The sequence below is a fragment of the Gavia stellata genome, chromosome 5 (genome assembly GCF_030936135.1).
Source record: "Gavia stellata isolate bGavSte3 chromosome 5, bGavSte3.hap2, whole genome shotgun sequence".
In the NCBI taxonomy this organism is placed as follows: domain Eukaryota; kingdom Metazoa; phylum Chordata; class Aves; order Gaviiformes; family Gaviidae; genus Gavia; species Gavia stellata.
In genome coordinates, this window is record NC_082598.1 from 13594957 (window position 1) to 13883314 (window position 288358).

The following is a 288358-nucleotide window of genomic DNA, read 5'->3' on the forward strand; positions in this document are numbered from 1 at the left end:
AGTTCAGGGACACCCAAAGCTGGGGAAAAGAAGGGAGGAGAGCGACTGTTCATCCTCTGGTAGCTTGTCTGACATCCCCAGGTGTCCTCAATGCTGGGGATGGGGACGGGTGGTCTGAAAGCCCTGAATCATCCCTGCCACCTATGATGGCCAGAGCTGTCTTATAGGACACAACTGTGCTGACACTTACCTGTACAGACAAGCTGTACGACAACTCAGCTGCAGAGTGGAGGTTGGGACAAATTTACCACCTTCACAAATTGTGTGTGGTGTTGAAGTGTCTAAGGGGGAATCTGATTGTTAAATGTAATGTAGAATTCCATTTCTTTTGGTCTCTTTTTATTCCTTTTGTTACTATTTCAAATACTGCAACCATATGTTTACCTGCTCTTTTATTCTTGAACTTTGCCTGTAACAAGGTGATCTTAAAGAATCACAGAATGGTTGAGGTTGGAAGGGACCTCTGGAGGTCATCTGCTCACCCCTGCTCAAGCAGGGCTACCTAGCACTGGTTACCCAGGATTGTGTCCAGATGGTTTTTGAATATCTCCAAGGACGGAGACTCCACAACCTCCCTGGGCAACGTAGGCCAGTGCTTGGTCACTCTCACAGTAAAAAAGGGTTTCCTCAAGCTCAGAGGGAACCTCCTGTGTTCCAGTTTGTGCCCATTGCCTCTGGTCCTGTCACTGGGCACCACTGGAAAGAGCCTGGCTCCATCCTCTTTGCACCCCCCCTTCAGGTACTGATGTACCTTGATAAGACCCCCCTGAGCCTTTTCTTTGCCAGGCTGAACAGCGCCAGCTCTCTCAGCGTTTCCTCATAGGAGAGATGCTCCAGTCCCTTCATCATCTTTGTGGTCCTTTGTTGGACTCTCTCCAGTCTGTCCATGTCTCTTGTACCGGGGAGCCCAGAACTGGACACAGCACTCCAGGTGTGGCCTCACCAGTGCTGAGTAGAGGGGAAGGATCACCTCCCTCCACCTGCTGGCAATGCTTTGTCTAATGCAGCCCAGGATAACATTAGTCTTCTTTGCAACAAGGGCAAATTGCTGGCTCATGTTCGCCCTGGTGTCCACTAGGACCCCCAGGTCATTTCCTGCCAAGCTACTCTCCAGCTGGGGGGCCCCCAGCACATATCAGTGCCTGGGGTTGTTCCTCCCCAGGTGCAGGACTTTGCACTTCCCTTTGTTGAACTGCATGATCTTAGAGTTATTGGCCAAATTCCAGCTATTTCAGTGATTAACTGGGAGCTTTCCAGTTCACCCTCTTTAATTTGGCAAAAACACAGTTTTTGTTAAAGAGCAGGGCCACGTACCCTCTCCCAGCACTGTGAAGTGCTGGCTTTGGGGACTGGTGATGTAGACATGTAAGGTGAGTTTCTAAGAGTAGAAGGAGTCATAGATCATCCCATAACTTGAAAATATAAAATTTTCCCAGGTGTGCTCTCCATTGTGTTTCAAGGACAAACACTGGTTCTTAAAACTTTTCCTGTTGGGTGTTATATAGTCTTTCCTTCATTTGGTTTTCATTACAACTGAATGCCATCATTATTTCCTGAGTTCACACATCATTTGAATGATGTCGTCATAAGGTCTGAATGACCTTATGGACTTACAGTAATTCAAGCAGTAGCAATTGCTGGTGTGGTCAGATCTCAAAAATAAAACTGTCAAATGTAAATATGAAATCTTAATGAGTTATCCATAAAATGTAAGGTATGGTGTATATACTAGTTCTGATTGCATTTTCCCCAACAATTGGCTAGAAGTCTGGCAGTGCTACAGAAATATCATGCTGTTAAATAACACTATTGAAGTTTTTCTTACCTTCAAATAAGAAATCTTCCATTAGCCACATTGTTTCTACAGTCCTATGTCTGTATTGGGTTTTTTTGATATATTTACAATGGTGATAACAGCAGTTATTTCCAAGGGCTGGGATGATTTTGCCTCTTGAAGCAGCTGCGTTGCTCCCAAACTGTACTTTCCGGTTGTATGTGATTCCTCATTCCTGGTGATGGAAGCTGTGAATGGCTTATCCACAGTTTTGTTTGCCAGCAACAGGTACGGGACTCTTCGCTGGCTACTTCCTCTTTCTGATGACTGTCACTTCAAAGGTGGAAGGATTGATACTCAGTGGCCATCTTAAATTAATTTCCATACTCTCTGAAGCACCATTAACATTTTCACCACCATTAAACCTGTCTTTCCATTTCATTCTTGTTTATTTCCATTTTTGGAAAATTTGCATAACATGGAAAAATAAGGAAATCAAACATTACTACTTCTGTGCTTCAGTCTGAACACTGATCCATGTTTCAGCAAAATGCTGAATTTCAAAATGGTGAAATGCAAATATTTTTTTACTCAGAATACAGAATCATTGTAGTGAACATTGTTTCATGCAAAAAGTCTATTCTTGGAAGAAAAAATTGGTAGTCTTTCAGAAGTTTGAGACTTAGGAGACCTGGCTATAGGAAATCACTTGCAGTAAAGTGAAATCTTAGTAAATCCTTGTTATGGTGAGTGCCCTGTGGTCAAGGGTCATGCTGCCAAAGTGAGGGTGGAGGAGTTGAGCTCAGATGACACTCAGTAAATAGAAATGATAGATTTAGGATTAGACCTTTTATCAAATTATTTTGGTGTAGTGTTGCAAGAAGAAAAAAATTGCTTTCTGGGGAAGCCTTGATTAGAACAGAAAAAACTGAAAATGGTTTTATTATCAAAACTCTCTACAGTTAAAAATAGTTGTTTTAGTGAAATACAGAGGCTGAACATGGCTGCTATGCAAAATTGGGGGGATGGAGTGGCAAAAATCTGGTGCGTCTGCTTCCAGGCCCCCAGTTCTGGGGGCTGTAGCTCTTGCTAAGAAATGAGAGGCTCTGCCTCCTTGGGATTGCAAGAGCCCTTCTCCCCACAGCCTTCAAGCTCAAACCCCACTTCAGCCTAGCTAAAAGAGACCAACAAGACTGCAGTTCTTAAGTGTTATTTTATAAATATGAAGTACAGATCAAACCTCCGTGTTCTCAGCCTCTCCATCACTGTAAGCAAGTAGCTAGTGAATGGCATGCCTTTAGAAAGGGATTTGGTTAGCCACAGTGTTATTAAAGAACTTTAATTAAGCTTTCAGGTTAAATGGCTTTTGTGTTTTCCATTTTACTTACCAATACTGATAGATAGATAATTTACTGTGCTTTCTGTAAAATGATATTGTATTAAATTACTGGTTTATTCATGTGTTTTCTGGTGAACTTGAAATGCTCACATCTATCAGTGACGTTGGTGCAAATGAGAGAAATCTTCCTGGTTTATTATAGATAAATGGAATAATTAAAACACTGTTCTTAATTACTGTCCAAGGAGTCATAGAAGTCACAGTTCTAAATGTGTTACCAAGTAAGTCTTTGGATTAAATTTCTTTAAATAGGACTATGCAAAATGCATACTGCCAGAGGTTTCTGCCACATCTTATTTGAAATAATCTTTTATAACCTAATTGCATCTGGTTAAAATTTTTAAAAGTGCTTAACTGATGTGAGGATGAGATTTACGGTTAGATCCCAAACAGGGCTTAGGTATATGCTTAAATACAAATATGATAAATACAAATATATGTAATCAAGCTCATCGGCTGCCTATTTGTGGGAATGGCTAAACTTACTAGCTTGTTCCCATTGCTCCACTGAGTTTCTGAAACTAAGTAGGGAATTATCCTGGAAGCTCAAGCCAGGCTTAGAGTATTTCTTGCATGCGTACATTTAGCTTAACAGAAAATGCAACTGTATTTCCTTTTTGTTATGTTTTTGACACTGTGTTAACATGGGTTAGCTTCTATGGAGGGGGTATGCAACAGTATTATCTGGCAAGGAAGACAACCAGTTATAGCAGGAGGTAGATAGGATTTTTAACGGCTTATATAGGTTGGCAGTATTTATGGACAAAGCAGAGCAATGACAGCTAATAGTCAGTGGTACTTAGCTATGGGATAATCAGAACAAGTAAGGATCGCAGGTGATCTGAGCAATCAGACCATGAGGTAGGTAGGTGGGTGGGTGTGTTGACAGAGGAATTCTATAACTAAAGAGATTACATAAATGACAGTGGATATGAGGAACAGTGTACAGTCATTAGCATATGTAATTTTGTGGTTATGGTAGACACTTTTACTCCCAGATGCTGATGCTGAAGCTCTCTGAACCCCTAAGGTACATAAGACCCCTCTCTTGGCCCTTGCAGCCCACATTGACGGCATGAGAGATCGAAGGACATCCCTCCTGGTGCATCAAGGTTGTTCAGAGAAGCACTCGCCTCTACAATAGTCAGTTTTCTGGTGCTGGGGTCTGCAGTGTTGGTCCTCTTCTGCTGCACCCACCTTGTTGACTGTTGAATTTTCCTTTATCCCCTCACAGAATCACAGAATCGCTAAGGTTGGAAAAGACCTGTAAGATCATCAAGTCCAACCATTAAAAAAAAAACCAAAAACAAACAAACAAAAAAAACCCCTGCCGTGTCCCACAGCTTTTTCCCTGATTTCCCAGACTGCTCACTTCTTGTTTTACTGCTTCCGTTCCAGTCCTTAGATCACTGGTCACTGTGCCCGTTGGCATGGTGTCTCGTAGATGGTCTTCCTCGCTCCTCCCTGGGGAGTTGTTCCTTGAAGCATAGAGACATCGTTCTCTTTCCTTTGATTTATAATTGTCTTAAGCATACTATTACTGCATTACTTTTCCCATGCTCTGGTCTTTTCATTGTGCTGGCTCAGCAGTTCATTAGTTGGAATTAGTTCATTCTGTTACAGACTATAGATATTTTAAGGCCTAGCATTTATGCTTGCCCAGCAACTGTGTTAGTCCCTGTCTAGCTATAAGTAAGGTTAAATATAGTTTTGCAGAGGTTAGCAAAAATTGTACCTTTAAGTGGCCACCCTTCCCCTTCTTTTTTAAGTGGTTAGTTACGTGCTAGGGCTTGGTTTTGCTTAGCAGACCTTTCTTTTCGAACGGCATGTTATGCTGGGGCCTTTTGGCCTATGCTGGGTGAGGGCTCCTTTGCCAAGTTGAATTTCCTCTTAGGCACAGTTGCATATACCTGTGGTTCCTGATTCTATTTGGATGACTGTTTCTCTTACGTGTGTACAGTAATTGCAAGGGCAAAAAATTGAACTGACCTCAAGTTGGGCTCAAAAAGCCCAAAATTTCCTTGCTATGGTGAGCGCCTCCATCACTAAGACACAGGTTTGTGTTCTTTTTAGTTGGGATCATTTCTGGTTCCACAAATGCTGCATTTTTTGTTGACACCTGGTGCAGCTTCAGCAGGAGGTGTGGTAAATGTCCATACCCAGAATTTTTTTCTCTTGAACTAAAATGAAATTATATTGGATTTCCCATATGAGTTATCAGCATACTATTATATAAGGCAAGACTGTCTCCCAGTTTTTTCAGGGAATATTTAGTGGCACCGACTATTAGGACTATGTTCATATTCAGGCTCTAGATCTTACATCAGCAAGCATGTCTCCTTTGTGAGCTTATTTGAGACCTCTAAACTCTAGAAAGGAACATATGTGCCTTTGTGTTTAGTGTTTCAGGGTGCTGATTCTAGGGAGCTCCCCCTTGGGCTGGCAGTTTCCACACTGGGCAGTCTGAGCACTTCACCCCGCATTTCCAGATTCTCCTTGGGGCCAGGCGCCTCTGTTTTCATTGCAACACTTAATTTGTATGTGCTTAGTCCTTTATTAGCTTGCAAAATCAATTAGTAACTTCAGACTTACACTCTCCCTGTAAGTATAGTTCAAAATAAGCAATGTGTTTTCCTTTATTAATTTGTACTTACTGTGTCTTGAGCCCCAATAAAAATAATTCCTTTTGATGTTTGTGCTTCCATTCCTTTCAATTTATTCCTATGAGGAGTCTTCTCAGTCATTGTTTACCTTGTAAATCTCTGTTTCCAATGCCAAATCATCTCTGTGATTTGTTCTTTTTTTCTGAATTTTGATTCTTGCTGTTGGTATGAGAGTGGCCAGGAGTGAAACACATCAATTAGGTGCATTTGCTGTTTACTGCAATGTAGTATGGGGTTTCATACTCCTCAAAATTTGGATTTTAGCATGTCTTGCAAACTTTTATTATCATTCAGTGCTAGCTTGCTTTCTGCATTTCTGATTATAAATTACTTTTTTTCTCACACCACTGAATGCTTATGAGTTTGTTTTCTGTTAGGGTTTTTTTTTTCTTTTTCTCTTTTAATAGCTTGTATTTATTTTTATCTTTGGCTTACCAAGTGAGTATTATTTCAGAGACTGCAGCTCTTACAGCAGGTGCAGCATTTTTTACTGTACTTCAGATGCTACAGTAATTTAAATATTTGGATGATCTGGAGGAAAGGCTAACAGCAAAATCATTGTTTATATTGATGCAGTTTGGTTTTTGAGAGATTTCCTCTCTCGTGAGGCTGTACCAACAATATTGCAGTAAATTTTATGTACAAGAAAAAATTTAGCACTCTATCATTTTCTAGAACAGCTTTTTTGTTCTGCAGCAGTTCCTTCTCACTGGCCCAGGATGGCTGGCATCCGCAGGCGCTCCTGGATTCGCATGTCTCCTTAGTTATTGTAAAACAGAGAAATATGTAACTACTCTTCATGGTGTAAGGTGACACTGGAGAAAAAGACATTTGCACAATGCCTATCTGAATTAATTAAACACATTGGTGGAAGGAAGGAGTCAGGATGAATGTCCTGTCATATGTCATGTCATTTCTCTGCAGTCTTGTTGAAAAGCGTAGTCTTTTGGGCTAAGTTCCCTTCAAAGCTGTCATCTTTGTATGAATATGTGTAGACTGCAAAGATGGTAATAAATGATCCTGTATGTTGATTTTGTTTAATAGACTTGCCATGTGCCAGAAGTGTTCTTGAATTATTATTTCCTGAAATATTTTGAATTCTGAATTAGCAAAATGTTAGGAAGAGTGGCTGTGGTTTGCTTTTTAATGTGAAAGCAAATACAATCTGCTAATTTGATTTGATTTTTAATTATTTGCTTAAGTCTCAAAAATGTTTTAGAGGTGTTACAAATTCTCAGGCAGCTTCTGATATTTTATGACAGGTCATAGCATTTAAAAGAATTTCCTCTGTTTCCTCTCTTGATCTTGTGCAGAAAGTTTGTCTCTTTGTACGTGCTTTGATGTCTTTCTCTCTTTTTTTCCTTTTTTTTTTCCTGTTGAAATTATTCGAGCTCCGTCTCTCCAGGATTTCTGTATCTTACCAGTTTAATCCTTTCAGAATGCTGATTTTTGGAAGCTGTTTTAGAAACTGCTTTCCTTTCCCAGTGTTTTGACTGTGTAGTAGCCTCACCACACAGGTGCCACATCAGGGTACTGCTTCAGTGTGTGTTTCAGTCCATTGCTATTCAGGAAGGATGTATGTGACTCTTAGCATGGGTTTGAATACTGTTCTCACTTGATTCCCTCCCTCTCTTCCCAATTCCGTTCTTGCACAAATATGCACACAAACGTGTCTTCAAAGTCTAAGGGAGTTCTGTCAGTGCTTATATCCCCACTCTAAATTGCTTTTTCAGGCCACTTTCTGATCTATGTTTTATAGCATCATTTCTTTGGATTGTCCAGTACCTCTAAGTGACAATTTTGTACTTATTTCACACCATGTGCATATTTGCAAGTTCTCTGTTAGTCTCTTTTCAGGCTTTCCTGTCTCAGCTAGCTTCACGTCCCACTCCAGAGCCTGACATCTACAAAGTTATTTGGGATGTGGGTCATCTTGTCTTAGGGTATGAAGTTAGTTTTGTAATTGCTGCCTTGCCTGGCTATGGAATGATAGGTCTTGTTTGGAAACCATTTCTGACTGTGCTGGGTGAAGTGCCGGCGAGGCAGCACGCAGTTCAGCTCCTGAGGCTCCGCTGTCATGACAGTGCCCATCAGCAGCCTCCAGTGCTGCGTGCTCTGGTGCCTGTGATCATCATGAACAGCCACTGAAACATCTTCCCTTCATGACTTTCAGCCCTTTCCAGCAGGTTTTTAGCTGTCCTTCTTAGGACCTATTGCTGTTTTGCAGGTTCATAATTTTTTAGTAGCATGGAAAAAATTCCTGGTTTTTGTGTGCATAAAAGGATGTAATAACAATGTTAGTTTGAATAAACTGCATCCATCACAATTTTATAGGCTTGCATGCGGAGGCATACATTTCAAAAGTTTTTCTCCCCAGCACAACAGCAGAACATGGTAGTGAGTTGCTGATGTTGTAGGGTGATACAGAGAGAGGATGCTATTACAGGTGTCACTTTAGAGAGAAAGTGTCCCATACAGCAGCAGGCAGTGCTAACAAGGTACATGCTGCCTCATATACTAGGTATGAGGCAGCATGCAAGTGATGCTATAAGCATTTAAGTTAATTAACATCTGTATAAAGTATTTATGAAACTAACCTAAATTTGCAAAATGAATAGTATGTTCTCTCCAGCATATAATGCAATGATACCAACCCCAACATATTATTTCTCGTTTGCAATATATATACATATATATATTTATATTTGTATTTCAATTTGAGAAACTGTTGGAAGCAGAGTAACCTTTGTTTTAAGTAAAGGCTAAGCTGGAAGCATTTGTTTCAACACTTATCCCCAACCCTGCTGTCCTTCTCAGGCTCTAGTTTTGTTTGTCCATCAGTGTGCCTGGCTTGCTTGGCAGTGGCAGGCCCTGTCAGTGATAGGTTTTCCATTTGGGACTCATCTCGAACCCTTCTTCTAGGAGGCTGTAGCTTCTACATCGTCTTTTTCTGTGATGCTGTTTGCTGTGGAGTAAATAATCTGCCTTGTGTTTTAGAGGACACGGAAGCTTGTTTTAGGAACAGATGAGCTTTATTAGCTTGGGAACAGTGTCTCGTAAGTATCAGCATTGCTCAGGGGTCTTGCATCAGTCTCCATTTGATGACTGTAGTAGAGAAGATTGTGTTTATGCCTGTGTAATTTTTGGTTTAAATAGGCAAGAAAGTGGAAGAGTGAAAAAGAGGCACAAGGAAGGAAAATGCCTCACAGCCAGAATTGGTGCTTGGTCTTTGATTCCCCATCCTGTGCTCTTTCCCTTGGACCACTCTTTCCATTCCTGATGCAGTCACTGAATAGGCTTAATCTCCAAATCTGTAAGTTCTGGGAAAACTTCCAGCTTCTCCTTTTGGCATTTTGCCTGTTCTTTCTGCTTTTCCTTCGCGTATCATTTTGCAACCTTGCTTTCCATCTTTCTAGCTAAATCTAGATCCTGCTGGAATCTGTTACAGTATTCGGAGATTTGCCAAATGAAAACTTGCCCCTAGAGTGTGCAGAACTCACTCTGTTCATGTTGACTGGAATTTCTTCATGCTCTTCTTAACTGGTTCCTTGCACTCATTAGCTGATAGAACCCCGGCATCAGGGGGACTTCTTGCAGGAACCATTGTGCCCAAATAGCCTGGCTGCATGCTCTCAGTTGTGGAAAAGATCATTAAATTGGGCCCAGAGCTCTCTGTATTGGTTAGCTCCACCACTATCACCAGCATGCCACAAAAAAGAAGAGCAAAATTGCTGGTTTCGGTGTGAAAAAATATGAGCACGGTGTGGATTCAGTTCACCCCGTGCTCTGGCGTTCTGCAAATCTTAAAGTGGCACTGACTCTGCTAAGGATCCTTATGCAGAACAGATTCTTCACCAGAACAGATAGGGTGAAAGATGTTGAAGGAAGCTGGCTTCTGTAATTTAAATTACTTGATGATAATTTTTAATTCCCTGCTTTCTAAAACTCCCAGGTGCTGGGAGGCATTATTTTTATTCTGTGTCTAGAGTATTCAGGCTATAAATAAATAATTTCTTCTGGGGAAGTGTTATTTTTAGGTTTAACACAGCAAAAGGTAGTGTGTCAAAGAAACTTCCCCTTTGTGAATAATAGAATATTTTCCAATTGTGATAGCAGCCATTAGGTTTTTCAGAATTTTTTGGCTACATAATAATTTTTAATATTAAATATTCCATTTAATATACAGTAACTGAAGAGTGTGTATTGAAATATAAATTAAATGCTATAAATGTAAAGATTCTACAAAATTACTGTTGAGGTGTTAAAATAAAACAAAATTACTTACTTTTTACTTGAGAGTTATGATTGATATAATTTCTCTTTTATAACTTTTTATGTTAACTTTCAGCAGTATCTGTGTCTAGCTGTCAAAGAATCAAAAATGGAATTGCATGGTAGTGCTGTGTATTATGTTATATTTGGCTATTAGTTAAATACAAATGGGACTATTCAGAAATGTGAGAATTTTATTTTTAAGGCAAACTCTTACCAGAGTCATTTGTGATACACTCATTACTATCACAAAGCTATTAGATTACTTCCTTTGCAGTAGGTGTCAAGTAATGAGATGTGCTTGAATGTCTTCAAAATAAACAATGGTGGAAAGATGTTTGTACCATTGCTACTTTAATCACATGTGGAGTAACGTCCCTCCAAGGCTTTCAGCTCATGCTGAGGTCTCTGCCATCAGGGCTGGACTGTTTCTAAGATCTAACTTATTTAAAGTTAGCTTGGGTATTTCTGCTGCAATTTGCATTGTAGATGTAGTCTCAAATGTAGGGGAGGGTATGATCCAGACTGAATGTTCATTCTGGATAGCAGTACTAAGAGAGGACTAGCAGAGAAAACCACTATTTTCAAATATGCATTCTTAAATAGAAGTAAAACTATTCAAAACCAAGGGAGAGGATTTGCTGTCTTATCCCTGGCTCAGAGCTCTGAGTCCCCATGCTGAATAGGGTTGGAGGAGGACTAGGGGAACAGCTTTTTATCACATTATAATTCCTTATTGCTTTATCCTTTTAAATGAAAGGCAGCCAATGAGCTCCGGTATTTCTGAACAGGAGTATGACTGTACTATATAATCTTATTTTCCTGGACATCATGAATAAATAAATAAACAGCAAAGCTAATTTGCTGATGGCCTAACTGGAGAAATCAGTAGCTAAGCTTTTTACATCTCTGTACATAAACTAGATATGCATAAAGGGAGAGAGCATCTGGCTCATAAATATTCTCTTTTGGTGAGCAAATTCAATTGCAGTGAAATATAACCATAAAGGGTTATCTAAATATTTTGTTGTATTTTTCTGTAGCTGACTAATTGTATGTGGTATCTTATTCCATTTGAAGATGAGAAGAGAAAGTTCACCCTGTTTCAAATAGTGTGCAGATGTTAGGATATGGTTCAGCAAATTCTGTCAAAGCACTAAAAAACCTCCAATGACTACACAAACATTAAATTAAGGTAATATTTTAAGATAGTCTACTTTTGGTGCAATTTGTGTACCTTCTAAGGGTTTTTACCATCACAGTGCTTTAAATCTCTTGTTCTTCAAAAATAATTAATTCAAAGTTCTGTGCCAATTCAAAATTCAGTTCCATTTCATTTAAAGCCATTGTGTTTTGCTAAATGAAGTACAGAATGATCTGTATATGAAAAGTTTTGTTAGACAAAGAAAATATTTAAGTATTCAACCACTATTTCTTTCAATTGCAGTTCAAGCTTAATTGTTCTAATTCAGACTGAGTGATGAATTTGGGATTAGTAAAATGGAGACTTGGAGTACCTGACAATGTTCTGTTTCAGATATTGAGAGTTTAAATTATTAAAGGCTGTGCTCTGATGTAAATGTCTAACAAATCTAAATAGAAGCTCTTTGTGAAAACGTGTTTAAGAGAAGAACAAAAACGTTCTGCAGGAGCAAACCAGGACAGTCATGTGTTCAACAGGTGTTTATAAACAGGATCACGCAGGAACCCTGAAGACCAATTGCATTCTAATGCCTCATTCTTCCCTCTCCCATGCCGCAGAGCTTCCTGATGGAAATGCAATGAGCAAACATGATCAACAGTCCTTCAGCCAAAGATTTGTTCTCATCTTCTTCAATTTCTTACCACTGTTGCCAAATCTTACAATCTCAAACCCATATGTATCTTTGCTAGTTTTGATTCTTTCCTCAGGGTACTGGCTGCCTTCTGCTTCAATTTCTGGCTCCTTCCTTTTTTTCTTTCTCTACCTTCCCCTTTCTCCAGTCCTTCTCCTCAAAACTCTGACAAAGTAAAATACAGGTTTCTTCCTCTTCTCAAATTATTTTCTCTCCCTATCCTATCAGGTTTTTCTCCTCCTGGCAGAGACCCAGTTGTTGTTTGCTGTGCTCCTTTTAACTCTTCTATTTTCTTACTGACACCTGCAGTCTGTATTGGCATCTGTGTCATGCCTGCCCCTGTCTTTTACTTTCCTTCTTATCTCTCGCTCTCCACTGACACTTTCACTGAACATCTTACTCTTTAGAACGCATCTTAATATGCTTAGTCTCTTCCATCTTTGCAGAGGAGAAAAAAAAAAAAAAGAAAAAGCTCTTGACCTGCTAGCCAGTCTTCCTCCTTTTACCTCTAAACTCTCTCTGTTCTTGTTATGCAGTTATCTTTCAACCTCTTGAATCTAGTTTTTGTTTATTGCTGCTCTCCACCGAGTCTCTAATGACCTTCTTTTGAAGAAAACTCAAAACCAGGACTCCATCCTCATTACTGACTCACTGTTTACTTAAATGTCTCTGCTGATCTGTACGTAGCTCTTCCATTTTATAGTTTGCTTGTAAATTCTTTAGGATAGGGCACTCTTTTTTTTTTTCTTCAGTGTTTGTACAGTATTCAGCTCAATTAGTGGGTTGTTTTATGAGTAGAACTGTGAACTACCATGAAAGTACAAATAACTAATACGGTTTTGATCAAAGGTTCCTTTCCCCACACCCTCTCCCTGGATATTTGACCAGAGCAAATTATGTAGGTTATCAGTGGGATTGATAAGTAGCATTTTAAAATGGTACAGCTAGTTATCCGCAAACATTGTCTCACAAATTTGCATTGCACTACAAGTTTAGAGCAGAATTTTGCTAATCTTTCTCGTGTGAACTGACCTACTTAAGTCAGTGAACTACTAATATTTGCCACACAGTAAGGATTTGGCTCATAATCTTGGGGAAAGCATTTGCATGCACACAGGGAATATTGTTTAGTGTTTTTGCTAAAGGCTTCCTTCTCATTCCATTTTTTAACTTAAAAGTGGGAAGAACAAGGTAAGCATGATCTGACCCAGATGTGATGCCCAAGGAAGTTGGCTATGAACCTCTCTAATCCAAATGGTGAGATGAGAAAATTATCTCTGGATGGGAGTTATTATTTTGACTTTTAAAAAAAAAAAAGTCCACTTGGGTCCTAGAAAAAATGAAAACACTCTTTAACTGCTTAAATTACACCTAACAAATAAGGGGAGGATGGTAGACCATAGAAATCATATAAGTTTCAACTGATTGAGGACAAATAAGGGGCAATGATTGCTGAGCTTATGTGGAAAGGCAGGAACGTTCTCTCAGGCACTGTAGAAATTGGAGACACCGTGGGCACAGAAATTTAGAGGTGTTCACGAAGAAAATGATTTGCAGTGTTTTTTCACAGACTGTCAGTGTGGCTTTTTGAGACTTTAAACATCATTCACATAATTTTATTATCTATTTATTTTCAATAATAAAGTTGCTATATAATTCTTTTTCATGGAAAGGAGAGAACACATGTTCATTTTCCATATGTTTGTAGATATAAATTATTCCCATGCATTTTTACTCAAATCTGTTGCTTGATTTTGGGGATTAAATGCCCTACAAGGTGATATTTCTTCCAGTTTCAGCAGTCATCATAGCAATGGGAGGAAGCTGCTCAGTGTTACCTCCACAGAGGCATCCACACTCTCTAATGCTGGGTATCTAACTTGGGTAGATACTGAGAAACTTAAGCATTCAATATACAAAATGGACTGAGAAACTTAAGCATTCAATATACAAAATGGAGAAAGAAAAGTTTCTGATTCAGATGTTCTTAATTGCCCTCCAAAAGCTACACTGAGTATATAGGGAGCTTAGATTCCTAACACAAGCATCTAGATTATTCTTTTAAGACCAGACAGTTTGACTATCTCCTGCACAGATGCTGAAGGGAAGTGCCGCCTTGACCCAGATTGGTCTAACCATGGTGTTAAGTAGTTGAGTGTAAACTTGCCGTTTGTTGTACTCTTTGCCACTGACTTCAGCGGAGTTGGGATTTCATGTGCCGTGTGTATTGCTCACAGACCCTTTTGTCTTTGGAAGAACAAATCTAAGATGACAAAATAATGTGTCAGGGAAGGGCAAAATAAACCAGCTCCATCACATAGATTAAGGTCATTTTATACAAAATAAATATCAGTATTTGCAAGGCCTCCTTCCTCATTTCAATCAAATTCTAGGTATATTTTCTCATTCATTGTATTTACAGGTTCTCACAGTTACTTTCTGAACTGTAGCTAGCATTGTCATCAAGTATTTATGCTGTACTTGCTTCCAATAAACAGGTGGAAAATTCAGAACAATAGAATTCACTATTGTCCACCCAAAGCTACTGGCAGGACTGGATCCTTGTTTTGGGATACCACTTTCTACCTAAGGCTTCAGCTATGTACCAGGCCATGCATATCCATAAGGAAAATGTTGCCGATTTGTGAGTCAGCAGGTTCTGGTTTGTTTGGTGTTGCTGCTGGCATGCTTACCTGCTAAACTGAGAAAGAGAATTGGTTTTGTGCACAGCCTTGAAAAGTGGACAGTACTAGTGTGTAAGCAGACAGGATATCCTGAAGTTGAAAGGATTTGGTACATGAACAGGCATGGGCAAAGGTAGCAAATGACTGAAGAGGATAGGGCAGGCATTTGGGAGCTGCTGGTACCACCACAGTATTGACTGATGCTCTCAATGCAGAAATAGTATTTCTAGTATTGTCACCTACAAAAGCTGCATATAAATAAAACGTGTTCTATACAGGTGCGAGTATTGAATAACTTCTTTTACTGTCCCACCTTCTCAAATGTGAAGATTTTATAATATTTACTTGTCAGGTTGAAGCTGGTTCTGTTTTATTTTGCTTCATCAATGAGAAAGGGAAGAAGGTCATTCTGTTGCTATTCTTATTTCTCTCCCACCTTTTTCCCAATTTCTTCATCCTGAAATTAGATGTTTATCCCTGGGCAGGTTTTTACATAGTTCTCTACTTTTTCTCAAGTCACATGCCCATTTTATAATAATAGCAGAGTACTTAAATTTACCTTCAAGAACCGTATGTCCTAGCTTCATTAAAAAGAAACAAAAACAAAACCAAAAAACTGTGCAAGATTCTTGCAGGATTACACAAAATGCTGTAGTAATGCTGACAACTGAATTGTAGTTTTTGTGTTCAATTCCAGGGCCTAAACCACAGGACCTGTCCTCTAAATTTGTTTTGTGATTGCATACTCCCTTTTCGTACTGTAGTGGTGGCTTTGGTACACAGCCATTTGTTTTCTATTCAAATTCCTAAACTTCAGTGGTGCTTACACCTTTCCGGAATACATGCCTTCTGCAGCAAACAGTTCATGGTTTCATGAACAGACACTGAAAGATTAAGCAAGCTTGTCTGTTCCACTGAAAGAATTTTGCTGTAATATATAAGCCATGAAACACTTGTATTATAAAATACAGCTTGTTCTTCAGTCCAAGTGAGTAATTTTACTCTTCTACTTCTTTTCCTATTTCTGAGTATACAGATTTCAACATTGCTTTTTCAAGGTGATGCAGTGAATGAAGGTAGCAGGTCTAAGAAAACCCAATGACCTGCAAACATTCCCTTTGTCCTCCTTCCTTTCCTGTACAGGGAAGCCACAGAGATTGTTTTCTGGCCCTCATTTTTTAAATACTTTGTAATTTGTCTTTTCTCTACAAAACTGGCAAAAAATAAAAGATAAATAACGATTCTTTTATCTTACTTTCGCTGAATGGTTGCCTTGCCACTAACGATTCCATTTGCATAGGCAGGTATTTGGCAATTTCAGTAATACTTATACAGGTTGACATTGAACGACTGTTGCTTTTGCTGCATATGACAGTATCGACTAGCACAAAATTGCGGTCGCCTGTGTCAATGCAAACCAATTTAAGCAGCTTGAAGTTTTTTCTCCCACATCCCCTCCCTTAATTTTTTCATTGCCCATCTTACCAGCAGAAGAGCTAAAATAATTGCCTGCAGTCTCATTTTTCACTTTACTACATGCAGATCTTGTGCGGTTGGGCGGCAAGCGGCTGACTGGGAGGGGCCTGCTCTGATGCAGCACAGGCATATGACAGCAGTAGCAGCAACAGCAATCAGAGCCCTTCGCCGGGCGGGTTTTGCTGCAGTACGCTGATTGCCACTTTACAGCATCCAGCAAGATCCCCAGCAGCAGGCACTTGGAGGAGACTCTGCATGGGCACTTGTTTAAGGAGTACCTGACTAAACAATTGGGTTATTCTTTAACTGCGGGAGAAGTGCCTGTATTCCCTTCACGCGAGCTCCCTACTGGCTTTCTGCATTCATAATTTATCGGAGTCGTTTTTCCCTCCGTCTTTCTCCAGTTACTTCTTTTTCTTTCTTTTTCTTTCTTTTTCCCCCCGATCGTTATTCCCCCCGCCCCCCCCCCCCCCAAATCTGTGCAGCATCACCAGCTCTCATTATGCTGTGCTCAGTAGCCCAGTGTGTTCTCCGCCTCTGCTAGGCAGTGGCAGCATGGATGGTGCTCTTGTGACGACCTCTGCTGATGCTATCAGTCCACTGCGGATAGGCATGCTGAGTAATCCTGCTGTAAATGGGCGAGGACACGGACACACGAAAAATTAACCACAGCTTTCTTCGAGACCACAACTATGTGACTGAAGGTAACATAAATACTGTCGTTATTCTCTTCTTGCATTGCCTATTCTATGCCAGGAATGCACTGTCATGTTTGGAGATGTAGGCTGTTCTTTTTTTTTTTTTAAAACAGGGAGACTTTCAAGGCATTTTTCTGTGTGATGTAGCACCAGAAGCTGTTTGAATTTGCTAGATCCCAAAGGCATTCTGTCATGCTATGGTAGTATATGAAACTATATGGGCTAAAGAAGGTCTTGCATTGTGCTGAGTTTGTGCTAGTGAGGTGTGCAGCACCTGGTATTGAATGCACAGTAGCTGCAGTGTGGAAAATTAGAAGCAGCTGATTACTTTAAAAAAGGTGAAAGATTTGAGAGCACTAAAGTAAGAGAAATAATTTGTAAAGTTAACTGTTTGCTGGTGTAATAAAGGTTACGCATCTCATTTTAGTAATTATAGCCTGAGCATCACAGACATTGCCGAGTTGATTGTTCCCTAGAGAACAGTATACATTTAGAAGGGGTATGTAAGAATAATCTTCTGAAATACTGCTGCCTTCTTTCCACCCTCTGTGTACGTGCAAGGTACATGAGAAAAGAGAAGGTACCTTCATTTTTAAATCATTGAATGGCTGGTAGCTTATTACATAAAAAGGAATTTTCCTGCAGGTGACACACATTAAAAGCTGAGAGAATTTACCTTGAGACCAGTGAAATGGTGGGTCAGGTACTGATCCATATTTCTTTGCCAGAAAGTGGGTTTAAGAGCAGGCCATTTTAAGATTGCTTGATTGATTGAACAGGAGAAATGTATTTGTAGGTGCTTGACTTTGCAAATATATTTGTGGATGCAGAGTTTTAACAGCACTCTCCAGCAGCAGAAACAGTACTTCAGTGTAGGCTTATATAATGTGAACATACTTAACATCAGGGTCAACCAATACTACTTGAGACTCAGTCTCCAGATTCTGTCGTCATTTGATCAATGCTCGGTCACTTAATACTCCCATGCTGCCTCCTGAAATGTGATCAGCTGATGCTCTCTTGATTATTGATGATTTGCATTTTTTTAGAATGTAGAAAACAGCAGGATGATTTTGCCATACTAGGAACACACAGCTGATTTTTCAGAAGAAAAATTTAAAAAGCTGTGTACTGTAACTGTTACCACTGGTCGGTGTAATTGTTTGCTAATCTTGCCTCTAGGACATTCTTTGCATTCTGGTTCATGTTTCGGTGCATTTTTAAATTTGTTTTGAATTTTTGGTTAATGCTTTTTGTCTGAATGTTGACTTATGTTTTGAGTTGTAGTCATCTGTAATAACATTTGAAGAAACTTTGTCTTAGATTTATAAACGTATGCCTTAGATTCTGCAAAATGCACGGTATAGTTACCGCAGTGTACTTGCTACATGTTGAGATTCAGATGTATATTTAATGGGCATGTGCAGCTACATTAAAATTTGGACTTTCAAGTCTGTCAGTTTTGTAATCTGAGGAAAATAATCCCTTGTGGATTTTGCAAACCAATATTCCCCTCTTCCATGTGTTATGGGTGTTTTGAAAATTAAATGGAGATTTTTAGTTTTTTTGGGGACACTGCTGACGCAAGTTTTAGGTTTTCTCACGTTTTATCTTCACTTGATTATCTGGATGAGAAGGACTGGATGTTCTGTCATTGCACATGGGCTGGCTTGTCTGAAGTGGGTCAAAATACACCTTGAATATCAATGTTGGCCTGTGTTATATTTTCCCTGTGATCAGAAGTCATCATGAAATATATTGGCATCTGATTTTGAGGTAGATGAAGTATGGGAAACCTTCAGTAGCAAAGTGTTAGTTCTTCAGCTCTGTGTAATTTTTTTTGGGAACGCTCAGTTGGTCAGCTGTAATAAAATTCTTCACATCTGTTATATCTGACATTGCCACACTTTTTAAAAGATCATGAAAATCATGAGGGAATGGATTTATCTGTGAAATTTTTCCAGTGACACCTTCAGCTCAAAGAGGACCATCACAAATTTTAATTTCTCATTGATAAACTTTGTTTAAAATGCATAATGAATATGTAAGTTAAACTGGTGCTTAAAATGGGCTTGGTTGGTTCTGCTTTGTTTGGTTTGCTTTTTTTTGTTTTTTTAATTTTGTTTAAAGATCTGGCTCCATGAAACAACCTTTAACACTTCTTATCTGTAAAGGCCTGAAGTCCTTTCACAGTCCTTGCATTTGATCCTACGATATGTTAGTGCTGCATGTATGATAGAACACACATACAGAAACACCCATATAGAAATGCAGTTGCAGGCAGTAATGCGTTGCTTTGTTATATTGGAAAATAATTTTACTGGGGCCAAACCCTATTCTTTCTTTGGGGGTCTTTGGTTTTTGTAATCCGCTATTTAAAACAAAGAAATACTTTATATTGTATCCAGTGTATTAGAGAAGTTCTGGTTTCATTGTTGTCTGTGAATAACTACAATTTCCTCTTCTGTTGTCAGGGTTTTAAAATCTTGGTAAGGGGTGTCCTCTGTCCTTGCTGCTCCATGCAGCAGACTAAATTCATTTACAAAAGGAGGTATTTCTGACCTTTTATGTACACTTTCTTCCTCTCTATTCCCTGAGGAAAGTAAAGCCAAGAATAATCAAGAAGATGTGGGCTGACTATGGTATTGCTTTAGTTCTCTTCCTCTTTTATTTCCTCAGTGATTTTAAAAAGGATGAGGTTGGGTGACATGTGAATTCACAGGTTATAGGAAAACTGTGAGCCAAATCTGATTTGCTCTGCTCTCATTAGTGGACCTAGCCTGTTCCTAACGCAACTGCTTGCTTGAGCGAAGTCAAATTTCATTTCTTTGATAGGTCATTATTTTGTAACATTGGGGTTATCTGTATCAAATGTGGCTATACCTTGACTATGGAAAATTGAATTGCTTTTTAAATCTCAAAAATTCCTTGATTTGATGATTCATGTTTTACTGTTGATGATACTGTTTCTGGTAATAGGCATTATAGACACACATATGACAACAGTGACTACCTGGACTCGTTTCTCGTGTTACATGTGCATATCTGCAGTAAAACCAATGGAGTTGCAAGAAGAAGGACTTGAATAATTTTGTCATTATAAGTCTTAAAAGTATGTTACAGTTGCACAATGGAAAAAGATAATTTAATTAGAGCAGCAATATACAGTAAGTTTTTCAATAATCATTTTCAGAAGTGGTTTTTGAAGGAAACTGCTTTAATTGGAGTTGTTTGTGCAGGGAAAAAAGAAAAGCCCTGATGAACCGTGTAAAGAGAGGAGAAAGACCTGAGGCCTAGAAAATGTGACCTGTGAGGAAAGATTGAACTTCTTTATGCGAAGGTGGTGAAACACTGGGATGTATTGCCTAGGGAGCTTGTGTAGGGTCTTTTTAAAAGCAGGTGACATAGATGTCTGTAAGAAATGACATGGGGATGGTTGAGCCTCCCTTGGGGCAGAGGGATGGACTAGATGACCTCTGAGATCTGTTCAGGCTTGTGAGTCATTGCTGAGCTGTGTTTTATCTTTATTGCCTTTTGCCCCCCAGCTGTGGGAACCAGCTGCCCAGGAGGTGTTGTGTCAGTAAAATGTATTGTTTCCACAACACCTTGAGAACAGAAGAGTGGAGAGGCACAGTGTAATATGGGGAAGAAGATGGGCTGGACGAGAGAAACATGAGCCTTCGTTACTTATAGGCAAATCTGTTAGGGGAGATGGCAAGAAAATTGTGGACAGTGAGTTGGGGGAAGGGATAACAGAGGGAAAAGGCTGGCTGCTTTTGGGGGCAGAGAATGTCCATCAGTCTGAGAGTTCCCTTGACATTACCTGTGCTTAAGATTAACAGCAGAACTGACAGAACTGCTGATGTGCATTACTCTCTCAGGACCTTGGGATCAGCCACGCAGGATCTGATTGAGAACAGCAAATTGTGTGGTATGGTCACTGTATTCCTGGCAGGGGCAAAAAGTTGTGGGAAACGACGGTGTTGCTCCTTTGAGCAACTGCACTGTTAATTCAGCTACTCTGTATTTTAGAGTTAATGATTGACAGAGAAATAATGAACAAAATTCACTATTCTTACCAAACTGTGTTAAAGGATGTGATTCATATCCATGAACCCAAATTTATCTGCAGAAATGCTTCTCTGGTGGCAAAGGCTTTTTGCGGGTTGTATGCAGACATGTCTAGCGTATCGATTCTTCCCTGCCTTTTTATGGATTATCCCTGTTTTTAGGAAGACATAAAAAGTTGCTTATACTCTCGGTTGCTAGAGAGACAAGTTCCTCCCTTGGTCCAGGCCTGCAGATTTCAAGGGAAGCCAGTGAAGGCACACAGGTGCAGTGGGGCAGAAGCTGACCTTCACTATCGAGTCGTTTATATGGCCGAATGGTGCAGATTGGTTCCATATGGCTTAACTTCTATTAAAAAGTTAATCATGTTAATGGTGTATTAACCTCCTCAGATGTGATGTTTGAAGAATAATGAGAATTACCAGTGTAGTGTAAAACATATTGAATCATAACCATGTGAAACGTTTATTATAGAGGATGAAAAAAAGACATTTTTTCCCCTAATGATTTTAAAGGAAAATCCTCTGCAGATAATGCAAACACATTTTAGGGACTTTTTTCATCTTGACTAAAGAAACTAGTATCTTTATTCTTGATTAATCAAAGTTGAGGAAAATTATGCATTTTCATCTGCCAAGAAGAAATTTATTTATGAACTTGTCTTTCATAAACATCTCAAATATAATTTGAATAAGAGCTGACTACTTCAGAGTATTGGATGAATATAGCGCACAGGTACTGCTCTGCTGGCTCAGGCTCACCATTAATCTAGTCTGTTCACTTATTTCTGAGAATGGCTGGTAACAAGCTTATTAAGAAAAGTGCAACTCTTGGACAGGCTGGATCGATGGGCCGAGGCCAATTGTATGAGGTACAACAAGGCCAAGTGCCAGGTCCTGCACTTGGGTCACAACAACCCCATGCAATGCTACAGGCTTGGAGACGAGTGGCTGGAAAGCTGCCCTGCAGAAAAGGACCTGGGGGTGTTGATTGACAGCCGGCTGAAGATGAGCCAGCAGTGTGCCCAGGTGGCCAAGAAGGCCAACAGCATCCTGGCCTGTATCAGAAACAGTGTGGCCAGCAGGAGCAGGGAGGTGATCGTGCACCTGTACTCAGCGCTGGTGAGGCCGCACCTCGAATGCTGTGTTCAGTTTTGGGCCCCTCACTACAAGAAAGACATTGAGGTGCTGGAGCGTGTCCAGAGAAGGGCGACGAAGCTGTTGAGGGGTCTGGAGCACAAGTCTTATGAGGAGCGGCTGAGGGAGCTGGGGTTGTTTAGTCTGGAGAAGAGGAGGCTGAGGGGAGACCTCATCGCTCTCTACAACTACCTGAAAGGGGGTTGCAGAGAGGTGGGTGTTGGTCTCTTCTCCCAAGTGACAAGTGACAGGACAAGAGGAAATGGCCTCAAGTTGCACCAGGGGAGATTCAGACTGGATATTAGGAAAAATTTCTTTACTGAGAGAGTGGCCAAAAACATTGGAACAGGCTGCCCAGGGAGGTGGTGGAGTCACCCTCCCTGGAGGTGTTCAAGGAACGTGTGGACGAGGCACTGTGGGACATGGTTTAATGGCCATGGTGGTGTTGGATTGATGGTTGGACTTGATGATCTTACAGGTCCTTTCCAACCTTAGTGATTGTGTGATTCTGTGATTCTTCCTCTCTTATCTCCAGAAATTCAGGATTTATGTTGCGAATATTGATGTTTTTATCTTTTTACAAAACTCATTTAGAAACAGTTTTATAATGACCCTAGAAATTATTGCTCATTCTTATTCTAGTCACTTGTGTTACTTACTTTTTTTCTGCAAGTCAAATATGAGCAAAGGTAAACCTTATTAAAGCATATCTTTGCCCCTTGTTGAACAGGATAAACGGGATATAGTTATGTCTTTTTGTGCATGGATTTGGTTCTTCTTTCATTCACAGTGCTATTCAGATGAATGTTGTGGGTAGCCTTGAAGATTTGGATTACTAAGGTTTATTCCATCCAATTGACGTTGCTGACTTTGTAATCTTTATTCGTGCAGCTCAGTTGGGGGAAGCCATGGAGGCAGGGCTAGAGTACCGCTGTTGCACTGGCTTGCGCTGAAGCCCGAACTGTTTGCCCAGGCGCTCAAGCCTGTGGCTGGATGTGTGGTTCAGCATGCAGGAAAATCAAACATTGGTACTACCCAAAGCTTGGATTTGCATAGCAGAGACATTTAAGGCAACATCCAGCATGGGCAACGTGTGGCAGCAATTTGTTCAGGCAAGCCTGGAAAAAGCAACATAGATTTAGCCAAAGTGAATTACATTGTCAGCAACGCTTGTCACTATACAATACCAGGTACACATTTAAAGTACTCCATAGATACAATTTTCATACTACATCTCTTAGGCATTCAGAATATCATCATCTCTATTTTACTTGCCAAATCTGCTTTCTGAAGAGATCATAATCAGGAGTAGGATTAGGACAGTTGACCCTAGACTGGGACTTTGGAGTTTCTTAATTCGCTGTTCCCAGCATTCCCAGAAAGCAGGGACATGTTAGTGTTAACTTGTTACTGCCTCCTCAAAAGACTTGCCTCTTCAAGGAAGGGGTTAATTTAACAACTGGCTGTTAGATCCTCCTAAGAGAGCACTTCAAGCCACTCTGAGATGCAGGACATGCTTAAAAGGCATGGAGTTAACTTGGTTTGGATCTCCGTTTAATGTCATGCCTCCACGTGACAATTACTCACCAGTGTCACATGTACCCTGAAAAAGGTGTGACCAAACTGAGTTGCAATCTTCCCCATTTACAAAGGCATAAATCTGTAGTGCTGGAGCGCTGGTTTTGGTGGGTTGCCCTCGGGGACCGATGCCAACCTTGGCTTTCTTTGCATGCATATATGATCAACAGATGATCTCCTGCTCAGTAACTAAATAATAACTATATATAGTTGCTGTGTAGTGTTAGAGATCCTGGAGAAGTGAATAAGATGTATTAACAAAAGAAAAGAACTGTCTAGAATGTTAGCTACATGATAAACGAGCCAAGCTGCTTCCATGACAGTGAGCACACAGAGCTGCAGAAGAACCTTGTTGTACCAATCTGGGGCTTTTTTCAGGTTCCAGCAGTGTCTGAGTGGCACAAAAAGACCAGTTAGTTGCAGCAATTTAGCCTATATGCATTTTATTTATACGTACATTACGATATATAGACAAATATGGACTAGAAATGTTATAAATAGAAATGTTGGTGGTATGTTTAACTATATAACTACTATATGTAATAGATTTAGCTAAATATAAACCTTAAAAATGGAAGTTCAAGAGGTCAACAGTACAGTGTATGTGTAAGATAAATGCAGGCATAAAATGTGATCTATGCAAGCTCTCTCTCTGTGCCAGATTTCTTTCTAATTGAAACTGACAATTCAAAAGCATTGAATAATGTAAAACTAAACAACAATGTGCAGGTAGAGTCAGTGTCATCGTTCACTGCAGGAGCAGTTTATTTAAAGAAAGAAAACTGTACTTTGCAATATTTTTTTTTTCTATGTAGACCTCAGACATTTCAGCAATGTATTATATATTTAAATGGTAAGTTTAGAGAATAATAGCTGTGGTTCTTACATCAGTTTAAAATGTGAAACACAATACAATAACACTGAATATTTTATAATAGAAAAAGAACTTAGTATCTTTTATTACAGCCATAAAAAGCTAATCAATCATTACTGCTTACGTTGTGTTACTACATCATTATTAGTTTCTGGATCTTTGAGACTTTCCTTCCACAGTTTATTTCATCCACTGTAGTAAAGCTTTGTATAGAGGAGTGTATGCTATGAGAAGGCAAGGTATTTGCTGGCTGGTATCAATGTAGTTGTTTTGGCCAGGGAAGGGATGGTAGACTAAGTAATTATCTCAGAAAAATAGAGGAAATTATTACGGGGATTTTTGTTTTTTAAACAAGAAAGGGTTTTAGATGCACTTTAGCCATATTGAGGCACTTTCTTCATCAACTGTTTCTGTAGTTCTTAGGTTAACGCTAAGCTTGCCTTTAGTAATGAATGTGGTCTATATTGCTGGTTCCTGGTGAAAGTTCCCCAGATCTTTACCAAGAACAAAACCTCCACTTAGCAAAGCAGTCTTATATGGTAAGAGAATTCCTTTTCTCAGGAACGTTTCCTTGCTGAAAAACTATTGTACCTGTTATTTTTATTGCTTAAATGCAAATGAGAACAGACTGTATTTTTCCAGTGCACATACAAGTAATAAAAATGTACATTAAGAGACTCAATTCCTAATAAAATCTTTCGGCACAACACATCATGCAGTTCAGTGACTTTTGTGAATTATCAATATGACAGAGGTTTGGGATCTGTATTGTTAAATATAGCTGTGCTTTTCCTTTCATATTTACTGATCCATCTGTTTAAAAAGAAAAAAAAAAAAGATGGAAACACCTGTGGTAATATGACATTTGTGTGTGTTTTACTTATGACAGAGTACAGAAGAAAGTAAAGGGCTGAGAGTTGGTTGATTATCCTCTAGTTCAAGTTCAACTCAAGTCTGAATAGAACGTAATTAATTGTCACCCTAATTCTTCCCATTTGTAGTGCTTTTGTTGTTCACGTGACCCAGGTGTTGCAAGCAGTTGATGACTGTGCAAAATAACACCATTTTCATAAATTCTGAGGTTAATGCTGCCCTGTGATAGTACTGATTGCATAAAAGACAGCCATAGAATGCTCTGCCTGTTGGGCCAGTTTCTAGTAAAAAATAATCATCACTGTTCAATCAAAAATAAATGATTGCTTATTTCCTTCTCTGTTTTTGATGGATCCATATTATTTCCTCTTAATCTAAGATGTTAAATGAGTAATTCAAATAGAATAAAAATAGTTCTCAAACAGTGAACTGGTCACCAATTTTCAGTAATTCATTTCTAAACTTTTCTCCAGTCAATGCAGCCTCACATTCTATTAACTTTGAGAGGTTTCAATTTATGATAGAACTAGGCACAAGGTCTTTATAAATCTTTCCAGGGTTTTCAAATGTATAGTTGTAAATCAGGCTCTGTCTGTCATTATTTCATAAATAATTTCTGATAGAATGTCTTTATTTCTACATTGTGATTTGATAAAAAGAAAAATTCGACTAATAAATTCAGTAATAATAATTAGTTAGTAAAATTCAACGAATAGGCACAGTGGACTGGGAAATGCAGGGCAAAATTGGCTGCCAGGGTAGCACACAAGACTCTTGTCATGCTACGTGTTAATTTGTTGCCCTGCTTGATTTGATATCTTTCATTTCTGCATGCAGATCTGTGATAGGGGAATAACCAGTACAAGATGAAGTCAGATGTGTATTCTGTAGTCTTCTTTTGAATGGAAGATTTAGGTCAAGTATATTCTCTTTAATCAGCAGCGAAGCTCAAAGCAGAATGCACATCTGCAGTGTCTTTGAAATAGGTAGCTGTGAATTATTGCATGTCTTACAGAACTTCCTAGAACACCTGATGCTAAGAGTCAAGCAATGGTCATATGGATGGTGGTGCTTCTCATTGCTTGCGTGCAATGTGAATATGGTTTTGTGCGTGTTGTGTGCCGTCGTGCTTTTGTATATATGTTACACTCTCAGAAGTCTTGTGGATGACTGCTAGTATATGTTTTCTGGTATGTCTGCATTCCTTCCAGTTGCTATGCTTGAAATGTGAACATAGAAGTGTTAGTATGGCTATGTAGAAGTTCCAGCATTGGGAGATGGGACAGTAAGAGCTTGTATGGAGGGCACTGTAAGTCTTTCAAATCCCACATGATTCACAGACTATTTTGGTCTATATATGTCAGTGTTTGCTGAACAGGGAAGTGAGACTTGGTCTGTGACTGGAGAGAAGCTTTCCTTATCCCGTGGTGTGAGAAGCAGCATCCTTGCATTTCTGATTTTCCCCTGTGGTGGTGATGAGCTGCAGTTTCTCTGAAAAATGGATTACTTGGACATGGATTTTATTTTCCAGGGTTAGGTATGTACTTAATTGCTGGATGCAACATTTCTGTCCTTCTGCTTGCAGTTCAGGAAGATGGGTCATATAGACTAGAGGCCTTTTATGATACTATGTAAATGTTACAAAGTTGCTAGATTAAAAACAGATAATGAATTCCATCTGTTAGTAGTAAGGATATTGCAAATCTACCAATTGTATTAAACCTCTAAGACTGACTACCTACAAGAATTTACACTATGTCGAAGTAAAGATTTTTAGTTACTTAAACTTTGAACTGCCCTGCAGAAATTAATGTGGAATACGATTTGTATGGAGTATAAACACAGTTCTTTGTTGCGTTGATCTTTCCCAGTCTTTTGGTTAGCTTGAAATACTGAGAATGTTTCTTTTACTTTTTCATACCTTCAAATTAATTTCAGGGTATTTTAAATTTGGGGTTTGGTTTGAAACTGCTTGTGGATGCAGTTATTGGCAGCAAATAGTCTGTTCTCCAGAGGAAGCTGTAACCCAGGCTGCCCACCCTTCCTTCTCTGCTGCTGTTGGAGCCTGTGCCAGCGCAGGGGGAGTATCAGCAGAGAGGAGAGCAGAGTGAAAGAGGCACTGGTTAGCCCACCAACCTAAGAGTCCAGCTTCTTCAGAAAATGCTAGCAAGCTTGGCCTGTTTTTAAATTTGTCCCTTGCTAGCAGAGAGGGAAACACCACTCCTGCCTGCTCCCGAGAGCACAGGTGGCTGTGAGCAGTGCTGACTTCTGCAGGTGCAAAGTCGCTGTCTGTTGCTGCTCCATGCAAACTGTAACATGTGCACCAGAAGAAGCATTAATGTTTCGGTCAGTGTTGTAAAAACTTACACAGCAGCGATGCTTACTGTAATGCTTCTTCAGAACAACCTTTTTATAAGGCTTGTGTAATAGTTTTGCACAGTAGAAGGAAAGGGGGAAATACAAGCTATAAGTATATTGGAAATTTTTTTGACAGTTATCCTGAATATACGTGCGAAATGATAGTAATAGTAGTAATGTTAAATCTAAAAGCAGGGAGATTTGATGCTTCTGCAACATAAATAGTTACCAACAAAGATGATTGCCAATGTGGAGAATTGTTTGCAGAGGGATTAATATTTGATTGTTAAGTATAAGTATATTTAGACAGAAAACCATTTTTGTTCCTGAAAGCCAAGAAGTTGGTGTAAATTGGAGGAATTAGTGATTCGGACTCCACAGAGCAAACATCAGCCTGGTTATTACAGATGAGGCTTGATAAATGTAGTTATACTCAGATTAGCACAGGAAGCTATTCCTTTATTTTACATTTTAATGACTGAATTCAGTTGTTATGGCTGGCATATTATTGTTAGCAATTGAATTTACACAGTTTTCTTTAAAAGATATCCAGTTTGATAGAGTTTCCTTTCCTGAAATGTTGCAAATATTTCTAAGCTCTTAATGTCCCTCTTGCTATGTCACCTCTGATCTGGAAATCTCCATTCATAAATTTGTTTGTGCATATGAGTATACACATTCATGGATCTTCATTGTCCAAGACAGTAATGCACCCCATAACTCCAAACACTTTTGAAATTTTAAGACTAAATAGAAAACCTTATCTGATTTTTGCCAAGGTTTAAAATATAAATTTCTATCTTAAAAATGCTTTTAACTTTAGAGCTACCACTAACCATTTTGGCTGGCTTTAAATCTGATTTTTCAAATGTATTCATCCGTCGGCTACCATTTCTAAAATGTTGTTTCATTCTGCAGCTTGACAGATTTAGAATAACTTACAAGAGCGTACTAGTTCTGCAGTTTTACATTCTTTGAAAGATCTGTATCATAGGTTAATGGGGTCAGTATTTGAATTAACAAGTTGTTAACTGAGGATGCCTAAAATATATGGTCTATCACAATAATAGAATCCAAATAACTGAGCTTGAGGAGAAATAAAGGAACTTATCAGTCTGCTTTCAAAACTGAACAATGGAAGTGCTCCTGTTCTTTGCCTTTTGCAGTTTTGCAATGCAGTCCAGAAATTGTGACTCCAAAATTTGAGGTTTTATTGTATAAGTGAAACCCTGTAGGAGTTTGCAAAGCAAGATACATTAGTTCAATAGTGCTAATATCTGCATCCAAAATAAATAAAAGGTAGCTAGATAGGATTTGACTACATGTGACAGCAAGAGATACCTAAACATTTTAATAAGGACCTGCCATCAAGGGTGGAACCTGCCACTAGAAGAGGTGCAACACAGTTCTAACAAACTTGAGCCCAGTTGTTTCACCTAAAAGTAGTAACTCCACCAGTTTGCTCATCCAGGACAAGGAATGTGGGGAAGTCTTGTGCTTTAGCTTGTAAGTGGTGGTTCTCATGCATTTATGTAAAGAGTCATTGTGTTTTCTGTTCCTTGTTCTGTGAGAAACCTTCTGCTGGAGCACAGCAGGATTTTTCTGTGTTTTCATTTTATTTTTCAAAGACCGCTTTTACTGATGTAAGGATGAACATGGTTTATTGACAGAGTGCAATAGTAGCACGTGGTGCAGAAATAGAGATGAGGCAAAGCACCTGTTCACCCTAGTAACTCTTAAAAGCAATAACCTAACAGTTCCCTGAAGCTTTTATCTAATTCGGAATCCCTAGAGCTCCTCTTTTCAACTCTGGGGCTACCCAGTTCATATCCATGGATGGTCCATTTCTTCTTTTGAAGCTAGACACTTGAAAAATGGCCCACTTTCGATGTCGTGTTTCTGTAAAATAACGGATTGTTCTGAGGCCAGCTTCTTCCTGCAATTCTGTGAGAGTCTTAGTGAAGACATGTTCTGGCCTCCCTCTCTGTATAAAAAGAGGAGAAGAAAATGATTTTTAAAGTTTTATTAGCTTATGTTTCAGAGAGGAGGGACTTTCTGTGTTGCAGACAAAATAAACGCAGAAGTTAATTTTAAAAGAGAAATGCCTTGGAAGTTCAGTAAATATGTGGATAAGCATGCAGATTCTGTCTGTCCTCCATTTGCTGCTCCTTTTCCTGCTTGCAGTGTATCACGGTGGTGGTGAGTACACCAGCCTCTCGATGCACCCCTGAATTGCTGCTGCTACCAGCCCTTTGTGTGACAACACTGGAAACATAACAATCACATGTTTTACCCTTAATACTACTTCTAAAGATTAAGTCTTCAATGAAGTTACAAAAAAGCAGGGTTAAATAAAAAGCTCTGTGTTGCCATGCTTGGTGTATTAGCAACAACCAAGCCTACTAAGGTCTTCAGCTATTTTAAAGCTATCTAGGTCTGCTTCTTCCCTGTATAATCTTCCCAAATTTCTTTCTTCTGTCACTGTTTCTAGTTGAGGTGAATTTCATCATACCAGTGTTTTTGGAAAGTCTCAGTTTACCCTCATAAATATTCATGCCTGTATCATACATTTACCAGAATAAATGTGATATAAGGCATGAGCTGAGGTTTCTCTGTGTTTAATATGTTTTAACTCGCAGATAGCTGGCGTTCTCCAGAACCTGAATCTCAGATCCAGCAACATAACTTGCAGAAGAGGAAGAAGGATATGCTGATCAGTTCTTATAGTTCAAAATTTGGGCTGAATCTAAAATACGTCTGTTCTTCTAGATGTCTGACATGTGGTCAAGACTGGAAATTATACAAGAGAGTATGGATATTTTGGGACTAAGTATTTCACAAGAATAATTTACATTTTCCCCTGGTTCACACAGCCTTCTACTCAGACAACAGGTACGTTCTTAAACCTAATGGTCTGCCTTGAAGTCCCCTTTCATGTGCTTCTGGTATGTGTCTTCATGCTGCTACAGTTCCTTTGATCTCCTTTTGGCCACTTTCCAGACCATCTTTTGATTCCTTTTGTGAAATTTCCATACCAGCTTTAATTCCTGCCAGAAGGCAACTGTTCCATCTCTGTTCAAGCAGGGCCCCAAAGCTTTACATTCTCAACATGTCTCTCTCTGGAAGTAGTACTCCCAGCTCAGACTTTGGAGAAGTCAGGAATATGTAGACCCAAGCAGTCCTGGGGAGACAAATAAGGAGATGGAAATACAGTCATTCCTTCCTTGACTACAATTTTTCTCTTTCCATTTGCTGCTTGACTTGATTGTAGTGATACTTGGCTTTTATTTGCAGTACTTGCTACTCTTCAAGCCACAGAAATCTTCATCAAAAAAAATGGAAATCCAGTCAAAACCATAACTCATTTGGCACTCTTTGTCAAGTTCTTTCTAGTCTCTGTACTTATATCCGTTGAATATTGTGAGTGCAAGACCTGGGATAGCCACTCAGTACCATTCTTTTACTGTCATTAAAGGACGCAGATGTGACTCAAAATCATCTTGGACTTGGAGTGATTGATTAATCTGTATATGACCCTCAGGTGCAGGGGAGGGTCATTTTGAAATTTCAAGAGTCCCTATTTCCACATCGTTGTACTGAAAAGGAATTTCTGACTTTGGAAGGAGGCCTGGCAGGCTTCCTGGGTAAGGTCCTAGTTAAAATAGGTTAGTATCAACAGACTTGTCTGAAGAATAGGGTCAGGATTTTACCTTAGTATCATAAGGGAAAAGCTAGTCGTGTTTCCTTTTTTAAGTTTACAACTCTACTACAGAAATGGAAGTGACTAGGAATAATGGAAGTTGCATGAAGTGTTTTTTTTTTTTTTAATTCAGTTTTATTTTTTCTGCTCTGGTAGGTTTTTGAAAAACTGAAATGCACTACGTATTTTTGTTAGGACACCAAGATTTGTGTTTCCATCAAACAACAACAATTTCTTTTTTAACATCCTGACAGGTTGCTATAGCCTTTATGTAATTGTGGTTTAGCATCCAATGAAGGCTATTAAGAACCTGCCACTGGCTTCAGTGGGATTGGATCAGGGTGCATGGCTTTGCATAGCTGTATTCTGTGTACATATTGTAAGTCCATAAAAATACATGTCTGTATATAGAAACCACTTATTTTGTTTGTGCTTTGAAAGTCCTGATTTTAATCTCTACACCTATTTTTCCAATTACTTTGTACAGTAACCTTAGTTACTTCTGTCTTCAGTACTACATTATATACGTTGTGAAGATGTAGTATATAACCCCGACACTGCAAGAGTTTTTCTGAAGAGTTTATCTGACTCAGTGCAAAAATGGATAAAGTTTACCTTTTGGTAAGGTTTACCCTACTAAAAACCTTTCTGGGAATCTCAGTGTGCTGAATCTTCAGAAATTCAATGCCATTACTAGTTTTGTTCTTTAGGACAAAAATAGGTAAAGGTGGAAATTTGGCCTAACTTTACTGTATTCAGAAATCTTAGATTCTACAAAGCTTAGTTTTTTCTACATGCTGTCAGGAAACAAGTACATTCTGCAGTTTCACAAGAAAAAAAACCTGGGAGCTGAAATTATGTGGATTTGTTAAAGGTGTTAATTAATTTTCTTAGGGTTTACTGCCTTCCTGTTCACCAGCAAACTGTATGTACAGCTTATCAAGAATTTATTCTTTAGCCAAAAGAACAGATTTCCCACAGTTACTATAACCATTTAGAATTATTGTTTTGTTTCTTTGCATAATGGGTTAGGAAATCTACTTGGAAATTCTCATGCATAATATAATTTGTTAAATTTAGGGTACTGATAAAATTATCCTGTTGAATACTGTGACCTTAATACTGTCTTTGCAAGTTTTCTAGGGGGTTAATGTATTCAGATTCATAATAACAAATGGGTACAAACCCATTTCTTTGACCTTTTTGCTTGCTCTTTCTACATGATTTGCTGTTGCTGCATATTGTTTTCTTTTAAATACTGTTATGTCTTTGCTTGAAGCAAAGCCACTGTCCAGATTTTCTCTTTGAGGTAATGTTGCTTCAGGCTACTTTTTAACTTTCTGAAATGCAAAGTAATTGTAGTTCAGTTTTTAATTGTGTGTCTTTGTCTTCTTTTCAAGAATATACTGCCTGGACACTTTATCAGTTTGTTATTTAAAGGGCTGATAAATGTGTCTAAGTTGTATTAATTTATGTTGCAATAGAATTCAAATTAATGCCAACCAGAAGATCTTTCAATGGATGAGTAGCACGAAAGGTATAATTAAATCTCTCTGAAAAAAGTTAGAGGATATTTCATGAATGTCAGTAACAGAGTTTCAGCCCTTAAATAAATTTCTTTGTTACAGGTATTTTTCAGGGTTATATCTACCAGAACTATAAAAAATGTACATGTCTTAACAAAACAGTAATTATTCCCCTTGATCTGCCCATTCAGATACTTTTGGGTTTGTGCTTAATTGTTAGGTTCATGTTGTCCCCCTAAATTATGCTTTTACGGCTTCCAAAAAGTTCATATTGTGGTAGTATCATAATGACAGTGGTTGTTTTGAGCTATGTGCAGAACATGTAGGTGAATACTTAATCTTAAACCAATGAGGATTCTCCCTGTAGTCGGTGATTACTGTTAAGAGCATTCCAGAGTGCTTTGGTTGAGGCATTACCTCAAAGATTAACCCACTGTCAAGGAATATGGCTGAACAGCCAGCACAGTTGCATTGTTGGGACAAAAATTTGTGTGCCAAATGCAGAATTAGTCACTTAGAATCATGGAATCATTTAGGTTGGAAAAGACGTTTAAGGTCATTGAGTCCAACTGTAAACCTAACCTTGCTAAGTCCACCACTAAACCATGTCCCTAAGTGCCACATCTACACGTCTTTTAAATGCCTCCAGGGATGATGACTCCACCACTTCCCTGGGCAGCCTGTTCCAATGCTTGACAACCCTTTCAGTGAAGAAATTTTTCCTAATATCCAATCTAAACCTCCCCTGGCGCAACTTGAGGCCATTTCCTTTCGTCCTATCACTTGTCACTTGGGAGAAGAGACCAACACCCACCTTGTTACAACCTCCTTTCAGGTAGTTGTAGAGAGCGATAAGGTCTCCCCTCAGCCTCCTCTTCTCCAGACTGAACAACCCCAGTTCCCTCAGCCGCTCCTCATAAGACTTGCGCTCCAGACCCCTCACCAGCTTCATTGCTCTTCTTCAATTAATCAGTCTTAAAAATTGTGGTTAACTTTATCATAACCCGGTTCAGTCACTTGTGGGAGTGTATCAACCTCTTGTGGTCAAATCCAGTAAGCTGTAGTGAAGAGATGAGTCACCTTTTCTAGCTCTGGGACTCTGAAGCACACTTCTTGGTGGAAATGTTGTATTTTTGTACTTTGTTTGGGTTGTTAGTGGCAAAGAATGGGGCACAGTGATCTAGCCCTTTGGAACATGCATTTGTTTGCTTAACTGTGTTGCTGTAGAATTTCACATTGCGTTGGACACTCCAAGCTTGTTAGTTCATCTCTCTGAAAATATCATGGCAGACAAGCAAGGAGCGGAGGCTTAGCAAAGGGATTTTGGTTTACAGAACACCAGAGAATTTCATGTCTTATAAACTGGCACTTTGTAGAAGTATAGAAATGGTCTATACAGGACAAGGCCTCTGCAGTGTCCCACTGGAAGCGCAATCTTGCCAAAACTATAGATCAAGGCAGCTGTGGATTTGTATAGCTGAGTCTTGAAAATCTCCAAGGATGGAGATACCACAGAATCACAGAATCACTGAATCAGTACGGTTGGAAAAGACCTGTAAGATCATCAAGTCCAACCTGGGGGGAAAAAAAAAAACCAAAAAACAAAAAAAAAAACAAAAAAAAAACCCACACAAAACAAACACAAAACCCACGCCACACAACAACAACAAGCCACAACCCACCCAACACCACACAGCACCATGTCCATCAAGCTACATCCCACAATGCCACATCCACACGCTCCTTGAATACCTCCAGGGAGGGTGACTCTACCACCTCCCTGGGCAGTCTATTCCAATGTTTCACTACTCTCTCAGTAAAGAACTTTTTCCTAATATCTAGCCTGAACCTCCCCTGGCGCAACTTGAGGCCATTTCCTCTTGTCCTGTCACTAGTCACTTGGGAGAAGAGACCAGCACCCACCTCTCTGCAACCTCCTTTCAGGTAGTTGTAGAGAGCGATAAGGTCTCCCCTCAGCCTCCTCTTCTCCAGGCTGAACAACCCCAGCTCCCTCAGCCGCTCCTCATAAGACTTGTGTTCCAGACCCCTCACCAGCTTCGTCGCCCTTCTCTGGACACGCTCCAGCACCTCAATGTCTTTCTTGTAGTGAGGGGCCCAAAACTGAACACAGTATTCGAGGTGCGGCCTCACCAGCGCTGAGTACAGAGGCATGATCACCTCCCTGCTCCTGCTGGCCACACCATTTCTGATACAAGCCAGGATGCTGTTGGCCTTCTTGGCCACCTGGGCACACTGCTGGCTCATATTCAGCTGGGTGTCGATCAACACCCCCAGGTCCTTTTCTGCAGGGGAGCTTTCCAGCCACTCGTCCCCAAGCCTGTAGCGTTGCCTGGAGTTGTTGTGGCCAAAGTGTAGAACCCGGCACTTGGCCTTATTGAACTTCATCCGGTTGGCCTCAGCCCATCGATCCAGCCTGTCCAGATCCCTCTGCAGAGCCTTCCTACCCTCAAGCAGATCAACACTCCCTCCCAACTTGGTGTCGTCTGCAAACTTGCTGAGGGAGCACTCTATCCCCTCATCCAGATCATCAATGAAGACATTAAACAAGACCGGTCCCAAAACTGAGCCCTGGGGGACTCCGCTTGTGACCGGCCGCCAGCTGGATTTCACCCCATTCACTACAACTCTCTGGGCTCGGCCATCCAGCCAGTTTTTTACCCAGCGAAGAGTGTACCTGTCTAAACCACGGGCCGCCAGCTTCTCCAGGAGAATACTGTGGGGAACAGTGTCAAAGGCTTTGCTGAAGTCCAGGTAGACAACATCAACAGCCTTCCCCTCATCCAGTAGGCGGGTCACCTGGTCATAGAAGGAGATCAGGTTGGTCAAGCAGGACCTGCCTTTCATGAACCCGTGCTGGCTTGGCCTGATCCCTTGGTTGTCCTGCACGTGTCCCGTGAGCGCCCTCGAGATGAGCCTCTCCATAACCTTCCCCGGCACCGAGGTCAGGCTGACAGGCCTGTAGTTCCCCGGATCCTCCTTCCGACCCTTCTTGTAGATGGGCGTCACGTTGGCAAGCCTCCAGTCATCCGGGACCTCCCCCGTTGACCAGGACTGTTGATAAATGATGGAGAGCGGCTTGGCAAGCTCCTCCGCCAGCTCCCTCAGCACCCTTGGGTGGATGCCATCAGGCCCCATAGACTTATGAGTCTCCAGGTGTCATAGCAGGTCGTTAACTGCTTCCTCCTGGATCATGGGGAGCCTATTTTGCTCTCCATCCCTGTCATCCAGCTCAGGGGGACGGATACCCTGAGGATACCTGGTGTGGCTGTTAAAGACTGAGGCAAAGAAGGCATTAAGTACCTCAGCCTTTTCCTCATCCTTTGTGACAATGTTCCCCGCCGCATCCAGTAGAGGATGGAGATCCTCCTTGGCTCTCTTTTTGTTGTTAATGTATTTATAGAAGCTTTTTTTGTTGTCCCTCACGACCGTGGCCAGGTTGAGCTCTAGCTGGGCTTTCGCCTTCCTAATTCCCTCCCTGCATGACCTAACGAGGTCCTTGTATTCTTCTTCACTTGCCTGCCCCTTTTTCCAGAGGTGGTAAGTTCTCTTTTTTTCCCCTTCCAGTTCTGCACTACCCTCCTAGAGAAAAAGGCTTTCCAAGTAGCCAGTCTGAACCTCCCAAGCTGCCACTCAGTTGCTTTTGACCCTAAAACATTATGCCCCACTACCAAGAAGCTTTTGGCTCCATTGTCTCTGTAATCCCTGTCAAGTAGTTGTAAACTGCTGTTAAATTGCCCTTCACCAGGTTAAACAAGCCCAGCTCCCTCAGTCCCTGCAAATGTCCTAAGCACCTGACCGACTTGGTAGGTGCTTAGGACTTTTCTGGATTTTGTCCAATTTCTCCACTTCGGCTGGAGTGGATTAGAAACTAGACACAGTGTTTGAAATGTAGCCTCATCAGTGATGAGCAGAGAGTGATCTTTCTTTTTGTGGTGGCCACATTCTTCCTAGTGTTAAACCAGCATGTGGTTTGCTGATGTGAGCCCGCTGTTGGCTCGTATTCAGCCTAGCATCCAGGATGACCCCGGGTCCTTTCCAGCTGAGCTGCTACGTTGCCAGTTGCTTTTCAGCCAGATGTGTGGAGCTCTTCTGCCCAAAGTGCAGAATTTTGCACTTCTCCTTGTTGAACCTCCTAAAGTTTCACAGGGTCCATCTAGATTCTCACAGAAGGCATTTTTTTGTTGCTTTACAGCCATTTCTTGTCTTCCCTTAGTTTGTAACTGAGAGGTGAAGCACTGAGTTTGTATTGTTATATCACTATGGGTGTTTTTAGATTGGCAATGTCTTGCAGTCCACAGTGCACAGTGAATATACACTAAGCTTGGATGGCACCAAAGTGAATTTTCTATATGTTTTTTCATGAATCAGTGTAAGCTTTTGGCTACCTCCAGCTGACAAGATTGTTTGAAATATACCAAAGAGCCTTAGACATTTCTGCTTCATGAAAGACTCGTCTATTCTTTTCTCAGTGAGAAAGGTGGCATTTTTATCTAATACCTCAAATAGCAACAGCAGGAATTGCATTTAGTGTGCAGTGGACTTGAAAGAAATCAATATTCTTTTTAGCTTGTATAAAAAAATCATAGGTTCTTAGCAAAGCCATAGCATATAGTGTATTGAAACTGTCATTATTCCTTTTTCTGTGGAGACTATCCATTAAAGTTCAGGTACTAGCAACATCATTTCTGGATGCTGGAACATAAGTGTGGGCTCCCTAGCAGTGATGACTAACATGATTCAGCTAGAGGTACAAATCGTCAGGCTCATTTTAATTCACCAGCTATACATTGGTTGGGGAAACCCATGTGGGACTACAATCTGCAGTGGTACTGTCCTCACACACATGCAGGAAACGAGAAAGGTTGTGTTCAAGCACCACCTGGATGTTGTCACTGGGTGAAGAACGGAGATGAGGAATCCACTGCTGCAGCCATAGATGCATGGATTCATTCATCTAAAGGTCCACACAATGGACTTCTCACCATTTCTTTTTCCAGTCATGGAGACTGAAAGGTAGGTTTTCTTCATTTCTCAAAGGGCAAATGAACTGTAGAAAAAGCAGTGATTTCTGCAGGACTCAGAGGAAAATTTCTGGTGGATCTGAGAACTAAGTCCAGGAGCTATATTACAGTCCTTATGTACACAATAGATTCTACCCACTATTTAAACAAGGAAGAAGAGGGGATATTCTAGCTTGGATATGGTGGCAGGATGTGAGTTCATCCTAAAAGCATGTGCTTTCTGTCATGGAAGAGCTTTCTGTTTGAATTGGACTAATCTGTGGAACATACATTTTAATTTTTATTCCATGAACTATTCTCCTAGCCAGTGAGAGTGATCCTACCTTTTAGAAATATTCCATATGGTTAAAGTGGTTTCTGAAGTGCTTGGGATACATAGGTCAACATATACTGTGGGGGAACAATAGTTATCTTGTGGGGAGAAAAATCACGAGGATGTAAGCAAAGGAAAGGCTCTTTGAAGCATTTAATACATAAGGTGTTTGGTTTTGAACTCTTAAGCCTTGTTTTTGAAACAAATGTAGGTTACCTTCAAAGTGTGAAATGTTTGGCATTTGATGTTTTTGTAGATTACTGAAGCAAACAAAATTCCACGCTGTGACTGTTTCATCAGCTCTTGCTTTCAGTTGTAGCTTTTTTTTTTTTCCCTTCCCGCCCCCCCCCCCCCCCAGTTGTAGCTTTTACCAGTTTGCATTTGAAGGAGGGTAAATGCTCTAACAGTTGTGGGTTTTGGTAAAACCTGTTTCCACTAATGCCAGTCCTTCCAAGGATTATTAGAAACTATCCCCAAACACTTCAAAGTGTTTGAGTTCTTTTCTCTGTCTGGAGAGAAAAGCATCAGTGATATCTGTGCATTGTTACTGAAATATCTAGATTATCTGTGTATCACGGTCTTTTTGGGGCAGCTTTTTGGTGACTTTGAGAGGGGTTTATGTAGTATGTAAAATGTAAGATCATCAGGGTTCCATGATGATTTTGGTTCTTTCTGATACTTCCAGTATTTGTCACATAAAGAAAAGGAGCAGATTTACGAAATTCCTGTTAGTGCTTAGAATAATCTCTGTCTTAAAATGTGAACAGAACATCTATCTGTAGTGTTCAGGGCATAACTCATCATTGTCCTATTTCTTTGAGACAACCTGCTGTATCTTATTTTATATTTAAATACTGGGTTTATTAAATATGGTATTATAAAGGTGACCAATTGTTATTATTTCTCTTGGAGATACCTCATCCAAATATTTTGGCCGAAGTCTGTTTGTAGTCATAGCCCATGGACAGCCATAATCACAGTCCAAGCTAGTAGATATTCAGAGAGACAAACTGTTTTGTTGCTTTGAGGTGTGCTTAGTATGTTGGAAACTGGGAACTTCGTGAAGAGAAAAGCAGTATACAGTGGCAAATAAAAGCATAAAAATTAAGAAAACACCCTATCTGGCATCTTTGTTCAGGAAGTGAGTGATGCATAAGTCTGTTTTGCCCAAATAAGAAGTGAACCTAGCTAAAAGATTGAGCTTAAGTAATTGATACAGTAAAATGTGGCTTTGTTTTGTTTTTTTTTTTCTCCTAATAGAGTTCCTCTACTATATTTTTATAGTCATAATTTTCTTGGCTTGCTTTCCATGCTTTTCAGCAGTTCTGAATTATATATAAACATCACATGTATAGGCTTTGTCTTGTCTCTCAATTCACTTGCAAGATTAACATTGCTGTTGACCAAAGTTAAGCAAATGCAATGAAGGCTGATATGTTTCCAATTAATTATTGGAAATTGTTCCTCCCTGTGAACATCAGTATTCAGTGCACACTCCTACCAGAATAAAATGGTTGGTTGTTAGTCTCCAATCCTCTGTGTCTAAACTTGACATTTCCTCCAACAAAAAACATCATGGTACTCCTGAAAGATACACAGGGATCACTTTTGGAAGCAAACACACTGTTTTAGTAAGGCTTTAGAGAATTGGTTTTGAAATTGTAAAACATTACATTCATCACCACACTCAAAAGAATGATTTATTCACGTATTTCAGATAGGGGTTTTTTTGTCTCTTTTTCTCTCTAATGGACTGCACTTTGGTATATACAAATCATTTGTAGGTGTCACACTAAAAACTGGTGGCTGAAAACTGTTGTCCTAGCTGGAAACCACGAGGATGGTGGAAGGTTTCCTTTTTTCCGTTAGAAGTTGTCTTTGGTAGGATCGATTCTTGTGGTAACTCTATTTGGATTAATGTGGAAGTAAAATAAAATGCCTGTATGAAATGGGTGGGACAGGAAAAGCAAAAGAACTGCTTCTCTGTTAGGTAATTCATATGGTAATGGTTTCTGTAAAGGAAATATGTAAAGAGCAGACTAAGGAACTTGCCATATTGAAAGGGAGATAGAAGGGAGTTACCCAATGGCAAGTACTTGTTCACGTCAGAGTTGAGAGATTAATTTAAACATGATTTCCTTATTTATTTTATTTAGGCTGTCTAGTTAAGTTGATTCTCAGTGGCCTTATCCCAGCTTGCTATATAGGTAACTGGCAAGAGCATCAACTCATGAACTAAAGAATCCAGCTTGCTGGCCGGGCAGACAAATGGAGCTCCACAGAAGATGTGAAAGTAACCCAAATCAGTCCATGGAAAATGGGGGTTCTTCACCATGCCCCAAAATGTACTCGCTTGAAGCAGGCATTGTCAAATTCATTTCTTTTTCCTTCACTTGTAATGTGGAAGGTGCTGACTGACAGCCCTGGAAATTAAGTCCTCTATTTCTCCACAGGACAGGTATAGCAAGGGCGGCAGCAATGCAAGCTTCCCCACATTGTCCTGCCAATGTTCCTCAATCCAGTTCTGAAGAGGTCACTTCTGGAGGTGAGTGGGTGGAAGAGTCTCTGTCCATGCAGTTATTGCTGCCAGGCAGTGGTTCTTGCAGGACAGGCTGTTGGACGGAGACTGCCCCTTGTCTTGAATGAACCACCAGTCTTTAACAGATAACCACTTTATGTACCGTAAAGCGGCGTGGGCTAGATTCGTTGAGGTTGCATTATTCTGCTTGACTTCTGTCACATTTTGATATTTCTTTGTGGTTGGATGGCACCTTTGCATTTTTTTCGTTTTGCACTGTTTCATTTTCAGAGACTTTGTCAGTGCTTTATGTACACGTCTACAAAGTAGCATGCAAATAACTGAATGCAGTCTGGTTGTAAATGTGACACAGAAAAGCAGTTACTGGTGGCAGCCATGTGTGCAAGAGGAACTTTAGAGCACTAGACCAGGAGGCATGCTTTGAAACGCACCAAAAATTGATAAGAAAGTGAATGTTGGTTTCCAGTATCTAAATGAACTGTTAGGTTTCTGTTGTAAAGCCGTATCTTACCATTTTCTTTTTTCATAATTACTATGTAATTTAGATATTAACACCAATTAAGCTGGTAAACTAATGTTCTTTTTTAGATTATTTTACAATTAATGAAATCTGCCTATCTAAAGTTAGACATGCAACATTCTACACTATATGAAAGTAATGGGTATGTACTGCGGTTACAATAGATAGCTGTCATCTAAACCAGAAGATATGTGATAAATTATGTGAGAGGAATTAATATGACTGATGTGAGTTTTCAGAACAAAAATAATGAGTGCTTACAAGTTAGGGAAATGAATTCTCATATACATTCCTGGTTGTCTTTAAGTACTCCATTCTTAAAGTACAGTGAGGAGTATTCTGTTTTCAGCCAAATTTGCATCTTTTAAATATAGAAAAACAATTGAGAAAATCGACACAAAGGCTTAGCAAAGCTGTTAGGTCATGGTGACTTACTTTTGTAGCTTCAGATGCTGTGTGAAGGACTTGCAATGACTTGATTGTCATTTGTAGTTGAAGCCCATAAGTCTGTTTAACTCTGCTTCTATGGCTGTTTGTAAACAGGTATGATAACAAGAGAACATAGTACAATTCAATAATTGTATAAAATTAGCATTATTCCTGACTGTTTCCATAAGATCTAGAATAAGAAGAGTTAATTTTCCTAACCAGAATAGACTTCCTGAAGGGATATCTTGCCTATTTTACTTTTAAGGATATGAATCAGAATAGAATTCATTCCATATATAGCTAAAACAGTTCCTGACATCTTTTTTGTTAGGGTAGCAAGGGATACAGGATTTGGTTCATAATTAAAATGAGTGATAGAGTCCTGCTGGGAAGTAATTTGGGACCGATCCATAAATTCATTTTAAGTGAAGGAACAGTTTGAGGATGCTTGTCATGACAATACATGTCATTAGGTACTATAATATTAGGTATATTTGCTAATAAGTCACCTTACTTTAGTGTTTGTATGGTGCCAATAAATCACGTGGATTTGGTTTTTCAGCTCTTTGGAATGCAGCGCAGATTGCTAACCTCTCACTGTTGCTGACAAAGCTGTAGAGAGATCCAGAGTTGGCCTCCCATACACCTGTGTGAATTGAGTCCAGAATTTCAGCTCAAACCTACCTCTATGCCTCGTAAACCTTTGGAGATCATTATATAGCTTATCACAATTAAACCTTTTTTATAATAGACTTTATTTTAAATTCAAGTACAAAAATACAGTTAAATCATTGTCAGTACGAACACAAAAGAATGGTCAAAGAGACTATTTTCTTCACGCTGTATTTTATTCACACTGCATTCATCTTTCTGTCTCTGCGTATGCTTTCTGTGAATACTAATTAATACAGAGTCTGATTTTTCTACATATTTACATTGAATAATGGTGATTTAAAGAAGCATACTTGTAAAATAAGGTGTTACTCAGAGTATCCCAGAGCAGGATAATCCTCATAACCTTGATCCTGGAGTCCTAACTTGTATAAGTAATTCTGTCGATTCCACTATTCCGTGGTTTGAGGCTTCAGACTCAATTCACCAACTCATTTTTCTCACCAACCACTAGATAACAGCAGAGTTTAAGGGAGAAATCCAGAATTTTAAGTCAAGTGTCAGAGGCAGAGGTTGCAAACAAGGAATAAGCAACCCTTTAGGTTCACATTGAATAATGTGTGGACCATGCATGGTCACAGTTGGGAAACCCCCGTGCTAAAATGTTATTTGTTTCTTTTTTGTCTTTCTATTTGTGAAGATAATATAGATCTGTATTTATATGTAGGTGATCCAGAAGGGGCTTTGCTTATTCCTAATCTGCTGGAGGTATCTCTTGAAAAGCATTTCCCTGGCAGGTTTGCAGCTAGGGCAGGGTACATCACGCTGCGTGTGATGATCTGGAAGGAACCGTGTAATGTTAGATTGTTCAAAAGGAAGCGTTTGTTTGATACACTTAGAAATATTTCATGTGTCAGCACCGGTCTTCTAAAAATAAATGATTGAGGTGCAGCAGAAGGAAATTCCTGTTAATCAAAACTTTGTCACTGGCGTCTGTAAGTAAAAGTGAGACTAAAGTACCAAATCTATCAGAAATGAAACCTCATTGCTCAGATACCAGGCTGTGCAACGCATTTAATAGATTTACCAGGTAGTCATCATAGGCTCCGGACATGTTACTGTTTAGTATTATTGATATTGTAGGAAGGAATTTGTCACCTGTTTCTCCAGGTTTCATGAAGGACTAAGTTTTTACCCTCCATTCATCTCTAGTTGGCAGTTTTAGTCCAACCAAGTTCATTAGTGACCAGGATATCATTATCAAGCAACAGCTGTATAACAGTGTATAGGAAAAATGTTTGTTTATATATTTATTTAGTTTCTAGTAGTCTGCAGTGTTACTATGGCATCTGTAAAGGTTCAGGTGTTGGCACACATGGAACTCATTGCAGGGTCATTGCTGATGCTGTGAACTCTTATGGGGCAAGAATTGCATTTTTCTGCTTGCACACAGAACCCCAACCCTGCCTGATACTTTGGATACTCCTGTAATGCAGATAACAAGGAAATACGTCTCTGTGCAAGGAACAAACAAGCAAATAGTCCACCAAATCCCACAATAACGATTTCACCCATTTAATTATTTTCTTTTGAGCGCCTAGGAAATTGAGATCCATTGAAATTGCTTTTGAGAGTGTCGCCTTTAATCTTGTAGCAGAGTTTTTGAACTCAGACATTGAAAACAGTCTAGCAGACAAAATACTGCAAAAACAGGATGAGGTATGCAGACAAAAATGAAAAAGTGATAGAGAATGTAAATCTTTTTTCAGGGGCTTTATGAGATTGCCATCTGATTATCATCACCACCACAAATACCATACAGGTACCTGTCATCCTCTGCATTCCATAAAAACCTAACTCGCAAATGAGTTGAGTTTTAACAAAAATCAAACTATCAGATCAACCATGAAACCCTATGTGAAGTGTTTTTGGTTTTGTCATACTTCTATTCCTAGGAGCTTCCTGACAGCTCAAGCATGTTGAGGTTGATGGTATCTCAATTTTCAGTAGAGTTTTTTCTACTTTAATATGCAGGTACAGCAAATTAAAAGTTAACAGAATAAATACTAAGACCCTAGAATTGTGAGATTTTCTGCGGCAAAAGGAAGGTTTGTTTGCTCTTAAATACTGTTTGCAGTTTCTTGGGCTCATCTACTTTGCATTTGGAGTTGATAGAGAATTTCTCCTGCACTTTAATGGCTGTTGCGCCAGGAAGCTGTGGATTTTTGTAGACTTTTTCTTGATGAAATACTTCAGGATCTTCTAGGGAGATGATGCAAATTAGGAAATGTGTTCTTTTTTGAAATACTTAAGAATGTGCTTCAGGAAAAAGGAAACTTAAAAATTTGTAAAGGACAGATGCTTCTTAATAAGCACTTAAATTTTAATCAATCCCTTAATTTTTATTAATCTGAAATTTAAAAACAAGTCATTAAATTCCAAGGAAATTAATCTGAACTTCCAGGTGAAAAAAATTTAAGAAGTTAGCTGGAATCTTAGGGCAAAGATGGCTGGAATTTAGAGAGTTTGCTGTAACATTGTCTACCAGGTCCTACTTGTGGATATTTGCGTGGAGTGCTGAATGACTTAGTGACATGTATATTCCTCTGTGGTTTGTCAAAAGAAAAAAAAAAAGCTTATTTTTCTAATTAAGTAGCAGATAATGATACAATGTATTCTTGCAATTTGTGACCAGGCTGGGAGAACAAGGACCTGTTTGTTCTCTAGGACGGGAGCCGCAGAGAGAAATTCTGAATGAAAACAATGATTCTGGATAACGGATTTTTTTATTTGAAAACTCCAAGATATTTTTATTAGTAGTGTCTATACCAACATTGTAATTTTGTGAGGAAGGAGTCTCAGTGCTAGCTTGCTTAATTTTGTAGGAGTGCTGGAGTGAAGGCTGCCTATTTATGTCAGGGGGAACACGAGGAGACAGGATTCTGCAACCTCCAGAACTATGAAAAAACATTCAAAAGAATCCATGTAAGTGGAAAGGGATGTTTAATTGTAAAGGGGTTTTTGGTTGTGTTTTTTGGGTTGGTTTTGTTTGTTTGTTTCAAATTGAGGCTTGGCTGCCCAGTTCTGAATGGTTGGGAATAGTTTGAAGGTCTGTTTGGAAGAAAATGATTCAAGGTCGTCTCCTGCCCTAGTCCTGCCCAGTGGCTGGTGGCTTGTGCTGTCCCTGATGGGGCAGAGAACACTGACAGACCTTTGGGGGCCCTGTGGGGAGGCTGCTGCTAGATTAATGCTGATGCTCCTTTCTTTTTTTTTTTTAACTTCCCCCTCCTAGAATGTCCTCTCAGCTAAATGCTTGTGTGGAAGACAAGTGATGTTATGGCCTGTGTACTTCGCCAGTCCTAGTTATACAGCTGGCAGTGCAGTGACTGTGCCAAGTGTACTGTGAACTTGGTACCTCTACCTTTGAACCTCATAGTAAATGTATAGGGATTTTTGTTTGGAATAATCTCAGTTGCTTGGGTGGTGCAAGTGTGTGGGTTTTTTGTAGCTCATAGAGGAATCTGACACAAGTTCAGAGCAGATCTCATGCTGGCTTTGAGCTGAACACTCCGAGGAACACAAGGTAAAAGAAGCTGCAAGACAAATTGAGTTGTGCCTTGTCTGCAAGTAATAAAATTTTCCAGTCCATGGTGCTGCTGGTTTCACACTGACAGTGATATTATTTTCTAGTATTTCCCTCATGTGCATATTTTTCTCTGTTAATATTTATACTATTTTGCTTGTGCTAACTGTTAGCTTGGTTATATAGAGTCTGTGTGCTGAAACTCTAGTTACAGATGAGGCTGTGTTGTAGAGATCTGTTCCACGCACTGACCCCCGCCATTGACTTCTTTTCACAGGAACAGGACATGAATGAATAAAACGTTACTGACCTAATGTTAGATACAGAAAAAGTCTTCTCTGTTTACAAGATCAGTTTTGTAGTATCAATGTGCAAAAGAAACAGCTGAGCTGCTGTTTCAGGCAGCTAGCTGCAGAGCTGCGTAGAAATGGGAGTGCATGGAGATGGGAGTGAACGGGTGATTGGTATCAACAAAAACCAAGCCACTGTAAAACAAAACTAAAACCTCTTCCATCCTGAAAAGCAGACCTAATTCTCACCCGACTGGGGCTTACAGTTTAGGTTAGAATTTTTCTTGTTTTGCATCATATACACAGAGCGTGTGACCAGTTACACTGTGCTTCATCCGGACAGCAAAGAATGTCTTTTTTTCTCTGTCCATGAGCCAAGTAAACTTAAAATCTAAACTGAACATTTGGTGACAGAGGAAAAAACACTGTTGTTGCTCACTTTTTTACAAGATCCAGTGCTGTGCTAGAAGACAGAGCACTGTATGAAACGAAACATTTCACTGAAGTCAGTATTACTAATTTCAGCTAACTGAAGATTTCCATGGGCTGTGTCTAAGACTGAGTATAATCTGAATGTTAGATGTCACTTAAAATGTGATGAATAGTGGGATGGAGACAGACATGAGTAGTGGGAAGAGGAAGGAAGATGAGACTGTAATAGTAGAACTGTAGGGTGTACTCATTTAGGATCACCTTACTCCTTGGCCAGTACCATAGAGGCAGAAAATCCTAATCATGCCAGGAGGGTGCACAGCCATGCTTTCAGTAGAAACAGCAAAGGAAGAAGGAAAAAAAAAAAAGGCCTATGAGTATTCTTGAGAAAGCATCATATACAGGCAACTCTGGTGGTATGTTCTGCATCTGCTGTGACCCAGAACAGAACAGCTGTTGCCCTTCTGTACAAGCTGATGCCTTTAAGGGTGCATTTTACAGATAAACAAAATTGTGAGGGTGGGAATGGGGACACATAACAGGACAGGCCAAGCCAATGAAGCCTAACTTTGCAACATATATATATTGCAAGATGTATTTGCAATATATGCATTTTTTCTGCTTTCCTCAAATCAGAATAAGGTCTTGCATTTAATTTTAAATGTTTTCTCTTTGATCTGCCTCTTTCAAATCTGATTGAGGGAAACAGCACGTTCTGGTTTTGCTCTGCTATGCGTCTCCTATTTTGAATGCTTTAGGGTTGTTATGACTTTCTGTAGTAGTAAGTTAAATAAAGAGATAGACCTGTAGCAGCAATTTTGAAGATACGAGCTTAGTGTGCACACATCTGTTGTGTATCTTTGACACTTCCCTCCTCCCCCCGCCTTCTCAATAAGCCTTTTGTAGACATATCTTTTCAGTATAGTTAACCTGCAGTGCTTGGTAACGTTGACCATGGTTCTGTGACCGTAACCATAATATTCTGAATATAAAAGATAAATTCTTTTATCTGTTCAGTTTTCTCCTCCTCTTCATTTTATGGAGACTCTCTTTGTCTCTTCTGGTGAAGCGCTTCTATATTGAGGACTCCACAGCAGGTAAAGTTGGCATACTAAAGTCTTAAATCTTGCTTGTGGTAGCTTCTACTATTTGAAGTTTTTGAGAATTGGGAAGGACTTGGCAGTATCTGAGTGTGCACATGAATGATTCCCTCCCCCCCTGCCCTGTTCTTGCTGGCAGATGGTCCTTTAGGGACTTCTGCCAGCAAGTGCAAGTCAGAATAGCCTCTAGGAGTGACTGCACCGCTAAAGATATTGGGCAGCCTTTCCTCTTTGCTGAGCTCAGCAGAACCAGGCCGCCAGTGAACCTGATCTATTATTTTCAAAGCTATTTCATATTTTTCTCTCAGCAATCACAGTAGCTGTGGAGGAGAGTGTTTAGCCCCCACGAGAGTTGTCAAACATAACAAAAGATGAAATTAAATGATCGTTACGAAATAAATGCCTGGAAGAGTGAGTTTCTAATCTTAATGCTCCTCTGAAACAACCAAGGTACCTTTTAAAATTTAAGCTTTAACATAAAATTTCTGTTCAAAATAAATATTCCTTCTGAAACATAAACTCAATTAAAAGAGTTTTGCAAGTTGGAATAATTTTCATAATGCCAGTAAATGTTGCTCTGTAGCACTACTCTCGCTCCCATAATAGTTCTGTATATAACCCAGATTTAACCAACGAATCTCTATTTAATAATTAATGGTTTCTTTTTGTGTAAAATAGTGGAATTTCATTTTGTGGATGAGAATTCCTCTTTTTATGTCAGATTCTGTTTGAATACATATTTCTCATTCTTTTTTAGTTAGTTCCAAATCCTCCCCTGAACACTTGCCTCTGCCTGACCTCTAATACTGTGGATTAAAAAAAAAAAGCAGAACTCCAGATGGTTCACTTCATAGAATGAGGGCACCTTTCAAATAAAGGGATTTAAGTGTGAAAGCAGTCATATGAGTTAAAAATCCAACAAAGAAAATAGACAATCTTAATAAGTAGTCCTTAAAAATTAAGTATGCAGTTTCAGACATCTGTGAGTGGTAGCATGACATCAGATTTCAGAGACTCCCAAATTTCTCACAGGCTATCAGAGAGCTATCTGAGCTATTTGAGTTTGCTTAAATGTCTTAGAAGCCTGTGTTATATTGGGAGGTATCCCATACTTTCTGATATCTTTTCTTATTACTATAGTGGCATGCTGGTTTTCTGCAGCTATGCAGAAGTGGGGTTTGCTGTCTGGTCGTCAGTGAGTGGTTATAGAATATAGCAGAGGTCGATCCCACATGTGCCCCTCATGGACCAAAGCAGATGTCTTTTAGTAATCTTTTGAGGGATATTTTCCAAACCACAGTAATCTGAATTCTGGGTACCACTGGGCTTGGAAGAAATGCTTGATAGAAAGAGATGATTTGAAAAAAGTGGCAGTGAAAATACTACTCTTAGTCCCATTTTATGTGGCTGTGGTAATAACTGCAAGGTATAAGAACTGATGGGTGACTAAAAAGAAGGCTTTTATGTGAAAAAAGATTTGTACCAAGAAGATACCAACCATGACGATACAATAGCAAAAACCCTAGCCTCAAGAATAAAAATTTCCGTTGACTTTGATAATGCAGGGATTTAATTGAGTATGTTGTTCAACTCTCGGCTATAAATCACGATCAGATTTATATCTTTCTTGTTATTTATACTGTTATTTATATGCTAAGAGTCACTAGGCACAGCTGGTTCTGTAAACACACAAGAAGGAGGTGGTTTCTGCCCAGAGGAATATTACTGTTAAGTATGAGACAAGAGACAGTGTGAGGATATATTAAAACAGGGGGAACATGAGGTCACGGTGACTGTGCTGGTCAGCACAGGAAGCAGCTGTAATATGAACCTGGCTGCTAAGTGTCTTTATTTCATGATAATCCATTTGTTGCAATGCCCTGAGGAACACGGTTTGTTTTAGCTGAGCTCAGAGCTGAAGTTAGATCAAGCAGATCTATGAAAACATTCTTCATGTTGAAAATATTCTTACATTGCCCTTAATCACTGTTTTCTGCACATATCGATGCAACAATAATCATTACCACTATAATAACTGACTGAGCAATTGTACTCATACTCATGCAGTTGTGTGACAGTCTCCTTGGACACCCTGAGGCTCCAGCAATTACCCCAAAAACTGAAGATAAGCTAGAGAACTTTGCTGGTTACCAGTGAACTACAAAAAAAGTTTCTTCTGGTCTCTGGCGTGCTTGTTCTCCCTTCACCCATGCAACAAAATACATAGAAACACATCTGAGGGTTCCTCAAAAATCTGCAACATAAATATGCAGAAAGAGGGAATCCATGGTAGTCATCTTGTTTGGACAGACTTAGAGGACTTCAGGTGGATGAGAAAGTCCTAAACAATTTAATCTTAGTGTAAGTAGATTAGACATGGATGGTTTTTGTGTTTATTTAAAAGATACATACTGTAAAAATTTGTAACTGTATTGTGTAGTTAGAATGTAGTGCAATAAATCTTTAAGTCTTGTCATGGGGACCTGACGTGCCTTAGTAAGTGCTCTATCTGTCCATAAATGGCCCTTAGGTGAGGTAAAGGGCTGGTGGTGTAGGGGTCAGGAGAGAGCAAAGTGCTTTCCAAAGCAAAGTGCTTGGCAGCAAAGATGTTAAGTTACTTGCTTTGTTCACTACCAGACTCCAGGCAGATTCAGTCTCTCTCTCTGATGGGATCCTATGCCGTAATTGATTCATAATCTATCCTCAGAGATTCTTTATGACTCTCTGTTATTCCTAGCTAAACTGGATTTGAATTGTGTTCAGCTGGTCTCAGCAACAGATGTCAGGTATCACTAAATAACGAATGGTCATGTATGAGAAAGGCAAGAATATTCACTCTTTCTGTAATCTAGGCCAAATTAATCTTTTACTCTCTGCAAGTTTTTCAAAATAGTTTTGTATCTTTACTATTAGTGAAATATTAGGATACAGATAATGTATGAGTATTGCTGTGGAATACAATTATATTGGGAACATGTCTTGTTCTGGTTTACTTCGAATTAATTTTTCACCTATTATTAAATGTTAAAATAAAAAATAAGATAATTACAAGTAGTGCCATAAATCAATGTGTCCTGAACTGCAGAGCAAGTCATTTTTATAAGAGGGCAAGCCCCTGTATTTATAATAAATCAAGTTTCTTATCTTAATTTAAGTAATTAGTCATTTATGCTGATACAAAACCATCAGTGAATACTTTGCTTTGTTTCACAAATACTGAATCTTAAATCGTTTTGTAAGGGTCATTGGTTATAATCAGCTGCACATTGTAGTGTAAATATGTTGTTCTGTTGGTGGGGAATTAGTTTCCTCTAACCCAAATTAATTAATTAACCCAATTCTCCTGCAGTTAGAACAAACTGCCTTTAAGACTGTAACATGAAAACTAATTTAAAATGCCAGATAGGACATAGCAGGTGGAGTTGGGTAGGGAGTCAGTATTAACTGATGCTTAGTACTGAGGAGAGGGTCTTAAAGTTAGTGAGGGCTACTCCAGACTGTGCGGATGACTGCCTCTCAGGAAGGCTTGCTGTGCGGGGTGCCCCGCTTCTGCAAGTGCCGTGCTAATACCTGCCCGTTCGCACAAGCAGCTGCGGAGAGGTCTGGTTAATGCCATTCACAAAATCTTTGGAAATTTGGGAACTGCATATGCTTTTATACCTGTAAAACACTATTACCCAAGGGGCTTCGGTTTGGAATGTGAGTTGTTCTCTCCAGCTAGGCATAAAACACAGGTCATCACCAAGCTAAAACTCCTGCTCTTGGGCTATGGAAAAGCATGCGTGAAATCAGACTTCCTCCTGCTCTGCTTTAGCTGTTGGTAAAAGTAAAAAGTAAAAAGTAAAAAAAAAAAAAAAAAAGTAAAAAAAGTAAAAAGTAAAAGCTGTTGGTAAAGCTGTTGTTTAGCTGTTTACCCTGTTCTGGGGTAGGCTCAAGAACAGTTTATTTTTCAGTAGGAAAATGTTGTGTGCATCTGGAATGCGATAGTTTCTCCTCTATTTCCAGACATCAGTTCTGACCAGTAAGTACTTGGCAACATTTCCACAGAAGTCACCCTTAGTCTGGAATAAATCCATACATTGAGCACAAAAGGCAGTGCTTCCTTGGAGAAGAGAATTTCAGAAGTCTCCTGAGTTGTTTTTTGGATATTAGTTGGGTATGCCTATGCTTATAGGTAGAACTAAGTAGGATGAGCCAAGTAATTTCAGTTTAAGTCTCGCTTTTCCTCTGGCGGCATTTTTGGTTTTATCAGTACTGCTGTCCCAGACAGCATAATGCTTGTAAGCAATATAATTCATTGCTAATTAATCTTTCCTCCCTAAATGACATGACAATTCTGGTTCCAAAATAAGTGGCTTGTTACTTCTTTAAGGGCTTCCATTAAGGAAGAAGTTAAAAGTAGTTGAAAATAAATTAAATGGACTATGACCTATCACTGGCTCCTTCAACCTCATTCTTTTACCATACTTTCCCCTGTTCTGCAGACTGTAAACCCAAAATGTTTCCCCCTGTCTTTCAGTAGGTAGTTTGCAGTTAATGCGGACACTATAAAGAAAACAAAAATGAATTAAGCAGCTTTCTGATCAATGTCCTTTCAGTGAAAAGTATCACCTAATATGAAATAAAAGAAGTTGATGTTACAATAAGAGAAATGTATGTTGTCTTTTCAAATTGTGTACTCACAGTTAGCTGTTATACTGACTGCTTGGTCAGGTGTTTTGAGAATTGTTCCAAATTCTGTCCCATACCAGGAGGTACGATGTCTTTCTCTGTCCTGTACAGGGAGTGTTGGCACCTGAGATTAATGCCTGAAAGCCACAAGAGCACAAATATGTTCCTGTGGATGCTGCACCTGCGATTTTTATTAAGAACTGAAAAGGGCATTTCAATTTGGTTCTCAGTCTTTTCTATTTGTATTAATAACAAACCTTTCACTGATTGAGAACTGATCACAGCATGTTACAGGATCTTGTGAAAATATAACATTAGAAAGGACCTAATGATCTACTTTGACTAAAACTTTCATTATATTTAAAGAAATTTAAAAAATTTCTGATTTAGTTTCTATGTAAAATTCCAATTCAAGGGTAATTATGACTCTCCAAATTCTTTCATTTCATATTAGATTACATCCTTTATTTAGGGTTAAAATAAGGGAAACCTTCCCATCAGTTACTTTGGTCACCTGCTGTGCAAACTAATAATGCCATGCTAATCTAAAAAGGAGTGTCAGTCACTGTCACATTCAAATTCCAGCGTAACAGGAAGGAGACAATTAGGAGAGGGAAATTAGCTGAACTAGTGCTGTTTTGTACTACCCGATTTTAAAATCTACAGTCAATCAAATACATCAAGAACGGAAGGTGTGTTTTTAAAGAGGTACAGGTTTGTTTACAGCACTGTTCTGTGAATTATGATTGTAAAATATTAATAATGAAATGTTACTATAGGTGCTTTTTTCTTTTAGCTTATAATCCTGTGAGAAATACGTAATAACATATAGGGTAAGGATTTGAGGGATTCGACTTAGAAAGAAGGGTAGTTGTGACTAAGTGCAGGTGAACACATGAGCTCTGGCATTTTTTTTCCTATTGTTAGTGATGAAACACTGAGCAATTTCACAAGGGAGCTTAAATGTGCATAAGAGAAAGACTTTGCATATGCTAGGGCAAAGAAAATAGGTATTTTTCAGAGATTCTGTATTTCTGAGCATTATAGCATTGTCCATACTAAAAAACCAGGCAGGCTACAAGAAGTCCTCTAAAAGGAAGAACATTGTCATTTGAAAAGAAAATAGGTACTTGTGACGGTTCACCACCTGGGTATTAATGCAGCCAATTACTGTGTCCTGCCTTTCAAACATGATTATGTTAGAGCAAGAAGAGAGCCAATATTGTATTTTATATGACCTTTCTAATGTTATATATACACATATAGATTTGTGTTATTTGTCTCTTTGATTCACCAAATGTTTCTTATTTGTGGCTCAAGGCATTTATTTATTGCAAGGCTTCAAGCTGTGGTAAGCAAGGTCATAGATTAAGAATTGATTTCCGCAGTTGCTCTAGCATACAAACTAAATTTCTCTTGGTTGGTTATAAAAACTAGAGCCGGGCATAAATTCAGCTTTTGAACATTGTCTTGAAAATTAACGTTAAAGCAAATGAGAAAATACTCTAAGTATGTTTGCATGCTTAATTTAGGCCTTCAGCTAAAACCTAAGGAAAGCAAATTGGTTTTATGCTGCAAGCTTCTAAGTAAAACCATGCTAGTACTGAAGTTTTTTTTTAATTTAACTTGTTCTTTGTTTTTGTTATTACTTTATGTCTCCCTTATTTTTTTAAAATCAGATTTTCTGTACAGTTTTTGGCAAATCATAGTTTGATCAATATGTTGATTAGTTCTTTGTTTTTGCTATATGCTCCTAGAATTATTGCTAATTACAATAAGAATGTGGGTTTCAAAATGGAATACAGTTTTTCTCTCCTTTGGAAATAGTTAGTCCTACTAGAAATAGAAAAATCCTGCTATTTTGTTAGCTTTGTCTCTAATGTGAAACACAACATCTTGTTAAACTGAAGGAATATGTAGACTGTAAACTGAAAATTCACTAAAATCAAGGAGGTATGTTTTGGGGGTTTTTAAGGTTCGTTGTGGGTTGTGGGGTTTTGTTTTCTTTCTTTTTTAAGGTGTGGTTTGTGTTGGTAATGACAGTAGAGCTACACTGTGTGCAGCAATCAGTTTGTGTAAATGTCAAAGATGTGTAACTCTGGTGAATATTTGCTGCAATACACAGATTCCTAGTCACTACTTAATAAATTTTAAGTTACAGAAATTGGCTTGTTAGACACATCTTTAAAGAAAATATTTCTGATATAATACCCTGCCTCTGCCCTCCATTTTTTAATTAGTAAGCCTAGAGCAGAAACTGTAATATGTAGTGTATGTTTTCAGATCATAATCAGGTGGCTTTACGAACATTAGCTTGGCCTCTGCTGTTCCTGCACGCGTCAGAGTTGCTGTTTCTGCCATTAGCGGAGGAACCAAGTTGCAAAATCATTTTTCTAGGATAACAGAGGGCATTGTGTTTGCTTGATGGGAATTCTTGGTTTGCAGTGCACAGTTCACACTGTACCTTACAGCACTGGCCCACAAGGAAGAGACTACTGTGTCAGATGTTTTGTGGTACTCTCTTACACTAAAACAGAGGCTGAATTGCCAACCCTGTTGCACACGAATGCATGAAATAACTTTCTTTGCAGTGGTCACAATACGTATGTAAAGAAAAACAATTGGAAAGCCAAGTGCTGTGAGTGATGAGAGCAGTAAAATGTTTGGCAGGTAAAACAGATATGGAGTTATTTGAAAATACAAACTTTGTTAAGAAAGAAAATATATGCAGAAATAAAGTACCTCAGACACAGAAATCACTCCTCTTTCCAGTTCAGATGGATGTTATGGAGGAATGAAGTTGTGAAATTCATCTGTTGGTACTGATTCTTATCCCCTCCCTGAACTGAATTTTGCAGGATTAGAATACATGGATCTCCTTTCACAGCTGTTCCCAGCAAGCCGTTTTGTTAGCACTTGATCTTACTTTGCAAAATCTTGAGTTGGCTTATTTTGAGGTATTGAAAACTGAGGATTTTGTCAATGTTTAAAATGCCCATGTCCATAACAAACTTCTTTCTGACTTCTTTGAGATTACCATGTGGAGATACCTCAAAAAAATGCAGCTTTGTGGTGAAATGAGGTGAATTTATTCAACTCGGACTTTCTCTGAATAATAAAACAGTTTCACTGAAAGCCTTGTTAGGAAGGAATTACGATTATCAAGTCTGGTAGTCAGGAAGGTTTCTTGTTAGGATATTACTGCAGGACTAAGTCACGCGTGGTTATGCCTGGCTGAATAAAAGATTTCCACCCATTTCAAAAAAGTAGATTTCATTTTTGAAAAGCACTTGAATATGTATGAAGAGTCTTGGACTGATTCATTAACTTTGAGTAAATTCCTATGACAAATAAAGGAAATGAAGAGAAAGCAAAAATAACTAGTTGAGCAGGACTCCTTGGGTGAAGTTGGCTGCCTGCAGAGGCACAGGACTAGTACAGCTATATCACTGATAATTCATTGTAGATCCACCTGACGGTAAACTTCAAGGAACAGAACCTTTTCAGAAGTAGATCTGGCACCAGCCTCCTCTGTATTGATGTAATAGCACAGATTTTCACATTTTTTTCTTTTCACCTTACCCTGTCCCAAGACAAGGGAACTAGATAGAAGAATTACCAATCAATTTTATTCTGCTTTTATGATGAGTTGGTATAAGAACATAATAGTGCTAGAAATCTGGTATTCTTCTACTTTTGGATCCTCCTTGACATCAGATATTTTCCTAAAAGCTGCAAAGTCAGTCTCTGCAGTCACCTAATTTTCATGTCCAGTATGTTCTCCACATGGAACCATTCTCCAATGACACCCAGTGCAAAACATTAAAAAATGGTGTTTCCAACAAACTGAACAGAAAAGGCTGGTGAGCAGGGAAGAGGGAAGCAGTCTTGCCCTTTGTGCCTTCTGCAATGTGCTCCAAAGAGAGAAAAGAACGGAGGGAGGTGAAGTGAGATGAACAATCTCTTGTATAAACTACCTGAAAAGACCCTCTGAGATTTATGGACAGGAGTAGGCAGTGTATATCTGTGGAAGGTCTGCCTAGCTGCAGCCTAGAAGTTTGGACCTATGTAGGGATCTGCTGTGAAAAATGCTGTTTGAAAAGTGCACCTGCAATGTGTTTGGGACTGCTGGGGTCTTTGAGTTAGCAGAGAAGTGTGCTACTGTGGTGACTTCAGTCCTCCCTTTGCATTTTAATTCTGGCGTGTTTGTTATCTCAGCACTTGATGTGAAATCTAGCAAACTATGATATTTCTGACTTTAATTAGAGAATTAAACTTGTAAAGTACCCTGAAGGTTTAAAACATGTAAATATAAATATTCTTATCAAACTTTGATTTTTGTGACACAATTTGTGCTTTTTCAAATATTATTATCATAATGTATGCATACTCCAGTGGTAGTGTTCTATTGCTTTAGTGGGGATTAATTCCCTAAAATCCAATATCTGCAGCCAGAGGGCTAACCAGATCATTTCAGAAAGATCAAGGGCCCCCAGTCATTTACATTTGATTGGGCTTTCTCGAGCTCAGGCAGGTGAAAAAGAACAGAGATCACCCCTGTATCTGTGGCTGGGGATTCCTCCAGTTTGTGGGATTGCATGGCAGGTACAGGGATAGCATACGCAGCTTCTGTGCACCCCACTGTACAGCGCTTGGGGTCAGGCACTGGTTTGAAGAAGGCAAGTAATAACAGAAATTCGTCTCTTGCTCTCCTGTCTGCACATTTCCTTGGGAATATAACTCCCTGGCATGTGTTAAAAGAGCAGTGAGGCTTCCTTAACGGCTCTGAGGGGGAAAAAAAAAAAATCATGCAAGTAGTATCTAGTTATGCATTCTTGACTTCATTTTCCTGCCGCCTGCTGCCTTGGTCTGACATGGATGGTTCTGTGAAGTACACTCAGGGAGAAGTTGTGAACAACTGGTCTTGCTGAGACTCTTCCCAAGCCTCCTTCCATGTGCTGTTCCCTCAACACCAGAAACAACTTTCCCAATAACTGACAAAGACTTCAGATTACAAAATATAAGCACATTCATTGCTTCCCCCCCGCCCCCCCATGATAACATTTTCACAAGGACCAGATGCCAGCACCAAATGACGGTTTGGTCCTAGGTGGCTTTACTCTCTGGTGTGATGGTGGAAAATGAGACCTACTGTATGGTGTTAGCAGAGGAAAGGATTTGGATGAGCAAGAAGCAAAGGTTGCCGAAAAATGAAACTATGTGACCAAAGGAGTCTTGGTACTATAGGTTTCAAATGCTCTCTAATTTAAAAAGTATCAGACTCATTAGTGCATCCTATCTGTTTTAAAACAGCTTTAGTCATACCTCATTCTTCACTGCTTCTTTGCTGTGGAATTTTTCCTTGTGATAAGGCTAACTTGAAACGTTTCAGGTTTTTCTCTCCATAGTAGAAGGGGTAAACTCACAGCCAACACAGCCAAGTGTGAGCAGTTCTGCAGTAAGCATTTCACCTCTGTGGTTATCCCATTGCTGTGATTACATTTGAGCAGCTCTAGATTTCAGTACTGCTGCATCATTTTGCTTTCAGTTTTTAATTACAAAGTTTTCATAGCCAGGGAACAGAACAATAGGTGGTTTCATGTCTATCAAGAGCACCTCCCCCCCAAAAAAAGGGTTCATCTGTGAGTGAAATGCTATTAAAAGCAACATTTGCATGGATGCCAAGTGGGAAGAGACAGCAAGCGTGTAATAAAGAACAGTTAATTTGTTTCAGAAGGAATATATGTAAAATAATAAATAATTTAAAATCAGGTTTTCTTCTGCTTCTATTCTTTTAATCTCAGTTTTCCATAATAATAACAATAATTATAATAATTTTCTAACTAGGCAATGAAGACTTTGGTTCCACTTAATATCTCAGTAGCCTTGCACTGAAATGCTAGTATTTCACAATACTGATATCTAATTTTAGTAATCAACCCTTATGCATTGAATGTCTTGAAATTTACTACTTTCTACACTTAACGGGTTTTGATAAAGGCACACAGACTTCATTTAGTTCATTACTGTAAGGCAAAATGAGACGCTTTATGGATTTTTCATAAGGACATGCATTTTTGTTTACAGATGGATGAACACATTAAATTGTGTAACACCTGTGTCTAAGTAGACATAGAAGTAGGTATTTATGCTGGTCACAGGTTGATTTTTCTCCAGGTACATAGACATAAAGCCCGGATAAAAAACCAATGTTTAATTTTTAGACATTGCACAATGTCCTTTGGTCAGCAGTTACTTTATACAAACATGTTTTCTGTATTACTGTGCGGGAGGACTGTAGCATTCATCATAAAACCCAGGCCTGGCAGTGAGAAGATCTGAGCAGAATAAGACGACCTTTCCAAAAGGAAACTTGCAAGAAAAGTTTTTTCATTTGAAAGACTGTGGTTGACTTTCTCAAATTATGGTTATTTGCTCATCTGACCCATTTGTCCAGTAAAAATAGTACTAAATCCTGTGACATCTACAGTAGAGCTTTTTTGATCATGGGAATCCAATATTCAATGCTTGATGGCATTTGCTTTTATAAAAATGAACTACGATTGTTAATGTTCTTGTGAGTACCCTAAATCAGCATTTGGAACATACATATTTCAGGTGTGAATATGCAGCCAGAGCTTGATACTATAATCGCTGTGTTCCAGTTCTTTATTTGGTAAGTATTTTTGTGTTTTTAAAATAAAATGTATTGATTTTTTTTTTTTAACCAAACTAAAATTTTTGCAATGGATACTTCATCACTAAAAATCAGCATTATCATGGATCCTTTCTCAGTCTTCAGTCTTTTGCAAATTGCAGTAGCATACCTTTTGAAAAACATGAATGCTGATTTAGAAGAACAGCTTGAATCAGTGATGCAAGTTTAAGAAGAGGCATCAGCAGTGTAAGATGGCTATACTACAATTTTCACTCCATGGAAAGTCTGCTCAGTGTTTTGCAGTGCCATGCATGCTCTGTTACATGGCATACACCTACACTGGCTCAACCAGCGGAAACTCGACAAAAACGTGCAGATGCTGAGAGAGATGCTTGAAGAAGTTGAAGAAGTAGAGGTCATCTGGTGTGAAGCTTCTAGGTATGCCCTTCTTTTTATCAACAAAATGACATGGTACTTGAACTGTTGATTTTCTTTTACTTGATGTCTGAATACAGATTTCTTTATAATATTTATTGCTTTCTTTTTGATAGGAAGTTGAAGAAGGGAGTTGAACAAAACATACAGGGCAGTTCATGTTAATACAGAACTTTTTTCCCTTTTCCATCCTCTCAATAAAATGCGGTGGCATGGGACAATTTGAATGCAGTCCTAATGACATGGAAAAGCAAAAGAGAAGGCCACAGACTTGCAAATAAAAATCAATTGTTATTTGCTCATTTGAAACTAGCAAGGAGACAGCCAATACATGTTCCATGACTAGCTCTAAGTTACTAATGGTACCTGAACTGTGTTTTATATGTCGCATCATTCATGTACTTGATCATCATTCTGTCATCATGTTTTATGTTCTTGGCCTGTCTGAGTTCATTTCTGGCAGAGAGAAACCTCTGTGCTCTTTTTGGATGGTTTTTGGTTTCTGTTTTCCTTTGTTTTAAAAATAATCAGATTGCAGATCTTACATGGGGGGATGAGTGGTGGAGCTCATCCTTGCTTTGTTGTCTAGAGCATGAGCATCTGATACACGACAGTTCCCCGCTTACCGCAAAACTACTCTAATATCTCCATGCTGTTCTGATTGCTTTTTGCCTCTTTTTTTTGCCCCTCAAAGGCACTAATGCGTGGATGTTTCCTGACTCATTAGTACTTTTTTTTAATTCATTGAGAGTTATTTCTCTTTTATTCAAAAAGAGAAGGAGGTGGTAAAAACTAGCTACACTGGAATAGAGTAATAGAAAAACAATTAGCTATTCAGGTTGAGTTTAGGGAAAAGAGATTTTGCTCCCTTACTGTCTTTCTCTTAAATAAGCCAAGAGGTGGGTTTGTTCTTTTGTCCACACCCACCTTTACACTTTTCTTCTTTACACTCATCTGCAAATCAAGTCCGTTGCTAAACTGAGATGCCCTCTCTGCTAAACTTAGTGACCCTAAGAGTAGTCTTAAGAAAGCAAACCCACATGATCTGTGTGCTTTCAGTCTGTAATGTTGTTTGCAACCTGAATCTAATTTGGTTTCACAGTACCCACAACGTGCCAGAGAAGAACTAATCCTGTAGATGGGTAGTACATTGCTCCATATTGCCCATTCCTAGTCCTGTCAGGCCATATGAATAAGCATGGGCCTGTGCTGAGGCTTTCCCCCTCAATATAGTCCTGGAATTTGGGCTGATGCAACCTCTTTATATGTGGTTAAGGGTTTGTACTGTGAATGGCAGTTGAATTTACAAGTCAAAAGGAGCTCAGAATACCACTGAAAGACTGTATTGATATAAGGAGCTGAGATAATCAGTGTAGAACTGACACACAGTTTTGAAAAGTTGGGGGCTTAAGGGAGAAATTAAATGACCTTTCTGTTGTATAGCAGAAGTGGACCAATGGCTTTGTTTTTATGTTTTTGTTTGAAAGATATCACCTGCTGGCTGCAGAGTGGGTGGATTGAGCTTCCTTCTGGAGCCTGAGCAAATCACTTGAGGAAGATCTTGCTTTCTGCTGTGTCCTAAAGACAATATGGAAGGGGAGAGCTTCTGTGAGGTTGATTCTGGAGGTGGACTTGGAGGTAAGGATGCCTATCACTTATTTTTGTTTTCATCCCAGATGGCTGGTTACAGGGAGCCCTTATGACAATGGACCTTGGAAGCCACAAAAAGCAGATGTGATAAAGATGTCTACAGTTCGTTGATTGTATTATGTCACTTTACAAGCAGTGAATAAAAATTTTTGAAAACAACTGTGTCCTAGAGAGAGTGGCACACCTAGACACTGCATGTTCTAAATGTTGTTATTTAGAGTCTGAGATGTCCCAAAGGTGATGCAAACCCTAAATACTTACAATAAAAGTAAAGGCATATAGCCTTTTCTCTCTTTCTTTGTTTCTCCTTTTTCTGTCTCTCATGTGCTGAGTAACTGTATTGCACACACTATCCGTTTTTGTTTGTATTTTTTAACTGGACTGCAGAAAATGGCATGAAATGGTGCTGATTCTTGTCTTCTATACTAGTGACCCATGTGTAGACGGGGACTTTTCGTTGACCTAAAATAAAGAGTTCTTGTTCTTACTTAGCAACTAATTCTACAGATGTCCTTCGGCAAATTAGCTAACGTCATTGCTGTGGTTTATCATTTTCATAATGGGGTGAACAGCTTCTCAGAGAAGGTAATATTACATACTTCTACAGGGCTGCTGTTTGCATATAATCCAGGGGACCTTTGACAGAGTTTTGGGATAGATGTCTGTTTTAAATTCCTGGTTTAACACAGGGTTGTCTGAGATTAACTCATCAAACACCTTTATCTAGTGTGCAGAACACCTTGAACTGCCTAGGTCAACTCACTTTTGAACTCAGAAGTCTAAATATTATGGGAAAGAATGAGGTTCTACATTAGAGTGGTTTAGATGTTTTCGTGTGACTGGATTGCAACCAGGCAGATTGTTTTTTGTCTGAGTGTACTGTGCTTGTGCTAAGATGCCCCCTTTTGTGTTTAATACTTCTGTAATACTTTTCCTGGGCTCTAGCTGTATCAGCAGTACTGTGTGCTAGGAGGGACAGTTTCTACTGTCTTACCACTGAGTTTCCTTCTCATTAATGAGTTGCTTCCAGACACTCATCAGTTAATATAACATGCAGATATGTATCCTTAAACAGTTTACCTTTTTTTTTTTTTATTAAAAATAGACAAAATACCTGGTGGTTCAAGTTACTTTTAAAATTCCTGATAATACTGTCTATGAAATAATTATTTTGTCCTAATAATTTTTGTCACAAGAACAATATAAGTATTTATGCTCAAATAATGCCTTTCTGCTAGGTGAATGAAGGGTAATAGCATAGCAGCATTCTCTTTGACATTCTCAGCATTTGTGTTGCCCTCTCCCAAATTTTTTCAAACACCTGGAGCCATCGTTATGACTGTTACTGATTAGGTTACTTTTTCATTTCATACCCTATCTCAAGCACTAGTTTTGGCCTTACCTTTGTGTCCTTCAGTCACGGTACTGCATCTTTGTAATTTCTTTCATGACACTTGGAGCGTGGAAAAATTCTTTCAGATCTGAGGTCAAAGACAGTTTTGTATCACAGCCCTCCTTGAGTCTGACCTTTGCTGTTATAGTAAGTTATTGTCCTTGATCTACATTTTTCTACTTTACATATGCAAGAGTGAGTGTGTGTGTTTAAATACGCAGAATGCGTAACCGTATTTCTGGCTTGTCCTGCTCTCTTTCTTCTCTTCAGATTCTGTTTTAAGATCGTAAGCTCTTCAGAACAAATTTACTGTTTTGGGGAAACAGAATAGATTGTCATTGACATAGGTTGAATAGAATTACTGGTATGAGAACAAAATCTGATCTTGTATGTGATAGGGCCATACTTACAGAGCATGTTGGTATCTCCAACGTACATATATGTATGGTGCTTTTTTGGACAAAGTGTGCTTGCAGGAGTAATACTAGCCAGAGACTATCATTTCACATTTTTCAGAAAATGGGGGATGTTCTCTCTGTGTGAATTGCTGGATAGCAGCTCAAGTAAAAAAAATTCCTTGCTTTATCCCTTACAAACAAAACAAAGGATATAAAAACAAACTCACCAAAAAATCCCATTGTGAAAGTATGAGGAATGGGCAAGAGTTAGTAGTGTTATGATCAGCCCATCAAGCATTCTTATCTGATGAGTAAGGGAAGTGTTGGAAACTCCCATGTTTTAAAATTAAGGGCAACTAAAACTTTGAATGTAGCTTTGCTCAGTTTCTTGGATTCTCTTTGTCCTGCTTTTCCTATTTCTACTTGAGATACCAAAATGACAAGTATATGCTGTTTATAGAGCCAGACTAGGGAATTTTGCACTGTTTTATAGAATGTGAGATAAATAAAAACTTGACTTTAAAATAAATATCTTCTGGAAGATAAAGGACATGCATACTTTCTGAGATAGGTACATAGTTCTCAGCAGCATATAACAAAGTCTGTGTACACCCTATATCTTATAAATACAGACATACCCTGACATACGTATATCTCAAGCACAAATGTATGGTTACAATTAGACTGATTTGATGTCTGAATTATGATATATCAGAGATCTGAGACAAAACAGAAACATGCCCATTTTCAGCAATATGAGTAGAATGTGTCAAGCAATTTACCAGTGCGATGAAATCACCTCCAAAAAACAAAGTATGTTTTGTTAATTCAAGGTCTGTGGTCTCTGATGGAAGAGTTTCCTGGGACCATAAATTCCCTGTGAGACTGCATGAGTTTGAGGGTCAAAAGACCTTAAGAACTTTGTGGCCATTTCTTGTCAGATCAAAAAAAAAAAAAACAAAACAAAAATACTACCCCTTAGTTCATTATTTCATTAATTGAAAATCAGGCTACTATTTTCAGGAACCCAACATGAGGCTCTTCCCCTCATTTTAATTGCAAAAAAGTGTTTGGATTTTCATAGGTGTGGGTGGCTTATAGCACTCCTTAATGCCAGTAAAAGCTCAGAAATTATGCTTATACAGATCAAGTAAATTAATTGGATACTGTGGAGTTATGTACTTAACTCAGATTTCTTTGGTTTAAAAATTAGCCCTAATATTAAAAGCAGTTTAGGTAGCTGTGCTGCGGGCATTGTATCTGGTCTTTTTGACTTCATGTTACTTCGTAGCATCTTTTGAATGCCTCTTAAATGATGCACAAAGAAGAACAGAGCTGACTTTTCTCCTGGCCTATAAAGCCAAACTCAGTGAGGGTCCTTATTATGCAGTTAAATAGAGTCTCCAGAGTACAAGCCACCCCAAACATGGTGGAGAAGAGACAGGACCGTAATTCTTCACTGTCCAGTGTGCTGAAGACCTAGAACAGATGGGAACATCTACTTCAAAGCAAAGACTTCATAGCTTCAGTTTCCTAGGAGAGATTTATGCTTTCCTCAAACACAAGAACTCCGTGGTGGGGTGACCTTGGCTGGCTGCCAGGTGCCCAGCAAGCTGCTCTCTCACTCCTCCTCAGCAGGACAAGGGAAGAGAACAAGGTGAAAGGATAAGGAGAGGAACATCACTCATTACTGTCACAGGCAAAACAGTCACCACTTGAGAAAGATTAATTTATTGCTAATTAAAAATACAGTAGGTTAGTGACAAAACCCCCAAAACTAAAATCACCTTCCCCTCATCCCCTTTCTTCCCAGACTCAACTTCACTCTTTCCTTCCTAACTTTTCTGCCACCTCCTTCCACGCCTGAGCAGCACAGGGGGATGGGGAATGAGGGTTATGGTCAATCTATAACACTTCATCTCTGCTGCTCCTTCTCCTCATGCTCTTCCCCTGCTCCAGCATGGGGTCCCACTCAGGGGAGACAGTCCTTCACGAACTTCTCCAACGTGGGTCCTTCTCATGGGCTGCAGTTCTTCACAAACTGCTGCATTATGGATCCTTTCCATAGGATACAGTCTATCAGGAACATAGTTCCCCAGTGTGGGTCCTCCACAGGCCACAGTTCTTGCCAGAAAACCTGCTCCTGTGTGAGCTCCTCTCCACAGGCCACAGCTCCTGCGAGGAGCCTGCTCCAGTGTGGGCTCTCCATTGGCTGCAGTTTTCTTCAGGGCATCTCCACCTGCTCTGATATGGGGTCCTCCAAGGGCTGCAGGTGGCTATCTGCTCCACCGTGGACCTCCATGGGCTGCAGGTGGATATCTGCTCCACCGTGGACCTCCATGGGCTGCAGGGGCACAGCCTGCCTCACCATGGTCTTCTCCATGGGCTGCAAGGGAATTTCTGCTCTGGTGCCTGGAGCACCTCCTCCCCCTCCTCCTTCGCTGACCTTGGGGTCTGCAGGGCTGTTTCTCTCATGTTTTCTTACTCCTTTCTCACAGCTGCAGCTGCACAGCTTTTTTACCCTTTCTTAAATACGTTATCACAGAAGTGCCACCAGCATCACTCATGGCCAGCGGTGGATCCATCTATGCTGCTTCAAATGTGTTCCTTATAGACCTGATGCAATTCTTAGAGGGTATGTCATTAAGTGATTGCCTTTATTATCAATATCTTGGCTACTTTGATGTGTTCCTAAAAGTAGTCACTAACTTGGGCAATGTAGAGTTAAGTATATTTGGAGATGTTTCTTTAGAAACTTTTAATCCTTTTAATTATGGAGTGATATGATTATTAATCAAAACTGAAGATCAAGTGTTATTATTGTTCCGCTTCCGTGACTTGATTTTTCAATATTTAATCCTGTTTGTTTTGGCAAAGAGTCTGCAGTGTCTAGATATATACGCAGAGTCAATATCATAGCACACATTTTCCCTTGTTCCCTGTACTGTACTTCAATAAGAACCTGAAGATTTGCTGCTGTCCAAAAGGCATTACGGGGAAGAGACTGTGGAGGGGTAAAGCAACTTTTGTGGTTCCGTTGCGTTGTTGATACTACGCCAGATCTGCTTTTGGCCTGGTGTTTTCACTTGTAGATCTTGTTCAAGTAAAAAATCCTTCCTGCATGTTAGCAAGGCTGCGAGCCAGTTGCTATGGTATTCAGCTTTTTTTTTTTTTTTTTTTAACCAGTCAGCTTGCTTTTGTGATGATTCAGCCCTGAATAAGAAATCGGTCACACGGGCTAGAGGTGTAATCAAAAGAGCAACTATTGTTGGCTTGAAAATCTATAGAGGTTGGGAGAATAGCAGAATTTGAGTTTCAAGAAAATATTTCTCACAGCCTGTGTTTATGGTGTATATTCTGATGTGTAACTAAATGCTAGTGATAGTGGTAATGGCAGTAGTCCTTTTTTAGGATGATGATAAAAATTGAATCACTGGGCTAATTTATCTATGTTGTTTTATCACCCCAAAAGCATCAGTAATTTCCAGATAAAAATTATCAGGTATTTTTATTCTGTGGCCATTTTTGATTGTTTTTCGTTGTGTGAGGGACAACAAAAAAAGCTTCTATAAATACATTAACAGCAAAAAGAGGGCCAAGGAGGATCTCCATCCTCTACTGGATGCGGCGGGGAACATTGTCACGAAGGATGAGGAAAAGGCTGAGGTACTTAATGCCTTCTTTGCCTCAGTCTTTAACAGCCACACCGGGTATCCTCAGGGTATCCGTCCCCCTGAGCTGGATGACAGGGATGGAGGGCAAAATAGGCTCCCCATGATCCAGGAGGAAGCAGTTAACGACCTGCTATGCCACCTGGAGACTCATAAGTCTATGGGGCCTGATGGCATCCACCCAAGGGTGCTGAGGGAGCTGGCGGAGGAGCTTGCCAAGCCGCTCTCCATCATTTATCAACAGTCCTGGTCAACGGGGGAGGTCCCGGATGACTGGAGGCTTGCCAACGTGACGCCCATCTACAAGAAGGGTCGGAAGGAGGATCCGGGGAACTACAGGCCTGTCAGCCTGACCTCGGTGCCGGGGAAGGTTATGGAGAGGCTCATCTTGAGGGCGCTCACGGGACACGTGCAGGTTACCCAAGGGATCAGGCCCAGCCAGCACGGGTTCATGAAAGGCAGGTCCTGCTTGACCAACCTGATCTCCTTCTATGACCAGGTGACCCGCCTAGTGGATGAGGGAAAGGCTGTTGATGTTGTCTACCTGGACTTCAGCAAAGCCTTTGACACTGTTCCCCACAGTATTCTCCTAGAGAAGCTGGCGGCCCGTGGTTTAGACAGGTACACTCTTCGCTGGGTAAAAAACTGGCTGGATGGCCGAGCCCAGAGGGTTGTGGTGAATGGGGTGAAATCCAGCTGGCGGCCGGTCACAAGCGGAGTCCCCCAGGGCTCGGTTTTGGGACCGGTCTTGTTTAATGTCTTCATTGATGATCTGGATGAGGGGATAGAGTGCTCCCTCAGCAAGTTTGCAGACGACACCAAGTTGGGAGGGAGTGTTGATCTGCTTGAGGGTAGGAAGGCTCTGCAGAGGGATCTGGACAGGCTGGATCGATGGGCCCAGGCCAACCGGATGAAGTTCAATAAGGCCAAGTGCCGGGTTCTACACTTCGGCCACAACAACCCCAGGCAACGCTACAGGCTTGGGGACGAGTGGCTGGAAAGTTCCCCCGCAGAAAAGGACCTGGGGGTGTTGATCGACAGCCGGCTGAATATGAGCCAACAGTGTGCCCAGGTGGCCAAGAAGGCCAACGGCATCCTGGTCTGTATCAGAAATGGTGTGGCCAGCAGGAGCAGGGAGGTGATCATGCCTCTGTACTCGGCTCTGGTGAGGCCGCACCTCGAATACTGTGTTCAGTTTTGGGCCCCTCACTACAAGAAGGACATTGAGGTGCTGGAGCGTGTCCAGAGAAGGGCGACGAAGCTGGTGAGGGGTCTGGAGCACAAGTCTTATGAGGAGCGGCTGAGGGAGCTGGGGTTGTTTAGCCTGGAGAAGAGGAGGCTGAGGGGAGACCTTATCGCTCTCTACAACTACCTGAAAGGGGGTTGCAGAGAGGTGGGTGTTGGTCTCTTCTCCCAAGTGACTAGTGACAGGACTAGAGGAAATGGCCTCAAGTTGCGACAGGGGAGGTTCAGGCTAGACATTAGGAAAAAGTTCTTCACTGAGAGAGTGGTGAAACACTGGAATAGGCTGCCCAGGGAGGTGGTAGAGTCACCCTCCCTGGAGGTCTTCAAGGAGCGTGTGGATGTGGCATTGTGGGATGTAGCTTGATGGACATGGTGCTGTGTGGTGTTGGGTGGGTTGTGGCTTGTTATTGTTATTGTGTGGCGTGGGTTTTGTGGTGTTTTTTTTTTTGTTTGTTTGTTTTTTTTTTTTTTCCCCCCCCAGGTTGGACTCGATGATCTTACAGGTCTTTTCCAACCGTACTGATTCTGTGATTCTGTGATTCTGTTACTAAATGGTAGTATGTTTCTGACAGGGTATTATTTGCTGGTGGAATGTTACCATACTCTGCCACTTGTCTTCTCAATTTTGATGTTGCTGTTTGGCTAATCAGAAAATTCTGGAAGACTGCTAGATAATGTGGAAGGATTTTAAAGTCATAATGGTGCTGATATGTAGCTGCAGTGATCCAAGGATAAAAGAAAGACAAGGTAGTTAGAGAGAGGTATATTCTGATAGATGAACTATCCAAAAAGAGAGGACGGACTTTTGTGGGTCTTCTGCAGGTTTTAAGAAGCTCTTGTCTGCTTGAAGGCAAGGTTGTTCTCTTACCCACCCAGTCTGCAACTGTATCTGCAGGACAAATAAAAGATACTGCTTCTTTTATACAAAACAACTTCTTTCTGAAGTCATGGCTATACCACAAATAAAACTTACAAATTTCAATGTAGACATTACTAGAAGTCATGCTTGTAAAGGACAGTGCTACATGCTAAAAGGCCATCCCAATCTAGACAGCGCACCTGATAATGATAAGTATGTAAAAACACATGTTTGAATTTGGAAATAACTAGACAAAAAAGTAAAGATTGTCTCTAGGAATGCTTTTTGTCTGTGTGCTCTGTACAACACAGTGGCACAATCCTTTCCCAGTGGATAGCAGGATCTCCTGAAGAAGGCTTTGCTTATTGCTCCCAGAAGGTCACGAGAGCTGTCATTTTCTTTCGCAGAGCCTTATGTGGTACTCCTTCTTTTTTTGTATGCAGGTAATAATGTCTCACTGTGGAATAAAATGCTGGCAGTGAATAATGGTATCTCTGTTCTCACTGAGTATGAACAAAACCACCTCCTAGTTATCAAGGGTTTGACTAAGAATAGTAACTCAATGATGAAGTTGAATCTTGGAGAGCCTTTAAATGATGCTGGTAGAGACCATGAACTTTTCCACCTCTGTAATAGCTCCGTTTCAGTGTTTGAGTTCCTCATTGTCACTGGACATCCAGGTAAACCTCAGCACGCTGTGTACATGCCACCAGAATAGTAAAGCAGTCAGCAGTGATGCTCAGAAAGTACGGGTTTCTAAGCATGTGGTACATGACTTTGCAAGAGGTCAAGAGGAAGATGTGCATCAGCTCATCAAACAGATGAGCTATCCAAGATAGTACCAAAAAAAAAAAAAAAAAAAGAAGCAGGGCAAAAAAGACTTGTCACAGCAAACTAAGAGGAAGAGTAAAACTCTTCCTTGTTTATAGTTAGTAAGTCTTAATTTATTGCACTGGGATTCCTGCATCCTAGTAAGTGCAATGTGGAGTGCTCCCCATTGACTGTTTAGCTAAACAGGCTGAAGTCTTTTTAGGTCAATTATTAATTTCTATTTATGTCAAATCTATGCTTTAAGCACATAATTTCCCACGTTTTTCAGTGAAATGAAAAGCGTAAAAAAATCTGGATGGATCAAGAGATGTTTTTAGAGTTTATGGTTTTGGATGGCCAAATTTAATATATGTGGTGTTTCACATGTGTCATTTGCCACTGGATGTCTGAGTACATAAAAAACATACATCCAGAGATACAGTTTTGAAGCATGTCCTCTTTTTACAAATGCAATTTTAATGGTGCAGTTCACTTACGTTTTATCTTCTGATGTTTTCAGATGGGCTTTTATTGTTAGATGAGCTTTTTATTGTCTATTAGTCATCTTTAACTTATTTTAAAGAACTGTATACTAAGTTACAAGATATGTATGAATGACCAGCAGTCATTAAGGTATTATAGTCATTAGAGTATGGCAGATAGTTTTGCTCTATAATAAATGTGGGATATTTTATATTGATTCTTATCTTCTTCTAAAAATAAATTTGTAAATACAAGAGGGAGAGCAAAGAATGAGGGTTGTTCTTCTTGGACTTAGCTTTTTGGTGGCTCGTGTAGAGGGCACTTATGAAAAGCAATGCTAATTTGTAACCATTGCAGATACTAAAAATACTGTGGAAATCATCCTGAAGGCGATTATGAAATCGAAATGCTCATGAGCACATTGCCAGTATTAAAGTAACAATTAATGTCTTTGGTCCAGGTTTTCACTCGATGACAGGGATATAGTGATTTTATTAAGGGATGACGGTTTGAAATGTAAAAGTGGAAAACCTCAACAAATGGCTCCTAGTGAAATGACAGAAATATGACTTGTCAGAGTTCTCGTATATTTGTATGCTGCAAATAAATGCTTAGGTGAGGTCTTCCAGTAGTGGAATAGATGATCTGGAGATAAATTAATTTATTCTTTATTCAAGCACCACAGTCATTGATCATATAATTTAAAAAGTGTTGATCATCTAAAATTCTTAAGCCAGGAAGTAGACAAGAATATTCAAGCTCTTGAAAGTATTTTCTGCAGTGGCCCTTCCATTTTAATACTTTTGCAAGAACATCTACACAAGATATTAATTTTAGTAGCTTTGGGGGTCACATCTAGTACATGTATATTCCTATATGACATCAATTAGAAATTGCCCTTGGCTAATAATTGCCCATGTTTACTTAGCACCCAGCTCGTAAGATAAGTCATAAAGGATGGGATTTCATTTAGTAGAGCTCTGCCTTTTTAAGGAAAGTGCAATGTAAGAGATGGGAAGTATATTTAAATTTGGTTACACAAAAATACTCTGTGCACTGATCTGTTATTCAAAGACATGTCTTGCTACATGTCACTTCATTTACCTTTCACATGTTGTATACACATACTGATAGTTCTTCATTGCTTATACTGAATCTTTGCAAGTAGTGATATGCAACAGTCCTCTGCTGGTGTAAGTATCGTAGCTCCACTGCTTCTGGAAATTGTAGTAGAGATATGATGGTCTACATACCCAGAGGACTTGCCCCATTTCCACCAAAAGAATATGGTGGGCTTGATTCAGATTTACCATTTATTAAAAGTACTGCTTTTAATAGTGCAAATATAAGTAGAAAGAAGACTCTCTCATGAGTGTGATGCATGCAGATACACACCTGAGTAACTAACTTAAATGGATTGCTGCTGTCTGGACTAGATTCACATAATGCCAAATGCCTTCATAAAAAGGACTGCACTGATACAGCACTTCATCTTTCTGAATTTCAAAGCTCTGCAAATTTAAATATAAGCATGTGTAAATAAGCATTGAAATCATCGTGGCATGTATAATAGATTTTTTTTTTCTTATTCAGTACTTGGCATATATTTGCTTTCCAGTGTATCTTCTAGAAAAGAAAGGCTTTTGAAGAAAAGCAAAAGATACAAATAAAAATGGAGAACGTATTTCTACATGGATCCATGAGGTCTTTCTCTTTGATGCTATACAGACCTGGGATGAGGCATTGATAGTTTGGGCTGCTCTGCTTTGAATACCAATATTAATATAAAATGGGTTCCTTAACTTCCTCTCCTTATGTTCTGATGACAGAAAAATAGTTTATTTCTCTGTAATAGAGCATTTTATTTGTATGCTTGTGTGATTTTTATTTTTTTTTTCCTTATCACTTTTTCATTTTTCATTAGGAAGATCCTACCTTTAAAAGAGAAAGAGCATCTGTTCTCTAGATCCTGTAGACTGATTTTCTGGGCTCCATTTTAAATTTTATTGACTGAAGTGGTTAATGCTTCTTAAAACCCTGCTTCAACAAGCATTCTGTTGAACTGTTGTTGATGGAGGGTAAACTGATTAATCTGAGTTGAATCCCTTCAACAGCTGTACAATGGTTTTCACACTAAGGAATTTTCAAGGTACATAATTATTTCAATGACTTAGATCAGCACTCAAATATCAGCATCTCCCTGATAATTCTAAAAATAGTGCCTACTTTTTTGGGGTTAGGAGTATGAGAGAGGAACCTCTTGAGTCTCAGCTAATTACTCTGATGGAAGTGAATATAGGAGCTAGAAATATCTGGGCTGCAGCTTGTGACTTACACTCTTGCAAGTCTGGGAATGTCCACCCACAAAGTATTGATCTGTTATTGAAAGTGATTGGGAGAACAAGGTTGCTTGCTTGCTTACAGGGTCAACAGTTTTGTTCCTGCTTGAAAAATTATCCTTAGATGAGGAAAGTTTTCACCATTTTTTTGTCTTGAATTTCTTTGTTTTTTAGGGAAAGCTATAAGGAAGCTTGTGCGCAAGGCGACTCTGGTGGCATCTAGAATCCTCAGATTTCCTTGACTGAATCCATCTGGGTTTAGCCCTAAATATAGTAGACAAGCTGCACTGCTTGCACTGATAAATTATATCTTCCAAATGATAGACCAAGGTACAGTCATGTATACTAACCGTTTTTGATCTCATTTGACTCTTGATTCTGTTGCTTTTGGGGTAGTTGTGACAGTATGGTTTGTCCCCATTGTTATGGCGTATCTTTTCATCAGTACTCTCAAAAAAAAATTAATTGAAAGAGACTTCTGGCCTGGCTCTGGCATTTGATGTTGCCAGCTCCTTACGAGTCTGCAGCTTGGTGGGAAACTTAGCCTTTCCTGAGATGTACAAACTTGCCTTCACTGGCAGGTAGACAGTGGGACTGTTGGCAGCACAACTTTATTTGGTTTTACTACCTGTGGAAAAGAAAAAAGTGAAAACCTAAAACAAAACTCCACTTTGTTTTTAACATATATTTTCATTTTACTTTGTATGCTCAGCAATCATAAAATGAAAATAGACTATGTTCTAACAAAGCATATATTTTTACTATAAAATAATAGCTGTGTCATCAAAAGAAAAAACAGATCAGTAAAGTTCTATTCTAAATGATAGTTAATAATTAGGTTTCTTTATATCTGCTTTGGTATCTCAGCTAGCTGTTGGAATGAGCAAGCAATCTCAGTGCCAACTGGCCTGCTTTCTGAGGTCAGAACTTCTCTTTGCTTTTGTTTTAGATGGGAAAAAATCTTCTGTCTCCTACCTCTGTCTTTTCTGAACTATAGGGGAGATAACTTTAATAACATAGAATGTTACCAGTTTCAAGATGTTTTTGGAGTGTTGGTGTTGGTTCATGTTTTAAAAGACTTTGGTATCCTATAGAATATATTGCTCTGCTTGGATCGTCCATGACATCTAAAAATTAAAACTGACTAAGCATTTTTTTAAACTGTCTTATCTGAGCATGACATTGACTGAATAGTAATTCAATTGCACAGAGGCTATTAAAATTTTATTGTAAAAATTGTAAAAATTGTTTAGATACTGAGTTGGAAGACTTCAGAGCTGTCTTTTCTTTTGGCCAAAGATAGGGGCGAATGCTTGCTGCCTGTGTCTTCTTGGTTCCTTCATGCTACATGTTGGGCTGCAGCTGTTCGCTGCCTCCACCTTCAAATGTTGAGCTTTGTCCTTATTTTGGTGTTATGGCCAGATACAAAACCTTCCAGTGGCTTCTCCCTAGTGCACAAAGTGCTTGGGAGAGCATCTGGGGTCTGGAATGGATGGCTGCAAGCTCAGATTGGCTGGCACATTTGGCTCCTTGTGAATGTCCAGGTCTTGCTAAGGGAGATCCTATACCAACCATAGTCTAAATCATCAGCTGACCACAATAAAGAAGTCTGTAGGTCACACACAATTTGCGAGTTGCATACGGCTTTGCAGTTGCTACATAGCATCTGTTTTCTGTTGTCTGGCAAAAGAATGAATGTCACTGTGTTCAGCCTTGCAGAGTTGCAGATGGTTCTCCTTTTGAATAGAATTCTTTTACTTGCTGAAAGGTTAATGAAAGGTTCCCATAACTCTCTTGTTTAATTAGTAAAATACAGGAAATATTTGAAGAATATGTCTATCGTTTCAATTGACAGCAACAGGTCACACCTTTGCACACAGATAATTGGTAATTTTCTGTGTGTATCATTAGTGGAAGAGGAAGATGAGCACATTTTTGTTCACGGGGTTGTGATACTGGTCTGTGATGACATCACTGGTCTGTGATGACATTCAGCTGGCCTGTAGTGGTCTGTGTCAAATGCTTCCCTTTCCTGTCCACCGCCAGTGTTTTGTGATAAGTCTTTATATCTATTAAATATCTACCTATTCAGCATTTGGCAGGGCAAAGCATTTGGGTGAGGTAAATTAATTTTCTTTGTTCTAGGAAATTCTGATGTTATTTAATGGTGGGTTTAGGTTATAAAGTATCATGCCCCTCTCTTTATTTACAGTCTTTAGGAAAATTCTGACTGCCAACAAAATAATTTCTGAACAGAAAAGGCCTTGAGAGAGGTTCCGTCTACAAGAGAAACAGCGGACACCATAGTGGAAATATCTGGGATCTGTCAAAGAAAATTAAAGTTAACCATATGCTTTGGCGTAAGGCTCTGGAGTTGAATGCCTGCTGTGGGAGTGCTGGATGTGGACAGGCTATCCTTCAGCCCCTGATAAAGGATTGAAGAGAGGATGGCTCTGGCTCTCCTTAACCACACATTGCAGCAAGACTAGGGGTTGCAGCATGACAGATTTCTGTTAGTATAGATAGTGCTATAACAGGAGTAAAATGCTGAAGATAATTTTAAAACCCAGCTAATAAATGAAAGGGATTTAATAGTCATTAATTACAGAATTTAGAAATATCTGAGACCCAGGGACATTTTTAATGTTAAATGAAAAACATTTTTAATGAAGTCAAGTACCCAAAAGTCAGGAAAAGTTGGAAATTTGCTCATGTTGTCTTTTGTCAGCTGCTTTTGTATTCAGCTGTATAATCACAAGCTAATTTTACTTTAGCTTAGTAGTCACTCAATGAATTAATTAAATGTCTAGAAAGGTATCCTGAAAAATAGTCATGGCAAATTATTTTCTTCTGCTTTCTGAGAGCTTGACCCAAAAGTTTTCCCTTTATTTTAAAGATCTTCTTATATAACTAAACATTTTTAATAAAACTCAAGATGCTCCAGCTAGATACTAGCTTGAGTTAGAGCATGATGATGTACAGATCATCTTATTAGCTCCAACTCTTCAGCACAAAGGGCTGAGGATGAATACCATTGGAAGCAAGTAGGAGAGGATGCAGATTTGAAGTGTTCAGTGGAAGAAATCTCTAAGTTGTTTTTGGAGAGGACTGGTTGTGCTAATGTAATAAGTACGCACTAAGACAAAGAGACCTTACAATGTAAGGAGAGAAAAGTTAATTTGGATTTTCAATTATTAAAACGGATTCTATGGAGAAAAAGCAGTTATTAATATAGTAATGGATTTAATACAGAAGATAAATCTGACACATTTAGAAAGAGCAATCCATGTAGTCAGAGGTCTCCACAACCAATGGGCCTAATAGATTTGCTGCATTGATGAAATGGTGCAAAGTGGGAAACATGGTGGGAGATAAGGCAGAAAAACAGGAATAAGCAGATCTTGAAATCTCATTGAAATTCATGGCAAGAGCATGAATTTGACACAACGGAGGGTTTCCAAATGAGGCTTTAGTTCCCCACACCAACGGGCAGGCCATACGACTGTTGTTACTCTGCCCTGTTCTATACGAGTGAATATAATACAGCGTTGCATGGTGTTTGCTTTTGTAGTGGTTCATTTTATCTCACTGCATTCCCATCTAAAACTGCAACAAACATGGTTAGCAGCTGAAGTGATGGTTCTTCAGCAGCAGCACACTGATACGAACTTCTGTGTATGCTCAGCACTGTAATGTCATTGAACACTTGCTCGCTGTGCTGCTATTTAATGCTGCTCTAGCCGCTTCTGACAAGTTGATGTACTGGCACATCAGGATCCTATATTGGTACATCATAGGGAGACAGGATGATCGGTAACTGTGTTCCCTCACAGAGCAATGGTTATAAATACACTTCAGCAGAAGATGACTTCTTAGCCTTCTCTTCTTGCTCTTTCAAAAGATATTTTCTCTCTGTATTACGGAGATGGCGCTAACGCGAGCAGTCTCATACTGCATAATCAAAGATTCCAAAAATGTGATGTGCTGTCATGTGTCTGATTATGCAGTGCTATGGTTTTTTGCCATTAAAATGTACAAGTTTAATAAATAATGAACTTACATTTCTGGCAACTTCCACACTTATGCACTGTTACTTTGTTATAAAAGTTAAAACTGAAATACTTGGAATTCCCTTGGGAAGATAGATAATTCTGACTTTTGAAGAAAACATAGGAAAGCTTATATCCAATACTAGTATTAGTTATTTCATTTTAGTATTTTCTTCTTTTCTGTTTGGGTTTTATTTCTTCATCTATTTGTGTAATGATGCCATCAGCGAGTTCACATTGGGGCAGCAATTCATGAAGATGAGTTTAAATATTAGCTTCAAAAAAAGTCATCTGCCACTTAGCAGATGGGAGAAGTCATGATTAAAGAGTTAATGACTAGGTAGCACATTTGCTTTTCAAAGTTCTAAGTACTGTGTGAGCAAAAATTAAAAAGTGGCAATCACTTTCAATAGGTGATGTTGTACCCTTATCTTAGTATATTTAGAAATCTAAACAGCTAAGCTGATTTCTGTCTTCGGAAGTTGTGTAGAGTCTTTGCTTGTTCTTGTGTAGCATGTAGTCTGGATATATTTCAGCTCAGACTAAAATCTGAAAAAGTAAGCAGCTGAACTTTTTTTATTTAGCAGTTATTTTTAAGACCTCTTATAACTACACTTTGCAACTTTGTTATCTGCTTTTTGCCAGTATAATTTAGATAGCTTGCTTTAATGATCTTAGTCGTTAATATATTGTTGCTCAGTTGCTCTGCAACGGGGACATATTTCTTTTCTGATTAATGCAATGATTTAGCACATGGTCAATAAACATGTATTACAGTAAATATAATGAAATGAACAAACAGCAAAAGTGAAAACAGAACAAAAAAAAAAAAAAACCACCCAGAAGCTCTCCCTCAACCTAAAAATGAGCAAATCTCAGACTGACTCCTCTCCCTTTCCTAAATAAAATCAATGCACGCAGACAAACTGCTGTATCCTTTTACAGTCTAAAAAAGGTCTGATTCTGGAAATGGATGTTCAGCTGTCACTGAGCAGTACTTCCTAATGCTATCTGAATATTCTGCTAAAGGGCGCAAAACCCCACACCCTAAAAGGCCTTAAGGGTTACTGAAGGAGATCTGCATTCTTTCTGTTAAATTTAATTAGGGATTTAGAATATGTTTATCCAGGTTTTACCCATTAAACTTTATGACTGATAAATTTGAAAACAAGCATTCCATCTATAAGGTAACTACTTTTGATACCAGATTGCTAAATGGAAAGGCAGTTATGTCTAAGTCATTAGGATGTGTATGTATGTATGCTTCCCTGTTGTTTCCTAGTGTTTTCACTGAACCCACAACGTAAATAAATGACTGTGTAAGCTCACAATATCTAGTTACATTTTATGTTTAACGTGTGTTTTAAATAATTTTCATGCTGCTTCTGCTGTGGTAAAGGTAAAATTAGGATGTTGTCATGCTACTCAGTAAAAACTAAGGGCCCTAGGGGCACTGGATTACAAATTGGTGGAGTTAATTCACATTGTATCATATAGTAATTAATTACAATGTAAGCCTAAAACCTGTTAAAAAAACCCTTGCCTTTTAATTATAAAGTAACAGAAGGCCCGGGTTAAATAGTGGGTTATTGTTTGCTAAGTCTTTGAGCCATAGGGTAGTCTATGGTGTTGGTGGGTTTTGTTGTTTCGGGGATTCTTTTTTTTCTTCACAAGGACCCTTATTTTTCTGTTTGAGTTAGCACAGTCCCATAACAGCAGTGGCGCCTGTGGAGAACCAGCTGGGGCTCCTTGCAGCATCCCGTACTGATTTGTTTATGATACAGCTTTGGCACCAGTATTGGCTGAAACCACACTGCTCTTAGGACACTCTCATTGAAGTCAAGCTGTTATAACACCTGGTGTCAGCATGTGGAAGAAAAGAAAAAGAAAACAGAAATTGTGGGTGTGGAGAAATTAGAAGGCTATCATTGCACTAAGCATTGTGTCTGCTTGCTGCTTTGTTTCGGCTGCAGTTGCTGCTGAAGGGAAGCTCAATGTGGTTATTGATGTCTCTTGAGTACTACAAATCCTTATCTTTCTTATCTGTTGTTTAATTCTTAATCATTGTAATAAAATATTCAGCTATCTAGTCCATGGAATGATACTTAGCTGATCTGGTTTCCCTACAACAAAAAAACTAAACCAACCCAAAACCTCATATGCAGATACTACAGTTGCATTGCTCACTGAATTTTTTAGCAGGTTGTTCCATTTGTTTCCTGTTGATCTGACCAATAATATATTGGATTTTAAACCAGCTTGCAGAAAACTATTTGATTAACAAATGTGTTCTCTAGGAAAATGAGCGTCATTTTTAATAGCTTGGGAAACTGCTATGTTGTGAAATGCTTTTATCAAAACTTTAATAGGCACGGACCTCTTAAGGAAACAGATATAAGGCAGGGAAAGAAGAGACTGCTGTGGAGACTTAGTTTGATTAAAATGTTTTGGTAAAGAATCCTTAATTATTTTAAAGAAAGCCACTGTGGGGTCTTTTCTCCTGTGCTGATAAGAAACTGTGAAGTTTTCATATTGCATTCAAATGTGTGACGTGAAATGAATTAGTTATTAGCTATATCTCCTTGGGGCATAAGCACTATAAATAGCTTTTCCAAGTCTATTGCTTTATTCTGCTCTGCACTGTATTGTCAAATTGTAGGCTAGTGTAAAAATATCTCCAATCAGTTGCACTCTGAAGCAATGCATATGATACAGATTTGGCCTTTGCAGACCAAGGTTTATTTTTATGGTACGCATGCAAATGGAGGACTCCTTGGTTCACTCACCCCTAATTTTTCGGAGTCCCAGGAAAAACAAAACACCTGTTTCTATCACCAGAGATTGTTGTCAACAACAGCAAGAAGGGGGGATCTAGCTTTAATTATTGAGTAAGATCTATAATACTACCCGTAAGGGTGGAAAAAGGCTTTTTAGTTAGGGCTATGAAAAGCACTTACTGTGAAGCCAGGTATCAGCTATATTTGCTTTATGTTTTGTCATAATAGCAAATACAACTGGGGCCATAAATTAGTTTACAGCTTTGGACTTTGAAAAGGGGTCTGATTATAAACCCAGAAGACCATGGTGTTTTCTGCGGTACATGAACTACGGCATGTCGTTCATCTGGAGATTTGTTTTGCAAGAAATAAGAGAGGCCTCTGTCCTCGCTGTTAACACTTACCCTGCCTTTACACTATGAACCTGATGTGCTGCCCAGGATAGCTCCAGAGAGATTTCCTTTATTTGCAGTTACCAGAATCTGAGGGTGTTAAAATTGCCATGAGCTTAATTCTCTACCTGTTCAGTTCAAAATTCTTATAAATCTAGGAACGAGTAATCCCTATGTATTACTCTTTCACCATTCCAGACAAGATATGAATTTCAGAGTCTTGAGGAAGTGATCACCCTAAGGAATCTACATATTCATGTTGATGTTTATAAAAGCTATAGCTACTTTCTCAATGCTGAACAAGAATGCTTATCACCACGTTTTGACAATTTCCTTGATTTTATTTTTAGGTCTTCCAGGACTATTCATAGTTGTGATAGTGTACAGACTACAGCAGTGAAGGATACTGTGGCAAACTCTGCCACCCAGCCAGGTCCTTGCCATGGCAGCCTGGCTGCTCCTCCTGCCCTTCAAGACTTGTGAACATCTGGTGAAGAGTCTCAGTGTGTAAGGTGGTAGCAGCAGCCCTGCCTTCTCAGCTGGGTAGCAGCAACCTTCATGCAATGTGAAGTACTGTGAGGGGAGTTTGTGAGCCAGTTGTGCAAGGATGATGGGGGAGTGCGAGGAGACATCCCCAAAAAATGAGCTTCTGCCCTGTGGCTTCCAGGATTGGCTCCGCGGCCTCCTCTGAGGGCCTGCGCTATGCCGAGTACGCCAGGATCCCTACGGGCGCCGGCAGGGGCCAAGCCGAGCTGGACCGAGGGCTGGCCAGAACTATGATAGCTGTTGGACTTGGTGTTGCAACTGTTGCATTTGCAGGTCGTTATGCTTTCCACCTTTGGAAACCATTGGAGCAGGCAATTACAGAGACAGCAAAGAGGATTTCAACTTCTAGTCTTTAATCATACTATAAAGGAGGATTTGAACAGAAAATGAGTAGGCGAGAAGCTAGTCTTACTTTAGGTGTAAGTCCATCTGCTGGCGTGGCCAAAATCAGAACAGCCCATAGAAGAATCATGATTTTGAATCATCCTGATAAAGGTGGATCACCTTATTTAGCAACAAAAATAAATGAAGCAAAAGACTTGTTGGAATCCACTGCCAAAAACTGAAATCCAAAGCCTCGGGTCATAAGAAATTCAGCAGATACATTGTGCAACAGCTTTCATATCTACTTGCTCTGCACAGTTTCTTAACACTGCATTGATTGTTGCTATTTATTGTCATAATTAAAATTTTAAGATTATTTAAAAGCAAACTGAAATATTTTACAGTTATGTGAAGTTATGTACAGTTATGCTCCTGCAAGGAGCAGGGAGTTGGACTCGATGATCCTTATGGGTCCCTTCCAACTTGAGATATTCTATGATTGCAAAGTCCTGCATAACGTATCGCTTTTCAGTCCTCTTCGGTGCAGACACAGTTAACAGGTCTATACTGGTTGTCTAATTCTTGGAGAAAACTTGAGAACTTGCCTGTTCTCAAGTACCACATGGCCTGTGGAGGTTTCTAAAAAAAAAAAAAATTGGTGCTGCTTCTGTTTTGAAACACAAGATCCCTGAGTGCTTAAGTATGCAAGTCAGAAGTGCCCTGGCCTAAAGTCACCCAATTCTGACTTAATTCTGGTTGAGGTGAACTCAAAGTCCAGCTGAATCTGTGGAGGGTCCTGAGCTGTAGATGTATTCAGACTTTTAGTGAATTCCCTGAGCTTATGCTGAGCTCTGTGTGGAGCTGCCTTGTGAGCGTACACCTTGTTCAGTAATGCTGTAGAAGAGGGAGAGAAAATGGCAGGAGGAGAGGTGGCCCTTTTCTGTGCACTACCCGTGTTCAGGCAACTTCGTAACTGAGAGAATTTGGTTTCAGACTTAGCCCTGGTTCCAATTTTGCTTTCTACCAGCTGAGAGGCAAATCTGGATTGGGACCTTCGGCATCCCTGTTGTCAACTGAGCCACCACCCTGGGTAGTGATGGACAATCCGCTGATAGGATCTGTGATACCACCACAGCAGGCTCTATACGTATCCTATATCAAATGCTCCCCCAACCATTCAACACTGACTGCACTGTCATTCATCCTGCTCTGTGTCCCTGGTCTCACTGGAGTGTGGCACTTCGTGGCATCACAGTATTTTTTTCTGTATTGGTATCTTGAGGTTCAAAGTACTACCAGGCAGCTGGGACCCAGGGGCTGAGAGTCAGGGAAAGAATAACAAAGGTGAAGGCTGGCCCTTAAGTAATTAGCAGCAGTGTGGGGAGGTAAGCAAGTGAGCTTAGCTACTCCTCTAGTTACATTAATGAGCAACACACTTGTGCATTTGGTTGCATCAATAAAATGGCATAAAACAAAACGCTATACTGCTTTACAGTGGCTGCAAATTTTCTAGTGGAGTGAAAAATAGTAAGTAGAGGTTTAAAATCTATTAACTATTTTCATGTATTATGGCGTATTTTAACTTGCTTGAGTAATCTTGCATGCTGCCTTGGAGGGATATATCATAAACACAATTATTATTATCCTTTATGCTAAAATGACACTGACATTAGTTGAGATTCTCATGTGAACTGAATAGCATAACTCCAGTGAAGGAAAAGGACAGATTTGGTACCTTCTGTTTAAGTTGTCAAGGTTGGCTGAATTCTGAGTTAATTTAAAATCCTGCTTTATGGCCTCTATTACACAGGTTTCTGCCCCCTCCTTGAAATCTCTCTTCTGGAGTGACAGAATGTAACCATAAATGTTGTTGCTCTTTGTTGATTATTTTTTTCTGCTTTATTGTACGTGATTTTGGGTTTGTTCTTTTTAAAGTAACAATCCGTATTGCTTCATAGGCTTGTAGGGAGGTCTTTCTACTTCTTTTTGTTTGTAATGTAAGTCTTCAGCATGGGATGAAAAAAACAGATGATTCAATTTTAAAATGCAAACAGAGTCCTCATTTTCTGTGGCTGGCAAACTTTCCCTTTTATCCCTCAGCCAACTTCTATCCAGTCCACTGGTTCTCCTCCTCTGTGTCATGCTTGCTAACTTTTGCAGATTAATTTTTTTATAAGAGATTCCATTAAAATGGCTTCGGAGATTCACATAAATTATCTCTGCAGCTTTCACTTGCTCTTTGTTGTTGTGAAGAATTTACTAATATTTCTCCAATTCAGCCTGTATTCTCTAAATCAGTACTGAGTGTGTTTCTAATTTGTGCACTGAGTAATTTCAACTTGATTTTTTAATGAAGTAAAATATTAAGTATGCTATGTAAACTTTAATCGTGGGGGAAGGGAAGCAGAGGAAAGTGTGTCAATTTTGCTTTGTCGTTTACACAGCTACTAAATCTTCGTGAGGTAAATTCAGCTGAGCCGTGCCGGCCAGGAGCAGCCCTGGTAGCTCCTGTGCCTTTCTGAGATGCAATGCTTTTTCTTTATTCCCTCACAGTACAGGGGCAGCAGTTTCTGCTGCCCTTCGTTATCAGAAAACTGTGAAAGGAGGCTTTGCTGTTTGTTGCCTCTGGAAGAGGAGAGCAGACAGAGCCTCCCCTTGCACTTCCAGATACCTGCCCTTGAGTGCTAGAGTCTGAGCAGGAATTTATACTGATACAGGAGGAAATGATAAAATGAGTGGTTGTGTTTGGTGCATGTTTTGCTCTTTGAAGTCAGCAGGAAAACACCATTTATTTGCAGTGCCCCAGTGTTTTGCCATAAATGACTAGAGCAGAGAATTCACGTAATCCAGGCTCTAAAGCTGATCAAAACTGCAAGACTGGGAAGTGCAGCCCCTGTGGTACTGGAAAACATGAAGACGCAGGCAAATGGGAGGCCTGCAGGGTGTGTGTAAACAGCCTGCTCAGTCCTGAACTCATAAAAGATTCACTGCTATGGCCTCCGAGATGATGGTTTTTACATTAGAGACAATAAAGATGAGTGTCCTTTACATTTTTAAGACTTGGTGAAAATTATATAGTTTTATGTATTGAAATATTTGTATTGTGCAAAGCTGTGCCTACAAACCTAAGATGTGAGTTAGCCCTCTATTTTGTTCTGCAAAACATAATTTTAATATCTAAAAGTCTTCTATAAGGTAGAGCTTCCTAGATTAGTTTAATATTTGTTTATCTTCTAGTAAAATCTTAGAAAGTTTTTATTGTTGTGAATGAATTGATTCTGTTTTGTTGCAATTTCATTTTAAGGGACTAGGTTTTATGTTTGGGAGAGCTGATCTGGGGCCAAATTCGCCATGTGAGTTTTTATCATCTAAGAACCTTATAATTTGCTTGCAGTTCACTTTTGAGCTGCCAAACTGAACATAAACTGAACTTCTGTTGCTTTTCTAATGTAGCTCAAAAGCATCGTAGTTTATTTAAGGGTTTTCCAACATTTATGATTGGTAGGTAGTGCATGTATAGGTATGAAGGTTAATTAAATCAAGAGGTGAAGTTTGTAGAACAGGGAATGCTTCATTAAGCCCTGTGTGAATTAACATGTACAATCTGTTCACAATACCCCAAGTGCCATTCACCGAGACAGTGTAATTACAGCTTACACACAGTTTCATTAGTTTGTGTTTCTTCTACTGTGGTTGACATGTATGTTGTCTTCACTGAAACCCTGGAATAGAGGAGGGACTGCTCGCTGGTGGGCATCTGAGCATACTGACATTCAGCAAATCATTTTTCCTTTGGGTTCTAAAATGTCTTATCCCAGATGTAATTAAGCTTGTAATTCATCAACTGACATGGGGGGTTTTTTTCTCAAATTTCAGATCTAGCTGAAGACTTGTGAAATGGCTCTTCTTGTACACTATTTTTTTTTTTGCTTTAAACAGATGGGAAACAATAATTATCTTTCCCCACTGCTAGTAGTTCGTTTTTTGTTTGGGTTGTTTTTTATTTAAAGTTCATTCATTTTTATTTCAGGGCAGGATATTATGAAAACCTAAAGACACAGTCTTTAAGACACATCTCTCTTTAATGTAGATGGTGTTGAGGCAACTATAAAATCTAGGTGGCTGTGAAGATATGGGGGCTTCAGTGAAAATTTAACTGTATAGATTCCCAAGAGTTTCTTTTAATAACAACTCCTGCTACCAAGAACTGTGAATACACTTAAATAGACTGAGGTTTTACTACCATTCCAGGCAAATTTGCATCTCTTTTGGTATGCATTTAGATGATTCCCAGAGAAGGATTGTTAAAGCTCCAGTTACGATCTCTGCAAGTCAGAGACTAGATGCATACATAAAAATCCTGGAAAGTCATGTGAACTTACTTAATATTACCCTTGTGATAAGTCCCACGAGCCTATTCAGGTGAGAGAAATTAAAGATGAGGAAGCACTTGAAGGCACAGGTCTGTAGACAGAAAAGCAATATTAATGAGGGTAATAAAGAGACTAGTGAGGAGGAATGAATTATGAGCTTTATTGCGAATCTTGTCTATGCATTATTTCTTTATATTGAAAAAACCTGCATAAATGTTCTTACGTGAAGTTGCTAGACTGATGTAAGAAGAGAATATGGCTGGGATGTAACAGAGGTAGCAGTAAAACCAACCTTCCATTGTCCTCCTGTTGTCCTATTAATATCTTTAAATAGCTTTAAAAGGTTTATGTTTACAACTGCTATACTAAGAGAATACCTGTTACATCCATGCCACGTGGTATCCCAGCTCTGCCAAACAATGGCAGGTGCCAGAGCGGTAGTGATCTTCTGCCATCAGTCCTCTGGCTGTCGTCTGAAAATACTGAAAAGCTTAGGGCCTGCTCCAGAACTGTTTTACGCTTTGTTGTCTACTGAATTTTTTGGTATCTAATGAAGTAATATTAAAATATTTCACAGACACTGCCTGCCTAAATTTTCTTATGCCAGGAATTAGTGTTTTGTTTTGAGATGATGTCCTAAGTTAGTGTCTGTGTTCTTTCAGGTTTTCTATCGATTTGCGTATATCTCCTGATTTTAGTGAGTTCTAGTATTATATAATACATTTAATGTAAGACCATTCCACGGGAAAAGTTAAAAATAAAACGTGTGAAATTATACATGGACTTAAGTTAGATCTTACCAGTATATAAATTATTACACAGACCTAGGCTGATGTAACTTCAAAAACCATTACCTGCCAAAACCATCCTAAATCATCTGACAGTGTTTCAGAATTAGCATGTTTTGGGGCAGAACTTCTAACCTTTGAGCACATAATGAAGAATTATAGGAAAGCAGATGAGGGAATAAGGGACCTAAAATGTCATCCATTTGCACCATGGAAGTCCAGAAATGGGTTTCAGTGCTGCTGCAAAGCACAGACTCCATGGGAGGCAGACTGTGAGGAGGGAAAATTAGCATGACAGCTCTGGTTTTAGGTATGGTGTTTAGTGAATTTATGCGTTGGGAAACTATTGACTATTAGCTTTAGGATGACGCATAGGAGCTTTTAAAAATCGATATAATTTTTAATATTTGGCCCTTGAAGTGAAGGACTACATTGAATTGAGGCTGTCTTTTATTTGGGTCGGCACAACATGCATCACAACTAAGAGCAGTTAGTTGTGTCTCTCAAAATAAAAGGGCTTGTGTTATTTATTCACTTCAGTGCCACAAGAGTGTATGATGCCTTATAGGTGATTAAAATGAACATGCCACCAGAATTTTATAACTGAGACAGTGCACAGCAAGAGGTGACAAAAAAAAGGCAGATAAATACAGGAGGCATGAGGGTTACAGTGGCAAAAGCTCATGAAAATGCTTTCATGTACCAATAAAAGCTTTCAGTTATTCCTCACATAGGTTTCCTCAGTGCATGTTGCCTGTGTGTCTTGCTGGTTATTGGATTTTTGGTTTTGTTACCGTATTCTGCTCATAGACTTTGGTCCTGATATTGTTTCCCTTGAAGTCCCTGAAAGGAACTGCTAGTGAGTTAAACAGCGTTGGATCAATCTCAGTAAGCAAAGACTGTTGGGATGTGGTAATGAAGAAGCTGGCACTTTAAACGTCTTTTAAAAGGAAATGTTTTGTTAGAATGAATAATGAAACACCCTTGTTCATGTCGTAGGTGTAATATTATATACAAAAATAAGGCATGCTTCATCATAACTACCCAAATACAAAGCGGGAAGGTTTGCTGTTCTTCCCCTGGTAGCATCTCACTTACCTCTAAGTGTGTATCATTTGTCCAGAAAAATGTTTATTTTCCACAATGTCGAGATTATTGTTGTGAGGATATGGAATTGTTTTGGGGGTTGTTGTTTTTTAAATACATCTTTCTGTCCCAGTTAGTAAACTTTTGTCATAATTAGTGCTAACTGTGGATGACTGCATAACTGCATACATCTCACTTGAATCCTATTGATCTCCTTGTCTCAGTGATATTTTGTAGTAGATTCCTAAATACTCAGTGTAGAACATTGTTATTATTAGCTTTAAGTATGATGTGTTTTTCATTTAATGAGGCTTTCCTTACCATTGTATCATAAGAAAATTTCGAATTATTACGTTTGCACAAATTGTTGCTTTATCATGTCTTTAATATGCCTCCAGTATTTTGTCTCTTGCTTGTGTCACATCTATTCACTTTTATCCTTCTTCTGTTTCTGCCATATCCTTTTCAGCAGTATTATCATTCCTTGTGATTTACGTATAACGTTTCATTATTCTAAAGAGTTCCCATGAGCTTGATGCGAATTTCAATTTATTTATTAAGTTGACAATTGTTTAGACTAATGTGCTCTGCATTGACAGAACATACTCGCAAATGCATGGGACAAACAGGATACACGTATGTTACGTGCTGTAAAATGTGGGGAGAGTAGCAGACGACTTTGTGTCCGAGTAGCAAATGGCAGAGTTTGCCTTGTAACACATATATTTGTATTTTAAACTTTACATGAACAAGCACCACTGAAGTGGAAGACAACTATTTCCCTGTCTGTGGACATCCCATTATTTTCTGTTAAGTGGATTTGAGGGAGAAATTTCTTAACTATTCAGATATGTAAATATGCAGACAGACAACTCATGACAGCTACAGCAATATCTGACTCTCTTTGAAACACTTTTTTTAAACCTTATTTGTTTGTGTCTTTTATGCCACTTAAAAAAATATATCACTGCTGATTTTGTTGATGGTATATACCTAAGAAGCTCCAATCAATATAAAAAACATTCAGTGTATCAAATGGAAACAGATGTTTAATAAAATGTAATGAAATTTATTCACCTGTTTATGTGAGTGCTGCACATGTTTGATGGGTATAACTATTTATTAAACAGCTTGCCCATGGGTTGCCAAATAGAGGATTAAATTCTAGTAAGTCTGCTTAAGTAGCTCTATGCTCATGAATATGACATGTAGTCTATTTACACCTTTCCAACTGGGTTAAAATGTCAAAAAGATGTATTTTTGTAATATAAGTACCTCAATTCTTTTTGACATTATTTTCTGTAGCTCATTTTATATGCATATCTTTCTTCTATATTATCATCATGATGGTATTAATTTGGATGTGCAAATTAGCTCTTCATGATGTTGTCATGTCAGCATCTGGATTCAAGATGTGCTGTTTCATAAGCATCACATCCTATTGCGTTTCACCAGAGAGTCCCCCTTTCCTAATCTAATTATTCATAAGGAACCTTGGGGATTGTACTAATGGGCATCTGAAGCTATAAAGAGTAATGAAAGCGGTTGTGTTACTGCTATGCAATTAAGTGTATATAGAATACCATTCATATAATTAAATTCAGAATTTTTACCACTCTTTTTCTCCTTTATAGTACATTAATTATTTCTCTGAAGTTAAAAATAATACTAATGGCGTTTAAGAGCTTTTTACGAGAGTTGTAGCATTTATAGTCACAAGTTGATTTTGGCTTTTATTTTTAAAGGCCATCAGCAAATAAGTAGCCAGTTGTATGAAATTATTTTTATGGATTTTTTTCATGTTTTATGTGAAAAGGTGGAGGATGTTTCTGATTGAGGCGGAATTTGAACTGCTGGGAAACTGAGGGGGGGATGTGCTGTGTGTTTCCCATTTAATATTATGTCCGTTGGTTTGATTGGGTGCAATACCCATTATGCTGCTGCTGCTGGTAATGTGTTTCAGCAGTCATTGCAATTTGTAAGTTCAGCATGACCTTTGGTCTGGGTTCAGTTTTCTGTCTTTGTTCATTTGGAATAAGTGTTTTGATGAATGAAGATGAAGTATTTAGATCAACTAGTCAATATATTTTCCACTGATAATTCCATATTAATAAGTGTTGATGGTTACTATCTTTAAGGTCTACTGACAATCTGATTGAAATCAATGGCAGTTTTGCCTCATTTAGTTCAATGGGAGCAAGAATGAGTCTTTAACCAGCAGAAAATTATAAATGCCAATCTCTGTTCATGTGTCATTCAGTATGAACAAGAGTTTTTATGGTGCTGCCAGGCTGAAAAAAATCCTTGCCTTTTTTGATAACAAAGCTGCATTTAGCTGAAGTAATCCCGAGGTAGCCTGTTAGAGGTGTTCCAGCTTTGTTATTCCCAACAATAGGGAATGTGGCCACTCGCTGATTCTACTTAAGTACTGCTCAAAATAGCTTCGGAGACTGCTGTGCTGCTGAATTCTGCTGCAGACATCCTGCATTAACCTAGTTAACTTGAATTTTCTTGTGAAATTCAGACTTTATTTTAATGCTGTGGAGTACGTGATATTAAATGCACTGTGCAGTTCCGTTTTCCAGAACACCAGTGTGACAGCCGTGGTGTTCCATGGCAATGAAGAGGCCAGGGCTTGTGAAAGCATCTTCCATCTTTGATTATGCACAGCTGGTTGGGATCTTGTCCTGTGTTCTGGTCTGACTTCCTTTTCTTAACCATAAAAATCCCACTATAATTTTAAAGTTGCTCATCTGCATAGCAGCCTACTACAAAACTGAGTGGCAGCTTCATAAACCAACTCTTCCAGGCCATCCTCTTAGTTTTCTCCCTAGGTACCCACCAGGAGAAATGAGCTGTGAAGTTTGAGTGAGAGTTTAATAGGTCCAGGTCCTGTCTGACCAAGTGACAGAATGTCAGAGGGGGACTGACAGCTTCTCTCTAATCATAGCTACAAAAGCAAAAAGAGAAGAAAGAGAGGGAAAGTGCACAGAAAGCCTGGTCTCTTGGTTAGATTTCCAGGTTGCTTAGGGTTTTAAAGGTCACAACCAACACCTTAGGTTAGTACCTCCTTAATTACCAGGAGACAACCTTTAGAGCACAGGAATAGCATGCTTTTGGCATTACTCAGCAAGCGTCTGCACTCTCCATGAGTTCGTGCTTGAAAATACTCTTAAAGTACAGCAGTATATTGGTAGGTCATTAAACTTATTAATCTACCCTTACAAAGGCAAGTAAGTTTGGCTTCCAAGAGAGGAAGTTATATTCATCTTACTGTCTGTACGAAATACTTGTGGTGCACGGTCATATCGGTGATCTGCAGAGTCAGGTTAACACTGCCAGATTTTGTACCATGACTAAGGATTCTGATGCATTGACTGGCCAATTTTCTAGACGTTTTCTGCAGCTGACCATTGGTGTTCCCATTTGCTCTTGTATAAAACTCAGAATTGCTTTTGCATACCTTCTAAGCATATTCTCTGAGATAACAGAAATGTCTGAAAATCAGTAAATGAGAAAAGAAAACCTTCCATCCATTCAAATACCCTTTTTTGTTTGATTGGTTGGGTGGGTTTTTTTTTTTTTCATTTTATAGTGGTAAATTTTGTGTTTCTATATTTGTATTTTTGTCTGGTAATTCACATTTTTCCACATTATTTTGGTTTCCTTTGATTACAGCGTAAAATCCTTAATTCTCTGCACTAATGTATTAAATAGCGACCAGTTGAAATAACATTCTCATTGGCTATTGGTTGCTTCCTACTCTCCTTATTACTTTTGCATGTCTGTGTTTTTCTATGTAAATGTGAAAATAATTGTTTAGAACAATTTAGAATAATAAAAGATCTGATTTTATATTCCTGCCTAGTGTGTACATATCTTTACTCATCCAAGTAATCCTGGTCAAGGGACAGTATTTCCGGATATTGACCTAAAAATTTAAACAAAGAAAGCCTCTGCTTGAACATTGCACATGGTTAGTCATTGCTTTGTTAAGCTTGACTTCTAATAATATTCTTTTGTTCTTGCACTTTATATACAAATTATTATTTTAATGATCCTTAGGTTTAATTTTGTGCAAATCAGATATGGGGGGGTTTGCTGCCCATGTCATTGTCAAATCAGTTTCTGTCTCTCCTTTTAAAGCCAATTTCCACACACAAGTTTAAATCCCTTCGACCAAGAATATGTTCATTTACAAAGATTATAATTGATTTTTGGCCCTGTTTTTAATACTTTGCACTGTAAATGACATCCCAGTGGAGAATAATCATCATACAGATGTTTGAAAGCTCCTTCCTGCCGAGTATGGTAATTGAAGTCTATAAAGTGTCATCAGACTGCACATTGTTTCTAATTAGTACAAGGCAGTTTCTCTTAGCTTTCTATAGTTTTACTGGCCTCTTTCCTTCATTATTTTACCAGCTGGCTTGTAAATCTTGTCAGTTACTCAAAAAACAGATGAAAAGCGTGAGATTTTTCTGGGTGGTTCATAATGTCTTGCTTTCCTTTATCAAAAATATCAATTTTTATATGGTTTGATGCTGACTTTCTGAAGCGATCGGTATGCTTTTAGGTCCAACTGGCCAGGTACTACTCTGACATCTTTTGAAAGACTCTTCATCTCATCATCAGGAGAAACATTAATGCAACAATAAATTTCTTTCCTCATAATAGGGCCTTTATGATAATGATTCTCATTTGTCTATTTTCTGACAAAGGAACTCTTTTAGTGACTGCTTGATGGTTGGATGTTTGGCAGACAGTTTCCCAGGGTATACTTGGAACAATCAACAGTGGGATGGAAGTGGGCAGATAAAAGAATTTTTTCTGTTGAAAGGAGCTCAAAAATCTGTGCAAAATCACTGGGAAAAGAAGCTTTGCTGCCCATTTCAGCTTCTCTGTGTGAGTGTACTTGTGTACAGGTCAAATCCTAGGGTCCTTACAGAGGGTTGGATTGTGCCTCCAAAACTGTACCTCCCTCTGGTAGGTTAGTTTAGCCTAAAGTAGCGTCCCTGTATTTCCTCGTGTCTTTCCGCAAACTCTTTTTGCCTTAAATAATCTGGGACCTTATAGGACTTTAGAAGAGAGGCAGAGGTAAAGAATTTGCAGGCCCTCGCTGCTGTGTTCAGCATCCATTCGAAGCAGGGAAGACCGAAATAACAGCTAGCTCCCTTTGTGGTAAGACTCTGAGGCAGGACTCAGGATTTTTTATTGTTTTTAAGGTGAAATTTGTATTTCTCTCTTACATGTGGTGAACACCTTGTCTGAATATTCAGGTAGCACATCCAAAATTTGTCATGATGCATTGCTTATACAATTTCATGTTGATTCCAGTTGAATGACACTCCAATAACGTAGAAGTCCACATTTTACTTGGAAATTGAGGAGTTTCAAGACCACCTATGTGAACAGCTAACAGACAATAATTTGTTGAGCTGACATATATTCTAAGGCACCAGACTAAGATTTAGGAGGCTGTTATGTTCCTCTCTGAATGACAGCATCTTGAGGAAATAATTTTGTTTCTGCAAAATTTCTGTGTTTGGGAAGAAACCAATACGTAACAGCTGGGATCTGGAGAAAGTGTGTAGTGTAAATAATTACAGAACTCCTCCTTACTGGTTTCAGTAGAAAGTATACTTGGTCCTTACGATACATTTAATACGATACTGCTTCACACTGGACCCTCCAGTTAGTGCAAAGCATGTGCAGAAGCAAACCTCTTTCTTACTGCTAATTGTGCAAGCTAATAGGAGGCTATTAAACTAAAACCAGCATGTATTTGATCTGAGGTGATATTCCTAGCAAAGTGCAGTGACATGTTGGTTTCTGAAGTAAAAAGAATTTATTTGCTACTTTTCTGATTAAGAATTGCATCACTGAGGGATAACAACGTGAAATAAAAATAGTGTTGTAGTGAGCCAGTTTCTTCCAGGGTTAAGAAATGGTGTCTGGGTCTGCATCTGTCCCCTTCATTGCAGTGCGAGGTCTGGTGGCAACAGCAAGCTGGTGCCAGGCCTGGGGAACGCGATCTCTCTTTCCACACAACCAGCCTTTGGCAAATTTTCCAGCACCTACTCTGCAGTTCTGACTTGGGTAAAACTTTCCCCTTATCACTGTCCTTTGAACAACTAACCAGTGTGTTTCTCTACTGCTTTGCCTTGGAGAAACCTGTCAACACCTTTTCTCTTCATTCTTTATTTAATGGATATGTCAACATTGCTTAATGGAGGATGGTGAAAAGGTATGTTTTGTAGATAGCTCTGAACTTGGTGGTGTGTCCTGACAGCAGCAATGTCTCGGGCACAGCATCGCGCTAACGTTGTTACATGATGCCAATTTAGTCAGTACTAGCTTAGCTATTCCTCTGCAGTGCTCTTCTGCAATGCATAAATACACCCTCATGCAAACAAAAATTCAGAAGCATCTCAACTACATATCCATCACTTCTAATTATAGTGGGATTAAAATAGACTTGAGGCTTCAGTTGGCCTTATGCCTCAGAAATGCTGTATTGCAGCAAAGGCTGCTTGGCTTCCAGAGCACAGCAATAATTACTGTGGACTGTGTTTTAACAACCGGTGATGATTGTAAAGCACAGCTTCAAGGATATTGGAAGCCTTGCACTTCCTTCAAGGGCTTAGATGTCTAAATGTTATCTGTGTGGCCTGCAAACTAGCAGCTCCTGAACTATATAGCTCTAGGAGGCATGGCTTTGAGGAAGGTGCCTGCAGATTCATGAGCCATCACCATATGCTTTGAAGCCCCCCCTGATCTAGGAGGCTCCTAAGAAAATTCCTCTAGGTCTATCTTTGTAGAGGAGACAGAAATCTGACCTACTGATGTTTGGTTTTCCAGACTATTTTGTTTTTAACTTTTCAGCTTTAGCGGTATGCTGGCAGAAGCTATATTTTGCATTTAACATTTTGATGAAGAAGGAGTGATTGTGCTTAGTGTTAAAACATGATAGGCTTGAGGCTTCAAAGTCCATGTTCTCCACTTGTGAACGCAGTGGGAATGGTCCAAGTTGCCACTTGCAATATTATACTATCAGACTGGAAAGAGCTTTCAGGGCTGTTTTATGTAATTACCAGGTTACCTGAATGCTGTTACGTTCCTCAGAGTAGGAAAAAAATCTGAAATTGCCTGAGCAGCAAACAGTTGCTGTTTTAGACACTGTCCGTAGCATTTGTAATATATGCTGATCTAGTCCTGTTATGTAATTGATGTCCTTTGGGAATATCCCAAAACAGGAATGTTTATTTCCTGAGGCTGTTAATAGTGTTTGAAGTTTCTTTACCAGACACAGACTGGGGAAAGGTGCATTGATTTTTAATGTCTTGTGTTCTTTAAGTTTTTTTTTAATGACTAATTAGAGAAATATGTGCATTTAAACTTGAGGGCAGATTTGTCATTGGGTTTTGCACACTCTAGCTATCTAGAATTCAATCTTTCAGGGCCAGGAGTTCCTCTAGTTCCTGACGTGATAGAGTGATTTAGCATGCTCTTCATTTTAAGCACATGAGTAATCCCATCTTTCCTCACTTTTATTTAGTTGGATACATATATATATATATATATATAAGACTTTGGCCTTTCGTGAACTGAATCTTATGAAATGAGCTTTTAGACCAATGTAAAGTTGTGTAAGCCACTAAATTTTTATATTATTGCCACACTCACATCAAACCTTAAAGCAATAGGGTTGATAGTGAAGCTGATAGAGAACAGTTATCCTGTTCATTTTTAGATCAGCTTAGGAGCAGTCTTTGGTGTTCTATCAGTAGCAGCAACCCACATTAACACCAAAAAATTTGATTTTTCTGGTCTTGGGATCATTATGTAAACTTGCTGAAGAGATCCACTACCTGGATAAATTTGAAAGGTCGCAAACACTGATTTCAAAGGATGCTGAGAATGGATCTAATATATTAATGATGTGCGTGATCTTCATCAAAGAAGTATTAGGCACTCCCAGAAGTCTCACAGTTATATGATCTTGTGACAGACCCAGAGGCAAATTCAGAGTTGTCAGCTGAATTGCCTTTGGAGCCTGCCAAGCAAACAGATGCTAATGTTAAATGAGTATCTACACAGCTTGGCATCAGCTCCCACGACAGCCAACAAGCCCTGTGTGTGACCTTAGCTTGCTGGTCCACTGCTGGGAGTCACAGAGGAGATGTCCAGTGATGTATAAGTTAGAGCTGTATGTTGCTTACAGTATTTGGATATATTTTATCTGGATCCTGTAGTCAAAGTGTCCAATCAGTAGATTTAAACACTGCCATCTACCCTCGTGCATTAAGACTGAGAACAGCAGATGTGGTTTGTTTTCCTTGTGCTAATTCTACAGGCTCCAGAGCCCCTTGTACTATGGGAAACCGCCGCCTCCGCCAGTTGTAGCAGAAAACCCTAATATAATTTGACATAGCAGCGTGTGAGTGTTTCTGGTCTATGTGCAACGCTGATTCCTGTGAGTTGCACTCACTAAGTACATCTGCCCAAGTAAACTGCACGTTTGGGAGTACTGACACCAGCTGGCATGGAGGGGCCCATGCACGTGAGGGGGACATTCCACTGTTTCCAAAACATCGTGGCTGCTACCTGTTGAGAAATGTCCCCAGCTTGTGATAACCCCTGAGCCACGCTGAAGTGGTGTTTGGGGGAGAGCAGTTCATCAAAGCCAAAAGCCTGTCAAGGTCCACTCTCAGTAATTTAACAGTATGAATCACAGCCCTGCAAAGCCCAAGGACGTCCTGGAGCTCTCCTTCATTTACTAGTGCCGGTATGGCTGTTGTGTCTCTGCTTTCCTTGTCATCACTCTGCGCTTAAAGACTCTGGCTCTAGTCCAGCTCCTACCTCCAGCCCTTCATGATTTTTCAGACTATATTCCCCTGCCCCGCTTCACCCAAAAACCCCTCACTGGGGCTTTTTCTTCCGTGGTGCATGCTATTGTAAGACTTTGTTTGTTAGGGCTCCATCAGTATATTCATTTAACAACATACATACTCATTTGAACTGAATACAGGAACACTTAAGTCTCTAGACAAGTGATTAAGAGCTTTGTAAATAGAAATGTTTTGCTGAGCCACGGCCTGGATTATCTGTCCCTTAGCATGTGTATAATCAAAACTGCATCTCTGATCTTGGATAAAAACTCTGAAGGATCTGTTTCATTTTTTCTTTTGTGTAAAATGGGAATGCTAACATTTCCTTACTGACTTCCTTGGGTTGCTGGGGGGTTTAATGCCCAGAAAGCGCTTTGAACATGAGAACTGCTGTGACAGAATTACTGAGAGCTTTGCTTCTGGAATTTAATTGCTCAGTTAAGGGGGGGAAAAAAAAAAGTAGTTCAGAACCAGCTGGCAGTGAAATTCTATTGAAGATTATAAGTAATACATGGGAAATAACATTCACATAGAATCTGGTTATTCAGGATTGTATTTTAAATTTTGGATGACTTTTCATTACTCTCTGATATATTTTAAATTAATGATTTTCCTTTAAATTTCTAAATATGGGTGGGATTTTTTTTGGTCCTTGTTTTATAATAGCCTTTTAGCAAAACTTGATGTTTGCTTATTGTAGATCATTGCAATTATTATGCACAAGCATAGTCACTTCGAACAGTGAAAGTAAAATTAGTATATTTTAATAATTCATACACTTTCCATTTTTGGCATTTGTTTGCTCCAAAGTGAGAGGTGAGGTTCAAGGTCTTTCAATGCTCTCAATAAAACCCGGTTGCCTAGCATTTTTAACACTCGGCAGCACCATTTCTAATCTGTCTTTTGCTGGCAGCCAGGCTGCGCAGCTCCTCGGTGGGAAGTAACATGGAGCTGAGCAGAAGCTCCCAGCTCAGGCAGGCTTCCTTCTGTGAGTACCAGCTTAAACCCTGCTCTCGAAATTGTAAATACACAATGTGATGGCCACGGCGATTTTTGCCTTTTTGCCCTTCAGTGTTGGTTGGTACGAGGAGTGGCCTGGCACGTTTCCTAATTGTGCTAATGTTTATAAAGTGGAGTGTTTCAAGCCTGTTGCTGAATCCTTAGCTTAGATGACTGCCTCATGTGGCAGCAAACATAGAAAGAAAGAAAGGAAGGAAGGAAGGAAGGAAGAAAGAAAGGTCCGGCTGTATTTTTTTCTTTTTGTTTTTCCAGAAATCTCACAAGAGTAAATGTCTAGCGTGTGTTACACAGTGTTAGCTGTGAAGAAGCTTTTAGGGGATGTGAAGTTTAGAAGCTTTCTGTGCGTATCTTTATGCTAAAATAGGGATTGATCTGCAGTGTTTTCTTAGTTTGAAGTGCTGCTTGTAAGAACAGCTATGAGCAGTGTTACTGAACGGCTTAGAATTACCAAAGGTGAAAGGCTTTCTAGTGAGTTTTCCAGTTTGTTCAGGTTGAACAGGATGGCGGGATCAGTGCTTCCCAGGCTTAGCTGCTTTGGCCATCCCCAGCGGCAGAGGTACCCGCTGGAAGCAGGGCTGGAGTCAGCCCCTGCATTGCCTGTGGGTATACAGGGAGGACCGGCAGTCTCACAGCACTGAGAGGCTGCTTGGTTACTGCAGGTGATGAGTACCACTATCTGGGAGCCCCTAAATAGGTATTAAAAGGAATTGTAGCAAGCTTTTTATCAGGCCACTGAGTATTTCAGATTATGAAGGCACAAAGCAGTGCGCTTAGTGACTTCAGCAAGGATAGCAGTAACGTTAATTAAGTGTTCTGCAGAACTAAGGACTGAAGCTTTGCAACTCGCTGATCTAAGCAGGTCACCTTGAACATGAAGAAACTGAAGTGCATGTAAACTGTAGCCAAAGTTTTGAGAAATGTGTCCTAATTCTCAGCTACACCACATCTGACAAATGTTCCTTGGCCTTATTTACTACTGAAGTAGTGGGAAACTTTCCATTTACCTCAGTGAGCAGAAGGTCAAGTCTCTTTAACCTCTTTTCCTGGAGGCCTTGTACTCTGCAGGAGGGATATGGGAGCCAGTACCACTGAAATAAGGGCTTTGAGCTTTTAAATTGGGAATGGGGGGGGGGGGGGGGGCGTGCCACTTCGTGAAGAACTGAACCTCAGTGACTTGTATTCAGTATGAATTGGTTTTAGCACAGAGCACAGAACCCAGAAAATCTATTTTACATATTTGTCCTGTAGACAAATTTTTTTTTTTCACATTGACTGTGCTCCAACAGTTGGGTGTCATTTCCTGATTTTCTAATTTGAGAAATAGAGCTAGAAATTAGTATGTGATTAAAAAGCTGTTGGAAACATTTTCTAAGCTCTTAAAATAAATACATACAAAAATACTGGAGAAAAAACCCAGCTCTCTTAAAGCTCGAGGCTAGAAACAGTAAATCACAGTGGTCATAGGTGCTCATAGAGGGCATGCAAATTTTGGATTTGTTTTTTAGATTCTGTTTCAAGTAAATTCTGTCTTTGAGTGAGCACCGAGCCTCCATTTCAATGTTCTGAATGGGAAGGTGCTTTCCTTGGTCCCTGAGGATATAGGGATGCATGGACCTGTGAAACTCAACGGTATCATGATGGTCTCAGGATCAGCCAGGGCTGATCCAGACCACCAAGGTGTGTACGTGTAGCATTTCTAAAATCCAAAAGTTGAAGATTAATAATGAAAAAAGGGAAAGATTTGCTCGGTGATTGCCAGGATTTGAGGTTAGGAAATTTGCTGCTTCCATATTTTTTTCTACTATTATTTACTGCCATCCCCAGCTGAAGGGTTCGTGTTTCAATCAGCCTTTCAAGAGCTGTTCAGCATTCAACCCTGCGGTTTTGGATTTCACATCAGGAAGAGATTGTTATACTCAGGAAGAAAGGTCGTATTTAGCCCAATAAACTTTCTTGTTCTTGCTTGACAGGATTAAAGGGGACTGTTTGGATTCTGCCCTCGATATATTTGTCCTTGCTAGCAATGAAGCCAGGCAAGGTGTCAGTTAGGAGAACAACTACATGAAGTGTAGTGGACACACGTCTCTGGATCTCATTCTGTTATTGATTGATAACCTTGTTTCACTGATCCCTGAAGTACTTGCACTATTAGCATCTATGTTCAAAGTTTGCTTTGGCCAAAATCAGCTTCTTGTTGTGTTTTGCGTTGCCCATACATCTAACACGGAGCAAACACTTAACCGTTTTGCAGCACAAACTCGCATCAGGTTTTAAAGCCATAATAAACGAGAAAAAAAGCAAAGCGAAAGATTTGCCCGGGTGACAGATAATCCCAGGGGCAAAGTGGTGGATACATCCTTCATTTCAAACTACTTTCTTATCTTCTGTTATGGCATTCTTTGTGCTCTTTCATGCTTTCTCAAGCTCTCATGTGTGCATATGCTCCCTCATATGCTCTTTTGTGCCCTTTCTCACGCTTTGGCTCTTTTTAACATTTTCATGTGCTTGGTCTCTTTCTCTCTCCATCTCGTGCATCCTTGCGCTCTTTTTTTCTCTCATCTGTCCTTCTCGTATGGCCACCCTACTGGCTTGTAGTCTGTGCCGTTTTGGTGACTTGGAGAGGTGATCAGGTAGTTTGTAGGTCAACTAAATGTCTTGTCTCCCAGTAGAGTGGAGTTGGCTTTCTGGTGTGTTGGCTTTTAGCGTTAAGTTTCTGACCCAGCCAAGGTGGACAGAGTGATGTGTGAGATTTTGCATTGCGCTTACTTGAATTTTGAGGGGTGGTTTCTGGTGTCATACAATCCCCGGATCCCAGATGGTGAATAACACTGCTGTGAACCAGAATGAATGTGTGTTACAGAGTCTGCAGCTTCAAGTAGGAATTTTTTCTGTTGTCAAGAATCTCTCTGCCAGCTATTTCAGAAAAGGATTCATCAGACGCTCATACATTTGAGGTTTTGCATACCTTGTTTTCTAGCTGCTTGAGGAAACCTTTGAAACTTCAGCTTAAAAAAAAAAGGTAGCAGGCTTTTTCTTTCCATCCATCCCCTCCCCCCCCCCCCCCCTTTTTTTTTGTCCAAGTCTAAACTAAATTCTGATAACACAGCTCACTGTAATGGCCTTCCCTTCACACGAAATACTGTAATACTGCTCCTCTTTTATCTACCATTTGTCCTTTTGTTTTATGGCTCTCTTTGTTGCAAGCTGCTTTGTTGTTTCTTCCAGATTATGCCCCTCAGGGACTTCTGTATCAGTATGACTGAACATTGCTTGCAGCCATGCCAGATTGTGCTGTGATCTTATTGGATTTCACGAACCAAGGTTAGGCCAGGTCAGAACTTGGTTGAAATAACGTAGACTACAAGATTGCCTGCTAGCCACTGGGAACACACACAACAAAACCTGACCTAGATGTTGATTCCGTCAGCTCAGGCTGACAATGTTGTCTTGTTGATTGTGGTGGATGTGATATAAAGGAGAAGTTCTGACTGGTAGGATTTCACAGCTTTTTTTTGAGAAAAGTACTGATGTTAATTTCGTTGTTCTGGCCCATTGCAAATCCTTTAATTGTCTATCAGGATTACACTGCAATTCAGCAGAATATCAGAATATTATATTATCTGATCTTCTTTTCCCTGTACCGTTGTGTGATTTTGTTTGCCCTCAAAACTTGCTACTGCTGTCCAAAAAGCTCTATTTCTGTTCTGGGTGAAATAGTTTTGAAATTTTCTTTGCTTTCCTGGTCTTCTGAAGCAAAATAAAATGTGCAGGGCCTTCAAATGAAAGGCCCCAGAAAGGTAGAAATTAGTGAAAGTAACATACAGAAAATTATAGTTGAGCTTTTCTTAGAGTTGCTTGAGGTTTCTGACCAAAAGACTGTATGAAGATGAGTAAGTATATTCAGACTTTGCTTCACTGAGTGCATACTAGGTGGAAAGTGGCATGCAATTATGCTAGAGTGCCCCAAAATGATGCAAAGACTTATTATCTAGGTAAGGCTTTTCTAATTATTGTAAAGGTATTTGGGCCTGTTTGTGTTATATAGAAATAAGCTATTAAAAACCTTTAAAATAAACCTGTAAGAGGCGAGAAAGTGAACATCAAAAAGCATGTGATGGTGTGAAATAAAGCCCAGAATTAATTGGGCTAGGTGTACCAACCTTTGTTTCATCCCACCCCACACTGAGCCTGAGGGAGGGCTGCTGGAGGCTTTGTTTGCCTGCTTCCGTGCTGGAACAATCCTCATGAAGTTGAGGGAAGAGCAGTACAATCAGCTAGAGATATCTTGATGTGCACAGATGTACATTGATAGACTTAGGTCTATTAGAAAAGCTGACTATAGCTAGCTAAGTAGCAGCTGTTGGGTACAACATAGCCATTAAGCACATTTAAAGAGTGTAAATTGTGAAGCTGCAGAAGAATCAGTTAATGAGGTACAAAAGGGCAGAGGTGACTAGGAGGCAGGGAATGAAATACTTCAAACTGGATCAGGAAAAACTTCCTGTCAGTTTAAGCTGTACAGTAATGTGATGTCTTTCTGTGAATATGTAAAATTAGTCTGGGGAATGAAGTCTGTAGTGTGTTGTACCTGCTGGAACAATTTGCTGTGGCAGGCTGTGGAACAGATGACCAGGTGTATACCTCCCTGGAGTATTTTCATCCTTTGATGGTTTTCAGTTTGCTTTTCTCAGTCAGCGTTTGTATTTTGAGTGTCCAAGTTGTGCTTTTTAACTGAGTGAAGATGTTGAGCATGATGACTTTTAAATCCAAGTTTATATACATTTCTGTATAGACAAAATGGGGAATTTAAAAGTGGAGTGGGAAAATTAATATGGGATAAAAGTTGGGATTTGCAATCTGATGGGAAACATTTGCCTGTTGGCATTGAGTTTGCTCAATTTACCTTAATAGGTAAATTATCTCAATCTCTGATAATCCTAATTGTTAGTGCAAAGCTTGGCACTGCCAGCAGAGATATGGAAGGTGTGGTGCAGAAGGCGGATAGGAGGAGTCTTTCATCTCTGCCACCCCTTGCCAAGGGCTTACTGTACATGCAAATTCATCATCTCTTCCATTGTGGAGCATTTATATATCCTGGAGAGGGTGAAATCTGGTAGTTAATTGCTCTGTACGCTCAGGGGGCCATTCTCCAATGGAAGAATCTGCAGGATGGGACCGTAGTGGCTGATGTTGCTACAGCATTAATAAATATGTAGGGGAATGTTCTGCAGAAAGGTATGAAGAGCTTTGTTGATTGATTTTGTTCCTGCCTCCTCTGTCTTAGGAAAAGCCAGCCTGGCTAATCTTTTTTTATGAAAACAGCATGACTAATGTTCACCTGCTGAACAGATATGCTGGATAAGATTTTTTTTTCCCCGCAGTTGTTTTCAGCTGTTATTTACAGGATCAATAAAAGTGATTTTCCAATTCAAGGATAATTTTTTACGAACAAGCTTCATAGCCTCTAAGGTTGGTATATTGGATCTGTTCTTTTTCAGAATGAGTTAATTTAAAAATGATAGGTAGTTTCCAGTTCAGAATTAGTTTTTTCTAATAGAAAGGAGGGATGCATCTGGAAGAAACACCTCGGGGGGTGGAGAATTTTGCCCAAGAACAACATCATTACACACTGCCCACAGATACTTAATGTTTTAGTTGCTTTTCTTTAAACAATAATCACTTAACTGCACACAATATTTTAATGACAAATGCAATATAATAACAGAATGCAGAGGTGGTTTATTATAACCCTGGTTCAGTTACTATTGAAGTCTGTGCAAATACTCCTGTGGACTTTACTGGGCGTTGGCTGATACCCTCTGTAAAGTGCGATATAATATCTCATGACCATTGTGACCATAGAGAAGAGTACTTCATGCCATTGTGGAAGTATTCCAGGCCAATAGCAAGTGTATTCACACATATAATTTCAAATGCCAGTCATTCCTTTTGCACAGTTATTTTATCTGATTCTTTTGTGACCTGTTGGGAAAATCACGTATGCATTCCACTTGCACACGCATACACACACAAATACTCACACATTTTCATAGATGTTATGTTCCTCCCCTCTGCATTTACCCTTCTTCCCCGTTGCACGCTTAAGATAAGAGTCTCCATTCTAAAAGGACTGTCAGTATGAGACTTCTGCAGTTCTGCCTGTATGGTTGGGGTAAGATGCAGCTTTAAATGAGTAAAGTCATGCATTTTATTCAGCAAAAAAGAAAATCACATACATGCTTTATGATTCCCCTTCCTCCTTTATGTATGTAGTGTGTGGAGGAAAAAAAGAGGAAGGTTGGTTTGTTTGGTTTTGTTACTGTTTTTAGGCAGAACAATTTGATGGTGAAGATTTCTTGAAAAAATTAAAAGATATTTTTCTTTACCATGATTAGGGTAAAGTTTTCCTTTTTTAGATGGTGAATTGTTTATAACGTTCCAGTAAGAATCTGGCTTTTGGATGGCTGTGTTGCTGATGAGAGCTACTGGCAATAAGAAGCTTTCTAACACTCAACTGCTAGTTTATTAAAAGAATAATAGGAACAGATGTTTTCAGTTCATAAAATGTATCAAGTAAATGGTACATCCACTTGTTATTTCAATTCCTTTGAATTTTAGTGAACTCATTTGGGGCTACGTTTTCAAAAGAGCTTAGCCCACTGTCGCCACATTGTTCTCAGTATAAACTGATGGATGATGAATGTGTTTGAAAACCACAGCTTTTTATGCCTAAAGGGGAGGTACTAACTACTGATGCTCTTAAAAATCTGGCCCATGTTTCTGATGAGTGAATACTGATTATTATGGAGGATTCATACATGCAATCTCTGAGTAATACCCTGCGTTTGTCTGTGACTGCATATATGGTGGCTTCTTAATTTACTATTGCACTAGGCATTTTAATTTAAATTATGCTAATAGTGTAGGATTAACAGTGGATTATGATTCTAGCATTTACTGGCATACAAGCGGAAGAACCAGTTCTTTTGCTCCTACAGTCCCTTTCTCCCTTCTCATCCTGATGTATAGTAATTTGTACTCAAGACTAGCCTCAGGTTTTGATGAGGTTTCTTGTTTAAGCTGATGCAATTGCTTAGGGAAAGGGAATTGTTGAAAATTAGAAAAAGAAGAGACTGGGGTCTTTTTATCTTCTGATGACACATTTTTATGGTGCTGAAATGATTTACCGAAAATGATGACTTGAATGGGCTCTTGCCAGCATTGCACAGTGAGCAGTCCTGGTTTGCCTTCGTTCCTCTGTGGTAGGACAGGCTACTTGTACTTTGCTTTTGCACTCTTGGCTCAAACAAATATTTGAGAAAGCTAGTGCTAGGGCATTATATTAAAACCCTCATAAAGGGTGAAGAATAAATAATACATGCAACAGGACTAAGATGTTGTGTTGGTCCTTGCTAGAGGAAGTAGCAGGAGGCCAATGCTGTTGCTGTCTCCAGTACTGAAAAAGGCTTTGTAGCAGCCTGAGATTGCTCTTCTTGAAGCATAACCTCTCCAGAGATCTCCTCAACTCCCAAACTGCAGATGAGCTGGAAACACAAATTTGCCTCATTATGTTTGCACTTGTTTCATTGTGTAACAACCTCAGGTTGTAGTGGCATGCAGCCTGTTTGCATTAGTGACTTGCCGTTGAATTCATCTGTATTCCTTCAAATCCCTCATCTGTTGCGTTTGTTGTGGAGTGTTTGATATTTCTAATGGCTTTGTGTTGTAGTAGCAGTCTAAAATTTGCCTTTTTTCTCTTTTTCCCTCCAGCTGATATTATTTCTACAGTTGAGTTCAACCACACTGGAGAACTGCTGGCTACTGGTGACAAGGGGGGTCGGGTTGTTATATTCCAAAGGGAACCTGAGGTATGTGAGTTACCAACTTAGACCTTAACAGCTTGGTAAAACCTGGCTTTATTTTTAATACTTTAATTGGATCTAACTAAAAAACTTGTTTATAATCTCAAGATTCAGTAAAACAGAATGTCACCTCTTTGGAGGGGAAGTGAAAGAAGGTAAGGATCTTTTACTCGGAAGTTTGCTGTCCCAAACAAAAATGCTTCAGAGCTCCAAAATTCTAAGCTAAGAAAAAAGGTGGTGGTTTTTGTTTTACTTCTACATTGTTTTAATAGCTTTAGCCTGTTTGATGGAACCATTCCGTTTAAAACAATGCCTTTGCTGTGATACCTTTATGTTTCACTTTTAAATTCAGTCCATCTGCAGTATGTTTTGTAGAAAGCTTTCCTGAATAATTGACATTTCTTCAAAAATTCTGCATTTTATTAAATGTTGCTTCAATACTTGGAGGGAATTTCATTCCTGTAGAAACAAATCTGTCAATATCATGTTTTAAATGAGAAATTAAATTACACTTTCAATATTTTTATATTTATAAGGCTGCTTATACACCTTTCCTAAGAGATGGAGATATATTGCCATCATAAACCACATGTTTTTATTGTTCTTATTCTCCATAGAGTAAAAATGAGCCTTACAATCAGGGGGAGTACAATGTTTACAGCACTTTCCAGAGCCATGAACCTGAATTTGATTATTTGAAGAGCTTGGAGATAGAAGAAAAAATAAACAAGATCAAGTGGTTACCACAGCAAAATGCAGCTCACTCACTTTTATCAACAAATGGTAAGATAGCTGAGAGTATATAGAACATACCAGCATTTTGCTCTTGTGCTCTAGTGCTGACTGTATATTTTTGTTCATTTTAATCTACTGTTTTAGTAATTTCCTCTTTCAGAGTTTACAAAGACTGTCATACTGACTCTGATATCTCTTATTTATGTATTTTATTCATAGTCATAGGGTTTTTCGTATTGGCTATCCATAGACATTTAGAGAGCTATCTGTTTTTGCTATTAACATGCAGTGCTATCCTGAAATAAATTTTGTGACAAAGGCATCATCTTACTCAGCAGCTGTGTTTCACTGAGGATTTAGGATCTCATCGGCTGTATTTGTCATAACTTTTATTCTTTGTAGATGTGTAAATGAATGTAGGTGAGAGAGATTAAAGTCTTTTTCTTTTCATTCATTATCATCAGAATGGTTTATTTAAGTTTGAAAGAGTTACACAAATCTTTGGAAGGCAGTGGGAATAATAATAGGATATTGATACTGACTCATCTTTCTAACATGCTTAAGGCCTCTTGATTAAAAAAAATGCAGCATTATTGCTAGGAGGGGATATGCAGATGTGACATAGGGGGAAGAAATTGAATTGAGCCTAACATGTGCAGGTGTCATTTAGGAAACATTTGGACACCCACAACCTTTATTACTGCTGGTGAAGCATGTGGCAAAAATATCCGATTTTAAATCTTAGCTCTCATTGTAATCAGAAAAGAATTTTTCTAGTAGATGTCTGAGCATAACTGGGAGTTGCTGATAGAAAAATAGTGTAATCTCACCTTTGGGAATTAACACTTCAGAGCAAAGTGGTTACTTCTAGTTAAAATTTATAGCAATAAATAATATTTACATTAATTGTGAATTAATGTAGATGGCAAATTATTTTATGTTTCGTAGTCTGTTTTCCTTAAAGTTGTCTTTTGACTTTTGGGGGGCACTGTTGCAATATTTGAAATTAAATATACCTGTTATAGCTAGGTGATTTGTGCTAATTTAATGATTAGTCAGCTAGTTATGAAGTTTGGGAGTTTACTTCTGCACTTCTCCCTTGATCAAAATATGCCTTCTACTTCAGATAACTTTAACTAGGAATGGCTTCTTCGAAGTGCATGATACAAAAGCAGATTATTAAAAGGAAACTTCTCCCTTTTCATTTTAAAGTTTGTTTTTGGAAACACTGAGGAATACAGCTCAGTCCTCAGATACGCTGCTTTTACAGTTGGCCTAATAGACCTTTATAGCAGTTTTCTGGTTGATATATAATATGGGAGGGGAGAAAAGAAGAAATAATCAGTCTCTGTTGCTATGGATTAATCCAGTTGCAGCCAACAGTGAGCCAGCCTAGGACCTGGCAAAATACTTTGGCCTCTGTTTTTCCCAATTCTTAATTCTGGAGCATCCTGACAGACTGCTTTATGGTGAGGAGAACAGAAGTGGTGCCACTGGCGTAGCCTTTGGATTTTGGCTTTGGATTACAAAACATTTTTGTGTGTCGAGGAGGATTCCTAGCTTCCTGGCACAGCAGGGTTGAAGTCTGAAGATTCACCTCTTGGCATACTCTTAAAGATAGTTTTAACTTTAGGATACAGAAGGCCCGTGTTGAATTCCTTGGTGTCTCACAGATTACCTGTGAGAAGTCATTGACAATGTATGTCAATCCCATGCCTATAAAAGGGGATAATAACTTGTAGAGAATGAAGGCATTACCTGTCACACATGCTCATGTTGGGCAGGTTGTATAAACATCTTGAGTACTGGTTTATATTTACTCATTCTGAGCCTGGTATTTTAATGCAATTTTTGATATTTTGCTGATAGTTTAGGATCTAAAGCACAGTGTTGGTCAGAAAAAAAGAGAACTGTGAAACAGCATCCTTTCTTACCGCAGGCACAGGTGGACAGTGCCCATTGAATTTGCTGGATGGAGCATCCCTCTGTTAGGGAACATGAGGGGAGAGTCCGTCTAACTCTCACCCTGAGTATATGAGACTTGACAGGTCTGCACCTGCCCAAATCTGTTTCTGTCCTCCTAAGGAGGACTTTTGTCTGAAGCTGTTCCTACACAGGTCACCTTTCTCAGAGGGGATCTTGGTTCCTTTCCAGTTCACATGTTACCAACAAGTCATCAGCTAAGCTTTGATTGCAGCATCTTAATTAATGGAGACAGAAGGAAACCACCAAGGCTTTCGAATCCCACTGTGGATTTGTAGTGCTTGCAGTTAGCAAATTTCTGGTTTGCACTGTAAACAGAACTGATTTTGTAGTATAATAATAAATTATTAGGATTCATTGGTGTCTTTTGTACCAGCGTATATTGGGGCCACTTTCGATGTGGGTTACATTGGGTAGATCAGAATTTGGCCCATACAGATCCTTTCATCTGAGGGCTTTAGACTGCTTACCAGACATTAATTAATTTAAACTTCACAACACCCTTGAGAGTGAATGAATACTGAACCTCACAGAGATGTTTCTGTATTTTGCGAAATATAAGCATGCTTAGAATTTCTAGGGAGTTTTTAAAGTCCAGAGGCAGATGAAGGATAAGAAAACCAACACATGTGGTACCCTTAACTGCTAATAAAATAGTTTTCACTCAGGAAAGGGATAGGTTTATCAATAGCAATCAAGTCCAACAATGGAAAAACACTTTGCATTTTTTCTTATCATGCATTTTATAATTGCTGTATTTATAAATTTTAGAATAGATAAGCAGGAATGCACTATTTACATGTAATAATAACCCCAAGTACATGACATGGCCTATATGTATTTTTAGTAATTAATTAACGTGACCAATACAAATGAAATATATTGAATATTTAAATGGAGATTTTCAGTTGCAAATTGAGCTAACCTCTTGTTCTGTAGATCGATCAATTGTAGTGGTTTTGGTGCTTGAAAATTAGCATATCAATATTGTTAGGAGATGCATAATAGTAAAACCACTCAAAGTAGTGGAGAGATTGATTTGAAAACAAAATAGGTCAAAGTTAAAGTTGCTATAGAAATGCAAAGCGATTCATGTATTCATAAATCCTGCCTTTAAAATGATTTGTACTAGCATTTGAAAGAAGTATTTGGATCAGCCACACTGCGGAAAGAACTATGCTCTGCTACGTACTTGGGGAAAGAGGGGTAAAGGAAGAATGTGGGATGAAATAAAAAATTATGCAGGAACTGAAGTTAATGAAAGCTGTGATGGCAGCTGAAGTGCAGAAGCTTTGGAGGGGCTTTGGCTGCTCCATGAGCAGATGAGTGAAACACCTGTTAGAAGCTCGGGGACAGATTTTTTTGCAGAAGAATGGGCATTGATTTTTCAGCCTGGGGAGTGTTAGCGTTGGCAGGTTGGTTACATGACCAGAGTGGGAGTGGATGATCAACATTAGGGAAATCTGCAGTTTCAGCTACTACAAAAATGAGGACAAACTCCATGTGAAATGTTTACAACTTCTATTTGTTGGCTTCAGAGGTTCTTTGCTAAACAAGAGGCATCCTTATTCTATCATCATATGCTTCACCAATCATGAAAAAGGGAGAGTTTAGATTTAATTCCATTTGCTGTAAGATTAATATATTTTTCTCGCCACTCTCTCACTTACCCTTACAACACAATTCTCTCAGTTTTTTTCTCAGTTATTTCTCAGCTGCTTTCCCTTAGGAGGGCAAAATGTCTCATTTTTCACACAGCCTTTCATTTGCTGGAGCTCATGATGTTACACCAATACACCACTGCCCATTCCTGCAATGGACCAGGCAGGTATCATTGGTCTGTCTGTTTACTCCACACTCTTCTTGTGCTGTTTATAAGTAACCTAGTAAACTGGCTTTAATATCAAGATTATTTCCTTGCAAAGTCAAATCGTCAAACTGAGGTTCAGTAGTGAGCATTGAGTGTTTTTGGTCTGTTCCACCTGCAAACTGCCAAGTTGGATGTGAGAACAGCATGTGCTCTACATGGTCTGTCAGCTGCCAGGAACCTCTGACTCACTTTGAAGGTATGGGATGTGCTTTATGAGTATTTTTTTCTGTCGACAACATTTTCTGGATGTGCAAGATTAAATGACCCAGACTGTTTCAGCACGTCACTTGTCTAAACCAAGGTGTAGAAACTTCTTTAAGGAATATATTGTGAAAGGTGAGTAACCACGTTCAGAATTCCTATGTTGACAGTTGTTCATCTTTTCTTTTAAAGATAAAACAATCAAGTTATGGAAAATTACTGAAAGAGATAAGAGACCAGAGGGGTACAACTTAAAAGATGAAGAAGGAAAACTTAAAGATCTTTCTACAGTAACATCACTGCAGGTAAACTGCTGTCTTTGTCCAAAATCCAGTTGTTACGTACCAAGAAGATAGTCATGGGTGCTAACTCAGTAAAAGATTTAAATGTGTACCTAATGCTAAGCATATATATGATTATCCTCATTGAAGTTTTAGCTGACAGGTAACGGTCTTGAATCTGTCACACAGTTTTCAAGTCACAAATGCTTTATCACATAGTGACCAACACAAATATGTTTAGAGAGTTTATGTCATTTTTTTTTTTCCTCCTGATAAAATTCTCTCAGCGTGACTTAATGTACTTTCACACAGGATTCTTTAGCCTGGCATGCTGGAAGCATTCTACTTGTAAGTAATATTAAATATTGTTCTGGCCTCATTCAGAGCAACTGAGTTAAAGACAGTACACCACATTTCCGTCTCATCTTTATTTCAGTAGTATAAAGGAATTATCCCCTGTCTGAAGAGTGGGATTTGCTGTAGTCTGTGCTCCAGTGAACGTGAGGCTCTGCACTGCTGAACAGATGCAGTCATGGAACTTGTATAAGCATGTATGATATCGTAATAGATTTTTGCTCTCAGATTTTAATGGCTGAATTCACTCCAGGTGTTCTGGCAAAGGAGGTGGCTAAAGGTTAGAACTGGAATGCTGCGTTGTATAAATGCTAGTATTTCTTTATTGTTAAAACCAACCAACCAACACCCACCTCCGAAACAAGCCAATACTGTCTAGTGTGAAAAAAAACCTCCACAGTGTAAAGATGACATTAATGGAATACTTATCTATTCTGTATGATTAGACAAACAAAAGCATTATGGATTGCTTATAGTCTGAGAATTCAAAGGCTGAATGAACCGATGTTTTTTTCCTTTATTGGCAAGCAAAACTAAAAGATTTAATTTCTCTGTGTTCCTCTTTAAACTATCTTGCAGATTGATGTATGATAGATTGTTTCTGATGCACGTTCAACAACATTGAAATGTCCAAATCATGGACCACAGCCGTACTGTGTTTTACCAATAGGGAATAAATTGACAGTGTCTAGTTATTGAAGCATGACACTGAGGTGACATACAGGGAAATAATGAGGGTTCGATGATCAGTGATAATCTGTGGCTTTTCAGGAGTATGTGTGTATGTACAGTATGTCAGTACACATTTTGACTGTGTTTTCTAAGACTTCATTTACTATGTTTTGCGGAGATTATAACCTTTTCACCACCTGACTTTTTTGAGAGAGAGAGATCGAGTAGCAAAAGAAATACTGTAAGTGATTTACAACAGACAGCAAACTGTTTAGGAAAAGCAAAATACTAGGACTTCACTGCTTGTTGGAGCCAGAGCCTCCTGCATATGTGGGACAGTAGCTCCTGCTGTGGGACGGGCCTGTTCTGTGGCAGCTGCCAGTGCCCCCCTTCACACAGTCCAGGCTTTCCATCACTCCGCCTGGCCCTCCATGGCTCTCCTGTATGTTCCTTCCCCCTTGACAGGGATGGCCTCGCCCAGCAAGAATCTATGGAGAAATTCAGCTTGCATACACTGGGAAGTTTTATAATGTCACAATCTTTGAATGCTTGCTCTCCATCCAGACTTTCATCATCCTAGGAAAAAATTATTTTAAATCTCACTCTCTTTCTGGTTTATGTTCTGTCTTTTTGGCAGGTGCCTGTATTGAAACCTATGGATTTGATGGTAGAAGTCACTCCCCGGAGAATCTTTGCTAATGGTCACACCTATCATGTCAACTCAATATCCGTCAACAGTGACTGTGAGACATACATGTCAGCGGACGATCTCAGGATTAACCTCTGGCATTTAGCAATCACAGATAGGAGCTTCAGTATCCTTTATTGTGGTTCCTTGCTCAGTGTTGATAGTATTAGTGGGGCTTAAGAGAGCTGTTTTAAAATATTTTTCTGCAGATTTTAAAATATACCTTTATTTATCAGAATCCCTGCAGTATTTGTAATTGAAAATGCTTAGATATCATAAGAGACAGCTAAGAGGTTGCAAAAATCAGGCAATTTTATGTGAAAAGTAACAGTCTTGGAGTAGGTTAATGACAAGTAAACAGGAAACTGATGCCAGCTGAATGGTAACTATCCACCTGACTAGAATACTGTTACTTTCTGAAGACATTTCATGCTGAGCAACTCCACCTTGTTTTGCTGAAAGGTCAGTCCTTACCCTGACAGTGCCACCAGTTCCCATCAGCCTGCTTCCCAGAACCCTAATGTCTGAGATGTGCACAGCTTGGGGGTAAGGCTCAGCTGCTTCGTGTGAGTTGTTGTGTCTGTGATTAATGCAATCATTGCTGTATTAAGTGCTGGCATCATCCTGAAAGCTGTGTTGTGGGATCATTCCAGTCTTCTGTGAGGCTGCCCCTTGCACTGCAACAGTATGGCTTGCAGGAGGAAGAAAAGAAAGTGTAGCGAGAAAAGTGATTTCTCTGTGTTTTGCAGAACCTAAATGAACCAGTAAGAAGAGAAATAGGTTATAGGGCCAAGTCAGAATATTGTGTTCCTTTGGTGATTTCTTTTTAAATATTTCAAAAGGATTTAGAATATTTCTCTGTGGATTTGTACGAGGGACTATTAGATGTCAAAGTGAAGTTGTCCTACTGGGGGCAAATACCTAAAAGATAGCACCAATGTGACAGAGCGTTCTTCCTGTCTCTGGTGATCGTTTGTGTGTCTTCCTTCATAGGCCAGATCATCTGTGGAGCTTAACCCATGCTTTGTTAATGTCACAGGAAACATTTTCATTAAATCAAACAACTCTTAATGTCCTTAAAAAACTGCCTTTGTGGGATGAAGTGACAGGTGCCTTTACCCTGGGGACTGTAGGGAATATCTCCTCAATTTGTTTCTGAACTCATATTTTTTTTCTGTCTTTCACCTGTCTAGTTTAAGCAAGCTAAATGGTGCCCTCTTTAATAAGACTGTGTATATAGGACCAATTTATATGTGGCTCTTCAAAGTGCAGCTATGTCTGCCTTTGATATCCAAGCAACTGTACCTTCATCCTTTAGTAAGAGAGAACAGAGTGGGAAAATTGTTTGCCATCACGCCTGTATGGAGTAGCAGGGTGGCTCCTCACAGTATCCTCCTCACTGTAGCTTCACCCTCCAGTCTTGTCGCTGTCCTGGACACTTTTATACGAGGCTACTGTGTGTTCTCCTCTACTGTGTTGTATCCTCGTCTTCTAAAGCAGAGCAGCGAGTCACACCAAGCACAGCAGTCTTTGCATGTCTGTGTATGATAACCAGATCACATTCCAGAATGCTTATGCAAGATAAGTCTTTGCTTTTTGCAATCCCTTTTATTGTGTTACAAGCTGTTTTATAAACTATGGATTGCCAAGAGAAACGTTTCTAACAAGTTTTAAAAAACCAAAAAAATAGTTATTATACTTTGTGAGGACAACATGAGTTTTTATTAAGTCATTTGCCACGCTAAGAGCTTACTGACAGAAATACCAGCCCCAACTGAATTTTTAAACCCCAAATACGTGTGAATCCTTGAAAAGAGAAGGCTTACTATGGGACAATTGATACAATCAGAACAAAAGTATTGTGAATATGGTAGTGTAAAATAATTCTTAGCATTTATGAAGAGCTTTTTATCTTCGCATCCTTTATATACATTGATCAGTGTATCCTTACAAAAGATTAAGAGGCTGGTAGACGAATTTGTCTACTATTTTGTGGATGAGGAAATTGGGGCAGAAAATTTAAAGAAATTGCTTATGAAAACTATAAATTTCATAGCCCTGATGAACCACGTTTCATTTGCCCTTTGTATGAAAACACTCGTATGCAGGCTTCAGAAGCACTTGGCCTCCAACGATGTTTCAAATTCTAGCAATATACTAGGAAAGAGCTGAAAAACAGACTTAGTCTTATGAACATAACTACCACCATATGTCTTGACGGAGCAGCATGGATAGCAAAATTATTTGAGATTGAATAACTGTTTAGGATGTTATTGCTTCTCCTCCTGTATGTGCAACTGCTATATTCGGTGACAGCTGCGTGGACTCTGTTTCAAGCATTAGCACACTCCTGTTGTTTAAAACACTTTTTATCAGTAAGTATTAGAGTTTGTGATTGAATCATTGATTTAACTCTTAAAACATGATACAACTTATAGTAGCATGCTCAGTTTCTGAGTATGTTCTAAAAGTGATGATGAGGGGGAAATCAGGAGTGTGTTTCTGAGTTTTAGGATAGGAAACTTTTCCTGTATCTGAGACAGTGGCTTTGGGATACTTATGTGGATGACTCTGGGATAACTGGATTTCTGTCCTGGATTGGAATACAGATATTGCTGCTTCTTTTAGATAAACATGAACAAACATCTGGGAGGATTGTGATGAGAGAGTTTAGGCAGTGGTAGGAGAGAACATTAGGTAAAGGGATGATCAATGCTAGGAGCAAACTGTTCTTGCTATGCTGGTCATGGTGGCAGCATATTGACTTTTGTGTCTGGATACCAGTACGTATTCATGAGAGTAGACCAAGTTAAATAGGCTGCATCCACTTTTGTTTCAGACAATATAAGCTGTATCTGTACTCAGTTGTCCAAACCAGATCATCAAGCAGGCTACTTTTACTTAACTCTTTGATAAACAAAAAAGTTGAGATAGTTACAAAATATTGCTCATATTGGGGAATTAACTGGGAGACCACGGTAACTGGAAGAAGAGGATGAGTAAGTTAAACTTGCATCAGTCTTTCCACAGGTATTGTTTTGTCCGTATAGAGCCCTGTAAATCCTTGTAAAATTGTAGGGGCACATTTTTCACTAGATTTCAACATCTAGTGGATGATCTAGTGGTGAAGCATTGGAACAGGCTGCCCAGGAAAGTGGAGTCACCATCACTGGAGGTGTTCAAAAAACGTGTAGATGTGGCACTGTGGGACATGGTTTAGTGGGCATGGTGGTGTTGGGTTGATGATTGGACTAAGGTCTTTTCCAACCTTAGTGATTCTGTGATTCTGTCATCTGTCCCATAAAGAAACTGCATTTCTGTCCTACAGAAAACCCAGTTACATAAAAATGTCCTGGAAGTAGATGAGCTTCTGGTAAAAACATTGGGCGTGCTGGTTGCAATTAGGACTAGACATATTAAGATGAAAAAATTCTGCCAAGCAAAGAGTTTAAATTATAAACGAATGTTGCTGGGCTCCGTGTCTTCTGCAAGACACTTAGAGGGGGGACAGGCAGGAGGAGGCTTAGGCAGTTTTAAAAATGCTTGCTTCACATCGTTTTACTAGATGCAAAATAGAAATGAAGCATCTTGCTGTTTTACATGCAAGGCTTGATTCCTTTAAATGCATGTTTAAAACAATAAATAGAAAACATTTTGGTTTGAAGTGACATTTGTTAATAAGGGATCTGGCAGTGATGTGTATTTGTCTTCCTACTTTCCCTCAGAAGCAGCACTGCTACATATAATGAACTACAATCTGTTTACCCAAGAGGCTGGTTGTGACAATGACACAAACAACAAATATAGTGGTAGAGTTTCCGGACGTTCAGCTCATGTTTGAACATCTTTACAAATTGCGTGGAAACGCTGGAGAAAGAATGAATTAGCAGTGGTATGCTAGGGTGTTTTTCAAGTGAGGTACTTTGTCTTGTAAAATTTTATTTGAGAACAGCTGGGTTATAACCATTATTTTAGCAGTTTTACAAATCACTGAGAATTTTTCATTTCTTTGAAAATGAAAAGACAAAGCCATGCAGATCTTAAGTTAATTCCCTTTCTGTCTCCTTTTGAAAATATTTTAAATCAGCTTTGCAGAATTTGACCAGAATATTTGCCTTAGGTAAAGCCTTAGGCAAATAAAATATAATTAGTGGTTTTCTGGTTTGCTTTTCTATTAGCATAAATGTTAACTGGGGTAAAAAGCAGACAAGTGAGTTTTATGCTGTGGCTGTGTAAATTTTCATGAGGAATATGCAAGACTTCTATACATTGCTTCCCACTTGCAAGCAGATTTGCTGAGTATCGTTTGAGCAGGAAGAGGGAAGGGAGAGGAGGAGGTGAGAGAAAAGGAAGGGGGAAGGTCAGCTGGTAAATAATTGCACATATGAGGCTTTTCTTTGCTAAAAGGTTTTATGTGTTTGGTTGTGTTATGGAGAACGAGAGTCAGTGCCCTTAATTATATATTATATTCTTCACTGGAAAAGAATTGAGGTAAAGGTATTTGTTAATGTTTGGTCTGAAATGGCTTAGCAGTGTTGCCCATAGCTTAAGCCTTTAGATAAGTCATCTTGGGCGTAGTGAATGAGAAAACAGGACTGCTGGAAGCATGCCGATAAGGCTTACCTCACATCAGCAGCAATCTTTGGACTATCTAGCTGTACTAAATATTCTTTATGAGAATGTATTTGGATTGCTCACAGAACTATGTAGCTCATAGCACTTGAACTCCCTTCATTTCCTGGTAGCACACTATTTCACTCTAGAGGCTGTCATGGCATTGCTATGGAAACAACATCACCATTTCCAGCATGTACTCATCTTGAGACTCATCTTGACTAAAATACTCATTTCTCAGTCAGATCAATATAGTCCAGGGTTATCCTGTTTTAATAAAAAATTCCTTCTTCCGTGTCCCACAAGGGTTAAGCTAATTAGCAAATCACCATAGGGCCTTCTTATAGTCTAATGTATTCCAGTATTTGAAGCATATCATGGATAGTCAGATCATTAGGCACCGTATCTTGGGGAAATCAATTTACTTGAGAAGTAAACAACAACAAAAAAGAAAAGAAATAGAAAAACCAAAATAACGTGGTACACTGATGGAGACCAAGTCTGTGGCAGCCCATTGTGCACCTGAATATAGTGCATAACTAGGGCATATACAGTGCTTTGGGAGCAGCCGCCAGGCTGGGGAAGATAGCTTGCCTTACGAAATTCCTGTTACCTGCCGCAGTGCTATGCATTTGAATGCTGAACTGCAAGCAAATTTGCAGTATTCTCTTGGCATTGTGGAGGTTTAAGCTGGCAAGCTTATGCCCTTGAGTAAGATAAGGTTGTTTCTATAAAAATTCCTCAACCAGGATGACTGTGCACAAGCTGTGTGCTCAAGGATGCATCTTCTGCACTCTCAAAAAAATGCCTTGAGTGCGTGAGAACCCGCTGCCACCCCCAGCCGCAGCACTGTTTTCCTCAAGCATATACTTCCTCTTTGGGGAGTTGGCAGGCTTTATTTCTCTTCTTTTGAGAGGTCTGTGTAATACACTTCCTATTCTATCAAGAAAGATTCTGCCAATCTATATCATATATTTAAAAGGCATATATTATACCATGGAGTCATATTCTAGCTGAGTTGCTACTAGCAACATTTGAGTAGCTTTTACTAAAATTGGTATTCTTCTTTTATTCTTTGCTTCCCATAGTCTCTCCCTCTCCCACATGCATTGTCTATGTCTCTCTCTCCTTTAAGGAGAATGAATATGTCTGCAAAGCTAAAATCAGGTCTGTATGTTGGAAGTAGAGGATTGCAGAGGTACTATGTACCCTGTTGTGGTTTGGCAAGCTCTTTTAAAGTGTAGCTATTGAGAAATGGTTGCTTTGCTTTTCTAATTAAAACACTCTTATGTGAACAACTGAGAATAAAACAGGCTATTTTCAACAAGCTGATTAGATTCTGGATTGGTGTAATGCACTCTTTAGTCTCCACTTTTTTCAGCAGGGGAATACTGGCCTTCTAGTAAAAAAATAAGAGTTGACAGTAACAAAAATAAGGATTTTGACACCTAACTCACATCTGAGTACTGTCAACTGGAGGTTTTCTGTGCATTTTGATAAATGTTGAATTGTGCTGTAATTGAGGTAGACTACTAGAAATGCTGACTAAGGACTTCAGTACTCTATCTTCTAAAGCCATGGGGAAGAACAGTATGTAGAGGAAAAAAGAAAAAAAATTTTAAAAAAAAAAAAATTCTATTGCATGAAACTTGTGAATATACAAAATTCACACCAAGTATCAATACTTGTAATACAGGGGAGAAAAGATCTCTATCATGACCAGTTTACAATGTAATTGTCAGCAGATGAGAAATGGCATTGCAGCAAAGAACCTAACAGTTAAGTATTGGCAATTAAACTCAAATTAAACAAAGACTGTTAGAGCCAAATAGGTTTGCTGGAATTTCAACTCAGAATCTGAATGTTGCCCAGTGAGATCCCACTTTCCATTACTTCCATCTATACTCTAATTCTGCATTAGGTAAAGTGGCAAACTGTTCAGGAGAGAGAAATCCTGTAAAAAAGGTAACCGAGATGAAGACATGGTAGGAAAATGGCTTCATTTTGGAAAAATATGAGTCAGTGTATCTTTGCTCCATAGCGGTCTGTTAACTGCCAGAATGCAGTGGGATGGAATTTCACTGAGCACCAACAAAGGTTTTTTGCAAGGCGTCACTTGCTTTAATGGACGGAGAAAAATAATTTAGTGTTTTTTAAAAAAAATATTACAAGTCTAACCTTGCAAAAGGTAATTAGAAGCAAAAATTTTGTTGTCCACTGAAATGAGTCTTTACATGGTCAATGCTTAGCATTTAGTAATTTGATGATGAATTTAGGAAAAAGGTTGTAGTACCTGAGGCAGCTGCTTATCTCTCCCAAAAATTTTCCTTTTCTGATTTTCAAAGCTCTGCAAAATGGCAGTTTCCATTGACTTTGCCTGTTAACTTTGGGGTTTGAGATCTTTCAGCTTAGAGTATTTGTGCATTAAAAATAATTTTCAAATTACCTTTGCAACTGTAGATACCAAATCACCTGGTAATTTTAGGATCAATTACACCGGTGTAGTTCAGTATTTAGTTTTGCTATGATGTAATTAATAGATTGGCAGTAGGTACTGTAGTTCTTGTATAGTTCTTATGCCTCATGCTGAATATTTCTGTGTCAGCAAAGAACCATATGTATGAGTGGCAACAGATCATAGGTCATATACTGAGGCTCAGAAATAGGAACAAGCTCCAGCATAAAGCCTATAAAGTGCTGCTGATGGGACCTCAAGAAAGTGCTGTGCTGTATACATATGATGGTGCTTAAGGGTATGTAAGAGAATCCCTGTAATTGTGAAAAATAATCCCTCATTTCTGCAAAGATTCTTTGCGTTAAGTAGTATAAGCAATTTATACTGTCTTTTTCAGATGCTCCAGAAAACCAGAGGATAAAGTTCTGTTTTGTAGTGAGGCCTGAGATGTCTTTCATATCTGCCTAGAGTTTTCGTGCTTTTTCCATACTGACTTAAAGCTTAACAAATACATCAGGTTTATAAATGGTTGCCTGAGTTGGGCTCTTCTCTACAGTATTTTTGGGCTTTTTCAATTAGTATTGTGAACCTGGAAATGCAAGTATGACTATACTATTTGATCTGACTACAGTAGTTCTTGAGGAGAAAAGGAGGTTCTGCTACTGTCAAGGTGAAGTACATACACGTTATTTCTTGTCTAAAGTGCTGGCCCACCCAAATTCTGATATTCTCCTTTTATTTTCCGTTTGGTGGGCTTATTCAGAAATAAATCCTTGATTGCATGGAAGTGAAAATCACTTTGTGTTTTCTTTAGTTGTTGGGAGGAGAATTTCCTCATTGTGCTGAGTTGTTCATAAATAATGGTATCTGCATTAAACCTCAGTGGAAATCAAGTCACAGATTTGTAGTCAGATGGGTTTAGAATACCTTGAATTTCCAAATATCAAAAGTTTATGCATCATCCTAGGAGATCCAAGAGCTAGGAAGGTGACTGAATCTTTGTTAGCCAACATAAGTGTTAAAGTAAATTTAATCAGTATTTTTGGAGACAAAAAAGGTATAGTGAAATGTGTTTTGGCCTCTTTTATGTTTTTTTTCATGCATCGATTTGCATTTACTTCATATGGTGTTTGTAGCATTAAGCTTCAAACTGTGATGGTTTAAATAAAGTACCGTAACCACTTTATGTTAAAGTATTAACTACATACCACACCTCACCTATGTGTACAGTCAAAGCTAGGCAGAGTTCCAGTATCAAAATTGTGTATGCACCGTAAAAAGAATATTTTAATAAACATTCAACTGGAGAAAGACAGCTCTTAGCAGAATAAAACCCAATCATCATTTTAATGGAGCTGTTAAGAAGTATTACTAGATAGCAATGATCAAATAAAGCCTGATTTTTCTTTAAACTGTTTTAGATTCTGTAGGGGTCCATACTAATTGGATATGTAATACTAGATAAATAATAATTAAGTAGAGTATAAAAGGAGGAAAGAATTCTCTGACTGCTAGACTGGGGACCACGCTGGCTCCGTGGGTGTGTAATTAAACAATGCATCAGGCACCTGTTTTTTGTAACCACTGTAGTCAAACGTGGCGTAAAGAAAAGAATTTTAAGCTTTAAACACAATATCTCATGTGACCATCAGAATAAGGATTTTAGAAATGTGGTAGCTGGGAAAGTCCTTGATGTATGTTTTTTCTGCCTGTTAGGAAGAATGCAGTAGGGATTCTTTTATGAAAATCACACAATAAATGTTTTTAGGGTCAACTGCGGAATAAAATTAGTAAATAGGTAAGTATCACAGAATCACAGAATCAGTACGGTTGGAAAAGACCTGTAAGATCATCGAGTCCAACCTGGGGGAAAAAAAAAAAAAAAACAAAAACAAAACAAAAAAAAAAACCACACCAAAAAAAAAAACCACAAAAAGAAAAACCACAAAACCCACGCCACACAACAACAACAAGCCACAACCCACCCAACACCACACAGCACCATGTCCATCAAGCTACATCCCACAATGCCACATCCACACGCTCCTTGAATACCTCCAGGGAGGGTGACTCTACCACCTCCCTGGGCAGCCTATTCCAATGTTTCACTACTCTCTCAGTAAAGAACTTTTTCCTAATATCCAGCCTGAACCTCCCCTGGCGCAACTTGAGGCCATTTCCTCTTGTCCTGTCACTAGTCACTTGGGAGAAGAGACCAACACCCACCTCTCTGCAACCCCCTTTCAGGTAGTTGTAGAGAGCGATAAGGTCTCCCCTCAGCCTCCTCTTCTCCAGGCTAAACAACCCCAGCTCCCTCAGCCGCTCCTCATAAGACTTGTGCTCCAGACCCCTCCCCAGCTTCATCGCCCTTCTCTGGACACGCTCCAGCACCTCAATGTCCTTCTTGTAGTGAGGGGCCCAAAACTGAACACAGCATTCGAGGTGCAGCCTCACCAGAGCCGAGTACAGAGGCATGATCACCTCCCTGCTCCTGCTGGCCACACCATTTCTGATACAGGCCAGGATGCCATTGGCCTTCTTGGCCACCTGGGCACACTGCTGGCTCATATTCAGCCGGCTGTCAACCAACACCCCCAGGTCCTTTTCCGCGGGGGAACTTTCCAGCCACTCGTCCCCACGCCTGTAGCGTTGCCTGGGGTTGTTGTGGCCAAAGTGTAGAACCCGGCACTTGGCCTTATTGAACTTCATCCGGTTGGCCTCAGCCCATTGATCCAGCCTGTCCAGATCCCTCTGCAGAGCCTTCCTACCCTCCAGCAGATCAACACTCCCTCCCAACTTGGTGTCGTCTGCAAACTTGCTGAGGGTGCACTCTATCCCCTCATCCAGATCATCAATGAAGACATTAAACAATGTGTAACTGTAAGTTGTCATCTTCTCTGAACTGTACAGACCCCGATAGTAAACAGAGCATTTGATGAACTCTCATCAGACTAATTTGTAAGAAAAATTCTGTGTCCCTAGGGCAAAGTGCTGAGAGGGAACTGCATTTCTAGGATCACCTAAATAACTTTGTCTTGTAGACACTAACATAGATACAGCTTCTACAACAGACATTGAATTGGTTCTTCTGCTTCTGTTGAGGTAAAACTATGTCCAGTTTGGACACAACATTATTTCTGATGTGGTCATCATCTATTGTAGAATATCTTAATTGAGTACACTTTTTAAGCTTTTCAGAGCAGGAACAGTCGTGTGTTTATATGTTATCTTGTGCAAATTGCAGTCTTTATAACTAAGTGCTGTAATTTAAATAATAGATAATAATTATAGCCAGTAAGGCTGTGTGAGTAGGGGCTCTAATGACCTTAAGGATGATTTCTTTTCAAGAAATATAGAGAAGTCTCAGTATCTTTTAGGAGACTAAATCCAGATTTAGGGAGCTCTGAAAACCATGAATAAATTTGCAAAAGTGGTCTTTCAAGGCTTCTGTTTGGTTTTGTTTCTTGCCAGAGGATACTTTATGATCCTTGTCAGAAACAATTGCTTTTTAACTATTCTCATCACCTTAAATTGACTCCTATCTCAGGAATTTGACTATCAGCCAGTCAGAGAGAATTGGATGACAGAGCATGTCTGATAGCCAAAGGAGCGATATCAGAGCTAGTTAAACAGTATTTTAGCATTGAATCACAGACTGAGACCCTCCTGCCAGACAGCTGAAATGTACATTGCAGCAAAAGCAAACAATACATGGCTGGAGTGTCAGATATCAGTGTCTTCAGGGCATGGGATAGTGCTATGAAAATATTCCCTATCTAGCTGTCCTCCAAAACTAAATAAATTGGAAGAGTTGAGCCTGGCTGTGGCCTTTGCATTCTTGGCAAAGACCACTCTCTTCCTTTTTCTGGAGTTGCTTTTAAAGAAGTTAATTTAAGGTGATTTGAGCATAGCTATAGCCTTGGGATAATTACTGCACTGCAGATTTATTGTTTAATAAAAATATTAATTTGTTAATCGGAATACATAATTTTCTTACTTATCACTCCTGTCCATACACAACCTGAATGAATAAGCATGTGATTACGTTATCCTTTTAATGGATTTCTTTATCTAACCCTCTGTCTTGTCTAATGCAGTTGTCCCCAAATAGAGACCCATACCCAGTATTTAGTTGCTGCAGTGGTAAGGACAAACGTAGCCAGAGGCATTAAAATACTCTTGGTTTTTAAAACTGTATAGTGAATTGCAAAAAGGAAAAATAAAATTGACTGGAGTTGCAGCAAATGATAAAGAATAGTGTGAAATCCTGAGCCCGCAGAAGCCATTTTAGAACCCTTTAATAGTACATTAAAGAACAGCACTGGGATTTCACTGTATGCATATGTTTGTAAAGTGATCTAGGCAACGCAACTATAGAAGGTGCTCAGAATTTTACAATAGGTGTAAAGATGTCTTTTCACAGATTTCCCTAGAGCCAATTGCTTTCCAATTTAACTGGGACTGTTATTCTTCTGATTGTAGCAAACAAGTTACTATTTTGTACCAGGAATGCCCTTTAAAATATCATTATCTCAAGCTTTCTCAAGTTTATTGCTATCGAAGAGAGAAAGAGCACTTAGTAGAGCTGAAATGAATGTTAGCGTCACCAACCAAATTTCCTTTTTCACCCTGGTGGTTTATTCCATTAGAATTTTCAGGTTTTATCCAGAATCTGAGATCCTTAGCAAAGAGGGACTTGGGAAATATGGCAAGGAATATTAAATTACAGATAAAGGGTCACATCACAGAGCTGATACTCAGCTAAGTAGAACTCATATTTTAGTGTAATGTGTCTGCAGTCAATGAAGTTATTCCTGTGGAAATGGGTAACAGGATTCAGTCCAAGATTTATTGTCTTACTAATGTTATTTCTTCATTTGATGAGTTTTAATCAGTATGGTGTCGTTGTGGAAGCTTTTAAATTGCATGCTTCTGTTTCCCTCTGGATTAATTTCTCATTGAAGCATTTTAAAAATGAGCCATTCTCTATTGTCACAGGTGCAGGTGGTGTATCCAACTTGAAAAACATGTATTATGAATTTATTGAAAGTTAGATAAAAAAACCATTTACACAGTTCTAGGTACAATTATACAAAAAGATAATGTATAAATAATTTAATCAGCTCTGCCAGAGGGGAGAATTCTCTTAAATGAGTCTAATTATTCTTGTTCCCATGTGAGTTTGGACTTGAAATTAACCTTGCAAAGCACAGTCTTTTGCAGAGTATTAACATAAAGAAGAAGAAAATATAACTTGCTTTGCTCATTGGCTAAAATCTTTTAGCTTGGAGTGTATTCCATACAAGAACATGTCATAAAAACACTCACACGATCATCTCAGGTATCGTAAAGCTTGCAGTCTGTACCTCTCTGTTCTGTTTGAGTCTTTAAAACCTGAGACCATGGAAGCTTTTCTCACTATTGAAGTAGACAGGGTACTTCTCATTAATGTAGACATTTCTCTCTTTTCTGGCAAGGGCTGCGCTTTAGTAGTGCCATTGCATGTAAAATTGCAGTAGTTAAGGGAGGTCACTTTTAGGGCCTTTGGAATAAAAATGCTCTGTAAATAAAGACAATATTAACTTTAACAAAGTTACAACACCAGAGTTAAGAATAAGTCTATTTTGACTGTTTTCATACTGACTACAAGCTGCATGACTTGTCTGGAATCAATATTCTGAAAGCACATCAAGCAAACAAACAGGCATAGAGCTGTGAATATTGAACCCCTTTGCCTTGGAGAATAATCTTGGTGTTTAAAACTCCTGGAATCCGTATTTCTCTGCAGTGCTTAGAGACCAAGCTGATGGGCATTTTTGTAAATCCTTTCACATGAATTAAGCAACTAGATAATAAGTAAGTCCTGCCAAAAGGTTTTAATCAGGTGTCTTATATAATTTAATATAGATGATTTGGAAAACTTTCGCTATGGAGTTTCTCATGAGAACTGAATCTGTTCCTTGTTTTCATTTTCACATTGCTCATGTTCAGGGATTTCTTGGCAGTGCAAAATTAGTTGCAGGCAGAAATATCAGCATAAATTCTGAATGGAAACCTTTATTAGTATTTTGATGTACCTATTTTTCAGAAGCATCTGGGTATTTTTGAAGATATTTTTATTTGACTACTTCTATAACAAACGTGCAGGGAAGGGGAGAGCTGCCTTTTAATAGGCAGATCTTCCTCAGCTGCATGGGATTTTAATAATTATCAAGAATAAATTTCTTGATGGTATTACCTGTTGGTCCATAGGTTATTAATTAAAAAAAAAAATATTTTATCTATTCTTTCGTGTAAGTTATGTAGGAAACAATCCCTGGCTACTTTTAAGATGGAGTTTAGGAAGTTATATATGTTGTATTTCTCTGTACTACCGGGACTGGATTCAGCAAACCAAGTAGATTCCCCTCAGTTCTCTTTTAAACATCTCGTTGATTTCAGGAAAGTGGGTTTGTGAATGATGAGATGATATTGCTTTAGTTTATAATTTGTCCTTGCCTTATTATGTTGAAGTCGCATTCTTTTCTTGGAACCTTGCTAGTATGTGATACATGGCGCCACTTATCACACTGCATAGTACTGCCTAAAAGAAGCTAAGCTAGGTGACTTAATAGGTCTCTTCTGTTAATAATTTATATGTACCTGAGGCTCTTCTGGTATTTGTTATGTTCCAAATGTAATGTTAAGCATCCCACAATAGTTTCAGACAAATCATAATTAATTAATATGCAAACATGTCAACTAAATATGACTTTGCAGCCTTTCAGTGATTGAGTACTAGACGCAGAAAAATGCAGATGTGCATTTATGAAGACAGGTCTTCCTCTGTTGACTCATCCACTTAATTTTGCTCTCAGCTGTGTATATGGAGATAATGATTTCTTTGCTTTTGAAAATTTGAATGTGCATATGGTTGTGGTTAAAGCAGGCATATGAGACTGTCTACAGATGAAAATGCGGGTGTTCTGTTCTAAAAAACAAGCTAAAAATTCAGTTCTGAAATAAATTAAAATTTTCCAGTGCCTACGTCTAAATTCATTATTCTCTAAGTAAATTAATGGTTGTAACAGGCCTATCTATGAGAAAGTTTGGATGTGACTTGCACCATTTTAAATACTCTCTTTCCTAGCAGTGCTATTCTACAATTCTCTGCTTTCAATGCTTATTCAAATGTTGCAGGTACTCCATAGTCAGTTTCTCTTGTATATTAGATTTGTTTTTCTTCAACTCGCATACAGCAAAGTCTGTGACGTTTACTGAATGTATGGCAGTAAAAGCAATTTCCTAAAATTTGACAAAGTACATTTAAAATACGTTGATTCTCTTTTCAAGTAATATTTGCATAATGGAGACTTGGGGCTTTCCTGCTGCTTTCTGATTTTATTCTACCAACATAATAGGAATGCAAAGTAATTCTGATGTTACAAAGATCAGAATGAGATCTCTCAAATTCAGAATGAGTCTTTAGACTGGTCTGCATTCTGGGGAAAAAATTCCGAAAGACAAATGCAATAGTAACAAAAGAACCTCTCAAACCCAACTAACCAAGAAAAGAACGGAGTGAATACTCACATGCCTGGAGTACTGTGGGTAGGGAGGGGAGAGACCACTAAAGCAGAACTCAGAACTATTGCTCTTGCTGGCCCTTAACCTGACCTTTGCCAAATCTTTGCCACCATGCCTCAGTTTCATTATCTGTAAAACATTGACACTGATACTGACTCTCCTTTGCTTTGGACTTAATGAATGGAAAATATTTCCTAATACTACTTTTAATTTCTTGCCAAATATCTCCAGTTCCGAATGAAACTTGAGATGGAAAGTCCAGGAGTTGCAGCTTTGGTTCAGAAGTTTGGTATTTAAGTTCTGTCCCTGGCTTCCTCTTCAGCCTTGAACAAAACTTGTTAGTCCCTTAGTTCTGAGGGACTCTGGTTCCTATCAGCTGCCAGTTAAACCAGTGACATCTTGGTTCCTAAATACATTTAAAGGGTCTGAATGTTCACCTCTGTGCTTCTCATGTTTTGAGAGTTTTACGGTGTTAGAAATAGAAAGCTAAATGAGGCACGAATCTGGCTGAAGCTTTAGATGTTAGATTGTGAGGAAGCACGGGCCATCCTGTACTGACAGTGGTACGCTGAGCATAAATGTGAGGCCACTGCCCAAGGAGCACCACTCCAGCATGCAGACCTCCTTATTATCCACACTGTATAAATGTGTATTACCAATAAGGCAGGAGGACGTACTGAATATATCATCCTATCTCTGGGTGAGCTAGATCTCAACAGTAGCCTAGTTTTTATACCTCTTGTTTACCTAACATGGCCAAATTCTCTTCCGTGGCTAGTTCTAGCTGAGTGCCTGGAAAGTTTATTGCTACTGCAGCCTTTTAGCTGTGACCATGTCTTTTCTTCTTCCACTAACATCTTTTTTTCATCTAACTTAGGCTGTAATCCTTGAGTTAAGAAATCTCAGAAGTCCACAGAACTGTGTTAACGTTACTTAATCTCTTCTTTGTATGCACTTTGTACTTGTTCTTTATATTGTGAACAATCCCTTTACTTAGTGTTTGCACAGCACCTAATATAATTGTTTGACTTGACTTGCCACACACAACTAAAAGCCCATAGCAGTTTTTACTCTTTCTGTATCTCATGATCCCAATATGAGGAAAAATACAGGAAAAAAGCTGTTAGAAGCCTTTGTACTGTCATAATGGCACCATCTAAACACCTCTGATGGAGACGTTTTATTGTCAATCAAAATCAAGCCATTTAAATTGATATTTTCAGCAAATCGCCACCGGTGTCAGACTGTTGCCAGAGTTCCCAACTCCAGTATGATGTCTGAAGAATCACTGTTATATAGACCATGGAATTAAAAATGGAATTGGGCTGACATTGTACTACTAAGTAATTTTCAAGTATGGTTCAGTACCTTGCATTAGCAGATATTAGGTGCAAGACAGCTTGAAGGAACACACGCTTATGCAGCAGTTTCTGCTTTTGTGGTTCAGAAGAGTCAAATGGTACAGACAATGTAATTGCAACTCTCTGGGCTTTTAATAAAACCTATACAGTACATGCTTTTAATGGAGCAGGGGGCGAATGCTGTGTGATTAAAAAGCATTGACACTGTGGCTATTAGGAGTACTTAGAATATGAATAGTGGGTCATCTCTTTGCCTAAGGTAAAACACTGGAATTTGAAGAAAAGGCCAAATCCATTAACCTATTGACAATCCATTCCAGAAACCCTTGACTCTTGGACAACAGGTCCAAAAGACAGAGATTCAGAAATTGGACCCTATCCAATGGTGTCCTTACTGTCATGATATGCGTATTGTAGAATTGTCATTCAACAGTGAAAACATACACTGTATCTTTAAGAAATGAGAAGAAAGGAGTGAGTGGATGGTTATTTAAAAGTTAAGGCTTGCGTCTTTCTTTCGTAATAAGATTGACGTAATCACATCATGATGTTATCAAGCATATTAATGCCTGAGTCTGTCCCGGCTCCTCTGATGTACACAACCTGCAAGAAAACCATAGCCATTTGGAATTAATTCCTTCAGCTGGCACATGGTGTAGGAATGATATAACCACCATGTAGGAAGTGTAAAGCTGGTAGAGCTTGATTTGTAAGCATCACAGTTCCCTCCTTGTAATGAAAATAGTGTGCACTAAATGACTAACAGAGAAACCACTCAGAGAAATGCTTATATTACAAGTGTAGAGCCTCAGCATGACCACAGTAATCAATTACCCTAAACTGAAGTCCTGGCAGCTTCTATGAATTGCTATTGATTTCAACTACTAGTCAGTGAATCTTTCTAGGGCTAGGCTGGAAGGTAGGCGCGAGATGCAGACAAAATTAGGAGCTGGAACAAACCTCGGTAAAAAAACACAGGGAACAGCCAGGTTTGGGAAGATACGTTATGCTGAAGTTTATTTTTTGAAAGTGCTTAAAAATTGCAAAAACCCAAGTCCCACGCAGGGGTAAAAATGAAGTGTCACATCAGCATATATTGAACTAAGAAAGATGAGAATTTTGGTTTTCTTGTGAAGTTATTATGGAAAATTCTGTCTGGCTTTCTAAAGAAAGCCTTTCACCTCCATTGCAGTTGAATAAAGCGGGGGGGGGCAATTAATTTTTTTTCTGTAGCCTTCATCTGACTACAAATTATTTCCTTCTTGCAGTGAACCCACAAGTCATATAAAAATGATTCCAAAATAATGATATAAGATTCAGTTCTTTATATGCTATAACTTGTGATTTGCAAGTTTGTTTTCTACAAAATTCAGTTTCTTGTAGAATTGCTTGATGGTTTCAGAAAGATGAAGCAGCTATTTCTTTATGCATTACTGTTCACTTCAAAGGAAATTTAATCTGTTTTGAGGAGACTGCTATGTTTCCGTTATCATACAAGGAAACTCATTCTGGAACCTTTTTTGCTCAGCAGGAACCCTATGTATTTTCCACATTCTCGTTATACATGTTTTGGCATGAGCATAAAGCAAGCGTGCTCATTTATATTCTAGCTGGTCAAGAAAAGAAGTCTGATTAATATGAATTTTGGATCAAGGTAAGGGTCATCTTCGTAACCTGCACTAAAAGGAACTTTATGGAGTGACTTCTCCCAGAGAGGGATATTTCTGTTAGATCAGTGTCCCAGAGGCAGTGGAACAAATCTTCTTCCTCCTGTCATCCTCATTTTAATACCAGCTGTGCAACAGCGGCACAAAATACTGGATTAGAACTAAACATACCATATAACTGAATCGTGTACTCAGATCACATCCCTCACACTGCGTATCATTGCAGGTTGTTAATCATGCCTTTCCTTATGCTCTTCCCTCCTTCCTCTCCCACTGTTCTGCTTCCTTCCCTCTTCTCCCTCAGATCTTTCCCTAAAGCCTCCTTTCTCCTCTCAGTCAGGTCCTGTCTTGCCTGCTCGCTCTCCTATGTTATACCTCTGTTCTTGAATAATTTTGGGAAAACAACATGGACACTTTTAGCCAAAGTTAAAGGTTACATTACCTTAGGGTATCTTTGTTGCCTTTCCCAAAATTAACTCCTGGTCTTGTAGCTCTACTAAGCCAACTGTAAGAACATCATCTCTCACCATTGTGGTCTGAAGCATACTAGACCTCTCATTTCCATTTTGCTGTGGACAGCATCTAGAAAATCTGTTGGCCTCTTCATAGCTTTATCCCGTTTCCCTGAGCCAAGCAGTGGAGGGGAGACCTGGTATATAAGAGAGCAAATGGTTGGGTTAGGAGGGACATACCTGGTCTATTTTTTGTGAGCAAGAAGGTATTTTCGGTTCCTTGTTTTAATATTAATGAATTAAAAGACTGCCAACGCATTCAGCCCATCACTGGCAAGGCACCAGTTCAGCCGTCCCTTAGTGCAAGTATCTGCCAGGGATCAAAACGCCTCGTTCTTGGCAAGCATGCGTGGGAATCAAAGCAGTGTGAAGATCATCTTCATTTTCTTAGGGGAAATTCGTACCCTGTTCAGGCATAGGAACACCCACTTTTTTAGGACAACAGAATTATATGACGAGGAGCTTCTTTACTTTGAGGGTGGCAGAGCACTGGAACAGGCTGCCCGGAGAGGTTGTGGAGTCTCCTTCTCTGGAGATATTAAAAACTGACCTGGACACATTCCTGTGCACCCTGCTCCGGGTGAACCTGCTCTGGCGGGGGGGTTGGACTAGATGATCTCCAGAGGTTCCTTCCAAACCCTATCATTCTGTGATATCCTAGTGCACTGCCAATGGTGAACTCTTTGGTCTTTCTGTCTTAGATAGCTTTGGTCCTAGTTGTTTTGTCCACACTCTGAAAATGAACCACACTACATGTGGTATAACAGGAGTCAGATGTGACTGGTATTTCAGATGTGAGTGAACTGGGAGAGAGGGACCGTGCCCCACTCGAGACTTCCCTCCACGAGATATGATTGCAAGGGAAGATGATAGCATAGGAGGAGACTCTACAGATTTGTGCCATTAGAATACGTTTCCCTTTAGAATGGAATTTTCATTTAATCAGTTTCTGGCAGATTCCCTCTTCTTTGAGCTATTCAGGTTCACCAAAGGGCCTGTTTCTGAAGCACGCTGTCTGGTCCAATTTTTGATATATTTTACTGCCATGCGATGTTGTGCTTAAAAGGAAGAAAAAGACACAAAGAGAAGATGGAAAAATAGAAATGCGAAATGTCTCATGGGAGATGCTTGCCCTTACCATGTCATGCTAGTTTAAATACAGTTGCCACACATCACATGTCAAGCTGTACTTGATTGTTTTCAAATAGATGGCAAAAATCATGAAAGGAGGAAAATGTTCTTTTGTGTGATGTGTTCTTCTTTTGATACATTGGGTTCTGTAGCTGTCAAAGCAAAGGCTGTTTTTCCATCTATTATTACAAATGCATTTGGGGTAAATATCTTCTGCAACTCTATTCCCTTGATTGTTTACTTCAATACAAGTGTTATTGTTTTATTTTTTCTAAATCTAACGAAACGATGAATTTTCAGTGGTGCATTTTCTCTATGATCCTCAGTAGGCAATGAGGTTCTTTCTCAGTGGAGATTTAGATCACATCTGGAAATGCAGTCTGTTTCAAGTATTTTCTGCTTTTCTGGCAGGAGAATGGAATATTTAATTTCATTATTCAGCATAGGGTTATTCATTTCACGCAATGAAGGGAAATTCATCAATATTGTCTTCAGCATCCAGAAAAATGATACTTACCATGACTGTTTCACATACTCTATTTATATTTTATATCTTTCTCATCACTCAGCAATTATTCATCTCTCTGCTGGGAGGTGAAATTCTTCTATTGAGTTACTATAATTTCTCTGAACTCCTGAAAGCAATTCAATCACTGAAAGCAATTGCTTTTACTTAAACATATTTCTTGAGACAGATTCACCAAATACAAATAACTGAACAAAGGTTATTTTTTCCTGTTGATTTTCAAGACTATGTAGTGATGCTTTATAAAAGGGGTAAATCAATGTTGCTACATCTTAACATTCATTGCACTAATATTAATCACGATGGATTCTTGGAGATGGTTGTAAATGTGATAGTGCAAGTAAGTGGGAATGCAGTTGAAATGCAACATTAATTCATTCCCAGTTGTTATTAAATGTCACAAGATATTCATAGTTTTGCTGATATTTTCCTTTTTAAACAACTTGGTGTAAAAAAACCCCAAACTATCAGCGTGATGTATTTGTCTATGCAAAGTCATCAAGATAATTATCTCTGAATCTTTTGTATTATGTTTAATTTCAATATAGTGTCCCAGATCTGCATTTTTGGGAAAGATCAAAGTACACAGTGTAAAGGTGGTGATAAGACTGTACCCCATTCCCACAGAAATCAATTAAAGGTCTTCCATTTGGGAAGTGAGCACAGTGGGAACAGAAGCAGGCTTAGTATCATGATACGTGATTTCTCTTGCCGTTAGTAAAACAGATTTTCTCATTTATCTTTTCCTCTGAGATGTTTAAATTTTGAACGTCAGCTGATTCAAATTTTATGTTTGGGGAATCCAGGCACTAAGATGATTTGTGTTTAGGGCACTGAACTGGGACTCAGTAGATCTGCGTTTGTTCTGTCATGCATTTCCCAGGTGATCTTATGCAAATCCTTTATTGCCTCTCGCACAGCCTCATCAGTAAAATAGGGTAATGCTACTCTTCTTGTTCGAAGGATTTGTTAACATTTGGATGGCTTATCTTCAGCAGGCTGCTGAGGGCCATATGAAAATGTGCAACCTTATTGAAATGTACTGCTTTACATATATATCCTTCTTTCATTTTATGCTTCTACACCTACTGCTTTCTTATAGCCCCCTCGTGGGACTCTTTCTTTCATTCTTTTCTTTATAAGCAATCTTCCACAGGCTGGCCTTCTCCTCCAAATACATGCTACTTGGGTCCTGGTTTTTAAGATCACCAAGGCAGGTAATATATATGAGTGGGTATATATGGGTTGGAGAGGCACTCTGTGAGCTGTACTTCATGTGGATGATCTTTGGTGATTTAGCTGACAGGTTTGTGCTTGGGAAACTAGATCTTTGATGTATTTTTGTTCCAGATATGTCCACTTAAATGATTCAGATGTACAGTTCTCAGTCACAGAAATTCATATTGACCTCAGTAACGAGCATCGTTTACATAAAACTCAAAGAATGCCATTTCAGATACTTCTTCTGCAAGTATTCAAATAGCAAAACCAATACTGTGCACAATTTTTTTTAGAAAGGATATTATATTAGTACATATTCCCACAAAACTATTTGCATAAATGCTTCTGTGTTTGCCATGTTTGCCTTTTCAAAAAAGTACGTTTATTGTTTGAGGCTTTTAACTTAAGCTACCTGTATTTTTTAGCTTAAATTGCATGATCATAAAAGCCAGTAAGCCTTTACTGGAGTGAGCAGATCTGAGCTGTATATTGTTCCCTATCAATCAGTATTATCTGGGATAGAGCAGTGATTTCTATAGCAACTACAGGAGATATAGCTACCTGCTCTCTATTAGTTTTAATGAAGGTTAGAATTCCAGATCCCCTGGAATACTCTTTCTTTGATGTCTTTGCACAACGTGGACAAATGTTAAACTACTAATGGCATCTGCTGTAAAACCGTTCTTGGCTAGTGGCTCTTTGAGTTTGGTGTAGATGGGGCAGGTATAGAAATTTAAAAACACCCTACTGCCAAACAAATTAGTATATCTTTATCTAAAAGCATTAAATGTATGGACATTTGGATAATCATGCTTCCTTCAAGAAGGCACGGGGAGTCATGGTTTACCTGCATACAACTGCATTTTCCTTAACAGAACTTCCATTCAGACATTGTAGATATAAAGCCAGCCAATATGGAGGACCTGACGGAAGTGATTACAGCCTCTGAGTTTCATCCCCATCACTGCAATCTTTTTGTCTACAGCAGCAGCAAAGGATCCCTGAGACTCTGCGACATGAGGGCATCGGCTCTTTGTGACAAACATTCCAAGCGTAAGTCCTTGCTTCATTGAGTCCCAGATGTCATTAAAGTCTTATTATTCATGGACAGCATGTAGATGTGTGCATATCCCAGTATATTAGCTTCTCAGTTGAAGACAGAGTTGAAAAGAAAATAGCAAAAGGAAGAAAAATTTTCTCATCTACACAAATATAGCCTACGAACTTGATAACAGTCATGTCTGTGACTGGTTGCCCTTGTGGTTCTTATTGCAGGGATCAGTGAAGAACCCACAACTCTCTAGCGAAAGAGAGATGATTCCTAACAAAGGAAATATTGTGGGGGCATGGGACTATTTAAGTAGATGAGCATACTGTATTGAATACAAAACTACTGGGTCCTTCCTAAAACTTTAGCCCAGCATTCTCTATATGTACTTTTTTCAATAATGTGTCTGTACAGATACAGAGGAAATAATGCAGTAGGTAATATTGGGAAGAAAAAAAAAAGGAAGTTATTGTGTTGGTATAGAAGGTGTCATCTGTCCTAAAGTGATTTTATGTGTAGCCTGTGAGACTTTGAGACTGAGCCACCAATTCATGACCATTCATATCTGAAACCTACATAAGAACAAAGAAGTAAAATGTTAAAATGTGGGGCTGTCTTTGTTGTCGAAGTAAAGGATGAAGGAAAATGCACGTTCATAATGTCTTGCTATCAGCTCTTTATAGTCCATATAAAACAGAATATGGTTCATCCCACCAGTAAACTGGCAAGCCTGGGCACTTTGCCTTGTGCAAACAACCTGTTTATTCCTGATCTTCTGAGACTGAAAACCACCAAACAAAGGCATTGTGTCATGTGGCTGGTTCCTATGAGGAGCTGAGAACCTAATGAATGAACTGTGGTGGCTCTACTTTAGCCACCCTCAGGACGGGGGCTTCCAGGACACTTCCATCTCACAGATTTGGGTCTTCAGTTTCTTTTGCAATGTTGAAACATTGGGAAGGAAATTCAGGAGAAATTCTCTTAGTGCCAGGGGTGCAGAAGAAGATTTGTGTCATTCAGTTCCTACTTGAACCTTTTGAGGTAGGTGGATCTTGTTAGTAGTGGAGGGAGGGGAGGAAGAAAACTTTTGAAGATTTAAGTGAGACATAAGTTGTGCACAGATTTAGCACACAAGCTATTTTTTTAGCTGAAGTAAATGTAGTAAAGGGCCTATAACTAGGCCTTTTGACTGCAAGGAGAAGTGCACATGCTCAGAACCTCTTAGGACGTGGTCTCCCATTACAGAAAATAACCTTTCGGGACAATTTCCTAAGCAGAGCAGTGTTTTATCTTTGTTAGCTGTATCCCCTTGTACTTGTAGGGGGAATTCAATACCACAAAGTGAAATGCAAGCATGATACAATCTGGCACATTGCTGTGAGTTATCCTGTCCCACTAAATTGTTTTGTTCCAGAATACTTTAATTTCTTCCTGCTAATAAGGCCTCCATACCCCTGTGACTCAGTGCCAAATGCCAATCATAACTTATTAAAACAACAATACAGTAACCCTGGATGAAAGAAGGCATTTTATGCCAGAAGGGAGCGCAAGGTCTAATGGTCATTGATTAAACCCCATTTTCCAGATCTATGAGTTAGAAAATAGCCATTTAATGTAGCATTGCTGCACTGAACTCAAGTCAAGCTCATTGAGAAGCTGAGTGTGTACAATACAAAATTGATACAGCAATGGTAGAACTTCCAAAGCGTTAGAAAGAATAGACCCATGTACTGCTAATTGGAGTGATTTGAGTATAGCTCTCGGAGGCAAGCAAAGCTGATTATATAAAGCCCATAGCAACCTAAAAGGATATATCATAAAAAACAATCAGTCTGCGAAATCAAATATTTGCATGATTGGCTCTCTAGTACCTTCACTGTGCATCTGATTCCTCTTTACAGTTGCTTTACACATGGTGCATATGCATGATCAGTACCCTACTCTCCTAGCTCAGCTTGCCTCCTTCCACCTTTCCCCATAACTGACTTCACTTCTCAACCAAACCAACTATGACTGTGGTCACTGTAAATCCTCATGTTCTGCCATGCAACCCTACTTTCTTAATTCAGTCTAATATCACTATGTGCTGTATTTCAGATGCTGTTCCGAGATTGTAAGGGATGTACATATTTTTAGGGATAAAAGATCCAGTGTAAAACTTATAAAAAATATCTGGATGCTGAGCAAATGTTGTGAACTTTTGGTTTTACTCCTTTTTCAGACCCTTTGTTATCCAAATCTCTATAGCTGGGCTAAAGTCAGTTGCAGCTTTTGGGGGAAGAGCCCTTCCATTTGTACAAGTCTAGAGAGTGCCATGAATAATTACTGTGCCATATTGTATAAACAAATTACATGCTAATATCTGTAGTGTAATTCACTGACACAGGTTGTTAATAAATTATAGTGTTGAAGACTCCTGGTTTGCTAAACTCAGTGGCCGAATCTCTCTGTTTGGCATTAGTAACAGCAACACTACAAGGTTTCCCTTGTAAATCTTTTATGGCTCTGACATGGAAGAGACAAGAGACTTCTTCCATATCTACTCATCCTTGGTGCCTGTGCTGAGATTTATTAGCTAGCTGCCAATTTGTGTGATGAGATGTAATGGGGACCTCTGTCCCTTAGAAAAATGGTCTCAGACCACCAAATCCCTCCATAAGGCATTGACAGAATATCAGGTCAGTAGCTGAGTTTTAAAGGATCATTGAGATACTGATAAGGTGTGATAAAATGCGTTGTTTTTCTAATAGATTACCTGAAACTGCTTCTTACAACACCTCTTTAATAGATCATGCAATGCTGGGCGAGCAGTCAGAAGCAAAACATATGTGGCCATTACAAATGGATACCCAGGAAAGCCCAATCTGTAACCATAGGGGAGATACATACATAATACTGTTCTGTGTTATTGTCAGACTTTGCAAGTAGTGGGAGAGAATTCCGTCAAAATATTCTGGAGAGGAGGTGAAAAAAGAGATGCATGTCCCTGCTTATTTAGAATATTAGAGGGATGAGAATAAGGAGGAAGGTGTTCTTGCAGTCAGGGTTATAGGTAAAGATTTAAAACAGATATGAAAGCCAGACTCAAGCAGCAAGAAGTAGGGAATTAATTTAAATAATATGGAAGCTGTCATCTAAATAGCATATGTGGCAAAACACCCAAAACTAATCTTTGAGGTGTTATTCAGGCAACATGCATGGCAATGCAGCATAGAAAGAAGGCAGTATACTGGCAATCTGTGACAGCAGTGAAACAAGGGAAGCTAAGAGCTGCAAAAGTATTGGTTGTTAGAGCAGTTAACTGGGAACATCCAAGAAATAAAAGAAGTACCTCCCACCCCAAATTCCATAAATGCTTATGCGAGGGATTCAGGTGACAAGGAAGGCAAGCATAAGAATACTGTTGCAGTGAGAGCGTCCTGACTAAAAACTACTTATAGCATTATAGCAGTATACTTATAGCAGTATAAGTGTTCAATTAACAAATAGTTGCTAATTTGGTTTTGATCTTTTCTTGCTAATATCATGCTCAGAGCTCCTTATAAATGTGCATGGAGATAATACTATTCTTCCAAACAGTTTGTAGGCTAGATGCGTACTTAGGGCAATTTGGGACATGGTTTAGTGGGCATGGTGGTGTTGGTTGATGGTTGGACTTGATGATCTTACAGGTCTTTTCCAACCATAGTGATTCTGTGATTCTGTGAACAAATCATCTAATAAAGCATTCAGCTAAAGAAAACTGAGCTTGAGCATGTGAAATTGGAAAAAAATGAAGTGCTTTTTCAGTAGTTCGTCAGAATTATTAAATTCAGTATGAAGTGGTAAATAGAAACTGTATAGTTATGCAACATGGAAATTTAAGTCACCCAAGAGTATAACTCCTATTGGTATTCCACGTAATAGCCTTAGTATCTTAAAGTCATTGCATACTTCAGAATTTGTAATCTACTTAAATGCTGTATGTTGCTTTAAGGGTTTTTTTAGTGTTCATTTCTTAATATGTATTTGTAGAGTAAAAAGCTATTTCTAATTATCCATTACCCATGTGCAAAATTTACAACAAAATACTTCAAGGAAAGAGGAGCTGCAGTTTCAAGTCTGTTGCTCCATGTGCCATGGTGGTCTTTAAAATACGAACTTTGGGGTTACATAATGTAGTTAGCCTCTGTGACCAAACTTGTGACATCTGGGTCTGTAACAGGAGCCATTTATAGCCTTGCACCCTTTGACTGAAGAAGCATTTGTAGATGACAGGCAATCCTAACAGCCATCTTCTCTGGACTCTCCATGAAAGGGGCAAAGCATCTCAGCTGGTGCCTTCTCAGTTCCATGGGATGGGTAATCAATATCTTAAAAGTATAAAATGGTCTTCGGAGCAATGAAGAGTGAATTTGGGGTTTGTTTTGTGACTCAAAATTGCCACCCAAAGATGGTGGTGTTATCTTTTTTCCTTGAGAGTCCTTTACCACGTTTTTATTTGAAATCCAGGTATGAAAGAAACGCCCGCCTTTCCATGAGGGTAAACGCCACTATCCTGTTAGTCTGGCATGTAATTCAGTTTGGTTACCTGCTAGGTTTTTTTGAGATTACCTTTGATTTTAAACTTAAGAATTTAGAACTGTGGAAGCAGCCAAAACAGAAATCAAGGATAATCTACTTGAACGTGTTGAATTTTTAAAATTAAGTTAATTATATTTACCAGTCATTTAAAGGAGATTGGAATTTCAGAGACAAGACAGCTTTCAGATCTCTAACTGAATATGGATTATCTTTCATTTGCAACAGAGAACAACAAGATGCACAAAAAAGCCTGTGACAGAATATCCCTGCTGGATTTGCTAATTAATATTGACCTTTCCAAATGAATGATGCTTATTGTATGACTGGAAAAGAGACAACTTGTTTTTCTTTTATGTGAGCTTTACATTTAAAATAGGCTTTTTATTTCTGCATCTGGTCTCACGTCAGGTTATCATCTGAGAGACACAGCCAGCATTCTCCCTTTGTGCATTGAGAGGCCACTGTCAAAGTAATGTCCACTTCAGGCAAAATCTGCAAGGTTTCATGTGACAGGACTGAAAGTTATCTGAGCTTCTGTAACGATTTGACCCTGTGCTTTAATAAAGGCTTGTTCTCCTTATCCTAATTCTGGATTTATTTTATAAGCATGCACTACAAAGGCATATATTCATTGCTGATTTTATATCCCCAATGAACAAATGTGCCCATATCCTGATAATTTTGTAATTATGACTGTTACTAAAGATCTGTTACTACAATTTCACGCATGCTAAACTAGATCCTGGAAGGGATCCTTCCTTGTGCAGGAATCCCACTGAAATTTGGTAGAAGACTGCCTTTAGCATGGGCTTCAAAGCTTCCATTCTGCTCAGTTTGGATGAGTGTATAATAAAGACATTTAAAACATGGTTAATGAAAACTCAAATGTGTTTCTACAGAAATGTGATTATGTCTATGTAGTATTTCCTCCAGTTGTGCAAGATATGTTGAAATTAAATCAGAGGAAGAAGAAAAACTGATTTATGTACTTCTAGCTATCAAATAGTAAGAGGAAAGATAAAAGCCTGAAGCAATGGTAAATGATTTATGATTGAAGAGGTGTTTCATTAACCCCTCTCCTCCAACCACACACAGATAAAGCAAATAATTGCTGTAAGGTTGCTTTAATTATTCAGTCTATTAAAATTCCTGTCTTGTTTGCTTAATTTTTTAATAGCAACAAATACTGCTTTTCAATGTCTCATGAAACCAACATTATTCTTTCAAGATCCTTTTTCACTGGGGGAAAAAAAAATCCACTTATCACTAACCTTAGATGTATCAAGATTGGAAAGACTTATGCATGAATTTGGCTGTAGAGGAGTAGTAGTTTTATGTCCCATTAACTCCATGGGATTGCTTACAACACGTGGCATTAAACACGCACATAAGTCTTTCTGAGACCGAGGTTTAAGAGGCTTGATCTTCCAGATTAGCTTTGCATTTTTTCACTTTCTTGCTCTCTTTAGCACCATTTCTCTTTATTAACAAACTCACTGGCAAAGTTACATTAATATAAGCAGCTCTGTAGTGAGTTTCCCACCCACTGATCTTTTGCTATTGATCTGGCTTTGCCTTTCAGCTCTAATGTACTCTCTCTTGTGGTTTGCGACAAGCTGCAGCAACTCACTGCAGATGGTAAAACAGATTCTTAAATATCGATTTGAGGCTCCACTTTTAAAAGCCATACTCTCTAGAGCTATTGATGAGAAGCCTGGTTTTAATATTGGGTCATTGGATAAAGGAATGCTTTACGGTAGGTGGAATTTCAGTCTTGCAGTGTGGAGGTAGCTTCAGAAATTTGCTTTTATGCAAAGAAGGAAAATGATGTGTAAGTGACCAGGGCATGAAGAGGTACCCTCTGAATTATATAAAAACTAATAGAAAATTGAAATAGAAAAAGATACTACTGTTTCAGTTTAAAACAGGATAAACAACTACAGGCTATGGTAATATAAAATGTTAAATAATTGTGGTTAGTTGTTTATACTTCATGTCTTATAAAATAATTGTATTTTAGATTGCTTCTGAAGGTGGACTCAAAAATTCCCACACATGTATAACCATATTAATCAGTGTAGAACATGAAGGCAAGATTGACACATTAGCAGAACATCCTGATCTTGAAAGAGAATTTCTGAAGGAGGTGAATGTGTGAGTGGTTTGGCTTAATACAAAAGAGTAAAATATTCAGAGCTAGTGAAAGACAGAGTAAATAATAATAGTGAATCAAACTGTTATTATAAACAATGACGCTAAAAGGCATGAAGAGACCATGAACTTCAAAGGGAGCTTTGCAGTTGGTCTTGATTCACTTAGAATGAACTTGGGAACTCTTCAGTATGAAATTCTGAAGTAGATTTTAAACAGTGCATAATAATGACTATACCTGGGCAGACCAGATGTCCTTCTAGCCCAGTATTCAGGCTCTGATAGTGGGCAGTAACAACATCAGCAGAAAATGTAAGAACAGAGCAAGTGTATAATTTTTAGTCTCTGCAATTTGCAGTTGGAAACTTGGGGTTCAAGGACTTCAGTGAGAGTGAACTTACTGCATTTAACAATACTCAAATGGATGTTTGGGGTTTTTTTTCCTTGAATTTGTGCAGTTACTTTTGAACCTGTGTATAATTTTTCCCATTCACAATATCTTTCAGTAAATTCTTTACTAGCTTAATTAGGCACAGTATGAAGAACTATCTGCCCTGTACTTACCCTTTCTTAGTTTCACTTGGTGACCCTTACTTGTTGATTGGAAGAGACAGTGTACAAAGTGAACTGTCGTTCCCTATTCATCCTTTCCATGCCACTCCTAATTACAAACCCCTCAGTCTTTCCTCGGCTGAGGAGTCCCAGTCTATTTAGTCATTCTCTGCATGGAAGTAATTTGATACTTATGTTCACTGTTATTGCCCATTTTTGTGTCTGCCTGAGACCTCTACCACATTGGAGATAAGACCAGAACTACAAATAGTTCAAGAGCACATCTTGAATTAACTGGCACAAAAAAAATAATGCTTTCTGCGTTGAAGGGTAGTAACAAGTAGCTTAATAAAATGAGTGTCATGAGTATTTTTATATAAATTCAGTGAAATTTAGCTTAGGGTTTTTATACTAAACTTTATGAACTATATATTGTGGAGCAAATCACAGCTGTCCTGCAGAATGGTGCTAATTTGCCATCTAAACATATTAGAGTATAGTTAAATAATTTGTAAAATTTTTAGCTTAGGATCGTGTTTTGTGAGAAACACTTAATTAGTATAACCATGTATTCCAGAAAAAAAAAGAATGTTTAAAAGTGTTTGTTTATCACCTGTCAGGAGAGCATGTTGGTGGTTCTTCCTTTTGCAAGTTGCTGTGGCTAGTCTGTCAAGATGGGCAGAATTCCATACATTTCAAAGTACCGTTTTCCAGTACATTTTGATCAGGTATTGCAGCCATTTTCATTTGGGATCTGAAATGGAAGAGAGACTTAATTTAGATAATAAATTGTATAGCCTGGGACTGCATCTGTTTTCTGTGTTTATGAAACTTAAAGCCCACTGAGAGATTGCCTGATCCCCCACCCATATTTCCAGGTCCAGCTGAAATACACTTCTGTGTGTATGTGTGTAACCTGGAGGTTATCTGTAATAAGTCCTTAATTCACCCTAACTGCAGTCTGTTTGCATGAAAGTAGCTTCAGAAGAAGCTTTGTTTTTCTGCTATAGAAATGATGAACGATGAAATTTTGTTTCCATGAACAATGGAATTTTTTACCAAATCTGTGGAGCTGGTGAGCTTTCATCTTCAAGTTTTCCCTAGTTTTGTTTTCGTTCCCCCCCGCCAGCTAATCACATGTTCTGCAATATATGTAAGCATGATTCATCTTTGCTTTCCTTTTTAAATACATTTGGCTCTGTAATAGCAAAAAGTTGGTTTTATCTGTAGTTCTGCTTTGGGTCAGCAGTAACAGAAAATTTCAAGGTTCGTATCTTTATGCCTTGAGGAGTACACAGCGTTATCATCAAGGGTCTTCTCCCTTGCTAGTTCTCTTTTTCTCTTTGTTTTGTTTACTGATATTTGACAGTGATCCCTTGCAGTTGTCATCAAGTGCTCAGGCCACGCGAACAAAATTTTGCCGAAGCTTATACTCTATGTTTCTCTTTTTTTAAAAGCAATGAAAGATTTGTTTAACTGAATAGAGTTGACATTTCTTTTATTCCATCAATCCATCGTACACTTATAAATTCAGGTCAAAAATAAAAAGTAGCTCCAGATAAACTTTCATTATATTAGATAGATAGCTTTTCTAACCCCTGCCCCATGTTATCTCAGATACTGTTATTGCTTTCCCTTTAAATAGATCATTCTTCTTTGTGTTTTTAAAAACATTCTTCATATTTGTATTTTGGAACTATCTATCTGCCTTGCAGCAGGGCTGTGAGTGCTTGTGGTTTTATTTCAGCCAGGCAAAAGAGTGAAGGTAAGAGGAAAAGAAGTGGAAGGAATGTTGAAAATTCAGCCTGAGCATTACCCAAGGTCCTATAGTATAATGTAGAGAATCATTCATACTCCTTGTTGCAATGATTTTGGGAGGAATAGAGGATTTTGTGTGCTATATTGGATTGTGACACTGCACCCACCATAAGAGCCATTTTTAGCATTAATATTATTTTTTAAAGTTCACATATGCCGGAATTTACACCCTGCAATGATTAAACCTCTTCCCAGCAAACAAAATATTAATTTTCAGTGGTACTGGAGTCTAGAGAATACCAATGGCTCCATGAAAAATGTGTATCTCTGGAAATGGGACAAAGAGAAAAACTTTTTGTGAGAACATGGGGTTTTATGTTTTCTGAGGCTGAGTAATTTTTGGCTATTGTTGGGATAATGGTTGGTTGACTCCTAAAATATAATCTAGTTACCATCTACTCACTATTTTTCAGTGGAGTGTGCACAGTAGTGCTGTTTAATTTATTGCTTTAATTTATTGTGTTCCTAGCTGTTTGATATCCCTCTTTCACAATTATGTATTTGGGAAACTGGGATATTGTACAGCAGCAAAAGGTAGCTGGCAAAGCTGAAGAGGAAGGCACTATCAGTGATTGCCAGGTCTCTCTCCAGACCATCATAGTGGGATTTCAAAGCATGCACTCACACCTCATGGCCCTTGCAGCTTGTATGGTGTGTGTTGAGTGGATTGAGACATTCCAATCTACGCATTATCAGATGTTTTTGGCAATTAATCTAAAACTGAGGAACAAGATGTGTAAGAAAGGTTACATTCACATACATAGCCCTAATTTTTGTCAGCCATTAGTTCTTGTTTAGAATTGAACTTGAAGATTAGTTTGTTTGGGTTTTTTTCCCCTTTATTGGATGTGTCTTGTCCAAAATGTATAGCTTTCATGTTTGTGGAATCAGGCCCATATTAAAATAAGTGGGAAGTTGCAGTGGCAGCACCTACAACAGCCAGAGTGCAACTCACCGGCTTGATGAGAGCCACAAGGGTGTCAGTGCGAAGTGCCTGTGCACCACACTCTTAGCTACTGCCCGAGGCGTCTGCTTTCGTTTGGCCAGTGTCTGGAGGGGAAGCTGAGTGAGATGGACTTTCCCACCCACTCTAGCTGTTCCTGGCTTTTTTTTTTTTTTTTTTTAATTTAGACATCTGCTTATATTTCTACATGATAAATGCACACTTTAGAGATGCCTTTTCTATCCACTGATTTTTAAGGAGCGTCTCCACATGTACATTAGATCAGAGAAATTCAAGGAACACTAAGAATGTTTTTTCACAAGAGAGGAGAGTTTGTTTTTCAGCAGATGGCAGTTCCTTTTCAGAAAGAAGCAGCATATTTTTATGCCACAGATTTTCTTCAGGTTTCAGAAAACAGTGCTCTGGCAAGTATCCTTCACCCAACCCATCCTTCTCTCCAAAGTCTGGACTTACTTCTGTGAAGAACTACCCTGGTTTTTAACTTGTGAGCAGGAAGCTTGCAGAAAGGGATTGAGCATTTTTATTTCCCTAAGCAGACTTCACAGCTTACCCATGTATTTGCCAGTAGAGTAAGGGGCAGGAATGGCATCTTGCTTGGAGGTTCCTCTCCAACACTGGCTGTACTCAGAGATATGCTCAGCTTCCCTCTATAATCCCATGATATTTCTCTATTCCACAATCCTGTCATCAAGGTCGTATTTCAGTCTGAGCAGTGTCATGTGAAAGCTCAGCACACCGCACTGTTCGAGATTGCTGTCCTCATTAGTTTGCAACTAGACAGGTAGCTTTGTGTCTTTCTTATATTTAGCACCGTGAAGGTTATCAAGAACAATATTAATGAAAGTTAAATACCCTTTTTCATGGCAAAAGTTAGTTATTAAGAAGTTAATCAAGAATTTAATCGAGGAGTATAATAGAATTTGTAATCGAATCTCGGTAAAGTTCTGATTCCAAGTCCTGGTCTAACAAGATTTCTTTAAATATAGAAAAGTAAGCTAGATTTGAAGTCTCATGTTTTGGGTGCTGATTGCCTCCTGGCGTAAGAGCGGCCTCCAAAAGATAAGTCTAAGCTGTAATGAACAGAAAGTGTGTTTCCAGTGCAGGCTGGCAAACCTGATTTCACGAATGGTGGGCTAGCAGCATGTTTTCTCCTATCAGCTTGAAGAGGCCAGGGTTGAATTTGAATTTCTTGCCTGAACTGAGGTCCAAGTCACATGGCTGTCACTGCTGTCCTGTTTCCTATTACTCAACTTGTATTAGCCAAACTGAATGAAGACTGTGCTTTTTCGCAGTGTATGCATAACCTTATGTCATATGCTAAACCAGAAATAGCTAAGACCCAAGGACACTATATCTCACCTTCGTTTCCTGAGGCCAATGCTTTGTTCCGGTTGCTCAAGCATGTGCTGCTAGTTGCTAAGCTTTCTCTGTAACACTGGGAGCTGCTGCTTAATTTCCTTTAACAATTTTCCTGGCTTGGTTATGCTGACTATAGGAACTATATGCAAAGAATTGATGCTACTAAAATTTCTACCACTATTTTTCTTTTTGTAGTGATATGAGGCTTTCATGCCTGCATTAGTTTCTGCAGTTAATGAATCTAAGTCTTTCTAATACTTACTGCAGTAAGGATAGAAAAGCAATAAATAGTGCAGATAAGGGATGAAATGGTTTAATCTCATTAATTAACAAAATACAGAGTATTCAGGTACAAATATTATTACTCTTCTAATCATTGGGAGTTGGATGAGATGCATAGAGCCAGGAAAATATATCTCAGCTATAAATGAAGGTATAGTTCAGTTAGTGTGGTTTGTTTTTTTTTCTTTCCTGGTTTTAATAGCAACTTCAGGAGGATGAAACTCCTGCCAGCCAAGTACATAGTTTGGACAGATTAAAGGGAAGAGGTATGAGAAATGATAATTGCTTTGTGCTTGTCAGACTTCTATTGAAAATCTGACAGGATAATTACAAAATACCTGCTGTGCAGAATGTCTAGGCAAATTTTTAAAGAGCTATTTAAAGTTGTTCGTTTACAGTCTGTCTGAAAAGAAAAGTTTTTTCCCCCTTTTTGAAATAGTTCATTGCCATTTAGATATGTGGTACGTGTTCAAATATAGACCTTATTCTCATGTGCACGCCTGACTCTATTCCATTGCCCACCCCCAAAGAAAATTGCCCATAATTTTTGGTATTACCCCGCATACTTCGCCCACGTACTCACCCTTAACTTTAAGTAGAACATGATTTCACCTGATGGAAACTGTAACCTTGTTGCTTTCAACAGTCTGAACCATAGTCATAGATAAATTAATTGAGAGAGAAATGTTCCAGTGGACTACACAAAAAACTCTGTTTTGACTAACATTAAAAAGTTGTTCTACTTTCAACATGTTTTCATGACTCATCACATGGCTTTTCTTTACCTGCTTTTGAAACTTGAAAATGGCACTCACTAAATTGCCAATTTTCAAAGAATATTCTAGACATAGGTGCCAAAACCCCACTGATTTTGCTGACAACTGAAAGACCCCGAAAGCCTAACTTTCTACTAAAGTTCACCATCTGAGGTCATTTGGATCACAGGGCCACAGTCTATCAACAGTAGGGAAGAAAGCAAAATCTGAATGCTATCCTGTAATGCATCACTAATTCAATATATCTCAACACTGCACCTCTCAGATTATCTCACATAAGGAATGATTTTTAACAGAGTTGCTCTAGGCACCTGGTAGGCAGGGCTAGAGTTAGTGCAGGCTTTTTGGAGAAGGGTGAAGAGACCTTGGTGGGAAGTGGACTTGTAAAAGATGAAGCAGAGCCCACTAATACCAGTTGTTTCAAGTTCTTGCAATTCAGTGTGAGTCATCCAGTATCATTATTATACGCAGTTGAACAGGGATGACCAACCTCCTAGCTACAAGAGTTAGATTTCCCTGTATGGAGGTACTGTAACTAATATTTCATGATCCCCTGACTTGTTGGATCGTGCAGCGCACAGATCAGCTAACCAGCGTGTACCAGACATGACCAGTGAGTAGCCTGCAGACTGGCCAGCTGGTTCTGGCAGCTAGCAGGCTTTGAGTAACCACCCTTCCCACGGATGCCAAGAGCATTGTGAGACCACATGTACACCTTTCATGTGACAGGGACACCTGATTTTTGGTTAGGCCAGAAAACAGGACATGGGGACCCCAGAAAGGATGACCACAGATGAACTGCCTTGCTATAGGTAGCTGTAGTCAACTAACTGGTGCAGTTACGTCATTTCCCAAAGCGATGCTTGGGGCCCATAGCTATAAGGTTAATTATTGTAATATTTAAAGCTTACATTTTGTATTTTTATATAAAGATAAAAGAATAAATTAAGTGCTGGGCATATAATTAATTCTATATCATGTTCATTGGTACATTGAACTACATTGTTTCACAAGAAATTCACAGTAAAGATTGTACAACAGAGCATTTTTTTGGTAGAACTCTAATTTCTCTCTTGCTTCTTTTTCTTTGAACAGTTTATGAAGAACCAGAAGACCCCAGTAACAGATCATTTTTTTCAGAAATTATCTCTTCAGTGTCAGATGTCAAATTCAGTCACAGCGGTAGATACATGCTAACAAGAGATTACCTCACTGTCAAGGTTTGGGATCTGAACATGGAAACAAAGCCCGTAGAAACATACCAAGTAGGTATCTCCTACGTCTTGAAATGCAGCAATATAAAAGCATCTCTGTTCAAAAACTGAATGTTTTCCCAAACTTCTCATTGCTTGGTCTGAGAAGCAGCTAGCTAAGAGAGCTGATAATCAAGGTGGTTAAAAACCTTATAGCAGCGTTCTTGTAGTTGCAAAAGGGCAATTTCAGCAACAGTAAGGAAGTGTAATGCCTGGGGAGTCAGGGGAACAGTCACTGTGGATTGGGCTCTTGAAAGAAACAATGCTTCTAACAAGGGAAATAATCTCTTCACTTTGGCACCTGTTTTAAAATTATGTATTTCACTATTAACATTTAAAAGAAACTGAGGAAAGGATTTTGTGAGTTGCTTAGCGTTCTGCTCCCACTGGGACTGCTGAGAGGTTACACCTTTGTAATTTTAAAACTTTTTTTTAAAACTTCATCTATGCATTTCTCCCTTGTGCCTAGTTCTAGAAGCCATCAGTGTTAAACCCTAACATCACCGCTGACACAGCAGTTTGCCAATGCCAGACAGACACATCTGGTTGCCTGAATTCGTTGTGATGTTACCCAGACAAAATGCCAGTGGCTCCAGCCAACGCAGAGTTTGTACTCTGACATCTGTTCTGTTTGGCAGTAGAGGGCTGAGCTTACATTTTTTGACTCTGCCTTGAAGAAGGACAATATGTCTGTGACACAGAAACTGCTTGTTGTGAAAATGCTAGGAGAAAAAACTGTTAAGCTACTACAGAAGAGCATGCAAAGTAGGAAAAATGTCATTCATCTGGCTCGTACTGCTTACGTAGAGACAGTCCTACGACACTGGTGGAACAATCCCTTGTTTTCTGTGTCTGTATAATGGCAGGTGGTGTACAAGAGCTCACAGTAACTATCATTAAGACTGGTTTTAAAATAACATGTAATGAGAGTTTGGTAGTGTGACTTGTCAAAACAATCAAAATTTGACATCAGAAACATTGGAGGTGTTTATTAGCTAGTGTTTAGTAAACAAAGTGGGCCTCAGTGTTTTCCAATGCACCCGTTACATTTCGGTGGATACTCTTCTGTGTGTCTCTTGTTAGCATTGGAAAGTCTGGGCCTATATACCTTTAAAACTACAGAATTGGGTTTGCTCTGAAAATGTCTGTACTTGTAATGCTAAACGTGTTAGAAACGTTGATACGCTGTGAAAATGAAGTGGGAGGGTAAGGGCGACACTGCGTTTTATATAACAGAAGCGTATCTTAGATTTTAGGAACTTAGGTAATATATTATTTTATACTTATGCTAACGGAGTAGGCAACCTTGTCCCTGGAGAGGAATTAGCTGGTCAAGCCAACCTGTTTGTCTTGACTTTGACATCTGCTTTTATGTCCTGATGTAGGTAGCTGTGAAACAAGCTGGCCACCTTTAAATCAGTCTGACACCCAACAGTAGGGCCAATTAAAAAGTTATGTATCTCCATGCCGAGATGTGGAAAATGAGTATAATGTAAATTTTTCAATACTGATTGGTGCAATCAGAAGCTTATTAAAAAAAAAAAAAAGACCCACAACAACAAAAACCCTGCAAATATAACAATGTTCTTGCTGCCTTACTTTAACCTATGGATTGCATTTCATTTTCAAATACTTTTCCAGTGCCCTGTAGAGAGTATACAGATGCATTGCTGAGTGTTGCAGTGGGCTAAAGGAGAATCTGGAACTCAGGGGCCCTAGGAAGCCAATAGCACAGGACTGCATAGGATTCACACAGTCCAGCTCGTCTGGGCAACCTTTGATGTTTTTCAACTGCAGAAAGTAGAGAATTCTGTTGTTAAGAAAAAAATGGTTTAAATTACTATTTTAAATAATTTGTCTTAGAGGTATCTCTCTCTCATACACATAAATCTCATATATAAACTTGGAAATCTCTCAAAAAGTTTTTTGTGGTGGATCACCCAAAGGCAACAAATAAATCTAATGTTTTCAGTTATGTATCCACATGATTATGATGACATGTATATCATTAAAGGATTAAAAGATATTAATTAAAATATTTAATTTCTCATTTCTTCCAGTGCATGATAGCCACTTAGATATTGTCTAGCTGGGAGATTCATGAAGAGGGTCACAACAGGAGATTTCCCCACAGGGTTGTAAGAAAGAGCAAAGTCTATTACTGTACTGCTTCATTATCAGGTTACAATCTTAGTATCAAAAAAAATCGAATTCCTCATGCAAGTTCTTTTCCTTATCAATGCTGTGGCTAAAAGAATGCTATTTCATAGAGCAGCCTTGCTGAAACACTTTATCTGCTGACAGTGATTCAACATGATTTTCTGCTGTTTATGCTTCACGTAAAAGAAAAAAGGGCAGAGTATGGTGCACTGGACAGCACTAGAAGAGCAAGACAGTGAAATGGCCAGTGCTTGAAAGCTGCAAGGCAGCCGCCCTGCCTCACGGGATACTCTTTTGATGCTGCCCAGGTGAATTACCCCAGCAGAATCATACCAGCAGCAACCACAGGTGGTCAGTTCGTAGCTGATAATCGCTTGATCCACTTTTGGCAGGGTCTGTTGCATAGGGATTTGGACTAATGTGTCACTTCCCAATTGTGACTATTCAGTCCCAGCGAAGTATCTCCCCATGTAATCATGTTGCTGTGTTAGGCTGGAGCATAGAATGACTAGATAGTTCCATGAAGGTCTGACCTAAAACAGTGCAATGAAGAAAAGGAGAATGCCTATGGTAATTAGTTAGGAATTAATTTGGTTGGGATTCTAGTACTATTCATATGTGGTAAGAACAATATGTAACAGACGAGGCAAATCTGATTTTACCCTCAATTGGTAGTGGCAGATGAACATGCAAACAAGGTGAAAATTAAATGTTAAGCCAGCGGAAAAGGACCTGGGGGTGTTGATTGACAGCTGGCTGGATATGAGCCAGCAGTGTGCCCAGGTGGCCAAGAAGGCCAACAGCATCCTGGCCTGTATCAGAAACAGTGTGGCCAGCAGGAGCAGGGGGGTGATCGTGCCCCTGTACTCGGCGGTGGTGAGGCCGCACCTCAAATACTGTGTTCAGTTTTGGGCCCCTCACTACAAGAAGGACATTGAGGTGCTGGAGCGTGTCCAGAGAAGGGCAACGAAGCTGGTGAGGGGTCTGGAGCACAAGTCTTATGAGGAGCGGCTGAGGGAATGGGGGTTGTTCAGTCTGGAGAAGAGGAGGCTGAGGGGAGACCTCATCGCTCTCTACAATTACCTGAAAGGGGGTTGCAGAGAGGTGGGTGTTGGTCTCTTCTCCCACGTGACTAGCGACAGGACAAGAGGAAATGGCCTCAAGTTGCACCAGGGGAGATTCAGACTGGATATTAGGAAAAATTTCTTTACTGAGAGAGTGGCCAAAAACATTGGAACAGGCTGCCCAGGGAGGTGGTGGAGTCACCATCCCTGGAGGTATTTAAAAGACCTGTGGATGAGGCACTTAGGGACATGGTTTAGTGGTGGACTTGGCAGCGTTAGCTTTACGGTTGGACTTGATGATCTTAAAAATCTTTTCCAACCTAAGTGATTCTATGATTCTAAGTGTTTCTTCCAGTTAGTTTTTTTTTTATAGTCATTCTGAGGGCCTGAATGTGGTCAAAGGTGGTAGAGGGTCCACATGAAGAGCAAGCTGGTTGTTGAAGGCAGTAGTACATGTTTGCAGGCAGCCTCAGTCAAGAAAAAGGAGCTGAGACCTTGAAGAGATCAGTAAGAAATCTGAGAGAGGAACTTCAAAATGCTTTTTGACAGAAAAGGCACAGATAGAAAGGCACAGCTCCGAACTGTGGAGTTGGACACACTTCGCAAAGGGTGTATACATGACAGTGATCATGACAGATGGCTGCTGGAAATGGTGACAAGAGGAAGACCTAGAAATGACAGTCAATGAGGCAAATGTGATCTACTTCCTTCTGCCTTACCTAACCTTTTTATTTCTTCCAAGTGTTGGGAGCTCATAAAGTTGATAGAGGAAAGAACTCCAGTTCTGTAACAAATGACACTGCTAACATAAAAAGGCTTTAAGTAAAGAGAAAATGAAAGGATTTAATTGCAGAGTGTGCAAGAAACTGCATCAGTACTAAAAGCATTCTGACCTGTTACTCACCATGAGGGTAAATGCATTTAATTGTGAAATGTTTTATCTGCATCTACCATTTGCCTATTACTTACTGTATAAGACATTATCTGCTGATACGCAGCTCAGTGTTCACTCATCTGTTAATGAGAATTGATCCGTGACTAAAATTTATAATCCTTAATAGCCTTACGTTCCAAATATTCTTAGGATACTGTACAATTTGGCTATTGAAAATGGGTTAGTTTAAAGAAAATAGAAGTGAAAGGTCATTGTCCCTTGTCTGGTCTTGATAGAAGTTATCTTTCTGGAAGAAATGTTTATGCCCTCAGGCCCAAGGAGGATGCTGAGCATCATGAGCAGGAACAGTCTCCCTGGACGTGCAAGAACCAGTACCTCTGTATGCCAGAGCTAAATTATGCCCCTCGGCTATTGGATTGGTATGTGTGCTCTGAGAGGCCATCCCCATGTCTTTGTTTTACACTTTCTACACTTCTACACAGCTAGAAGAAAACATCAGGAGTGAAAGTGCGTTAGTAAATTCGTCTAGGCAGGGATTTTCTAGCTCATTATTTCCTTGCGGAATGAAACCAATCATCCAGAAGGAAAACCAATCAAATTCAGCAAAGGATTGAAACAGTTTGCATGAGATCTGTCTGTTTATGATAACCCTTGTTCAGCAGAGATGTGTGGCCCAGAGGAGAGGTCTTCTGCTGGTTAGTCCCGCTTTTCAAGTATGTAAGTGAGAATACACGATGTTGTTTTTAAGACTCAGCTGAATAGGAGATACCCTTGGGCTAAATTAGTGTTCCAATTTGCAGCCTGTGCAACTGCAATCTTGTACTGTATTTGGCTTCTGAAATACCTTACCCAAATATATGTAATACCATCCACTACAGGTTCTTTTAATAGAGCCAAGTTCTTTCTGCCACAAGTGAGAGTCCACTCATCTTGGAATATGACATTTTTGTTACTATTTAAATTAGATTTCTTGCACATTAATTAGCACATCTAGGGTATCAGCTGGTGAAATGTCTTTGGGAATTAGGCTAGCACTGAGAAAATCACCGAAGCAGGAAACAAATATGTTGAAGAGGGGTGGTCTGCAGCCTGCTGAGGGAGGTATGCTTCATGCCCTCCTGCAACAATAATTTTGTAGCACCTGGTTAATTGGGCTGTGGAAAAGTACAGATAGCTTCTTTAAAGTTTAACACAGTATCTTCTGCAAAGCTACCAATCTGTGCAGCATATTTTGAAAGTGAATGTGGGAGATAAAGCAGAGAGTGGGGGGGCTTATTTTAGAGTTTTATATTTTGTTTTATTTCAAGAATAACAACAGTTATTTTCTTTGAAACAGGTCCATGATTACCTTAGGAGCAAGTTGTGTTCCCTCTATGAAAATGACTGCATCTTTGACAAGTTTGAATGTGCATGGAATGGATCAGACAGGTAATCCATCCTTATGTCCATCACTGTCTTCATTTAGAAAAAGAGCTCCCATATGATGGGGAGCAATCAGAAAGTAAAGTGTTATGCGTGGTTATTTTCCACATCAATTTACATCTTCACATATCAGTGCTCAGGTTGATAAAAGGTGTTTGGATATTGGTGCAGTTGTCTCTGATCTCATTAGACATGATGCATACCTTGTTCATCTTAGCTCATGCCTTAGGGGGGAAGAAACCCTTCAAATTCTGTCCGTTTTCACCAAAATCGTAAGTAGGCTGCAAAAGTCAAAAGAATGCTGCCAACTTGCACAGCCCCACCAACACACTAAGGAAGCTTGTGTGATGCTGTATTTACACATGAGCTGCCTCAGAAATCCAGTTCATTTACTGGAAACAGGGAGCGAGGAAAGGCAGTCACAAGCACCCACTGATTCTCCACAAACTTCTGCCACCTTCCCACTGACATAAATGACAGTTTCTTCTGATACCTACCCCCATCAGAGCAGTCCCTTTCCCTGTGCACTGAAGGAGAGGTCTTGGTTTTTATCTTGGACATTGTTGAATATTTTCATAATAAATATTGGCACAACAAGTCAGAGAGCACAAGCAAGGATGAAATGTGCTAATGCCATAATGTTAGCAAATGGTGGCAGTACTTTGGGGAGTAGGAATATTGTACTGGAAGAACTGAGCAGCCGAGAGGACTGGGATAATAAAAATGGATGAAGTCCAAGAGTATAATGCAAGGTGAGGATTTTAGTTAAAAGAAAACATAAAGCTTCATCTTATCAGTTGGAAACAACTCACAGGGACATTCATACAGTAGGTGACTGTGGAAGGGATTAGCAGTCTACAAAATACATGTGAAAGAGGGCACAGGAGCCAATTTTGAATGGCACACCGTGACTTCTGGCTCAGCAGTGCTAGGAGCCAAGAGACAAAAGTTTGGCACTCGCTGAGAGGCTGGAACTGTGCCTTCAGCTCACTTAGCCTCTCATTTGGGAAAGAGAAAAATGGTCCATCTCATTGTATTTGAAGCAGGCCTGCCCCCCTGGACTGGGCAAGGACTATGAAACATAGTGTGGGGCAGCTGTGAAAAAGGCAAATGTGATCCTTGAATGGGCAAGACTGGGATGTCCAGCAGAGAAAGGAGTAGCGGTGACATTATGTTAGAGTCTTATTCAACGACCTTTGGACTGCAGTTACACATTTCTTGTCCCTCATCTCTAAGGTGGATGAACTAATCGCGCGAATGGACAGCAGCTCTAAAGAGAGGGCAGGAGTTTGGTTTTGATCAGCTTAGCAAAAGAGAAGCCAAGATTATACTTGCTTCTCGTAAGTATATCAAGGAGGTATACATAGGGAGGAAGAGAATCTAGCTAAGATAAATATGCATGATAATGACACAACAGCAAATACGTATTGAGTGACAACAGGTAATTAGAGCCTGGAAATTAGAGATAGTTCATACCTGCTCAGACAGTGACAGTGTGGAGCAGCCTTCCTGTCCTGAGTAGTGGAGATGTAAGAAGCCCAACTGTTTTGATGATGGTGCTCAGGAAATTTGTGAAAGCAGTTATATGAGACATTGGATAAAACGACAAGTGTCTGAACTTGGAAGTGCAGAACAAGGTCTCTTCCAGTCCTGTGTTCCACAAATGCAGGTAAAGTGTAATGCTGTACACTGTGCAAGGGGCATCTTCTCTTTGGACTACTCAGTTCCTTTACCTGCCCAATGGAGAGATTCTGTCTTTACTAAAAAATAAAACTTACCTTGTACCGTTTATTATGCAAATGAAACAATATCCTACCATTATCTCTGTTGTCTGCAAGCCAGGGCAATGTGTTTTCTGACAGGGATTAACTCAGCTTTGAGTATCCCCTGTGATACAGACTGCTGGCCATTTAAAATGACATAGGTGGACTACACTGAGCAAAGTCCTTCCCAGATTGCTATGACTGCAACTCGGACACCAGCTGATGTGGAAATTACTGTGATATGTTCAGAAAGTGGAAATGACCCACGGAAGTTTTAGGGGAAGATCCAGGTTTTGGAGCTTCTCTCTGAACCTCCCACACCCATGCATGAATGGATATTTTAGCAGAGGGTTGTCTCAGTAGACTGGTTACTGCTTGAGTTTGGTCCTACTGGAAATATCAAAATAAAAGCCTTTCTTGGAAATACGGATGGTGCTGATTCCTGCCTCAATCTGTCACAGGAGAACCACATAATCAAATCATTTAGATATTGTGAAATTTTGACAAAGATTCAGGGCTTTTCAAGTCCTTTCAAACCATTTTGCTTATCCTTGATGGAAATTCCCAGTGCGTTGTACAGGATGGACAGCCACATGTTCCCAGGGCCAGAGTCTTTCTCCTGTAGTTGAATGAAATGCTGCTGTCCTCATTAGTGCCGTAAGACCACTCTCTGGATAGTTGCCTGGTAATAATAGAAATATTATTCAATATCAGGATTTAAAGTGAGCATAATATTTTCATTCCTACTTGACAGCTCAGAAAGATGAAGGCAGTGAGTAATTATTAAGTGGGAACATTAGATTGTGGGGGCTTCATTTATTGTACTGCCCAGACACTGGGACGTTGTTGGTCAGGCACAATTACCAAATCTGTCACTAAACACAATACGCTGCTCTTGACTGTAAGAAACTGTTAGAGTAGCGAGCTCCATTTGACAAAAGATAAGGGTTCTCTTTAATCTAGTTGTTTCTTTTTAAGAGTCAAATGTATCAGCACTGATGTTCATTTTTTGATGAACATTCACTCTTCTGAGCCTCTTGCTTCTGTATATGACAAGTATTGTATTGTTTTGCTACACACTACAAGGATTATTTTTTTTGGTGGATCATAATTTAAGTTATATTTGGGTACAAGTAACTCTTAAAGAACAGTTCATTTGTATAGTAAGGTCACTTAATTTGATTCTTTTGGTATGTATTCTTTTAAAAAGGACTACTGCTAAAACTAAGCAATGCCTGTTAACAATGGTACTCTTAAGAGATGCTGCAATACAGTATTTATATTATAAATATGTATAGATAACAATAATAGCTGCAGTTCTGAACATGTTATTTTTATCTTTTGCAGACTTTAAAGCTGCAATGACAATTTAAAGTGACAGGATTGTTCAGTTAAAAATGAAAGCATATTTATTATTTAGGTGAAAATACTTTTTATTCATTTTTGTCATTACTAAGGAGTTAATCTAGGCTGTGATAGAACCTGATGCTGAGGCTGTTTACAAAAAAAATCAATGTACGTGAGCTCTGATTAGAACGTGATTGATGCTCAGTTACTCCAATGAACAGGAACTAATACGATCAGACAGAGCTGATCTCATTTGCTGAAGGGCACATTAATCACTGTGTACTTTGGCAACAGCAGTGGTCAGGGGAGGGAGTCAAGCAGGGGTCTTACACTAATTCAGCCAGATGAGCACATATTATCTGTAGTTGAGTATATTACATTAAAATCATGCCATCTTTATTGTATATACATCATTACATGACTACGCAGAATATGTGAGCCCTATTTATACACCAATTAAATTTAGTGCTTCCATTTACTTCTGAAGTCAGGTCTTTTAATAATGACCTGCAAGGCACTGTTTTATTCTCACTGTCAACCATACCCATTTTGTTACTTCAGTTTTACCTCAAAAACTAGCACTTATGGAGCTGGTTGTCAGTTACAGGAGAAGCCAGTAAAAGAAAAAAATAGTGTAGTAATTCGACGTGGTAGTAAGTGAATACCTTAATTACTGTTCTTTTTTTTAAGATTTCAAATGAATGTGTGTATGGGAACCCTTCCAGGGAGACTTCTGAATACCATCATGATAAGTGATAAGCTGTAAGCAGATGAGTGAAGTCACATACAACTGTTCAGTCAGTCCTTTCCTGATGAACTGTCACTCATCCCACTGAATATCCATCAGCCTTCACTCTAATCAGGGGGAGTTGGCAGGTCCCAGTAGATGAGATGTTAACAGCCTATTCCTGTCTGGCAGCACGCTCCATGCTGGAGAGCTAGAAGACATCATTTTGTTCTCAAGGCTCATCAAATATTAGCTTGGAAGGACTTGGGGATCCCCTGTTCTTATTCCCAGTCTTATCCCAGCCAGCTGTAAAGGAGTGCCACAACCCTGAATCCGGTGTCTCAAGCTTTCCAATCAGCATACTACCCAGGAGGTTTAAAGAAGTTCCTTCTTTGTGATGGGAAGTCAGTTGCTTCACACAGCGCAGAATAAATGAAAATTCCTCAGTATGCCAATAGGCCCCCACTGTTTGCACCAGAGCTTCCTCCTTTTCCTTTGTCATAATAAATCTCATTTTTCATTCCCATGAAAAATGTTTTTGAAGAGTTTTCCTGGAACCAATCCTTTCTTCTCATAAGGTCAGCTTGTCACAAAACCAGATCTGGTGGACCTTGCTTGTCAGTCCCAGGAGACTGCAGATGTGCGTTCTGCACTGGTACACATGCTAGTGAAACATGGATGACATTTAAGAGCTCGGCTTGCAATACAGAAATCTGCACGAAGTATGGAAATAACAGATATGAGAAAGACAGAGATACAATAATTCTTAGTGAGTGACATGTCTGATGAAATCTCAGTGCCTAAAAAATATTGTGGAAGATCTCATTGAAATTTAGTACAAATGATGAAGTCCTATTCAGATGCCCTTAAGGTTGGTGAAGTAGGGTATTTGTTGACCTTCCAACAGAAGCAGAACTGTAGAGAGGGAAGCCATGTACTGAAGCATTTCATTTAACAGTCATTACCAAAACCAAAATATTGAGAGCCAGATGTTTTAAGGTATTAAGATGCTTAAAGATGCTGAAGGCATCAGTAGTTGTTAGAGTGGTGCTGTAGACCCTAAAACTCTGTCCCTAAATTAAACATCAGTGGTACAACTACTGGTTGTCATGTTCAGCCCAAAGGAGAAGGTGAGGATGGAAGCCCAAAGCCCTCAAGGGCTGAGCAAGTTGTCTGTGAGAGTAAGCAAGATTGGAGGTAGTGGGAGATGGCAAAGAAAGGGTGAGCAGTGAGACCTCCAAGAGTAAAATGAAGAGATGAGAGGAAAAAATAAGGAGCAGAGAAAGGGAAGTAGAGTGAAGCAAAAGAGACAAGACAGAGCAGGGACCAGAGGATGAAGCTAGGGAGGACACCTCACTGGCAGGAGAGAGAAGCAGATACAGTGGTTTTTTAAAAACTGTGGAGCAGGGTAGAGGGAAATGGAAAAAGAGGTGGGGAGGAGGAAGAGGGGAAGGGAAAAGAAAACCTAACTGGAAAGTGTGGTAAAGACCAGCATCAAGATTGTAGGGGAAGAAAGAGAAGAAGAGAACAGAATAGCAACTAGGAAGGGAGTAAGAAGAAAAGTCAATATAATAGAAGTAGGATTGGACTGTACTGGAGGTTTCTCCTGCTTCTACCTTCTGTAAGAATACATTTGTCTTGCTTGTAAAGAAAAAAAAAAAATGGGTAAGACTTCAGGCCATTGTGACCCCCGTGTGAGGACTGAAGCTTGGCAGTGAGATGCCTCAGATTGTGTCATTAATAAGCAAGAATGCCCCAGTGTCAGTGCAGGCTGGAGGAATTAGTAGCATTTTGTGTTGTTGCTCAAAACACGCACATTTGAAGAATTGTCAGAAACCGTCAGACCTTGCTTGGAGCAGCTCTAAAAAAGGGAGCGCAGAGTACTTCGTGTGCTCTGCAGAGCAGCACCATGCGGAGAGGAAAACGTGTTCCCCTCGTGGGGCAGCGCAGGAGGGTTAGCGTGGAGCTGTGCGAATGCATTTGGAGTCCTGCAGATACGGGGTGTTGCCTCTCCTTCCAGAGCACCAGGTAGGCTGCCGATGCGTGAAATGTAGGCAATGGTAGCCATGTTGCTGCCATTGGGGTTTTTTCCTGCTTTTTTGCTTTTTTTGCCTTTTTTAAATAATTTTTTTAAATCATGCTGCCTTGTAGCTGTGGTGGTTTGAGCTGAGTGCAGTCTATCAGCAGCTTTGCTCCAGCCTGAGCTATCAGTACGCTGCCTCTCAGGGTGCACTGGAGTGTGTTCTGCGTCCTAAATACCCCTGCATGGATGAGATGACAGTACCTCTGACTGTGGGGTGGCACAACTTGTAAACCTGCTTTCTGAGTAAAATTAAAGGCTGTTAGAGCTTTTCAGGGCTGCTCCCTTACACGCATGAATTAGTGTGGGGAATTGGGGTGGCCGGGGGGAGCTTTGCTTGGTTTCTTGAACCAGCCTTGCTTCCAAGAGTGTTGTGCAAGCACTCGTTGTAACACTGCTCTGTGGAGCAACAAGTCTGGAAATATAGAACAGACTCTTCCTAGACTCAGCTACAGTTTTTTATTTTTATATATATAAAAAAATTCTCCTTATTGCATACATTCCATTATTGTATATTTTATTTTCCTGAATTGGAAATGCAGGCTTACATCTAGTTCTCGCTCTCTTTTATTGTTATTTTAAGCAGCAGGTAAGGTTATAATCCATCTGTGTTTGTGACCTTGAACAAGAATGGGCACTTTCTCATTTACATAATGCTATTTTTTACTGAGCCATTAAACTGCAGAAAAAATGGGCCACCATGAAAAGCAGTCATCTACATATGTTAAAAAAAATAACTGCAGTAAATCCAACCAAAAAAAGCAGACTTTTAAAAATATGCGAAAGTTCAAGAAATTAAAAAGCAAGTGGACTGTAAAGGCAGTTTTACCGCAAGCAAAACCTCCTAAAATAAGGTTCTTGACAAACACCTCTCTGTGCATTTGGTGCACTGGTACTCTGCCTGCATGAAAACTGCTCCCCTGACAGTTCCTGCCTTCATCAGGAGGGATGCTCCTCATTCCCCTGAGAACCACAGCTCTGCAGCCCATGGCACAGGCTGCCCCAGCATTATGAACCTGTTTCAAAATTTTGCTGGGAGGGGGCGGGCAGGGGGGAAACACGGTATTGCGCTGGGCTGTTTGCATCACAGATTGTGTATGTTAGCACTGAGATACAAAATAACCTTGACTTTTTCATGTTGTGAATAATCATTACAGCAGGAGCCGTAACGACAAGACACGGTGATTTGGAAGGAGTGAAACATTAGATTTACTGCTGTTGGTTCAATTTCTGTAATGGGCACTGATCTTCATCAGTAGGCTTTCTGCAGCTTCTGGGATACATTTTATCAAGCTGTCACACTGACTCTTTTGGGTTTTTTTAGCTTGTGAGATGGTTAACTTGTGCCTTACTATGCAGGGTTGTGCCAGGTCTTTGTGGGTGGGGAAGGCAAGGGCAACCCCACTGCAGACAACCCAAGGGCAGGTACTGCTTCTGGAGAGCAGCAAGGCAGCTCCCTGCCAGGGCTGGCTGGACATGTGGACAAGTGCCTCTGTTGCCCATCTCCAAACTCAGCAGCAGAGCAGCGGTGCAGGCAGCACACTGCCTCGGGAAAGCAGCCTCTCGACAGGGTGAAGGCTGTAGGTGAGCTATTGCTGAGGGCAGTGCATGCTGTGTCTCTGTGCTACGCCTATCTGATTTGCAGCAGTTCCCTTTAGCACTTCAGGAGCTGCAAAAAGCTCAGTGTGGAATTAGCTGTCATCAAACTCCAGTATGCCATCAGCAAACATGGAAGCAGGATGGAGCTGGCAGTCCTGCTTGTGATTCACAGCGTACAAATGCAGCTCACCCGCTCTAGTTACCCTACAGTGGCTCTGAAGCGAGCAGAGCTGCTATCACTCAGTAGCTGTAGCGCAAAAGCAGTTAGCAGCACAGCTCCCATTTGTGCGTTTTTCAGTGTATTATTCATTTGTATTACAGTAGCTCCTAATGGCCCCAAATGAGATCAAGGCAACACTGGCTGGAGGCTGTGCACATAGTGTAAGACAGCTCCTGAATCCAGGAGCATCTGATCTAATCAGCTAGTGAGCGTCTGTACGGCAGAGAGTATAGTTTATGCCTTATTCTCCCATGGTTGCGTATGCCGTGGTCTCCTGGCCAGTGTACTGCTTGACACAGATTCCCCCTAAGTGGGAAACAACAGCAAAGTGCTAAAGCAATGTAAATGTCATTTGAGATGGATGTTAGTTTATTATATGCGAAGCACAGGAAATACTCTCTCTTGGGCTGTACTAGAAAGGCAAATATTTCTGATTGCCTGAGTCTTATAACTGTACAGCTACTCCCGTGGAGACCTGACTGTTCAGGGTGGATTCCCCTTCCAGCATGAAAATTCAGAAAAAACACCCTATTTGGGGCTGAGACAGGAGAGTAGAGCGTGGTCCTGGCTTCGCACATGGAAAAAGTTCACAGGGGATGAGCTTTCGAACAAGGCTCTGAAACCCATGGTTATGCTAATCCAGTAACCTGAGGGCCATGGATGAAATCCTGAATTCATTAAAGTTAGTGACAAAATATCCTCCCCTTGGGACTGGGGGAATGAAGCAAGTGGCAATCCATTATTTCAAACTACAAGCTGATTAATGGCATAATTTTTATACAGCTAGAGGTATGTTTTCTGTTCCTTTCTCCCAGACCCAGAAATATATCCTGACTTGAAGCTTCATTCAGACTTCATACAAGAGACGACAGAATCCTATTTATCAGTGTGTCTATTTCTGAGAAGCATTGTAGATACAAATTTTAATGGTGTCTAGACTTCTAAGGTCTGTGGCTGCAGAAGGGAAAAGCGTTTATTCTGGAAATAAATTTGCTTGTGCAAACTCAGTGTGATTTTTCAGAACCTTTCAAAACACCTTTCCTCACAATACTCACTAAAATATATAATTATGTACTAAATCTTGCTATTGTATCACAAGGTTTGAAATACTTGGAATTTTTTTTAAACGCTTTTTCTGAGATCATGGTAAACCTCAGCTGTCAGGAAAGGTAAAGCTCTGGAGAAAGAAAAAAGCCTGTAAATATATGACCCTCAAAAGCTCATAAAAAGCTGGAAGGTAATTAAAAATAACTTATTAAAACATACTACTTCTATTGTCTTGTGAAATCAGGCTCATGATGTCAGGGTCTTGGCATTTGTGCATGCTTCAGGATGCCACTTTTGGGGTAACTGTGATTTTCATTGACTACTGTAATAGGGAAGGAGAAGACACTGGTAGAAGAAAACTATTCACTCTGGGGAGTACTGGGAAAAATCCTGTTTCATAGTCTTTCCCAGCTGAAACCAGAAGATACCTAATCTTAAGGTTAAAGCTCAAGTGTCCTGATCCAGTCACGTTAGTAGACATCCCACAAGGTGCTATTTAATTTTGTCTTTGTTTTTTCTCTCTCTGCAGTGTGATAATGACAGGTGCATATAACAACTTTTTTCGAATGTTTGACCGAAATACCAAGCGGGATGTTACCTTGGAGGCATCCCGAGAGAGCAGTAAACCACGAGCTATTCTTAAGCCCCGGAGGGTCTGTGTCGGAGGCAAACGGAGGAAAGATGACATCAGTGTTGACAGTTTGGACTTTACTAAGAAGATCTTGCACACAGCGTGGCACCCAACTGAGAACATCATTGCTATAGCAGCGACAAACAATCTGTACATATTTCAGGATAAAGTGAACTCAGAAATGCACTAGATTTATCAATATCCCTCTATATTTACAAACCAGCCTTGAGAGTTGTAGAAGGATGTGATCTTCACAAAAATTGTGGCTTCTGTGGTGGGATTTGTAGGTTGCATCCTTTCATCCCTCAGCCTGTATCATTATTGGTGGCAAGCCAACTATTTTCCATCACTGCAACTGTATGAGTAAAAGGCACGACTGCACATCCAGTACTGTGGTCTGTATCGGTTCCTTTAAACAAACCGGGGTATTTATTCACTTTGGGAGTGCTCCTGAGGAGGGCTGAGACTCCTCACCTCCCGTCAGTCCTTTCAAGGGTCTCAGTGGTTCACAGGACCGTGCTGTTCTGGTGCCCTGCCTGCTTTTGCAGTCCACAGCATTTACCACATTGTTAGAGCTTTTTGCCTCAATGTCTTGATTATTTTTTTTTTCAGTAGCATTTTCCTGTCTTTCAACTAAGCCAAGCCTGTTTGAGTGAATGAATAGCCAAATCCCTTTAGAGCATGTGGCACGTTGGAGGGGCCTCACGGAGGGGCCTCATGACAATTATAACGAAGCAGAATCCCCACTGGTGAACAGCTGCCCTGTCTCACCCATCCTATTCCCTTCTTTACAACACCCTCTTATTTATTTATTTATTCACATTACTTACTAACTTTGTGCTTCAACTTCCAGAGTGAGTAAGTGACAGACTAGTATAGTTACTCAGCCAGTTTACTTCAAGAAGTTCATTCTCTATAGATCTCTGTGCTCTGTTTAAAACAAAAACTAGTATCTTCATCACATGGAGGACTATTAAAAAACTTGGTATTGCCACTCCAGAGGGACTGGCTGGTCAGACACAGCCTGGCAGTTAACACACAAACCCATATCCTACCATTTGGGGGTTGGAGTTCTGGAAACCTTGGCTAGAAGTGCTGTCCTTGAAGCCAACGATCGACTTCAGTGGGAACAAATTTACATCACTGCTAGACACTTCAGAAAGCCCCTCATTTGTTTACTGCAGCATGGTTATTTTAATCCTGGCACTTAGGGAATACAGGCAGTGCCATGATATCTGTAACTGTAAAAGAATGATACTGGAAGATGTAGCACTGCTCAGTGAATTTTAACATTTTAAAATGAGTCCACTGCTGGGCGACAAAATTATTCCTGGGGAAATATGAAAAATCAAAACCACCAAACCAAACAAAAGCTTCTTCCACATAAATACCTTTAGATCTAGCTCTGTTTTCAAGCAAATAGTGATGTAAATGGAAAATAAAAGTACACACAATTGGTGTACCACATGCAGGAATTATATGGGAATGGTGCAGTGGGCATGGAGTCCTCTTAATCCAGGAAAAGAACGTCCTACTGCATCCCTAATAGCTCTGGCAGAAAAATTAATATCCCAAAGGATTTCTCCTCAAACCGTGAATAAAAGAGCACAACTCAGATGACCTGTTAATCTGCCCATGTTAAAACTCCTCAGAAAAAAAAAAAAGTCTTTAAGCCATTATGCACTGATTTCTTGGTAAGTGGAGAATGTACTCGGGAAGGGCTCTGCATGCTTTTATATTTTGGTTTGGGGGAAAGGGTGGGTGCAAATCTGCTTACAAGAACTAAAAAAACAAAGTCTACAGCTTTTATATGACATCTTAACACAACACCGGAAATCTGTCTGTTTGAAGTTTTCTAGATCAATGCTGTATATTTTGTGTGTAGCAGCACAAATGCATGTGCATCAATTTCCAGCCACACTCAACACATACGGTATGAAATGTGTAGGTTAATTTTAAAGAGAATGAGGAATGTGTGTTTATAAAATACTGTATGCTGTAGCAGGCACAGACAGTATATGTACATATTTATTCTAATGAAATTTAACAAAATTGCTTTTTTTTTTCCTTGTAAAAAGGTTTAAGAATGTGGTAAATTGTATAGAAAACTTGTTAATGCCAAACTGCTGCTTCAAGGGTGTCATACAATTTCTTTGACTTTTGGCCTCCTCCATTAACCTTTGCAGCTCAAAAAAAACCCCACACATTTGCTATCAGCTCATATTGGCATTTACAGCTAAAAGTACTGTAAAACATATATTTAGCTTTTAACATTCTCAAGTAAGATTCTATAGATAACTTATTATAAAGCAGATCTTAATACAACAATGTTTTGTTTTTAATTTGAAGTACCTTACTCTGTTACAGCTTTGGGTACCAAAAAGAACATGTTAAAATTAAATAAAGAAATATATCTTTGGAGCTTTATAAAACTAATGAAATACCCAACCAAAATACCATGAAGTGATTATAGAGGAAATAAATAGAAACCTTTCAAAGACCAGTATTCCGTTCCCGTCTTTGACATCACCAGTACGGTTCGGTTTCCTGGTTTCTTGAATGTATGGAAAGTTAACATCGTCATTGTGAACGTTTCCAACTTTCTTTCTCTTTTTAGTTTGAGCTTTCGGTGGTGTAGAGTAAGTGATGGTAAAGTTGGTAAATCTGATTGTTTTGAAAGCTGTTGTTCATGGCTGCATTCTTTGTGTTGCACAAATTAGCTAACTGTTGTTGAATAAAAATATAAATATGTTAATACCAGCTTTTTCAATAAAACTACAACCAAAAAGGCATAAATAGATGACTTCAAGGCACAGCTTATTTTTAAGCTAGACATGAAAGAGTTGTTTAGCTCCTTTTACAGAGGAAGAGTCACAGGGATCGGGACTCACAGGGCAAGCTACTATTTAAACGTAAAGCGTTGGGGCAGGTCGAGAAGTAAACATAGTGCCGTGAATGAGCCTGACCTGTGGGTTTAGGGTGATGAAGAGTGTGTGCAGACAGCTGCAGCAGAGCTGGAGATATGCTTTTGGTTCACACCTTAGATCGGCTTTTTCCGCTGCTCATAGCCCAAGATAGACTTCAGGAGATTTGAGTCTTGGTCTCCTACAGGTGGAATAAGAGACGTGCAATGTGAAGGGACACACACAGTCACAGGGTGAAAAACGGTGTTAGTGTCATCACTGGCCAGGTTGGAGATCTTCCCAGGGCACATCTGGGATGTGTCCAGGCCTGGCCTCCCAAGTGAGACACATCATTGGCCCAGGGGACAAACCAGAGGGCTACCAGCAGAGCAGCATCCCTCTTCCCCCCCACCGCTCTCTTTCTACCTCTGCCCCAGGGGAAAATTAAAAAAAAAAAAAAAAAAAAAAAAAGAAGAAAAAAAAAAGCTGTCTTGGCATACACACTTAAAGCTAGGAAAGCATTCAGTTCCCAGTCCAAACTGATGCCTGACCTTCCCCAGTCATTGTGACCCAGCGTTGCCCCAGATCTTGGACTCTTCTTTGGAATCTCAGTCTAAGGCAGCTAACCCTGCCCGCATGTTCTACACGGAGCCCTCGGCGTGTGAGAAACCGCCTGGGCATCAGCACACACGAGGTAGACGCTGAAAAGCTAAGGCCTTTTTCTGGATGCAGACCAGAACAAATTTGCCTCAGCTGTTGGATTAGGCAGTGTGTTGCTTTGCACAGCGCTCCCAGAGCTTAAGTGCTATCCCCCCCCCCCCCCCCCCCCCCTTTTTGGGAAGACACAGTCAATCCCACTCATTTAGCTGGACAAATATGACTAGGCACTGAAGAGAGAAATCTCAGCTGAAAATCAACACATCAAGCAATACACTATTTACCTTTCCAGTTTCCCTTTTCATCCCTAAATACCCAGTAGGAACAGGAGCCAGATGGCCAGCTCTCACACTTCTGAAATTTTCATTACACACATACTTAGTAGCCGCATATGGCAATTTAACCCTTTATGGTTGGGGGGGATGGATATTGGCATGAGCTACCTGCTTCTCCTGTTTGCAGCCAGCAAGTCGTCTTGCTTTCAGGCAGAGTTAAGTCCTTTGGAGCCTTCCAAGGTTGTGGTTATTAATCCCTGATGAGAGGGCAAGCATAAGGATTGTTCGCCTTCTACGTCCAATTTTCTGTAACATTATCATCAATTTGCTCCCACTCCCAACAGTAATCCTTTTCCATTTGCAGTCTTCTCAGCAAATTGCATTAAATCTAAAATTAAAGCATGAATTCACTTATCTTGCTCATGTGGTAGAACCTCAGAAGGCCACAGGTTTACTAGAGTGGGTTGAAATTCAAGAACTTGGGCCTGATTTTATAAGATATTGGGACAAGCTATGTTTCTTTGGGTTTGTGAAGCCATGAAACGGTCTGGATATTCTGCACAGGGCAGTTTGCCATGTGTACTGGAAAGGTTTGCTTTCAGAGTGCACCACGAGAAAGCTTTTCTTAGAAGTGATTTTGTTTTTTCCTTCTCTCTGAAGTTGGACGAGGATCAAACTTTTATTCACGTGAAAGTGAGCACATCTCTTGAGGCACTTAAAGATCCTAAATCTGGCTTGTGATGCAAAGTATTTCATGTGAAGCACCTGACCGAGCAAACTCCTCAGTTCCCTCAGCTACAAAAGCTGCCATGAGTACGGATCAGCCAGGCAAGGTACAGCTAATTACGTGTCTTGCTCTTTGCCGAGTGGAGACAGTCAATGAGTTGCACAAGATCCTTAAACCAACAATTCCATTAAACAACTATTTTAATTATAATGGTGATGCTATATATTCTTTTTATAACATGGGCACTAAAAAGAATAAAAGCTACAATACTGACTCTATCAAAGAATGCAGGGTGGTTTTCTGGACAGCCACTCCTTGTTTTAAGACTAGTACTAGTCATACCAGTAGCATCTCCATGTCTCGTGCAGCAGCCTGATCCAAGATATCACAACAGATCCCCAAGCAGATTAACTTTAAATACAGGTCCAAATTCTTCAATTGGCAATAAACTGACAGTGCTCCAGGGAGAAGAGTACGTAGCTCGGGGGAACTCCAGAAACCCCATCACCACCTTCTGTGGCTTCACCATCATTTCTCCAATAGGAGGAACAACTCTGGGCAAAAATTCACTGTAAATGATAAATAATAATTAATTGAAACTGGAATTAGGGTGTCAGACTGGGAGCAAAGGGGTTGGTATTCTTCCATGCTCTACCTATAAAATAAATGCCGCCCAAGCAGGACACCGGAATGAGACCCCACAGTCAATAAGGTGTGCCAGCATCCCAGCCCTGGCAGGCTGTCACCTTCATTTCTGCTTGGTGAGGCTTGAACACCCCCAACAGCTCTGCTGGGTGCCCTGGACCAGGCTCCTCTCACTTCCATGGGAAGATGCTGAAGGAAGCAGAGGTTTCCCTCAGATAGGAGAGATACTGGCATGGGGAGCTGTTAGTGGTACAGGAGAGGATGCTCACAGAAAATGTATGCACATCTCGGATTGCCTGGTGGAAGAGGTGGGGAGGAGAACGCTGCCCATTCAATTATCATCTTCTGACATCTCTGCTAACACCTATCTGAGATCAACAGCTGTAGGCTCCGTTTCTCACAGCTATTGATCCAGGCTTCTGCAAACCTGGATAGATGTTGCTGCATCAATTGCACCCTGTCAACATGTTAAAAATATTCTCTGCCACCCTAGCAGGTAAAGACTTACTTCAGTATGAAAAAAGAGATAAGCTGCACTATTTTATGCCACCTTCCTCCACATATTTTGTGAACAAGTAGGGCTCAGCTAGGCTTCTTTCTAAAAAGTTTGGCTATTTTGAGCTGCTATTGTCATATTGCTAATAAACTCCAAGGAATCCAGTGCTACTTTTAAAACTGGTATCTCCTAATCACTTTGTGGAGCTGCTAAAAAACTCTCCTTGCACAGCTTATCCCCAAGGTCCTGTCGAACCAGTCCCAAATCCAGACTCTCCCTATAAGAGAGCAGAGCCTTATCCCCCCTCCTCTGCCTCCACGCTGCCTGCCTGCCTGTTCCTTCTTTCCACCTGCGTTGCCTTTCTTTCCACCTTATCCTATGACTCCGCACGTTCTCCCTTTAGCCTCCTCCTTGGGCCACATCCAGCGGCCAGAAGCCACTAAAATCCCATTGACTCCCACCGCTGGACCAACCACAGCAACCTCCGCAGGCTGCAGGAGCAGTTTCTCATCGACATAACGGTAAGCACCCCGTAATCTCCCCGTCTGCCGAGCTGTCGGAGAGGAAAGCCCCATTTGCCAATATACTATATTTCAAGTGGAAGATTTACCGACTCAGAGAGATTGTATCTTAGCAACCAGCAATGCATTAAGAAAGCAGTTTAACCGTTTAAATCTTCAATTAAAAAAATCCGCCGCAAAGAGGCAACTGTCATGTAGGAGACACAAAGCCCCTCCAGCGATTCACCAGGAGGGACACGGCCGCCTATGCACATCCACCTGCCAAAGTGACTCCGTGTGACTCTTTTCCCTTCCCAGCATACACGAGTCGGGTGCTGTTATGGCCCATACCTACGTCGTTTGCTCTCTTGCAGGAAGTGAAGTGGAGAAAAGGCATCTTTTTTGCAGAGAAACCCAAACGCTTTGTATATTGGTCTTATTCCCATAGGAGCCAAAACCAGATCTTCAAGAGTTTCCAAGGGGAAATAAAGAAGCCCCACAATGAAAACTCAGAGTGAAATAATAGGCACAGGGCTGTGATTGCCCTACACGAGATGCTATGATACAGCATCTAGTCCCTGACCCGTACAACTGACTGACTGACTTAGAAATGCAGTCTTTTACCTTCCAGGGTAATCCCTTAATTACCAGTCTTCAGATACACCTTTCCCTCAGTTCTCTTCTTCCACAGATTTGGGCCAGAAGACAGGCCAGAGCCAGGCCTCGCTCTGCCTTACTGAGCATCCCGAACAACAGCTCTTGGGAGATTTTCTTACCATGCCTGCAGCAAACCTGAAGTTCATCCTTCACCTGACAAAGTTATAACAAAACCAACAGGGCTTCTCAAAACTTAGTTTAGATAAATCACCATTTTCTGGCTCAAAAACTTGCTGTAAAAGAAGTCTCACCAGCTTTTAGTGCACATTATATTGTATTTTACATTAGTCTCAACTACCTGATCCATGTCGTGCGGCGACACACGGCATCAGCGGGATGAACCCCAGCATACTGCGAAGGGGCGTCTTTATTTTTTAAAAAGGAAGGCCATGATCCCCCAAAAGGTAGCTGCTTGAGAAGGATACTCAGTAGGAGCAGTGCAGAGTCCCTCATCCACAGATTGAAATTTTTTTGCACGGAAAGGTAAGGTAGCTTTTAACCCATAACCAGCCTCTGAAGCGAGCAGGAGCACGTCTGGCATTGCAAAGGCAGGTGTTTGTATAACCCACAGACTTCACGGGACAGAGAAAGGCGGCAGCCGTTGTCTTTCTTGCTCTTGCCTCGCCGATGCACTATTTTGGAGAAACTTACTTAATATAACAGTTAAAGCAAAATTAAAGCAAAAAAGAAATTCTTCCAGGACAACTACTGGTCCCAAAGAGTACCCATGCTCTATGAGAACTGCGATAGAAGGCACATACATGTATCCAACTGTGCTTACAGACTGTTACCTCTAAGCTGCAAGTCAGAAGAGCTGCCCTGGGCTAGAGAAACTTCAGGCTACGGGATTGAAACATTCCCATGGAGATTCACTTTTTAAACAACGCTTAAAGATCAATTGAAGTGTTACTAGAAGCAGCATTAGGAGAGATTTATGAATCATCCGTTTATAACTCTAGGAAAGCATCTTCCATAAAGAGAAGACTGAAAAATCCATTTATTGCAAAACCATTTGCTGGGCTCATCACCGGTCTGTCCCGCTGGTGCAGGGGCACTCTGCGCAGACAGCGCGCTAGCCAGGGACTGCCGTTGGTGGTGAAGTTGGCAAATTCCTTGAATGTATTTCCTGCCAGTGCGTGCTTTGACCAAGATTTACATCCTTTTGGTTGAGTATGTTTTGAAGTGCTGTAGAAACAGAGGGCTCTTAGAGTATTCAGACGGTGATACCCATCCCGACCTTCAGCTGGTGGCTTCAGCTTTGACGGCAAACAGATTCTTGATCAGAATTCAGTCTGTAGACTACTTCCAAAGCATCTAAAGCCCTATTAAAATAACATTTCCATTACCTAATTAATTGTTTGAAGCTATTTTCAGTGATTGTTTATTGAAGTTATAGTTTGTCACCTAAGGCAACAGCATGGCTTGTTGTCGTGGAAACATCTCTGCTGTCACCTGCGCTGAATAGGGAGGGAGGAACAGCAGAGGGAACTACAGAAGAGATGCTTTGTAGAAATGCCTCGCTCTTTCAAGTGAAGAAATTATTTCAGATAAAGACAGGCCACACTGAGATCAACACAGGCTGATTTCTGAGATATTGGGGGCCTGTGGGCTTGGTTCAAGCCCTTTCTAATTTAGCGTGACACAGCTCCTGCTGTCAAGCACTGCCGACTCCCGTGGCTAACAGCAACATCTGCAAGGCCCTTTCTGATGCTGAACTTGCTGTTATTGCAGAAAAATCCTGCCGTCTTCAAACACAGAACAAAAACTCTCTAACAACCTGCTGTCATCTCTCTATTTGATTTGTAAAAGATGAAAATTCAGACTTTCAGGGTTTCTCTTAGCGGCCTTTGCCTGGTGCATGATCTTGACGCAGCCTTTCTGCTTTCCCCAAATCTATGCTTTAATTTATGGTGCATGGAGATGTCAAGCAAGAGTTGCAGCTGGAATTTCCCTTAAAGCAGCATGTCTTCTACCTAAGTTTTAATTAAACTCTGTCACAGATTTTCTCTCTTTCTTACTGTTCAGGTAACAGAAAGTTAATAAAAAGGTTTAAGCTATGATAAGCCCTGATTATGGGGTTTTTTTGGGCATCTAACACATGAAAAGACAGGAGAAAACACAGTTTCCACCAGAAGGGACATCAGGACTGCATGTTGTCACCACTCATCTTTACAACAGAAGCAAACAACGCAGCCCAGCTCTGCTAGATTTATGCTAAAAGATCTTAAGAGACAGGAACCTTCTCAAAAAGATGCTAAACTGCAAAGCAGCCGGGCTGCAATTTCCCAAGTTTGCCATGCACTCTTCATATACTCTTAGTTTATCATTACACAGTTATTTTATTACAAGGAAAAACAGATTTCTTTTTCCGTTTTCCTGGTCTTGGATTGCAGATACACTCTGCAAGCAGGACTTGGCCAGTCATTTGTGTAACGTTGTTTGTAACCGGGGGGGGGGGAATTTGGGTCTACAGGCGGTTACCTATTTTTCAGAAAAGATTTTTCCAATGGCATTTCCTCTCTGAAATGGAGTAAACCCGGGAGCTGCCTCCTTTGTTCCTCGGCGGTGCCCTGTGGAGAGAGGAGCCGGGGGAGAGGGGCGCAGCCCGATCCTGCAGTGCCACCCGATGGCACCGGGGCACACCGCACCCCTCCCCTCCGCACCAGCCGAAGGCACTGACCCCGCGCAAAACTGCAGCGTGACATTGTCCTGCAAGGCGTACCGAATCCATCAAGCAACCAAGCACACAGCGGCTCCGGACGCACACGAGCTCTCTCTGGAGGTTCACCAACCTCTGTAGGTGCGAGGCGGTACCCCAAACGAGCAGAAATTTAGCTGACTCCCCGGGCCCATCCCGATGTTCGGACTTTTTGAAGAACACATCTTGAAGAAGTACAACTCATCAACAGTCGGCTGATGACTTGCACGGCGTTGCTTTTGGCATCCTACCTCAAACTGCGGATGAGAACGAAATCTCTGCCAATAATTAAGACTGGAAGTGTGAATTGTTAATTACCTTTGTACATCATTCACTGACGTCTCCAGAAAAGCCAGTGCAGATGTCACTAACGCTGACTAATCCAGCCTCATAACTGATGAAACGCCAGCCAAAATGAAGCTACAAATTCGGCTATAAAATGAAGGGCTTTTAAGTCAAGCTTAGCTTTTTAGCCCCTGAAGTGCACTTCCCCTTAAAACTAATTTGTTGTCCTAAAATGTACACTGACACGTAACTGTCAGATTCAGGAAGAGGGTTAAGAGAAGCATCACCTGTCGTAAGAGTGGGAATAAAATCAGATGCATTAGCAAGACTACAGGAACTCAACTGGAAACGCAGCAGCTGTGGCACGAGCTGCGGAGTGGCCGCCCTGTGCCCTGGATGGAGCTATGGAGGATGCAAAAGAAGAGCTTTGTGGCAGAAAAGAGGAGCACCCCCAGGACTCCACCCTCTGCACAGCAGGAGCACCCAGTGTGAGCACTTGGGGCAAATTGCCACTCCCTATACATGAGCTTTTCTCCCCGGCTTTGGTGCTGCCAGCCTCGTGCGGTCCGAGGCTGCACTTGTCTGGAGGTAGAGGCTGCTAAACATTTACCCACAGAACAGCAACAGACCTGCAACCTAATGCTGAAATATAAATGCTAGAAATAGGTGATTTGTATCGTCAGAAAGGTTAAAAACTCCACTTCCCGCTTATATTAAGAAGCAGGATACTAGATTTTAAGATGACAACATTCTGACCACCATATACCCACACAACTAGTTATGTGCAAAGTACTTCAAGTTACTTTTTGTAGAGAGTAACCCTTTAAATGCCTTTCCTGTCCAAGTCAAGCGGACTTCGCAGTCTGAGCCCCACGAGCAGAGGATGCACCTAAAAGCTGGCAATAAAACATTACGTGACATTTCTGTCACTGTGTCAAAGAGGAGCTTCCCAAGAGCAACCCACCCCACCATTCTCTCTGCTTTTATATTATAGTTCTGCTATTGCCAAGTGTTTGCTTGTTTATTTGTTTGGTTTTCAGCCGCAGTCTCTCTAGCTCCCAAACTTGTGTTGTGCATGGACTAAAGCAGCTTTGGAGGTGTGATGCTTCTGTTTCACAACTCTGCATCATTCATACCACTCAAGCAATAAAGGTAAGTACTGAGAGGAATATTCTCACTGACTGATTTCAGGCACTACAGAACATCCTAAATTAAGATTCCATCTACAGTCAGTAGAGGACAGGCTGTACTGGGGAAACTCAAGCCATCTGAGAGTTTCCTCTCCAAACGGCCCCTGAAAAAACCTGCCACACATTATCTAGAGACAAACAGGAAGATACCAGCACCTTAATAAAGATGGTGTGATTAGAACAAAAGTGGCAACAGAAAAATTTTGCCAGGAGCAAGACCCCTGCACTGCCTGGGAGCAGGAACGGTCCATGCTAAACCCCCTTCTGCGCACTGGAGCAACAGGGCTCCTGGCCGGGATCAAAGACCTCCAGGTGGTGCGATACAGCCCATCGCCTTCTCTGGGAGTTAGGGATCCTCCTGAACAACCCAGCACCATTAAAGCACTTTGCTGTCCTGGGCAGAAGCTGCTGTCACCTCACAGAATTTGTACAAGGTGCCTTTTCAGCGCCGAGACTTGACCTTCCCAGCAGCAATCCCACCCATGTGGTGCCATCCCTAAAAGATATACCATCACTAAAAGACGTACCATCTCCCAGCAGAGAGCTCCTATCAGCGCCAGACCCGGGATAACAGAGACAGCAGCACTCTGTCGCACTGGAGTAGGTATTGCTGCATGTGACCTGGCCCAATTTTTATCACTGGTGGCAGCTGGGGAAGTTCAGAGCAAATTGAAGGCAGCCTCCCTTGGCAAACCCAGCCCCCATCACGCTTAAGAAATCACAGACCTTTGGGTCGAGCCCTCACTTTTCTCTTTGTAATGGGGCTCTGCAGAAAGGAGGCGGATGCAGCAGACTGTAAATGTGTTCGGGTGGATGATCCAGCCAGATCCACCACAGGGGACGTTACTTCTGCTGTGGCTAGCGTGAAGCTACCATCTTCATGCAGGTAGTGCCACCAGTCTCCAGGACTACACCACATCAACCTAGGGCAGGCTGTGAACGTCTGGGCTGCCGAGTCATACTTGAATTATTAGTATTGTCACTGCCCTGGGAGCATATCGTCATTTTTTTTTGTGAGTTTGAAGATAGTGGCCCACTGTCTGGAGACAACTGTAGGAGAACCTGCATGTTCTTCAGGAGGAGTAGCGGGAATGCACCGGAAGACACCAGAATTTCAATGCTTTACTTCCCTTGTTGGAAAGTGAGACAGTTAAGGAGGAACTCACATCCCAACCCACAGATCATCTGGCAAACAGGGAGAGGGCAGTTAGGGCTAAAAGACTCTGCCAGATGGCAAAGGTCGGGGAGGGACAGCTAACATCTAGTCCCGAGGACACACTGCTATGCCAGGGAAGCTCTAGGGGCACGATTACGTGGCTGTGGGCAAAGTGTCAGGTGGCTCTGATGCAAAAGCAATGTATGCACGTGCTGTATATATCATACACAGATATTCCCCACATTACTCATGTGCTGGGCATGCAACTTCTTCTTGGCTGAAAAGCTGATTATCAATAACCTCCTGCTCTTTTGTTTCTATTGTATTTTGGGAAGTGTGATTCTATGTACACACACGCACTTTTTCAGTAGGATTGCAAAGATCCTTGGTTTCAGCAGCAGCAGTTGCAGCCCCTCAGAGGAATCACCCCAAGTAACTCAGTACTCAAATCAGAATGCGCAGTAAAACACATCACTTATTGCACAAATTTAAATGAAAATTTTTGTCAGGTGAAAATGCTGAAATGAGTATTGTGAAGCTGCAATCTTACAGAAGCTGCTCCCTGTAGCTGTCAGTGGGAAGATAGATACCCTGTATATTTCCTTCTATACTCATGTAAAATATTTTGTAAAGGAAGGTTGCAAGCAGTGTCTCTATGTTCCTGTTCTACTTCAAAAACTGAAGTTCAGGTTTATTAGAGGTGACGAAAATGCAAGATTTCTCCGTGCTGAACACCCCTCCTTAAAGGGAAGGTGACTCTCACCTTATCCACATCAGGCTATAATTTATAAGAGGACCTTCCAGGATGCTAATGACTTTTTACTTCCAGAATAAAAGCTAATTAAATCTTTTGAGTAATAATATTAAAACAAATGAACCATCTTAATTAATGCATATAAACAGTACTGTGATTTGGTTGTTTGGTTTCTAGGCATCCTATTTGCATTTAAGTAACATTTGCATGTATGTGGCAAGTCGCTAGAGCAGGTACACATCTCTTCATAAGTTGGTGAGTTCCACCTAATTTTTGCTGCATAGATAAGTATTTTTCTAACTTAATCATTAAGAATCTGGTTTTCCTTCATAACTATCTGCTATTCAAACAATTGCAACCGTGAAGCTGAGATCAGAGCACAGCTTCTTTTAACCTCCTTCGTTACTGAACATGACCCTTACCCTGAAAGGCTGCAATGGATTTCAAAACTGTTAAGAAAGCATTCGTGATCTTGAAACTTACTTTTCCTTTTTCAGTGGAAATAGACAAGCCGAAAGGCAGACAGACATGAGTGTGCTCTGGAAGGTGGCATATTGTTTTATATCAAAGGCTGAAGTTCACCAACTGTGTGGGAATGTAAGAAAGCACCACGTTACCCCAATGGTAACATGCTTACTACCCTCTATTACAAAAAATTGCAAGCAAATTTACAATTAATAATAGCTACTTTTTGGCACTTAAGACCAGTTAGTTCTAGGAAATAAAAACACAAAAAATTCCTACAGAATTACTAATTTCCTTCATCTCATCATGCAGGTATAAACTTCTTGCATTCTTGCCTACTGCAAGAGGCTGTTAGTCATTACAGAGTGGGCTCTTAAATTATTCAGAACTTCTATATGTGTTTTGTTGTTTTTCTGTGCTTATAGAAGAATGTACCAGTCTGGAGAACAAGCAGTACTTTTTCATGTTAGTTTGAGGATGAAATTCAAATACAGGATATTTACTCTGAATTCTGTATATTCTAAATGCTAAAGCTGAGCTTACAGAAGAACAGCTGAACCTAATTTAGATGTGTCAATAGCCATGCAATATCCTCCTCCTCCTCTTCAGTTAATTAATACTAATTCAAAAGATTGAATTATCAGCCTAGAGAAAGGGCATCTATCTTTGGAACTCTTTATAATTCATCATGTCTTCAAAACTGAGTAAGAAAATAATAAATGTAGGATTAATTGAATAATTAACAGCAGCTGCCACATTATGTCTCCTTTCCAATCTAGAAGACAGACTGGTTTGGAATATAAAGCTAGAGCACACAAGTGGAACAAAGTTATTTTGTGCTCTGTTTGGTTGCAAGATGTGAAGTAGATAGAAGCACCCTTTGCAAAAACACCTTGCCTGGAATTGCAATTGCTTATTAAGTATTAGCAGTTTTGTGCTTGTCAACCAAGATACAATTTAGAAAAAAAGAGATTTATTTGCTAAAGGTTTCAGAACACTGAACACTAGGCCTACAAGAAAATGGAGTACCTATCTATCATGTTACCGTTAATATAGCCCCTTTTTCCATAAAAATATAAAAGCATCAAGAAGCAACACTTGAGAACTAGCATTAAAGGGCATTATTTAAAGGTCTTGAAGTCAAATTTACCTCCTCTTTCCCTTTTGGACACATAGAAGAGCTGAAAACCTATGGAAAATGACCTCCTACTTGCTAGTGTTCAAAACTTTCCACCCCTGTTGGAAAGAAGCATCTGATAAATTTAACTGTTCCCATCAACCTGTCGCTAGAGAGCACGTGAATTATTTTCCCCAGGATCTAGCTAATTCAAGGGTTTTTCACATGAGCACGTAAAGGGGAATTGTATAACTTGGAATGTGACAGATATCGGTACCAATATCCTTGAAGAAGCTCCCCCCAACTCTGAGGGATTAGAGAGTTTTAGCTAGTAATTCCAAGTTTGCAAATGTAATAACGGTCATATGCCAATATCCCCTAATAATTTCCTCAGAAAAGGCTGAACTAGGAGTCTCAGAGTTGCAATTAAGCCTTGTAACAATACTAAGTTACAGATGGGAACTGAGGTACCTGGATTAACCCTTTTGTCTCGTCTTAAAAAGCAACTCTTTCCAAAGATATCAATAAAATGCTCTCTCTCTTCTTGCAAGACTTCCCACATCTGACTTGAGTCAGTTTTCCCTTTTCCGGATATGTAGTAACTTCTTCAAAATGCACCACAGTAAGTCAGTAAATTGACATCCTTACAAAGAGTAAAAGCTGAGTTTTTAACATTAGTTCTGAATACCAAGACTGTTGCCTTTTTTCTCCTGACAAACATGAATAGAAGCTTCCCAATTACGTGTGTGTAAGGAAAAAAAGTAAAAAAGCCTTTTGTGCTTAAATTTCAGAGCCAGGAAGAATGTTTAGATACCTAAAAAGAGCCAATGGATGTTCTAGCAAAAGAAGGAGAAAAGGCTAAGTTTGGCTTATTTCCAGCCCAAATGGGACCAGGTAAGCAAAACTATGTAAAAATTTGCATTTACCTGCTACCTTACACCATTTCTTTTCCCCAGATGGAAACAGAGAGATGGGTGAGAGTTTTCAAAACTGGAAGCACCCGGAAGACATGATTCTACATCATAGATTTTCTGACGGGCTCAAACACGACTATATGGCTTTGGATGGTGGAGGCTTCTGCTCTGCAATGTCAGGCTTGGCTCACTGCCTGGGAACTACGCAGGATGCCTCTAAGTGCCTTTGGCTTCTTCCCGACTGCAGCCCAGGGTGATGTTCAATAGGGTGCTTGTAGTTGGAGTGCAGCCAAAGGCCTCATTTTCCCAAAAACTTCCCCTTCTCTATCAAGAATTTTCACTGGTAACACTCACCCTGCCCCAACCCCCCCAGTGATGACCGATATGCAAAGGCAAATAGGATCTAATGCACCATCAGTGGAAGATTAGTCAGAGAAATAGCGTAATGTATCTGTGAAACACAGTCATCCAGTGGTTAAGAAGGGTAGTAAGTCACAATGAAAGCAGGGGTAAGGAGCATGTCTAGGTTTCACAGATACAAAAACTTCACCCGGCATATTCCAATTTTATTGCTAGCTTGAAATAAGGTGAAGTACAACTGCAAGTATCTCGCACCAGAAACTTTTAAACATTCTAAATTGTATTTTCCAGTGAAAGCTGTTACCAGCACAACATAAACAACTGCTCACAATGTCAAAGCATAATGAACAAATGTGGTACCCATTTAATTCAAGTTTGTATTTTATGTTTATTTGCACAATACAAATCATTAAACAAACAAACTATCTCAGTTTCCGCTGTAGACTTTTCGGTACTATTTTCAGTTGTTTGGCTTGTCCGTTACTGGTACCATCTCAATACCAACCTTACTCTCTGGTGTTTGTCCTTCACACACCAGCATGGATTGTACCTTAGTGTCATATGTGTAGCTATCATAACCAATCAGAATAGTATATTTTGTATAGAATATTTAATGCAAAAATGGAAGCTTGAGGACTTTTTACAACCTTGCTGGGGTGTGAAATGGTGTGCCCTTTCAAAAAACATTAAAGCCACTATCTTCTGGACAAATAGTGAAACAATGAGTTCTGTACACAGATATCACCACCAGGTACTGACTGCAAGATCACTTTTTTCTAGAAAACACCAAATAAGTACAAGCAATATATGTGACATCAGCTGTTGTCAGCTACCTATTCTAAATCATACCTGTGAAAATACCGATGGGCACATTGTGAATATTTAAAGTGCTTCTAACATCGAGCAAGTGAATGCATCTAGTGTCGTACCACAGGCAAATATATATATCCATTTTGGACAAAACAGTCTCCATGCAATTAGTCAGCAGCAATCCCCTGCATTCACTTATAATAATATTAAACTAGCATATATTACTTCTGTCATACAGGGTTTAAAGTCAGGATGCAGTGTGTACATTTACAAAACTCAACCAATGCTCTACATTAGCATACATCTTGAGCATTGCTATAGCAAGATGGTTTGGATTTTTTTTCCTCCTTTTAAGCCGCCAAACCTTTGGTAGTGTAAATGCAGCGTACACAGAAGATACCACTGAACCAATATAAGAGCTCATTATGCAGCTGACAAGAATGGGAAGAAGAAAAAATCAAAAGCGAATTTAATGGCTTTATGCACTGTGCTCCTCCAGTCATGCTCTATTTTCACATGCCTCCCTGCAGGTAAGAGTTTAGACATGCAATTCAAGCAAGTGATTGCTTTCAGTTCAAAGACAGGCCATTTACTGCCAAGACGACCCTCCAGAATTGTGCTGAATTCAATTATACTTCCTTGCCTCAAGTTCAACAACACTTTTTTAAACTCATTGCTTGCCTTCAGCACAATATCTTTGGTTATATCATCCTCCTCTATAGACTTGGTTCCATTTTTGCTACTGAAAGGCATGCCCACAGTTATTTCAAATTTGTACCGATCAAACATTTTCATGTGGCAGTTATGCTTTGTCAAATACTTGAGACGACACAATTCTTCTTCCTCCAGAGTAACATTTTTGGGGTCACAAGGAGGGTAGGTTTCACCATACAAGCATCTCATCCAATCTCCAATAAAAAGTGGAAGCATATTTATTGCCGATTCTGCACTATTGTCGATTTCTGTAACTCGCACATACTTGAACCGCCCAGTCCATGTCACTCTGTGTCCTTCCAGGTGACTACATAAAATCTGAGTACGTGCCATGTTAGTCTCCTTCCATGACCGGGGTCCGCAGAGGAAAGCATACTGATTCCATGTCAAGGTCGAGTTGTAAACTTTCATTCCCTCTGACCGATACACATAGAACCAACAGAACAACACTACAGCTGTAATCCACACCAAAATGAGTTTCACAATTGAGCTTCGAGTGAGGGATTTAACCATGTCAACTACAGAGAAGTTAACTTTCGTCCACCATCGGAAGAGCAGAGGAACAGTACACAAAACCAGAGTCACTACAATTTTCATAAGCTCCAGAGACAGAAACCACTTAATGAAATGGATAAGACACATCAGTGCAATGCCTACACCTAGCACTGGGAGTGCAAAGAGAAACAGAAAATAACCGATTGATGCACGAACGAGCCCAATGCCAGAGGACTCCCGCAGAATGACCACAGAGAGTTCGCACCACATAAAGCAGACCAGATATGGGACCAAGTAGCAGTAGGTGCCTTTAAAATTCCGTAGTTGTGCCATTCTAAAGAAAAGGTAGAACAAGTACAAAAACAGAAGGCATGGGATGCTTACATTTATCACAAGGAAATGGCCTACTGGAACAGTAAAGAAGGTTTTACCTAAGAATTTCAAGTAGCCAAAATTCCCAGGTAATACCTGCAATAGGGATAAGCAACCTGCTGCTATCTCAGTCATTAATGCTCTTCGCGTGTAAGGTTCTGCACATGTGCTTAAACTCATGTAACTTGTCACTGTGAAGAAAACTGAGACGGTAGCTAACTCTGAGCATGGTATACAGTCTTTGCTTGCTATAGGGAAGGAAAAAATGACAAAGAATACCGAGAGTAAAAAATAGATGTATGGCTCTAAGTGATTCCATCCAAAGTTCACCTCAGCTTGCTCAACATCTAGGTTTGGTTCAAAACGAAGCAGTAAGTCAGTCAAAGTGCGGAAGTTTTCCCAAGCCTTACTGTCCTGAAAAACTTTCAGTGTGCAAATCACCATAGAAATGAAGGACAAATAGAATATGACTAATGGAATAACGAAGGCGAAAAAATCAATTGTCAGATTACTGATGATGAAGAAAAAGATGAGAGCATTGATGTGGTGTGTTGGAACAATGGTAGACAGCCAATGCATTCCTGCCTTTGATGCAATATCTATAAGGTATTCTTTAATTTCCATAATGGCATGCAGCGGATATTTTACAACCTGTAAAGAGAGAAAGAAGCATTTTATTTATGAGCAGTTTCATATCTGTACATCACAGACATTCCTAGCTGAAGCAGTAGTAGTCAGTTGTCTAACCTCAGCTGACATGAAAACATTTTTATTTCAGACAAATGTTGCCAATAAAATGAGATTACTTTGGCTGAGATTATTAGCTCTATTTTGATTAATTCAGTCAGATGAAGCTCAGAGGCGATTTTGATTTCAGGAAAGATGTATTTCATTACCTTTGACACATATAATTAAATGGCTTCCTAGTCAAATATTCTGCTCCGCTAACTCCATACTGAAGATAAACTACATGGCTGCAGTCCTGTACTATCTTAAGTCATTACTTGAGCTGTGAGTACTGTAGCTTTAAAGCACTTAACTCTGCCTCTGTTCTGCAAGGATTATGCTATACATTCTGATATGCATATACACTACAGGAAGTAGTGCATATGATTCATACGCACTTACAGGAAGTCTTTACAGTTGTGGTTTATCTTTAAAACAATTCTTCCCAAGCATCAAGGGATGCAGCTGTCAAAATCTGGTTCGTAAGCAGCAGAAATACCTTTCCCTAAATGTATAGTAATTACAGTTATTCTTTTAACTCCACAACAGTAACTGTACAGGATCTTAAAATTCTACCTATCTTATGTCCAACACAGTCACCAGACAACAGAGGAACTGCTGGACCAAATCCTCTTCCTATGGCCAACCACACACTTTACATAGGATCAATAAAAAGGGATAGGATTTTTCAAACAAATACTCAAATATTAGCATCTACACATTAGATGCTGCAAACAATCCTCCTCCCCCCATAAAATGATAGTTTGTGTTTTTTCCAGAACGTATGCTTTTATATTAATTACTTCAAAGGAAAGGCCAAGAATGCTTCAGCAAAGATCTATGCATTGTGATGAACTGGGGCAACAAACACAATGACTTGGGCATAAGCCTATTTATTAGCGAAGGTATCCCTGTTCTTCTTCATAAATGCATCTCTTCCAGAATATTAGTTTTTCAAAAGACTGGAAAGAGACACACACACACACACCTTTTTTTCCTCACCCCTACCATACGATAAAGGACAACAAAATTACAACAACTATGAAAACAAAAACTCTCGTTTCAGCAGCTGAAAACCCCCTACCTTTCTTGAAATTTATAGTATTGAATGCATGCATCTTAATTTTCCCTTCTCCTTTCACTACCTAGGGAAGAAGCAGTATAGAAAACCATTGACAGCAAGTTCCACCATCCTTTAATTCTTTCATAACAGAACCTTTTCACACCTCAAGACTATGGATAATTTTTCCCACCTGCTCACTCCTGTTTAAATAAGAAAGATATGAAGCATATAATAACATCTATAATAAAAATATGACAGTTATGGTAGGGACATTTAAACCCTCACTGAGATGTAATGAAGGTAGATTGCCCTCTTCCAGGGAAAACCATTATCCCTTTCACTTAAATACATGACTCATATATGAAACTGTAAACATATATATGAAATCAAGTCCAAAAAGAAATTATAGCACCAATTCTTGTACTGACCTATATAGACTAAACATTGAGCTTTGAGAGTCAAGTGCAAGTCACCTCTGTCTTGTCTAAAACATGTAAGTTAAGAGCCCTTCAACATAACCTGTTCAGCTTTGCCTTTTTACCTTCAGTCGCAGGGGTAACTCTTCAGGAGTCTTCCCTGCCAATTCATCATCTTCCTCTTCCTGCATAATCAGGTTAGATGGGATGATTCCCTTTGCGTACTTCTTGGTAATTTCAACAAAGTCATCCAAAGCAATAAATTTTTTAGCTAAAAGATAAAATGAAGACTGTCAATACAACACTGTAATGATCATGAGTTGGATTATTAATTTTCTTTCCGGGTATTAAAGATGATCTAACTCTGGGCTTCAAAAACTGAACTACCAATAACTCAGGCTTACCTTGCAACTTGTTCTGAGATCTGTGCTGAAAACAAGAAGCTGCTTGTGCCAGCAATGTATTACTACTCTAAATCTTGTCAGACCAGCAGGTAAGTTTATTATACAGGTAAGTAGGAGAACAGAGTGAATGAATGTAGCTTATCTGCAAGTATTCCAAGGAAAAAAGACTACCGGATTAGGTCATACAGTTTTAAATCATATCCTATTATACCTTTGGTAACTGCTTGAGAGAAATCTTTAACTAACAGCCACACTGAAAAGAAAGAATTGTACAGGAACAGTAATGAATTATCTGTATGTTATTAACTAAAAACCTGACTTCCGATTTGGCATTTAACAGTCATTTTTCTGAGTTCATAAGTTACAGCCATGTAATTATGGGAAATGCCCAATTATTCATATCTATAAGACTAAATATAGATTATGTATAGTGTATTAATTTAATATGCTATGTGGCTATACAAAAGGCCTTCCCCAAACTGTATCGACTGTGACCTAAAACAAATAGCCAGCAACAAAATATACTTTGCTCAGTTGTACACAGAGACAAAATTTATCACTCTGCCCTGGAAGATCCTTATCCACTCCTGTGAGTAGAAGGGAGGCAAGAGGTTGCTTCTGAAAACTCTAGGGATGCTGCAAGACAGAAGACGATTTATATACTGCTTCAAACTCTTTTCATAGCCAGTTCCTTGCATTAGCATGGATTAGCTAGTTTCTATGGTAGACAAGCTTGATGTCATTTGTAAAGGAGGATAATTAACAGCAACTTTTTTTCCACACAGTAAAGTAAATGACATTGCTGTAGATATGAGAGACTTTTGAATGACAAAAATCTGTAACACACCTCCCACACAGTAAGTTTAGCTAGTCAGCTGATACAAAGATATGAAAGCTGGCCTGCTTAATACTAGTTTTAGAGTTTAAAGAGACAGAAAACTGAACTGTTTCACTAAATTTAAAATCAGAGGATTAGTAGGTTTGAGCCTATTAATTTTTTAATTTTACAAAAATGCTACATTTATAGAAGTTGTATTTTTATATATATATGCAAAAGTATTTAATATTGAAAACACGTAGATACAGAACAAAATAAAGTATTTGTAGTACCTGCTACGGGAAGAGGGGTGTTAAAAGAGTTCAACAGAAAAACAACAGCTTACAATCTATCTTTTGCTTTAATCTCACAACATGGCTGTTGCCTTTTGCTTGGAGATTTCCCCCCCGCTTCGTTGCATGAACCCGTATGTCCCACAAAATACCATCTGGCATGCCTCCCAAGAAACAAAGAAAGGATTTATTTTTGCTAACTATTCTTATTCACAGACTGTAAGGCAACACTGCTTGCACAAAGAAATCGCTGAGACTCCTTAGCTGTCTTCGGTAGGGTTCAGGTCAAGCCTAATACCAAATGTGTCATCTAAATTTATTGTCCGATTGCGACAAAATATAGTGGTAGGACAGTCTTTTTGGTGTGGGATCAGCAAGCAGACATGATTAGAACCTCACCAGAGTTCCTTAATGGCATTTTTTACAAGAACATAGGACATCCTGAGAGGGAAGGAGTTATTAACTTACTATGTATAGATGGCCTATCAAATGTAATGACATGTATACTCTCAGGCACATAACAACTGTCCATTAACAACGTCAGCTCTAATCTTTGTTTATACCTCCATTAAGGATACCCCAGATCAGATATCTGCAAACACATATCTGGCTTAAAAAAAACTATCTTCCAAGTATTGGCAATGTATTAAAACTGAAGGAAGAATCTCCTGCTGGCAAGGTAAACAGAGAAACCCAGTGGATCACAGAAGTAAATGATGGAGAGTAACAGCTGCCTTGTTCATCCATGAAAAGATAAAAGCTCTCTAGAGAAGAGGTAACAACTTAACTCCTACTTTAAGTGTTTGATGAAAACTTTTCGTTTTTAAACGTTATTAGTATTTTGTCACCCAAGTGTCTTAAATTGATATAAAAAGCGTATGTTGTAGATTCTACTTTATTATTCATAGATTTTCTACTTCAATTTGGTTATGACAAATTCCTCTGCCTCCCCCATCCGCCGTAGAAGAAGAAAAATATGCACATCAATTTCTGCCTACGCTTACATGTAGGTTCATTTACTCTCCTGTTATTTTATCTGCCATTTAAGCCTTCAAAAAAAAAATTAAAAAATTGCTAGTTCCTTTTCTGACACTATTTGAATTACTGAAGAATCCAGAACAAAATAACTTGCTTTGCACTCACGCTCTATCAGCACGTGCCAGTTCAGCTAAGGGATGGAAAGAACACTGCTGTTGTCCACTAAGCACCAATGAACCCAGATACATCTGCATTACGATACGATGACCGGACCATGAAACACAACAGTCTTATCCTTGAAGGACTATTTCTAGCTTTCCAGAAGTGGCAAATGAGTCACAAGAACAGCTGACCTACTCTCACAGAAGTTTTGACCAGAAGCTTGGTCTCCAAAATACTATTTCGCCCATCACCTACTCCCTCATTCATATACACAGGCACGTGTCCCTCCTCCTCTTTTACTTCTGTGAAAGTTAACGTAAAACTGAAATACTCCACTCTTCTTAGGAATGTTATTTTCAGAAGTCACCTACATAACAAACAGAATCCTTGAAGGTAAAGGCTAAACTGACCTAATGAAATGTAAATCTAATCTTTCAAGGAATTTAAACCTGCAAATCCCCAGATTTGGCTCACTAATCCCCGTAATATGCTTTAGTTACTAATATATCTATAGTTGAGAATATGTGTAAGTAATATGCTTTGCGACATTTAAAAGTGCTCTTCAAGAACTGATCTAGATAGCACATAAACTATTTCATATGACCTGCTGCATTTCAAGAAAATGAGATTTTCCCAACAATGATTAATTGCAACTTATGTTAGATAATGTTCTTCAAAAACTACACATGCTGCATTGTTTATAATGCATTTTCTCAATTTAACAATTTGACTCTCCTTCTGAAGGCCCAGCAGCATAGCAGCATTTCTTAGGTATGCAGGGCTAGGAAGAACTTTATTTCAAGTCCAACCCCCACCCCGACCATACCTTACAAAACTCATAGATTTGGGTCTACAAGTCTGAGCCTGTGTGTGTTGAGTGGTTTAATTCTCCCCACTACATGAACCAAGCTGCCCCTAAGTTATGAAAAGAGTATCTTGGTGCATCTTTCCTATATCAATCTTGAACAAATATGAAAAGACAAACATTAATTATAAGGGAATGGCAAACAGAAGCAAGGCAAATAGAATGAGGGATCTGTCTGCATTAAATGGTTGCATAATTAATTACCTTATTGTAATCAGAAAGCTTGCTAAAGTTTAGAACTAAAAAAAACTTATTGAAAGTGCAAAAAATTTTTTTGCTGAATAGACTTTAACTGCTGAAAGGGGAAGAATATAGATATAACAAATGATAAGCAAAGTCCTCTTAGTATACTAACCACTGACAAATTGACTGTAATGGTGATGTCTTCTGTGAGTTCACATGCAGATTGGTTATTTACCTTGTACATATAATAAATTGACACTATCTGTTTATAGCAATCCAAACTTGCTATAGATTCTTACGCTGGCAGCACAAAATTGCTTAGCAAAACAAAACAGAAACCAAAACCACAGGCAAAGATTGAAAGCGGCAGCATGCACTCACATTCACTGCTCACTAATCGCTCCAGCATTCTTCTCTGCTTCTGCACTGACTTTGGGACTGGGCCAGGTTGCTTCTCACCACCTAGTTCAATAACAGAAGTTTATGGAAAGTCAAAGCAGTCAATTAAAGTGATCAAGCAATAACTAGAATGTTCTTTAAGCTGCAATATCTGGAGAATGGTATTTCTTCAAAGTCAGGAAGAGACAAATATACATATAAACAGGTAAGAAGTGGCTATATAGCTTTCTATATTCCTATTACTATATTAGAAAAGGGAACAGCATTGACATAGCTAACACAGACTGCTGTAATGGCAGAGTGAAGCAGGTGTCTTGAAGACTGCGTTTATAAATTGAAACATCTAGAAAGGTATCATCAGGATGACTGTTAAGGGAAAAAAATAATAAAAAAATTGAAACACAGCAAAGCTATAAAAGATTTATTTTCCAAAGACAGCGAGTGTCGAATTAAGGTATTTTTAGTATTTGGTCACTTGTATGAGTGCTTAACTGAATCACAACCTACAGCAAGAGTTGGCGGGTCTTTGTGAACTAACTTTATTGGTCCAGAGAACACAGTTATTAAAAGAGAGTGAGAGTCCTTAACACTGTTACTTTTTCTTAAGTAGATCATACATGTGCTTTTATCTCATGCCTGACTGCTTATAAAGCCTTTTAAGTTTCCAGCTATATTCTGCCTGTATGTCTATATTTTATCAATACCATAAATCAGTTCATAAACAAACCTTCACTGTCAACTTGCCCAACATTTTCTAGTAGTTCAGAAACTGCTAACTGCTTCTTCTTTTTTGGGTTTAATTTCCAGTACATGACTAAGGCAGCTTTCCTCACAGCTCTCTCCAAATCAGTCTCAGATGATAATTTTTTCACTTCTTGCTCGTTCTCAGAAGTGATGCCTCAAGAAAAGAAAAAAACATTAGATACTATTATCCCACACCCATGCAGAAATGATGGATTTGCCCACAATTTTTTTTTCTTAGTTTAGTCTGAAACTTCTGAAGTTTCATTCACAGCTTGACCACCTAAGTAAATTACTCAAATGCCCTTCTGTGCCCATTGCTTATCAAAATCTAATCACATTGCTTAAGTTTAAACTGTACTTCAGAGACTGTGCAAGACATGCATTATCCTTATGTCTTGCTTTACTTTTGAAGTACAGCAGTTCAGGCAAAAGGTGGTGCGGATATGCATGTGACATGTAAAAGGCAGCAAGAATTTAATGCAAAGTTTTTTTTTTTTGTTTTTTTCTTTAAATAAGAATTCAGATAGTTGGCAGATGAGAGGAGACCATTCCAAGTGTGGGAAGTAGCATGAAGGAAGATGTGAATCCTGAAGTGGGAGAAGACAGCGAAAAAGACCAATTAGGAGAGAGGTTGTAAAGGGGCAAAACAATGAAACAACAACAGATATGTAGGTGGTGTACGGTTATATATGACCTTCATGGTCAAAGCAAAGACACTTCAATGATAGGTGGGGTGGGGAAGAACTGGCATGAATTCCATGAAGGAATTCAAGCAAATAATTAATATAAATGCTTTTATGAGCAGTATCAGTAATTAATGCTTTTTAAATTACTTATTTGAACATGGTGTCAGCAACTACTCACGTAATTTTGCCATGAACATTCCCATCGTACTTTAACCCCTCTTTTCAGTGTTAAAATGGATATAGTATTACTTCAGATAAAGTAGGAAGTGCAGGTAAAAAGTATCAGAGAAGTCATACCTCTTCTGTCTGCCAGGCATCTACGCAACAGTTTGACAGCTTCTCTTCGGCCTTGCTTAGCAGCAAGGATGAACCAATCAACCGCACTACAATTGTTAAGTTCTTCATCCTCCTCTTCTGCTAATCTTAAGAAGCGTTTCCCCACCTAGAATAAGTGGGGAACAGAATTCCTTCAATTACTGAAATATACTCTACTGTCTCTCTTTCTCTGTGTCTCTCTCCTCCCAACCCCTGGAAGTCAGCTAGAATAAATTCTCTCTAAACAAAAGGTCAAAATATTTGCTCCTAGCACTAAAGAACATAGCTGTAAGTCGATCTTCTGCAGAGAAAGATCAGTTTCCAGAACTGGAAGCAAGAAGGAATCGCAACACATTTAGCCAGGTCAATGAATTTATTGCCATTGGTCTTCAAGCATCTAGCAGGATCAGGTAAAGCTCCCGGTGTTAACAGTTTTTTTGCATTTTCTTCCTCGTGTAACAATGGTCAGACAACACTGCTAGCCTCATTTTAGAAACACAAAATTTAAGTGTAATAACCTGATGCCTGTGTCATTCAGAAATTCAGACAAAGTTACTGACAAAGTGCCTTGACATGGAAGGAGGCTTCTGCAGTGAAATCCCCAACTCACAGCAGTTTACCCACTGAAGGTCAAAGCAAACTCCCGATTAATTAGCGAATGGAATAAAACTAACACTGCTTAAGCATCAAGCAATTTCAATGATATAGCCTGTAAAAATCCTCCTATTTAGGATTACAGAAATTGTGGAGCAGTTGCCTGTATTATTGTTTTACAGATAAGAAAATCACCTTTTTTCTTCCTTCTATAAAATTGAAATATATGGTAATATACTAGTAAATATATTTATGCAATAGCATACAACACTTCTGCTTATCATACCATAAGGCAACAAAATGTTAAATGGCAGAAAGTGGCCAAAACTACTGGACATTTTTTCCGCATGCCTGGAGAAGCTGAGAAATGCTTTTGCTTGGTTCACTGCACTCCCTCTCTCCCCACTGTTACTTCAGTTACATTCTAGGAGTAATTAATGCAATAGCTTAAGAGTACAGCTCCATAAGTCCACAGTATTATCTGCTGAAAAAAACTGTTTGACAGTTTCTCTGAAACTTTGCCTTTGGTATTACCACTAAAGGTGACTAAAGAAATACCTTTGAAAGATTAGTAATTCACATTATTCCAATGTAGATTAAACACACTGATATAATCAAAAAGATCTCTTTTTTCCAGTAAAGGTTAGGTCTCCAGTCTTGCAACTGGTTTCATATACGTAAGTGGGTGCTCCAACAACTTCTACGTAGACAGTTATTGGGTAGACATCATAGTAATTAAACCCATAGTATTTACATAGTGACGCTATCCAAAACCATACAGAAATAAGAAAAAAAAATTGGATGAAGTAATCCGTAAGTCAGAACTAAACAATGATTACAAGGTCATGCCAGAGTTCAATAGGCAGTGCACAGATATAGTGGCAGACCAAGAAAAGAGTATATGAGACAGACAAAAAAAGTTTCAGCAATTGCCTGGTAATTTACCACCCAACTGCCGAGGCACCTTCAGCTATTTATTTCAGAAAGGAATTGCTTGAACAAGTTACATGGTAAATAACATCCTCTGACAAGAACAGTGTTTTTTTGAGCTTGTTTATATTTATAGCCATTGAGATTTTGAGCAAAGTGTCAAGAGTAGTAGATGCAGCTCTTAAGTTTATAAGGGTCTCTTGGACATAGAAACTCGTATTGCAACATGAACTAGCAGATTTTGGAATTAGTCATATTGCACAAGGCTACTGCACAAACAAAACGATAGCATAACACCTGTTTTATGATAGAAGTGGTTTTTGGCTTGCCTGTAGGTTTTTTTGATATTGTTTGTGGTTTTGTTGGGTTTTTTTTGGGGGGGGGGGTGTGGGGTGGGGGTGGGGTGTGGTTTTTTGGGGAGGTTAGTGGGTTTTTGGGGGTTTGGTTTTTTGTCTTTTTTTTTTTTTGGTAAGTTCAGCATTAAGATTTAATCATCTATCCCCTCCAAAAAAATCCATAGAACCCACCCCCAAAATCTGAGCAACCAGAAGGTATTTTCCTTTATTTTGATTATAAAATTACAAGCTTTTTTGTGTGTGTTAAAAGTTTTGGTAGCAAAAATCCCACCTCCAAGTCCCATAACAAACATAAAGGCTTTCCATACTGCTGGAAGGTCTACCAGCTCCCTCTGAACAAGCCCAGTGCAACAGCCACCTTTTGCTGTCATAGCAAAGCTCCTACACGGAACCACCTGAAGATGGCTGCAAAGCTCTGGCCGGCAGCAATCAAAGGAGGAAGAACTGATGTGAAAAGGTGTTAAACTTGGATTTGTCATTTAAGCAGTCAGGGATTCCCGCTTTCCCATGAGCTAAAACTGTGAAATGAAGTCATAGCTGGTAATGGCTTAACACAGATCTTCATACTGTACTTCAAAGGTTTCTCTCACCTGCGGGCTTTGCTAACTGAAGCAGTTCTCTCAAGTAGTCCCCTTGCAGACATCCTCCGGTTAAAGACACACAACTGCCTTTTCTCCATTACAGAATTCCAGCTGTGGGTGTCTCATTTACATTATTGCTGTACAGTTATTTGTCAATAAAGAAATTACATAAAGCTACGGTAATACAGGTTAACAGCCACTCAGAGTGCATTTATTTCCATAGTCATTGCAGAGTTATTTTTGAATAAACTCATAGTAATAACGACAAGATTTGTTGTGTTTGACTTCATAATTATTAGCAAACAGCACAACAGTGCCATCTCAGCTTCTCACTCGTACTCCTACAAAGGTAAGAAATAAAATTACATTTTTCTAACTGATTCTAAAGGGATGTATTCAACAATAGAGAAGGAAATATATTTTTTTAGGGTTTTAAAAACTAAAAGTTTATTACTTCTCCACAAGTCACAAGAAATTTGATTGCATAGAAAAGAAATTACTGTACTTGGGGTTCCTTTTCAGGCAGTCAATTCATCCTGAGTGCATACTGACGCAAAATTGTATGCTGGATCTCTTTACGACAAGAACCCTATTATTGTGTGGGAATAGAAAGTGTACACAGTTAAAGAGCTAAAGGAAGGGAGTGAAGGTGGAATGAATTGAGAAGGATAAAAAATTATTATTTATATACATACATATGCACATATCATAGGCTTAGATTACATAAGGTATTTCTTACTCGACTGGAAGTTATATCCTGAAAGAATATTTACGGGGTTTGCTTTCTTTTGTGTGGAAGAATAGAGCCAAAACATGGATTTTACAGCAGCGATTCCCTCAAGGCTAAAGCTTCATCCTCTGCAAAGCTACCGGCTGTTTCAAAGGTGAGGAATTTGTTACTGTCTCGAGTTACAACTCCAAGGACAGCCTGCCCCTTAAACAAGTTGAGATGGAGTGGGGAGCGAGCCTGGCATTGCCATAGTTTCTTTTTTTTTTTTTTTTTTTTTTTTTAACCAGCTTCAAAAGGATTTCTTTCCCATCCCCACCTTTTATTTTTATTTGCAAAAAGAGTGAAGAAAACCCCAAACCACCAACAGGCATGTAGGTGACAATAATCACTCCCTTTTGCCATCAAAGGTGAAGCTGGAAAAGAACACTCAAGTAAAACACTAACCAATTTAAACACAAATTAAAACCCTTCTAAACAAATTTAACCTATTTATACTAGACCAATACACCAGACAATGGACTGCAGTGGAAAACTGGTCCAATTTTTCTAAAACCTAAGGGACACCTAAAGTGCTAACATATACAAGTACAGAACTGCCATTATTAATTCAATCATATCTGCCATTACACAACTTAACGTAGCTAATTTCAGTAAACAAGGAGGGGCTTCTTTTCCAAAATGTGTTAATTCAACAGAGAAATGGTGTAAGAGCAAAACATCAAGCAATCTATGATCCTGCTAAAGCACCTCAATAGCAGTTTCCTCCACAGAGTCCAGCCTAAGAGTCCTGGTATCTTTGTATATAGTGCAGTGCTGAACCAACAGCATTTAATAGTCTCTGTCTGCACACCTCCACAAGTAACTCTTTGGCACATGCTTTAAAAAAAGCAAAAGCAGCTCTGTACCTTCTCCATGGCCTCAGCCTACCCTCCCCATTTTCATATGCGTCCTAAAGGCTTACTCAAGAGTTGGACCTGAAGCCAGCAACACTCCCAAGCCAGCAGCATTTCTCAAGGCAGAGAAACCATCTGGCATCACCTTTCTTTGAGTAGTTTAAGATCAAAACAGATACAGTTCAACTAAAGAAGAGATAATAGGTCTACAGCAGGCAGTGCTATTTTTGGAATTAAGAGCAAACAAGACTGGACAAAGAGCATATAAAATTACCTCCGTTTGTGCTTTTGGTTCTCCAGCTTTGGCCCTCTCAAGCAGTTCCTCAAAGAGCACTTCAGGTTCTTCCTTCATTCCCTCTATAAATTAATTTGATAAAGAAAATTGTTTACTAGCAATATTTGAAACTATTTTATAAATCATTGCTATATGTGGTTGAAGAATTAAAGGATTATATCTAAAAAATCCAACACAAGTGTTTTGCAAGAACAGTGGAAATTTACTCGTTACAGTATTTACACTCCATCTCAGTGATCCCAGTGTTATACTTCAGCATAGCTACCATTGCTTGTTATTTGGTACCTGCCACAGGATGACACATACAGTTTAGTTTCTCATTTACTTCCAAAGAATTCATTTCTCAATGGAAGAATGTTCATTACAATAAATATGAGCACATGTGGAACATGTAGTATGGATCAGCTTTTGTACTATTACTATTCTTATTTTTGACAGCACTTCAGTCTTTCACCTGGCACCCTCTTTATTTAATAGTGAAGCTTTTTCAAGAGTTTTGAAAAATTAACCAACCTTTAAAACATGTCCTGTATATTTGAAAGCTCAGCTCCTCAGTCTCTGGAGCACACAGAAACTAACAATGATTACATCTTATAAACCTCACTATTTTGTGGCCAGCTTCACACTCACTTTTTTCTCCTTTCCTAGCTACTGTACACATACAGACTTGAACAATCTTTTCTTCAAAAGCATCCTATTGCTCCACCAGTCAATCATAAATAAAAAATCTTGAGAGCTTTATCTGACATCCAGCATTTGTCAATAACGTCATGCTGTGTGCTACTTGATGAATGAAGAATAAGTTTAATGGAAAAGCTGACAAAGGCCAGAACCGCTACTTTTTATGAGAAGATTTCTCATAAATTAGTTTGGAAGAATTTTAAAGAGAAAAATCAATACAACTTGTACGCTTTAAGTTGGGTAAGTGTAAGAAAGGACAACAGACCACTGATTCAGAATGACAGTTTTACCAGCCATCCTAAAGCTATGGTTAGAAAGGAAGATCCAAACTCAACAGTAAGTGCCAAAGCTTGACAGTACATACCACATTTCCCCGCAAGGTCACCAAACATACCATGATGCTTGGTAGCTACGTACTGAGGGCACAGACAGCATGAGAAGGTACGGTTAGCAAGTAAAGTTTCCAAACGTAGGAAACCAACTGAGAGAAGCTTTCTGGTATCCACTCAAAGTTACAGATTTCAGCCTCTACCTAATCTGGGCAGCAATAATGCAAGAAGCTGGTACGCAGTCCTGCTAGCTGAGGTGCCATTTAGTATCAGCTCTTTTTCAAAAGGTGGGAGGAAGGAAGAAATAAACCCGATGCCAAATAATCACAGAATCACAAAGGTTGGAAAAGACCTGTAAGATCATCAAGTCCAACCATCAACCCAACACCACCATGCCCACTAAATCATGTCCCATAATGCCTCGTCCACACGTTCCTTGAACACCTCCAGGGATGGTGACACCACCACCTCCCTGGGCAGCCTGTTCCAATGTTTTTGGCCACTCTCTCAGTAAAGAAATTTTTCCTAATATCCAGTCTGAACCTCCCCTGGTGCAACTTGAGGCCATTTCCTCTTGTCCTGTCGCTAGTCACTTGGGAGAAGAGACCAACACCCACCTCACCACAACCCCCTTTCAGGTAATTGTAGAGAGCGATAAGGTCTCCCCTCAGCCTCCTCTTCTCCAGACTGAACAACCCCAGTTCCCTCAGCCGCTCCTCATCAGACTTGTGCTCCAGACCCCTCCCCAGCTTCGTCGCCCTTCTCTGGACACGCTCCAGCACCTCAAAACAGGGCTACTTATATTCTTTAACATCCCTGGTACTGGGACTATTTCCAAACAAGAACAGGCTACAAGCCAACGCTTTCATTCAAATGGATGTATTTTAACAAGAGCAAATCATAAAGTAAGTTTTCTCCTTCACCATGCCACAGTTTTGTCTGCCAAGCTCCACTTGGAAAAATACTAACGCCAGATTATAACATGTTGTCTAGCTAAACAAGGCACATAATGAAAAATAATTTTCATTTAGTACTCTGTCTTTTCAGAAAGCTGTAAAAATATTATTGTAAAATAGGCAAACACCATCCCAGCAAAATTAACCACTTAATCTCCTTGCTCTGATATATAACCAACAGGATTGAACTCTAAACAAGCCAGAAGCCTGTTTTCCAGATGGCACCACTCACACCAACAGACATCACTCAGGGACTTTCTGCTCACAATAAACAAGAAGTTAAAGGACAGAGCATATTGTTTGAAAGAAACATAATATTCATCCATCTACCTCACCCAAATGAAAAAAGTTGGACAAGGCAGTACTTTTCTGTTTCTTCCTGTGCTTTCACATTCATTAACTTCTTTTGCATCAAAATTTCAGCAGCAACAGTCTTGGCTATGGATTTTTTTCCGTTCCAGGTTTTCTACATGTCGAGATGAGACCACCACAAACATTTCAGTGACACCCTGGTTAAACCAATATAGGAGGCACCATTCAGAAGTTAGTGTTTGATAATTAAGTGGAATTTACACACACACACAAAGAAGCAAACTACAGAATGCAGTTTGCTAAACTGATATAAGCCCTAATGAGAAGAGTGGTTCTCTGGCAGCTTATACAGGCAAAGCAGCTTCCTTTCTCTCCTGCTCCACTTCCCACACATGGGAGCATGGCATGGCTCTGACCCCTTCCATCTCCCGCCCAGATGAATGTTTGATAGATAAGAACACTTATTACAATGGAAAGCTGTAAAGCATTCCCATTTTGCTTCTTTAGCACCAGGACATAGTTACTTTATTGTAATCACATTGCAGATTAACATGTAAAGAATGTTCTTCGCAAAGATGGTAAAAAAAAGAAAAAAAGCAAAATTAAAAATGTGCAGCCTTATGGTCCAACTACCACCTTCACTGAAAAAAGAAAATAAAACGTGCTGGCACTGCAGCAAACTTGTTGAAATGTTTGTTCTAACAGAGCTGACTGCCAGGGGAAAGAAACGCTTTCTGCTGTTTCAACCTACTGCCCAATCCCTTCCGCCCAGTTATCACTTTTATGTACTCTCACATGTGACCTATAACTATAAATAAAAGATAGTTAATTAAAATTATGTCTGTGTATGTTCTGTAGTTGTAGAGCAAGGGCAGAAGAGCAGGTTGTGGAGTGTTTTGGAGATCAAATTTAGAATAGCTTAGTATCACAGTGTTCCCATAACTAGTAATATTTTACTTTGCTTCAAGGATAAGCAAGAGGATAAGTAAAAAGATAAAGCATGAATGACTCAAGTTTCGTGTCTGCCATATCAATTTACTTTCTCATGAAGTATTTAGGTCGGTCTCTGAAGGTAAAAGCTCTACAACACAGTCAAAGTGTGTTTTGGACCAATGATGGACAACACACACTTTCTTTCAATTCAGCTCAACACTAGAACAAACACTATACAAGAGTAAATACACTCACTGTAAAAATACCATAAGAAGTGGTGATCTATAACTTATCACCCTTGTTCTTAAGCATGTTTTTAGTCAGAAAACGTCTTGATGTGTATTCCTCCCACATAAGAGTACTGCAATGGAAATGCTGTCAGTGGAAGCTTTTATTCTCCAGCTTTGCTAAAAACTCATGTCTTTTTAATGTCAAATTTTACTCTGTCTTGAACATAAAAATTTCCAGAAGAGAGAAACATTCATCTTACAATACTTCATGTATCTTTTACGACAATTAAAATAGACTTCAACAGCTGTTGTGTGTCAGGTGCATTTATATAAGCCAATGAAGTCTATCAGTTACTCAAGGTTCACAAGCACAGCAGTCATTCAAATGAAAGCAGGCAAGTAAAAGCACACAAGTTTTAGGTGGCATGTAGCATTCATATAAGAAACAAATTAAGACAGGACAGGGATGTGGAAGCATGGTTAGCACTTAATATTTGGCTGTAGTTCCTACTCTGCCACTGAGACCCGGTGTAAATCCTAGTTCATCATCAGGCTGCTCTGTGGTTCAGTTCTCAGTTTAGTTAACTCCACCTTCACAGAGACAGGTCACAACACAAATTATTCAGTGGATATTGGAACAATGACATTTTATTAATAAAATTTTAGTATTTTTATTATTCGGTGTCTTTAAGTCTTAAGCTTAAGATATGAAATGACATGGTATGGTATCCTTTTTTTGGAGTGGAACTGCGAAAATTAAAGTGGAAAAAAATAATTATTTGTGATCTGCAAAGAATCACAGAATCACAGAATCACTACGATTGGAAAAGACCTGTAAGATCATCAAGTCCAACCTGGAGAAAAAAAAAAAGCAAGAAAAAAAAAACCACACACACCCCATACCAAAAACCCACCACACAACAACAACAAGCCACAACCCACCCAACACCACACAGCACCATGTCCATCAAGCTACATCCCACAATGCCACATCCACACGCTCCTTGAATATCTCCAGGGAGGGTGACTCTACCACCTCCCTGGGCAGTCTATTCCAATGTTTCACTACTCTCTCAGTAAAGAACTTTTTCCTAATATCTAGCCTGAACCTCCCCTGGCGCAACTTGAGGCCATTTCCTCTAGTCCTGTCACTCGTCACTTGGGAGAAGAGACCAACACCCACCTCTCTGCAACCCCCTTTCAGGTAGTTGAATGAAGCAGATGTAGTTCTGAGTCTGCTCTGTTTACGTCCTCATACTACAGAAAGCATTTAAACCTCTGAAGGGCTACAGAAATATCCACTTTTGAAATTCAGGCTTTTCATTTGACAGGTTAAAGCTGTCACTTAAAACCTATTTTACCAAAGCACTTATTAAAAAAGACTCAGTACAATGAAATTGATAAAGACCTGTATGCATTTCACAGTCATACACAGCATTTAGAAGAGTAAGCTAAAACTGCATATTATTAGCTGATAGACTTCAAAAGGTGCTATCAAAACTAGAGTAATTTCTGCTAGTAAAAAGTATGTTTTACAACTCCAGGAAGAATACTCAAAATATAGAAGCCTGAACACAGCTGTTTATATAGGTAGGTTGTAAACAGGCTGATGAAAACTAAAGACTATTATTTACTTTCTGAAACTTTACACATTACTTGGCACATTGACTACAAAGTAAGATTCCAGCTTTGCTGCTATAGGCTTAAATGGAAATTCAGCATTCATTTCAGCACAGGCAGGCATTGTTAATGTTTCTGTTAGGTTTTGACCAGAAATAGGAAATGTTGCAAAAGGAAACATTTCAGTTTTTTTAAAGAATACTATGCAATACTATGTTAGGATGCAATTATTGTCCCTTACCTCTGAAATTTAGTAATTAAATTGACAAAAAGGCAGTTAATCCATAGTAGGGGATTAGTCCAAGTGAGATTGCAAGATATCAGTGCTTAAAAATTTTAAGTCACAAAAGGAAGATGCCATCATTGATTAAATAACACATATAAGCCTTATCTTTGGACTACATCAAGGATTAAAATCCAACAAACTCTTCAGCATTCATACAAGATTTTGAAGAATGGACTTACACAATCTAGAAGAAATCTTTTCAATACAAAAGATTTTATAGACAACCAGAGTATGCTGTGGTTGTCTAAGATTTCCTTCCCAGTATTCTAGCACCAATCCATGATGGACACAATAGATTCCCAACCTTTCTAATACCCTTAACATATACAACTGAAACACATCCTATGTACATCACTGTAGTTAGGCTGACTTGTTGCAAAGTATCTGATGACATATTTAGCAAAATGTTTTACACATACTTTAGACAAACACTGTTTAAAAAAATAGCATTTTAAATGATACTGTGTATGACAATTCCATTCATGAATTCTAAAATACTTAAAGGCACATAAACAATAATTCTTTCACATAAGGAAAGATTTTTAGTTGTACGTATACATACAGAGTGGATCATACACACACGCGTCACATAAGACAACCTCAATTTTCTAAGTGTTCTTCTAACTGCTAGGAATCACTGTCTTCCTTCAAAAAAACCCACAAACTATTAGTTATTTCATGCAGAAAGAGTCAATAGAGTGCATGTTGAATAATAAAAGTGTGTGTTGATTTACTTTCCTATCAAGACAAATACATTAAAGGTCTCAGCAGAGTGGATTTACCCAGAACAAGGGAGTTTTAGTACTCTGCCTGCTATTATCACCTGCTGGCCAGGTGCACACAGTTCTTTCTTCTTAGGTCACAGCTACAGCACCTGAATTCCAGATAAAACAAGACCATGAACAAGGAATACCAAAGCAAAAAATTGGTATTTTCAAGGCTCTTGATCTCTTATGCTATTTGAGCTTAAGATCTGATTTGTTCACGCAGTTATTGGAGGCCAACCCCAAGGCAGTTATGTTATCATGCATAATAAATCATTTTTTACACGAACACAAGCCGGGCACTTCCAAGTGCTTTGAACATTGTAAACCTAATGAGAACAGCATAAAAGGAAAACTGAAAGCAGTTTCTCAGACAGGAAGCAATAATGAAGACAAAGTATTCATTTGAAATATAGAAGTTTAAAAGAAATTACAGGTTTTACAAGTGAATATTAAAGCTGCATGGAAACTCTACTGAACAAAAGATTAATGCATTAAGCAACACCCACACTAAGTGTACGAAGGAAACCTGTATGGCATACACACTTTATATGATCACGACTACAAGCATTCATTTGGGCTTAGAAAAGAAAGTGACAGGGATGTGCAGGAGGAGGAGGAAAACTAATGTGTTGGGGAGAACAAAGGATTTGAGATGACAAGATACGAAACAAGATTTCTGGATTGGCCTTCCCAATTTATTAGTAGAGCAAGTGTTCCTGAAGTGACTGAAAATAGTCAGGAAGAGTTAAGCGTGTGCACAATACATCTGATACGTTCAGTCCTAGACAGTGGTAACACTTCCAAGCTCACTGAATACACACCTTGAAAAGTACATAAACATTTTTACCATTTCATGAGAAGATTTGACAGTTGCTGCAGACGAAAACTGCTATCAAGGTGGCCCAGCAAAGTGGGCTAAGCAACAATAAGTAATCACTCACAAATGATCTTGCAAATTTTAGTGTTTTTTTAAATACACGATTTTAAATGCAGTTTCCTTTATCTTTTGTTTGAATAAACACAGCTAAGACACACTGAGAAAAGTAAGAGCAGCAAAAAGGCCAGAAAACAGCAATAATGATCTCACCTACCTCCCAGAAAGTATCACATTCAAGAATGATATCAAGGTAAGATTTTAGATACATTTAGTAAATAACTTCATGAAGTAACTAATGAGAGAAACCAAAAGACAGAATACAATTTTTGCTTCTAATTGAGCAGTGCACAGAACCTAGTTTAAGAGGTTAGTGAGCCACTCTGTAACAGCAAGTTAGATTTAGTAGCCAGATAGGAGTGTCAGAAGCAAAAAATCTGCTACAGGCGTATTTAAAAGCAAAGCCAGATTGGAAAAAAGAAGAGGAGAAAGAAAGTTCTTAGAAATAATAATGCATCCTTGTATAGCTAAGGTCATGCCAAACCAAAGAAAAATAGAAAAAAACAACAAATTTAAAACATATACCATGACAGATCAAGAGAAAAAGGACTGGAGAACAACTCAATGCAGAATATTATGCCTTTTTCAAGTATACAAGGAGCAGCAAGCTTAGCAGATTATGGGGCCTACAGACAGTTGGAGGGCAACTGAGTATTTGAAAAACAGAAGGCTGCAGCAAAATACATCTACTAAAACACGGGATTTTTTTTCTCCGCCTAGGGATAGCGTTGAGAAGCTCTTGTGCAGCAGTCTCAAACATCATCTTTTTAAAAGAAGCTATGATTTCTTTTAATTGTGTTTAAAACTGTAGTTTCTCTTAGTTGTTTATTCAAGTGTTCTATTGAACTATATACTGCAGCATGTAGCCTCTCACTTAAAACTGAGAAATGGAAATCTGCAAGTATGATACCAGAGAGATCCATGATAAGAGACCGTTAAATCTGATATCCATACAAGGCAAATACATGGAAGAAAAAAAATAATCATAAGCCTATGGAAGGGGCAAAAAAAGATACACTGGGTAAAATGAGCAGATCTTGTGTAAAAAGCCTTGACATAAGATGTCCCTGATGGAATCAAAGGGTTAGAGGACAGGCAGATCCAGCTCACAGTTCGTTGTCCAAAGGCAGTGAGTAAGACTTCTCACAGAAGTCCTCTAAACAAATTAGAATGTAGGCTGTTACATGGGTAAGAAAGAGATTAAGAAATAAAAAAATCAAAGATTAGAAATACACAGTTCACTTTCTCCCAGGGGAAAAATTATCAATTGAGACACACAGGGATATGCAATAAGGACTATATTATTCAATGCATTTATGTGTGAATGAAAAAAATAAACGGGGGGGGGGGGGGGGGGAACTAACATGGAGATGACAAAGTCTATTGATTCTGTGTCATTCAGACCAAAAAAACACCTCAGAAGCAATTACTGGGAAAAAAAAAGCAAACCCAAACAAAACCTGCAGAAGGATTTAATGACTGATTAAGTGATAAAAGGCCAAATGAAATGCAGTAAATGCAAAACAAGACAACACCTTATCATTGTACACACAGTGATAAGCTCTGAACTATTACCACCCAGAATAAGACCTTGGAGTTGTAACACATTGTCTTAGAAAAAAACAGCTCAGTGCTAATAAGACACTATTATCAGGGCTTTTTAACCTGGGGAAGAAGTTGAGGAGAATGACACTAGACATATGAAGAATTTGCAAAATAGAGAAGGTAAACAGAGAGACTATTCAATATCTTACCAAATACAAAAACTAAAGGGCATCAACAGGTTAAAAGTATTTGGCCAATGCCAAATATTTATAAGAGTTTAAAAAGCAACTGGACAAACCAAGGGTAGAAGAAAAAACCCAGAAAACACTATCAAATACAAAGATCTCACCACTGAGGAAGGAAGTCGCTACACTGCAAGGTGCTAAAGAACATTCTGAGAAGGAAAGAGCTGCCATTGAACACCTTTAACATCTCAGTAAAATAGGAATAAAATCAAATCGGGACAGCACTAGCATTGCATTTAGAAAAAACTCCCTGGCTCTAACAGGCATGCTGTAAATAATAGTGTAAAGGATTCTCATGAAAAAGATAACAGGAATCTTGAAATTGAAAGAATCTGTCACCATTCAGGTTCTCCAATATTAATACTGAGCATTGCTAGCAACTTTGGTAATCCTTAACAGAGTTCACAAACTGTAACACTCCCATGTTAGTTCAGGTAGAAGAGGAGAAAAAGCTGGATGGCATCCAGAGGAAGAAAAACTGCACTTAGTGTTTTCATTAGCTTTATCCAGCAAGCTCTCTACTTAATGTAAGTGGGTTTTGTACTTACAAGAAGTCACAGGATTTCAAGCGTTTCCCCCAGCTCCACGTTACTAACTGAGAAAAGTAATGTACATGTTTGATGAAGAGTTTGATGAAGGAAGATGTTCTTCCTTCTCTGCTCCCACCCAGTGATTTAGCTGGTGGAAGGACATTATCTTTGACATTAGATCTTCTCCCACACATGAATAAATTCTCCATATACCATGAAGTGTACTGATGTCTGAACTGATCTTTGTCACATTGCACAGCACTGAACTTGCTTGAAGCTTCAGGCATACATCACTTTACTTTAGCAAGAAGGCCTTACTTTAATTGAATCTGAAAGGAAGTACTGTCTGAATTACAAAGAAAATTACTTGCTTTGAGAGGGTATCAGTGTGAATAGCCTATGTTTGCTGCTTAACTCCACCCCTCCCACCATGCTCCACCAAGGTAAGCTGGACAAACAAATGTGTAGGTGGAGACAGACATGACACAGAAAAGACAGATAAAGGATTAGTCGCTCTCTTTGAAAAAGCCTCTTCTATGACTTTCATTATGATAAAATAAAAATCCAGCTTCAAGTTCATCTTTTATGTCTAGAGTTTTCCACAAAAACATGCCTCTGAAGTGCAACATGTAAAGTTTATCCCATACTTAAGATAATAAAAGTGCCTAAGTAGTACTTGCAGATAGAGTCAAACTGTTCTACTATCGTTCAGTTCAGAGTTATATCTGCACTCTGTGCTGCAAGTTTCAACTGGGAAACTAGAGTTTAATATAAACTGCAGCTCTCTGACCCAGCACTGGATTAGCTTGAGAAAGAAACAGCTAGTAAGAGCTCAAAAAAATGCTATAAATCCTGTCGCAAAGGAAGTTAGGGTGGTGCACAGAAAGTATGCATATCACCTTAATTATTACCATAAACATCCACAAAGAGAGTCCGCTTGCTGGAAGACAGTAATTTTTTAACATTCATTTCTCATCCTCAGTTTGCATTTAAGGGCCCCAAAATGTGTTCTCTGTCCCCTGGATTTCAATGCCTTCTGTAGAATAAACCTAAATTAACTAAAAGAGAAAAAGCATCATTTGGCTTCTTAAAAACCAAGCATCCAGCTGCTAAAGACATCCCACCTGCATGAACTCTGTATTTACAGACTGCTTTGAAGCGCTGGGATTCCCAAACCAGTGTTCTAAGAGAATTACTTCTGTCTCCTACTCCTCAGCTTTCATCAGTCTTGTTCTCTATTCCTCCAATATCTGACTGTAACCCTAGCAAAGGTAGAAATAGAAGCTGTTATAGCTTCTTATGAAGTCAGTAGAGCTCTTGCTACAGAGTTCAAAACTATGATAAGACTGTACTGTAATCATCTGGTCTTTTTGGGCTACTAAAAAAAAAAGAAATAAAGCATGACTGAAGCATCAGAAATAATAGCCTGTCACCAAAGTGAAGCAATTAATTAATGTTAGAAGACAGAATGAATTTGCTTTAAGAAGTTCACAAATCAAATACACTAGCTATAGAATATAACTTCCTTGCAGATTCTCAGCAATAGCTCATTTGCTAATATAAAGAAAATTTTACATGTTGAAATCTGAAGATTTTATAACATTAGGTAGGAAGCAAGCAACAAGAATGCATGCACATACAAAGTAAATAGTGTAGGCATATTTGTTCAAGCAATAAATAGTCAAGGAAAAAGCAGGAAAACGAAGGCTTAAGGGCATGCCTGCCCAGGGATATCAACCAAAACAGATATAGCAGAACGCACTTTGTGCCATATCTCCCTAGAAGGTATTTCTTTTGGAATCACGTCCTACATAATACCTCCAGTCCCTTTTGGAAGTATATGGTGGTAATTCTGGTACAGTGTTACACAAGCATTTTTTGCAGGAAAAGTTCCTTCTGTAAGTGTTTTGATACAAAACTTCTGGTAAGTTTATCAAAATGCAACAAATTCAAAATTTTCAGGAAACTGCACATCTTTTTATTGCAGATTTTGTTTTCACTATGAAACAAGCTTTCTAGAATCTCAGATACACTTAGGAGCAAAGGCATACACATATTAATGACAAAATAAAAAATCCTTTCATTGGCTAGAAGATGCTATGTAAGCGTATCTCCAATGTGAGAGGTGTCTGATTTCCTTCTTTCAGGAAAAAGAGATTTAAAGTGTTCATACACAGGTAGATTGTCTGTTATCAATGTGCTTTTAGGGAAAGTTGATCTGTACATCTTGTAACAAAAATTAAGGTTCTAATAGCTTTTGTGTGTCACTGGATTGTACTGTTGAGCTTTCAATGTTCAGCGGAGCCAGTTTGAGTCTCTAGAGAAATCCTCCTACTCACTTTCTACAAGCTCCAAAAGTTCAGTGGTATTGTGTGCAGTACCTATGTAGGAGTAAAGTTTCTGGTAAGTCTGACATTCCACTTAAAAGCAGGCATTAAGCATCACATCATAAACATGATTTGTACATACAGAATATAATGACACAAACAGAGGAACTGACTGGAGAGGGAGAAATATTTTGTAAAACAAACGTCATTGTTTTGATAAATGGTTTTATTAACTTTAGATGCTTATTTGCTCATCCATGAGTGTTGAATCCTTTCCTCCATTCAGAAGCCTCCTGGATTCTTCTCTTAACTGCAAAGTAAGGGCTTGGTACAATTAAGAGAAGTGCATAGAAGAAAAACATACAACTTCCATGGGTGAGATCTTAAGATGGCCCTACTTGCCCCAAGAACAATTTAAAAATATTTATATTAGCATACATTGCCAGGCATTCTATTTTTAAAGGTGATAACAGGGATGGGAGATAGGGGAATAACATTTGCTTACAGAGGTGTTGAAGTCTAGGACTCAAGTCTGCTTTCTCCGGAAGCAGCAATGCGTTTGTAGATATGATAATAGTCTTAGTCACACTACAACTGCAAGTCAAATGGCATTAAATTGAAAAGGGAACAACTTCTGCACCCCCACAAAATGAAGGCAAATTGCCAAGAGAGCAATAAAAAAAAGCATGTAGGTGGAAGACTAAGAGTGATGATATTATAGAGACTATAAATTTTAAAAGTGGAGCAAAAACTATTCTTAAAAGGTATTTCTTTCTAGCATAGCTATTATTGTACAATGATCATTTAAAGTCATTAAAATAATCTTACACACAACTAATGAGACAGCCCTGCTGCTTTTTCTATGTAGGCATCTCTGATTAAACCCTTTATGGATGAGCTGGGATAAATATAACATGTTCCAAAACTGGAGAGTTAAAAATAAATAAGCTTTTTGTAATTTCTCAGTTGATAATCATCATTATTAACCCTCCCCACCAAAAAAAAAAAGAGAAAGAAAAATGCAACCTGCAGAAAAGCAATGCGAGAAAGAGTTGAGATCATAAACCTCACCAAGCCCACATATTTTTGTAGGTGAAGACCTAAAGTTATCATAACAACCTGCACAATGTTCAATGGAATTTCAGCAGTTCTGCAGTCCAGGCTCTTCTACACACAGACACTCTAGCAGATCATTAGCTTACCATCAAAATAGCGTGGCCCTTAAAAAAGGCCCACAGTAATTGTTTTGCAAGTCCCCAGTGCCTTCTTACCTTGCTTAGCAAGCACTTTCAATAATTAAAACCAATCCTTTGCAAAGTCAGTTATTTCCCAGTTTATTGCTTCCAGTCGCACCTTCTAACTTTCACAATGAAGGGGCCTTCTGCTGCTGCAAGGGGCCCTCTAACAGCACACAGTTTCAAGTCTCTCCTTCATTATTGTAGCGTAACAGGGATTTGTTGCAGTTTTATTTGGAGATGAATGTAAAGATATTAGGTAATTCCAAATGTTTTCCTCCAAAGCCACTGCAAAATATCTAGAGAGATCTTGCTGCTGCTGAATGCAGGTATATTATAATTATATTAGAGAGTTGGTTCAGATGAGGAATGTACTTTTAACTTTCCAACTATTCCTATTTAATGTATTTTGTGTGCACAGTGGAACATGCATACTGGATTCCTTTTGGAGGAAACTAAATTGAAAGACTGTATTCCAAATGCCAGATTAAATTTCTAAATGTGTAGAATAGGAATGATTTACAGAGCTACTCCTATATGAGTACACGATTTACTAATGCGAATATAGCTCTTCCCCTTCAGCTGCTCATTTCTATCCCTCTAACACCCTGGGACTATGCTAGAACAAACATTTTGTTATCATAAATGAACACAGATTAGGACATTGATCCACCTGAAAAATAACGAAGGAAGATTGAGCTAGGGCACTTTCCTTAATCTGGTTCATTGTGCGAACGCAAAAACTCTTAGCAGTAACAATATCTTTGTTACCAGCTGAAGAAAACATTTATGTATTTCAAATGGTGAAAGAGGCAAAGATGGCGAATCTTTCCTCAAATAAATGGCTGTCCAATCCTACTCCTATGTACAGTAAAAACACCAGCATGTTATTGACAACAATAGCAGCAGACCTGAAAAAGCCACTTCCCATTGTGCTGTACTGACTATGACTATGTCCCAAAATTTTATCTGAAAATACAGTCATTAACTTCTGTTTGGATAGAATCCTTTCTCCCCCGCAGCAATGCTTGGCAAATGAGCTTTCCAGGAGCCTGAGTAATTACAGGTAAAGTTTGAAGGGGCATTAATAAACTGACAGGTAAATTGTTAAGTAATTAATACTTCAAGGCATAATCCTCCCCTTCTAACAATCAAAGGTTTTTCTGAGATTTCCTCAAGCTTCGCACAAACATTTCACTTTGCCTCAAGAGTTAGTTTGTACAAGCAAACTGACAAAAAATGAAGACACAGAAGTGCTAAAACAGAGCTTTGAAGCAAAGGTTCTTTGTAACCTTAAGTGGAAGAGGCTAACACTCGGAAAATATTTGTAAATTAGAGGTTCCCTATTCGTTAGCTATCATTTAGCAATGTGTTGGAGACGCACTGTTGCACATTGTTACAATACATTGTAAACTGTTTGGAAGGATTTTTTTGTACTATTTATAAATTCTAAGTCACGCAATTTATAAAATAATTCTCTTCCAAGAGATACAAAAAACCTCATAACCTTCCTATGTGCAAGCAGAACTCTGCATAGCTACAAACAAAACAGAAGAAACTGATTTCTGTCTACAAAGCTCTCAGTACAAATACCCTCCCCATATGTTCTCAATTCTAGAGCAAGAGATTTGTGCTTATTTCCTTAACAGCAAGAACACGGACAAAACAAAAATTAGTTCCTTGACCAAAGAAATATTTCTTCAAGCACTGCAACTTAGCTTTGCAATGCCCTCAAAACTTCCCGAACTCTCGCCTTTGAATACCTGATGCCTCTTCTCCAACCTTACCGGCTAGCAAATGTACATGAATAATGTAAAAACCAAATAAAATCTGTTTCATCCACATATAAAAAATTATCACCGTCACACTGCCTCCCAGATTTCTCTACTATCCTAGAATGTCCTCTTTTACCTGCTGACTGGCAGACAGTCAATTTTTAAGAAAGACACTTTACATGCTTGAAAGTAGTTAAGCATTACAAGAAATGTTAACACCTCCAGATAACCTGCAGCACAATAAATATTCACCTGGGGTGAGAGTCAGTCCAGTTCAAGTTACCATTATAGCTGACTTGAAGCAGTTACTTGAATCCAGACATCCCAGGCAAGTATCACACCACTATCGTATTGTGAGAAGTTTCTCTCAACTCTGCTTTCTTTTCATCTGAATCAAAAGTGAAACAACCACTGGGCCCCAGAAAGCTACTTACTAGCTCAGCAACACAGACCGCTTACCTGGAGTGTGGATTCACGCGTCTCTTCCAAAAACATTACATTAATAGCAGCAGTATTCAGATACTCACATGCTAACTAAGTGAACATGTTGAAGGTGCTTTTTTCCTAGTCCTGCTCTGTGCACACATAGATGAAATGGTTCTGCTAGCAAGAATGATGTTTTTAAGCGTATTTGGAGAATCTGGTGTTGGGATCTCCAGAGCTCTCATCTGAGCTATTTCTTTTTGCATTGCTTTAGGGCTGTGTCTGAAGGCAGGAGGATGCATAGAGTGGATGAAATACAGATGCCAAAAAAGGGTATGGAGCAGCTGGACAGAAACTGAGGGGCCTGTGCACCTGGGAGGCACAAAAGTATCTTAGGAGATTTGAGTCTTAGTCTGTTTCAACAAACTTCATCAGCAAGCAGCCACTGGTCTTCCTTGCTTGTACACCCTGTTCCTCTTGACACAGACTACTACTAAAATAATGGCAGAACTTTTTTGTTTAAGCAACTGGCAACTCTCCTGTAATTTGCTTACATGAATACTGATGACTCAATGGTTTTAAAATTTCAGAAGCCCTAATTAGTAGTGTATATGCTTTGCTCACTAATAAACTTCCTGTCCAGGAACATCCATGAAAGAGTAACAATTTTTTAATTTATTTTTAAACATGAGAGTTTACGTATTGATAGTCATTCCATTCCTATCACATACACAAAAAACAATAGCTTATATAGGCAGAAGTTTTCTAGGGAATGCAACAGCTTTGGGTAGAAATAGGAATACCCTCCTTTTCTTTTTTTAAAGCAACAAAACCAAGATTTACAAATCATCTCAAGCTCAACAATTGAATGTTGGGGTTTTTTTTTCATTAAATCCAGATTTGATTTGCACAATAAATTCTCAAAGCACTGTTACCTCCCATTGTGAAATGAATTATACAAGGAATAACAAAACCACTACCTAATGATACATTAGCAGAAGATAGATTGAAAAATTGCTAAGAAAAAACCTATACTATAAGAGTTCGATCCAAATGAAGTACCTGTACAGCTGAGGATGTGTGTGTGCTTAAGTGCTTTACTGAGTCAGAGCCAGGGCATTCATTAATTTGCTGGATGATGCTGCAAGATATGGATAATGTAGCAGGAGTAGGAGACTGGTGTTTCCAGGAAATAAATTACTTAACATTCATGTTGATGCTGTAGCCTTAAACACAGCATATGTAAGTAGAGACTGGAAGAAAAAGCACAGATCAGAAATACAGATACGTTGGCAAGAATATTTCAAGAAACACTGAATGGTTGAGGTTGGAAGGGACCGCTGGAGGTCATCTGGTCCAACCCCCCTACTCATGCAGGGCCACCTACAGCTGGTTGCCCAGGACCACGTCCCGATGGCTTTTGAGCATCTCCAAGGATGGAGACTCCACAACCTCTCTGAGCAACCTCTGCCAGTGCTCGGTCACCCTCACAGTAAAAAAAAAAAAACCAAAAAAACCCACACCACACACCAGCATCTCCTGATGTTCAGAGGGAACCTCCTGTGTTCCAGTTTGTGCTTACTGCCTCTGGTCCTGTCACTGGGCACAACTGAAAAAAGCCTGGCTCCATCCTCTTTGCACCCTCCCTTCAGGTATTTATATACGTTGGTAAGATTCCCCTGGGCAGGCTGAACAGCCCCAGCTCTCGCAGCGTTTCCTCATAGGAGAGATGCTCCAGTCCCTTCATCATCTTTGTGGCCCTTTGTTGGACTCTCTCCAGTCTGTCCATGTCTTTTGTTCTGGGGAGCCCAGAACTGGACACAAGCACTCCAGGTGTTACCTCACCAGTGCTGAGCAGATTGGAATAATCAGCTCCCTCCACTTGTTGGTAATGTTTTATCTAATGCGGCCCAGGACACCAGTAACCTTCTTTGTGGGAAGGGCACATGGGCAAGTGGTAGATACGCTTGAGGTAAAACTGCCTTTCAAGATAATATTTGAGATGGACATTGTATATCTCTCCCCTTCTCCAACAGAAATCATAGCTCCCCTTCTCCAACAGAAATCATAGCTGATTTATTAAAAATTAAACTACTTCCATTACAAATTTAAAGTTTGTAGAATTTTGTGCAAGATATTTAAGTCACCAATAAAGAGGAGTTTTCTACATATTTAATAATATTTATAAAATAGCTTTCTGCACAGCAATGGGCTGGTCTTTTCTGTCCTCTTTTACATCATTCCGAGTTACAGTCATCATCATAGCGACTATTCAAATTAACTGACTTCTTAATCTTCCAAGAAAGAAGTTGGAACAGCCCCTCCCAGAACATCTGTTCTAGCACCTATGTCCTTTCATACAACAAGGCCACAAGACTCTTCCTAGATCTATCAGCAACTTGAATGTTATTTATTGGTAAAGGCTCTAGTGATTCCAAGGAATACCTTCTCTGTCAGTTTAAATATTTTGAAAATTGCTGAAGTGCCAATTTTCTGTTTGAGACATCACTTTTTTCCGTATTTGTCTCCATATGCACATACATGACTGAATTTGTACTTCTATTTGTACTTCTTTCTGAAGTCCTACTAAAAATCCCTGTTTTTAAGTTCTGATGACCAGTGCTGCTGTAGGTGGAAGAAAAATTCTCTGCTTCCTTTCTTTTAAATGAGTTTTCAGTTCTAGAAACTGTTAGTATTATGACAAATGACATAAATCTAAAATAACAGTAAAAGAAAATACTGGATGAAGAAACACGATCTTATCAAACACATTTGCTATCTAAATCCACTAATACCTTGGTTGTTAGAGACTCCAGCATGACACAATGGCAATAGTAGCTCATTCTGCAGCATTAAATACTTGCATATGTTAAGATGGGGATGGAAAGGGCAATGACAGTGGCACCAGGCATTGAGAAGATTTTCATGGGAAGAGATTTAAAGTAATCAGGAATGAGTCACAACTGAAATGGAGAAATACATCAACGCTTGAAAGTCCCCTTTTACAGGGGCACAAAAAAAAGCGTCTATAATACAAATTTGCATCGGGATCATTAGTAAATACACAGGCCTGTAAAGAGAACTAAGACAAAACTCAGTATGATTTTAAAAGTCCAATATTTATATGGAATAAGAAAATTTCCAAATTAGCTAGAGAAGAATACCTGACAGAATCTCTGTGTAAAACACCACTAAATTGATAGCTTGTATTCATTTTCAGAATCTTGCATGAATGTGGGCACTGACAACAGAAACCTATGTTTTCCTCTTTCAAATCCTATTATAACAAAGCCCAGGATAACTCCATAACATATTCCTAATATTGTTGCTATTCCTTCCCTGTTGAAGCATACCAAGAAACTGGAGAATGAAGAAAGGAAGAAAATATACCTGTTGGCACTGATCCTAAATTAATAATCATGTAATTAATGTTAGAAGTGTCAATTCTCCATCATCTCTGAATTCTTTTACAGGTGGGCGGGATGACAAAGTTGGTAATGACACACTGAGGCATGTTAGAAATTCAGGTATCCAAAAAATTCTCCTCCATCTGGAATGTGCCTTTTAGTAACGAAGAACCCAGAAGGTTCCAAAAGTCAATTCTGAATTAGATGCAAACAGTAGATGTGCTAACACAGCCACAATACTGGCCTGAACTATGTGCAGAGCTCAGCTGCATCTGATACATGCCACGTAGATATTCACACATTTAACAATTTTAAACTCTTGGATAGCCTTATTACCTTTAATAGAGTGACTCATATTTATGAATGTAAGGGCATGCACATAAGCAGTTTCAGAATCAAAGTCTAATTTTAAAGAAAGTTAGAGAGCAGTAATTTTGCTAGACCTCGAACACAAGACCTTCTTGCACAAGTGTTAGATTACAAACTGAATTTAAAACTGGAACTCAGCAGCTGAATACAGGAGCCAGATACTTTTCTTTCTACCTTTTGCATGACACATTTCTCTCATCCCGTCAGTTTTCACAATCTTAGAAACTCAATGGGTTCACACTGCGGGGAAAAAGAAAGTATCATTCTGCCTTTCAAATTGTATCATGATTCTTAATCCAACTTCTTACCTGCCTGCTAATCTTAACTTCATTTCTGTTGCTCTGGTTTCATATATCAGCTTATTATTCCCTCAGTCTACATTACAGCAGTATATTCATCCACATCAGAATTCACATTAAAGCTATAGTTAGCATGCGATCTAGCCAACTAAAGAAATTAAACTGAAACCTTAATATTATGCTAAATTATATTTAATTCTTCCTGCCAATTTTTCAAACAAACTTCTTTCCTGTTGCTCTGTACACAAAAGAAAAATGGGATGGGAAAACTCAAAAATATGCACAAAATAAGCTGCAGAAGAAAAGTCTCTTCCACAACAACAGGTTAAAAGAAATTGGAGACATTTATTTTCCTACTTTACAGGGTCTCTTTAAACAGAGTTTAGAATACATATACACACAATAATTTCCCAATGTTTAACATAAGCCAATTTTGCATAAAAATTGCTTTCATACTTACCATTTTTTTCAGCTTTCTCCCTGGTATGGGAGTAGCCAGGAACTGAAGAAGAAAAATTTGCAGCCTCTCCTGAAGATGGTCCAGATTTCTGATTGTTCTCACTATGGTCCACAGCAGCAGCGTTTAGCTGGGACCTTCCAAGATGCAGCTGGGGGTGAGAGGGACTTGAGGGGGGATCAGGATCCGAAATCATTTTAGCTGCAAAAGAAGAGAATAATGATTATCAGATAGCAGGGTTATGACTTAAAACCAGAGTAAAAATCTAAAATCTGAATATACTTATACAATTAGTTGAACAAAAAGCCTAGAAAAGGGCAAGACCGATAGCAATTTCAAGATGTATTTATACATTCTTCAATAATTCCAAGCATGAGAGTTATTGCTGAATAAGACTGACCATATATAGCATTGTGCCAGAATAGCGACAGCCTTTTTTTCTAAGTAAGAAATTATTTTCAAGTGTCGATAAACGCTAAAATTAATGAATCAATCCGGTAAGTACTGCATATAAATAACTTTTAATGTTCTACTTACAGATGCAAAGACTAGCCCCTAACTTTTTACGGAACATTATTGACACGTCTATAATGATAGAAAAATTCACTTCATATCAAGCACCTAGTTCACAGCCACCACCTAATCGGGCGACAGAGAAAGACAAGAAGGCAAAGGAGGAAAAGGTGTAGAACTCTCCACTGGAAATGAGGAGAGGAACACCACCAAAGATGCTCTTTATAAACACTTCCAGTTGAAATACACATGATCCAAAATAAGCTGACTTTATTTACTACTAAACTGCTATCCAGTTTTATAAAAAATAGCATGTATACAAAAAACCACTAAGGCAGGGAGAGAAAGGCCTTACAGTTCCTTACAAGAGAAGACCTTTTAACCTCCACTGTAAGCCCTCTCCTAAACGACGAGAGGATCTCTGTTCTATAGTAAAAAGTTCCTTAAATAAGTAAACTTTTTCATAAAAGTGCTTACAGAAAGCTTAGCTTTTACAAGACAGGAAATAGCAAGATATGCATACACTACCCCGGTATAACACATAGTAACCCTTGCTGCTTAAGAGCAACTTCCCTGAAGTTAACCAATTCACAAGGAACACTGTGGAAGGTATCTGGCTGTAAACTATATTCTTTTAGTTCTGTATGTTCAGAATACTGACCTAAAGATGTCCTTGTAAACATGAAAGTAGTATAGCTAAAATCAAAGATACAACACCTAACTCAGCTGGCAACTACTTCTACTTAGAGAACACTAAAATCACAACAGGATGCTAAAAGTATCAGCAATATTACCATCATTAAACATATTTTTTGCAATTTAGCCAACTTGCTTGCCAAAATTAAGCTTCCCTAAACCAGAAAATATTTTATTGATATGAGTAAATGCATTTCTGTATTATGTTTCTACATCAAGTTATTAATAAACCAACACAGTTCCATTCAACCTTCAAACAGTCCTAGGAAAACACAGAGATTAAAATACTTTCCCAGTAAAGCAGCAGGAGTATTTTTAACCATTATACAATCACAAAAGTTACTTCGCATCTGGTTTTAAACTTGACCTTAGCGCTCCGAAAGAGAGACGAGCAAGAGAAGACATGCCGAGGCTCCAGCCCAGCCGGCAGCGGCAGAGGATGCGCTGCACAGCGAGACTCCAGCTCTTTTGGGGCGCACCCCTTCCAGAAAGGAGACGAGGGCAACTAAGACATCTCTCCAATACACATGCGACGAACAGGAAAACACTCACCTCGGTGTTAGCTAGCAAAAAAATACTCCCGCCCCAAAAGTCACTCTGCACTTGTCCTGTGAAGGACACCACCAAGTTTCCCTGCTGCAGGCTTAGACGTGAGCAGATGCTAGCCCTTAGATTTGATTGTAGGATTTTTTCTGACAGTCTGGGAACAGGAAGCAGGGTAAGACTTTCGGGGAGCGCGGGCTTGTTTAGAAGCCAGACGGCGCCGAGGGAGGAGCCGGGGGCCACCCGCGGGCCCGCGCCGCCCCGGGACGCCCGCCCGGCCGAGCCCCGCTACCGGCGGTGACTCTGCAACTACCGCTCCCGGCGGGCAGGACGGGACGGGAGAGCCGGAGTTTGCTCGGCCTCGTTCCCCGTGACGCCGGAGGGTGCCCAGGCGGCGGCTGCCACCCCGGAAGGCCGGGAAACCCCGGCGCGCAGCCGGAGCACGGCGCGGGGCGGGAGGGAGGCCGGCAGCTCGGGCCGTCCTGCCAGCGGTCCCCGCCCCAGACGCTCACCGAGCCCGGCAGGGCGAAGTCACCAGCGCGGACTCCCGGCGGCAACTTTCTCTCCGGCTCCGGCGACAGCTGGGCGGCAAGTGGGGGCCCGCCAGCAGCCCGCAGCCCTACGGGGCGGCCCCGGCCCGCCCACCGGCCGCGGCCCTCTCCCCGCCGCGCTGTGCTGAGGGGGTAGCGCCGCTGCCACTCACCGCCCGCCGCTCCCCGGGGAGGCCTCTGCCGCTGCCGGGCGGGGCCGGTGGGAGGAGGAGGAGGAGGAGGAGGAGGAGGAGACGGAGGCGGGCCGCGGCGGGCCGGCCGGTGGGTAGCGGTAGGGGCAGAGGGTGCTGCTGCCGCGGCGGGGGTATCGCGTTGTGTGCAGCCTCTTCCCGCGCTGCGGCAGTGGGCTGGGGGCGGCTGCCCGCCGGTGGGGGACGAGAGGGGTATCTTGGCGGAGGCGGCCGGGGCGGGTTTGGGTAGCTTCAAAATGGCAGCGCGGAGAGTCGAGGGCGGCGTCCGTCCTCAGGAGAGGGTCTGTGGCGCGGCCGCTATGAAGTGGCTTCTGGCGGGCCGTGAGGTGGGGCTGGCCTGGAAGCGGCGGAGCCGGGCCGCGGGCCCCGCCGGGCAGGCAGCGCTGAGGGGGACAGGCCGTCCCGAGCGGTCACCGAGTGTCGGGGGAGGCGCCTGACAGCTTCCCCCGGCATCGGCCCGTTCTCCTCAAGTTGGGCCCTTCACTCGTCCGTCTGGGGAACAGAAGGAAGGGCTTGGGACAGCTCTGCCGAAGTGCCTCGTGTTAGGGAACGTGGGGGCCGGCAGGGGTTGGTGCCCTGTCAGCCGGGGTGGGCTAAACCGGCTTCCCCCGAGACTGAGAGGGGGCACCTTCCCCCTAACGCAGCGTTTCTCCGTAGAGAGCAAAAGGAGTGAAGAGAAGCGGGGAAAAGGGTGGTAACCGAGCAACTAGTTTTTCCTAGATGTCCTCTAAGGTACTGCTACGTACGCCCGTACTTCTGCTGCATACATGGAAAGCTCCTGGCCTGGTAGTGAGCTGTAAAGTTATCTGCAAGTGGTAGTAAACTTATTTCTTTTTAGAAGTAATACATTGCTTTTATTTTTTAGCTACTTTAAAACAAAGAAGTCAAGGTCCCTACACAGTACCGTGAATAGCTTCTAATTAAAAATAACCCCAACCTCACAAACTCAAAATCTGAGATTAAATTTAAACCAGCCATTCATGTGAGTTAATTTAGTCACTTAGGTTGATTTTTCCAAGTTTGCAGCAGATCATGGGAAGCTATGATATGTTTCATTCTCAAAATGTCAGTTAGATCCCACTTGTTGATGTTGCTGTATCCCCAGCATCCTTACTTTTTCCTTGCCTTGGGAAGTCATAACAAAATTCTTCCTTTTACCTAAAATAAGTTTCAACAAATGTGAAGTTAAGTTTCTGTTTTACTTAAAATAAAATTTGGAAAAAAACAGTTATTTTTAAGAAGATCATTTGCAGTCTAAGTCTAATATGGTTTTATCAGGAACATACAATGCCTGCCTTGTGTTATCTGTTCAGTTGTTTCTTTAGACTGACAGTATGACTTAACTCAGATATGACAAACTTGTAATGCTGCAATCTGCTCCCCCTGCTTATTCACATTTGCTTCAAGATATTATTCTATACAATTGATTTGATATTTAGTGGGTGTGCTTAACGGATGTAACTTGCTTAGGGAACAGGTGGAAATGAGGGTGGTAGCTGCAAAAGTAACTAAAAAGGAAGTGCAAAATGAAGCCTCCCCTGCTCCTTGTGCCCCCTCCTTTCCAACACAAGGCACAGTCACACACTGGCATAAGCCATTCCAGAGGAGCTCAGTTGAAGGTTAAAACTGCCACACTGACTGCTAACCTGCTTAACAGTGAGACTTGGTGTAAAATACATTCTGTGGTTGCTTATGGCTGATCTTAGCTGAAGATGCACATTAGTGCCATTGCTGAACTTGATCAGGTCCTTAAGAAAAGGCCACCTAAAGCTTTTTCAGTAAATGAATTGTCACACATACCTTATATACTCACTTACATGTTATATAAATACATATAACATTACTGAGAGTAAACCAAGCTCAAACATGATGGCAGCTTCCATTTTCAACTCCGCTAATTTCACTTTGGCTTACCCTTTATCACAAATGATTAGTTCCCATTTGGCATTATCACAGTTGCCAATTGTTACAGCTACAGAGAAGAAACATGGAAGTACTGTAATAACTCACCACAACACCTCTTTTAATTTCAGTTATGTACTATGACTCATAGAATGAATAGAATGGTTGAGGTTGGAGGGGTCTGCTGGAGGTCATCTGGTGCAGCCCCCCTACTCATGCAGGGCCACTTACAGCAGGTTGCCCAGGACCATGTCCAGATGGCTTTTGAGCATCTCCAAGGATGGAGACTCCACAACCTCTCTGGGCAACCTACGCCAGTGCTCGGTCACCCTCACAGTAAAAAAGCTTTTACTGATGTACAGACGGAGCCTCCCATATTTCAGTTTGTGCCCATTGCCTCTGGTCCTGTCACTGGGCAGCAGTAAAAAGAACCAGGCTCCACCCTCTTTGCACCCTCCCTTCAGGTGTTTATATACTTTGGTAAGATTCCCCTGGGCCTTCTCTTCTGCAGGCTGAACAGCCCCAGCTCTAACAGCATTTCCTCATAGGAGAGATGCTCCAGTCCCTTCATCATCTTTGTGGCCCTTTGTTGGACTCTCTCCAGTCTGTCCATGTCTCTTGTACTGGGGAGCCCAGAACTGGACACAGCACTCCAGCTGTGGCCTCACCAGTGCTGAGTAGAGGGGAAGGATCACCTCCCTCCACCTGCTGGCAACACTCCTAATGCAGCCCAGGATACCAGTAACCTTTGCTGCAAGGGCACATTGCTGGATCACGTTCAACTTGGTGTTCACCAGGACCCCCAGGTCCTTTCCTGCCAAACTGCTTTCCAGCTGGGTAGCCCCCAGCACGTATCAGTGCCTGAAGTCGTTCCTCCCCAGTTGCAGGACTTTGCACTTCCCCTTGTTGAACTGCATGAGGTTCCAGTCAGCCCAGATTAAAAAAAATTCCTATTGCAACAAGAACAAAATAAAAAAGGTTGCAGTTCAGCCAGTTTCTTTTTGTATTAGAGAATCAATAATCCTTTTACAAATATTTTGTAAGTTTACAGAGTGATGTTTGTTGACTTTAGCTGATTTCTGTAAACATTGTTTACTCAAGATATGATAAAATGTAGCCGGAATGATTGCTCAAACATCTTAGGCACAGTACTGAGATACAGGCTGAAATTAACTGCTTTTCCATATTATCATCAATGAGTTCTAGAAATATACTTGAACAGGGACATCTAATGATTTAAGCAACTCATATTAAACTCTGTTAAACCGCATGTGATACACACTGACATTTTCACATTCTGTTGTGAAATTTGTATTTCAGCATCCGGGCATGCGTGTAGTATTAAAATGTTTAAGAAAAGTCTGTCTCTTAGAAAATTTAATTTGTAACAGCAAAACACAAGATCATGCTACAACATTTAAATCAACATTTTGTTATTAAATCAATCAATTCAAACTGATTTACCTATTAATTAATTTACCTATTATTCATTACTGAAATGAAACCACATTTGTAGCATTGCTGGCATACAAGTAGTTTCTCAGCAGTCCAGAGGAAAAAAAAACATTTAATCAAACTAAAGCAAAGAGATAAAGCAGCGATCATCCCAGAAAATAGACCTCCATGAAGTATGAATCATTCCAATGAATAGCCTTCAACTCTGTATGTTTGTCACAACACCTCTGAATAACAGTCCATTTCTTTAGTCCGTGGTAAGATCAGAAATAGATTTGACGTAATTAGTCTGGATGTTTCTGGAATATGTTAATCCGAGCAAAAATATTGTTGGCAGTGCTGTTGTTGTAAGAGTAAGAAGAGCTGAAAAATTCATAGAGAAATGCCATGTGCATCTTCAGTACTTATACATTATGAAAGGAAGTACATTATGGAAATAAAAATACCTGAGTGATGCTAAATAACCTGTACTAAATGCCATCTCAAAGATTATCCCTTTTTTTGCCCCACCTTACCAATTAAGAGAACAGCTGTTATTTCAAAATGATAGGTTTTGTTGTTTACTCTGTTACACCCATTTTAACAGTATACTTTAATTGATGGAAACATTACATCAGCATAAAATGAGTGTAATAAAAGCTCCAGCATACCTCATGAGCAGCAGGGTACTATTGTTTCATTACACTAAGGGCCAACCTGAAAAAAGACCTTTTTTTGTTAAACTTTTTTTTTGAAGGCAGTGTGTAAAAAGCAGCAGGTATTTTCTGTCAGAGTGAGCTTGATACGTTAAGCATACTGAGATGATAGATGTAGAATCTGGAGAATGAAGAATGTGATCTCAGCAACTAAGATGTTTGTGCCATTTGGGATGGACATATGGGAGGAAGAATAATAAAGGGCAAGGGTGGGAGGAAATGGAAAGAAAAACACAAGGAAGTGGGCACAAAAAGCAGGTAAAAATAGGAATTGAGTTGTGTGAAGACTGGTGATGAAGACTCTTCTTCCCAGGTCTGCATGTTCAATACGCCTCTGTCACTTCAGGGTTGTAGTAGCTTTTGCGTTAAGTACCTGTTCTCATGTGCTGAAGTATGTAGGGTAATGTGAGCGTATTTCCCTGTCCACTGCTCTTTTAACCTCTCTTTATTCCACTGTCCTTATGCCAAATACTCTTTGGATGGCAGCACACAAGTAGTATTCATTGTCATTGTTTTATATAAAAAAGCAACACTGTCATTCTCCCATTAGCGCTCTCAGCTGTGAGGAAAGGGTCAGCATTTTCCTTTCATGAATACCTATGCTATGGGTGACTTATGTGGCATCAGATCTTCAGTTTTGCACTTATTTCTCAGCTATCTTTCCTAATCATGGACATACACTGTGAAAAAGGAAAAGATTTTAAAAACAGGCACAGACACAACCAGTAGCCACACAAGTGGTAATTAAGTAAGGCTGTGAAGGTTTGACACAGCAGCTATTGGGAGCTAAGTCCTGGGTTGGTTGCATTCCCTGGAGCAGGTAAAGGGGAGTGTGCTCTTGTTTTACTTCCTTGAATGTTCTCGATTTGTTCTTTGCACAACTTCATTCTGAGACAGCTACTGATTTCATCACTAATCCACAATCTAAATGGGACTTGGCTTTCTAACACCTGAAACTGCAGCTGAACTAAAGTTGTACTTGCTCTGTTCTGCTACAGTCTGGAGGAAACAGGGCACTTTTCCTAGAGGGAAGGAGTATTAACTCAAATCTTTATACACACACAAAAAAAGCAACAAGTATCAACAAAGTCTGGAACTCTATCTTGAATCAGTTTGGTGGTGCCAGAGATGAAATTTGGTCTAAAATCAGATTTTACATATTTAAGCACTGAGAATTTCTTGATAGAGGTAACTTCTCACTCTACAGTTTGTAAATAGTTTGTAAGTAAATGAGGTTGCACTGAGAAGTACCATGGCCCCCCTCAAACAACATATTTAACACAGATGAGTTTGCATCAACCTTTCAAATTGCCAAGTACGCCACAAATTCTGTCCTGTAAATTGATACATTAGTGTTCTTTCCTTCACAAGTCACGCATAATCTTTTGCTCACAGTGACCTCTAGTGTGAATGAATGAAACAATTTAGTGCCATCCAAGGGAGTGCACGTAGAACTGTGAACATAGAACACTATGCATTCATAGTGTTACCTGTTTAAGGGGACACGTGTACCATCTGTTTGATTGTATGACAGACTGCTTTATGGATTAAACAAGCATGCAAAACATGAACAGGAAACAGTAAACCCAAAAACATTCCCTCAGCCATACTAAATAAATAATTTAAAGATCTTTCATGATTTCTGTGTAATTTTGTTCAGATTTTTCTTTATCAAAAAACCCATGCATGATTCAGTGTTCCCAAGTGCCAGAGATTGCTTTTACTTTCTGAAGTACAGCCTTGTCCTGGACTTTGTATGAGAGATACAAATCAGAAGACAGTGATGCAAGAATTTCTACAAGAACTGCTGTAAAATGTACAGATTCTCCAAACCCTGACCCCAATACAGTTTTGAATCAACCTCAATACATTACATACATTTTCTTCACTGAAGTATATCGGAGTAACCATTTCCCTCTCTCTTTTGCAGAACAATTTGAATGGATTAGGAAAAAAAGCTCTAAAGCAAAGATTTTTTTTTTTGTTCAGTTTCTTCCAAATTGCAGGAGAAAAGAAGAGAGTGGAGCAGATCATTATAGAAAGTTAGCAAGGAATATTCTTGAGGGTTGGCAGTGTTAAATCTGGAATTTGACAGTTAAAGGGAATTTAGCTCTAGAATTAGCTAAAACAATCCCTGACTTACTATGAATTAAAGCTATAAGCATCTTCCCACATTTCAGGAGGAAATAATCTCTGGATCACTTTAGACAAATAGAAATGACCATTTCTTTGTCAAACAGACAAGTTCACATGGCTTGAAATAGGAAGCATTAATAATTTGCAAAGAATACTAAAGAAATTTTTCTATAAACTACTTTCCATCCTTTCCAGGGTTCCATCTGCTATACAGCAGCAAACATAGACATGTTGTTCTCCATCCAGAAAACATTATGTATAAATTGCTGTCTGAAAAATTGAGTTGCTACATCTCAGTTTCAGGCATCTTTAATGTAAAGGAGTCTGTAATAGAGATTGTGTAGAATTTAATTAAGGTTTTACAAATGTGCAAAACTGTCACATTGAAAATTAAATTTCTGACAGGAAATATATGCTATTAGTCCTATACATGTCAGATCAAATTCTGTCATATTGTGGCTTTCAGTGTTTTAGTCAGGAAGCCTGCATAGAGTCGTATTAGTCATTAAACTTTCAAATCATATTTATGTCAATATTGCTATCTCCAAATCTCACTGCTTCCTGCCTAAAAAACTGGATACTTATTTCAAAGCTTTGAATACAAGCCCACTGACAGAAATATGAAAAGAAAGCGAAGTGTTAAGGAATTATTAAATAGAGAATTTCAGAATTATTTGCAAAGTTCATATTATTTATTGTCAATTACATAAAACAATCAAGAGAAAGGGTTCAGACAATTTGAAATGTGGATTTAAACCTCTGTTCTTTGTCCATTCGGCTCTTATCTTCACAAAACCTTTTACATACAACTTTTCTACTATATATTTCACTATGCTTGTTCAGATTTTATTTATACATGTCAGTACTCCAATCCTGTTGATTAACATCAAAAGCAGTGGAATTTACTAACTGTAACAATGACTTTACCTGACATTAAAAGGAGTGTAGGGACAGGTTGCAGCTCTTTAATAATGCTGTTTTATCATAGCAAATGCAATCATCTAATTATTCTCATGGTGCCAAATGTAGTTAAGTCTGTATTCTCGCAGGATGGTGTTGGTCAGCTTGAGCCATTTCAACATCTTCACAATCCTGTCTGTAATTACTAAGTTACACTCACAAGGCTCCCACCAGGTGGCAATAACACTCTTCATTCTTCAAAGCATTTGCTATATTATAGATGGTAGAAATGTAAGTTATGTACTAATTAGAAAGAAAAAATTGTAATTTATAATAATCTGAAGGTGATAGAAAATTATTTTCCTGAACTCTCAAAGCACAAGCACTTAGGAAAAGTAATTTGTAAGTGGGAACAGACTGCAGAGTGCTGGACAATATCCATTGTTAGGTTCTTAACATCTATTTCAATATAAATACAAGCAACATATTCCACTTGGTTCCTGAGAAACAGAAATTGTTTAAATTTGCCTTTTGATGAAACCACAGAGAGCAGACAGTGTGAAATGCTAATTTACTAGTGGGAGCTTAAACCTCACAGACATCTCACAATTTTAGCTCAAATTTAGACGGATCAAATTCACACCTTCAGCTACAAATTAAAAGCTCTTTTTAGACTTTTAATCTAGTTGTATTTCTGTAAGTGCTGTACAACTGCTATATTCCTATTCTGTATTTCTGGAGGAGAAAAAATCTGCACACATGCACTTTAAGACTCCAATTTGCCAGAAGTGGTGGACTTGCTGTGCACTCACTTTTCAGATGCTCTGCACGTGGTCAGCAATCTATGTACAAGACATTACAAACTCCACCTGCAGAGCTGTGCACCTGCTTAGACCAGCAGTACGAGTTCCACATACTCAGGGTTTCCAGATTTATTGCAGCCCAGTTAGTCGGACAGCATGCAAAGTTCTTGACCAGTGAGAAAAATCCTCAAATTTCTCCTAGAAGAGTTGCCAGGAAGGAAAAGAGGGCATGTCTGAGGAAACCGAAAGATATAACCGTTGTGGTATCTCAAAACTAGTCACACAATAGTTAGCTCACTCTTCAGTGTCTTATCACACACAGGCATGCAATGTGCTCAGTTATTTTCTTGAGTTCCCTATGATAATACGTGATAAGACTTAAGTGCCCAAAATGGTCATCACAAGGAATGAAGAGGACAGCATCTAATCAGCCAAACAGTCCTAACGAAGGAGGTGGAGACAAGCACTACAAACTTTCTCACACAGAGGAAACAGTTTAGAACAAATGCCTGTTTCTGCTCATACAATACAACCTATGGTAGTTTTTAAGAACTGAGGTCATCTTGTATACTTTACACACAGTTCCTTTGTACATTTTCAGTCAGCAGAACTCTATGTTCCAGCAATATACCCATAATTTAATAATTTCCACAAATCCTATGCAAGTAAAATATTTTTTCCTGCTCCCTCACGTAGAGGTGTACGTACATAAAATTTCATAAGTATTTCCAAACCATTTCACTGTAACCTCAGAAACCAGAACTGGTCAGAATCCCTGTACATTCTGAATTTTTAAACTATTGCAACTTGTGTGATCACATAAACTGTCCATTTTCATTTTTTTTTCCCAAAATGCTTACACTTGGCATAAAGAAAAAGCTGCTGTAGGAAAAGATTATAGCAACATAGGCATTATTTTTTTCTACTGTAGTTATATAGAATATATAGAATATATTTCTATGTAGTTATATAGAAGTTGAAATTGCAGAGAAAAGTAATTTGTAATATTGGGTGAAATAGGATATTGCCTTTGGTTCGGATTAAGGAAAATGTAAGGTGATTTCAAGTTATTGCCTTTGATGTAACAGCTTATGAAACATAACTGCTAGTTTTATCTGAGTATATCATGAAACATGCATAAACCTGAAAAATTGTATTTAATATGGAATTTAATATCAGTTTTAGTTTTCTTCTGTTTCTAATAGGTTATTAGAAGAAAAGCCTTTGAACACAAATAGCTAAGAGAAAAAAGCTGCAAAAGTGATTCTTGAAAAAGAACATGAGTTAGGTTTTCCTTTCTTTTTCAGTTCACTTTAAAAAACCAAGTGTAAAACAATGCACAAAATATTGAATAGGCAATGTTGTCTGCAGAAGTAAAAACTTCACTGCCTTATATATTCTTGAATAGTCTAGCAATATTAAGACACATTCTGTTTCAATGGAAGGAATCATTCAAGTGTAGGAAAATTCCAACTGCAGAAGGTCACTGCAACTTCAAACCATCATATACAACAACACTGTTAAATATCTAAGGCACATTCTCAACTAAATAGGCATAAATAGGCTTCACTGGGAATGCCTAATAGTGATGTAACTAATTCACTGAAATAGAGCTTATAGTGATAATAAATAAATAAATAATAGAGCTTATAGTGATAATAAATATCCTCAAATTGGTGAATTCCTGTATATATTATCATAGACCTAATATTGTCCAATCTGGGGTGCTGCATTCATGCTCTTATTTTGCTTACTCACAGAGTACTTTTTCTTTCTTCCCTCCCCCCTTTTTTGGGAATACCACTTACAATGCAAAACAATTAAGAATAAGAGTAGAAAAAACATCTTGTGCCAAATTTTGGATCAGGCTTAATTTAACCCTCAGGATGCCAGAGCAGAGTACAGGTCATAAAGAGCAGCTGCTGTTCCCTTTTAGCAATACCATTGTTCTTTGTGACAAAATTGTTCTCTACTAAAGCTGCACAATTTTATACATGAAATCCTACAACAGAAAGAAAAGGTGACGAAGAACTCTAAATTACTTTTCACAGTGGGAAAAAACCCAAGAGAAAAATAATGTATGTGCTGTACTCTCAAGACCATGCTATTTTGCACTCTTACATATGTCCATATCACTTTGCATCTGCAGGACATAGAGGACATAGTCAAATACTGCATACATACCTGAATTTTATCCTTCTTTCACACTATTCAGCCCCCTATTCTAATGCAAATGAAGTATCTTTCCTACCACCATCCTTCTTCAGGAATGGTGCCCAAAAAGCAGGAGGCAGCCTTCGTTAAGTGTCACTAGTGGTGGAGTGTCAGTAGAAAAACTACATGGAGATGCACTGATGTTCCTCATATTTTTCTGCAGTAACTTCTGGCATGTATTCCTTGCCCCATTCATCCTAAATCCCTGCAAAAATCTCTTGTCCACATATTTCCTAATGATATTTTCTACTTTATGTATACCATCACCCTTCACTTTACCTGCCCCACTTCCAACACACTCATGCATGTAGAAATATGTCTCTGTCTACATCATTTCTGGATCCAAGCGGACACTAGTATCATTAGTAGCACACTGATGCAATTTGTGCCTGAAATTTTACACACTTTCTGATGCAAATTTCCTTTGTATTTTTGGCACAGTTAATCTACAATGCAGACTAACTAGCTCTGGATAGAAGACAGTTGATTTACCACATACATTGTTTTTAAAGTCATGTTATTCCCACTTAATTCTATTTTTTTCTTCTTCTTTATTCTCAATTCTTCATCCATCAGTATTTGGTTTACCAGAATTTTGGGCTGCCCAGTATGCAGTAAATGCTGTCACCATTAATACTGAGTCAGATACTAGCAAATTCTTTGGTTTGGCACACTGTACACAATAAATACTTTTTTTTTTTTCTCACTGTATTGTAAGGTCATATTTGTTCTGCTGTATGCTCTAGGTCATTGTAGCACTACTGTTTGCCCAGATTCTTATTAAGGATGTATGACTCAGACTGCTTTTTTTCCACATAGATTGGTATTTCCAAGATGAATTTTTTGTCATACCTTTTCGTCTATGCACTTGTACTCTTTGAGTTTCATGCACTTCTTTCTGCTTTATGTGACTGTATTCCTGAATTATTCCTGGAATTAGGTTGAATGTCTCTGTTAAATAAAGCTTAGGTAAGGCTTAGCTGAGACTAAGTCAGCCGTAGACACTTACGATTTCTCCCCCCCCGTCATATATTAGGTTTCTATGTGTTTTGATTAGAAATGAACAACAAAATGTTGTAAAATAAACACCCTGGAAGATGGAAAATATTGCAAGACTTTGGGAAAGAGGTAAATACTGTCCTACATGGAACCTGAGAGATGGCATGTTCAGGATGGCAGTGCACCCCTGCTGTGTCCGTCACAGTGTGCATACGAGCAGTGTGACATATCGCTGTGAATCCTGCTCTATATGAACGCTACATGTCCTGGCCTTGTCAAGGTGTTGAGCTTTTCTAGTATTAATGTGTTGAGCTGGCTTAAGTTAGGGCTGTGTAAAGAAAACAAGGATTCGGCAACAGTTTCAGACCAAGAGTCTTGTAAACAAACATCACGAACAAATAAATGGCAGGCAGATTTCAGCGTGCAGGCTCAAATAACAACTGTTTTAACAGTTGGGAGTTGGAAAGAACTGAGTAATTTTAGAAAGAGAGCAATTTTTAGCTGGTTAAAAGGCAACAAGCATATAAAAGAGCTATGAATACTTTTAAAATTACTTGATTTCTTCAGAAATGGTACTTCTTGATCAAAATAAGTTGCTACGTATCAAGCAATATTTGGTGGGATGAAAAATCCAGAGAGAGAAGCCTGCAGGAAGAACTGGCAGGGAGCTAGGTAGACTCTCCTAGAACGGAAGGTGGAGAGACAACTGGTAAGAAAGATGTCTGTGTTTTATTGTTTCAGAACACAGCTTCTTGCAATTTTTTAGTTAACAATGCTCTGTGATTAGGAGAATATTTGATAACTGCTTGCCACTTTAATTGCCCCAGAAGAAAGAAAACTGTAGATTTGGTGAGGTAAATCATAGCTGATTCACTATAGACTGCATCTTGGGTCCAATTATGAAAGCAGGAAAAAGACATCACCTTGACGGACATACACTATTTGAGATCGCAGTCCTGAACAACTGGACTTTGAAAAACCAATCAGCCTGAGAGAAGATTTCTGATACTTTAAACAGACATAAACTTATGTTAGATACATGAAGTCTTTCAAATGACCTCAAATTTCTTTTCTCCTTGTTCTGAACAGCCTGGCATTAATTCACAGGAAGGCTCTCAGAAATATTAAAAATTCTTAAAAGCTTTTGTAATCTTAAATATGATTTGTAGCTGCAACTTTAGTAATAATAAAAGAAGATTTATCACAGAAAAATGGCTTATTATCATTCAGTATTTGCAGATGAAACTGAAAGAGCACAAGAATCATGTCTGAAATTTCACTCTTTAAAAAGAATTTCTAAGTAACTTGAGAGCCACAAAATCTGTTTACAGCTCAAAATGTTGATTTCTAAAACTGAATAAAAGCTGCTTAGCTTGAGGAGATAGATGACGGTACAAGAAATTGAGTACTACTTTAATTGTTGGCTCCTAATTTGACGCTTTCACAGTGGTTCAAACTTGAAAACAAACAGTCCAGTAAATGCAAAGAAACATTATTAGTTCTATGTTTCTATTAAAAGTGTTATGTCGGTAACTGGGTAACTTCTTCAGAGCAACAGTGAATTCTGGATAATGTTAGCAAAAGTGAGAGGAAAAGGAACTTCAATCTTTCGTTCATTAATTACTTAAATGTATAAACACAGAATCATCAATATCAACGTGAAAACAGAAGCAATAAGACTAGCAATAGCAAAAATGTGAGGTTCAGAACAGCAAAGACTGTTCTGTGAGTTAAATCAATCATTACAGTCATATTTTTGCCATTAAATTTAGCTATGACTACCTATGCCAGAGCTGAGGTTGACATAACTGGAGGATGTTCTACAACATGAAATGAAAAGGGTACTGTACAACCATGGTATAGCAGGTAGCTAGCAATAAAACAGACATCCATACAGTCCAATTCTGTGTAGCAGTCTTCTATGAGGACTGAGGAAGAAATATTCCCTGCATTGTCATGTGAAGCACAGCATCAGCAGAATAATTCTGCAGCCACAGGGTGTTCTCTAGAACTGTAGGAAGCATTTTACTCTAATTCCTAACAAATTAATATATTTAATTGTTCTTGAAAACTGTGTTCCCCTGAATAGTATTTTCCAGAGAATGTCTCTTTCATTCCTCAGAAAGCTCTTTTTAAAGCTGCCTCAAAGGCTAAACACAACAAATAATTTTTTCACGGTTTTAAATTCTCCAGGTCAGAGATCAGTGCATGAATATCCCTCTTCTGGCACAGGATTTTGAGGCTTCAAATTGCCACTGAAGTTATAGAAAGAGGTATTGCCTATTAAATTAGCGAGCTTTCCTAGATCTGTACTACAGATGCTCTTTAATCTGTACCCCTTAATGTTATTATCCATGTCTAATCTATTGTTTTCTTTCCCTCCCAAATAGGAGGGCTATGTTCAGTCAACCTGTTTCTAATATACTAAGTTAAAGCACCAAATGCATCTTCACACTTACAAACTCCTCTCTACAGCTAAAAAGATTCATGATTACACATTCTCTTTTATAAGCAATAATTTGCCTTTCACATAGTTTTTAATATGCATGTCCAAAAGCATTCTGATCATACTGTTCCCAGATAGATTCAGCAACAAAACAGAAAGTTACACAGCAAGTTTACAACTCCAAAGTTGTAAAAAACCCCTGCAAATACACTTACCTACACTCAGGAAGCCTGGAATCTAGAAAAGGCATGCATTGCCATTTTAATTCTCTTCTCTTTATGCATGTCATTTTTTCAAAATACTTTCTTTCATCATTTCTTTGTTACGTTTCTACATATACAGTTACAATTTTCTGGCTATGAAGAGATAAAGACCAACAACATCCAGCAGTGATGGAGAAGAATCAGTATTGTAATACCATGGGTTCTTTTAACACTGAAATAAATCTGTATATTTTAAATGAATCATGTCAGTGTACCTAGACATATTTATAAAAATACCATCATTAAACCAAATTATGGTAATAATAAGCAAAGCTTAAAACTCAAGTGTCAGAAAAGAAGAGTCAAGTCTTGCACTTGGGAAGGAGTAACCACACTAACTACTACAGGCGGGGGTCCAATAACCCACACTAACCAGTACACAGTGGGGGCCAGCCAGCTGAAAAGCAGCTTTGTAGAATAAGGCCTGGGTGCTGTGGTGGACAACGAGATCATGAGCCACCAATGTGCTGCTGTGGCAAAGAAGGTTAGTGGTATCCTGGGCTGCATTAGGAGCGTTGCCAGCAGGTGGAAGGAGGTGATCCTTCCTCTCTACTCAGCACTGGTGAGGCCACAGCTGGAGTGCTGTGTCCAACTCCGGGCTCTCCAGTGAACGGCCACAAAGATGGGACCAGAACATCTCTCATATGAGGAGAGGCTGAAAGAGCTGGAGCTGTTTAGTCTGGAGAAGAGAAGGTTCAGGGGCATCTTATCAATGTTCATAAATATCTGACGGAAGGATGTAAAGAAAGCAGACTCTTCTCAGTGATGCCCAAGAGGCAATGGGCACAAACTGAAACACATGAGGTTCCCTCTGGAAGTTTCTCAACTCTTGTTTTCAGTTACTAAATTTATCTGGTGAATATTCATTGAATCTACTGAAAGCAACAGGGTCTAAAGGCTAGCTACTTGATGTACATGATAGACGTTATCTACAGTATAGAAACAATGCACGTGATTGAACAAAATGTACTGTCAAGTTAGGTATTTTAGCCTGCATAAGGGCAAAAAAAATCAATTAAATGTTATAAGAGAAGTTCTGTAAAGTACTGCGTTCCTATAAGGTGCTCTTTTGCTATGAAGAAACCTGAAAAAAAAACCCCAAATCCCAAAACCAAAAACCCAACCACCATTTATATGTCCAACAACATAGGTCATTGTTTCATTCCCCTCCTTAAGTGAAAAAAAAAGCAGAATGGTGAAGACCAGAAGTATTTAGTAAAGCTAGAAGCTAGTATCCACTAAATAACAAGTAATTCAGACCCATTATTTGCTGAAAGGATACAACTGCCACCAAGGGTTGCAGAGAGACTACACTGGACAGAAACAACTACACAGGTAATGCTTTTAAGACTTTTGGCAAATCCTGATTCCACAGATAAGAATTTTTTATGTGATGAGACTCTGCAAATGCATTTAATACAGGTGCATATGCTCGGTAACTCTCATTGTTATTGCAAGTTCATTTCATAGACATGCATACGCAGAACCCCCCTGTCCTCCAACCTTCCAGCCTGAAACACCCTCAGAGGATGAAAGAAGATAAGCTATGTTTAACTTCTAGCCCTCATAGCTCTGTTATAAAGGAACTTTGTTTCTAGAGATACACCATTCACCACCTCTTTTCTCTTTGGAGTTCCCCATGTCAATATTTAAGGGAGTTACTTGAGAATTTCAGCCTGAGCAGCTTTATTCTGTAGTAATGTCTCTTTCTTCATAATGAGAGGACGAGGGTTGTCTTCTTATCTGCCAAGAGTTGCATGTAACACCTCTAAACTGAGCACAAACATACTCTAACTAGGGTTGGAATCAGCTAAGAGCAGAAGGTGGGTCACCAGAAGACATACAGATCTCAAGTGAAATGCTTCCTTAAGGACGAAGAAAACCCTGACAGTTACCTGAATGTATGGTGAAGATTTATAGCTGAGACATATAAACAGAGAACAATGCAAGTGAAAAATGCATCTACCATGATAAAGAAGAGCAGCCAAGAAATCCATATTCCCCTTAAGCGGGACAGAGGAATGAGCTCAGGAAGCCACATTAACTACCTCTCATACATGAAAAGGCACCGAGTTTCTAGGGAGAGACTGGTATCAGGACTGAAGTGCTGCCTTGCCTCAGGCCTCACTTTTGCCATTTTCTATAGCTCTGTTTCGCTATCTGCAAGAGCTACTTAACTGCCTTTCTGAAGGACCTTACAAATTGTTAAATAAGGCAAAGATTTAGAGAAAGTTACTACCATTTATTAGGCAAAGTGATATACTTGGAGAAAAGGCCATCCAAGCTCATGGATACACAAACGCTCCGGGTATTAAGAAACATTGCAAAATTTGTAAGACATTAAACACTAGCAAAAACCCATCTAAAAATTAACCTACTGGTTTTAGTTAAGCACTTACTCATACTTACATCTGTCCCCATTTAAATTGTTCATACTAAGAATACAGAATTTAACATTAAAGGCTATAATAGACCTCAGATTTTTTGTACCTCCCTCCCTCAAAAAAACCAAAAAACAAAGGCAAAAAGCTATATAGAACAGCAATTCCTTCACAAAGAGCTTAATAAGATAAAAACTCCAAAGACAAAGAAATTAAGATGTAAAAAAAGGCAAAGCCCACAGCAAATATACCTAAAAGGACAAGAGTAGGTTGCAAAGGCAAGTATAATTGTGGTCTCTCCTAATATTGGACCTCTTACCTTTGTATTCCCAATATCCTTTATCTTAGGTCCATGTATATTTCAGCAAATGTTTACAAAAATCCATTAACGTAATATCAGCTATCTGGCTTTTAACATGTGCCATCTATTTGTCTCCACTGCTAAAATGCAGTTTTAATGCACTTGCATCAGTCACAGGTATAGCAAGAGATACACTTCCTAGAAACACTGCTCCTGGTGAACAAATAAATAATGTAATTCTAACTTTCATAAAAAGAAAAGGAATGCTAGCACATTTCAACACACGTTTTCAACATATTTTCAACACATGACAGTATCTGCAGTTCCCTATTTGCATTTCCCTGGTTTTCCCCAGTATATTAATCAGAAGATACCTTTATATTCTGTATTGAATGTAGAATTCAGATGTACTGTTCGTTGAAAGACATTACCTAGCTTCCTCAATGGAATTAGAATTTATCAACATAGCTTAAAGCAAACAAAATACAACATTTCACACAGCTCACTACTGAGGATTGTCTTCAAGTCAGTCTCCTGCTGACTTTGTTAGCTGCAAAGGAAACTATTGAAAAAAATCACTATATGATTAGAAAAACACAGGACTGGAAGAGATTCAAAACCAACCCTCTACTACTTCTCTCCCTGTCCTAATGCAGGATCCACTTCTCTGCTGGAATTCATCCAGGAAAGATTGAACAAAATGACTCCTCACTTTCAAAGACAATCTGCTGCAGTTCTTCACTTATTTTACCATTACAATGATTCCAATAGACTGCAAAAAAATACATGATGGAGTTTAATAGGAACAAATACAGGATGTTACATTTTATACAGCTAATCTATGATCTAGGATAGATCAATAACAGGATGGATCAAGAAGCCAACACAGGATGAAGAATAACTGGTTAGGTAGCAGTACATTGGGGATTACATTAGATTAAAAAACGATAAATCAAGAATGTAATTCTATTTCAGATAAAGGCAAGTGCCATCATGGCATGTAAGGCATACAGGAGGTAATCCTTTCACTACTCAGGATTGTAAGGCCACAGCTGCCACACTTCAAAACCCAGATCTATACTTTGGAAAGAAGTGGATCACGTGGACAAAGTCTAGAGGAGAGCAGTGAGTGATCAAAAACCTAGATGGAATTTAGGAAAAGGTGGAAAAATTGGTCTTTCAGCCTTAGCAAAGAAGATACTTAAAAATATGCAAAATCTTCTGCACAGAGAACGTTTTTAGTGCTCAAGGGGAATAGAGCAGGTAGTCATAACTCGCAGCAAAGGAGATACAGAGTAATTAAAACTTTGTAAGAGCACTGAAACAGACCATCTGTACAAACATCATCAGAGGTTTTTTTTAAGAGGAGGCGATACAAACTTCTATAAGGAATATCCAGGTATTAGGAATAATGTCTTGGAGAACGAGATAGTTCAGATAATCTATTAAAATTTCATCCAGCTTTGAGATTTTTATCAACATTCCTTTATTCTTCAAATGTAAATAGTTTCTCAGCTTATCACAAAGGGTATTCACTTTGTGAAACGCTCTTCTTTTAAAGAAGGTTTGAGAAGCTTCCGAATGTTGATATGTGTTCAATTCCATTTGAATTTTGCAATATATCACTTTTAAAAGGTATGATATTTAGAATATTCCCTTATTATTTGCTACCTCTGTTAATCTCACTAAGTTAGCCTGGACACAGCTGAGACCACGGATCAGCCAGAGTCTTGTTTATTTCAGTAAGAGCCAAATTTGGATATCTGATCAGCATAATGCTTCGCTTGCTCAAAACATTGCTTAGCTACCACAATGGTTGACAATATTCACAGTTAGCAATTTAAAAGCCAGCAATACATTTGTCTTTGTACTTTTGTTGACATAGATATGTGAATTATTGTATTAATTAATCTTCATACAATAAGAGATCTGCTGTTTACACATGTTCAGGGTAAGACAAAACTTTCAATAGCAGAGTGGAAGGACATGAAACTCTTGGGGGACTGGATAAAAAAAAAGGACCAATTTAATTCCTAATTTAGATTTCCTTTTGTTATCTTAATCTCACCCTGAACTTCTGTGCTGGTTCTTTGAACTTTTTTAAAGTAATATGTCAAGACTAAAAGATTATTTCATTAAAATGCAATTTGAGGTTCACAAAATTTTCTAGGCTACAAATTTTTAACTCACCTAATCTTTGCTCTGGGCCATTCTCAAGGTCTTTAGTATATGCAAAGATTTTTTACGGTTAGGGCCCAAGCCACTTGAAATGATTCATATAAGAATACACTCTAATAGGGTAAGTTACCTAAATAATTCAATACTGTCATATGCTTTGATAGGTACATAAGGAACTGAAAATTCCTTTGGAAGTTTCATTTCATTTTCCCTTCTTTTCTGAAGCAGGGAAATACTTTGCATTACACTGCCTCACAACTGACACCACAAAGTGTTTTATACACTGTGCCCGACTCATTCCATTTGAGCAAGAGGGGTGTCTGTAGGGGATAGGCAGGCTAAATTCCAAATGCAGTTGCACAAACAACTTAAATCAAAAAAATAAGCTAGGGAAATGACGCAGAAATTCTGAGCACCTTCTGGGTGCTTTCCCAGATCTACCTGGCTTTATCAGATCAAACCGATTTTGTACACTGAGCTCCGGGGTATTGACAAACAGTGCTCTGTTTACTTGGGGTTTTTTTTTCTGCAATCTCCTTAGATGGGCTTTGTGAAATTGGAAAGCCTGTACAGACAGTGAATCAATTTGCACACAATACCTGCAGCATAAATTTGTCATTCCAGCAGCCCTCTCTTTTTGAAGCAAATCATGAAACATAACCAAAGGAAGAGCCACAGAGGGAAAACCCTATGTTATGAAGTACTGTGGCTAGAGCCAGCCCTCGGGTGCCCAGATGAAGACTAACCAAGCTGCCCTCAGAAGCAGCATAGCCATTAGCCCAGCAGGCTGTGAACTAACCAGCTCGCAAACAGTGCTTGCTTAGGGATCTCAGCAGTTCAGTGAACCTCTATCGCTGACTACCCTTTCCTCAATAATATATCCTTTGTATCTTTTCATGGCCTAATTTACATATACTTTCTGCTATCTGATCTCTTTGACCCCACTACTACATTACCATGGCTAGACAACAGTTGACTGGACCTTTTTCAAACTGTCATATGTATAATATCATCTTCTGGGAGTCCTCACCACAACATTTTCATACTATTGCTCTTTAACTGGGCCTGCAAGTACACAGTTTAATTAAATTTTGTTTGACATGTATCCACCTTGTTTCTTATTCTTTATTTGCAATGTGATTCCCCCCTCCACTATAAAATGATAGTGGCAATCTACACCACCATATATTGCAGTTGGACTAGATGATCCTTGTAGGTCCCTTCCAACTGAACTATTCTATGCTATGCTATGCTGTGCTATATTATGCAGTTGCATACACTATATCCATTCTTGTTTTGTCATATCAAATACATTACCTTTTGATCAGTCTTATTTTTCTCAGCTCCGGCTGTGCTGCTAATACAGTATCTTGAAGTGCCCAGGACAGCAAACTACAGGGATAGCTGTCAAATATCCAAGTTCTGGAAGGCATTTTTCTGAAGCCATCTAAAGAAAAGAGGGGGAAAAAAAGATTGTTATAGATAAAGCTCACTAAAACTTGTCTGAGGCCATAAGAAAATATAAAATCATCCCATGTTATTTGGACAGAAGTTTATGTTGACACAATCTTAATTACTCAAGTTGTTACTGAACTCTGGGCAGTGTACTTTAAGACATTAATTGATTTTGTACCTTTTCCTAAGGACAAATATTGAAAAGACAGAGCTAATGTCATTAACCGTGTCTAAACTGTCTGCTTATTGTAGCCTGTTTTATTGAACATAGGTGCAATTGCTTGTAAAGTGGTATAAGGAGAGCAGAACTATATAGACAATAAATAAAATTTTTTTGATCTTACTGTAAGATCAATTATATCAGATAGAATTAATTTTTAAACTTGAGAAATACTTTTATTTTCCTGTCTTGCACATTAATCTGTCACTTAACAGAGATCAAATATGCTTTTATTAAGTGCAAAAGCATCCAAATTCTGCACCAGCAAGAAGTCTACAGACAGCTAGGATAAAATTCTGTTATTTTGCCTTTGAGCATTTAAAAGAATATGATAATGCGGGAGCAATTTCAGTGTCTTCACTGACAAATATCATGCTAGTGCATCACTGGGATGAGTAATGAAGTGCCTATTTCATCTTTCACAGGGTATAACTCACTGATTCCAGTATCTTCTCCTTTGGATAGCAGCTGGTCCTATCCAATTTCTACCTCTGAAGAAAAGACCATATTCAAGATTCAAAGTCCTACTCTGTCTTTAAGGAGAGCTGCTTTCTAGTGAGAAACAGCAGACCTTGCAGATCTCCTATGCTCAATTACACCCTAGTTTCCAAAGATACACAAATACTTGGATCCTCTCCTCTTTTAATAGGGAAAAGGGAAGGAATTTATCAGGCTATCTATTAATTTTCCTATCACCCTTTCTTTCTTCACAAAGATGAACTCTACGACAGCAACCCTTTTTCATTCTATAAGAAAGATACATCCAAGAGAATCCCTCAATATGCCCCAAAACAAAGACCCTGCAGTTATCTGTGCAACAGCAGTAAAATATTTCTCAATATTTTGTATACTGACTGAAGATTTATATCAGTGTGCATAACAGAAGCCGTGGTATTTATTAATGAACATCTCCAACTAGCTGTTATCCTCTGAAATGACGCATAACCTTGTATTATGTCCTGACTGCCTGCAGTTTTGAATACATAGATACAGGAAAAGTACATCTACTTTGTAACCATGTAAAATGCTGTAGAAGTATTAAAATCTTCAATATGATTAAATTCTGATATTAATTGGATGATTAATAAAGTATATTTTCTTTTCTTTTTTCCTTTGCACTTAAAGTTTCTATTACAGGAATGCTACAATTCAGAGTTGCCAAACATGTATAACATTATCAATACATACCATATAAAATATTATAATAAGATCTTGTCTTTAGAAAGTTGAGGTGGCCATTAAACAACGCATCCTGAAGAAGAAAGAATAAGAATCAGAAGACAAAGAAAGGTCCACCAAAATTTCATGTTTTAGCAGTCATGTTTAGCAGCCTTTTTCTAACAAAGCTCTGAATAGCTCAGTGCATTATGTACTAAAGCAAGCGTAAGTGAACCACAGGCACACATCCCCAAAGAATTCCTTCTAAGAAGCATAATGGCTGTTACTTTTACCCTTATAATCCCTAGCCTCTCCTTATTACTGCTGATCATCTCAACATAAGCATTAAAGAGAGCTATGCAGGTAGTACTAGAAATCAATTGCCATCCAAAGCCCTAGTGCTTACTTCTATAGCAGCATCTTTGACCAAGCATGGGTTAATATATTGTAAATCTTCAGTTTTCCCCTTTGTTTTAACACAAGTCAAATGCTTTATTCCCGTATTCCACAGCATAGTCATTAACGTCACCTATTTATATTGTAATTTTTAATTTGATATGCGATTCCACAGCAAGGTGGCTTTTAACCAAGTCAGCTGTACATAAAGCCTATAATAAATCCTAAGACTCTTCCCCCTCTATTAAGGAAAAAGTGACTTCTCAAAAACAGGTGCAAGAAAATATTAAAAGTGCATATATATCCACACAGCCACATGCCGATACCCTAAAGAAAGGAATATTGTGCAATCTACTCAGTGCAATACAGAAATGTAACTTACAGTTACACATGTTCGTAACATATGCTATTTCTGGATATTCTACTAACACCTACCTATTGCAGAACCCGTCAATAGGGTGCGAGAGAGGGAAGAACATCTCCAGGAAGATGTACTGCAACTTGTCATATCAGTGTTTCTGATTGTAAAAGAAGATTTGTAAAAGAAGATTTGATTCTGACAAAATTCGTGTTGCAACCTCACCTGCAGTACTGTGTTCAGCTCTGGGGCCCCCAACATAAGAAGGACATGGACCTGTTGGAGCGAGTCCAGAGGAGGGCCACGAAGATGATCAGGGGGCTGGAGCACCTCTCCTATGAGGACAGGCTGAGAGAGTTGGGGTTGTTCAGCCTGGAGAAGAGAAGGCTCCGAGGAGACCTTCTAGCAGCCTTCCAGTACCTGAAGGGGGCCTACAAGAAACCTGGAGAGGGACTTCTTACAAGGGCGTGTAGTGACAGGACAAGGGGTAATGGCTTTAAGCTGAAAGAAGGTAGATTTAGATCAGGTATTAGGAAGAAATTCTTCATCATGAGGGTGGTGAGGCACTGGAACAGGTTGCCCAGAGAAGTTGAGGATGCCCCATCCCTGGAAGTGTTCAAGGCCAGGTTGGACGGGGCTTTGAGCAACCTGGTCTAGTGGAAGGTGTTCCTGCCCATAGCAGGGGGGTGGGAACTAGATGATCTTTAAGGTTCCTTCCAACCCAAACCACTCTATGATTCTATGTGTTGTAGCAAGAATTTGTTCAATGTGCATGAGGCTGTAGGCAGGTGTAGGCAGTTTCTGCCCTTGGCCAAACTGCACAGTGGTCCCCCACCAGTTACAGTACCACCTTATGAGCTGCAGACAGCAGCACCAGTTTCCCTTTTGGTTCAGCAGATACAAATTCTGTTTTGAAAATCAACAGCATGGTAGGTGATGGGTTTTTTGTGCGTGTTAATGCCACTATCAATTTTATACGCGACTGTGCAGCAAGACAGATTCTCCAGGGGTATGTAAGTAGCACCTCTGCTCTGAGGCCAAGATAGCCTTGACAGAGATTCACCCACGATGTGGAGAGGGAGTCCAGGCATCCCATACGCAGACACTTAGCAGGCCAGCTCTCTGAGCAAAACACATCTCAACTACTACAGAAAATCAGGTCAGCTCTTCCCAGCAATCTTGAATCTGAATAAACAGTATTTTAAAAATTTTTATATGAATATGAAAACATTACTGTTGTAAATGAAAATCCACTGAAAGTTTCACAATGCTGCAATAACTTAGAAGAATAAACCTCATTCCATTTCAATGACTCTGAATTTCCTAGGCTTTCTGAAATGGATGTCTTTAATTCAACTTTTCTAGAAAAATCATTCCCATAAAAAACCACACCCAAATCCTTTAAAGTGGATAATTACAGTCAGTCTACTTGAAGTTCTCCCTGAGAGTAGTTCATTTTTCCTTTCCTGTCCTAAGCAGTACTAACATTAATAATAATCAGTGCCAAGCAGTGAGAAGTTTTAAATATGGCCATACATTATACGTAATTGTTGTAGTGTTGCTATGCACTATTATGTAGTTGCCTGCAGATGGCTGCATCTCAATGGGAAAAAAACATACTGTGTAAAAAAAAAAAAAAAATCTGTGCTTAGATGTGTATTTCTGATTTCTAAATAATAATATTAATAATATTAACAATAATAATCACAACAATAACAACAACAAAAAATAATCAATGCAGTCCTTTTACATTTACAGCAGCAGATCATCTGGTCCCCTGTGTGTAAATCAGTTTCAAAAGTGCTCTAGGATTTTTCTTCATAAAAGAATGTAAGAGCTTAAAGCATTACAATTATTCAGAGCTGAAGTTTTAAAAACTTGTCACACTTATGAGTTTTAACTGAGCAAGAGGACCACCACTATTTACAATGGATTTTTATTATGATAGAAAAATTAGGGCAAATTTAGAGCAAGGATTCTGATATCCTTCTGCTAGTCTGCAGGCTTAAAGCTCTTTACAATTTAGTATATCAATATTAAAAATTGATTAACTTTTCAATTATGGCTTTTCATTTTGCTTTCTACTTAATATAGTTACTTCAGCATGAGTACAATAAAGTCAAAGTGGCTCTAATTCTAAACTGCATAGCCGTAAAATTACGAAAAGGTTTTTAATGCATTTTTAAAGTGTTACTTCTAAGTCTCAGTTCTATTCCTCCTGAACTAAATGAAGAATTTGCATTGATTTTGAGGGATTCAGAACTGAGCCCAATATTTTCTTGCTGATGTCTCACACAGCACTTTTCAGACTCAGTGTTTCAATCTGCTTTACTAATCACTAAAAGCAGAGTTAGAAAGCTGGTAACGCAATAGCCAAACAAAGAGTGATAATGCATCAGCCACTGGGTGGGCAAAACGTTTCCTTTCCTTTGCAGATGTCTTCTGTATTTCACAAGTGCACACTCCGCGTGTGTTTTTCAGAAGCCTCCCGCATTATCAGGGACACCACAGTTACCAGGATATATCAGGATTAATTTCTGGCCGACCCACAGAATTCCTGTGTGAACTTGGGCAAGCCTTGCAGGACCCAGCTGTTTTCTTCCAGTAAGATACAACACTGATGTAAATGAACAAACAAACAGGTCAGATTTTAAATCTTTACTTTCACTCAATATTCCAGTCTCTTGGACATTCTATGTCCACTAATAGCATTAGTTCTTTGGGGATGGGAACATCTTTACAGTACATCTGTGCAGTGCAGGCAGCGCAATGGGTCCCTCAGCTTCTAGACATCAGTGGATATCAAACCACGTGCTCTCAAAAGGATGCTCTAGAGTTCATGAAGTGAAGGTTGCTCTCCAGCTGAAGGGAAGAGCAGGTTATAGAGCCATGTCTGACACTTTTATTAATGCAAAATACTGAGAAACAAAGTGCTAGCTCAGTTATAAATTTCACCTTCTTATTTATTTTTAAGTTCTTTCAAGCAAAAATTATTAATAAGGTAAGAAAATAATTTGCATGTAACAACCCTATGCATCAGCCCATTATAAGCAAATCCTATAGAGAACATCCTGCCTTTCTTCCGAACACAACATTGCATTCTTGCACAGGACACAACACAGGCATAAGGCCATGCATATGTTACAGAGCTCCAATTTCCTCTCTCCCTGACCAGGGCCAGAACTAAGGCCCAAAATTCCTGTTCCTATAAAGAATCTTTAAGTAGCAGCTAACGCATAACAGGCTGCTTATTATGGTTTCATTAATCCAGATTTGGAACATAGTCACTAATAAATGTGTTGACATTTTTAAAGAGCATATACCTCAAACATTTATACCTGGTATTGTCTTGGAAAATGGAACAAATAAACTATATGAAGTGGTTAACCCCAGCTGGGACATTCAATTCTCATTGATTTTAAAATCAAAAGCAGCATTTTCTCTATGGAGGAGAAACTTTCAGGATTATTCTGGCTACAAGAACTCCTTTAGCTCCTGTTTGAAATGCTTCCCTTTGGAAAGAGATTTGTTTAAACATAGCTTCACACTGCCCAGCAATGCATGTTCCCTTTTGGTCTCAAAAGGGAACTTTGGTCTCTTGACTGTTTAATTGCCTTTACTGCTAAGCTGTGCGTTCCACTTCAAATTTGGATTTGAAGCATGCAGTTTGGCCACCAATAGTGTTATGGTTTTATCTGCTAAAGTGTCCCCTTACCAAATTTCTGTCGCTGTGTTGCAACCCAGAGCTGTCTTTCCCATGAGTCCCATCAACCTACTTCTCTGAGCATGTTTCGAGACTGATGCACATTTCTAGTATTTGCAGTTCTTCTTTCAGATCTATCTATTTTCCCATATCCATCTTGTCTTACTAAACTAAGTGTAGACCTAGCACCCCAGCAGCAACAACACAAAAAATCAAATCGAATGGTAAAAATGCTTACTCTCCTTGATACTGGGCCTATTTACACAAATACTGCATTAGCCATCAACAAAACATTCAGCTCATTATTGTGACCATTCCCACTCCCCAAGGTCTTAGTATTTAACTAACAGAAATACATTTCTGCTGCTTTCACTGGGTCAATCACTGACTCTGGATCAACAGAAATATACTTGCAAACAGCATTTTTGTAACGGTGCATTCAAAGCCAATGTACGGCAGCGCAGAAGAGGCAGTCTGGTCTGCAACCTGCAAGCAAAGCCTGGGCGCAGGAGCCTCAAGCAGCTATTCTGTTCCATTCTAACAAAATAATGAGGTTTTAAATGGTATTAGGGTTTACAGCCATCTGGCATGGATAGCGAGTGCTAGCAGTTGAGTTAATCTGACAACTCCGTGTCTAATTCTTGTGTGCCACGTAGGGCGCAACAGAAAAAACTAAATTGATGAATCCTTCCCAGCACTCTATTCCTGATGCGCACGGGCCCATTTCTACCGAGGTGGGAGCCGAGTAGGGGGGATATCACACACATCCCGCTGGAGCTGGGCTGACTCCCGCGCACTCCGCTTGACTCAGCCTGGGGGGAAGTGTCCCGCAGCAGGAGCGGGGCCCCGGGGAACCCGCCGGGGCTGAGGGCGCCGCGAGCACGGCCCGCGGAGAGCCACCACCCGCGGCGGCACCGCCGCGCCGCACCGCCCCCTGCCCGAGCGCCCGCCGCTCTCCGCCGCGGCGGCGGCAGCGGGGCCCCCGCCCGCTCGGGGCGGGGCTGCGGGGAGCGGCTCGGGGCCGCCGCCTCCCGAGGGCGGGCCGCCGGTGACAGCTGGGGAGGGAGCTCGGCGGCGGCAGCGAGGTGCGGCCGCCGGGCGGTGCGTGGCCGCCTGTTCCGCCGCTCCGTCCGCATCGCGCCAGCGGGTCCCTCCGGGGCAGAAGCGGGGCAAGGGCTCGGCGGGGCCCTGCCGCTGTTGCCGGCCGCGGCGTGGGTGAGTGGCGGCGGCGGGAGGCACGAGTGGGTGATGCGGAGGCGGCACGGAGGACGAGGTGAGGGAGGGAGGGAGGGAGGATGGATGGGTGGATGGATGGATGGGTGGAGGATGCTGCCGCGCTCGGAGACTTCGGTCGTGCGAGGTGCCTGAGGGAAAAAAGTGCAGCCCGGCTTGGGGCGAGGCCGTGCCCGGCTCCGCTCGCCCCTCCGTGCCGGTGACCTGACGGGCGAGGGAGGCCCGGGAAGGGCGGCCGGTCCTTGGCGGGGCTGCGCGCTGCCCGTCCCCGGGCGGGGAGAGGCGGCTCCTGCCCGCCGAGGGGGCCAGCTCGGTCGGGCTCCCCGCCTGCCCCGGCCCTCCCGCAACTCCCCCGCAGCCATCAGCGAGCCGGGGCGCGGCCGCGGTGGGGAAGGGAGAGCCCCGGACCCCGCGGCTGCGGCGGTGCGAGCCCTCCGAGCCCCGAGGGGCTGCCCGTGGTCAGCCATCCCTGCCGGCCCCCCCGCGGCCCGTGTGCAGCCGCCGGCACCTGCGGGAGGGTGGGATAACGGTGCGGCGCACTCCGGCCCCGCCGGCCGGGGCTCCGCCGCCCCTCCCCTCCTCCCGGGCTTTACCTGGGGTTCAGGCGGGCGTCCCCGGGGCAGGCTGCGGGGGCCTGAGACCCGCTCTTGCAAGCCGAGCCCTGCTGGCATGGGTTTTCTAAGAGCAGCTCCGAGGCCTGCCCTTGGAGGGCTTGCAGGGTGAGGCCTTTATGGGTTGTTTTTGCAGGATGCTGGCTGGCTGGTATTTACATAATATCTCTGCTTAAGGGTGACCTCTTCCCTAATTGGAGGCTTCCTTTCCATTTTCTATGGCAACTACAGAACAGCTCACTCCAGGGGGTTGGATGAGAGGTGTATCTGCACACAGTGTAATTTTTATTTATTGGTTGCCCATTGAGATTGGTTTGTCCTAGTGAATGGGTGAGATTTTGAGAAAAGTTCTTTACTTCAGCCTTTAAAGCAGCCATTAGGCCTGCGGGTCACTGCAGGTTTGCGGGAACTCTGTTTAGAGAGAGTATGGAGTAGACACAGGTTTAACAAACGAGCAAGAATTATTTTTGTTAGGTATTTACAGATCATCAGTTATATATTACTAGCCTGACTGATGACTTCCATGTACCACACTGTCTAACCAAACAATCCTAAGAAATAATTTTAATTTAAACAGATGGTATTTACTTTAATTATTTATTTATTTAAAAAATCCAAGGGATTATCAGAAGGAAATCCTAGCAAATTTTGTAAGGGGGAAGAAAATGAGTCCCGCTTCATTTCAAGATTCCTTTTGCTCCCTGAGATCCCTGCCCCATGCTTAGGACCCATCATGTTTATACAGTAATGTCTTTTCTTACATGATCAGTCACACTGACAGTGAGCATGATGTGCATATGTATTTATGCAGAAATGGGATTCTGCAATGCTTATGGGTGTCCACTCTGTTTCATCTCCATGAGATGCCAGTTTCTGTTTCAGGTTTTATATGGCTTGGGGTGAATACGCTTTGTTTTGTTTTTCCAAAGCCTGCCGAAAATAAATGTCTTCTGATTGTAAGACACACTAATTCATGGTGCATTTAGGCAGAAAGGTTTTTATGAAGACTTTTAAATGCTGCTTAATTATCTTTTGAGATCGTGCTTTTGTTCTGCATTGAAAATATGCATGTCTTGCTATTAATAATGCTGAAATTAGTTACTGTAATACAGGAGCTGTGGTATTCTGTAGGGCTTAGGACATTTGTTTTCAATCTCTGCTCTGTTTATATTTCTTGGTCCATTGGCATGACTTTGTTTCTTGCACCTGAGGTAGTGTGGGGTCTTTCTGGGTTTGGAGTTTTTGTTTTTGGATTGGTGCAGGTAGTGAGGATGTTAATTTGAAGTGAATAGATATGTTAGCGTTTTAAACAGAAGGGCCAAGAATCTTGGATCCTCTAGAAGAGGTGATTCTCCTTATGGGTGGAGAGACCACTGTTTGGAGAGGTGCTCTACAAGTTTAAGGATGCCACCCTCTAGGACTCCTTCTCTGAGGCGCTGGGGCTTAAGTCTGCTACAGGCTGAGATACTAGTACTGTAAAAGGCCTTTGGTATAGAGATTTGCTTAGCATGTTTAAGTTCTCCTGCATGCAGATAAAGGCTTTTTTTTTTTCTTTTTCTTTTTGGAAATGCTCTGAGCAATGCTCACTCTTCACTTAAATGTATGTGCCTTTAGTGTCTTAGATTGTTGTTATGGGAACGCAAGAGTTGGAAATATCCTCAAAAGAGGCCATGGGTTGAACCTGAGGTAAAAATGAGGCTTGAATTGGAAGAGATGTGCTCTGTTAAAATGTTAATCTCAGTACACAGTGATAGAATAGAGGTTCCTCATCATGATTTTTCTCTTAGAAGTCCATCTCATTCAAGCCCACTTTTTGTTTTCCATAGTTAGTGCATTTGTGTTCCCAGCACTATCTTTGTTACAGTTTATCCCAGCTCTGCTGTCAGTTTCTGCTTTTAAATATTATTTGTCAGCACTTAAATGTTTATGGTTATTTTCATGTATAGATTCTTTTTCCTTGTTGAACATTTTGATTAATTTATGATAGAAAATAGGAAATGTAGGAGTAGCAAGTATATTGAGGAAATAAATGGGCCTGGGCCACATTACTGCACAGTGCAAGGCCAGCTGGAGCTGGCATAAATACATGTCAGGGAACAGAAAATAATGAAGAATGTGAGGTTGGATTGCCTCTTTGTATAGAAGCAAGGTTGGCTGCATGCTGCCTCCCTCTAAGAGGATACATGGACAGGTACCACTGATTACTGCATCTCAATTTATCTATTAATTTATTCATTTTGAACTAAGGTTGTTCTGCCATCAAGGAAACAAACCGTTAAATCCTTCTTCATATTCTTGTCTGTAATCCTGACTTTTTTTTTCTCTCAACTTTCATTAACTCTGTTCTGCTTCATTTTGAAGAGACAATATGCAGCCTTAATTGCAGCTTTGTGTACTGATATGCACAAACACATTCCATCTCTTTTGTTTTTCATTTTAAAAAGTTCCCTTTTTAGAACAGTTACTGATTTATGGTATTTATTCTAATGTTACTCTCCATTATTCAGGAATATCAGTTTCATAGTCATTGTGTCATAGTTTATTCACATGTTACAATAAAACATCCTGGACAACTCATGATCTAAAAAAGTGCTTTTCTTCCATCTTGGGAAGGCTTCTCTCTGTATGCAAATTTTGCAACTAATTTTTTTTTAACTTTTGCTAAGATTTTTAAAAGTGTAAAACTATCTCAGCCCTAACTTCAGTAACAGGGAAAATACCTAGAGTAGTTCAATAAAAATGGTATAGATTAATTCTCAGAGGGGCAAAATGGAATGGTAGTAGTAGTTTAAACTCATTTTTAACTAATTCTTTTTCAGTGATACTTCCATCCTTTGAACATCATTATAAATCATGGAACTTTTTTTTTTAGCATATGAAATGCTTTCATAGGCCTTTCTTTGAGATCACTAAAACTTTAAGTTGGTTACTTGCTTACTTGCAATATTCCATCTCTTCATTCATCTAATAAGAATGGCAGCTTAAGAGAAGCTTCTGCTATGTGCCCTGATAGGTGTGGTCTTCCCCTTTTCCCCTCAACCCAACGCCAGGCTCATAGATCTGGCATTTCTTTCCACAGCTTCCCTTGAATATGACTCCTTCTTTCTTTACCATATATGCCCTCAAACACATGCATAAATGCAAATGAAGAGCCAAATGTATTTGGGAAGTTCCCACCTGCAGCTGTTAGTTTAAGTTAGATAGGAGTGGGTAAGGTGCTTGATGTAATGAGTAATACAGTGTGAAAGGTTGTTTTTCCTGTTATTTTATTTTTGTTGGTTTTTTTAGGCACAAAAACTTGTAGTCACTATGTATCTTGTTAACAGTTCACAATGGGAAATTATATGTCAATAAAAAGAAAGCTATAGAGTGGCAATTTCGAATTTATCTTTCTATCCTCTGGTTTTAAAAGAGGTGTGCCTAATACACGTTACATAAAAACATATAAGCACAAACACACACGTAGTTGTTTTAGTGCTGTCCTAGTAACATGGTGAATAACCTGATTAACTGAAACTGGTTTCTAGAGGTGAAAGCCTGAAAGTTAAGCAAAAATCACTTCAATGGTGAGATGTTTAGAAATAATGAATAGACTTTTTTATATTGGTTATGTCGTTCTCAAAAAGCACAGTCCACACTGGTTTGTTTTGCGTTGTTTTTAGTGGAAGATAGTTGAAGAGCATCTTCGTTTTGTTTTGATGACAAGAGAACTTCGACGTAAATATGACTTGTTTTGTTTCTTGTAGATGTTTTTCAAAAACTATGTATTTAGTCTGTGAGCTGTCATTCTGTAATCAGTGTAAAATTAAAAGGGGAGCTATTTATACTATCAGCTCAATTTGTATTTGCTCATGTGTTGCTTACTTGTTCCCTACTAAATGCTGCATGTAGCCACAACTGTAGGAGGATCAACATGTCTCTCATAACTCTTTGCCATTATTCTTTGAGGTTTTCTGATGTGTTTTCTTCTTGTTTTCAGTCCACCATAACAGTATTTTGCCTGTTCTCTAGCACCCTACCTTGAAAGTAAGGAAAATAGGAGCTGTTTCCGAAAATGTATTTTTCATGTTTCTCAGTGCCATTTTGACTTGACTTTCATCCTCTTGGATAACTCTCCATTTCATTTGTCCTCCATTTCAGTTGTCTTTGACAAGACATTAGTATTGAGCATTTTTAGTTGCTCTTATGATAGCTGTTACCTTTCCGTTCAGTACGGAAGTGTCATTAGTGTCACCCGGCTGTATTTTGCAGTTTCACTTTTGATTTAGTACTGATGTTAAACGTGCTGCAGATGAAATGCATGGCTTCCTGGGTGTAACCTCAATAAATGATGTCCCTTTAGCTAAGGTAAACATGGTTGTCAGCCTTCATTAGGGGCACTGTCTGCTTATCTTATTGCTTTGACTTCACTATGCAGGTGAAGAGGTTATTTTTTTCCCCTCCCTGTAAGTATAATGCACTTAAGTTTAATCCTAATGTTATCTATTTATTTTAAGATGTGGTGAGCCAAGTGGCATGTTGGTGTAATTGAAACTGAAGCGTTATTATTGCTATTATTATTATTTGTGTGGTGACAGTAAGAGTGAGCCACTGAAAAGCAATCTTCCTTGGGTTTTTCCAAAATTACTTAATTTCTCTTCTCTAATGATCAGAATGAGGAACATCTTACCTATCTAAAGTGGACCTATTTTAATACGTTCCAAAATGTCAGTGATTATGAGGCTGAGATTTCATCTTCTTTTTCTGTTTTCTATCTATCTAAAGCAGTATCCGGCATCTGCTAACAGTGTATTTACTGCACCATAATGCTTCTATTTATGCTAAGAAAATCTTGTCAAATATTTTGCATTTCTTCTCACTAGCTTGCATTTGAACTGCCAAACAAAGGTACAAGTCTTGTTTTCTTGTGAACTAATTCTCTGAACAAGCTTGTTCTCTATAAATACTTGTGGCAATATGCTGCACTTGCATCTTGAGTCTAATCAGGACACGTTTCTGGGGTGGAGGTTTTACTTTGTGAGACAGTGATTCCATTTCTGTTTGAGTCTCTAAGCTGCAAGTACTTCTGTGACTTTGGAATAATTCCTTCATGTAGTTCTTCCTGCACTATCTGGGTATAAACACACTGTGGTCCCTATCAGGACGGAGAGAGTGTGATGTGCTGTGTTGCTTCTCTAAATTGCTTAGAGATGAGAGGTGAAACCCCAAGAACACAGCTTCTTCCCTATCAAGGTGTAAAGTACCACTTTCACAATGTTTTTACCTTATGTTGATCTACTCTGAGTCACATCTTGGCATTTCCCGTAGAACAGATCGTGTCTTAATCATTCATTGCTAAACTTGTTAGGTATAGACTATATTATAATTATACTCTTGTTAATTTAGTGTATCAGACCTTTATTTCTTAAAGAAGAATCCAGTAATTTCCCCTCTCATTTCCTTGCCTGGTCTCTCTATTTCTTAAAGCAAAAATAATAATAATTAAAAAAAAATCTGTAAGTGCATTTTATCCCAGCTTCTCATATCAATGTTCTTTGAGATTTACTCATTTTAGGTTTTCCCTCCGATCTTTCTTATTTGCCCTATGGCAAAAGAAAATAATTCAGCTGACCAATAAGGATGATGGTCTTAATTCTCACAAAGGCAGACTCAGCTTCTTTGTGCAGTGTAATCCTTCTAGAAGACAATCATCCTATTAGCTTTTGCATGAGGCTTTGGCCACTACCACGTAGGACGGGGAGGGAGGATGGGATGCTGTGCCCCAACACTTAGTGTCTGTTCTGATAATTCTGAGTCTTTTAGTAATATAGCAAACTCTTACTAAAAACTTTAATTACATTTGCTTTAGCCTGGCTTCCTACGGAAATGAGGCTTAAATGCTTCTGCTGTCTCTTAGTCCCCTGTGACTAATTTTTGCATTTGTTGGCCAATTTCAAACTGCATTTGTAAGAAGGGTTGAAGTCTCGAATATAAATCTCCTGCTCCAGTACTCAAGATGTATATACTTGACTGGGAAGGTTAGATGAGCCTTTTTGTATTTTTAAACCAGTTTCACTGTTGAATGGCATTAACTTGTATCCTCTGCAATGAGTTACCTTGAAAAGTAAATATTTTTTGGCTATTTTTTTTATTCCTGACATCTCATTATATCCCATTATTAATGTTTTCTCGTTTGTTTGGGTTTTTTTGTTGTGTTGTTTTGTTTGTTTTTAATGGATTGCCATCATATGTTACAATTTCTTAGAATTTTTTAGATTCTACATTCTACCAGCCAGGAAGTCAGGTCTATTACTACTCTTGCAGTAAAAAACAAAGCTTTCATGCATTCAGCTACTTGTACCAGCCCTGCCTTTATGTTAATAACAAATATTCTGTGCATGTATTGTTTTTTTCAGATTTTTTTTTTGCTATTGTCCACTATGTAAGAAAGCCTGAAATATTTTGGTTTTTCTTCTACTTTTTCTTTTTCCCATCTTTTCACCGTAGCCTTTCCCAGAAGACTTCTAGTCTAGAAGATTTCTGCACCACAATGGGGAACCATGACCACAGCCATGGTTAGATATATCTGTATCTGAGCTAGACGTAGTCTATCCATTTAGCTAGCTATTAGGAATCTAGCTATAGGGTAACAAAGCAGTGGTTTCTAAGAGTAAAAGCAGTAAATGCAGAGAATTTTTGTGTGTGTTCACAAATGTGCATTCAGAAAATACTTCAAGGATTAACATACAGATAAATATGTTTGTGGAGACAGTGTATCTGATGAACCAGATGAACTATAAGATTCCTGCATACTAGCACTATAACTTAATATCATAATAATGCCAGATTATGCTTTATGAGGAGATGTATTGGAGATGTGTCTGATTTAAACAGTGTTTAAGCTCTAATCAGAGTACTTAGTGTAATTTATATATTGTCCAGGAATTGAGAGAGGCTAATCCTTTGAAGAGCACAAAAGCAACTCAGGATTCTAATTATTAGCTGTTTCCTCGCAAAAAATGGAGGAATATCTAAAAATTTTAAGAGGGAGGTGCCCCCGTATCTGTAGGCAATAAATACTGTAAATCTAAAATCCTGTTGGATGTCAGTAAAGCAGAGCCTTAAATATTATGATTGTCAAGAACAATAATTCTGATCTGCAGCAAAAGCAAAATATACTGCAGGTTTGCTCATTAATATCTAGTATATCTAGCTCTTGTGCATCTGATGCAAAAATGCATTGCTGGTTCAGCTGCTACAGTCAGCTATAACTGGCATGTGGAGTAAGGGAGCTGGAAAAAATCCATGGTCCTGCACTGGAATGCAGTAATTGCCAGCTCCTTACTGGGAGGTGGGACCAAATATGTGAATCTATCACAGCGTGAAGCTTAGATCTGTGGAGTAACTATCCTGCTCTAGTTATTTCAGATTTCAGATACCCTGGAGTAACCTCTCTGCTTCTCAAGGAAATTATTTTTATTGGTATATAAATGTACTGGGAGAGGGAAAAATTAAAATGGATGATGTATTCTGAACTTACTGTAAGAGAATAACTACTTCCATGGTCAGTTTTCTTGTGAAAACAAATCTGAAGAAGCTGTATGGGAAGTAGGTAAGTCAATAATTGTGAGAAAGATGCAGAAGGAGATGAGTGAGTTAAAAGAATATGCTACAGAGAAAATAAGAAAGAGTGGGCGTCTATGTAGGCAGCTTTGTTGATGGCAAAATGCTACATGTTCTTATTTTGCTGTGTGCTTTTTCGTGACGGAGGGATGGATGTACTGCACAGTTTAAGCCATGTCATTCTGTTTTCTGCTATACCATTTTATTTTCATATGTGGAAGGAATCATTGAGGCTAGATATATTCTTTAGTAATGAAACTGTACAATGGGTAACTCTAATTTTTGAAAGTTGTTGAATTACACAAACCATTTTTTCTTTTTCCTGTTTTATATTGCCTGAGATACACCCCAACCCACAGGTGATATAAATGTTGTCATGGGTTCTCTCTTGCAAGGGTTGTATTTTTTAAAACAGAAAAATAAGAACCCTCTTGGTACCGACAGCTTTGATTCTGATGTCAGCTACAGTCTGTGTAACATGGATCCATCATCCATCCATCCATCAACTTTAGATGATGTGTTCTGGATTTACAGTGGATGTAAATAACAACTAGTCTAGGCAGAGGGGTTGACAGTAGTGGTTACACTCATTGCGACTGTGACCAACAGTCTTACCTTTCTGCATGGGAAAAGCTGCTTCAGTTTTGTGGCTTTGAATACATACATATCCTTCTTTAATCTGCAGTAAAGTCTAAAAATTGGAATTTTTTTCCAGCTTTTAGCATGGCCCATGCTACAAGTATTTCTGACTGATGAAACCTGCTCTGAAAAGTGGGACTGTAAGTGGGTGCTTGTATGTGTTCTTAAGATTTTAGTGGACAAATGTGACAGGGGCCACAGTCCAAAACTTTTATGATTGAAGATGTACACAGACCTTTTTCTTGGTATAAAACTAACCCAGTACATTAGTGAATTAGAACGTGAATAAATACTATCAAGTTGTATTGTAGTTCTGAGAGTCATTAAAACTGCCTGTGAACATCCATGTCAGAAAACTTCATATGATCCATGCCTATGTTGCTAGGACTTTGCTGGTTGTGCTTAGTTTTGTTGTCAGTTCAAGGTGAGTTCAAGAGTGTATTGGGTTTGTATGACAGCGCTTTGGTAGCAGGGGGGGCTACAGGGGTGGCTTCTGTGAGAAGCTGCTAGAAGCTTCCTCTATGTCTGATAGAGCCAATGCCAGCCGACTTCAAGACGGATCTGCCACTGGCTAAGGCTGAGCTAATCAGCCACAGTGGTAGCGCCTCTGTGATAACATATTTAAGAAGGGGGGAAAAACCGGGAAGCGGCAGCCGGAGAAGAGAGGAGTGAGAATATGTGAGAGAAACAACTCTGCAGACCCCAAGGTCAGTGAAGAAGGAGGGGCAGGAGGTGCTCCAGGCGCCGGAGCAGAGATTCCCCTGCAGCCCGTGGTGAAGACCATGGTGAGGCAGGCTGTGCCCCTGCAGCCCATGGAGGTCCACGGTGGAGCAGATATCCACCTGCAGCCCGTGGAGGACCCCACGCCGGAGCAGGTGGATGCCCAAAGGAGGCTGTGATCCTGTGGGAAGCCCACACTGGAGCAGGCTTCTGGCAGGACCTGTGGACCCATGGAGAGAGGAGCCCACGCTGGAGCAGGTTTGCTGGCAGGACTTGCGATCCCGCAGGGGACCCACGCTGGAGCAGTGTGTTCCTGAAGGACTGCACCCCATGGAAAGGACCCACGCTGGAGCAGTTTGTGAAGAACTGCAGCCTGTGGGAAGAACCCACGTTGGAGAAGTTTGTGGAGGACTGTCTCCCATGGGAGGGACCCCACGCTGGAGCAGGGGAAGAGCGTGAGGAGGACGGAGCGGCAGAAACAACGTGTGAATAACTGACCGCAACCCCCATTCCCCGTCCCCCTTCGCCGCTCGGGGGGGAAGAGGTTCGGGAGTGAAGTTGAGCCCGGGAAGAAGGGAGGGGTGGGGGGAAGGTGTTGTTTTTTTAAGATTTGGTTTTACTTCTCATTATCCTACTCTGATTTTGATTGGTAATAAATTAAACTAATTTCCCCAAGTCAAGTCTATTTTGCCCATGATGGTAGTTGGTGAGTGATCTCCCTATGTCCTTATCTCGACCTATGAGCCTTTTCCTCATATTTTCTCTCTCCTGTCCAGCTGAGGAAGGGGAGTGAGTGAGCAGCTGTGTGGCGATTAGTCCGGCTGGGCTTAAACCATGACAAAGAGCTAAGCCTTTCTCCTTTGAACTGCCCTAGAACTTACATTTTGAGCATTTGAGCATTTTGTCAGTAAGCTTCAGTGTTTCTGGGGAGCAGTATTCTTAATCCACCAACGTGCTTGACTTCCAACTACATGTGCTTTCTGTCTGAGTCTGTTCTATTTGGTGGCAGGCCTCAGGCCTGGATGATGAAGGGGTACGGTATGTGTAGAAGGCACTGCAGATGCCCAAGCAATTCTGTGTTTGTTTCTGAACCTCGGAGGTGTTGACAGGTCACGGGAGGAACTTCTGTGTGCTAACCTGGCAAAACACAGTTACTGGCTATGTGATTTAGCCAGTATTGATAATTGCTGTAGATTCCTGATAGACTGACACTTTGGGTGCAGGACAGGCAGTATATATTCACTGCATCGCAGTACCTAGTAGATTTTTGGATGCCAGGAAATGGCTGTGCATTTCAAGCAGGAGAATTCTTACGGTGTATATATGCAATGTTTTCCTCATTCTTGCCAGTGAGATGGCTAAGGCGATAAAGAAGGCAGTTATGATTGCCCTGTGAGTGCTGGTTTATCAGTTCACTACAGGTCTGTGAGCCTCCAGTCCGGTAATGGAAAATGAGTGTTTGGTGCAAGGCTGTAGTCAGTTGCACAGGTGGTGCTCCTGGCTACCACACCGATGAAGAAAGTAGGTTTTGAGACTGGTCTTTCTGAATGACTCTATCAGTAACATGTATGCCTACACCTTTCGCATTGCAGGAGCACATAAGCAGGAAAGAATAATGCTGACATTTTCATAGGTCTCATCTGACCACAGAGTCTTCTTCAAGAGTATCAGTGTGAAAATCCTCAGATGTTGTGTCTTGAGTGCTGAGGTCTTTCTTGTCTGTTTTTGTCAAATAGGATTTAACTTTCTCCAAATAACATCTCAGATTGTCTTTCTTCATGTTCTGAGAACTTTCTTGTTCATTTTTGCTGTGGCTTGTGAAACTGTGCTTGGCTCCAAGGTATTTGGTGGAAACGCTGCGTGCCGTGTACTTCTGGCTGGCTGAAGGTGCTGCATACAAACACCATTGGTACATGATCGTGACCATTGCTGTCCTCATTGTAACTTGCTACGCAAATAGCACATACGCCACTCCAAGGGAAAAAAAACAATCTCACTTTTTTCTTTGTACAAGCCACTGTTCCAGAGATGATAAACATTTCATCTTAAAATAAATTTTGGGGAGGTGGGAGTCCGCCTGATTGTGTTCTGAATCCGTTGAAGCAAACTGCAGGCCTCTTCTCCATGTGGGCTTTAACCTGATATCAACTTAGAGACCTGTAATATGCTGGAGTTCGCTGTCTTGTGACTTTTCTGGGGTAGCACATAAAATTGTATTACAGGCTGGTTAAACAAAATGTCAAGAGCAGAGAGATGGTTTGTAATCCATGTGTTGAAAGTCCTGGACAAGCTTTCAGTGACTATTAATAATTTCCCCTCTTTGGAAAACTGTCAAGTAGTTCCTGATTTCCCCCCCCTTTTTTTTCAGGTAAATATTTTCAGTATGCTTAGCCGAGATGTTATGGCTCATTGACAGCAAAACTGGTTCCCTTTGGAATATGGCCCTGCACACCCATTCACATTTCTCTGACTGCAGATCTCTTGGTTTGTTCCTGCTTTTCTTCTTTCCTTGCCAGCAAGGTCTCTTCTAGTGCTACTTCTGTCCCCTTTGAGTTAGAGCCAGCTGTTCAAGACCAAATGCTCTCTAGCTTGACATCCCTTTACAGAGACTTCATGCCATCATTATGGAGTTTTTATCTCTTCAGAGATTTTTAAAGCATATTCCAGCATTATCTTCTGTGAGCAATATATACAGCAATTCTCTGGTTAGCTAATATCATTCTGTATTACAGTATCTAGGGTTGTTTGACTTAGATGCGCAGGATGTTCGAGAAATGGTGCCAACCATGTGGCTGAAGACTTAAATGGTGTTTAAATCCACATAAACTAATAAATAGCTGAGCCCAAGGGGAACGTGGGAAACGAGTTACAGAAAATACTGGCTTATAGAGGTGTAGAGGGGCACTGAAGACTATCAGCCCTTGGTGCCGTCATTTGGGCTTCAAAGTGGATTGGGTAGTACCTATGCAGACATGAAAATGAAGTTTTATCCTATAACCATGGCAAGCTGAGGTTCAAAGCCAGCTCTAGATCTGAGATTTCTTTTCTGCATGCTGTTAGTAGTATTTGTGCTAATAAACAGCTTAGAATAAGCTTGCAGTGTAGTGAGAAATATTGGTCTCAGTGGGACTGTCAGGTTAAAATAATGTTTTGTTTTTAGTAATTTACAGTTTCAAGCAAATCAATTAAATATCAAAGCTTCATTACTTAAGCAGTTCAATTAAATTTTACACTTCTTTCTCTGGTTTTGTAATGTTGGAGTAGATGGGGAAATGCTGTGGCATTTGTGTTCAAAAAAAGTGAACAATTTTTTTTATTGCAAGAAAAAAAAAGATAGCATTTCTAATAACATTGGGTTGCATGGGGACCTTAACCTGCAAGATGTGGCCACACTTGTATATTTGTGTGATTTTGCCTTGGGTACGCCTGTAGTGAAGCTGTTCAGTACATATCAGAATTGATGCCCACATCACTGCAACTAACAATGATCCAGCTTGCAGATTGTCTCTGAATTTGACTCTACTTCCATTCTTGAGTATATGTGTGGGGAATAATAGTCTCTGTACAGAGATTTTTTTCATCTTTTAATGTCAGAGGAGTTTGATCTGCTGCTTCAGTGTTTGAAAAGCTCGCTGTGGAAGTATGTCAAGGAGACAAAACTATCAACCTGTTCCTGATAATGCAGAAAGGAGAGTTCTTAAAACTGGTGGTTGTTTAGTTATCCTTCTGCCTATCCACACAGCAGGAAAGGAATAAATTCTTTTGTCATCCTTCTACATGAGATACTGAGCCAGCAGGAAAATGGCATGTTCATAATGTTGATCTGTATGTAAGTTGGAGCTCAGCTTTGCATTTTCTAACATGGCTAAAACTCATTCTTTTTTTCATAAGTAGAATTTATATTCAGATGTTTCTTGTCTCCATACAGTAATCTGCATATTATTTTATACTTATTTGATACTACTCTTCTTCTTCCTTCATAGCATGATTTCTCAGTGTTTTCTTCCTTCTTGATTCATGAAGCATCTAAGCCTTCTGCGTAACTTGAATTTCAGCTTTTTCTGATATGTATCATTCTGCATTTCCTTTTTACATAATTGCTTCTTTTCTTCCACTGAGATTTTCTGTCTCTGTAGGATGGAATATACATTTCAGTCTACACAGATGATCTGTAGGTGCATTTGTGTAATATACTTTTATTAATAATAATAATATGTCTTCATATTATGCAATTCTAATAATAAATGTTAGTATCAGAGTCAAATCTGTCTGTATAATGCCAAAGAAACACATTTTATAATAAATTTTACTGCTGCTGAACATGGGGTTTCTCTTTCTGAATTCAACATCAGCTTTCTACTTGAAGACAGTGTCGTGTTGGATGACTTGAAATTTACAGAGAATTAACAGTTTTTGTTTAATTAAATTTTTCTGAATTGCCCTTACACTAAGAAAAGTGACCATTTTTTCTTTTTTGTTAATAGCAAGCTACTTATTTTCTAATTTCTGCTTTTGCTTTTAGTTAGCTTACTACTAACTTTCTTACTTACTACTTTTTTTTCTTTTTCTCTTTGAGTGAGTGTAACCACCCTTCTAAATTTTAAATATGTTATAAATTTTTTATTCAGAGTTTGAGGCTCAGTCCACGTGCTGAGTCATTGTTTAATGCCAGGTTTTCCGCTGATTGTATTACTTGCTTCTTGGACATATAGATTAGCTTTCTTGAGCTTGGGAAGAATGCTAAAAGTCAGTCTTTGAGTTTATCCAAGCAACATTTATAAAAAATTATCTTTAGACTTTTCTTCTCAGCCTTTCACCTCATTGTGCAGTACATGATATACACAAAGCCCTAGGCGAATGGCGCTTGTGAGACGGTTCAGCGTTTGGCCCTTATGGGCCAATTCATCCCAATGACCAGGTATGGAACAGGATTCATGTCTCTCTCTCTCTCCCCCAGACTGAGCTGCATTAAAATTAATGTGTTTCATGTGAACAACCAAGCCAATACCAAAATTACTGATAGACTGGAGACAATGTACACTATTGCAACTTCTGAAATATGTTCCAATGTTGTCATATTTAACTACTATGTTTCTGTTTTAAATTTGAAGGATTGAAAGTAACAGGTTAATTGCGGAATATGGAGGGAAACAGAAAAGAATTATCTCCTGCTTCCTTTTCTTGTTGCTTTTCCACTTTCGCAAAGGGCAGCTTTCCATGTTTCAGGTGATAGCTTAAGGCAAGAAAATCTTGGCAATAAAAGTCTTCACAGAAAGCTTGGATACCGGGCAGGTTGTGTTACATGAAGTGTTTACATTGCATTCTCATGGTGCAGAAACAGTGCCTTAATTGATAGGTGTTCCACATGGTGGAAGAGATAATGAAATTCACATTCTGTCTCATTCCCATCACAGAATAAATTCTCTGATCTATTTGTATGTAATAGTTAAACAAACTAAGGGCTCAGATTGCCAGTCATCAAATCTGCTGTTCTCTTCCCTTCTCCCCATAAGCTTTGTATTCTTTTCTTCTTTTGCAAAAATGAGGCCATTATTTGTTTTTTCCTGTCATCATGTTTTTTTGATAAAATATTTAAGTAAAATAAATGTAAACTGTTTTTCTTTGAGGCACCTCATAGTTTCCTTTATGAAGAGCTAAATTAGTGGAAGAACTTTCCACTGGACTATAGCTTCAGCTTTGCGGGGAAATAATTAGCATTTGAAGCCAAGATACCATGTTTATGGTCTGTTGGCCTTGTTTGACTTTGGGAATGCCATGTCTCCATTCTTGGTATAGTCGCTGTTCTCTGAATCTTGAAATCTGTGGACCTCATACAGCAACAGAGAAAGGCATCCTAGTGCCCCAGAGAAAATGTGATGATCTGAAACTACATCTCTTTGAACTGCATTTTTAGTGCTTTTCATGTATATACAGTATCAGTAGACACAGTGAAAAGAAAGCAACTAGTGACACTGAAATTCAAACTATTTTTATACATATATAATTTTTGCATTACAATCATTTATTGAGATGATCTTCAAGGTAACAACCCTTTAAATATAGCCAAGTCTAGAAAAAACAGGTACTGAAGTGTGTGATGCAATGACAAATCATAATGATGAATTCTTCATTTTTTCTTCTGTTTGTAGTTGGGCCTTTTATTATTCCTGTCCTTGTTTCTTACATCGCTGTTTTACATTTCATGCTGTGCTTGATTTCAAACAGTACTATGATTGTATTTAGCAAGGTGTTTACAGTAGATGACTTGGGTCAAAAAGCATGTTGTGAAAAGCTTCATCCTTTTCCCTGCTCCATTTTACCATCTTAATGTGCTGCTCTTTACGTACACCTTTTGTCACTACAGCTGTCTTTCAGCATGAAGGAGTGTACTAAACTCCTCTCAGAATTTCATTAATGCCACTTTTGATCATCTGGCAGATGTTACCGAGTGACCGAGGCTCACTCTGGCCCCCGCTGATCCCCAAGTGCCATATGTGTCTGCGAGACAGGTGGCTGAATGCAGGACTCACCAGTGGGGAAGCATCACTCTCAGTAGATGCACTCTAAAAGATGAAGACATTTCTAAGATGGATGAGCATCCTTGTCAGTAGATTTTTAAAGCAAAAACAGGCCATGGTGATAATAACTCACTTGACATATAAAGCATCTTTCAGTAATTTATGCACGCGTTCATTATCTTGTAAACGTAGGCACCTACTCTCTCTGTGAATGCTCTAGTGTCAAAGAACTCATCAATTTCTTTACTTACCTAATTCCATTGACTACTTGTTGCCCTGCCTCAGGAATCTCTTCTTAGTAACACTGTGACTATGGCTATATAGCAAATATGATACAAACAAAAATAAAGCTGCTGTGTTATAAATATGAGTGAAATCAGGCAGAAGTTTATTTTTAGGTTGCTGATTATATTGATGATCAACATGTTTAACAAGAGTGTTCTCTGTGCTGTGCAGCAATTTTTACAATGAAATTGTACGCTCATTATTGTGTTGACATGAAGAGCAGGGGACTTGCTGGCAGGCATATCTGGGTTAGGCTGCAGTAACTCATTAGAAGCTCCTAAAGCAGGATTACATAAATGGGACTCTATCTTCTCAGGTTAAATATAGTACTGTAGTTTAATCTAATACGTGGCTACCATAAAGTCACCCTATATTGCCTGACAGTAGTAGTGTGATTTGTTCACCTTTTCAATGCTATGCTTAAAAAGAAAACAACAATGAAAACATAAAGAAAATTCACAGGTGAATCTTTAATGGAATTCAATGTGAGTTTATTGCTATTATTTAGGGTGTGGTTGGGGTTTTTTTGAATGAATATATTAATTAACTAGTCAGATTGAAATAAACTTGAAATAGAAGCAGCATATCTTTCATTAATCTATTTTTCCTTTGATCAAGTTACAAAAATAATTTCTTACTTTTTCTGTTTTAAGCTATAATGTTGAAGGATGCTTCAGCAGAAGTACAGATAACACTAGCTATAGAAATCTACCAACTAAAATACATTATTTTGCAATATATCACAATCCCAAAGAGTAAAGGAAATGTAAAATGTATTCAAGATAAAGGAATTTGTGGATTCCCTTGGCCTCTTTTTGAGAACTGCTAAATTTCCATTAAAATTATGAGCTGAGTCATTGAATTCTAGAACAGTGTTCCTTAATAAGATGTTGAATATTATTTTATTTTATATTACTACACTATAAATACTTAATTACTTGTATCACTATTTAGAAGCACCATTTTCTAGAGACATTATTAATCAGCTTCTGGTTTCCATGCAAAAGGTTGAAAAAAAAACCCCAAACCCAAACAAAACACAAACCACAAATACCCTTTTCCTACATGAGAGTTCAGGTAGGTTTTAAACAGCTTTACTTGTCAGTTTCTCTGTAGGGCCTCACCTTGACCTGCAGTCAAAAATGACATTTTTCATATCGTTGGCAGGATGCGTAAGTGTGTATGTGTTTATATGGACTTTTATATATTACTGGTTATACATAGCAGTCAGATAGATTGAAAAGATTCTTGCCAGTGCCTTGATTAAACTTTCTGGTTTTAAAAAGCCGGGTGTTGGCATTGTGAGGTTCATTCTGATGACATCAGTATTGATTAGCTCTTGGGTAAGCGGCACCTCTTCTGACAGTGCTGAAGTCTTCAACTTCTGTTTGTCATACCATGCGTTGTATTTCTTAGTGTAGCATTGCTTTTTATCTGTGAATACATGGGGACACACCAGAAGTAAAGTTATGTTCAGTTCCAAATACGAAGTCAGTGCCATGTCTGCTAGAAGTGCATATGCATGTCTGGAAATGAGCATGGTTTGGTACAACTGAAAACCTTAGCTGAAGATATGAAGAGCATGATTCATATTCATAATGCCTGTTAATTGCCTGTTAATTTTTTTCTCAGATAAGCTTGTACAAGTTTGATAAGGTCATGCCATGTCCACCAAGTGCAGTCCAGTTGTAAGTTCAAGTTATCGTAGTAAACTTGGTTTTTTTAAAAGAAAAACCCCAGGAGTAGGTGGGAATCTCAGTAATAGAATCATAGAATTGTTTAGATTGGAAAAGTCCTTTAAGATCATCGAGTCCAACTGTTAACCTAACACTACCAAGTCCACCACTAAACCATGTCCCTAAGCGCCTCATCCACAGGTCTTTTAAATACCTCCAGGGATGGTGACTCAACCACCTCCCTGGTGGGCAGCCTGTTCCAATGCTTGACAACCCTTTCGGTGAAGAAATTTTTCCTAATATCCAATCTAAACCTCCCCTGGTGCAACTTTCCTCTTGTCCTATCACTTGTCACTTGGGAGAAGAGACCAGCACCCACCTTGTTACAACCTCCTTTCAGGTAGTTATAGAGAGCGATGAGGTCTCCCCTCAGCCTCCTCTTCTCCAGACTGAACAACCCCAGTTCCCTCAGCTGCTCCTCGTAAGACTTGGGCTCCAGACCCCTCACCAGCTTCATTGCTCTTCTTTGGACATGCTTCAGCAGTCCTTCTATTAATTCACTGCACGCAACGAATTTGCTGATTTTTATATGTTCTTGCATTCTAAACAGAAGGTTTACATTAGCAAGTCACTGAGGACATAAAAATAATGTCACACTCTTCATTTTACTAATGAAAACAAAATTATTTATTGACCTTAAGTCTTACTTTTAAAGACTAGGAGCTGTGGAATTCATATTTGGTATATGTAGTACAAACCCAATTCTCACTGGAATATTTCCATTAGAAACACCTCACTGTTTTTATGACAATCTTCTAAAGACAGAAATAAAGTTGTTCTTATGTCATGCATTAGAAATGTAAAAAGCAAGAGCTCAGTTCCCAAAATGTAAGTAATGCGATTAAAAGCCAAAAGTAAGACTTCTTCTTGTTAGCTTAAAAAATGTTTGTAAGTTGGTCAGTGTTCCAGTTTTTCACTCTCTTCCCCACATCATGTGGGACAAATTTTTGACTGATAAACGTTTTCAGGGTACTTCAGGGTTTTTCTGGTGCAAGGAAGCTGAGATATCTTGGAACAATAATAAGAAAATATGCTTTTTTTGCTAAATAACAATAATAACATGCACTTGGTCTCAAGTACTAAATTGATATAAGTTGTTTTCAGTAGGGCTTTCCTAAATATAGTATCCAAGATCAGAACTGGAGAAAATGTTTCTTTTAAAACTTGTAGGGGACAAATAGACTTGGTTATTGCAATACATTCTATTTCCATTGACTTTAAACTTTTTTTAAAAACCTCAGCTGTAAGGCAAAAACCAAAAGACACCTGAAAATATGGAAAGGTTTTATTTTGGAAATTTTTTTACAAACACTTTTTATTTAAAATAGGTTTCCTTAATTTTCCTTTTTTATTATTTTGCCAGACACAGAGCAGCATTTGGGAAGGACTTGTGAAAAATCGCATATTCTCCTAGTTAACTAGTGAATTTAAAAAAATCTTGCATTTTTATTTGCTTCTCAGAAAGACATCTTCTCAGATAGCATCTGAAAATTCAGCTAATACCGCCTTTGCTGCTTCTTGAATTTTAGTCCTTTGGAACAAGGACTACCCTGTACTATTAATTCTAGCTTTGTTGTCAAGGCAATAAATGTGATAATGCATCCAGTATGTTCTAGCATGTGTTAGAAGTATTGTAGACAGGCGACATATGCTTTAACAAGATGTGGCTTTGCTAGTTTGAGTCTGTCTATCCCTGAGCTTTTTATCTGTACCAGCTTAGGTGATGTTATAGGTGATGTTTTTTTTTCACCTGGACAAGACTCCTACAGTATTCTAACAGCTTTGGTTTTTTTAATCCCTAGATAAAGACAGCATGTCTATGTGACAAGCAGTCCCATTTTCAGCATGTTCTCTAAGCATTTCTGAAATTCCAGGTAATAATTATCATTATTGCTATTAACAAACTACTTTGTCCAGCTTAACTTTGAAATCAATTGCTTTTCAACTCATACAGTAACTGATGCTCACCTTAGTGTATTTGGGTATATGTTTGATACTTCGATAGATGTTCTAGAAATAAGTACTGTAATAAGAAAATTATTTTCACAGAAATTTTTGTCTTAGGATTAGGTGAATGAACTCAAATTGCCCTCTATAGTCTGTGAAGAATTCAGCTTCTCTCTTGCTAACAAGGTATTTTGCAGGTGTTACTATAAAAATAACTTCCATCAGAAGTCACTTTATCTAATTTATGTTTTAAATTATTTACAGTACAAGATCTGCCAGAAATGTGATGCATAGCTCAGTAATAAGAATGCAAATTCACAAACTTCATATTTTGAAGTTAGCAAATGTGGAGAGGAGCTGTAAGAGAGTGGTTTGTAAGGCCAGCAGCAACAGGGCAGCTTTATTTCTGTCTGGAATTTCCCATGCAGAAGAATGTGCAGATGTACTGCATTGAATTGCTATTGCATGCCCTCAGTGGCTACTAAATGCATCAGATTTACTGTTTGCAGGCAGTAACTTCTATCTTCTTGGAATTCTTGGCTTGCTCGCTGTGCATCACACGTGTATGGTGAATGAGTCCAGATCTTTTTTCTATATCCTTGGCAAGTATACAAATTCTTTCAAGGCAGGAAAAGTGAAAATGTTCAGGTAAAATCCAAGTCATTGGTGCCTTGCATCGTGTTTTATATCTCTAGTTTGGAATGGTCCTCACTGTGAGACAGCCCTTCCCTAATGCTTTGTGCAGACTGTTCCTTATAGGTGTTTTGCTCTTGGTGGTAACTCCACAATTAGAATGCCACTGTTGGAGGAAGCACGTGTTGGCAGCACTTTATTAGTGGGAAATCAATTTTGTTTATCTATTTAGTTATTTACCCCTCTCTCAAGACCAACTGAATTTAAATAGCGCTTTATATACAACTGTTTGTCTTAGGTTTTTGCTAAGAAGGCTGCTCAAAAGATCTCAAGGTGTTCCATTTTATTTTCTGAAGTTGGTTTATGTAATGTTTGTAAATATACTGGATCAGTGAGCATGATTGCACCATGGCCTGAATATCAATTTGTTTTCCCCTCATCTGAAACCAAGCAGGAGAGTCTTTTTGTGAAAATTCCCAGATCACAGTGACTATATCAGGCCAGAGGGGAAAGAAAATAATAGCAGTGCTACAACATGTGCATAGACCTTTGATTTATCTCAAAGTATGGATGACAAGAAGAGCAGCAACTGAAATGTGTGATGGGCTTAACATTTGTAGCATACTGTCATTGTTCTGTAACTTCTGAACTACTGAATAATGGGTTTGCATCAGTGCAGTGTGTTTTTTCATCATCATTCTCAATTCCTTCTTCTCTCTGCTACTGATCCTTTGTAATGATACTTTGAAAAAAAATTGCAACATCCTTTCTTTTCTGTATTACTTTCTGAATTTCCATGTAGGGTCATGAAGTCCTCTGAGCCAGAAGTTAGGAGAAATGCTATTATATATGCAAGCTCTGTTCTTAACTGTCTTTGAGTTGGCACCTATGGCCACTGTTGGAGGTGGGATACTGTGCTAGACAGGGCTGAAGCTATCTATCTGAACTGGTATGGTGGTTCTTAGGGGCGCACGATTCTTCACTCTTAGTGTAGTGCTTAGGAGAGAGCATCTAGAAATCTTGGGTATAGTTGTTACTCATATGGATAGTTGATTTTAGTGGAGTCATATAACTACAGGAATAAATGAGATAAATTAAAATGCAATTACAGTGTGGAATGCTATCATAATAACAGTAATAATGATAATAAATGTAAAAAAAATGAGGGTGAGGGAAAACCTACAGTTAGGAAGAGCACAAAGGAAAGACTGATTTTTCTTTTTCATAGTAGTCATATCCAATGAGATGAAAGAGTTTTCCTTGTATACACATAAGGATGACAGTGAATTAGATCCACTTTAATGAGCATGGCAATACAGTGTCTGTGTATGACACAGTCACTTGGTGATACTAATCTGATCTGGGCTGGCCTAAGCAGATGATTGCATTTTTGTTGAATTAACCAGAACAGATGACAGGAATGACAGCATAGTGCTGTACCTTCGAAACAGCTGAACTTGAATGTTTACACTTTGGGATTCATGTTACAATTTTGCCTTCTCCTGACATAGCAGACAGCCCCATGTTATTATCTGGAGCTTGTAATTTGGTTTTGCTTTTTGTTTATTAAGCTATCCTTTTACTGTGCAATATCAGCTTAATTGTGAAGACTGAGGTGTTTTTGTTACGTGGTGAAGTTTGCATCTGACATCTAGCGCTTTCAGCTTTCACACTCTAAATGTTCCTTGCTTAAGAACAGAATTTTGGAAACTGCTTTAGGTTGAATAAGTGAAAGTGGGGAGACATTGGTAATCGTCCTTTACCTTTGAATGTTTCTATTTTCAGGAGATAAATAAAAATTATTGTATAGATGCCATATTTCTTTGATTGAAAATATATTAAATTTCCCAGTAAGAATGCCAAGAGAAATATTCACTTTTCAGAAACAACTACTGCCTTATTTTTATAATACCCCTTTGCTTCACAAAGTTTTTTTCCTGATACTTCCCAGCAGGAGAGAGGTCTACAAAAGACTCGATTCACAAGAAATTTTACTTAGTATCTGAATTTATTACTGTACTATAATTACAAGTATTACAAGGCAGGTTTTTTACTCTCTGTAACTAAAACAATTTCTTCTTCCTATGGAGTACTAAAACTTTGCTCATAAACTACATTCAGTATCTCATAAGTTCAACTGCTGGCTTCCGTTCCCTGCCCCGTGCTTTCAAGTGACAGCTTCCCGTTTGCTCACTCTTCCCAGAGAAGGAAACCATCTTATAGTCATGTTCTGATTAGGATCTCTTTTAGTTTATCTTTTCAGAAGGATATTAAATCAACCAAGTTTAATTTTTTAAAGGTCTGTTTCTGAGACACAACTTGTCCCTGGCCTATCTTACTTAGCCCTAGCATCTGCCCATTTCTGTCATTATTGTATCATATCAAGTCATATTACAGCTTTTGCAAATATCCCTTTAGTTTTCTTTTCCATGATTCTATAAAGGTCTTGCAGATATTGGAAAGTCCAACACTATGTGCAGAATATTGTCCAGTGCCCAAACAAATTAGATTGTTACTTTTCTTTTACACTCTCCTCTTTCTAAAAATATCTGCAGCATTTCTAATAAAGGGCTCAAAGTCCAATAACAGTGGGAATTCCTGGAACTGTTTGTACCACTTTACATGATTTAAAAATCCATTATTTGCAAAATGCACCCATTTAGTGGAAATAAAAAGGGAGGAGCATGCAGATCTTAGCAGTGTTTTGGAACAGGTTAAATGGTCTTAATTTCTTCCTTCAAGCAAAAATGATGAATAGAAAATGTCACTACATTTTAGGCAGGAAGTCTATATAAAAGCAAATGTCCTTGGGTCTGTTTGCAGCAAGTTGTTAAGTACAATTTGTTGGATTTCTCTTCATTTTTTACAGCTATGTCTAATTTCATTTTGTCAGCTAGATCACTACAGATATTTAATTTATAAATAGCTGGAAAAAATGATCACATCTATTTGACTACTTGTTTCTAAAATTAAAAAAATCAGGTGGGCTGTAGGACATTAAAATCTCATTAAATGTTTAATAGGCAGGAGTGTATGAAAAAGCTGGAAGTGGGCTTGCAATGCAGTTTAGGCTTTAATTTCATAAATGTTTTGGAAGCAAACACTGCGATTGAAAGAGGTTTTCCAACTCTCCTGCCATGCCCAGCTGCTTTTTCCTCTGCCGACCTCTCCTTTGTGCTGGCTCCAGCATCTTTCAGATTATGAGATGAATTGGCTCAGAGACAGTAATAAAGGTTAAAGATATTGAGAAAGGAAAATGGCTCACTTTTAGCTTGGATTGGTTCTCTCTTCTGGGTTACCACAGCTGCGCTGGCTCAAGGTAGTGATGGAATTATTTCTTTTTAAGGTTTACATCGGCTTAAAATGTTCACGAAACTATGGCCTCAACTGCAGCACACTGCAGGGAGGGAATGAGCACTCCCACTGTGTGCCCTTCTAGGGGTTGCCTGTGATATCACTGATGAGAAACTTCTCTCAGGATGATATTTGCTTCAGGTACATGCCTCAGCACTCATCTTTTGTGTCCTAGTCCACTGCTCGTTTCTGGTGTTCCTCATGACCATCGTCCCCAAGAGCAACAGGTTGATAATTGACTTAATCACTGATGCTCCACAGCAGCCTTTGCTGAAGTTTAATCATTTTCACTCATTCTGTGCTGAATTCCGCACAGCTCAGGCAGTGCATGCTTCTGCAAAGCTGTTATCAGTGGTAAGGTGTTGGAGTGGCTGCGTGTCTGCAGGCTGCGGCAACAGCATCAAGTTATATGGCCATCAGTAGGTGCTAGTCTGGTGAGGCTATAGGAAAGGCTGTATTCACAAAGATGTTGAATTGCCCAAATCTAAAGGTGCGCTTCTCAAAATGTCTGCATAGTAACTTCCACTCTATAAGTGTCTGAGTTTCTAAAAGCAAACTTCATGTGTGTCCGTAGCTCAGCTTTTGCATTTTTCCAAGTTAATGCAGATTTTTCATTTCTAAACCAGTCACTGTTCACCAATGTTTAGTGTAATGTGTGTCCCCAAAAGGGACCAATTCAGTAGGTCCATCAAGCTAACACACGCGGGTAAATTTTGTGTGCCTTAAAAAATGTAATTACTGGAATTTTTGCTCAGAAATACAATTAGAGGGAGAGTTAGGCTCCTTTTCTGTGGATCTAGAAGTCTTTTGTTCACATCAGAAGCAATCCCAATACAAAATATTATAGGATGCCAGTTCCCTGTTGAAACTAGGTCACTTTGTATAAAATAATTAAAGATTTATTGGTCCTTAGGGAAGAACCTAGATCTCTAGACTAGTGTTTGGGGCAGTCATTGGAGAATAATGAATCTCTCGTTTGCTGTGCAAGTATTGTATTCATTAAAATGGTGTGAAGGGCTGTTACAACACACTCTTCTAATTCCATCCTAAAGATAAAATTGGTACCTGCTTCATTTTTGAAGAAAAGGACATGGGAAATTGAACTACAAAAGAGGGTTTAGAGCTGTGTTAAGTGGAGATGCCTGTCTTAGGAAATCTTAGTATCAGAAATACAGCTTATTGCCCATTTTCTGCTGAGGATTGTATGGAGAGGGAAAAGTGAACTTTCCCATTTATTGTAGAGGCAGAGGAAGGGCCAAAGGCTGGATATTTCACTTCCCTTAAGTGATCAGCATCTGAATTGTGCATTTTGTGATGCTGCAATTGTCAAACCCCTCTGTGGATCTACCCCAAAATCATTAACTAAAAATGATGTAACACAATTGCCATTAGCACATGGTACAGTTCCCAGCAGTTCAGTGTGCTGCCACCTCAGATATTCAGAACAACCTTGAGACTTAGAAGCCATGTCTTTTTTTTTTCCTTCTCTGCAGCAGTTTCTGGACAGAGTTGAAAACACTTACTATTTATCTCTGAAATCAGCTTAAATGACTTGAATGCTGGCAATATTGATGACCTAAGATGTTAGTTCACTTTTGGCTGATCTTAATGCACTGGGCAACTGGAATAGCAGAGCCACGATTATAGTTGTGAGTAATATCAAAGAACAGTTAAAAGTTTAAGGGCATATTCTTTATCAAGTGTTCCTAATTAATTCATTAATTCATTGTTCCCAATGAACTGTTTCATATTAACCAGATTTAAAAAGATGGTCTGCTAGCTGACAGCAGTGGGTGATTGTTCTGAACTGCAGCAAAAAATTACTTGGTATTGGCTTGTCTCAAGGTAAAATGTCATGAGGCTAAAACAAAACCATCAAAACGAACATATAAAGAACTGTAGCATCCTTACATAGTAAGAATGAGACCTAATTTAGCCCAAATGTTGGATGTGTCACTCATATGGCAGTGAACCCACTATGACTGTTTTATCTGTGTAGTCTCCTGGTTCCAGTAGTGTCTTGGCAAAGAACGGCAGCCTTTGAAATTGTATCATCTCAGGGGTTCAGCAAGTTAGATAAAGCAGTGTAACACTGACTGTCATTAAGAGAGGACTTGATGCTATCATGTATTGTAAAGTTTTCTTATTAGCGCTGAACAGTGAATATAGTGCTGACTGTTGTGCACCAAGAATGAAACAGACTATTCCATAAATGAATGAAATGCAGTTCACTTCTCTGCCAAAAAGTGCTCCTTTCTTATTTTAAAGATAATTCAAAGCAAACCCCAATTAATGGGGTTTTTTTGTACCTAATTTTAAATTAATGCAGGTAATAGCTATGTACACTAGTATCAAATACTTTCTCTGCCTACACGAAACAATCTAATTTAGGATTGCTTTGGAGGGCTTTTTTTCCTCTAGTTGAGAACATCTTGCTTTTTTACCTGCAAAGCTAGTAGCCCTAAGTGATTTGAGTAACTAATTTGAATTAGCTTTCTGAAATGCAGAAAAAACAGTAAATGTAATTCTTTCCATCTCTCCAAACAAATGACACTAAAAGAGATTCTCTGTGCCTATAAATGTAGCAGTTTCTGGTATTTTAACATTCTTCTGCTTTGAAGCCCTGTACTCACTTTACTTTTATCCTGCCATAATCATTCTCTCATTGCCTTTATTTTCTGCAAATACTATAAACTCACTGGAGTGATGGGGAGGGCAGATGAGATGACTGAATTTTCAATTGTGTGTATGCAATATGGGTTACATCTTCTGAAATGGTTTGTATACTGCAATAACTTTTTTTTTTTTAAAAAATCTCTATTATTTCAAGTGAAGCAATTTCATGATCAGTGGTTGGAAATTCTGCTTGTGCTCTAATCTGTTTTTAAAGTAGGCAGATTAATAAGAAATACCAGTTACATGAATATGCAACTGTAGATGGTAAGGGTTTACAGTCACCAGGTATGCTAAAGATGATGCTGACATTAAACTTTGTCCTTTGTCATAAGGAGGAGCAGTATAAATAGACTCCTAAGTAACTCTTCTTGTAGAATAAGTGTATCACTATTGTACTTCTTAATTTGAACTTCAAAAATATTTTTGTGTCATTGTGACAAAATTATTGTGTCATGATAATGTTGTATCATTTTTCCTACCTTACTGTGATGTAGTAACAGAAAATTAAATTGCATTTTTTAGTGACTGTTAGAATAATTATTCTTCTTCCTTCTGAATATATCTTCCAGCAGCCAGATAGCATGCGGAGCAGCCAAGTGATAGCTAGAAGCAATGCTGTGATGCAGTTCTCTTCTAGTCTGAGGCAGGCAACTGAGTATCCCCAGGATCCATTGGAAAGCAAGGCAGAAATTGGAAGTCAATGCATGCAGCTGGGAATGCCCTAAAAAGTCAGGACATCCCTCGTAAACTAGCACATCTAGTTATGCAAGGCTCTCCTGATAGTTTATGTTGTCAGGAAGGCTAAAACTGTTCTGTTTCTGTCAATGTACCATATCAAAGCAGACTTTCTGCAGGATGATAAATGACAGATTTTAAATACTATTTGACACAGAAGCGTTAAGTCTGTTGCTGAAAGAATGACAGTAATTATTTTTATTTTTTAATTCAAAACCACATTATCATGTAGCAGGACTTCATTTAGACATGAAAGGTTAAATGATGTTACTTCTTACACTACTCATTCATCTGTTTGGAACATTGCTATTTTGATTTGAAGAACGTGCCAGAGGGTGAGTTCTTGGCTGTGGGTCATGAATACATAAATCTTTATCCTATAGTGGTAAATTTTACTCTCCTTCTACATCTAAGTTCATGAAAGAGAGTATCTTCCACTGTGATGACATTCTGCCAGAGTAGTAAGCTCTCGGGCCTTATGAAGAGATACATAGTTTAGCATTTTTTTAAAATTACTCAGAGTATGGTGTTGTTCAGTATTCTTGTGAATTATTAGAACATTGATGAATACTATAGTTTGTAAGGAAGAAGCAGAAAAAGAAGGACGTATTTTGTTCTGCAGTTTAGTTCAGTTTGAAGGATAGTTTGTGCAACTATACCAACTGATAGTACATTTTGTGGTAATGAAGCATTTTAGGTAAGTCATGTAGCACTTCTATTCCACAGCACAAAATTTTCATAGTGATCTTAGAAATTAGCTTTAGAACGCCAATGAAATCTTTTCTTCATTTTTTTCATCACAAGAAATAAAGGTACGTTTGGATTTGTTAAGCCATTCTGTGTCACAATATGAACCTCAGCGTTAGTCCCTCACGTATACTCCTCTCTGTACCTAACAGCAGCTGGCAATAACAAAAATGAAAGGAGAACAATATTTTGTTCATTTGACTGCATTATCTTCTCTTAGTATTTTAAATTTCCTGTTAACTGTCCAATGTCTTTACATCTGCTAGATCTTTTCAGACCTCTTTAGTTTTAGAAGAAATAAACTGCTTCTTGCTATAAAACATCAGTCAGATATTCCATTTAATTCTTAGTCTTGACTCTGTTGTAGATGTCTTTGCGTAATGCCCTTGGGTTCTCTAGTAACTGCTCTGTCTCTCTTGTGTTGTGTAACAGGAAAGTTTGTCCCAGATAGAGATTCCAGGTGTACTTCTACTATGGTTGGATTGGATTTGTTTCCTTCAGATCACTATTTATGAAAAAGAACTTTGCTCTTCTTGGAAAGTATCTTACAACATAGTGCTGGTGTGCCTCATATTTAGTGAAAAAGTAGTAAACGGATTTGGTTCAGCATTCATCTAAGTCACTGTGTGCTCTGAGATGCAGCAGGGTTTCAGTTTGTGTTCATGGTTTTATAGTGCTGACCATTGTGCACCAAGAATAAAAACCAGACTGTTCCATAAATGAATGAAATGCAATTCACTCCTCTGCCAAAAAGTGCTCCTTTCTTGTTTTAAAGATAATTCAAAGCAAATCACCTGTTCCAAATATGTGGTTTTTTTCTCCAAATATATTGTTCTTGAAGTATCCTAATAGTTCAGGTAGCTTCACAACCTGATTATCTATCATCATAGTGTTTTGCTGACAGATTTCTAAGCTGGTTAGTCACCTTGCAGATGGAACAGCCAAATCTAATGTTGATATTTCTAGAAATGCAGAAGGGTTGCTCTCTCTTTCTTTAATAGTGCTGCAGATGAAATTAAGTCTGTCTCTGTTTAGAAATAGCAAAACCCGGCAAAACCCAGCTACTCTGAATTTAATCTGTGAAATTATTAGGGTTCTACAGTGACACTTATTTTGTTACTTACAGGGCAAAACACTACTGTAGAAGTCAATAGCAAAGTTTTTAATGCTCTTGATGGAGCCAGGAAATTAACACAATTATTCAAATCACGTTGTATATACTATCCAAAGGCAGCAGCATAACCTGCACAGAAAATAGTGTCTTCAATAGTCTCTTACTCTTATCTGGATTATGTGTATCTGTAAGAAAATTTTAAGCTAAAATAAAAAGCATTGTGAATCAAGCTTTTAAATATAATTTACTGTAGGAATTCAGTTACTTTTTGTCATTACCAGTATGATTTTTATGTGGCAAAGGGCTGTTTTTCACTTCCCTCTGAAACTTTTTCAGTTAGGAAGTATTTATGTTCTTTTTCAAAGGATACAGTTGGTAAGAAAAATCACTCTACAAAAATGCTCTATTGTAATTCTGCTTTTATAACCTATTATCATTTAAGTGTTTTATTTTTTACAGTCAAGGTACTTCTCAGGAGCACTTACTTTTTTACTCCTACTGCACTTTAAAAACATTAGTATGAATTATGTCCTGTTGGAATACTGATGAAGGCTTTTTGGAGGAGGAAGGTTGTAGGGTGTGGCAGTAGTCCACTGCATCTCTGAACTTGTATGCTGTTGTTCAAGAATGAGTTGCTATAGAATTGTGTGTTGTTTTTGTAGTACTAAGACATTGATAGAATGAGACTAATGGTCTCAGAGTTGATTTTTGAGATGGGTAAGCAAGACTGCATGGACATGGTGTTGGTAATGCTAAGGCCAGTGAAGTGCACCTTTTATTTTGACATGCCAGAAATACCAGACTAAAGAACGGCTCATGCCTCTCCTTGCCTGAGAGAATTGCTGTTTCCACTACATGTAATAGTCTTAATTTGTTTGGACAGAGGATGTCTGACGATAACCCAGGATGCTTCTCAGGATTTCATCAGATTAATTCACAGTTACAGGAAGCTTAAAAAGCCTTCCCAGTTGTCCTGTCCTACATGAACTGTTTGATTATGCAATCAAATGGAAAGAAAACTTGGCAAAAGCAAAGCTGGAACACTACTGAAAATTATTAACTCTGCCATAAATCATCATCAATAATGTAAAAATTAATCTTAACAATAGTGTGATTTTGTTGCTGTTGTTAGGAAAGCCCACGGATCTACTACACACCTTTGTAAACTTTTTTTTTTCCTTATATGCTTTTGTTTTTTTTAACCTCTGGTTAGCTAATGTAAGTGTTCAGTACCAGGACAGGGGTTTTTTTCAGAGCTGAGAATACTCTCCAGTTCTTCACAGATTTTAAGAAAGATTTAGAAAAGCCTTTGTACTCATTAACATTTAGATATATTTTCTGTGGTCTCCCCAGAAAGACCTAATATAATGAGAAATAATATCTTTATAAGGTTGGAAAATAACAAGTAAGAAGAAGCGATACTGAGTCAAGCAAAATGAAGTTGTCAGAAGTGACTAGAAACGCAGTAACTTATTTAGGGAGACAGGATTTTTTTATTTATGTATCTCTACCAACAGAGGTGATTTACATGCAGAAAACAATCATAAAACAATTTTTCATTAACAGCAGCCATAACTCAATAACTCTATGCATAGACGGTTACAGGAAAAGTAGGAATAAATCTATGCAGCTAATGAAAAGGAATCACAGAATCATTAAGGTTGGAAAAGACCTTAAGATGTAAGATCAAGTCCAACCATCAACCCAACACCACCATGCCCACTAAAACACGCCCTGCAATGCCACATCCACACGTTTCTTGAACACCTCCAGTGATGGTGATGTCACCACCTCCCTGGGCAGCCTGTTCCAATGCTTCACTACTCTCTCAGTGAAGGAATTTTTCCTAATATCCAATCTAAACCTCCCTTGATGCAACTTGAGGCTGTTTCCTCTTGTCCTATCACTTGTCACTTCGGAGAAGAGACCAACACCCACCTCTCTGCAACCCCCTTTCAGGCAATTGTAGAGAGTGATAATAACTAGGCAAAGTATTCTAATATATTTGATAGAATCCCCTTTCATAGCTTGCAATAAACTAAGAACAGGTAAGACTGCAAATACAAGTGTGTTATGCCATCAGGACCAGTAATACAAAAACTTAATTGAAAATTAGCTTCTGGTGTAAAGTGGAGCTTCTGAAGAGTTGTGATATGAATGCAAGTAAGACACTACAGGAGAAGGTCTTAAAAGTGTGGGTTGATTTTTATGGTGGGACTATTAAATAAACAGTTAAAGATAATTAAAACTGAACCTACGGTGTCAGGGGGCAGCCTGCCAATGGAAAAGCAGGCTGAAAATTATCACATTAACAAAAATCATCATCAGCTGTTCTGCCACTTTTTGAGCAATTTTTTAAGCAAAGAATTAACCTGATTAGTTGGTTATTGTGGTTTCTTTGCCTTTGGGCTATCCATCTTCTGAGTTCAGAAAATCCTTATGTTCACCACAGCTGTCTGTCTCCCCCACAAGCAAAAGAAGAAAAAATGTGTGTCCCCCCCAAGCCCCTTTGTTCATCAAAGGGAGTCCTGTTGGAAATACTGTGGAAATCCAAGAAACCAAGTACATCTTGAATTGAAGAAAAGCTAGTTGCTCAGTTGGTGAGATCCTTGGCAATAAATAATCAATAAAGAATTTCTCAAGGTATGGGTTGGAACTCCTGATGCTTTTTGCCTGTTTAAAACACTGATGCATTGCTTTCTGTTATTTCTATAGAAGTCCATTCTGTATAGGGTTTTCTACATTGATGGAATTTTTTAAATTTTATGTGTGCACACAGAAATGCACATTTTTCTTTTTTTATAGAGAGAATAGTTGTTTTTTTTTTTTGCCTCTGTTCTGTCTCTGAATGGGATGACAATTAATTTTGAGGGCTGGCAGCTAGTTAGGGAGAGCAGAAAGTAAAAATATATGTTATGTGTATAAGGGGAGCTAGATCAAATAAATTATTTGGGGAAAAAGGTTTCAGGTTTCTTCACTGGCTTCTAATGAAAAGAGAAGTTACAATATATTCTAAAATGCTACAACTTTAAAATTTCTATAGGAACATAATATTTGGGATTGGGATAGGTATATATGTGTTCTAGTGTAATCCACAGATCTATGGGCTTTCTGTATCAAAGGCTAGGATTATGATTTATATTGCACTGTATGAAGTGCAAGTAGTCAAAGTATCAACTAGGTTGTTCTCTAGAGTACTTGTCACCTGCATTATCCTTCAGTCATGAAATTCGAGTGCTCTAAATTGAACATCCTACACAAGAAAACACCTGCACAGTAACTATAGATAGTAATTTGAACTCTTGCAAATGAGGCAGTGTGTATATTCCCCTTGTTTAGGGGAAGATTTATCTGCCTAAAACTCCTTTGAAAATGGAAGATACTGTCGCCTTGCCTTGCTACTTAGCAGTGTTACAACTCTTTTATGCCCTACTTATAGCCTTGGAGGGAATATTGCAGTCTCCTAACTCTCTCTTTTTGCAGCCAGCTGAATTGATTTGCAACTATAACACAGAGATCAGCCACACATGTAAATTTTGCTGAACATGAGGATGAAAGCTTAATACACTGTTGTGAATCTGGATGAAACCAGTAACTTAAATATGCTGTAGGGAATGTATGCTGGTGTATTAACTTTCCTGGAGACAACTAGAAGCTGCAAGTACTGGCTGTGAGTATGCTGGCTCTCACAGGACTGCCCAGGAGGACCTTCTCCTTCCTCACCTTTCTGATAGCTAGATACCTTCGTTCCCTTGCCTTCCCTCTCTCCCATGCTATACTCCTTGTTCTTAGCTATTTCACCAGCCCCACATTCTCTTCTGAGCACCACTGCACATTCAGGAGTCTTTTACATAGTGGGAGATACACTGATTTACAGGACTTGTATCTAAAACTCAGGTGGCAACTTAGCAGAGATGCTGTATTTCTGTTCTGCTTTCAGGCCTATTTAATGTTAATGCAAGTTGTGCATGAATAACAGTAGATTAGGACTTTTTCTTTTTTCTTTTTTAAAAAAAGCAACACTGCAAGCAGAAATGTTAGCAAGGATCAGTGATGTTATTGAAGATGTAGCTAGACTGTTTTACAAAGAGGTAATATGATCTAATGATATGCCAGCAGGTGGGGAGTTGAAACTCCAAATAATTTGTTTTGTAATCGGTAGCCTATAATCTTGCTCTATAAAGAAAATTAAATCTTTATAATTAATTGATATAAATTAGAGAGGATGGAACGGACTAAGCCTAAGACAGGCTCTGAGTTTAGGGTTGTTTTACTGCGAAAATGGTTTGTGAGCTAAAAGTACTCTTGCGTACTTTTGAGGGAGAGTTATACTACTACATCCTAATGTATGCCTTAGGATTTTTCTTTGATCCCGAAGACAGAATGAATAGTTATCGGATAAGTTTATTCATAATGTGAAGAATTAGTTAGAAATGCAATATGTTGATACCTTTTGACAAAAAACCTCAACACACTGACTTCTGGAAAAGATTCTAAGTACATTTACACTCTTACATAGTGTTTACTGTAAAGTCTAATGGGATATTAAGAGAGGAAAGTTGAGGCAACTAAGAAATTCATGCCTTAACTCAAGCAAAAGTAAGACTTTCATAACAAGATTAGTAACAGTTGTTGCTGATGAGATTTAAAGGGATTGTCCTAGTTTGTTCTTTCACAGACTGCTTGTGTAATCTCAGGCAGCTTTTAAAATCTTTTTGCCTCAGTTCCCCACTTAGAGGATTCCTCATAGAAAATATAAGCAATTTCATCTTTTTTGTTGAACCTTTCAGGAGAAGAGATATATACATATATATGTATATATTTAAAACAAACCAACAACTTTTCAGAGCTTTTCTCTCTTCATTTCTCTTCTAGGGAAGCTTCAAGCTGTTAGCGCTCAGGATTTCAATAGAAATAGAGGGACTGAAGCTATGAGACAGTAATTTTCTGCAGGATTCCATTTATTTCATTTTAAGGGAAAAAATCCAGAACAAACTACTGTTATCCAAACTGCCTAAATGCTTAAGTTTATTCCTTCCTGCTGTAAAGCATATGTACACGTGTTGGGGTGTTAGATATATGAAGCCATTTTCAGTAGAAAATGCTGCCAGACTTCCTCCTGCCCTTGCTATGGAGTGAGGTAAAGAGCATTTTTTAACTTCAGCATTGAATTCAGGGTGAATTCAGCTTTGTTAGACCTTTTCCCTTGTAAGTCTTCTTGATATGAAACTATAGCACAGTTGACATGGACTGAGGAAGCTATAGCCTGGTTGATACGGGCTGATCTGTGCCACTGTACTTCCCTCTTTGGATAAAAGACACGAGTATTGTTGTGTAGATGATGACAGTGAAAAGAGCCTGAACTACCCTTCTTAAATATAGATGTCTGTGTTTTCTTTTTGATAATGAAGAGTTGGCTTTTATATAAAAGTAAACAAACATGCACATAATAGAACCTATAGATTGGCTTCTAAATATAGATTTGATGTGATTGGTATCAATTTAGTATGTTTGGAAGGAAAGAGAATGTGGTATAGAATGTCAATTAAACGTGCTTTTAATAAATCTGAGAGTGGAGCAGACAACTTAAGCACTGTATCATGCAGAATGTGTTTTGACATAATAAACTCCTAAAACGTCCTGAAATATTTCTGCGAGAACTTTCTTCTTCTTTTTTCTTAAAGATGCCTACATATGATTAGCATCTAAACCACAAACTTCCCTAGTTGTAATACTCTGTTTCATTAGCCTAACAATTTTTGTGTTCTGCATGTATTATTTAAAATAGAACTTCTGCTAATACTTACTGCTTTAAAGGAGTTGCATGGTATTGTTTTACAGATGGAATTTAGCCAGCCAGTAGATAGTGGTACAGGTATATAGAACTTTGAATGTCTTTCATGGAGCATTGTTGATATGCATGGAGCATTGCTGAAATAATGGAAACTCTGGAACATATGTGTCATTCATATATAATTTCCACATCTTCTAGTTTGTTGTTTCCTCTTTAAAATAAGCAAAAGCATTTACAGATTTTTTCCCAACCATTTGTTACTGTAATATGAATATCAACAATATAAATAGGAATAGCATAGGTAATACGAATATCAGCTATGTATTACTGTAATAGTGTTGTGTGAACTGTGTCTTGTGTCTTCAAGCATGTGTGTGTGGACATGTGCACGTGTGATAAAACTTTGTTCTATGTACTTGCTACTGCAACCAAATGAAAGAACAAATCTTCACCAGTCAATCTTCTTCCAAACTGAAGTGTATTGGATGCCAGCTGAAAAGTGGAAGAAAGTGTAAATGAGGAAGCTAATTTCAGTGATTTGTAAAGCACAATTGCTGCTGATAGTATAACAATTATAAATAAACACATTATTTTTCAGTGTCCTTTTGAGGTTTAGTGCTTATTGTAAGGTAGCATAAAAATGCTTGTATTTTTGGATGAAAGGTGATGTGATCAATGGCAATTTTGCTCATTCTAATTATTGAGGTATGTGAATTGGTACTTACCTAACTGTTTTCATTTTTTTTCCCATCAGCTCTGGCAATGTGAGTTTTAACCCTTTAGAGCATGACACATGATAAGTGTCATGGAGTGAGAAAAATCATACCATGCCTTAGTTAGAAACTTTCCTAAGCCTTCATTAAGAAGTAATTTCAGCGATGTTGAGGAAAAGCCCTCAAGATATGAGTGAAAAAAATAAAGTGTATCAAACTTGTTTTTCCTACAGCTTTAGGAAATCTGCTGTATAAATTACTGTCAGATTGTTTTTTCTTTTCTCTTTTTTGTTTTTTTCTATGCATTTCAGCATGACAACTTGACATGATAATATAGGGTGAAGATTGTAACCAGTCTTTAGGTAGTTGTTTCATCCATCTTCTTCCCAAACTGTGCTTTAATGTCCATTGTTAATTTTTTAAACTAGAAATAGGCTTGTTCTCTATTCTTATCCAATGACAAACCTGTATAAAGACTTTGCTTGGAAATAGAAAGAAAATAATGGCATAGTCTTTTTCAAGTGGTACTCACTTCTAAGATGAAATCATTAAAACTTAACTTGGTAAAAATCATATTTGTAAGAGATGTGCTAAAAGAAAAATCATAATATGATCTGCTAATCTCTCTGTCATTCAGTAACTTTGATAATCACATTTACAGAAAGCAAGACATGAATTAAGTTTTGGTTGGTTTTTTTCCCAAGTAAAACACTGAATGTTAGCAGCTAAACCACTGGAAGCCTACTCTTGTAGTACTGGCATGGATCCTTAGTCCAATACTTGATCTCAGATAATGACCAGTACCATAATTTTTCAGAGAAAGAGTCAAGAAACCTTAAATACAGGTCTCATTGTAATCTTGAGCTGACCCATTTTTATGGTTTTTGTAATATTTAAGGAGAAGTTATACTGTGTCATACCATGTTTAAGCTAACACAGTATCTAGTATCCTAAGCACCAGTCAGCTGAGTCTGGGATAAGGGTAAAAGCAGGGCAAGAATATGAGACACTTCCCAGTTACTCTTCCATCCTCCAACTCTTTGCAGCTCAGTGGTTGTCTGTGCTAAATGTGGTTTCTTTGTACTTAGCAACCATCACTGGATTATTTTTCCCCAGAAATTTGTCCATTCTCCCCCTCAACCCATGGAAATTTCTAGAGCAACAGGTCCTTTCAATTGTTTTCATTACTTTGCTGTCTGCTCCTTGAAAAGCCACCTTCTGTTTTATTCTAAATCTGCATCCCATTATATATTTGTTCTAGAAGACTGACCAGTTGATTCCTAACCATCATCTTCATTATATGAGCAACCTCCTCCAAACTGCCTCTCTTCTATGCTGAAGAGCTCTACATTCAATTTTCCCTGCACAGGAGCTCTTCCATACTTTTTGACTTTTTTCCCTCATTTGCTTTGTTCTTATGTTTATCCCAAGACATCTGCTGTTGGATTAGTACCCAGTTAGTGTCAGACAGTATGCTAGACTAGACGATATTGGTCTGAGCCAGTATGGTTATGCTGAACTTCTTTAACAGCCTGTGCTGTTGTCTAGTATTGCATATTGTATAAACAATACAGATGGTGAATCTGTGAGTAATTTAGAAAAATACATGCAGAAGAAAGAAGTCTGGTTTTCCCACCTACAGTAAAGTTTACCAAGGTTTATATTTAACAAGAATTCTTCACATGTTCATTAAACGCTCCTGTTCAGGCCAACAGTTTGACTGACCAGACTGCTACTCAGATATTGCATAGATTTTGCTAGACTTTTTTAGATATAGTATCCTAACTTGAATTCATCCGACTCATCTGTTACAACAGAGAAATTCTAGGGGGTCTTACTTGTGTGACTCTCAGTGCATGTTGGTCATTTCTTTCTATCCTTTCTATTTACAAGTAAATTAGAGTAATGCAATAAGACTTCTGGCAGGTTATATACAGACAGCAAAGACTTACAAGCTGTTCATATGTGAAAAAAATATTTAAGATTACCTTTGTATTTTCTTTTTAAATTCCTGTTACGTATCTTTTTAGCTTTTGTCTTTGTAGTGAAGATGTAATGTTTTGTTTCGCCAAGGCTAGTGGAAGGAAAGGAATCCCTTAGACTCTATGAATTTTGCTTTCTGAAACACTTCAAAACCTTTCTTTTTTTTTGGTTGTTTGGTTTGGGTATTTTTGATAGGTGTTGCAGATCCTATAGTGTCACTTTTTTTCATGTATTAACATTACTGTGGAAGTTGATGTGAGATAATTTCCTTAACTTCACAGCCCTTAGACTTTAATGTGTGATCCCTGATTTTTAGGATGTCTTAATGAACATTTATCTCTTCAGATTACTTTCTATCTTACAATTTGAAAACTGTAATTTAACTTACAGCTTCAGGTCAGAAAGCTTCCTTAGGTGAGATTATAGTTATGAAAAAACAATGCTGTGCACCATTTGTTAAAATCCATTGCATATTTTAAAAAAATCATTACTATATAATCTAAATATTTAGTATGAAAATCCAGCTGTGCCATTTGACTGCCATACTTGCTGTTTTGACAGCACCATTCTTTATATGCCCATGATTTGTTGACAACTGAGTATCAGGATGCATATGATAGATCTTCTTTGAGGCATTTCTAGTCATGCCCTAATGTTTCTAGTGGTATGGCTGGAATTTCATTCAATATTCCAGATGATGTAGGAGTCTGATTTTGGATTTCTTGAGATTAATAGCTTAAAAGGCTAGTCTTGCTTGTGTCAGAAATACAGTGGCCGGAGAGAGAAAATAAAGGAATTGGTAGGTTGTTGGTTGCCTGTACCACAGTTGCTGCCAATGTGTGGCTATCCTGCAGATTCAGGAATATTTTGCGGATGCCCAACTGTGGGCATTTTTATTTTTTTATGTATCTATTCTGTTAGTGCAACTTTTCTGTTAGTGCAAAATGGTTTTGATTGCAGTGGTCTCTGTAGGGGGGGTGATACAGGTTTCTACCATTCTCTCCACATAAGAAAGAAGCAGAGCTTGCTTGCTTATTTATTTATTTATTTTTGGTCTCTGCAGTTTAGAGACTCTAATGAAGACCAAAGTGCTGCCAACATAGTATTTGTCTGAATACTCCATATTTAAGTTATTTTAATACCCAAATGCAGACACTATATTCACCAGAATCTTAGCTCTGAGCAGTGAGGAAGCATTAATGTCAGTAGTAAGTACTCAAATTTCTTTTGCATGTGATAGGTTCTGGTTGCACACAAGATCAGGAGCTTAACTTGTATAATGTTTCTTGTAAATAGGGACATAGCTTTAAAGACAGAATTGATTACCTGGTTCTTTTTCAGCTGGGTGTCTGATTCCCAAGTGTGTCTCAAAATCTCCCTCTCTCCCTCATATATATTAATATAGAGAGAAACACGTTCTTTGATTAACATCTTACAACAGGGGCTTCCTTAACAAAGATCAATTTATCCATGCAGATAGTGGAGTGTGGTCATGACATGTTCCTGTAAAACAGAGCAATACATAATAAAAGATTATAAAGAAATAAACATGGTGACCTGACTGATACATCATAGGCAAGCTGTGTCATTAAAATGTGCAAACAACTGTTTGGAATTCAGTATTTTCTTCTAATATCAGTAAATAATACTGATATACAGGAAGCAAAGAAAGTGCTAAGCTGAAGTTATCTTATTATGTCAGTCTATCATACAAAGCAGGTAAGGTACAAAATCAGGTCTTAAAATGACATCTTTATATTGTTTGCATTTTTTTATCATGATAAAATGCATGACGTGAAAGTACCAACAATTTTCAAGTCCTTAATCCACTGTTAAAATGCATTTTGTACAGGCAGATCTGTCAAACAAACGTGCTGTATCTTAACATGTCAAGTCAGTTGTGGGCCCTAAAGGATTTGGTTTTGGGAAGTCTTGAGTATTCTCAAGTCTTTTGTAGTGAACAGGAGTTTGTGTTCTGTGTTTTGCTGTATCAAAGCTGCTGTAATAGGACTGTAGAAGTTTGCAGTTACTTGAACAAATGCAGCATTTTTGTTTCATGTTCAACCGATGTATGTTTGCCATTTTCAGAGCAACGCCAGTTCAATTAAAACACATTTTGTGTGTGTGTGTCTTGTTTTTGTTTTTTCTTAGAAGTTATGCTGCTGACAAGCTTGAATAATTGCAGAGGTGTCAGTAGAATACTCATCAATTATTTATTGTGTAATGAACTGATGCTTAAAAAGAAGATTGTCCATATTGTCCTTGAACACATAGAGAAAAATCACTGCTGGTACTTGTGCAAATAGGTCCACCATCGTTTAAGATTTGAGGTGATAAGGCAGATGCTTTTTGTGTTGGACTGCATATTGAGATGGAATAAATTTGGAGCAATCATTTCAGTTGGGTGTTTATCTCCTCCCCATTGCACTGTGTCCATGTGTTAGTATGCCCAAATATTAAATATTCATGATCTGTATTGTATGCACTAATCTGCAAGTGTTTAAAAGAACATCTCTCAAATGCTACACTGGAGCAGGGAGCAAGTTTTTCTTTTCCTACTTCATTTGTGTTTGATTATTCCTGCTCAGATGGAGGATGGGGCAACTCTTTCTGCCTCATCTGGCCAAAGACCTATGACAGATTGGGTTTTTTCAGCAATAAAGCTGTAGAAAATCTGTAACATTTAGTTTTGTTTAAATGTGTACTGTGTCTTTCAGAAGCATGTAAAAACACTGTTTGATAGTTGTTGACCACCTATGTGTTTATACAAATAGTATTATTTGTTTTCTTATCTCCCCTATCCTTCTTTGACTAAGTCAGTGAATTAAAATGGAAAGAGAATGTGATTAATTATAATGATGAAAAAACAGTCAGTGAAACAAAGTGATTTTTGTTTGGTCTGTGGATGTTACTTTGGGCTAAGTTGTAACTGCAGGTTCCAGTGTCTAGTAGATCAGTAAGGAATACAGGAAGGAAAAATATAGTCTGTGTTAATTATCTTGGGGGATACATCGTAGAAGATCAGGGATAACAGGTCCCTGTTATCTGTTCTTAAAGGAAAGAGTGGGTTCTGCAACTTTCGAGAAAACCTGTAATGCTTAGTGGAAGAAGGTCTTCTCAGAACAGTCTCAGTTGTTGAACATGTGTGTATTTTCAGTTCACCATGAGCAACCTAGAATATGCTTTGCAGAGTGGTCCTATACTAGTGAGAAATGAATTGGAACAGGCTGCTGGGAGGGGTTTGCAGGATGCATCCTTGGAGGTTTTCAAGACAGACAAAGCCCTGTGAGCAATCTGGTCAGACCTCAGAGCTGTCCCCCGAGCAGAAAGTTGAACTACTAGACACCTCCTGAGGTCCCTGCCAAGCCACACTATCCTACTATTCTGTTACCTGGATAACCAGGAATTCTCTCCAACAACGCTGCACAGTGTTAACCTTCACTGCTATTCAAGCATGGGAACACTGGTAATACTAAAAAAATAAAAATAATATTTTCATTTTTAACTGTTAGGCTGGTCCTGTAATAGTGAACTTGAGACTCTTCCTGCTTCCTTCGTACCCAGACCCTCACACTGAAATACTCAGTTGACTAAGACCTGGTTCATTCAGATGGAGACAATAAGGGAATACCAGAATCCAGCATTTACCCCAGAGTGTTCTTCTTGATCTGCCCACTGCAGCTGTCTTGGCATGGCAGGACTAGTGGTAGCCAAACAAAAAATACTAAAAAGAGGCTAATCACATTGACATAATGTTCACTGCCTTGTTAAGTTCAGTGGAATAACTGTATTTTTTATGCACATTCCTGTGAAAAGCTATGGCTTAAGAAGAAAAAGTGCATTTGTTAGAGAGTCAGTGTTGTCAACATGTTGGTTTCATTTAGTAGCTTCCCACTACAGATACTCAACACAAACCTGCTTGACGCCAGCTATGAACTTGGAGTTGATTACCTGTCACATTAGGAAGGCTCAGTCTTGCCAGAGTCACCCTGGAAAAGAAAAGTGCATGCCACAGTCTTAGCACCTGTTGGTGTCTTGTATCAGAGCAAGGTGTACTGCCAGAAAAACTAGAATTAAAAATGTGAAGTGAAAAAAAAGGCAAACACCTGTCTCCCCTCCCCCCCGCAACTGATTGCTCTTAGTGGTTCCTTAAAAATGTGCCAGGATTTGTGAGCACATCTATTTGCATGTGTTTTGTATGTCATGTACAGCTGTTTTCAGAATGTATTGAGTTAAAAAATCCTTGGTGTTGTTGCTCTGCCCATGCTGTTTGCATCTTGATTTGCAGCTCATCAAGGTATAAATAAGTAGTTCTTGATTGTTCTGGAGTTCTGTCATTTATATGTTAATAAAATTTACAAAAGCATATGCAAGGATAGGAAAACATAGTGGATTTTCCTCCTCACTTGACCATCACTTCAGGCGGTAAATTTAAATTCTGACTTAAAATTTAATTCTGTAGGTCTGAGATACATAATGCCTTTCATTTTCTTTGTAATTCTTGATGAATATGAGGTTTTAATCAGAAATTATTAAAAACAGCCCATGGAAAAATAAGGATTTTTAGTTGGTTGGGTTGTTTGGTTTCTGAGAGATTCTTAACACTCTGAATTCAATCAATATTTTCTGGATTGCTTGTTTTAAAGAATGAAGATTTTATTTCTTGTTTAGATGTGTGAGCCTAAGTGATGTTTTGCTTGTATGAAAACCTAGTCTGTTAAAACCTTTGAGGAGACAATGTGTGGTTTAGATTGGAATTTGGTACCCTGGCTGATTTCTGTCCTTAAAAAGAGAGAGGCCCTACCATGCAGTGTTGTGTTTAAAGCATGCACGAAAAAGACTGCAAGTATAGTGATTGATCAGGCAAGTGCAGTGAACGTTAGATCATTGCCCTTTCAAAATGCCTTGAGACTCCTCTAAACAATCAAATTATCTTAGCCTGGTATTTATGTGACCCTTAAATTAGTGGAGAGATATTTGAGAAATACTCTTACAGAACTGACATGCAATGCAGAGATAAATTTATCTATCCATACGCTCCCCCCCCCCAAAAAAAAAAAAAAAAAAAGTAAAGGAATAAAAAAATATATTTGGACATTACTTGGTCCACTGTCCTTCTTAAGAGTAGGATGGATAGATAAAGCACTACTGACATATATTTGTTCAACTTGTTCTTCATTGCCTGCCTGATGGAGGTGACTTCTCAGAAAGATTTGATAAATCTTTCTAGGTTACCTGTCTCTCTGCTTAGCCACTCTTACTGGATCCCCCCTCTCCCTCACAGTATCTATCTTAAGTCTTACTCCTTTATCATCTGCTTACCAGTTAACCCAGTGAGGATTTTATTCCTCTTTCTCTTGGCAACAACCTTTCAGGGATATGAAGACTTTTACCACTTCTCTATCTTCTTTTATTCAATGTTAACAATCCTAATTCTTTTCAGCCATGCCTTTTAGGCTGTTTCTTGTGGCTTCCATCTAGAGTCCTTAAATGGCCTATTTCTGCAAAAAATTGGATGCAGTACTCCAGACTGAAGGTAATGAAGGGAATCACCTCACATGTGAGGCTTATTCTTGACCATACCAGCTATATTTTGCCTGTTTGCAGATGTGGTATACTATACTTTAGATGCTAGTTTGCTTTTTGAGACAGATGCACAGTGTGTTGTTAAGTTCCAAAAGGCATTCCTGGGTATGTGCTACTTGGGACCTTCTAGATAGTCTAGTTAAGACGTTGCAAGTGATAACTTATCTGCTTTATTTATGCTCTTACTTGTCCATATAAAATTTTCTTAATTATATATGTCTTTTTGTTAATTGTGGATGGTAACATAAGAATCCCTTCTCGGAGCTCGTGTGGTAAACTTTTCTAGCCATAATTCTAGGCTTTGGCGTTTCAAGCTCATCCTTTTTTGATATTAAAGTTTTGCAGTTAAAAGTGTTTTATTACATACAATACACCATGTTTTGGAATGAAATAGATCATTATATATAGATAGAATCATAGAATGGTTTAGATTGGAAAAGACCTTTAAGATCATCGAGTCCAACCATTAACCTAGCACTGCCAAGTCCACCAGTAAACCATGTCCGTAAGCACCACGTCACCATGTCCCTAAGAACCATGTCAACATGTCTTTTAAATACCTTCAGGGATGATGACTCAACCACCTCCCTGAGCAGCCTGTTCCAATGCTTGACAACCCTTTTGGTGAAGAAATTTTTCCTAATATCCAATCTAAACCTCCTCTGGTGCAACTTGAGGCCATTTCCTCTCATCCTGTTGCTTGTTACTTGGGAGAAGAGACCAGCACCCACCTCTCTGCAACCCCCTTTCAGGTAGTTGTAGAGAGCGATGAGGTCTCCCCGCAGCCTCCTCTTCTCCAGACTGAACAACCCCAGTTCCCTCAGCCGCTCCTCATAAGACTTGTGCTCCAGACCCCTCCCCAGCTTCGTCGCCCTTCTCTGGACACGCTCCAGCACCTCAGTGTCTTTCTTGGAGTGAGGGGCCCAAAACTGAACACAGTATTCGAGGTGCGGCCTCACCAGCGCCGAGTACAGGGGCACAATCACCTCCCTACTCCAGCTGGCCACACTAACTCTGATACAGGCCAGGATGCTGTTGGCCTTCTTGGCCACTTGGGCACACTGCTGGCTCATATTCAGTCGGCTGTCAGCCAACACCCCCAGGTCCTTTTCTGTGGGGCAGCTTTCCAGCCACTCTTACCCCAGCCTGTAGTGTTTTATAGGGTTGTTGTGACCCAAGTGCAGGACCCGGCACTTGGCCTTATTGAACCTCATACAATTGGCCTCAGCCCATCGATCCAGCCTGTCCAGATCCCTCTGCAGAGCCGTCCTACCCTCAAGCAGATCAACATTCCCTCCCAACTTGGTGTGGTCTGCAAACTTACTGAGGGAGCACTTGACACTGGTGTCCAAATCATTGATAAAGGTATTAAACAGAACTGGCCCCAATACTGAGCCCTGGAGGACACCACTTGTGACCAGCTGCCAACTGGATTTAACTCCATTCACCACAACTCTTTGGTCCCAGCCATCCAAGCCAGTTTTTTATCCAGCAAAAAGTACGCCCATCCAAGCCATGAGCAGTCCATTTCTCCAGAAGAATGCTGTGGGAAATGGTGTCAAAGGCTTTACTAAAGTCTGGGTAAACAGATGCATGGTTTTATTTCAACTTTCTTTAAAGGCAATTCTAATCTGGTGTCTTATGCCCTACTGGCAATCAGCTAAGAAATGTGAAAGCTAGTGTTATGACTAATGAAAACATGTTTATGTGCCTTTACTAAGTGTTTTTATTGGTTTATAGCTACCTGAATCCTCTAAGAAATGCTACTAATGTGTGTGATGCTCTGAGTAATGGGTTGTGATTTCTGGGTTAGGCAAAGGGCATTGAGGAGCGCTCACTTAGCTGCGTGGTTCCCTTGGCTACACATCTGAGGCTCAGAAGCATGTTTGCCCAGGACAGTGGTGTCCTGCAGTTGATGTTCACTGAGAGGCGCTAATGATCCAACAAAGCCAGCAAGCTGCTATGCTTAATACAGTTATCATTTGTAGTGTAGATTGGACTTTAATTAAATTTCTTAATTAGGCTAAAATCCAATAAATCTAGAAATGGTAATTAGCAGGAGCCAGGTCAGGGAACAACTGTTTTTTAACTTGTTATCCTGTCTTTGTAGTTTAGATAAGATCTGAATTGAATAAAAGTTCTTGTATCTGCTCATGCTTTTTGTCAAATCAAAATTACTTGTTCATGTTGTTTTAATCTTGGCCTCATTTTGGAGACCATCAATTATTTAAAAAAAAAAGGCTAAAAATACAGTATGTTACATAAATATATTTTTAGTACTATATAAGAATAGAATATTATGTATCAACTCTTCATCTGTATTCCTGTTGATCAACACATTCATATTATTGATTCATTAAGTGTCTATTTCTATCTTAGAGGTCTGTGGTGCTGCTCTTGAATCAGGACCTCAGTTCTGAAAGTTCAGTCATCGATTTTCTCAATTTAAACTATTATTATTGGGATGATGTAATAGTACTTACAATTTTTTTTAATAACTCTGCTCCTTAACAAGAATAATTGGAGATATTCTTCAGGTTACAACACATTTCCAAAGAGCAGTTTAAGGGAGCTTCCCTTTTATTCCATGCCTCCAGCCCTTGGAATTAGAGCAGATTGCACTAGAATTTCCAAATACAGTTACCAAGTTTCATGGAGCTTAGTGTAAACAAGTAGTATATATGCATAGGAGAATCTAGTTCCGTGTGCCTAAGTCATGTTCTCCTCCCTCTGCAAACATGCTAATGACTTGCTTGTAGCAGCACTAAGTCATATTTTATAAACCTCAAAACCAAAAGTGAAGGGACAATTTATCCTATTGCAGTACAGCAGCCAGAGGATCTCATGGGATAAAGTGACGACTTACTTTCTGTTACCATCTGTGTGAAATAGTACCAATGAATATCAATTATCTTACAGGTAAATTTTAGTTTCTCCCCAAAT

The 288358-nt window shown here is 39.2% G+C and overlaps 3 protein-coding genes across 4 annotated transcripts; 2 read left to right on the forward strand and 1 right to left on the reverse strand.

Moving 5' to 3' along the window:
• Positions 1–16734: 16734 nt before the first annotated feature.
• PPP2R2C (protein phosphatase 2 regulatory subunit Bgamma) lies at positions 16735–162242 on the forward strand. 2 transcript variants are annotated; one of them, XM_059817673.1, is made up of 10 exons: positions 16738–16807; positions 40728–40814; positions 104403–104500; positions 105112–105277; positions 109476–109588; positions 111228–111405; positions 133220–133384; positions 146940–147109; positions 152553–152644; positions 161951–162242. In XM_059817673.1, exons 1-10 carry the CDS (start codon positions 16738–16740, stop codon positions 162240–162242), a joined length of 1431 nt encoding a protein of 476 aa, XP_059673656.1. The 2 variants fall into 2 exon arrangements, with proteins under 2 accessions (XP_059673657.1, XP_059673656.1); XM_059817674.1 differs by lacking the exon at positions 40728–40814 and having other exon boundaries at positions 16735–16807.
• LOC132317019 (dnaJ homolog subfamily C member 15-like) lies at positions 80246–80812 on the forward strand. Its single transcript, XM_059817422.1, is given in 1 exon segment — positions 80246–80812. A coding segment is annotated over 1 exon segment (471 nt). The 3' UTR covers positions 80717–80812.
• A 15906-nt stretch (positions 162243–178148) lies between the features above and the next one.
• Positions 178149–214803, reverse strand: WFS1 (wolframin ER transmembrane glycoprotein). Its single transcript, XM_059817654.1, has 8 exons — positions 214788–214803; positions 212336–212533; positions 192652–192734; positions 188276–188420; positions 187276–187446; positions 186531–186611; positions 182573–182718; positions 178149–180893 (listed from the first exon to the last, which is right to left on the reverse strand). Exons 2-8 carry the CDS (start codon positions 212526–212528, stop codon positions 179085–179087), a joined length of 2628 nt encoding a protein of 875 aa, XP_059673637.1. The 5' UTR covers positions 212529–212533; positions 214788–214803; the 3' UTR covers positions 178149–179084.
• Positions 214804–288358: the final 73555 nt, after the last annotated feature.

Excerpts from the sequence above, each read along its gene's own strand:
- PPP2R2C (XM_059817673.1), top strand. The coding sequence starts at position 16,738 with ATGGGCGAGGACACGGACACACGAAAAATTAACCACAGCTTTCTTCGA. Across the intron at positions 104,501-105,111 it reads TATTCCAAAGGGAACCTGAG|AGTAAAAATGAGCCTTACAA; the intron begins GTATGTGAGTTA and ends TATTCTCCATAG. Across the intron at positions 152,645-161,950 it reads GCATGGAATGGATCAGACAG|TGTGATAATGACAGGTGCAT; the intron begins GTAATCCATCCT and ends CTCTCTCTGCAG.
- WFS1 (XM_059817654.1), bottom strand. The coding sequence starts at position 212,528 with ATGATTTCGGATCCTGATCCCCCCTCAAGTCCCTCTCACCCCCAGCTG. Across the intron at positions 192,735-212,335 it reads GGAGAAAGCTGAAAAAAATG|AGGGAATGAAGGAAGAACCT; the intron begins GTAAGTATGAAA and ends ATTAATTTATAG. Across the intron at positions 186,612-187,275 it reads TGGGCAAGTTGACAGTGAAG|GTGGTGAGAAGCAACCTGGC; the intron begins GTTTGTTTATGA and ends TTATTGAACTAG.